At 39.3% G+C, this 284,157-nt stretch overlaps 2 protein-coding genes and 1 long non-coding RNA gene across 7 annotated transcripts in view; 2 read left to right on the top strand and 1 right to left on the bottom strand.

The window, feature by feature from the left end:
- Nucleotides 1-48,485, top strand: part of LOC126457885 (N-acylneuraminate cytidylyltransferase) — an 85,458-nt gene extending 36,973 nt beyond the window's left edge. The window contains exon 4 of the mRNA XM_050094558.1: nt 47,905-48,485. Within this exon, the coding sequence (XP_049950515.1) occupies nt 47,905-48,107 (203 nt within the window). The 3' untranslated portion in view covers nt 48,108-48,485. The remainder of the gene's footprint in view (nt 1-47,904) is intronic.
- A 3,934-nt stretch (nt 48,486-52,419) lies between these two features.
- LOC126457886 (uncharacterized) lies at nt 52,420-54,903 on the bottom strand. Its single transcript, XR_007585543.1, has 3 exons — nt 53,758-54,903; nt 53,356-53,447; nt 52,420-53,142 (listed from the first exon to the last, which is right to left on the bottom strand). It is a non-coding gene; the product is annotated as an uncharacterized LOC126457886 (long non-coding RNA).
- Nucleotides 54,845-235,284, top strand: LOC126457884 (sorting nexin-8-like). Of its 5 annotated transcripts, none has more exons than XM_050094555.1 (12): nt 54,845-54,978; nt 55,191-55,315; nt 83,501-83,636; nt 85,374-85,564; nt 106,320-106,437; nt 135,565-135,767; nt 135,915-136,036; nt 140,898-141,032; nt 146,704-146,920; nt 157,950-158,138; nt 161,558-161,579; nt 235,226-235,284. In XM_050094555.1, exons 1-12 carry the CDS (start codon nt 54,957-54,959, stop codon nt 235,240-235,242), a joined length of 1,497 nt encoding a protein of 498 aa, XP_049950512.1. In that variant the 5' UTR covers nt 54,845-54,956; the 3' UTR covers nt 235,243-235,284. The 5 variants fall into 5 exon arrangements, with proteins under 5 accessions (XP_049950512.1, XP_049950513.1, XP_049950510.1 ...); XM_050094556.1 differs by lacking the exon at nt 235,226-235,284 and adding an exon at nt 166,696-176,424; XM_050094553.1 differs by lacking the exons at nt 161,558-161,579; nt 235,226-235,284 and adding an exon at nt 166,696-176,424.
- Nucleotides 235,285-284,157: the final 48,873 nt, after the last annotated feature.

Raw genomic sequence — 284,157 nt, 5'->3', positions numbered from 1 at the left:
GCCAGAACTCCTTGTTTGTTTGTTTATGTTTGTGGCTGACAGCCATAAGTGTCAGATACAACATGATTGCCTGTACAAGAAATAATAGAGCATGCATAAACTATTTGAACTTGTAATCTGAATTTTGGGAAGCAAAATGAATCAAATTGTCAACATTTAAACAAAAAGGATTGTACTCTCAAAGAGCAGCAACTCCATGGCTTCGGCAAAATTGCTTCAAAATAATTAGTTGGAATGGTATTGGAAATCCATTTGTTGCGCCTTCTTGTTGGGAAATAAATCTGTCATTCTTGAATTGAAATCTTCAATTTTACACACAAATGACTTTTCACAGTATAGCATACCTAAGGTACTCAGTCGTTTTTCTTTAATGATGTTTCATAGAATCGTTTTAATTCTATAAAACATTGAAAAGCACCACTCAGCTTCTGATCTCAAGATAGGCATTGTGATTAGCATTTTCAAAACTTTAACAGTTTCTTCAAAAGTGTCACAAAGTTCATGCTCTAAAATCAGCAAAAGAAACGGAACTGCCTGAGAAACTGCTCCCACCTCAGGCCCAGCATAGAAGAATTGAAGCTCACCCTTAAAATTTTGCTTTTAAGGTACACACATCAAAAAGTTTTACATCCACCCGGTTCCCAGAACTCCTGAAGTTAGACATTGACTTTGGATATTGTATCACAGATACAGTCCCTTTGACTGTTCAAAGATGTCACGAAACCCGCTCAAAGTTGAAACAACCATGCATGAGCAGTGCTTATTCGACGGAGGGGGTCCGACAGCCAATCAGTTCCAGTCATTCCAGCAGGAAGGAGGTACACAGCTCGTGTTTCTGTAGTTCAACCATGCCTAGATGGTCAGTACTGCGGTTCGATCGTGTCTGCATTGTTACTTTGTGCCAGGAAGCGCTCTCAACAAGGGAAGTGTCCAAGCGTCTCTGAGTGAACCAAAGTGATGTTGTTCAGACATGGAGAAGATACAGAGAGACAGGAACTGTCAATGACATGCCTCTCTCAGGCTGTCCAAGGGCTACTACTGCAGTGGATGACCACTACCTATGGATTACGGCTCAGAGGAACTCTGACAGCAATGCCACCATGATGAATAATGCTCTTCGTGCAGCCACAGGATGCCATGTTATGACTCATACTGTGCGCAATAGGCAGCATGATGCGCAACTTCATTCCCGATGTCCAAGGCGAGGTCTATCTCTGCAACCATGACACTATGCAGCATGGTACAGATGGGCCCAACAACGTGCCGAATGGACTGCTCAGGAGTGACATCATGTTATCTTCACCAATGAGTGTCACATATGCCTCCAACCAGACAATCATCGGAGATGTGTTTGGAGGCAACCCAGTCAAGCTGAACGCCTTACACACACTGTCCAGTGAGTGCAGCAAGATGGAGGTTCCCTGCTGTTTTGGGGTGGTATTGCATGGGATTGAGGGATGCCGCTGGTGGTCATGCAAGGCACCGTAATGGCTGTATGATACGTGAATTTGATATAAATGTGCCCGGGCCAAAAACAGATATGTATGAAAAGAAAGATGAACATATATCTGTATTCTAATGTTTCCTTTCACTCTTCAACTATCTGTCACTTCCCATCTGTGTTTCTGGTTGGACGTATTGTGTCTGTTTGTATGTTCATCCTTCTGATTGGAGGTTTGAGGGAGTTTGTCTGCTTACTTATGTAATAAAATAGAACACCTACAGCCGTCCTATGATGTTATTTATTGTATGACTACCAGTTTTGTTGCTTCAGTACACCATCATCAGGTCTAAATTGATGCTGAGGTGGTTCACTGCAATTGTATACACGATTCATTAGTGCGTAAACCGGTTCATAGATATTGGCCACTGATGAATCATGTATACAATTGGGGTTATCCCCTCTCAGCATCAGATAAGGCTGGAAAATGGTGTACTGAAACACCGAAACTGGTAGCCATTTAATAAATAACATTGTAAGGACAGATGTAGGTGTTACATTTTATTGTGTATAGTGTGTATGTCAAGCAACAATATATATATAAAACAGTACACCATTTTCCAGCCTTATCTGATGCTGAGAGGGGATAACCCCAATTGTATACATGATTCATCAGTGGCCAATATCTATGAACCGGTTTACGCACTAATGAATCGTGTATACAATTGCAGTGAACCACCTCAGCATCAATTTAGACCTGATGATGGTGTACTGAAGCAACAAAACTGGTAGTCATACAATAAATAACATCATAGGACGGCTGTAGGTGTTCTATTTTATTACATAAGTAAGCAGACAAACTCCCTCAAACCTCCAATCAGAAGGATGAACATACAAACAGACACAATACGTCCAACCAGAAACACAGATGGGAAGTGACAGATAGTTGAAGAGTGAAAGGAAACATTAGAATACAGATATATGTTCATCTTTCTTTTCATACATATCTGTTTTTGGCCCGGGCACATTTATATCAAATTCACGTATCATACAGCCATTACGGTGCCTTGCATGACCACCAGCGGCATCCCTCAATCCCATGCAATACCACCCCAAAACAGCAGGGAACCTCCATCTTGCTGCACTCACTGGACAGTGTGTGTAAGGCGTTCAGCTTGACTGGGTTGCCTCCAAACACATCTCCGATGATTGTCTGGTTGGAGGCATATGCGACACTCATTGGTGAAGATAACATGATGTCACTCCTGAGCAGTCCATTCGGCACGTTGTTGGGCCCATCTGTACCATGCTGCATAGTGTCATGGTTGCAGAGATAGACCTCGCCTTGGACATCGGGAATGAAGTTGCGCATCATGCTGCCTATTGCGCACAGTATGAGTCATAACATGGCATCCTGTGGCTGCACGAAGAGCATTATTCATCATGGTGGCATTGCTGTCAGAGTTCCTCTGAGCCGTAATCCATAGGTAGTGGTCATCCACTGCAGTAGTAGCCCTTGGACAGCCTGAGAGAGGCATGTCATTGACAGTTCCTGTCTCTCTGTATCTTCTCCATGTCTGAACAACATCACTTTGGTTCACTCAGAGACGCTTGGACACTTCCCTTGTTGAGAGCGCTTCCTGGCACAAAGTAACAATGCAGACACGATCGAACCGCAGTACTGACCATCTAGGCATGGTTGAACTACAGAAACACGAGCTGTGTACCTCCTTCCTGCTGGAATGACTGGAACTGATTGGCTGTCGGACCCCCTCCGTCGAATAAGCACTGCTCATGCATGGTTGTTTCAACTTTGAGCGGGTTTCGTGACATCTTTGAACAGTCAAAGGGACTGTATCTGTGATACAATATCCAAAGTCAATGTCTAACTTCAGGAGTTCTGGGAACCGGGTGGATGTAAAACTTTTTGATGTGTGTACCTTAAAAGCAAAATTTTAAGGGTGAGCTTCAATTCTTCTATGCTGGGCCTGAGGTGAGAGCAGTTTCTCAGGCAGTTCCATTTCTTTTGCTGATTTTAGAGCATGAACTTTGTGACACTTTTGAAGAAACTGTTAAAGTTTTGAAAATGCTAGTCACAATGCCTATCTTGACATCAGAAGCTGAGTGGTGCTTTTCAATGTTTTATAGAATTAAAACGATTCTATGAAACATCATTAAAGAAAAACGACTGAGTACCTTAGGTATGCTATACTGTGAAAAGTCATTTGTGTGTAAATTGAAGATTTCAATTCAAGAATGACAGATTTATTTCCCAACAAGAAGGCGCAACAAATGGATTTCCAATACCATTCCAACTAATTATTTTGAAGCAATTTTGCCGAAGCCATGGAGTTGCTGCTCTTTGAGAGTACAATCCTTTTTGTTTAAATGTTGACAATTTGATTCATTTTGCTTCCCAAAATTCAGATTACAAGTTCAAATAGTTTATGCATGCTCTATTATTTCTTGTACAGGCAATCATGTTGTATCTGACACTTATGGCTGTCAGCCACAAACATAAACAAACAAACAAGGAGTTCTGGCTGTCGGAGGGAGAAGAACCGTGTGGGAGGACAAGCCATGCCTCCATCTCACAGGGCTGGCAATCTAAGTCTGTGTTCTGTGCTTCTGGGAAATGGACATATGAATCATTGATTTCATCTGCTGTTGTGAGTCATATTCAAATCCTGTGACAGAGCAAGATTGCTCACTGCATTCATTTCAATATAAGAAAATGAAACAACCAGCAAGCACAACTCAGAGTAAAGTGGAATACACAAATCATTCAGTAACAACTAGAATGCAATTGTTAGTTGTGGTTGGCCGTTAATGTGGTAGTTCAGGCCCAACCTCCATTGTTATCTTAATCAAGCATACATCAAAACACCCTCTACTTACAACTACCATGTAAAAGCATCTGCACATACCCTGTGAGCAGTTAAGAATTGCGTTGATGATGTGTGTGTGTTCACGTGTAGATTTATGTGTGCGAGACAGATTTTCAGAGTTCATGATACACTTTATCTCTCATGGAGACCTGCGAAGAAGACATAAAAGCTATCTCCTGGAGACCTGCGAAGAAGACGGCTCCTTCTCTCTCTCTCTCTCTCTCTCTCTCTCTCTCTCTCTCTCTCTACATGTATAAATCTTATACATACACTTGCTATCATGTTCTCCAGGAATATATCAAACTCTTACTGTGCATAAGAAGGATGCTGCTGTAATGTGTGTTTACTTTTGGTTTCCTGTGTGTTTTGTTTGATATAATATTTTATGAAATATATGTACTATTGACAAATTTTTCTAATAGATTTGATGCTAACAAACAGCCCCCCCCCCCCCCCCGCACGCGCACACACACACACACACACACACACACACACACACACACACACACAAACACACACCAGCGGCCACTAAGATCTATCACAGCTCCCACTGGAACACTGTCATGGAATTTAGCATACCCATTAACAAATACTGTACAAATAATTGACATTAAGGGTTAAAGAGTAACAACAATCATATAATTTTGAAATTTTAAAGATTAACAACAAGGTCCAAAAACAATTTTATTTTGGGTTTAAGTGTTACTGTAACTGAACAATAAATTATAAAAATCCAAGTTGTCAAAAACCAAACCACTGGTTGATTTCATATCGACTGACCCTGTTAAGCAGATCTGCATTAATGTCTATGGTGTCTTTATCTATTGTCAGTGGGAGAGGGGGGGGGGGGGGGGGGGGGGGGGTCTGTAACATTTCTGGTCACTGTTTCATCTTCACATTCTCTCAAAAAGGATAACACAGTTTTTGACCAAAACACACAAAAAAAAATACAGTCTGCACAGATGATCAAACATGGGCCTTCAAATTCGTAATAAAGAGGTGCACTGATCATGCTTTTTTCCTTATTTCCAAGGGAGGAAAAAGCCATTTAAAATAACAATACAATGATTTTGTGACAGCTTTCATTCTGGGATGCGAGCACGGGCCTTACACCACTTACTCACTGCCCTAATTAGTATGGGGTTTCCTCCTCAAGTATATCTTCAACGAATTAAAATTACTAATTTAACTGTACCTCATATGGCCTAGCTAAGGAAAGTTATTTTTTTAAATATTTTTGTTAGCTGCAGTAAATTATGACTGTTGGTTACAATCTAAAGTTCATGTTGTGGAACACGTAAAATAATTAAACAAGCCATAATAACAAGAATAAAAAGAATGGTTTTGGGCGTATTAAGTATGCTGTTTCCCCAATGTGGCCTACTCACCTTGTTTTAGTAATAATTAAAAATATTGAAAATAATTAAATCTGATTCACAATATGCATTATGTTTCTTAACACAGATCTAATGCAAACTGAAATTACTCGTTTGGCAAAGGCAATTTTAAGGAATTTGACTAATACAGATATAAGAAAAAGACAAAAAACTTAAAAAGCCCCTATGATTCAGAGAGTCAAAATTTTTTCCTAGGACATATTCAACAAATGTAATGGTTTCCAAGGGTTAGTTATTCATTTATGCAAGTTATTTCTTACATTGAATTGACACAAAAATATTGTTCCACATTGTTAATCAGTATCCTCATGGTTCGGACACACAAAACTGCCCTTGTCCTCTTTCATATCCCGACACATTCCTCATGGATGTAATGACCACAAAAGAAACAAATACACATATATTTCACTGGATATTCTTTGCACACCTGAAAAACCAAGACTCATCATTGTTTGTCAATCTGACTTTTTGACTAGTTCTCTGAACCTTGGATATTATAGGAATTTTGGCTTTATCTTTAGTCATAAATAGTGATTTTTTTCAAAATGGTTCCTTTACTGTTGAAAGCAGATTTTCTCTTGGGCACTTGAACACTTTTTATTTGGTGTTGGAAGTAACTCACAAATGTGCTCTTATCAGGAACTCCAGCATCATTTGAATCAATAATGGCATTTCCAACTGTGTTATCATCCTCCATGTGTACTCCATTCAGATTCCTATTTGACACACTTTGAAGAGCCTCTGAAGATTAAGTGTCTCCTGATTTTTGCGGAGTTGGTGTTGGCAGAGGTTCCGAAGCTGCACGCTTCTGTACTTCAGAAGGTGTACTAGGTAAAAATGCAACTTTGGAGTCACATTAGAATCATATGGATACAATTCAGTAGTCTTAGACCCAGATGTGATGTTAGATATGGTCATGGATTTTTCCCAAACTTTGGCAAGTTTTTCCGAAGTGTTGGTTCGTTTATGCTCTCTCATAATGATTGTGTCTGCACATAATTACTTCTTGATCCCAGTGCTGTTTGAATAAACAAAATAGCACTGAGCAGCAGGTTTATGATGGCCAAACTGGTCTACCCATTCAACAAAAGTTAATGTTATTGATTCCTTTTCTGTCATGCAGCAAAAAGAGCCTGTAGGTAGACTGTCAGCAAACCATGTTTTCATGGGCTTTCCTTTGAATAAAATCATTGGAGGAATAGCGGCCAGTGGCTCCTGCTGCACTCACACAAGAGAGAATCATTACATTTTCCCCATGTTCATTGCCAATATAATATTTGACTGTTTTCTGGACATCATCTTAAATGGTTAGTTATGTCATTTTATGCTGATAAACTCCCCCCCCCCCCCCCCCCCCCCCCTGCCCAATGAATTTCAGTTTTTTTATGAAAATAATATTAAAATGATGTCAAAGCCCAATTAAACACCCCTGAGTCATGTGACACCTCTGATGTCACTGCCTACCAGCTGTTCCTACTGTTGTAAAGCTCGTTCACAATGATATCTTGTTTTGGAATTTATGTCTTGGAAAATACGTTAAATGTGTATAGTACCACAATGTACAAATACTTCTATAGAAACTCCATAAAATTTGCTGTTGTGTGTTCCAAAGACAGAGAAGATGTGTAGAATGTGGTTGCACTCATTTGTAGAGATGCAAATGAGATAGTGGCCACCATGTGTGCTTATTTCTGTGATGATCATTCTGGTGTAAGCAAACACTCCATGTAAATACACTGCTGCTTCTAGCATAATAGGTAGCTTGCTAGACTTCAAATACATTGTTTGTAAAATTGATCTTCATTTGAAGCATTTTTTCCTTCTTTTTCATTCCCAGTCTCTATGCTTAATACTACTGTGCTTATGTTTACTTTATTCGTAACACAGTTATGCAAGTGCTTTAAATTACATATCATGTTAAATTTTAATACCTATTTTCATTTACTAGCTTCATTTTACAACTGATCAATTTGAGGCGAATCACATGAATGATGATATGAAACTATATCTCATACCTGGTGCAGCCCTTCATCTGAAGAATCTGAGAAACCATTTAACAATTTCTGACATTATTCTTACCACTCAAATTGATGAAGACAATAATTTGCCACTTCCAACTGTCTCCACAGAGCCTGTTGTAGAGCTGTATGATTTTGACAATGAGAAAAACTGAACACTGCTTGCAACCTACGATGAAATGTAATAAGACTAGGACATTACAATAAAATTAAGTTGTCCTGCTTAACCAATTCTAAATCATAGTGTATCAGCAGTGGTTAAGTATGCAGTGGAGCAGAAAAACTGCAATGTATAAAGGTGTTGAAGGCAAACACAATGATGCTCTGCAGTTCCCCATGAGTGTTATTGCATTCCATGAAAATCTGAAAATTGAGAAAAGCAGCACCTGCAAAATAGTTGTTCTGGCAACAACCACAACAATTAATAATCAGAATTACTTTCTGAATGAAAAAGTTTCCACTGTGTTTTATTGTGCATGCCTTCACAAGCTGCCCTGGCAAACCATTTCAGCATGGTCCAAGCAAATAATTCAGTTCCAGATCCACTCAGTTCTAAGACAATTCTGTGACTTCACAAAACTTCCATCCTAGTCACCATGCAATGCACTTTCCGTGTTTCTTATTTCTGGTACATAAAAATCTGAGTTGTTTTTCATGAGCTAAAAGACCATTAATGTATGAACTTTTGGAAGATTTTTCCACTATGAGCGTTCACAAAATTCCTTTCCACTATTACTTAAAAGTTATATCTGTATTTTCCATCACTAATTAATAAAACTGTTTGCAAGAAAAGAACAGAAAATCACTACTAACTGTGGCTACCACTCATATAACATGTGTGATTTCAGCTTCCTCCTAGCCTGTGATGTCACCAGAGTTTCTGCCAGTAATAGAGCATTTTTTACTGTGTGACCAAGTCTTGAAATTTAATGATTTTTGCTCTGCGCTCTTGTATGTGCAAGTGCTGAATAAACCTTCGTTACGTAACGTTAGTGTTCGTCATTCATCTAATCACACCTTCTTCTACTTGACATTATTCTGGTGGAGATGCTGGGTATTGGAGAGAATATTGGTGAGAATATTGACTGAAAATGCTACCTGAATATTATAATCATTCAGAATAACAACAATCGAATCCATATTTTTAACATAGAAAAATAACCTATTACGTGTACTCTGTGTGTGATTTTCTTTGTGAGTACTCATGGTTCTTCATGCAAATTCAATCTGCAAATTTTTCCATCCATGTTAAAAAGTCATTTAGGATTTCCAAAAATATCAAATTCGGTTTTCAAAAAGATTATTAACTTTCTGGAAATGGTGTTAAACAACTACTTGGTTTAACTTCTAAGCCCTACGTGAATTAATATTGAGATTTTCTGATAGGAATTGTGGAGTCATCCTTTAAAACTTTCTTTTGCCATTTGCATTTTGCATTCTGCTTAACATCAGGAAACAGACGATTATCATAGTTTGTCTTACACACCGGTAGATACATAATCCTAAATTTTTGTTATCATGGGATAGCCCACTTCTGCCAACTTTACTATTCAATAACAGAGTTCAATATTTTGTTCTTCAGACAAAGTAAACTTTCGCCCCAACTTTGTTTCGAGTTTACATCCAGATCTGACATTCCTCCAGATGTGAAAGACCAATTCTCTCTCTTTTTTTTTTTTAAGGACATCCTAACTCCACTGACCCTGTATCTTACTGTTTAAGCCACAACTATAAAAAAATCAATAAAAATTATCACTAAAGTGTATACTCAATATGACCTATCAATAATGTGTGTACTCAATATGGCCTACAATGCCTTGATGGATCTGATACAAGAAAAGCATTTCACAAATGTAGGAAAATTAATGGTATTGTATTGTCAACACTGAAAACATGATTTAAAACAGGACAGTTGCATCACACAGTACAACATCTGCAGAAAAAGTTAAATGAATGAGCAGCACAAGAAAATTATCTGCATAAAATAATGTTTGGATCGTAAACAACAAATGCTCGCCTGTGAAATGGCTGATAGTCACTGAGGACTGGGTGAGATGCAGAGATCATTGAAGAGCTTGCCAAACATGCATGAGCTGCCACCTATTGGATTCCGCCTCACAGTTACCAAGAAACAGCCACTAGGTCATTTTGAGTCACAGACCATTTGGGGTTGTTGTTGTTGTTGTTGTGGTCTTCAGTCCTGAGACTGGTTTGATGCAGCTCTCCATGCTACTCTATCCTGGTCAAGCTTTTTCATCTCCCAGTACCTACTGCAACCTACATCCTTCTGAATCTGCTTAGTGTATTCATCTCTTGGTCTCCCTCTACGATTTTTACCCTCCACGCTGCCCTCCAATACTAAATTGGTGATCCCTTGATGCCTCAGAACATGTCCTACCAACCGATCCCTTCTTCTGGTCAAGTTGCGCCACAAACTTCTCTTCTCCCCAATCCTATTCAATACTTCCTCATTAGTTATGTGATCTACCCATCTAATCTTCAGCATTCTTCTGTAGCACCACATTTCGAAAGCTTCTATTCTCTTCTTGTCCAAACTATTTATCGTCCATGTTTCACTTCCATACATGGCTACACTCCATACAAATACTTTGAGAAATGACTTCCTGACACTTAAATCAATACTGGATGTTAACAAATTTCTGTTCTTCAGAAACGCTTTCCTTGCCATTGCCAGCCTACATTTTATATCCTCTCTACTTCGACCATCATCAGTTATTTTGCTCCCCAAATAGCAAAACTCCTTTACTACTTTAAGTGCCTCATTTCCTAATCTAATTCCCTCAGCATCACCCGACTTAATTAGACTACATTCCATTATCCTTGTTTTGCTTTTGTTGATGTTCATCTTATATCCTCCTTTCAAGACACTGTCCATTCCATTCAACTGCTCTTCCAAGTCCTTTGCTGTCTCTGACAGAATTACAATGTCATCGGCGAACCTCAAAGTTTTTATTTCTTCTCCATGAATTTTAATACCTACTCCGAATTTTTCTTTTGTTTCCTTTACTGCTTGCTCAATATACAGATTGAACAACATCGGGGAGAGGCTACAACCCTGTCTTACTCCCTTCCCAACCACTGCTTCCCTTTCATGTCCCTCGACTCTTATAACTGCCATCTGGTTTCTGTACAAATTGTAAATAGCCTTTCGCTCCCTGTATTTTACCCCTGCCACCTTTAGAATTTGAAAGAGAGTATTCCAGTCAACATTGTCAAAAGCTTTCTCTAAGTCTACAAATGCTAGAAACATAGGTTTGCCTTTCCTTAATCTTTCTTCTAAGATAAGTCGTAAGGTCAGTATTGCCTCACGTGTTCCAGTGTTTCTACGGAATCCAAACTGATCTTCCCCGAGGTTAGCTTCTACTAGTTTTTCCATTCGTCTGTAAAGAATTCGTGTTAGTATTTTGCAGCTGTGACTTATTAAGCTGATAGTTCGGTAATTTTCACATCTGTCAACACCTGCTTTCTTTGGGATTGGAATTATTATATTCTTCTTGAAGTCTGAGGGTATTTCGCCTGTCTCATACATCTTCCTCACCAGATGGTAGAGTTTTGTCAGGACTGGCTCTCCCACGGCCGTCAGTAGTTCCAATGGAATATTGTCTACTCCGGGGGCTTTGTTTCGACTCAGGTCTTTCAGTGCTCTGTCAAACTCTTCACGCAGTATCATATCTCCCATTTCATCTTCATCTACATCCTCTTCCATTTCCATAATATTGTCCTCAAGTACATCGCCCTTGTATAGACCCTCTATATACTCCTTCCACCTTTCTGCTTTCCCTTCTTTGCTTAGAACTGGGTTTCCATCTGAGCTCTTGATATTCATACAAGTCGTTCTCTTATCTCCAAAGGTCTCTTTAATTTTCCTGTAGGCGGTATCTATCTTACCCCTAGTGAGATAGGCCTCTACATCCTTACATTTGTCCTCTAGCCATCCCTGCTTAGCCATTTTGCACTTCCTGTTGATCTCATTTTTGAGACGTTTGTATTCCTTTTTGCCTGTTTCACTTACTGCATTTTTATATTTTCTCCCTTCATCAATTAAATTCAATATTTCTTCTGTTACCCAAGGATTTCTACTAGCCCTCGTCTTTTTACCTACTTGATCCTCTGCTGCCTTCACTACTTCATCCCTCAAAGCTACCCATTCTTCTTCTACTGTATTTATTTCCCCCATTCCTGCCAATTGCTCCCTTATGCTCTCCCTGAATCTCTGTACAACCTCTGGTTCTTTTAGTTTATCCAGGTCCCATCTCCTTAAATTCCCACCTTTTTGCAGTTTCTTCAGTTTTAATCTACAGGTCATAACCAATAGATTGTGGTCAGAGTCCACATCTGCCCCTGGAAATGTCTTACAGTTTAAAACCTGGTTCCTAAATCTCTGTCTTACCATTATATAATCTATCTGATACCTTTTAGTATCTCCAGGGTTCTTCCATGTATACAACCTTCTTTCATGATTCTTAAACCAAGTGTTAGTTATGATTATGTTGTGTTCTGTGCAAAATTCTACCAGGCGGCTTCCTCTTTCATTTCTGTCCCCCAATCCATATTCACCTACTTTTTTCCTTCTCTCCCTTTTCCTACACTCGAATTCCAGTCACCCATGACTATTAAATTTTCGTCTGCCTTCACAATCTGAATAATTTTATTGAACTCATCATACATTTCTTCAATTTCTTCGTCATCTGCAGAGCTAGTTGGCATATAAACTTGTACTACTGTAGTAGGTGTGGGCTTCGTATCTATCTTGGCCACAATAATGCGTTCACTATGCTGTTTGTAGTAGCTTGCCCGCACTCTTATTTTTTTTATTCATTATTAAACCAACTCCTGCATTACCCCTATTTGATTTTGTGTTTATAACCCTGTAGTCACCTGACCAGAAGTCTTGTTCCTCCTGCCACCGAACTTCACTAATTCCCACTATATCTAACTTCAACCTATCCATTTCCCTTTTTAAATTTTCTAACCTACCTGCCCAATTACGGGATCTGACATTCCACGCTCCGATCCGTAGAACGCCAGTTTTCTTTCTCCTGGTAATGACATCCTCTTGAGTAGTCCCCGCCCGGAGATCCGAATGGGGGACTATTTTACCTCCGGAATATTTTACCCAAGAGGACGCCATCATCATGTAATCATACAATAAAGCTGCATGCCCTCGGGAAAAATTACGGCTGTAGTTTCCCCTTGCTTTCAGCCGTTCGCAGTACCGGCACGGCAATGCCGTTTTGGTTATTGTTATAAGGCCAGATCAGTCAATCATCCAGACTGTTGCCCTTGCAACTACTGAAAAGGCTGCTGCCCCTCTTCAGGAACCACACATTTGTCTGGCCTCTCAACAGATACCCCTCCGTTGTGGTTGCACCTACGGTACGGCTATCTGTATCGCTGAGGCACGCAAGCCTCCCCACCAACGGCAAGGTCCATGGTTCATGGGGGGGACCATTTGGGGTACGGTTATTTATATTCTTTCATTTCCGGTGAACTATTACATCACAGGCTTGATATGTATAAATAAAATGTTATTTGTGAATGTTATGAAGATTCCACCTGGTGCAAAACAGATCCAAAGTTATTGCCTTCTCTCTCTCTCTCTCTCTCTCTCTCTCTCTCTCTTTTATTTATTTTTTTTTTAGAAAAAAAAAAAATTCGCAGGAGTCACAGTACAGGGCCCAACTAGTATGCTGAAGCTCATTGAAATCAGATGGTCACAGGTTGGCCTTTTATTGCTAACCAGAGTTCTACTTAAAGTATCTGGCTACGCTGCAGAATTTTATTTATCATTCAAATCTACAATATTTTATCAAAATCCCTCCCATAAGACAGAAGGAACCAGAACTACCACAACAAGATCTGTATCTAGTGGAGGCAATTATGATCACTCAAATTAAGCTCACGTATTCTACCAACTGTTAAAACATTTGCCTTCTTTATTTCACACTGCAAGTTTGAAGACAAATAACTGTGAACAATGGCATTTATCTTTTAGATTAAAATTAGAACTACTCATCTTTAGAAACTGAATTTTAATTATTTTTTGATCCCAATATGTACCACCTTATTGTTTTGGATATTTTCCGTGGTCTATGAAGAAATAAAGTGTCCTCGCCGGAGGCAGTTTGCGCTGCGCTCTTGTATGTGCAAGTGCTGAATAAACCTTCGTTACGTAACGTTAGTGTTCGTCATTCATCTAATCACACCTTCTTCTACTTGACATTATTCTGGTGGAGATGCTGGGTATTGGAACTGGTGACAGCGCACATTATCGACGACACAGTGGCCCCCATCAGGCCACAACAGAGCCGCCATTTATGTGGCGAGAAACCCGAGTTCGAGCCATATTCAACAGATCGCAATCTACCGGAGACAGAAGAAGAAGCGGACATTACAATGACAGCAACTGTGTGCCACCACATGAGACATCCTTCTAGGTTCTCTGGTGACGATGGCCAAGATCCAAACAAGTGGCTGAAGGTATAAGAGCGTATAGCCAAATTTAACAAATGGGATGACACCATGTGTTTGGCTAACGTATTTTTCTACTTGGAGGGCACTGCCAAGCAATGGTATGAGAACAACGAGGAGAAGTTCACAAGCTGGGAAATATTCCAGGTGGAACTGCGCAAGTATTTCGGCGACACACAACGACAGAAGTGCAAGGCTGAAGATAAATTAAAGTGCAGGGCACAGTGCCCAGGAGAAACTACACAGTCCTACATTCAAGATGTCTTGGAGCTGTGTAAAATAGTGGGTCCTAGAATGAAGGAGGAGGATAAGGTTGCACATCTCATGAAGGGTGTTGCTGAGGACATGTATCAAGCTCTACTACCGAAGGAGGTTTCGACAGCAGAAAACTACATAAAATGGTGCCAGTATATCGAGACAATGCATCAAAAAAGAATTAGATGCAAGAAGTTTGAACGGAGTCCAAACATTGTATCGATGTCTGGGATGGAGGAAGCAACTGATTTTGTAAGTGTTCTTCGTCAGATAGTGAGAGAGGAAGTTCAGAAGGCACTTCGACTGCATGGCGAGCAAAAAACCGAGATGCTTCAAGAGGTCATATGGGATGAAGTGGAACAGACATTGAATCCAATCTCTCGTCCTTCATTTCCCTTCAAAACGGTAAAAAAGTCGAGACCCAGGCAAAGTTACGTTCCTACAATGCTGAATGAGGAACCTGTTTGGGCACCAAGGAAGTCTGATGTCTGGAGGACCCAGGATAACCAACCAGTATGTTTCCACAGCAGATGACCGGGACACATGGTGTGTTATTGTCGAGAAAGGTGGCAGATGTTTGATAAGGCCCGCGCCAGAAGACAGCAGATCAATCTTAGCCAACGCCAACTCTGGTACGACGAAGATGAAGAAAAAGATGTGGGTGCAGGACGACGTAGGTTACCATCACCGAAAGCTAGTCGCTGGAGAGGACGCTCCCCAACACACCAATCAAGGTCTCCATCACCGTTTAGAAGCTCCAGCCGATCACCCAGCCACAGCAACCTGGAAAACTAAAGGGTGTGACCTTCCTTGTAGGTGAGGCCGCTGAAGAGAAAAATCCTCCGCCGTCAATCACTACAAAAACGAGAGGAAACTACGTCGATATCCTCATGGATGGTCGACCAGCCCAAGCTCTTGTGGTCTCTGGAGCATCATATTCAGTCATTTCAAGTACCATTGCCAGTTGCAGAAAACCGTACCCCGTCAATAGCAAAACATCGCTGCTGAAGGTGGCTAATGGGAAATATGTAAAACCTACAGGAAGATGTAGCATTCGTATGGGTATAAGTGGCCATACACAGCCCTTAGAATTCATCATCTTACAAGAAAATAGTCATGATGTCATTCTCGGATGGGACTTTTTGAAAGCTTCTAAGGCAATTATCGATTGTGGTCACTCTAAGATTATGCAAGACGAGATGAGATGCTGTGGACAGGAAGATGCACTCTGTGTGCTGGATGAAGTGATCATTCCTGCAGCCAGTGCTAGAAAGATAACTGTCACATGTCATGCCATGCATCAACTCATGGATCTTGTAGAGGAATGTAAGAGAAGCATACCACTGAAGAATAACTTGGTCATCCCCGCCTCTGTTGTCTCGTTTAAGAACAGATTCAGTGAATTGTGGATCGCTAACTATTGCTGAGAACTGCAGATTCTTCCAAGACACATGTGTAGCAAATGCTGGGCCGTTAACTGAAGAACAGCTGAGCATCATAGAAACCTCCCATGCCATGTCTGTGGGCAAAATTAGTGCTACCACTACGAGACAAGATCTACTAGCTCAACTACACCAGATCTCACTAAGGAACAATAGCAGAAGCTACTTGCCATTCCTCAAGAGTTCTCTGAATGCTTCAATCCAAGGTGAAGAGCAAATTAGACAAATCGATGGTGAAGCACCGGATTAGCACTGGAGACCATCAACCAATAAGCCAGAGAGCATACCATGTGTCAGCAATGGAATGTCAAATAATTCGTGATGAGGTAGAGAAAATTATGAAGAATAACATTATTCAGCCTTCGCAGAGCCTATGGTCGTCACCAGTGGTTCTTATCAGGAAGAAGGATGGCAGCTGGTGATTTTGTGTTGATTACAGGAAGCTTAAAGATAACTAAAAAGGACATTTACCCTCTTCTATGAATTGATGATGCACTAGATTGTCTGAAGGAGGATAAGTTTCCCTCAACCACGGACATGTACTCGGGATACTGGCAAATCAAAGTAGATGAGGCTGATCGTGAGAAAACTGTATTCATCACCCCTGAGGACCTGTATGAGTTTAAGATAATGCCGTTTGGTTTGTGTAATGCCCCAGCAACTTTTGAACGGATGATGGATAATCTTCTAAGCCACCTGAAGTGGATGATGTGTCTTTGTATTTAGATGACATTATAGTGTTCTCAGAGAAATTTGATGAACATATAGAAGAGACTGAGGGCTATTCTTAAGTGTCTCCAACAAGGCGGACTGAAACTTAATCCAAGATAGTGTCTCTTAGAAGCAAAAGAAATCAAAATACTTCGACACATTGTGTCAAACGAAAGCGTGAGTCCAGACCCAGAAAAGGTGAGATCTATAGCAGAATTTCCTATTCCTAAAAGTAATAGAGATGCGAGAAGCTTCCTCGATTTGTGTTCTTATTACTGTCGTTTTATCAAAGACTTTTATCAAAGCCAGGCCACTCCAAGAGTTGTTAAAAGCCGACGCTAAATTTATCTGTGGTGGTGCTCAACAAGATTCTTTTGATGTGATGCGAAAAGCTCTGATAAATGACACTGTACTGGGTCTGTATGATGAGAGAGCACTTACAGAACTACACGCAGATGCCATTGGGTATGGGATCGGTGCTGTTCTGGTGCAAATTTTGGATGGAAAAGAGAAGGTTATAGCCTATGCTTCTAGGACACTTACAAAAGCTGAGAGAAACTACTCAACGACAGAAAGAGAATGTCTTGCTGTGATCTGGGCCATATGCAAATTTTGACAGTATCTCTATGGAAGGCCATTCACAGTTGTTACAGACCATCACTCACTTTGTTGGTTGACAGGTCTTAAGGATCCAACAGGATGACTCGCCAGGTGGGCATTATGTCTTCAAGAGTATGACGTTACCATAGTGTACAAAAGTGGAAGAAAACACCAAGATGCCGACTGTCTCTCAAGAAACTCTGTGCAAGACCATCAAGACTTTGATGAAGATAGTGACTGTCTCGCTGCACTCCAGGATCTCTCTGCTGAGCAGGAGGAGGACGCCAAGATATTTCAAATTATGCTTGCCTTAAATCGGTCAGAGGATGTGAAAGGACAAATTAAGGTAGTTAATGGATTACTTTGCAAGAAAAGCTTTGATTCATTTGGAAAGAGGTGGCTACCAGCGATTCCTAAACACATGCGCTTGGATGTTATACAGAAATTCCATGATACACCTGAGGCCGGACATTTAGGATTTATTAAGACCTACGATAGAATCTGCAAGAGATTTTTCTGGCCAGATTTATTTAGGAGTGTCCATCACTATGTGTCGCACCACCTGGCCGACTCATACCAATTCCACCACCCGAAACGCCTTTCCAGTGTGTTGGGATTGACCTCCTCGGATGATTTCCAACGTCTGCTAGTGGCAATAGATGGATTATTGTTTGCACTGATTATCTGACACGCTGTGCCATTACAAAAGCTGTGAAAACTGCCAACACGTTCGAGATAGCCAAATTCATCTTGGAAGACATTGAAGTAAAACAGGGTGCCCCAAGGTCATTAATTACGGATCAAGGGAAAGTTTTTCAATTGAATCTTGTGACAGAGATAAACCGTCAGTGCAGCATAACTCATCACATGATGACTGCCTACCATCCGCAAATTAACAGGCTTACTGAATGCTGTAATAAGACCTTTGCCGACAAGCTATCAATGTTCATCAATGTCGAGCAGAGCAACTGGGATGAGGTGCTACCTTTTGTGACATTTGCTTACAACGCCGCCACACAAGACACCACAGGATTTACGTCACTTTGCCTGGTGCATGGGCATGAGGCGACTACAACGATGGACACTGTTTCCATTACACCCTGATGACATCAGCCAGGTGTTAACCAGAGATGAGGAAGCTCAGCTGTTAGATCAAGTCTGCATGCTGCAGGCTCAAGAAAACGATTGTAGAAGGTATGAAGCGAGACATTGCCCTGTTGTCTACCAGCCTGGTGACCTCGTCTGGCTGGATCTTCAGTCCTGTTCGGAAGGTTGGTCTCTCTGAGAAGCTCCTCAGGCGCTACTTTGGACCTTATAAGGTTGTAAGACAGTTGTCTGATGTTACTTATGAAGTTGAAGATTTCGACCCCGATGCAAGATGATGAAAGATCAGAGATACGGTCCACATCCTTCAAATCAAGCCCTACAAGGATCCTGCCACCCAGCGTAAATTCAAAGCTCCGGCAACAGGCAACAAGCTGAAAGGTGACGAAGAGTGCAGCAGCAAAAGAAGTTCTATGAAGATCACCGCCAGGTCGAGCAACGGTCATTTGGAGTCTGAGTATGCAGGACCGACGACTCGTTCCCGGACTAGGACGACGTAACATCAAGATGCTGTTCTCTTAAGGAGGGAGCAATGTTGCAGAAGAATCTGAGTAGTAGCATGGTGTAGTGGTTATGATATTAAACTGCTGAATGGAAGGTCGTGAGTTCAAAACTCACCTGGACTGTACTATTTTAATTTCTATATTCGGTTCGAGTACACACTAGAAGTGTCTACAAGTGTCAAGACTCATTTACTGGAGTGTTCTGTAGCTGTAAATATAATGTATGTGTTCTAGCCAGAGGCAGTTCACTCCATGCTCTTGTAAGTGAAAGTGCTGAATAAACCTTCGTTAAGTGACGTTAGTGTTTATCATTCATCTAATCACACCTTCTTCTGCGTGACAATACAGTTACTGAAAAGAGGTAGCAGCCCTGTCAGTAGTTGCATGGGTAAAGGTCTGGATGACTGACTGATCTGGCACTGTAACATTAGCCACAAATGACCTTGCTATGCACTGCCGATAACTGAAAATGAGAAACTACAGCCATTCTATTTATTGAGGACTTGCAGCTCTACTGTACGGCTTAATGATGGCGTCCTCTTGCCTCTGGGCAGGGACTACTCAGGAGGATGTTGTCATTTGCAAAACCAAATCTGGCGATCTACAGCTCAGAGCACATAACATTAGACTGATTAATCAGGTGAGTAGATAATTTCAAAAGGAGGAGAACAGGAAGATTAGAGTTTAACATACCGTCAACACTGTGGTCATTTGAGGTGGAGCACGAACTCTGATTACGAAAGGATGGGAAAGGAAATTGGCAGTGCCCTTCTGAAAAGGGACCATCCCGACATTGACTGGAGTGATTTAGGGAACAATGGAAAACCTAAATCTGGATAGAGATTTGAACTGTTATCCTCCCTAATTTTTCCCGAGGGCATGGAGCTTTACTGTATGATTACATGATGATGGCGTCCTCTTGGGTAAAATATTCCGGAGGTAAAATAGTCCCCCATTCGGATCTCCGGGCGGGGACTACTCAAGAGGATGTCGTTATCAGGAGAAAGAAAACTGGCGTTCTACGGATCGGAGCGTGGAATGTCAGATCCCTTAATCGGGCAGGTAGGTTAGAAAATTTAAAAAGGGAAATGGATAGGTTGAAGTTAGATATAGTGGGAATTAGTGAAGTTCGGTGGCATGAGGAACAAGACTTCTGGTCAGGTGACTACAGGGTTATAAACACAAAATCAAATAGGGGTAATGCAGGAGTAGGTTTAATAATGAATAGGAAAATAGGAATGCGGGTAAGCTACTACAAACAGCATAGTGAACGCATTATTGTGGGCAAGATAGATACGAAGCCCACACCTACTACAGTAGTACAAGTTTATATGCCAACTAGCTCTGCAGATGACGAAGAAATTGAAGAAATGTATGATGAAATAAAAGAAATTATTCAGATTGTGAAGGGAGACGAAAATTTAATAGTCATGGGTGACTGGAATTCGAGTGTAGGAAAAGGGAGAGAAGGAAACGTAGTAGGTGAATATGGATTGGGGGACAGAAATGAAAGAGGAAGCCGCCTGGTAGAATTTTGCACAGAGCACAACATAATCATAACTAACACTTGGTTTAAGAATCATGAAAGAAGGTTGTATACATGGAAGAACCCTGGAGATACTAAAAGGTATCAGATAGATTATATAATGGTAAGACAGAGATTTAGGAACCAAGTTTTAAATTGTAAGACATTTCCAGGGGCAGATGTGGACTCTGACCACAATCTATTGGTTATGACCTGTAGATTCAAACTGAAGAAACTGCAAAAAGTTGGGAATTTAAGGAGATGGGACCTGGATAAACTAAAAGAACCAGAGGTTGTACAGAGATTCAGGGAGAGCATAAGGGAGCAATTGACAGGAATGGGGGAAATAAATACAGTAGAAGAAGAATGGGTAGCTTTGAGGGATGAAGTAGTGAAGGCAGCAGAGGATCAAGTAGGTAAAAAGACGAGGGCTAGTAGAAATCCTTGGGTAACAGAAGAAATATTGAATTTAATTGATGAAAGGAGAAAATATAAAAATGCAGTAAGTGAAACAGGCAAAAAGGAATACAAACGTCTCAAAAATGAGATCGACAGGAAGTGCAAAATGGCTAAGCAGGGATGGCTAGAGGACAAATGTAAGGATGTAGAGACCTATCTCACTAGGGGTAAGATAGATACCGCCTACAGGAAAATTAAAGAGACCTTTGGAGATAAGAGAACGACTTGTATGAATATCAAGAGCTCAGATGAAAACCCAGTTCTAAGCAAAGAAGGGAAAGCAGAAAGGTGGAAGGAGTATATAGAGGGTCTATACAAGGGCGATGTACTTGAGGACAATATTATGGAAATGGAAGAGGATGTAGATGAAGATGAAATGGGAGATATGATACTGCGTGAAGAGTTTGACAGAGCACTGAAAGACCTGAGTCGAAACAAAGCCCCCGGAGTAGACAATATTCCATTGGAACTACTGACGGCCGTGGGAGAGCCAGTCCTGACAAAACTCTACCATCTGGTGAGGAAGATGTATGAGACAGGCGAAATACCCTCAGACTTCAAGAAGAATATAATAATTCCAATCCCAAAGAAAGCAGGTGTTGACAGATGTGAAAATTACCGAACTATCAGCTTAATAAGTCACAGCTGCAAAATACTAACACGAATTCTTTACAGACGAATGGAAAAACTAGTAGAAGCCAACCTCGGGGAAGATCAGTTTGGATTCCGTAGAAACACTGGAACACGTGAGGCAATACTGACCTTACGACTTATCTTAGAAGAAAGATTAAGGAAAGGCAAACCTACATTTCTAGCATTTGTAGACTTAGAGAAAGCTTTTGACAATGTTGACTGGAATACTCTCTTTCAAATTCTAAAGGTGGCAGGGGTAAAATACAGGGAGCGAAAGGCTATTTACAATTTGTACAGAAACCAGATGGCAGTTATAAGAGTCGAGGGACATGAAAGGGAAGCAGTGGTTGGGAAGGGAGTAAGACAGGGTTGTAGCCTCTCCCCGATGTTGTTCAATCTGTATATTGAGCAAGCAGTAAAGGAAACAAAAGAAAAATTCGGAGTAGGTATTAAAATTCATGGAGAAGAAATAAAAACTTTGAGGTTCGCCGATGACATTGTAATTCTGTCAGAGACAGCAAAGGACTTGGAAGAGCAGTTGAATGGAATGGACAGTGTCTTGAAAGGAGGATATAAGATGAACATCAACAAAAGCAAAACAAGGATAATGGAATGTAGTCTAATTAAGTCGGGTGATGCTGAGGGAATTAGATTAGGAAATGAGGCACTTAAAGTAGTAAAGGAGTTTTGCTATTTGGGGAGCAAAATAACTGATGATGATCGAAGTAGAGAGGATATAAAATGTAGGCTGGCAATGGGAAGGAAAGCGTTTCTGAAGAAGAGAAATTTGTTAACATCCAGTATTGATTTAAGTGTCAGGAAGTCATTTCTGAAAGTATTTGTATGGAGTGTAGCCATGTATGGAAGTGAAACATGGACGATAAATAGTTTGGACAAGAAGAGAACAGAAGCTTTCGAAATGTGGTGCTACAGAAGAATGCTGAAGATTAGATGGGTAGATCACGTAACTAATGAGGAAGTATTGAATAGGATTGGGGAGAAGAGAAGTTTGTGGCACAGCTTGACCAGAAGAAGGGATCGGTTGGTGGGGCATGTTCTGAGGCATCAAGGGATCACCAATTTAGTATTGGAGGGCAGCGTGGAGGGTAAAAATCGTAGAGGGAGACCAAGAGATGAATACACTAAGCAGATTCAGAAGGATGTAGGTTGCAGTAGGTACTGGGAGATGAAAAAGCTTGCACAGGATAGAGTAGCATGGAGAGCTGCATCAAACCAGTCTCAGGACTGAAGACCACAACAACAACAACAACAACAACAACAACAACAACATCCTCCCTATTGCCAGACCAGTGTGCTACATAAATATAAAAAGAGAAATAGAAAGGTTATACTTAGAGGATTAGTAAAGCATATTGGCAGAAATAAAGGAGCTTTGGGTCAGGGATTATCAAGACAAAATCAAATGTGGGTATGGGAAATTAGAAAATGAAAGCAAAATAATAATAATGATAATAGTAATACTTAGTATTATTTCTCCAGTTTTGTTGAAATTTTTACAGAATGTGCCACAGCAATCTGCACAAACTTTGTTAAGTTTCAGCTCCATTGGTGTCGGTACTAGTGTAATTTTCACAAGGACCATTGAACTGGGAACTGTCACAGGGAAAAAACCTCAAACTTAGCAAGCCACTGTTCCTGATGTAGAGAACCTAAGAGCCTCTAACTTGCCATCCTGATGTAGCCTTTGATGAATAAAACAGTCAGGCCACAGACCAGCATTCCCCTCGAAACTCAGTACCAACTGGGACCGGAGCAATTGAATTACATTCTCCACCAGGGTTTTGATTACCTCTCGTCGTGCCCTGAAATTAGAAGTGTCCTGCCCACTATCCTTCCCACCCCTCCTACAGTGGTATTCCACAGTCCACCGAACTTACACAATATACTCGTCCATCCTTACACAACCCCTGCTCCCAATCCCTTATCATATGGCTCACACCCCTGTAACAGGCCTAGAAGCAAGACCTGCCCCATATATACTACTACCACCATCTACTCCAGTCCAGTCACTAACATCATCTATCCCATCAAAGGCAGGGCTACCTGTGAAACCATTCGTGTGATTTACACACTAAGCTGCAACCACTGTACTGCACTCTATGTAGGCTGGACAATGAACAAGCTGTGTCCAGATGTATGGCCACCAACAAACTGTGGCCAATAAACATGTGAAGCCCCCTGTTGCTGAACACACTGTCAAACATGACACCCCTCATCTCAATGACTGTTCACAGCCTGTGCCATATGGATCCTTCCCAGCAACAATAAATTTTCTGAATTTTGCTGGTGGGAACTTTCCCTGCAATACAACCTACGTTCCTGTAACCCTTCTGGCCTCAACCTTCGTTAGTCACTGTCCTCACCCGTCCAGCCCCCTCCCTGTTCGCATTCCAGTACTCCACAGCTGTCATTTCACTGCCACACCTATTTTTAATTTCTTTTTATTTCTCTCCTTTCCGCTACTTACCCCCGACCCCCACCACCCCACCTTCTCTCCTGCCCTCCGTCTAAACCGCGCCACTTCACTGTCCGCCAGCCCCACCATACTATTCCTCCCCCTCGCCGCCGCAACCTCCTCCTTACCCTCACCCAGTTGCCACTCCCATCATGCACTTGTGCTCGCAGTATGGTTTCAGTTGTCTGAGACTGCAGATGTGTGTGCAAGTTACGTTTGCGTGAGTGTGTGTGTGTGCGCGCACGTGTGTGTATGTGTGTCTACTGCTGACAAAGGCCTTAATGGCCGAAAGCTGTAACTGCGTGAATCTTTTTGTTGTGCCTACGACAGCTCAGCATCTCCTCTATATGGTGAGTAGCAACTTTCCTTCTCTAATATTGTTATTTTTGTGTTACTAATGTTACACATGAATTGGTAAATGTTAATCGGCTGTAGTCCATGTTTATTCGATTTTCATTTCTTTGCATTTTTGGGTTTGACATAGGCAGCTGGTCCATTTCATGTTGAAAGGACAGTGGTCCGACTCTTTCTGGAGGTATAGCAGCAGATGATAAGTTAGGCACAGCAAACGGCCAGTAGTCTGGACAATGGCCCTTTTAAAGTATGAGAGATGGTGCAGAGGCAATTGAATGTTTGTGTGGACTTCCTTCGTCTCTGGTTGGTACATACCTCACACTTCCCCTGCGGGTCCGGGGATTAGAATAGGCCCGCGGTATTCCTGCCTGTCGTAAGAGGCGACTAAAAGGAGTCCATCCCCCTCACGGGGGTAGTTAGCGCCTGCGTCCGGAGACGGACGGTTCCATGACCTATAATCGTGGTCTTTTTGGTTTTTCACTTCTCGTTTCTTCCTTCCTTTTGTTGGTTCCTTTCCTTGCTCTTCTCGACCTCACTGTCTTCCTTACTCTTTCCCTTGACTTCTCCTTGCCTTCTCATTGCCTTTTTCTCCTTGCCTTCTCATTGCCTTTTTCTCCTTGCCTTCTCATTGCCTTTTTCTCCTTGCCTTCTCATTGCCTTTTTCTCCTTGCCTTCTCATTACCTTTTTCTCCTTGCCTTCTCATTACCTTCTTCTCCTTGCCTTCTCATTACCTTCTTCTCCTTGCCTTCTCTGGTCTCCGCCTCGGCGTTTGAGACAGTCTGTCCTCTTTCTCCCTCTCTCTCTTCTTTTTCCTCTTCTTCCTTCCTCCCTGTGCGTGCCTGAAGGCCGACCCACGCGTTCGCACGCGTAGCCGGTGACGGGGTAACGCGTAATTCCCCGCCCTGGGTAGACATGTAAGGCACGCGCGTACCCCCTGGTAAAGGCCAGGCCCGGGGAGGGGTGATTGCCTGAGCTGATACCTTCTGACCATGCCGATTGGTCCCTCCGTCTGTTTCTCGGGAGGTGTGACCTGAGGTGTAAACATTCACCTAAGGCGGGAGTGCCCTCTGAGAGGGTCCCCACAAGGAAGGAGCGCGCCATCGGAGACGCTGGCAATCATGGGGGATTCCTCCGCAATGGATTCTACTCCATCTCTTTCGACTTCGACTCAAAAACGGAAACGTGACCAGCCAACAGTGACAAAAGTACTACCGCCTGCCCCACAGTTCCTCGTAGTTTCTCGATCTGAGGACGGAAAGGATTTTTCCTCTGTCAACCCTTTCGTTATTCAGAAGGGCGTAGATGCCATAGCCGGATCTGTCAAATCTTGTACCAGGTTGCGAAACGGCACCTTATTACTAGAAACTGAGAGTGCCTTTCAGGCACAAAAACTGCTTCGGGCCACCCTCCTGTACACGTTCCCTGTCCGGGTGGAGGCCCACCGAACTTTGAACTCGTCTCGTGGTGTAGTCTATACTAGCTCCCTCGACGGATTGACTGATGAGGAGCTTCAATCATTCCTCGCTGAGCAGGGCATGACGGCTGTCCATAGGGTCATGAAAAAGGTCAACAATGACCTTGTACCGACCCGGACAATTTTCTTGACCTTCGATAGTGTTAAGCTGCCATCGCGCATCAAGGCGGGCTACGAGGTTATTTCTGTTCGCCCCTATGTCCCGACACCTACGCGCTGCTACCAGTGTCAGCGTTTCAATCACACTAGACAGTCTTGTTCCAATGCGGCTAAATGTGTCACTTGTGGCAGGGATGCCCATGAGGGTGACTGTCCACCTCCGTCTCCTCGTTGTGTGAACTGTCAGGGTGACCATGCCGCATCCTCCCGCGACTGTCCTGTCTATAAGGAAGAACGCTGTATCCAGGAAATTCGGGTCAAAGAGAAAGTGTCCACCTCGGCTGCTCGCAAGCTATTGGCTAGTAGGAAGCCCACGCTGCTCCCAGCGGGGAAATACAGTACTGTCCTCGCCTCTCCCCGGACTACCCGGGAGGTAGCAACCCAGACATGCGATCTGACCTTCAGCACCACGGTCGTCCGTTCGGCCAGTGCTAAGATCGCGCGGTCGACGTCTCCTCTTCCTCCCATCACCCCACAGACACGAGCACCTTCCTCAGCTTCTGCTAAGACGAAGACATCGAAGTCAGATGCACGGGCCTTCAAGAAGGAACCATCCCGTGCAGACTTCCTCCGTACCTCGACCTCCCAGCCTTCGACCGGTACTTCCACTACACGTCCTTCCAAAAAGGCGCATAGGAAGCACAGTTCTCCTTCTCCGCCACGGCGCATTCCTTCTCCTGCGCCACCCAGCGGTTGCCGCCCCAGGCCGTCATCTGTTTCGCCTGGCCGCACCGCTGGTAGCCGTACATCTGGCCGTTCACTGGCGGAGGAAGCTCCCCCTCCCGGCCATCCTCCCGAGATGGCCGATGACCCTATAGACCACATGGACGATGACTGTCCGCCTACTGATAGCGGCGGCAGTGCTCGCTCGAAGCCAGGCCCTAAGCGGCCTTCGAGGTGACCACTTCTCTCATCTTCCTTTTCTTATGATGGCACTTATTCACTGGAATATTCGCAGCATTCGCTCCAACCGAGAGGACTTGAAGTTGCTGCTCCGCTTGCAGCGTCCGCTCGTCGTAGCCCTCCAGGAAACGAAGCTACGCCCATGCGATCAAATTGCCTTGTCACACTACACCTCTGTGCGTTTTGACCTACCCCCTGTGGTAGGTATCCCAGCTCATGGAGGGGTTATGTTGCTGGTCCGGGATGATATTTACTACGATCCCATCACGTTGCACACCGGCCTGCAGGCAGTTGCCATCCGCATTACTCTCCCCACTTTTACGTTTTCCTTTTGTACCGTTTACACTCCATCGTCATCTGCCGTTACCAGGGCAGACGTGATGCAACTTATTGCTCAGCTACCTGCACCATTTTTGTTAACTGGAGACTTCAATGCCCACCATCCCCTTTGGGGCTCTCCAGCATCCTGCCCGAGGGGCTCCTTGTTAGCAGACCTTTTCAACCAGCTCGATCTTGTCTGCCTCAATACTGGCGCCCCTACTTTTCTTTCGGACACATCTCACACCTATTCCCATTTAGACCTCTCTATATGTACTCCCCAACTTGCACGCCGGTTTGAGTGGTATGCACTTTCTGATACATATTCGAGCGACCACTTCCCGTGTGTTATCCATCTCCTGCAGCATACCCCCTCTCCGTGCTTCTCTAATTGGACCATCTCCAAGGCAGACTGGGGGCTCTTCTCTTCCAGGGCGACCTTTCAGGATCAAACCTTTACAAGCTGCGATCGTCAGGTCGCACACCTCATGGAAGTCATTCTCGCTGCTGCTGAATATTCCATCCCTCACCCTCCTTCTTCTCCACGTCGCGTACCGGTCCCCTGGTGGACCGCGGCATGTAGACGCTTTATGTGCTCGTCGACGTGCTTTACGCACATTTAAACGCCACCCTACAGTGGCGAATTGTATCAATTATAAACGATTACGTGCTCAGTGTCGTCGTATTATCAAAGAAAGCAAGAAAGCCAGCTGGGCTGCTTTCACAAGCACCTTCAACAGTTTTACTCCTTCTTCTGTTGTCTGGGGTAGCCTGCGCCGGCTATCTGGCACTAAGGTCCACTCACCAGTTTCTGGCTTGAAGGTCGCGAATGACGTCCTTGTAGCCCCTGAGGCTGTCTCCAATGCCTTCGGCCACTTTTTCGCAGAGGTTTCGAGCTCCGCTCATTACCACCCTGCCTTCCTCCCCCGCAAACAGGCAGAGGAGGCTAGGCCACCTAACTTCCGCTCCTCGAATTGTGAAAGTTATAATGCCCCATTCACCATGCGGGAACTCGAAAACGCACTTGGCCGATCACGGTCCTCTGCTCCAGGGCCAGATTCTATTCATATTCAGATGCTGAAGAACCTTTCTCCTGCGGGTAAAGGTTTTCTTCTTCGTACATACAATCGCATCTGGATTGAGGGACATGTTCCCGCATGCTGGCGCGAGTCTATTGTTGTCCCGATTCCTAAGCCGGGGAAGGACAAGCACTTTCCTTCCAGTTATCGACCTATCTCGCTTACCAGCTGTGTCTGTAAAGTGATGGAGCGAATGGTTAACTCTCGATTGATTTGGCTGCTTGAGTCTCGACGCCTACTTACCAATGTACAATGTGGATTTCGTAGGCGCCGCTCTGCTGTTGACCATCTGGTTACCTTGTCGACCTTCATTATGAATAACTTCTTGCGGAAGCGCCCGACCGCGGCTGTGTTCTTTGATTTGGAGAAGGCTTACGACACCTGTTGGAAGGCGGGCATTCTCCGCACCATGCATACATGGGGCCTTCGCGGTCGCCTCCCTCTTTTTATTCGTTCCTTTTTAATGGATCGACAGTTCAGGGTACGTGTGGGTTCTGTCCTGTCCGACACCTTTCGCCAGGAGAATGGGGTGCCACAGGGCTCAGTCTTGAGTGTCGCTCTCTTCGCCATCGCGATCAATCCAATAATGGATTGCCTCCCAGCTGATGTATCAGGCTCCCTTTTCGTGGACGATTTTACCATCTATTGCAGCGCGCAGTGTACACGTGTCCTGGAGCGCTGTCTTCAGCGTTCTCTTGACCGTCTTTACTCCTGGAGTGTCGCCAATGGCTTCCGTTTTTCTGCCGAGAAGACGGTCTGTATTAACTTCTGGCGCTACAAAGAGTTTCTCCCACCGTCCTTACGACTCGGTCCCGTTGCTCTCCCAATCGTGGAGACAACCAAATTTTTAGGCCTTACATTTGACAGGAAACTTAGCTGGTCTCCACATGTGTCATATTTGGCCGCCCGTTGTACCCGTTCTTTAAATGTCCTCCGTGTTCTCAGTGGTCTGTCGTGGGGAGCGGATCGAACCGTCCTACTTCGTCTATATCGGTCGATCGTCCGCTCCAAGCTGGATTATGGGAGCTTCGTATACTCCTCTGCACGGCCATCCATCTTACGCCGCCTCAACTCCATACAACATCGGGGTTTACGACTTGCGATCGGAGCATTTTATACCAGTCCCGTAGAGAGTCTTCATGCTGACGCTGGCGAATTGCCACTCACCTACCGGTGCGATATACTGCTTTGTCGGTATGCCTGTCAGCTACTGTCAATGCCCGACCATCCGTCTTATCGTTCCTTTTTTGACGACTCTCTTGACCGTCAATACGGGTTGTATGTCTCTGCCCTGCTACCCCCTGGAGTTCGCTTTCGTCGCCTCCTTCAACACCTTAATTTTTCACTCCCTGCAACCTTTCGAGTGGGCGAGAGCCGCACGCCACCTTGGCTCCAGGCTCAGGTCCGCGTTCACCTTGACCTCAGCTCGCTCCCAAAAGAGGTCACCCCCGGTTCGGTCTACCACTCCCGTTTTTTGGAACTTCGTTCGAAGTTCATCGACATGACTTTCATTTATACAGATGGCTCTAAGACCAATGACGGGGTCGGGTGTTCCTTTATTGTCGAGGCACAAAGTTTCAAATACCGGCTCCATGGCCATTGTTCTGTCTTCACAGCTGAGCTCTTTGCCCTCTACCAGGCTGTTCTTTACATCTGCCGCCACCGACATTCTGCTTATGTCATCTGCTCAGATTCCCTGAGCGCCATCCAGAGCCTCAGTGATCCGTACCCGGTTCACCCTTTCGTACACCGGATCCAACGCTCTCTTCAGCAGCTGGTGGACGTCGGTTCTCCAGTTAGCTTTATGTGGGTTCCTGGCCATGTCGGTATCCCTGGGAACGAAGCTGCAGATGCCGCGGCCAAGGCTGCGGTCCTCCAGCCTCGGACAGCTTTTTGTTGCGTCCCTTCGTCTGATTTTAGCAGGGTGATTTGTCGGCGCATCTTATCTCTGTGGCATGCCGATTGGGCTGCACTTACCGACAACAAGCTTCGGGCCTTAAAACCTCTTCCCGTGGCTTGGACGTCCTCCTCACGCCCTTCTCGGCGGGAGGAGGTCGTTTTAGCCCGGTTAAGAATTGGACACTGCCGGTTCAGCCATCGCCATCTGCTGACGGCTGCGCCGGCGCCGTTCTGCCCATGTGGGCACTTGCTGACGGTTAGACACGTTTTAATGTCCTGTCCAGATCTTAACACACTGCGCCTCGATCTTAACCTGCCAAATACTTTCGATGCCATTTTAGCGGATGACTCACGAGCAGCTGCTCGTGTTCTTCGTTTTATCAATTTGACAAACCTCGCTAAGGACATTTGATGCTGCTGTTTTTTAATCCTATGCCTGTCAGTCTGTCTTTTATCGTGTTTTCCCTTTTAGTTGTTGTGGTCAACTTGTGCCTCGCGGTGTATTCTTAGAGTAGTCAGGGCGCTAATGACCATTGAAGTTGTGCGCCCTAAAACCACAAAAAAAAAAAAAAAACATACCTCACACTCCCCCCCCCCCCCCCCCCCGCCCCCCACCCCTCCCCATCCGCCATCATAGTTATTTGACGTCCAGCTCAAATGCACCTGTTGTCGCAGGAATTATTAATGTTCGCACGTGCTTTGTTTCACATTGAGTGATACAACAGCATTCATTATGCAATCTGCCTCATGGCTGAAAAAAGGCAAACCCAAGTGCTTATCCCAGGGAGAAAAATAAAAATGGACATACTGCATGGCAAAGAGTATGTCAACCAAAAAAATGACCTTGTACCAGAAAAATCAGTCAGACCACCTCCTCGTAAGTAAAGACATGATCAGAAAAATGTTGTTCAATCTCATGCTACACAATTTTGACAATGATATGTAATGATTTGGATCACGATTTCATTTTTTGGATGCAAGAAATAATGTATTGAATGACAAATTGAATGAACAAAATTGAATTTTGAAAGCTTTCACACAAACTTTGCAACCAAGAACGAACAAGATGCTTATCTCCAGGGTCTCGTGGATCCGCAACTGATTTCACAGGGAAGATGAACCAGCTCATATTGCGAGATGACTGAAGTAGAGCTATATTTGAATGCAGTTTTATCTATTTTTGCCACCTTCAACAAAAAAAGTTTGACATTTGGGGATTCTTTGCTTGTAAGCGGAAGCCCCCCCCCCCCCCCCCCCCCCTCCCCTCAATAAATGAGGAAATCTTGTCAGTTTGACATTACCTGCTGAAACAAAAGTGAAAATTCATCTGCACATTGCTAGTTTTGTCACACGCACGCACACACACACACACACACACACACACACACACACACACACACACACACACACACACACACACACTACAGTGGGGAAAATCCAATTTTTGTTTTTTGTTTTTTTGAATGCTCAACTAAGCGTAAAAAGAGTGTTTGGCTTTTTCCAAACACTTCATCCAGAAGTGAAAGGAGTTTGTAAACTTTTGTTTAGAGAGTTATGAGGTAGATCTACAGATTTGAGCAAAATTCCAGGTATTCGTTAATGCTGTAAAAGCTGATGTTTATTAGTAGTTTTTTAGTTCTTTTTTGAATGTATTACTGTTTTGTATTTTTTTTATGCTATCTGGAAATGCACTGTACAGAATTTTTGGTTTGTAAACAGCACTGTCCTGATATATTGATTCTCTGTGCACATCCCTATGATAGTAATCCCTGTTCCTTGTTTGATAATGGTGGATCTCACTATTCAAAGGTGAAACTTGATGGTTTTTAATGAAGCATATGCTTTCAAATATAAATATAGATAGTAAAGTCATGATTTTTAATTACTTACAGATACCACTACATGGTGCTCTGTAAGCAACATCACTTATTACTCTGAAAGCTTTCTTTTGGAGCTTAAAACACTGTTGCAAGATAGGTATTTCCCAAGAACACTATTCCATACTTCAGTAGACTATGTACGTATACGTAATAAACACTTAACACTGTTTTGATATTGCAGCAATCTTTAAGCACTCTTAATATGTAACAGTAGTTGCTTAATTTTTTGTTAAGCATTTCTATATGTTGTTCCCATATTAGACACTCATCCACTCATAATCGTAAAAAAATTTTGCGACTCTTTTGCTGAATATGGCTAGTTGATAATGTGAATTTTACATTGGCCCTATTTTTGTTCCTTACATGGTTGAAGTTCATCCATACAGTTTTCTTGTCATTGGCAACTAGACAGTTATCTTTAAACCATTTTACTGCCACTTCTACTGTTCTGTCGATTTTTTACTGCATCTTGTAATCATTCTTCCCTTTTATAATGAAGCTGGTATAATCAGCAAATAATATGGTATCAGCTGTTGAAAACTGTTGAGGTAGGTCATGAATAAAAATCAAGGATAACAATGGTCCCAATACCGAGCCCTGGGGCACCCCATAGTTAACTTTTTTATGTTCAGAATGGTACACATTTCCATCCTGAGTAATTTGTACTTCTTGTTTCCTTTCAGTTAAATATGACTTGAACCACTCAAAGGAAATACCACGGACACCATAATTATACAGTTTTAACAGCAGTAGGCTATGATTTATACGATTGAAACCTTTGGAAAGGTCCAAAAACAACCCAAAGATCAGTTCCTTGTCCTCAATAGCTTTGTACACAAGTTTTAGGAAATTGAAGAGAGCTGTTTGTGTAGATTTGCCTTTTCTGAAACCATTCTGTGAATTCACAAGAATTTTATTTTTGTTTAGGAAGTCTAGCAATCTGTCATACATTATTCTTTCAATTATTTTTGAAAATACAGATAATAATGATGGAGGTCTGAAATTTTTAATGTCAAACTTGTCACTACTTTTATAAATTGGTATTACTGTTGACTGCTTAAGTTTACTTGGAAACACATCAGGTTCAAAGGAGTCATTGAATATGTTCACAAGCTGAGAGACAACATTGTCGATACTATATTTAATAATTTTGTCAGGGATACCATCAAATCTGCAGGTCATTTTACTCTTCAGTTTGCCGATAGCTGACTACACTTCTCTGAGTGTTACGGGATATAGGTACATTGTCCTTTCATTTATTGGAGTTGTTACCTTTGTCTTTGGATTAAATTTAGTGGTGATCTGGTTTTGGACTACATTAATATAATGTGGGAGCATCTGTGTTTAGGAGGCAAAGATCGAGTTGAGTCAGTAGGTTCCCGACATCTTTACCACAGCCAATCACCTTGCTTCCACCCCACAAAGGGTTATGGGTTTTAAAATCGCCCAGAAGTAGAAAAGGTAGGAGCAGTTGGGGAAGTAGTGCAGCCAATACATGGGGTGGTGCGTCACCATCTAGATGGACATAAATGTTACAGGTGGTAATTTTCTGTGTTGTCCTCACCCTGGCAGCCACAGCTTCTAAAGATGTGCGGAGGGCCACGGGTTTGCTACAGACAGAGGCACGGACAAAGATACAAACTCCACCTGATGGTCTGTCACAGACAGTACGGTTTTTGTAGTACCCCTGATAGCCAAGGAGAGCAGGGGTCCACACTGAGGGAAACTAGGCTTCCTGCAGGACAACACAAAAATCAGGTGTAATGCTTAAGAGTTGTCTTAACTTAGCCAGGTGGGAGAAAAAACCACTGCACTTCCACTGGAAAATGACACTTTCTGTTGTCTGGGAAGGCATGAAGGAGGCAAATTATGCATCAGCATCACTTGCCACCACTGGCTGAGTGTTGGCATCCAGCACCATTGAATTTGAGACATTGGCAAGATCTAGGTCCTCATGGGATGCCAGAATCTCCACCATTGTCCTCAGATGCAGATCTTTGATCCTTGGAGGAGTGGCAGCCCTCTGTGCATAGTCTCTAGGGCTTTGAGCTTGTTAGTAAGATGTGATGTATGTTAAAAGCCCAATAAGGCTGTCAAATCATTATTTGATATTTAATGACAATCAGTTTAGCGCATTATTTGAACTATACATTTAAATTTAAATTCATATTTGAGTTTCCAATGTTAAGTGTGACAAATTTTTACATACACGTGCTCAAGACGACTGTGAATAATTTATTTAATTATACCACCATTTTACAGATACATTAATATTAATCAATATTATTAATCAAACAATGATGTAGCTGTTATTATTTCACAATATGTTAGTTGAGTGTCTTGCAAAGAGATTTTTTACTCATCTTCAACACAAAAGATGTTATGGTGATACACTAACCATCTAATTAAAGCCTAAAAGTATGTATTGCACTTTTTTAAAATGATATAACCTGCTTCTCCCAAGCAGTAATAACATAATTGATGTAACAACACGTTCTATTGCAATATAATCTCTTTATGTGGTAGTCTCCCCCAGCGGGTCCAGGGGTTAGAATAGGCCCGAGGTATTCCTGCCTGTCGTAAGAGGTGACTAAAAGGAGTCTCACGCATTTTGGCAGACTGAGTTATGGTCCACTTTCAGGGTTTGACCTACACCTCTTTCAAAATTATGAGTGCGGGCTATTTGGAGATGGGTGCCTTATCTGGTTTGCCATACATCCAGTGTGTGATTAGACCTTGAATCTGCACCTCTGCCTGCAATCCATTTATCTGGGCAAGGATGCCTCACAGGTACATAATCTACTTCCATAGGCTGCTGCCCTCTTTCACTCTAACATGATATTGGATGTCTCAGCACTCAACATCCATCACGGTAGCCAGTCCGTTGTGGCGGGGGCCGTCATGTATCTATTTGGTGGTAGCCCCCTGACAACACAGGGATCGCACTGCTGATGCCAGAGCTGAGCCTCCCCATATATGCCAAGGAGTAGATGCCCATTTTCTAGAGGCAACTGGACCCCCGGCAGTGACCATCGTGCTAGGTGGCCTTTGCTGTGGCTGGGTGGTGCCCATGAGGGGAACCTCTGGTCGGAGAGGGTGGCATCAAGCTGGATGACCCACAATGAAGCGACCATGTCATCTTTTTGTAGGGACCAAATAGCCCCAGCAGTCTCTAAGAAAGGGAAGGTTGGTTATAATGCTGATAGGTATGACCCTAAATAGTTTCCCTCACTAGCATCTTACAGAGTGTGCAGCAGAACTGATGGGAACTCCTTTCTGCATGCGAAGCCTCTGTTTTGTTGAGCACCGGGAGAAAAAGTTTGGGGAAGTGACAGCACTGTCCAAAATGCGCAATGGCTCGGTTTTGATTCAGATGGCATCCCCAACCCAGTCTTGGGAGTTGCTAATCTGTGGAAAGCTGGGTGATATTCCAGTTTTGGTCACTCCCCATAGAAGCCTCAACATGGTCCAGGGAATTACTTTTCATCTTGACCTCCTGTTGCAGTTTGACGATGAACTATGGGGCATTCACTTCGTCCAGTGTGTCTATAGGGGGACCTAAAGACAATAAGGTTGCCACTGGTGCCTTCATCTTGGCCTTTGAGTGTGACTCATTACCTGAATTCGTCAATGTTATGGTATACTGATGTGACATTAAACCTTACGGCCCTTCCCCTATGTAGTGCTCTAAGTGCTGGAAATTTGGGCACATGTCCTGCCAGTGCAATTCAAACACCACATTTAGAGACAATGGACGTTCCCTGCATCCGAATACTCCATGTGTGCCTCCTCCCACCTGTGTAAACTGTGGAGAGCACCACCCCCGTGCTTGCTGGACTTCCCGGTACTCCAAGAGGAGCAGAAACTTATGGAGTACAAGACCCTGGATAGGGGAGCAGAAAATTAGGGAGTACAAGACCCTGGATAGGCTGTCTTACCATGAAGCTAAACTCAAATACAGCAGGTTAAACCCTGTTCGAACGCTATCTTCCTATGCTGCCGCTATGACAGCATCGCCATCCATGACACCGTTACAACCATCATCTAAGCTTACTCCAGTGGGCCCTCAGGGCTGTGCATCTTCATCCCCCCCTCTCCAGCTGGCTGGGGGCACATCTTCTTCTGCGCCCCCCCCCCCCCCCCCCAAATGCCCGGGACATCAGTCCGCTCCTCCTCAGCTGGAGAAGCAACAGCTTCCTCCGGCTCCTCTTGTGTGGAAGGGGTCTCCTGGGGCTCTGTCTTCTTTGGTCCCCCCCCCCCCCCCCCCACACACACACACACATACTGTAGTCAGTCGACACCAGCCAGTGGATGAAGGATCCACTAGCTGCCGGTCGAAGGGCTTCACAGTCTTCCTCTGCCCCTGAAGCTCCTTCCGAGAAGCCCTGCCAGCAAGCCCATAAGGAGTGGCAAGAGGGCAAACGATCAAAGAAGTAGTCTGTTAAGAAACGGGAGCCTCCAGTGGTGCCCGCATCACCACTCCTCCAAGGATCAAAGATCTGCATCTGAGGACAATGGTGGAGATTCTGGCATCCCATGAGGACCTAGATCTTGCCAATGTCTCAAATTCAATGGTGCTGGATGCCAACACTCAGCCAGTGGTGGCAAGTGATGCTGATGCATAATTTGCCTCCTTCATGCCTTCCCAGACAACAGAAAGTGTCATTCTCCAGTGGAAGTGCAGCGGTTTTTTCTCGCACCTGGCTAATTTAAGACAACTCTTAAGCATTACACCTGATTTTTGTGTTGTCCTGCAGGAAGCCTAGTTTCCCTCAGTGTGGACCCCTGCTCTCCTTGGCTATCAGGGGTACTACAAAAAACCATACTGTCTGTGACAGACCATCAGGTGGAGTTTGTATCTTTGTCCGTGCCTCTGTCTGTAGCAAACCCGTGGCCCTTCGCACATCTTTAGAAGCTGTGGCTGCCAGGGTGAGGACAACACAGAAAATTACCACCTGTAACATTTATGTCCATCTAGATGGTGACGCACCACCCCATGTATTGGCTGCACTACTTCCCCAACTGCTCCTACCTTTTCTACTTCTGGGCGATTTTAAAACCCATAACCCTTTGTGGGGTGGAAGCAAGGTGATTGGCTGTGGTAAAGATGTCGGGAACCTACTGACTCAACTCGATCTTTGCCTCCTAAACACAGATGCTCCCTCACATTTCAGTGTAGCACATGGCACATACTCGGCCGTTGATCTCTGTTTGCAGTCTTGGCCTTCTCCCAAGCCCATGATTACTTGTGTCGTAGTGACAACTTTCCATTCTTCCTGTCCCTGCCCCAGCATCCCTCATCTCAATGCTTGCACAGATATAATCTTCCCAAGGCTGACTGGGATGCTTTCACCTCCATTACCACCACTGAATCTTCGTTGCATGGCAGCATCGATGAGGTGATACACATCCTCACTACTACCATTGTTACCGCAGCTGAATTGACAATACCTCGTTCCTCAGGTTGCACACCCCCCCCCCCCCCTCCCTCCCCCTTGGAAGTCAGTGCCTTGGTAGTTGCCGGAAATAGCTGCGGCCATTAGAGACCATAGGTGGGCACTTCAACATCATAAGTGTCACCTGTCCCTGGAGAACCTCAATGCCTTCAAACGGCTTCGTGTCCAGGTTCACCTTCTAGTGAAACATCAGAAGCAGGAGTGTTGGGAGCGCTATGTCTCCAACATTGGAGTACGAACCTCTCCTTCCCAGGTTTGGAACTAGCTCCAACAACTTTATGGCTATCAGATGTGTGCAGGTGTATCTGGAATTTCTATACATGGAGCAGTATCTGCTGACCCAGACATAATAGCAGAGCATCTTGCTGAGCATTATGCTTGCATCTCTGCATCTGAGAATTACCACCCTGCCTTTAATCTCCTCAAACAGCAGATGGAATGACAACACCTATCTTTTACTCCACACACCCTGAGCCACATAATGCTCCCCTCAGCGAGTGCAAATCTCTGAGTGCCCTTTCCGACTGTCCTGATCATCCCCTGACCCAGACCACATCCATTCCCAACTGCTTAAACATCTGTTAGCAGCTTACCAGCACCACTTCCCTGCCATCTTCAGCCGCATCTGGAGCGATGGCGAATTCCTGTTGTAGTGGCAGGAAAGTATCATCATTCCAGCCTAGTAAGGACCCACTCAGTGGGAATAGCTATTGTCCTGTCAGCCTCAACAACATTCTGTGCGAGCTGCTTGAATGTACAGTGAGCCGGCGGTTTTGTTGGCTCCTTGAGTCTAGGGCAGTTTTCACCAAGGGCGCTCCACCATTGACAACTTGGTCCACCTGGAGTCTGCCATTCAATAGGCCTTTTCCTGACAACGCCACCTTATAGCCATATTTTTTGGCATGACCAAGGCCTGCGATACCACTTGGCGATATCACATCCTCGCTATTCTGCTTGAGTCAGGTCTCTGGGGCCCACTCCAGATTTTTATACGGAACTTTTTGTCACTCTGCGCTTTCAGAGTTCACATCAGTGTTTCACACAGTGTGCCATATACACAAGAGAATGGGATTCCACAGGACTCTGTCCTGAGTGTCGTCACCCTCTTTATAAGTACCGTCAGGGGTCCCGCACTAGCAGTAGGATCCTCCGTATCTCCCCTCGTCTATGCTGATTATTTTTGTATTTCCTTCTGCTCCTCTTATATTGTTGTAGCTGAACGCTGACTGCAGGGAGCTATATGGAAGGTGCAGTTGTGGGCCCTTACTCATGGCTTTCAGATTTTTGCCACAAAGACTTGCGTCATGCACTTCTGTCCTCATCATACTGTCCATCCCCATCCAGAACTTTACCTCGATGACCAACTACGTGGTGTAGTGGAGACTAACTGCTTTTTGGAACAGGTTTTCGATGCCTGCTTAACTTGGCTTCCCCTGTCTTCATCAGCTTAAGGACAAGTGCTGGCAGCATCTTAATATTATTAGAAGCCTGAGCCCCACCGACTGGGGTGCTGATCGCCCTACACTGCTGCATCTGTACAAAGCCCTTGTACAGTCCAATATTGTCTATGGGAGCTTGGTGTATGGTTCAGCATCGCCCTCCACACTGCATCTGCTGGACCCTATCAACCACTGTGGAGTTTGGCTCACAACAGATGCTTTCTGAACAAGCCCAGTGATCACCCTCCTCTTGGAAGCTGGCATTACTCCACTGCGACTTCAGTGGCAACCACTGCTTACAAATTGTAGCACCCACATTCATAGTTCGCCTAACCATCCAAACTACCGTCTCCTTTTCCCTAACATGGCGATCCATCTCCCGCAATGGTGGGCCAGAACTGAGAATCCCTTTGCCATCTGTGTCCTTTTACTTGTTACTGAACTCGGCACTTTCGTTCAACCACTTTCCGTGGGGGTCCTCTTACGTACACCTCCATGGTCCATACCTCGGCCATGGCTTCGGCTGGACCTATTGCAAGCCCAAAAGGCTCAGCTCCACCTGAGGCCCTCCACCAGCAATTTTTCTCTCTTCTCAGCGAGTTCCAGGGCTCAGAAATAGTCTATGCCAATGGATCAATGGTCAGTGGTCTAGTTGGCTTCGCTTAAACTCACATTGGACATAGTGAACAGTGCTCCTTGCCAGATGGCTGCAGTGTTTCCACTGCAGATATGGTAGCCATCTATTGCACCCTTGAGCATATCTGCTCCTTTGCCAGTGAGTCCTTAGTCATCTGTAGTGACTACTTAAGCAGCCTACAAACTCTTGACCAGTGCCTCCCTCAATTTCCTTTTTGTAATGACTGTCTAGGAGTCGTGTCTGCCCTTGACAACAGTGGACATTCAGTGACCTTCATTTGGTCCCCAAGACATGTTGGGTACTGGGGAATGAACTTGCTGATAGCCTGGCCAAACCGGCAACAAGTAAACCAACTCTGGAGATTAGCCTGCCAGAGACTGATTTGCAATCGTTCTTCCACCACAAAGTTTTCGTCATCTGGGATACTGAATGGCGCACCCACATTACACCAAATAGACTCTGGGCTATCAAGGAGATAACGAATGTGTGGCACTCATCCATGCGAGCTACTCACAGGGACTCCGTTATCCTTTGCTGGCTCTGCATGGGCCATATGTGGCCAACACATGATCACCTCCTCTGTTGCGAGGACTCACCTTGGTGTCGCTTTGACTCCCATATGACTGTTGTCCATATTTTGTTGGGCTGCCCAATTTTAGCCTTTCGGCGGCAGATTGTTGGGCGACAATGCCTCAAAGACAGATTTAGTTTCACATTTTATTGGTGAGAGGGATTTTTATCATGCAATCTAGCAATGGGCATCTGCCCTTCCTTCAAAGGCCTCCACCCTCCCTTTATGTCACTCTTTCTTTGGATTTTGTTTGCGTTGGTGTTTGTCTTTTCCCCATGTGTGTTTATTTCGCCTTGTCTTTTGGGCTGGACATTTTAGTGTTTTGCAGAGTGGCTGGCTCATCTCTTTTTATTCCTGTAATCAGCCAGCCCTGGCCATCTGCTCTATGATTTTTAATACCTTCCTCTACTTTTTCTTGTGGTTTACATTTTCCCCTTTTTTGTTCGCTTCTTTTGTTTTCTCTTCCCACTTGGTTCCCCATTACTTTTGCACCCTTTTACCTTCCCAAACTAATTTTGGGAGTTGTTTTACCTTGAGACGTGTTTGCATGAGGAAAAGGAGATGATGACCTTAGTATTTTGGTCCCTTTACACCCCGAAACAACAAATCATCTGGTAGTTAGTATGTTCTCCCAATGGCAGTTGAGGGGCTTAATTTACATAGTACAAAGTATTTTTTTACAGTCAATTTATTTGTTCTTCTCAGTTAAAAGAGAGAGCTGGTCCGCAATAATATGTAAATAAAAGGTTTACTTCTTTTTCATCTCTGGATAAAACAGAAGCCATCCACCATTTATTTTCATAGGCACAAGAAACAAGTCCTGTAATCTGTTCAGATACATGCATTACATTTGAATTTTATGAACAAAATCCTTAAAATTAAAAAAAATATTTGCTTTACCTTTGGGTTTGCTCATAGGTGTAAATGCATGATACCTCTGTGTCCCTGTGACTGCTGTGGCTTTATAAAAACTTTTTGTGGAGCTCCTTTTTTGTGCTGCATGTTCATCATTTGTCAAGTAGATGTGACTGATGGCATATATGCTCTACCCCACTCTAACAACGTGATTGAAGTCAATAGTTGATCATGTTGTACTTCCACAACTAAAGTTAAGAAAACCACCTTGGCAGTTATTTTATGTGCATTTATTAAGTCACTATTTTCATTGTATGTGAACATCCCCACGTGACAAAGTGGCACCAGTGTGCTAGCGTCAAGTTTTAGAATGCTCAATTTCCCAGTAAAATGTTGCAACTCTCATGTCGGAATACGATAACTACAATATTCCACTTTGTGGGTTGCGTTTGGTATTTGTTGTATTCCAACATGTACCTTTCAACATTTTATTGGGCGACTAAGAATTTTTAAATCGTGACATTAGGAGTTTCCTGCAATTTTTTATCCCTTTAACTCGTGTCGTAAAGAGTTACACATACACAAAGCACCCTGGCCCTTCTCCCCTCACCAGTGCTTTGCTAATTTTATCTGTGCAGTCCATCTCTACTGAAATGAATTACTACAATAGAAGTGAATATTCTCTCTCACACACACACACACACACACACACACACACACACACACACACACACTGTTGTTCTATAAATATGTACTACAACTACCGTAAATTAGAGGTTACACAAAATAGAAATGAGTACTATACCATACATTATTCATGTCAATTGTTATATGGCATAGTTAATCACAATTTTCAAATCATAAAGTGAAGTATTAGGTAATTTCATTTTAACAGTAGTTTAATGAACCAGATTGCAAACCAACTACACAGTTGAGATACTGTTGCCAATATGAACAGCAGTGAAATAAAATTTATTTCCATATGTTCCCTTTGGAGTACCATCATGAAATTCGGCACACACATTAACAAATAGTGTGTGACTGACATACATTTTTTAATGAAAAAATCCAGTTTTGAAAGTTTCATAATTTTTAAAAAAATTTGGTTTGTGAAAATTTTCACATTTTAATAAAATTGATCAACCGACTCGTATTTTTTAAAGTCTCCGATAAACTGAGTATAAATTTCAGGTCTGTACATCAAATGCTTTTGGAGATATGGCCATTTTAAGGTTTCGAAATGTGGAAAAAATTGCACAGTTTCAAGAACTTTAAAAATTAATAACTCAAAAACAAAATTTAAAAAAACAATTTTAATTTTGGATTTTATCTTGTTGTGATAGATAAAACAAAATGACCAAAAATTACAAAATCATAAAAAATTAATTTTTTTATTCCATGTGAAATGGAATGACACAGGAACCAAAACTGTGACACCCTTTTAATAACTGCATGATTGAACTGAAGCAGTAAATAGCATAAACCTTTTCATAATCAGTGTCAGTAATTAACACTGTTATCATAAGCATAATTAATGTTGAAATAAACTACCAAGAAAAGCGCCTTTGTGAATAAAAACACTTTGCTTTCCATTGGATGTTAGGTGGCTTGAACTTTTGCACTGAAGGACTCTGTGATCTGAATACAGACTTAATATCTCTCATCCCACTTATCAAGGATTTCCTTCCCCAGTTGTGTCTGGAACAGATCTAAATCAGTAATTCTTTGTGGCAAGTTATCATCACAAGATGATCGTCCGTAAAATACTAAAGATTCAGCATATGCAAAATATTTTAAGATGTTGATTTGCTTATTTCCATGGCTAAGTAATGATGCAAAGAAAAAATACTTAATTCCAGTTTTAACTTAGTAATATATTCGCCCCTATCCATCCAAAATTTAGATTTTCATCGATTTTAACATGCACAATTTGAAACATTCTGCTTTCTTTACCAAACCAATTTATGTGCTATGGTTATCAATAGAGTCCTTGTACAAAATTCTCACCCACAGGCATGAGAAGCAGTAATTTTTTTCATGCCCATCTGTGAGTGGTGGAAATAGAAACCTGAACATAGAAAATAAAGATATCCTGTGTTTTGCATTTTATATTGATTTGTTGAATGCACTAGTGTGAGCAAAATAGGGTTGTGACATCAGCAGTATGAAGTCTAGCTTGACATTTATTTTACTTTTCAACATAATGCAAATTTGTTTGTATCCCATTATTAGGCAAGTCCTTGACAGCCTACAACAGAGTTCTTGAGGCAGCTGTCACAGCCAATGAGTGTCCCTCAGGCTGCAGACTCATCGTGATCATTGTCAAACTGTTGCCCTTGCAGGTGATTAAGGGGGCTCAAACATGAAAGTCACTGGGTACTAAATCAGAGCTTTACGTTGAATATTCCAAGTGTTCCCCCCTGAAATGTGTGCAGTAAATCCCAGTGTCTTTCTTTGAGATGCAACCATTGTCATTCAGATGTGTCGCTCATACTACCTGGAATCCGTGTCTGTTGGAGCTCCCACAAAGTGATACCATAGAACACAGCTTTAAATCTCTGTTAGTTAGGAATTTCGGCAGCATTATACTCTGCACACCCAAAAAGACAATCACAATAACGTAACACCACCTTGGGAGGTTTGTTTTTACTCGTATTGTTAGTGGTGAACTGTTGGCTCATCCATTTAATATTCCATGTTATGAAATAACCTTCTGCCTCACTGTATGTATGAGCTATGGCATGGATAGGCTTATTCTGCTGTATTTGGGCTCTGGAGACAAAGCAAGGAAACCAATTTGTACAAATTTCACAAAAATTCAGCTGCTTATAGATGATAATATATTCACTTCCACAAAAACAATCTAAGAATGGGGCATCAGAGGAAAATTTTGACATACCAACCAGGATTCTCCTTGTTTGTGATTTTTTTTCTTCTCTCTTGCTGGATTCCTGTATAAATTTGAAGAAAGCTGTCTGAGAAATACAATTATCACCATATACGAGATATGTTTCACAATGAACTTTCTTTGTGGACAGTCCCTTGCTCTGCAAAAATCTAGCAACTACTTGGTGTTCTTGTCAGATACACAGCAGCAGTACATCTGCCATCTTGCACTGGCAGCAGTTCGCTATTGTTGACTGTGGAGTGATGTACACAGCCTGACAAACAAGTGAAGCACACAGAAAGGGAGAAGAAAACAAAATAAAATTTCATGGGTTGAGAGGGTGTTTTATGTTTCTCAGTGATTACAAATTTGAGTCAAATTTACGAAAAACCTGGCAGTATGAGCCCACTCGTCTGTATGACTTTGCAGCCTGTCTAGCCTGGATGCATTCACTGAGTCACTTGGGAAGGGTGTCATAAAGATGTTTCAATGGAGAGACGTCTACAGACGTTAAAGTAACCTCTGGCGTGCCACAGGGGAGTGTTATGGGACCATTGCTTTTCACCATATATATAAATGACCTAGTAGATAGTGTCGGAAGTTCCATGCGGCTTTTCGCGGATGATGCTGTAGTATACAGAGAAGTTGCAGCATTAGAAAATTGTAGCGAAATGCAGGAAGATCTGCAGCAGATAGGCACTTGGTGCAGGGAGTGGCAACTGACCCTTAGCATAGACAAATGTAATGCATTGCGAATACATAGAAACAAGGATCCTTTATTATATTATTATATGATACCGGAACAAACACTGGTAGCAGTTACTTCTGTAAAATATCTGGGAGTATGCATGTGGAACGATTTGAAGTGGAACGATCATATAAAATTAATTGTTGGTAAGGCGGGTACCAGGTTGAGATTCATTGGGAGAGTCCTTAGAAAATGTAGTCCATCAACAAAGGAGGTGGCTTACAAAACACTCGTTCGACCTATACTTGAGTATTGCTCATCAGTGTGGGATCCGTACCAGATCGGGTTGACGGAGGAGATAGAGAAGATCCAAAGAAGAGTGGCGCGTTTCGTCACAGGGTTATTTGGTAAAAGTGATAGCGTTACGGAGATGTTTAGCAAACTCAAGTGGCAGACTCTGCAAGAGAGGCACTCTGCATCGCGGTGTAGCTTGCTCGCCAGGTTTCGAGAGGGTGCATTTCTGGATGAGGTATCAAATATATTGCTTCCCCCTTCTTATACCTCCTGAGGAAATCACGAATGTAAAATTAGAGAGATTCGAGCATGCACTGAGGCTTTCAGACAGTCGTTCTTCCCGCGAACCATACGCAACTGGAACAGAAAAGGGAGGTAATGACAGTGGCACGTAAAGTGCCCTCTGCCACACACCGTTGGGTAGCTTGTGGAGTATAAATGTAGATGTAGATGTACCCTCTCCTGAGGCAAGCTGGCCCACAACTGTTGTAAATGGTGCTTCCTATCCTATCCTGGACACTGGCACTGGGTTGGAGTTGGCATCCAAGCAGGTCCCACACATTTATGAGGAACATATTCTGGGGATCTTGCTGGCCACAGAAGTACCTTAATATCAGATACAGTTCACAAAGAGATGTACCATGTGTGAATAAGCATTCTCCTGTCGAACAGTGGCACCACAATCGTGTTGTATGAGAGGTAACACATTAGGATGCAGGATATCTGTGATGTATCATTGTGTTGTCAGAGTCCCATCAATAACTACTAGCCATGACCTGAAGTCATACCCAATGGCTCCCAGACATCACGGCTACAGGAGTAAACCACAGAGCCTCTGTAGAACATTGGAAGAATGGGACCTCTCTCCAGGTCATAGCTATAATCACTGATGATGGTGATTTTGAGTAATGCAGAATTGATTTGTCAGTAAACACAATGTTTTGCCATTCATCAGGAGTCCATGCTTCCTGGTCACAACACCATCCCAACCTAGTTGTTTGTATTGTGGAGCTGATGGCAGCCTACACACAGTCTGGCTGCTGCTAATGTCCAACAAATGGTGTGGGATGCCATGGAATGTTGCAGGGAGTCCATTACTTGTTCTCAGATACTGGCATCCCAACACTGGGCCACTCTCACATCCAAATGACTCACTAATCTGGATATAGTATCTGGCCAAATGGAGGCCCACAGTGAGGCCCTTCTGAAACTTTTGTCAGGTGCTGATAACACTTTCTCACATGAATATGTGGCATCTCCGTGTCCTTCACCAATTGCTCAACATTTGAAGCTTTTTCGTGCCTCTTATGTAGCCTAACAGGCCTGGTAATATTACGTGAACAACGGTAGTGCATTATAGTGGCCGTTCTATCTTTCAGAGAGAATTGCAACTCTAAATCATTTGCATATCCACTGATGATCTACATCTACATATATACTCCGCTAGCCACCAAGCAGTGTGTGGCAGAGGGCACAATTTGCGCCAGTCATATTTCCACCCCCACCCCCCCCCCCTCTTCCTCCCTCCCACAGTTCCACTTGTGGATCGCATGAGGGAAAACTGACTATTTGAATGCCTCAGTACGAGCTCTAATTTCCCTTATCTGTGAATGGTGATCGTTGCGCAATTTGAAATTTGGTGGTAATAATATATGCTCTACATTCTTGACGAAGATCGGATTTCGGAACTTAGTGAGCAGCCCCTTCAGTTTAGCGCGTCGTCTATCTGCAAGTGTATCCCACTTCAAACTTGCTATGAGATTTGTAATGCTCTCGTGATGGCTAAATGTACCAGTCACGAATCTTGCTGCTCTTCTTTGGACCTTTTCAATCTCTTGAATGAGACCCAACTGATAGGGGTCCCATATAGACGAACAATACTCTAAGAACTACATATTGTAAGCAATTTCCTTTGCTGAAGGACTGCATAGTTTCAGGATTCTACCATTAAACTGCAATGTAGAGTTCGTCTTGCCCGTTACTTGTGTAATCTGATCATTCCATTTGAGATCATTTCGAATAGTCACATCCAGATACTTGACGGGTGTTACTACTTCCAAAGACTGGGCATTTATTTTGTACTCGTAAATTAATGGGGATTTTTGCCTTGTTATATGCAGTAAGTTTACTTACTAATATTGAGAGATAACTGCCAGTCATTACACCATGCATTTATTTTCTGCAAATCCTCATTGATTTGTTCACAACTTTCGTGTGATACTACTTTCCTGTAGACTACAGCATAATCGGCAAACAGTCTAATGCCACTGTCTATACCATCAACCAGATTGTTTATGTAAATCATAAAAAGCAGTGGACCTATTATGCTGCCCTGGGCCACACCTGAAGTTACACTTGTTTCTGTTCAAGTCACCCCATTCAGGACAACATACTGGTCTATGTCTGTTAGAAAACTCTCTATCCAACCACATATGTCATCAGATAGACCGTAAGCACGCACTTTTTGGAGCAAGCGACAGTCTGGAACTGAGTCGAACGACTTTCAAAAGTTGAGAAATATGGCATCAACCTGGGAGCCGGTATCTAGAGCCTGTTGCATATCGTGCACAAAGAGGGCCAGCTGTGTCTCACATGACCGCTGTTTCCTAAAACCGTGCTGGTTTCTGCAGGTGAGCTTCTCAGAGTCTACAATGGTCATTATGTCTGAACACAAAATATGTTCCATGATTCTACAACCAATCGATCTCTGTGAAATTGGTCAGTAATTATGTGCATCTGATTTCCTACCCTTTTTATAGATTGCTATGACCTGGGCCTTCTTCCAGTCCTGTGGAACTTTCCACTGTTACAGTGATCTCTGATAGATGTGCACATGTATGAAATTACATTGAATTCTACCTGTGTCTTCTGGATGTTTCACAGTTTTTGTCAGGCTGTGTATATTGTCTCTCTTCCACCCAACGTTTACTGCCACATTCTAGTGAGATGTGGACACAATATTTATAATGGAACGAACTACTGTAGTGTTTGTGACTCAATATTTTACATGTAGATGCAAATATACTTTTTTTCTGAACACACTCATTTATTGCATCATAATTTCAGATGTTGATGTAATAGCACTGGTCCAGTGTACGTCTCCTTTTCTGAGCCCATTGTTTTTAATGCAAGCTCATGTAATGGTGTTGAATGATAAATATGATACTGTGTTTGCTGCCACAAGGAGCCATCATCTGCGTTGGCATCAAGACATTGGTAAGTTTTGCTTTGAATATTTCAGAAAAGCACAGACACATGTTCCTTTTTAATTATGGAGCTATTTACTGTTTTCTTGAAAGATTGCATATGTAATTAGTTTTCCCAAGACATGTATTCTATTAAAAAAAGTCAGAGTAGATATGGCACACTTTCTTTCTGTATCTCCCCCCCCCCCCCCATCCCCCCATTTTTCCTGTCTGCACCTACCACTCCATCCTCTCTGTCTCCATCCCTCCCTATCCCTTTCCCTCTATTCAGGCTACTATCTGTGTTTCCCTGGCCTCCTTTTCCACATCCATAGAGTGGATTTTGTGACAGTCTAATGGTCTTCCCTTCTGCATTAAGAGGAACTCTCTTTAAATAATCAGTATCTAGTATTTTTAGATTATGGTGTGTTAAGTTACATTCAATACCATTCATCTGGAATTTCCTTAGTTTGATTATATTCAATAACTGTTTTCCTTTGAACATTAAAAGATTCAGTGTACAGTAAAAATTGAATGAAAAATGCTTGAATTAAAATTTTTTGTGTCCTGGTAGGCTGATTATTAACTTGGAACTATTCCTGAAGTTGTATTTTACTCCTGGATGTTCTGTCCATATAACAAACATATTTTATGTGTAATATATTTTTCAAATAAAGTTAATATTTAATTAATTGTTTTGTTTTATTTAGTTTCCTCTTCCTGAGTGCTAGTAACATTGAGTGTGAGACATGAAGCCAACACTTGCAGTGTGAAAGTTTGAAAGAAATTCCGAGATGCAAATACTTTCCATGCAATTATATATTTTGTAACAGGAAATTTCTTGGCTTAAAAACTGAGGGGCCTCAGTATGGAAATTGTATTGGATACAAGATCCAGTGTGGTTACATGCAGTAAGAAAGAAAACTTATTTTCAGTGTCTTCATTGTGATGAGACTAATATCTAATGCAGTTTCATTACAAATTTTAAATACAGTTACAAAAATGGTTGGCACAAATGAAATAATAAGCAACAGAGTAGAATGGATAGAATTAAAGTATATTTTAGTTTATGAATTAATCCATTTCCCTATCTGTGACAGTGAAACAATTATTGTCATTCATGTACATGGGCACCAAGTAATGCTTTAGAAGAGGGAGAAGCAGACAGGAACTCACAAATCAAAAAGGCAAGATGGAGTAAAAAATGTGACATTTTTCTGTTCGCTAATTATGAGTGCCGATCAGAACATAATGCCTCCTATTTTCTTTCTTTTTTGCCTTCATTTAATTGGTGATGTATTAGCTATGAATTTGGGTCACTTCTGCAAATCTTGTTCTTCAGCTCACCCTAGTAACAGTATCCTACATCAACCAATGGCAACACTGTTTAAGTTTAGAAAATGGCTTACATTGATGTATATATAAGAAAGTGTTATGTTACTGAAATGCTTACTGCAGAAGGAGAAATGCTCAACCACATTTGTGAAAGGCTGGAGAAGGTGAATAGAGATGCTATAGTGGATGTCAGCACCTTTAGACAATGGGTTAATCACTGTAGAGAACCTGCAGCACATACACAGTTGGCTGATGCAACACAGAGCAGCCAGTGACAGCAGTGACTTCACAAAACTCCAGTGTCAACTAAATCATTCATGATGACTGCCTGGCAAAAAGCAAATGAATTGGGCTGCCAGTTATCCATGGCCATTATTAAAAAACTGGACCCCTAAAAAATTTGTGCATACTGGCTACCAAAAATGTTGATTGATCTGAATAAACATGAAAAGTAATTGTGCCCAATCTGCTGCTGTGCTTAAATGTGGAGGGTGAGGAGTTTTGGGTGAAAATTGTGACTGGAGGTGAGATTTGGGTTATTTTTTTTAACCTGCCTGAGGAAACAGGGCTAAATTTTTTTATTGCGCAGGTGTACTTGCTCTCATTTCAAAGCGAAAAAAAATTATGGAGAAAGAACATGAATTTCTTAAAAAGTGACTAGTTGTGCATGTTGTAGTTGTTATCCTGTTTGTCATTTACTTTTCTTGTAAAACAATAAAAAAGAGGTAGGAGATGTTACTTATGGGTGACTCTTGTAAAATGAAGTAGGTAATTTTGCCAGTCATTGCTGAAAATAGATTATTCAAACTGGAAGAATACAAACCAAGCAGTAAATACACTGTGACACTTCTGGTCATAAACTGTGTAACCATAAAATTTGAAAGCATGTAGTGTACATAGAAGAACAGGTAAAACATTAAATGGTGATGAAACGTGAGAGATAGAAACTAAAAATGAAAGGGGTTTTCTTGTTAGAGAATGGAAATTAATAATTGGAAAGTGCAGTTATAGAACTCGGTTCATCTTTTTTCACTGTGAAAACAAGCTTAGACTAATTACAGCACAGAGGCCTTTAAGCAGGCATTCTTCACTTAATCTATACAGTACCATGCTAAGTACCCTCTGCCATGCACTTCACAGTGATTTTCAGAGCGTGTATGGAGCTGTAGAAAGGGACAAAAATACAACAATCTTTCTAAAAACTGTTTAACTTTTTAGACACACAACATGCACCAGCTGTGGCATTGACTTAAAATGCCAGTCGTTCTTATATGATGATGTATCAGGTAAGTGGTTAGTCTTGGCAGAAAAAAAAAATATGTGCTCTCTAAAAAGCACTAGTTGTTCCAATTTAATGGTATATAAGTTGGGCCATTATTGTATCAAGTCGATGGAAGTGGCTATTTTCTGATCTACTCAAACTTGATGTAGTGATGCTGCTTGACAGAAGCAGAGGAAGGGATATAATATTGAACAATGTGTCCATATAAATGCTTCCAGACTTTCAAAATTATTTAAAAGAATAGTGAAGGGCACAGTTTGTGGAAACATCATTTGAAATAGCTTACTGCATACTCTGCAGATGGGGTCTTGTAAAGGGTCCTTCACAACATATTCAATCATCTCTAATGAAATTCTGGATAAACTAAACTTCAGAAGGTACGTAGCAGAGGTTTTTCTGAGACTTTGTTAAGGCAGTTGACTGTGTAAAATCTAACATTATTGGAAAAAAAAGAGCTTAACATAGTACGACATTATGTTTTAACAGGAAACAAATATTTTTCAAATAGATTCAAGTAGAAAAATGAATTTAGAACAGAGTAAGATTAAACATGGAGTTCTTCCTTTTTTGACTTTTTATTTTCTTAGGTTACATTAGCAACATGCCAAGAAGGCAAAATAATTATGTGTGCTAATGATGAAAGTGCCTTGATCAAGTGATCCAACTCAGTAGTGGGGTGCAACAGAGGTAATAATGAAATAAATATATAAAGGTTTCACATCAACAGTTAAGTCTGCTGCTTTTTGTTCTAAAGCAAATGTTACACAGTTTTAGACAATAAACTAAATAGAACTGTGTATGTAATAAATAAAAAATAAATTTTAATGGGCAGAAAATTGATGCTTTCCACCAAGTCCTAGTTTTTTACTGTATTTGTAGACTGATACGTTTTTCTCATACTTTATACATTTGACTGTTATATGGAATAATATTTTGGGAAAATACTGCAAGGACTCGATAAAGGTGTGCTACAGAAGTGAGTAGATTTGTGAAATATTAACAAGATATCTTGTAGGTGTTGTTCAAAGATACTCATGATATTTACAGTTAAATACATTATAACACTGTTCATATAATAATAGAATAATATTTTTGGACAAATGGTAACATTCATAATCTTGAGCTAGAAGCAGAGCTTACAAAAAACTCTAAAACTCACAAAAATATAAGGTTACACTGCCTGTATTAACATCTATACGATTCCTTTCAACATAAAACAGGACATTTATAACTAACATGTGTTCAGAAAGAAATTGAATGTGTTGCTCATAGGTTGATCCCTTTCAGGCACTGTAAACAGGGGTAGGTACATTTTAGAACTAAATTAAAAATACATTTTTAGTTGTACCAGAAAGCAGGTTGTAACTGAAAATAGTCTAAACAACTATTACCTGTATGTATAAGAGCTTCCACAATTAAAGATGTACATTTCATATTGTATCTGTGGCACATTAAAAGTACATGTGTTGCACATAGTGATATGTTATGCTGCACTTTCTTGGAAACAATTTTTTTTTTTTTTTTTACTCAGGACAAATGAATAATATTAAATTTTATCTGCCAAAAATGGTTTTATATTATGCTTTTCCTTGAAGGAATACAGAAGAAAAACTTTATCACCTTTGAGCATTTTACATATATTCAGTGTAATCCAACAAAGTAATTAGTTAGCTAAATGACAAGAAGTACAAGGTAGTAATAAAGTAGGTCACAGAATTAATTAGTTATTTAATACAGTGTGTCATTTATTTATATTCATTGATATAAGAAATTTGGGTCATGCTTCTGGAAGTCTTGAGCTGAATAAAATTGTTTGTTTTTTGCCCATTTTGCGACAGTTTTAAATTTGTTTAATGGTATTATGTAGGCACTAAAGTTATTTGTTGAAATAGATAAGACTTAAGATGTTTGTAGCTGTTATCGGTCATTTCCGGCCTGGCATAAGGAATGTTAATTCAGTGCCTAATTGCATTGACCTCCTTAGATCAAACATACTTGGTTTCTTTACCAAAGACAAGCAGCTATACATGCAAAGAACTATATTATGTTCAGTTGTTTGAAATAGTCTCTACATGTTTCGTGTGTGCTTAGTCCTACAATGCACCTGATTACTTTCTTTTAGCATTTAAACACAAATATTTGGCCTCCAATGTTGCTGCATACTAAAAGTAGTCTTCCATGACTCAAGTGAAAATGGAATAATGCAAATCATGTTTATACAAGTAGTAATTCTTTGCTGACACCTCCTTCTCAGCTTTCCTTGAATGCACATAATTTTCCTTTGTGCACAAATCAGCTCAGCTTTTGTTTTATGTGCTAAATAGTTTTTCACCATGACTGAACAGCCAAACTGGATATAATTAGTCAGTTTTACTATCATTTTCTGTTGTGTAGTTGTGTGACACTAGTTGTACTCTCTCTCCATCACTACCACCACACTGTTGCACATTTTCAAAGTTGGTATCACATGTGGTAAGTATTATCATCTCCATACAGTACTGCCTGAAATAGCACAACTGTGGGTACATCATTTATGTAAATAATGAATAGTACAGATCTGAGAGCAGATCCTTAAAGTACACTCTTTGTAACAGGAAGGCAATGTGACTTGATTATTAATCTTCATTAACTGCAAACAGTATGACTGTATTATGCAGAGAGCATTCTCTCCTACTCCTTAGTAATATATTGTGGAAAACCATATCAAATACTTACTTCAGGCACAACAGTGGTGCACGGATTCTTTCATATTTCCAAAACTGCTATATGATATCCTCTCAACCGCTTCGACTGTAGAAAGGCTGGACCTGAACGTATGTGGTAAGGAGCTAAGTATATTAACAATGTTGGCTTCTGCGGTTATACATGCAGCAATCAATTATTTTTTTATATTAGGCATATAGGTGTAAGTGATATAGGTTGAAATTTATCGAGAGATACACCTCCTCTCCTATTAACTGGTTTGAATAGAAATGTCTTTAAACATGATAACAACAAAGATGTTCTGGGCCTGTAAGCAAGTTGAAATTTGGAGGATCAATTGGAAGAATACAAATGTGTTGTAAAACATACTTAGCCAAGTGATTGGCAAGCATTGAAATGAGAAATTAGAATGACCTGCAATAGTTCTGTAACTGTATTATGTTGCGTAGCTAGGAGAACAACTTAATGACCAATTTAGTTGGCTCCAAAATCTTGCTGGCAAATAAAACTAGAACAAAATCACCACTGATGTGAGTGTTTAATACCCTCTCCATCTAAGGCAAAAAGCCAGTGTCAATTAATGTGGCCAGGACTACAGAATTTATCATACAGTAAGAAGTTTTGAAGAAATTGATCATGAAGACTGAAAAAGCATTTCCTTACAGAGAAAAAGGAACACACATTAAATATATTTTCAGAGTATATGTGATTACAGGTATAAGTTTAGTTCCCCAGGATTAGGCCTAGTTATTTTCGTATCCTGCAAACGTGATATCTTTCTTTCCCTTTACAATTCGTTGTTCTGCCTTGCAATTTGTAGCCTTTGCCCTGTGATTCATTTTAATCATAGTCTACATGCAGAGCATCTTATGTAATGCACGCTGTTACAGATGGTACATGTAGGTATTGGTTTAAGATGTTTCCGCCCTTTCATGAATTTGACAGAACTGTAAATTTTTACTGTGTGTAATGTTTTTGTGAAATGTTCGTGTAAAAGTTTGGGACTTGCAAGTCAGTTATGCAGTTGCTAAAATAACCACCGATAAATTACGATGGGCAACATGATTTCGTAAATATGAAAGCGCATTTGTTCTTTGTGAGACGTTTTTCATGCAGGGAAGAAAAATCGACTGGCTTGTACGTTCTTCATGCAGAATTAAAGAAATAGATTGCTTCATTTCAGTCGTCAATGTTGAAACTCTGTAAACCATTTCCTAGCTTACGACGGATGTACAATATTAACAATAGTGTTCATTTGCGACACGGATTATTTTCAGATGGGACCGTTAAACCATTGAACTTTAATCCAAAACGAAGACCAAGGAGACAAGACTGGCCTGGTGAACTGGTAGAAAATGGCATGTTTTACTTTGCGAAATCTAAGTTCATACGTCGTGGGTTACTTCAGGGAGGAAGGTTTGCCCCAGTCAAATCTGTTAGTGCCGATAGACTGTTCTGTGCATTGTGCTCCGTGTTAAATATGATTTCTGTTTCTAGATGTGGTGTCGTTGAAATCCCACAAAACTACAGCCTTGAAATAAACACACGTTTCGATTTGGAAGTGGCGCAACTACATCTGGTCAGTCACTTGTTAATATAAGTGAGGTGTCAACATGGCGACAGATTTAGCAGTCGGTTAGTACACTCATTAGTTTTGTTTGTTTATTAGTTTTATTGCGGTAGCTATCACACTTTGATTTGGTGTTAGATTAATATTTCAATGATCTGACTAAATGTTGATATACGACAGTTAAATAGTCGTTATTATAGCTTGTAATTGTCAACCTTGCGTTTTGTAAACAAGCTCATCTGACATGATTTCATGACGTAAACCACCTATTTGACAGGTTGTGTGCCGCCTTACTACCGAGAAGTGTATGATACCTGCGCCCCGTCAACAAATCATGTAACGAAGGACGTTTTCACCAAACTCCTTGTAAAATCGGAGCTTCCTTCACAAACGCTGAGCCAGGTGAGAACCAAATATTGTACAGTGCGTATGAAGTAAAAATGTTGGAGCTGATGAGTTGTCAAAGATGAAAGACTTTCCATGTGACAGTGCACGCGATTCCTTATCACAGCGCATAAACACTTTGAATTTTTAAATTTCGATTTAGATTTACCGCCAGCTGCTGAGCCACTCAGAACACTGCACAATTCTTCGTTGTCAACCCGTAGACAGAAACATAGGTCGATAGTACATAATTAGAAACATCCCATCCGAGAGAACTTTTTTTTTCCTTCTCCTAATTTTTTAATAGCTTTATCAATGTTAATAATCTATTTGCGTGTTTAGGATAACATTTTTGTTCTTTTCATATGAAACATCAAATTGAGTATTATTTTTTATTTATTCAAAATTAACTGAGGTTATTATACAAATATGTTGTTATACAAATATTGTTACTAAAGACTAATATTGTAACTGTTTGTGGAAACCAGTGTAAATCGATTTCTGATTGCACATATTGTGCACACATTCCTGCCATAGTCCAGACATATTGGCTTGTTGCACTGTATACACTTATAGGAAGTCTAAAGATGTAGACTCATAGCAGGTCTTCCTCTTCTCAAGTTTATCACTTGGAAAAATTGGAAATGGTGAGCTGTCGTCTGATGTGTGGTTCTGTTATAGAATGGGACATTGCTTCAATGAACCTTATCCTTTTAACAGTAGGGTTTTGTCAAAGGCATAAATAAACTATGAAACTGTTTACACAAATTGTGTTTATAAGTGTGTAAAAAAGAGCTAATGGCCGTCTCTTAACATCTCGTATTGGAAGAGTACAGGACACACTTAAGGTCTGGAAGGTATGCCCCATCTTTTGTCTTATTATAACAGATAATTTCTGGCTTCCTCTTGTAAGGATTCATCACGATGTTGTTTATAGAAGTTACCAGAGCTTTATTCCTTATGAGAACAACAGACAAAAAAGTAACAGGTAAACCTTTTGCTAAACCATAGAGAATTGTGCAAACTGGTCTAGAGTTACCAGACTTGAATTATAATGGAATAACAGTATGATTGATTTCTTGGTTCTGCCAACTGTCAAGTCTTTCCCAGTTCTTCTACCAGCTCCATGGATGTAAATCAGTTATTCGTAGTGACATTTCTGTTTGAACCTTCAGTAGGTTTGCACAAGTGTACTGTTGCTTGAGTGGGTTTCAAAAGTTTCTTTTCATCTTCATTTAGTCCAATGCCGTCGCCGTCTTTTTCAGTATAAATGTGAGTCTTGGAAAGGTATGAACAAAATGAGTCAACCACACGTTATACCTTGACCCATAATTGCTGGGTTTCTTTGGCATACACATGCAAAATCCACAACTCCATCTGAAATAAACAGGCATTTTGTCAGCTGTCATATTCTCATTAAGGCAATACATCTGGTGGGAATTATATATGAACTTGTTGAATATTTCAGAGATGGCACCTGCACAGTCAGTTTGTTTTCTGACCTCATGTGTGGTAGAATCATCAGACTGTAGGCAGTTGGTCAATATTTCAAGCTGTTTGACAAACATCATTGCTCTAAATATCAGTCTTCCAGTAAGGTCCTTGGCAAACAGAGAGAGCACATTTTCATGTCCAAATTTGAAAATGGATGTGAACATTAGCACACCAGTCGGAGCATAAATTTCTGCAGAATCAGTGAGGTGATAATTAGATTGGTTTGTTGCATCATTCAGGTTGGTTCTCATGGAGAAAAGTTTGCTGTTTGTATGTAAAACAGTACTCTCAATCATAGCTTGTTCAAACGCGCACTCCCAAATTGCACGAATTTTTTGGATTACCTAAGTCAGTAGCTTTGTTAGTAAGTCCAGGCAATTGTCTCACTATGTTATACCACCACCACCACGACTCTCACTTACTATCAGTCATTTATCTTCCTTTTTTCTTCTCTGATCATCTTCTGTCATGTTGGTAATTATAAAGTCAGAATCAGCTGCAGAGTAATCATTTTCCACCTTGGATTCATCACTGCTCTCCTGCAACCACTCTGAAAGTTTCTTCTCAAAATTGCCATATCTGCACTGCATTTTTTCACATATTTAGCTCTTGTTGGTTGCAAGTGTACTCGAAAGCATTATCCATCACGGCATCTTCTGAAACATTAAAAAAACACAAAAAAAGGGATAATAGAAAAATAAATTGCATGTAATATGAAACATCAGACCTGTACATTTTACAAAATTAATGCATATCTAACAATGAGAAGCCACAAACTGAACTGCAATGCTTCTGTTGCATATATGATTTGACTGTGAGAAGGTACTGTGGAGAGTGTAGAGGCAAACAGAACAGTGTTGCCACAGGACAAATTTAAGAAGCTGTAGAGGTCCCTCAGACCAATGTTTCAGTTTAAAGCCAATGACTCGCCTAACATTTTAGAAGGAAAAGGCATGTAATTGGTGAAATATGGTAATACACCTGTATCATTCCACCCAAGCTGATACCTATCCTGTCTCTATAGTTTGATATAAATTGTTTGTTTTGTACAGCAAATATGATAAAACAGTATGGCATAGTCATTCCATAAATTCAAATAGCCTACATTTTTTCTTGTTGCAAAAAAAAAGGGGGGGGGCATTTGAATTAATTAATTTTTTTTTTAAAGTATTTATGTCTACATGCTGTGGAAAATGGTCACACAGGCTAACCTTTTATATGGAATATTTTTGTCGGAAGTTGCATTATTGGTACAACATTTCTATAGTAACAGTGAATGTTATCACTTACTGAAATAATGTGTATGCAAAAGTGTATTTACCTCCCTTGCCCCTAGCTTTTGATGATATCTTTCTGCATTTGGCAATGATTTGAAGCAAGGAATATGATAAATTTCAAAAATCCTCAATCATAACTAGGAACACTGATGTGTAGCACAGCTGAAATAATGTATTCAACTCTTAAATCATTTCCCTTTTTTTAAGACAAAGAAAAGAGCCTGGTATTTTTTAGAGGAGTTAGTTTTATAGTGGTAGAGATTGGATCCTACAGACTAATAAAATTGTTCACATTCTGACACAATTGAAATGGAGAATAAAATCTTTTACATAAAGCAAATGAATTAAATTCATCCTTGTAATCATTTTACAGAGGTTGTAATGTTCTACATCTTTGCACCAAATGCCACGGACACACATTTATTCAAATTTCTTGTTACATGTAGCCATAAAACAATGGATTTTGCAAATGTGAGCATAAACATGTAATTGGATCATCCTATTGTTCATCAGATGTAACCAAAAACTTCAGAGAAAAATCTGATTCCTAGTGTGTATGTCCAGTAGTTATATTGTCATTGTAGGATACCTTAATCATACAACAGTTCATTTGGATAATTACAGTTTTGTAAATGTTTGTTGTAGTAAGAGATTTTACAGAACAGTACTAAATGACTTCTCTAAAAATTAAATAGAACATTCAATTCATGATGGAAGTTTACTGAATCCATAGACCTAATCCTTTTGAGAATGTTCAACATGTTGAAACTGGTATTGGTGACCATGAAGCAGTTGTAACTACAGTGATTAACAAAAGTAGAAATGGCAATTAAAACACATGCAAACATTTACATCAACTTGGTAAAAGAGGCAGTACTGATATATTGTAATGAGATACTTTAAACCTCTAGGCAGGAGTGTGTAGAAGAATGTTGGCTGAAGTTCAGAAAAATGATGACCAAGAACTGGATACATATTACGTGCTTAGTAGAATAATTGTTGATGATGGTATACAATCTCTGTAAAGAAACACATTATGTGTAAAAGAAAACATAGGTATATAGACAGAAAAAGTTAGCCATGAAATGGGCAATGTGTTCAAACGTTTCCGACTTAAAGTGTGTGTGTGAATCTGGGTTGTTTCGGTTTATTCCCTCAAACAACCTTCCACTTCTTTACAAGGTGACTTATTTGGAATTTGCAGCCACTCTTCTTAACTGAATAGCTAGCTGCTGGAAAACCTCTTCACTTCTTCTCTGTCAAATAATACTAGGTACAGGAATTTTTAAACTCTTTTTACTTATGAAATAAGTAGACATACAAACTTTGCTTTTTGTCAATTAACAATGTATTTGACTTTCATACACAATAAAACTCACGTTCAACTTCTGGTAAGTTCCTCGTACAGTCAAACGTCAGAAACAAATTAAATTACAGTTAAAAGAAAGTTGGCTTTGATACCATAACTTTTCGTAACAAAAATCAGAAAATAAGTCTTGCTTATAGCAAGATTACCTCAAGAGTTCTTTGTCAACTGTCTTTGTTTTGATAACAATAGTCAATGACCCAATAAGCACAGAGCTGCATATAAACTCCATGGTTCTTCCTTACACACTCACTAAAACATTTATGGATTGTGTGACAGGTACTTGTCAGTGTCGTTCGTCTGCTGCGTCTACTTTCTTCCCGTGACTGATTTAAAACCTGTACACACAAACGTGATGCACAGTAAGTAGGATTCCACCATCCCAGACCCATATCCAGAATATCGTGTGTTTGAGATGGTAGAAGGCTGAGTGGTTCTAGAATTTACACAGAAATTCTTGAATCACTACATATTCCCCCCACCCCGATGGAACACGCTATATTTTATACATAATCATTGTGCAAATAATATCACTCATAATAAACATTATACATTTCTTACATATGTTCATATACATATCTTTCCTTTCGATAACAATTCTCTGTCCTCTCTTGAACAATCTTTCACTTATCATTTCTCTACTCTTTTCTTATTTTACTTCGTTATTAAGACATGAGCAATTACTCATGGTTTTTGTCAGCTTTACAGAGATTTAGGAATTGTGAGGACTACTTTTTTTTCCCTCCCCGTAAACTTCAGGTGTTGATAACACAGGTGTAATCTATTTTCTGTTCCTATCTTTTGTACTACCTTTTTCCTAGTATGTACTATTTTCATTATTTGTAGCTTGGAGGAACTCTGGACAAAATGAAAGTGTTCTTTTGACACTCATTTATTGCCAGGAAACATGATAATGCTAGTCATTCATAGAATTCACACTTCCCAGAATAGTCCCTATAAAATTTGTGACTTTTGTCACAATACTGTCCCCTTCTTTTAGGAACTTCCCTGCTTGTGGGTTGACCTTATGAGAACACTTCCTCTTTCCTTTCTGGTAGGTACCCCCCTTACAAAACATTCCTATTTTTTAAGCCACAGATCGTCCTATCTCCAATTAAGTACGCTGGCCCTTTGTACTTAGTGAATGCTGGGTATGCCTCCTTATCCTTTCTGAGTAGGCCACATGGTTCATTACCCTAGTATACATTTCTATGTATACCATAATTAAGTATCTTCTGGTAAAGATAGAGTCATATCTTAAACTTCACATTCATTCTTTAATATACACTCCTGGAAATGGAAAAAAGAACACATTGACACCGGTGTGTCAGACCCACCATACTTGCTCCGGACACTGCGAGAGGGCTGTACAAGCAATGATCACACGCACGGCACAGCGGACACACCAGGAACCGCGGTGTTGGCCGTCGAATGGCGCTAGCTGCGCAGCATTTGTGCACCGCCGCCGTCAGTTTCAGCCAGTTTGCCGTGGCATACGGAGCTCCATCGCAGTCTTTAACACTGGTAGCATGCCGCGACAGCGTGGACGTGAACCGTATGTGCAGTTGACGGACTTTGAGCGAGGGCGTATAGTGGGCATGCGGGAGGCCGGGTGGACGTACCGCCGAATTGCTCAACACGTGGGGCGTGAGGTCTCCACAGTACATCGATGTTGTCGCCAGTGGTCGACGGAAGGTGCACGTGCCCGTCGACCTGCGACCGGACCGCAGCGACGCACGGATGCACGCCAAGACCGTAGGATCCTACGCAGTGCCGTAGGGGACCGCACCGCCACTTCCCAGCAAATTAGGGACACTGTTGCTCCTGGGGTATCGGCGAGGACCATTCGCAACCGTCTCCATGAAGCTGGGCTACGGTCCCGCACACCGTTAGGCCGTCTTCCGCTCACGCCCCAACATCGTGCAGCCCGCCTCCAGTGGTGTCGCGACAGGCGTGAATGGAGGGACGAATGGAGACGTGTCGTCTTCAGCGATGAGAGTCGCTTCTGCCTTGGTGCCAATGATGGTCGTATGCGTGTTTGGCGCCGTGCAGGTGAGCGCCACAATCAGGACTGCATACGACCGAGGCACACAGGGCCAACACCCGGCATCATGGTGTGGGGAGCGATCTCCTACACTCGCCGTACACCACTGGTGATCGTCTATGGGACACTGAATAGTGCACGGTACATCCAAACCGTCATCGAACCCATCGTTCTACCATTCCTAGACCGGCAAGGGAACTTGCTGTTCCAACAGGACAATGCACGTCCGCATGTATCCCGTGCCACCCAACGTGCTCTAGAAGGTGTAAGTCAACTACCCTGGCCAGCAAGATCTCCGGATCTGTCCCCCATTGAGCATGTTTGGGACTGGATGAAGCGTCGTCTCACGCGGTCTGCACGTCCAGCACGAACGCTGGTCCAACTGAGGCGCCAGGTGGAAATGGCATGGCAAGCCGTTCCACAGGACTACATCCAGCATCTCTACGATCGTCTCCATGGGAGAATAGCAGCCTGCATTGCTGCGAAAGGTGGATATACACTGTACTAGTGCCGACATTGTGCATGCTCTGTTGCCTGTGTCTATGTGCCTGTGGTTCTGTCAGTGTGATCATGTGATGTATCTGACCCCAGGAATGTGTCAATAAAGTTTCCCCTTCCTGGGACAATGAATTCACGGTGTTCTTATTTCAATTTCCAGGAGTGTATCATTTACTCCCTAGAGTCCTCCTCTACTTATCAACTTCTATATTTTCAATAGATACTATACTACATATACTATTTATGTCCCACTAGCCTTCAATTCATCAGAGTATTTATTACACTGACATTTCGTAATGATTAACATGACTAACTTCTCTCCTACTTTCGTTTTATTTCTTTGCTCACACCTCTTATTTATCCATTGCTCATTACTACTTTATAGTTGTTTGTTATGTAGCATTTTTGTTCCATAAACTTATATGCTTTTGTCTCTCTTTGCGCATGAGTTTAGAATTGTCACTGTTCTTTGTTTATGTATACCTCTACTTACGTACATTTGATGTAGAACCATCATAGCTTCCTATATATGGGTGCATATTTCCATATGTACACACATTTTCCCCCACAACACCTGGTGGTTCTCACATCGTGACAGGCTTTGTCTTATGTAATTTACTGTTTGTATAGAAGTATGTATTTGTGTATATGTGGATGTGTGTTCATGTAGTCTGATTTTTTGTCCTTCTTATCTAAAGATAAGATTTAGGTTTCTAGTAAACACGGAAATAAGGAAGGACTTCAGTGAAAGAAGTTTCTGAATATGAAAAGAGGGAAAAAATAGAATGGTTCTCAAATGAGAAGTAGGAAAAGAAAAAAATAGATGTGGATGCTAGGATTGAAGAAGAAAAAGAAGGTAGCCCCACAGACAGGAAACCCCCCTTTCCTAGAATCCCTACCCATCAGGTACTTGAGTGAGATGCGCGAGGTGGTCTGGTATTAAATCGTCCCCTACAGAACAGACTTTTCCCACTTTCACCCTTTAAGGTCCCCGAAGAAAATCCTAGCAACCCTATGGAAATCGCAAATGATGAAAAATTAGGCACACTTGTTTGTGAGGGTTGTTTGAAAGGTGAGATGTGTGTTTTTTGTTTGTCATGATTTGTCTGTTCTTGTAAATTGTGCTTTTAGCTACAATACCCACACCTTTCAAAATTTATACACCCCCCCCCCCCCCCTCCCCATCTATATCACATCTCATAAAAGGTATAAAATACTCCGTATAAAATAGAAAATCTATACACTACAGTATAACCGTTGTTTAGCTAGTCACATCATATTATATTTTCCACAAATATAGTACTATATTCAGTTTTTTTCGTCTAGAAATCACTATTTTCCTGTGATTCTCTTAAGTTGTTCTCTATTTTATAGTCATATCCGGTTTTCTAAGCAATAAGATTACATGATAGTTCTAGATTTTAAAGGAATTTGGTGCAGGAAAACTATTTTGGAAGAAACGCTGAAGACAACTCGGGATCCGACAGTCGTTACTCTGCCTGTTAACTCAGAATGTTAACGTCCCTGGGGATATGCAGTTTTACATCCTTTACATTCTATTTCCTCTTCCGTTTGTACCCGGTACGGTTCCTCATATTTTTGGAAAAACTTATGAATCTCTTTCTACAGAGTCGGGCTGTGGAGATGTTTTGTTGTTAGAACCAGGCCAATGACTTGGTAACTGAGGTTCCACAACCTTTTTGTTATGCTTACTTACTCTTTGTAGTGCCTTTTCAATTAAATTCTTAGAAACTCTTTCCTGATTTACTTCATAATTGACACTAGGTTGTTTAGGCCAATTAAAACACTTAGAGTTTCTCCTATAAAAGGATTGCCTATAATGTCAAACCAGTTGATAAATGGGGTAATTAATTTAGGACGAGTTCAAAGTCTTTAATTTTCGTTGCCCACAAAGTATGTTTTTCGTGGCAGTAAGTGCAACATAATTTTCCATTTTCCTTTTTTTCATTACTCGTTCACACACATGTGATGATGAGGAATAATTGGATATTAACACTTGTCGAATACTTTCCCACATTAGGAATTCTCTAAATTTGTTACTCACAAATTGTGGGCCATTAGCCATAAGAAATTGTTTTGGTTTACCTACTTCTAGAAAGTATTGTTGTAAACAGTGTATAACCATTTGTGTATTTGCTCTTTTAATGGGATATAGTTTAACATATAAAACTATATTCTATTCAGCATTCTATGATAACCAAAATATGTGATACTTCTCCCTTTCTTTGTGGAATTGGTCCAAAAAGATCCACTGCTGTGAGGTTGTGTAATGACTTAGGAATAATAGGATACATTTTGTATTTCACATGAGTATTATTCTCTTTTACTTTATGGCAAGTTTCACAGGCACTAATCAAAGATGCTATTTTATGACCTAGTTTCTTGAAATAATAAAACTTATTCATATGAAATATACATTTTTTGATTCCGCGGGGTCCATATCCTGTGTGAACATACCACACAAGTTCGTCTTCTATTACCTTCGGAATACATAAGCGCCAACGTTGTGATGTTACACTGTCCCTCCAAAACAAGTTATGATCTATCATTTTTCCATTTTTCCTAATTGATTAGGAGGTAACGAGTTCTGGAACCACATAGAAAATATTTCTGTGAAATAAGAATCATGATGGATATTCCCTATTGTTCTTCGAGCCATTTTCTTTACAATGATGTTTGGATATTCCACTGACATAAAATTAATGGCAAAAATAATGCCGGGCCCTTCTGTATGTTTTAGTTTATCCATTCCTATGGGTAGCCTCGGTAAAGCATCAAGTCCAATATTTTTAGAACCTTTTATGTATTGCATTCCTGTAGGAAAAGCATCCATCGCATCAACCGACTCTGTAATAATGGACTACTCATCAGATAGGATAAAGCTTAATGATCTGTATAAATATGGATTTCTGATCCCCATACTAATGTCTGAAACTTTTGAATACTCCACTCAATCACCAATAGTTCCTTTTTGGTAGCTGTGTAATTTAGTTCATGCTTATTTAGGTGACAGCTAGCAAAAGCTATGGTTTTGTGTTCTACGTTACTTGGATCCCATTCTCCTTGGAAAAGTTCAGCAGCAACACCGTAATCAGATGCATCTGTCAAAAATTTAAACTCTTCGCCCATAACTGGATGATGTAATACAGGTGACTCAACAAGCGCTCTTTTAAAGTTTTCAAATGCATCATTTGCACTTTCATCCCAAGTCCATGGGTACTCCCTTTCTTAATAAACTTTAAATTCTCAAGTCATTTAACTCTTGCCCATTCATACCGTTGATAGTATCCAGCCATACCTAATAAATCCTTTTAATTGCCTTACATTTTTGGGGTGCGTATGTTCTTTGATAGCTTTTATGCGTTCAGTGTCCAGTCTGATTCCCTTTACCCCTATAATATGACCTAAGGACTTAAGTTCTTGGCGCGAGAAAAACGTTTTAGACAGCTTCACCATAATACCTTTTTCTTTAAATTTTTTCAGAGTCTTGCACAAAGTTAGACAACGGTCCTCCCAAGTAGCTGATAATATTAAGATATCGTCTATGTATTTTATCAAATCCTTCAATAAGTCTCTTCCTAGTGTTTCATCTAATGCACGTATAAATACAGACACAGAGATATTAAGTCCGAATGGTAATACATTGAAATGATAAGATTTTCCATCAAACAAAAAGGCTGTATACTTTTTGGATTCTGGATGTAATTTTATCTGCCAGTATCCCACGGTCAAGTCCATTGTACTAAAGAATCACACCTTTTCAAACTTGGATAACAATTCGTCGATATTAATCAGTTGATCTCTCTGTTTCTGTATGTTGATTTTATGTACGAGTGTCTAAGACTAATCTTACCATGCCTGTAGCTTTCTTCATCACGACCAGAGGATTATTCATTATACCGGATCTTCATTCTATAATATTATTAACAATCATTTTGTTAATCTCATTCCGAACTGCTTCCTTCAAACTCACAGGTATTGGATACGTTTTGCAAAAGAATGGAGTGTCATCTTTAATTTTGAACTTACAGATATAGTGCCTGATGTTACCTGGACTATCGGAAAACACCACTTCATACTCCATTAATCGCATCTTTGTTGATAGGTTAATATTAGAGATTCATTAACTTTGTCTTGTATATCAGTTTGATGTGTTACTTGAGCCACATTACCGATTTTTGGTGATAATTGTGCTGTAGCTGTTAATCATAGGCACTGACACTCAGTTGTTTGTTCCTCAATGTGGCTACTTCTTACAAATGGCATCAATCATCTACTGCCCCTCCTGCCATAACAAAGATGATGTTCGTCAAAGTTTAAGATGACTTTAAACTCTAACAACCAATCTAAATCAAACAATACAGCTCTGTTAATATTCTCTACTATTAATAGCAGTTGACAAAATACTACAGTTCATCCGAGTTTCATATTTTACAAGTTTACTTCTTGTTCCCATTATCCCGATTATGTGTACTCCAGTCACTGACAATAATGCTAAGTGCTGTTTATTCTGTATCAAGTTAAAAAATACGTTTGAGATGACTGACACCTTACTCCCCCAATCTGTTGTTGTGGTCTTCAGTCCAGAGACTGGTTTGATGCAGCTCTCCATGCTACTCTATCCTGTGCAAGCTTCATCATCTCCCAGTACCTACTGCAACCTACATCCTTCTGAATCTGCTTAGTGTATTAATCTCTTGGTCTCCCTCTATGATTTTTACCTTCCGTGCTGCCCTCCAATACTAAATTGGTGATCCCTTGATGCCTCAGAATATGTTCTACCAACCGATCCCTTCTTGTAGTCAAGTTATGCCACAAATTTCTCTTCTCCCCAATTCTATTCAATACCTCCTCATTAATTATGTGATCTACCCATCTAATCTTCAGCATTCTTCTGTAACACCACATTTCAAAAGCTTCTATTCTCTTCTTGTCCAAACTATTTATCGTCCATGTTTCACTTCCATACATGGCTACACTCCATACAAATCTTTCAGAAACGATTTCCTGACACTTAAATCTATATTTGATGTTAACAAATTTCTCTTCTTCACAAACGCTTTCTTTGCCACTGCCAGTCTACATTTTGTATCCTCTCGACTTCGACCAACTTCAGTTATTTTGCTCCCCAAATAGCAAAACTCCTTTACTACTTTAAGTGTCTCATTTCCTAATCTAATTCCCTCAGCATCACCCGACTTAATTTGACTACATTCCATTATCCTCATTTGCTTTTGTTGATGTTCATTCCCCCAATCTGTCTATAAATATATTAACCTCGGAATTTTCCACTGCCCCTGATAGGTTGTGCGTTATTAGTAGCTAAGCCTGGTTCTTCAAGCAACAACCATTCCTTTGTGGGTATTTTGTGCGTAAAGTTAACATACTTAAATGGAACATGGCCTCCTAATGTATTTCCACAACCTGGGCCCCGGCCCTGGATCCAGGTCGAACAACATTTTCCTCATTACTAGTAAATATGCGTTGGTTACTGTAATGAGGTACTGCATTCCTATTTTGTGTTTTTTGGTTACTCGGTGCAAATTCTTGAGAAGTTACTGGATCTAAATTTGAATGTAGATGCTTCTTTTGATAATTACCGTTGCAACTTTTCTTGTTGCACTGGTGTACTTTTGCTAAGTTTGTCTCAAGCCTTTTAAAGTTATTCCCGCTATTCTTTTTATAGTTCGAACTTTCACTTTGGAGTAAAGTTTTGTTGTGGTCCTTATTTATTGCATTAAGTGCATCAACAAAAGACAACAACTCTTTTACCGTTTTCCAACCAATACATAATATGTCTTTTCTCGCATAGATGGGCAATTGTCTAATTAAAATACGTACCAATCTCTCTTCTTTCATTGGCTTAGCTAAATACTATGCTCGTGTTAAATGCCAATCAAAATATTTGCTAATAGTAACCCAAGTGTTCTAATATTTTGGGTCCCATAGATCTGATATCAACTTTTCTTGAGCATTGGCAGGCCAGTATTTCTCTTTAAATTTCTTTTGAAAGCCCTCCCAAGAGGAAAAGTTCTCAATATTTACTGTACCCTATTCTGAGGCTTCCCCTATAAGGTACCCCACAGCAAATTCGAACTTCTTAGAATCTTCCCAATTTTTTAGTAATGCTTGGTTGAACCTTTTTAAGAAATGGGTCGGATGTACATCTCCGTCTGGCGTAATTTTAGGGAATTGTCTAGATAACCCTGAATTAGCTCCCCATTGTAAATCAGTCACAGCTTCACTAGTTAATACAACGTTAAGTGAAGCTACTCCTTTTTCTACTTGGATAAGCTTAATCTCGTTCCACAGGTCGTCCATACTCTTCCTGATACCACTAAGTTCAGAAGAAGGAATAGGCGATATGTTTCCGGATGTTATTCTCTCGGTAACCTTTTGACCTATAATTTCTCCAAATTGTTCCTCCAAACTAATTACATTTATAATATCAGAGTTAGCTATTTTCTCTTTGAAATTTCTTTCTACATTATCTACCTGTGTATTGACACCTGTAATTTGCGATTGAATGACTGGCATTAATTCATTCTGCTTATCCACTCTCTCTTTCAAATTATTTGATCCCTGCCTTATGTCATTATACTGAACATTGTACATGTTTTCAAAAAATCCTAAATTTTCAGTAAGTTCGGATTCTACATTGTTACATTTGCTCTCAATGTTAAGTTATAACCTTTTTGATAAATCTTGAAAACTGTTACTCTGTTTCTGACTATGGTCAGTAAACATATGATTTATATGATAAATTTGTCGTTTGAATATTTAGAGTTTCACACTGTCATGAGCATTTAAAGCTTCACTCTGGGTATTTAATTGAGAATTTACTAAGTCTATTTCTTTACTTAGAGTCGCACTCTGAGCATTTAATCAAGAATTTAATGAGTTTAAGTTAAGACTCTGACCTTTGATTAAATTTGTAAACTCAGCCCAGTCGGTCACTTCTTTGCATTTTTCATTGCCATAGCTGGGTCTTGAGTTTCCCCAATCTGTTGTATATTTGCCATACTTTTAAATGCCTTAGCTCTTGTAAGCATTTAAAACTAACTTTAAATATGACAATTACAAAATAAAAATTCACTCAACTTTGTACTAAAGTAATCAAGTTTTGTTTCACGCTCACCCGGCGTAGAATTCGCATTGCGTAGGTGAGTGGATGTGGAGGCAGGTCAGCACCGGTGAAAAGCAGCTGGTGCCGGTGGCGTCGGATGTATGTTGGTTTCCGCATCTGTGTCCCCCATGATGTGTGCGAGATGTATACTCCCCGCACTGGATCTTCTTGGTTGAAGCATTCTATACGTACTTCTTCTTAGACAAATACGTCGAAATCTTCTTTGCTGTTTTTATCATTGCAAACTTTTAATTTCTTCACTGTTTCTCCATTTAAATTCTGCTCCATTGGATACTTGAACATATTCCAATTTCTCGGAGTAATTCCCTTGTTGCTATGGCAACACGTAACAGCTTCTTTTCTCGTTTTTTACTTAAAATTCCTATTTCCTCGGTCCTGTCCGGTCGCCATGTTCTAACATTTCTGACTTAAAGTGTGAGTGTGAATGTGGGTTATTCCGGTTTATTCCTTCAAACCACTTCTTTACGAGGGGACTTACTTGGAATTGGCAGCCACACTTCTTTACTGAATAGCTGGCTACTGGAAACCCTCTTGACTTCTTCTCCATTGAATAATGCTAGGTACAGGAATTTTTAGACTCTTTCTACATATAAAATAAGTAAACATACAAACTTTGCTTTTCGTCAGTTGACAATGTATTTGACTTTCATACACAATAAAATTCTCGCTTTCAAATTCCAGTAAGTCCCTTGTAGAGTCGAACATCAGAAACAAATTAAATTACATTTAAAAGAAAGTTGGCTTTGATACCATAACTTTTCATAACATAAATCAGAAAATAAGTCTTGCTTATAGCAAGGTTACGTCAAGCATTTTCAAGAGTTCTTTGCCAATTGTCTTTGTTTTAATAACAATATTTCCCTCATGCCAATCTGCATGGATACCAGGAATGTTGGTCATGGGAAACCTATCCCCCTCTATTCTCACATAATATCATGAAAGAAATGTGTCAAAGCAGTCAAGTAAACATAGGTTTTCATCATCTATGTTTACTTGACTGCTTTGATACATTTCTATTAGGATATTATGTGAGAATAGAGAGGGATAGGTTTTCGTCACAACTGCGCCATTGCCGGTCCCAAGCCTGGGGCTCCATCTCGCAAGTCATGTGGTAGGAGGAGAAGGAGGAGGAGGAGGAGGAGGTGGAGTAACAACCCCATAAAAAAAACCTGAGTCCATCTGGCTCCGGATGGTAGCACCCAGTTAGGGCCCCTACCTAGGGTTACAGGTGGAGCCCAGACAACAGTCTCGAAGGTGGAAGAGTACTTCGCTTCCCAATAGCAGAGAGAATGGAAGAGTCACTGAAACATATCAGGTAGCGACTGTACTCCATGTTAGGGGTGGCTACCAAAGGTGTCTGTGTTCCCATGTCAGGGGCGGTCTGAACACATCTTCTGGGGCTAACAGCTTCAGTCGTATAACTGGACAGACATGAGCCGTCCCATCCAAAAAAGTTTTTAGCTCATGGAATGGATCGCACTATGGAATTGAGATTACCCCAGGGGGACAATCCCCCATTGACCAAGGTCGACACAAGCAGGCATTCAGATTCTGGAGGACCTGCCAAAAAGTGCATAAGGGAAGAGTCGGAGCTCCCAAGAACCTTAAAGAAGATTAAATCTAAAAAGACTTTCAGAATTGGAACCATAAATGTACAGACAATGAGTAAGACTGGTAAACTTAAACAGGTAATAGATCAGGGTGTATACGACCCGGGACAACCCCCATCAGTCCCTTCAGAACGATGTGTGCTACAATATGAAGATATTTTTGAAAAGTCGATTTTTTAAATTTTTGGCGTCCTACCTCAAACGCTCGAGGGAAGGGGAGCGCCACTATCTAATATTGGCCTGGTTTGGAAATATTGTAGATCCGGACCTGATGCACAGAGCAGTCTGAGTTGTAGTGGAGAGGTGGTAGTCTCCACATGACCCGTGTTTACGTTAAGTGATTTTGCTGTTTCCGCTTCGTTTATTGCTCTCACGTCAAATGAAAACAAAATGGATTTCTGTGGTCGGGAGCTATCAAGTGGAATTAAAATACATTCACATAATTACAGAAGGCTAAAATAAATTATTAGTTTCAGATTTTATTTTGTTTCTACCTTTCTGACAGTCAAGCGTTAATCGCCTTGCAGAATAATGAAGTTATCTTTGTCGGTTTGTTAAAGAAATTTGACTTTTATTAATCTTTTCTGCTGAGGCAGTCAATTTATTTGAAATGAAGTGTTTAATTCCACACTATTGCCTAGTTTCAGCTGTTTGCTACATTTTAAGTTCACGTTTTCATCTTCTAGCACATATGGCATTATGCCATAAAAAAGAACCAAACAGGAGTTAATGCGGTACTGGTACTCCAAGAAAATTTACGTCTGAATCTGGACATATGAATGTGCACTTTAAGCCAAATTATGCATCTTACAAGGGAACCTCCCCATCGCACCCCCCCTCAGATTTAGTTATAAGTTGGCACAGTGAATAGGCCTTGAAAAACTGAACACAGATCAATCTAGAAAACAGGAAGAAGTTGTGTGGAACTATGAAAAAAATAAGCAAAATATACAAACTGAATAGTCCATGCGTAAGATATGCAACATAAAGTAAGTACAACCAAGGAGCGCCGTGGTCTCAGGGTTAGCGTGCGCAGCTGCGAAGTGAAAGGTCCTTGGTTCAAGTCTTCCCTGGAGTGAAAATTTTACTTTTTTATTTTTAGTTTATGTGACAAAGTCTTATGTTTTCATCACTTTTTTGGGAGTGATTATCACATCCACAAGAAAACCTAAATCTGCCAAGGTAGAAGAATCTTTTTACCCATTCGCCAAGTGTACAAGTTAGGTGGGTCGACAACATATTCCTGTCATGTGACGCACATGCCGTCACCAGTGTCGTATAGAATATATCAGACGTGTTTTCCTGTGGAGGAATCGGTTGACCTATGACCTTGCGATCAAATGTTTTCGGTTCCCATTGGAGAGGCACGTCCTTTCGTCTACTAATCGCACGATTTTGCGGTGCGGTCGCAAATCACAGACACTAAACTTATTACAGTGAACAGAGACATCAATGAACGAACGGACAGATCATAACTTTGCGAAAATAAAATTTTACTCAAGGGAAGACTTGAACCAAGGACCCCACGTTCCGCAGCTGCCTAGGCTAACCACGAGACCACGGCGCTCGTGTACTCACATTATCCTTGATCTTGCCTATCTTACGCATGGACTACTCAGTTTGTATATTTTATTTTTTTCATAGTTCCACACAACTTCTTCCTGTTTTCTCGATTGATCTGTGTTCAGTTTTTCAAGGCCTATCCACTGTGCCAACTTACAACTAAATTTGAGGGGGGTGCGATGGGGAGGTTCCCTTGTTAGTAGGGTTCACAAAATTCCCATGCTCTTGGAGTATCCTCTAACGTCTTGTTTCTTTTGTGACACAATGTAAGATCTTTTAATGTTTTACACATACGTCCTGCATCATCGTGGCTACGCAAGCGTGACGATGCCTGTTATCTGGCGCAACTGCTGAAACGAATCTCTTTCTAACCTGTCACAGGAAAATATTCCGAATGGTTGTTTGAAAAGCGTTACTTTCAAGTAAAGTAAATTTCCTTTTACACAAGATGAACTCTGTCCACCAATGTCCGATAAATTTCTTAAATCACAGAGTGTTTGACTCTCATTCAAAATTCAGATCTTTGAGAACGACCATTTAGAATATTTTCGAGCCCAGAAGATCAGACATTTATGTCGTTGTTAAAAATTTTACTGGCAAATTTGTGGAATGTATCTTAAAGTGTAACACGCACAAAAAAGATCAACATTATGTGTGAAAGTTTAGCTTCTTTGCAGATTATTAATCTTAGAGGCCAATATTATAGGCTACGTGAAAGCTTTCCTTTTCTTTTAGCAACACTGTGTATATTAATTTAAACCATTACCTTTCCCTATTTGTGTGGTCGCGCTACTTGACATTGATGTTGCTGTTGGCTGACTACATCACATGTCCTATGCTCTGAATGTCCACTGTCATTGGCTGGCAGGATCGCTTGACATGAGCTACGACTGGCTTCCAAAAGCGCATCGCAATCTCGATCTCAGTCCTTCGGAAAGTAACATGTGGTGTTCGGTGGAATTCGAATTCATACTTTTGTAATATGAAATGTGCAGTGTACATGTTGCTGCACATCAGACATCTTTCCGAAACGTGTCGTCCCCCCCCCCCCCCCCCCCATCCCCCCACCCTGTGTTTCGTTTTGAAAAGTGCCGGGAAATTCTACGCCAGTGTATAAAACCACAACCATTGAAAGGATTGATAAGTTTTACAGTTCTGAGGAAAAGTATACTGTTACTTAACATGGAGGAAGTGTATTTTCAACCGGGAGAAAGTGTATTTTTAACCGGGAAATCCGGGAATTTTTTTTCCTCAGCCACGTATACACCCTGTAGATGAGATGAAAGAGAGAAGCATTGGAATATTAGTGATGCAAGAAACAAGATACACTGACGAAGATACAGTGGAGTCGGAAGACTTCATAATACTGAAGGAGAAACCAGGAGTTAAAGTGGGAAAGGAAAGACATGCACCTAGATGCTTTGGTACAGGGTTCATAGTAGACAAGAGATACGAGGATCGCATAACTGAAATGAAGAGCAGGTCAGAAAGGATATCAACACTGACATTTCAAGCTGGAAACAAAAAGTATACAGTAATAAATGGACATGCACCTACAAATGACAAGAACAGGAAAGAGAAGAAAGTTGTAGATAATTTCTGGGAAGAGCTAGATGATACCTTGAAAAACATACCATATAGACATGTAAAGGTACTCGTAGGAGATTATAATGCACAGATTAGAAGAGAGAAGCAACATAAAGGAGTAGTGGGCGAGTACCTCGCACACCAGCTGACAAACAAAAATGGAGAAAAACTAATTGACTGTGTCGAGAACACAAAATGAGATTGATGACAACACACTTCAGGGCCAAACCGTGTAAGAAAAAGACATGGGCAAACCCATGCACCCACCTTGGGGAATTCCAAATTGACCACATAGCAATCAGCTGGACAAATGGTAAAGAGATCATTAACACATAGGTCAGGAAGAACACAAGAATAGAATCGGATCACTATCTTACAGAAGTTAAGTGCCTTTGGATTCCAGACAGGGACAGGCTGCCACAGACAAATAGAAGAACAGAAAACATAAAGGTAGACAGAGACAAATTAAGACACAATCGATCCAGATATGAGGAAGAAATTGAATCATTCAATGAATGGGACGACATGAAGCAAAATAAGGTGAAACAGGCTGAACCGTGGCGAAAGGAAGGAAAGAAACGGAAGCACTGGTGGTGGAACAAGGAATGTGAGGAAATGGTAGAGACTCGCAGAAAAGCCTAGTGAGACTGGAGCAGCAAGAAGGACCCGCAAAAATGGGAAGTTTTGTTAGGAGCAAGAAAGGAAGAGGCCCAAACAATAAGATAGACCTGAAAACAGATGATGGTGCAGGAACTGGATGAGATTGAGACCAACTTCAGGAAAAACAACGGCAGACACTTTTTCGGGAAATTCAAAAAGTCTTATTGGATACAAGGGTAGAGAACTGCTTATAAGAGATAAGAAAGGGGAGCTGGCTGTCAGTGCAAAGGAGAACTGTTGGATTTTTGCAGAGCACTTTCACGACCTGCTGAACTGTGAACCACCTGAAGAAGAGCCAGAACTGGGGACTGACACAGAAGAGAGAGAGCCACGCCCTCCAACCAGGTATGAAGTCGCACATGCCATAAGCGATCTAAAGTATAATAAGGCAACTGGAGAAGATGGTATAGCAGCCGAGATGATAAAGTGGGGACGCAACAAAGCAATAGACAACATGACCAACGTAATTCACCAGATCTGGAGAACAAAGAAGTTGCCAGAAGGATGGAAGAATGCAATTGTAGCATCAATACATAAGAAGGGGGACAAGAGAGATGCAAACAGTTACAGGGGAATATCACTACTAGTGGCCGGATACAAGGTGCTGTCAAAACTATTGCTCAAGAGAGTAGAACAACAGGTAGAAAGTTCAGTTGGCGACTCCCAAGTGGAATTCAGGAAGGGAAGAGGTTGTATAGAACAGATATTTATCCTGAAGCAACTGATAGAACATAGGGCCTTAAAAAACAAAAAGAAAGAACTAATCTTCGTGGACTTCACAAAGGCATATGACTCTGCCGACAGACAGACTCTTGTTAGGATCCAGAACAACAGAGGACTTGATGGAACTACACAAGAGCTCATAAAAGAAATTCGGACAGACACAAAAGCAAGGGTGAGATTCAGAGGAGCACTGTCAGAAGAAATTGAGATCAAGGCTGGTGTTAAACAGGGAGGTGGATTGTCACCATTGTTGTTCAGTATAGCACTGGATGGAGTGATCAGGCAGTGGAGAGAAATAAACGAGGAAATGGGAATACCAAAGACCCATGTGGGGGACAAAAAGGACAACAGGGCTCAAGCGGACTGCCTAGCCTTTGCAGATGACATAACAATAGTAAGTGAGACGGAAGAAGACACAACTTGACAACTTACGTAAGGTAGCCAGAAAGGTGGGACTGAGGATCGCCTATAACAAGACAAAGACATTAAATACCACTGCAGACTGGGAAACACCGGAAGGCACTGTGCAAGTGGTGGTCAAATTTAAATACCTGGGAAAATTTATAACAGGAAGGAACAGGAGCAAGGAGGGAATAACAGAGAGGATAAAGAAGATGAAGTCAGCCTTCTGCATGATGAGAGAGATATACAATAAAATGAATATATCCACAGAGGCAAAGATAAGCCATTACAAGGAAGAAATGGGGCAGAACAATTAGAGAACGAAGAAAGAAAAATAGTAGGTCCCAAAAGAGGTGGAGAGAGGTGGATGCGAAGACCTGGGGAGGAATTGTATCGGAACATGAGAACAATATCCGGGGAAGTCAGACTCAGAAGGGCAAGATTTACTGGACATGTAGTTAGGATGAGTTTGGACAGAATGACGAAGAGAGTGTGGGAAACAACAGGGAGGACAAGGGCAAAGACAGAAACCATGTGGGTTGTTGAACTTCGGAAGGACTAGTTGGAATTGGGGATCAAGATCGAAGGAAAGGAAAATTGGAGGAACAAATATACACCGACCAGTATGCCGGAAATCAATGACAGAGAAGAATACAGGAAAAGATTAGTGTGTCACCAGTGGAGCCAACAGGAGAAACGGAAACTGAAGATCTCGGAAGAAGAGCGGGAGAGAAGAAGAGAAAGAATGAAGAGGTTCTGGGAGAGGCCGTAATGCAACGAGGAGGAGGAGGTGGTTTTTGTCAGATCTGAAAAGCATTTAACTCTGTATCACACTTCACACCAGCTGTCCTTTGAAGACCTGCCTAAAAAATTTCAAAAGTCAGCATTAAGCTAGAAATTTATGACTGCATTGGTATCACTGTTAGGGTTTGAGAATACAGGTTGATACTAATTACAGCATGCACAGAGGCATTTAAGCAGCTCCTTCCCCCCATACACAATTGGAACACTAGGAAGATCTAGTAAGTAGTACACTGGGAAGTACCCTTTGCCATGCACTTAACAGTGGTTTGTAGAGTCTAGATGTAGATTCACAAACAGTAGTTAATAAATATCATATTTGTGTGTGCATATCTCATTTATATAACTGATTACGCAAAAAGATTTTTTACAAAGGTTTAGTAATGCTTCTGACTTCAATTTCTAGTTGTTCAATAAAGGTTATCTCATACTCTAGTTTTAATTACTTGTACATTCTCTTTCTTCTCTCACTGTTTACCAAAAAACCTCCATCCTTTAATAATTTGCAGTTTTTATTGTCAAGTGCAATATTTACTGAAAATAAATTATTTTATTTTTGAAATGACAGTGAAATCAAGACCCTAAGCTGTCGACAGGGTACTGTTGAAAATGTATGCCCTGACCAGGACTCGAACCCAGGATCTCCTGCTTACATGGCAGACGCTCTATCCATATGAGCCACCGATGGCATAGAGGATAGTGCGACGGCAGGGATTTACCCCTTGCACGCTCCCCGTGAGACCCATATTCCCAACTTAATGTCCACACACTACATTCGTAGTGCCTCATTACTCGCGGTAGACAATCTTATCGACTCCCGTAATAGTTCGGGCAATGCGTGTGCATCGGCACAGAAGGAGAAGGTCAATGGCCGGTTAGCCTTAACTATATATGAAGATGGCATCTGTTCTTTTGGACATGTCCAAAAGAACAGATACCATCTTCATACATAATTTTATTTTATTTAAAGAGTTCAAATATATGCTCTTACAGATTACGGCAGTTTGTTGAACCATGTAGAAAAATCCTTTTTACTGTGTAAAAATGTTGTTTTAATGGGTCTGCTGCATAGTTAGTCAGTAAAAGCTTGTATATTGCAAGTAATAAACATAAATGTGTCAAAGTTGTAAAACAAAGAGCTGAAGGAAATGCTTGGTTATTAATTTTATTGATATTTCAGATAGAACTCTAGGTTCAGTGTCTCATAAAATATACTTAGGGTGAAAGGTTGCTGAGGAGGACATCATCAATTATATGGCCAACACAGAATATAAGTTAATAATATTGAAGCCACCATTGCTCAGTACTTTTTGAAGTGAACAATTTATTTCATTGTGAACAATCTCTGATAAGCTTATGGTGTTTTGTTGTGATTACACAGTGGACACAGTAATTACAGTTGAATTGTTTTCAAAAATGTAAAATGTTGCAAAACTGTTCTAGAGGAAAAGTTTATTAATGTAATTTTACTGACAGGTGAATGAGCTGTTAAATGAATGTGTGGGAGAAAGATTTTTATTATTTTAAGAGTATGATTCATTCAGTATCTACCATGTCAAAATTCAGTTACACAACTGCCTCTGAGAAAATTTATGCTTTTGTGATGCCTGCAAATGCCACTAAAAGTAGTGTTAAGAAATGCATTGATGACTGAGAAACTTCAACTGAAGTGTCAAATGATCCAGATACCAGTACTAGCATAAATCAGTTACACTCAACAAGATCAAACAATGAGAAGTCCAGAATGAAATAAAAATAATTTGAAAACGTTAAGTTGCTACTCACCATATAGAGGAAATGTTTAGCCTCAGACAGACACAATGAAAAGACTGCTAAACGTCTAGCAGTCAAACAAAAAAAAGTCCTGTTTCATGAACAAACACACTTATTTGTGGAAACAACTATAGTTTCAAGAAGCATTAACATTCCAAATTAAAATCTCATTTTCCCTGCATGATAGTTTGTAATCGATGAATGGAGGTAATTAGATGGTTTAATCTCTGGCTTTTGAAGCACTTTTGATAGTGTTTCCCACTAGTATCTGCTAAAGAAAATATGCCTATGGCTAGATATTGGGTTGGTGTATAAGTTCGTAGTGTTTTCCCATAGATTTAATAAACACAACAGTTAGACATAACTGGGACTTTAGTCATCAGTAGTGTATTGTCCTTGCTATTTACAACAGTCTGCCAATGCTGGGGTAACTTTTCAAATCCACGAGTGTAGAAGTCACTTGGTTTTGGGGCGAAGAACTCATTGAGCCATGTTCAATGCGCATTTTCATCCAGACAGGAAGTTCCTTGAAGGTTGTTTGATAGAGAGTGGAAAAGGTGAAAATATGAGGGTGGATGATCAGGGGAATAAGGTGGGTGTGGAATGTCTTCCCAACCAAACCACTGTATGGTTTTTTTCCCCAGTCTAGCAGAACGCAACTGGGTGTTATTGTGGAGTAGCATCATTTCACACTGTCTTCCTGATCATTGTTCTTGGATTGCATCTGCAGGATGTCTCAGTTGTTGGCAAAAAATGTCAGCAGTGGTGGTTACACCGTGGGAAACAGTTCATAGTTCACCACACCATCGCTGTTCAACCAGATACATAATGTTATTTTTTGTGGATGCACATAGGTCTTTGTATGAGGAATTCCTGCTTTGTTTGGGCTCAGCCAGTCCCCTCTTTTTCTTATGTTAGCATAAAGTTACAGTACAGGTAAGGAATGGCTGGTGTTGTTCACGAACCAATCAGCAATGGGCAAGCAGAGGGCACATATGGCCACCCACTAATTTTTGTGACTTTGGCTTAGAGCATGTGGTACCCCAACACTCAGTTTTTGAATCTTCACTAATGCATGCAAATGTCACATGATGATGGATTGATCACAGTTCATCACATTTGCCAGTTCCCAAGTACACTGACATGGATCATTCTAGATCAATGTATTTAAACAACCTTCATCAAACCCTGAAAGTCTTCCTGAATGTGGAGTATCTAATATCAACACAGTCCAACTTAAAACAAGAAAACCCTGTTCTTGTCATGCTCTGTACAATGGCATTATCCCCATACATGGCACAAATGTTTCTTTTGGTGCCACTGCTGCTGTCACCCCTCTACGAGGTGTGGCTAGAAAAAAACCGGACTAGTACTGGTGAAACAATAAAACGAATGCAATAAGGCTGAAAGTCGCGTGGCCTGTCACGTGACTCTCGCTCTGCCTACTGCTCGAGTTTCATCTGCCTCCTGCACTCAGTCTGCCCGTGGCGTCTGTTTTAAGTAGTTGACGTTTTGTCTGTGCGTCGGAAAATGTTGAGTGTACAGAAAGAACAGCGTGTTAACATCAAATTTTGTTTCAAACTAGGAAAATCTGCAAGTGAAACGTTTGTAATGTTACAACAAGTGTACGGCGATGATTGTTTATCGCGAACACAAGTGTTTGAGTGGTTTAAACGATTTAAAGATGGCCGCAAAGACACCAGTGATGACACTCGCACTGGCAGACCATTGTCAGCAAAAACTGATGCAAACGTTGAAAAAATCGGTAAACTTGTTCAACAAGATCGACGTTTAACAATCAGAGCAGTGTCTGAGTTAACAGGAATTGACAAGGAAAGTGTTAGGTAGATTCTTCATGAAAGTTTCAACATGAACAAAGTGTGTTCAAAAATGGTTCCAAAGTGTCTCACAATTGAACAGAAGGAACGCTGAAGAATGATTTGTTCTGACATCCTGGAAAACATTGAAAGTGATCCCACCTTCTTACAAAATGTTATTACTTGCGATGAATCGTGGTTTTTTACTTACGATCCCGAAACTAAACGCCAATCGATGCATTGGAAAACTCCTGGTTCTCCACGACAAAAAAAAGCACGAATGTCAAAATCGAAATTCAAGGCAATGATGATTGTTTTTTTTGACATCAAAGGGATTGTGCACATTGATTGGGTACCAGAGGGACAAACAGAGAATCAGCATTACTACATTAGCGTCCTGGCTACCCTACGTGAGCGAGTACGGAGAAAACGGAACGATTTGTGGAGAAAAAAGTCATGGATCCTTCACCAAGACAATGCCCCAGCTCACAGTGCGTTGTCAGTGAAGACGTTTTTGGCAAAACACAACATTCCCATCTTAGATCATCCACCCTACTCACCTGATTTGGCCCCCTGTGACTTTTTTCTTTTCCCTAAAGTCAAGTCAGCTTTGAAAGGAACTAGATTTGAGACTGTTGAAGCAGTAAAAGAAGAAGCGACGGAAGTAATATATGGACTTACCGAAAATGATCTGCAGCATTGCTATGAACAGTGGAAAATTCGTATGGAGCGGTGTAGAGACAGAGGAGGAGATTACATTGAAGGAGATAACATGAAATTGTAAATAATTGTAAATAAATGTTTTTTCCAGCATCAGTCCGGTTTTTTTCTAGCCGCACCTCGTATATTCAACTCAAACAGAAGAACATGAGAGAAATATTCAGAATTTTTCACTTGGTACTTCATTTTCTAACACCCACAGCTCCATCTACTATTTCCAAATGACAAAATGACAATATCTGAACTCGAATAGCAGCAGTGAACCACAAACTAAAAATGAAATCTACAAACCTATGCACCATCCCAATATCTAGCCAGGTTTGTGACTGCATTTAAAGCTTTTTGATAAATAGAACATAGCATGTTGTCCTAGATGGGCATTGTTTCTCAGACACAAAGTTGCTTGAAATATGATAGAGGGAAGTGAAATATAGTCACAAAGTTCGTAATATTGGTTTAGTGGGTAATATTGGCTGCAGTCACATACTTGGCAGAAATTTAACAATTATGTATGAGGAAATGCTGTCTTATAGAAATGGGATAACATTTATTCACATCTTGACGAAATACCAATATAGTGTGAAAACTGATGACTGGTTCGTGATGCAGAACAATGTAAAGTTGTGAACCTCACAAACATTTAGCAACATTAAACTACATGATCAATTGAGAGATAGCAGGATTTAATCATTTCGTGCAAATATGTGGAAGCAACCTTCAGTTTCCCGAATGAAATTTTCACTCTGCAGTGGAGTATGCACTGATATGAAACTTCTTGGCAGTTTAAAACTGTTTGCTGGACCGAGACTCGAACTCGGGACCTTTGCCTTTCGCAGGCAACTGCTCCACTGATTGAGCTACCCAAGCACGACTCACAACCCGCACTCACAGCATTAATTCTGACAGTATCTTCTCTCCCACTTTCCAAACTTCATAGAATCTCTCCTGCAAACCTTGCAGAACTAACACTCCCGGAAAAGAGGGTATTGCGGAGACATGGCTTAGCCTTAGCCAGGGGAATCTCTCCAGAATGAAATTTTCTCTCTGCAGTGGAATGTGCGCTGATATGAAACTTTGTGGCAGATAAAAACTGCGTGCCAGAACTCGAGGCCTTTGCCTTTCGCAGGCAACTGCTTTACAGACTGAGTTACTCAAGCATGACTCACGACCGGCCCTCACAGCTTTAATTCTGCCAGTACCTCATCTCCTATCTTAGCTCAGTTGGTAGAGCCCTTGCCCATGAGAAGCAAAGGTCCCGAGTTCAAAATCTTGGTCCGGCATACAGTTTAAATCTGCCAGGAAGTTTCATATCAGCACACATTCCACTGCAGAGTGAAAATTTCATTCTGGAAATATCTGCCAGGCTGTGGCTAAGCCATGTCTCCATAACTCCACAGTATACTTTCATTCAGGAGTGCAAGGTTCACAGAAGAGCTTCTGTGAAGTTTGAAATGTAGGAGTAGAGCTGCTGGTGGAATTAAAGCTGTGAGGGTGAATTGTGAGTTGTGTTTGGGTAGCTCAGTTGGTAGAGCACTTGCCTGTGAAAAGCAAAGGTCCTGAGTTAATCTCAGTATGGCGCACAGTTTTAAACAGCCAGGAAGTTTCAACCTTCAGTTTATTAATAGGCTGCAGGGAGAGTGTTACCCGTCTTTTCTGCATCGTATACTGTAATGCAGCTCAAGACTGTGGGACTCATAAAGGAAGTACAACAAATAAAAAGTCCATTGCACAGGTATTTTTCTCTGGAAGGAGGTTGTAATAGAAATATTGAAAATGTCAGTTGTTAGTTCCTCCAAGAAAGGTGCTTGACATCCGATGGAAAACTCAAAGAACCAAATTTCAGGGCCGAATCTACTAATATTCATTGCTGTATGTGTCATTTATAAGCTATGGACATAGAATTAGACTAACAATAGTTCACAAAGAGGCATATAAACAACCATGCTCCCAGTGCTTAATCTGTGAATGGAATGAAAAGAAATCATAATATATATTTGACAATGAAAACATGAAAAATACTCTCTTCCCAGTTAAATTGGTCATTCCTGTTACTACACAAATGATTAAAGATTCTTAAAGGTAGTATTTAAAATTGTCAGGATTTAAATATGTAAATCTTTTTTAGTCAACTGATATTTGTAGGAGCAGTTGCAGTGTTAAAAAGTGTAGCATTTTATATTATTAAACCAATTTGATTGCCTGAGAGAAGAAGGATGTAATAATATAATCTGCCAGTATTTGTACGGAGATGTTTCCCAAAAAGTGCAGATTGAGAATCTAAAATGGACTGGAGTTGTGCAGTTTTGCCTTTATTGCTATGAAAATATTGAATGATTCATATGAAATAGAGTAAACAGTGCTAATTAAACAGCAGATGATGAGTTTAACTGTAAAAGCTAAAAGCAACATTTTGGAAAAATTGCAGCATTTCTGTTTCTTTGATCTATCAGTATGTATATTTCAGGGCTTCACATTAACTGTCTTACGCATTCTTTACTTTTTTATATATTTTCTGTTGTATCATGTTCATATAATAAACCCATGTGCTTCCTATGAAGGTACCACAAAAAATGTGTAATTGGAAACCTAGCTTAAGAAGTAATTAGAAGTAATTACACAATTTTATTTATGTCCACCATTCATCTTAACAAACAGTTGTGCAGCATATAGGTAAAGGTTTTTATTGAACTGAATTTGCAGATATGGGATTTAGTAGTGGACCCAAAAGTGAATGCTCTGTCTAGAACCAGTCTGTACAAAGCACTAGCGCTTGTGGCTTGGGCACAGCAGGGGAAACAGCCTAGTGCAAAACTTTTGGAAAATTTTTCTGGAGAAGGTATGTACTTAAGTGTTCATTATACTCAGTAAATCCTAATGATATAGAATCTGATATGTCATTATTATTTTTGTGCAAGTATTTATTCCTAAAAAGACAGTTGGTGGCATATGACTTCTTACTATGAAATATGACTGATGTTGTTTTAATGCGAGAACACATGTTGCAGTAATATGTTATGAAGCTGTATGCTTGCTTATACAGATGACAGAAAGTTCATAGATGAAGCTTTGATCTACTTCAAATTTTGCGTGAACCATACTTACTCTATTTGAAAGTTGAATAAGTTACCCATTCATTCATCATAAATTAAAAAACAGGTAAAATGTTTTCTGCAGTCAGAGATGTTGTAGGAAAATTCTAGATTATATTTCATACAGTAATAGCAATATCCCCAGTTATAAAAACAAATGAAACAACTGAAAAAGCTGTAATTGTGTGAATCTTTTTGTTTTGCCTATTGCGACTCAGCATCTCTGCTATGTGGTGAGTAGCAACTTTCCTTCTCTACTACAATTATAAAAAAAAGGGTAGAGAAATGCTATTTGTTCTGCTTTAAAGCAAAAATAATATTCGCGATTTCTTACTCGCCAAGTTGATGTAGTGGTAAGACATTGCAGTTGTATTTGAGAGAAGTGTGCTTCAGATCTCTGTAAGGCTGTTCTGATTTGGGTTTCCCAAGATATCACTAAATAACTTGTGGTAAATACCAGCTTAGTTTCTTTGAAATGAAATGGTATTACAAATATCCTTTCTCTTCCTTCTCCAATCTATACTTGTGATTTGCCTCTAATAACCTGGTTAATGGAATGATGAACCCTACTCATTTTCCTTCCTTTCTCTAATCATTATAGCCACCTGTATTCAACTTTATTTATAAGCAATGCCCATTTTCACTGCAAGTTGAAGTGAAATGGACTAAAAAGGGTCATTGGCAAAGACAGGAATACCTGACAAATGTGTATGCAGATACAACTGAAAATAGAGTAAGCTCAAAAATCACACTTCTGTAATTTGATTAAAAAAATTGCTTTGCTCGTATGTTTGATTCCAGATCACTGACAATATGTTATTACAAGAACAAAATAAAAGTGTGGCCTGTGGTGAAATAAGTATATAGTTTCAGTAGTTACATAGGAGGAGCTAAAATACATAAGTAGTTGTATAATAACTATGAACACCATGGTGAGACAGATGAAGAGTTTATCTTGACTTCATCAAGTAACTGGAGTATCTCCTAAGTTGTACAAGACATTTCTGCTGTTTCACCTTAGTTACTTCATTGTGTTATTTCCACACTCCCAGTCTTTCTCTCCTCTATATCTCCCTAAACCACCTCCACCTCCTATATCTTCTTGGGGTAACATGTTAATTTTCAGATATGGCAATATTAGTCATAGAGGATGGTCATATTCTTCCAGTTCTGTCCTGTATACACCCCTCCACCCCTAGCCTCGACAAAGAATTTGTGTAAAGTCTGTGTTTATTGTTACGTGTGAAATTCTGTGAAAGCTTTCTAAATATTTCCCTCCCCTCCCCTTTCTGAAACACACATTGTGGCCTTCCTCTAATGATCCACAACTTAAACTGTCATAAGTATTGCTTTATCTAATTACTTATCAGCCATCCCATGGCTTTCATTAAGTACTAAAGTATTTTTTAACCAGCATAGTACTTTTTATTATGGTGTTAGGGTTTCATAATAATTTTGACAAAATTATTTTCCATTTTTTCCAGAGCTTCCAAGGCCAGAGCTTGGTGATTTGTCTGAACTGCGTCAAATGACTAGAGATCAACAGGGAGTTACCCCAACTCGCCTTGGTCTCACATATACTGAACTTTGTTCCCAAGATTCAGTTGATGTTGATCTTGTACCTGAAAAGAAAGGTCTCTTTCTGAAGCATGTGGAATACCAGGTCACCAGCAAGGTAGGGAAACCATATACACTTGTTGCTGTCTTTGCATTGAAAGTGAAGAAAGAAAGGAGGTTTTTTCTTTCTTTTTAACTTGAAGCCATTTTGTTTCATCATGATGCCATTGCTTTCAAATTTTATTTAATTAATGCTTTTATTGTGGAGGTACTCCAGAAAAATCTTTGTAACACATGTCGTGATGAGTGGTAGACCATTGATATGTATCAAGAAAACAAATGGGCTCAGAACACAGTGTGGTGGCTTTCCCACTTACGGTACCAAACTCAATTTAAGATCTGTTCCTTGTTCACTGACACTGGAAGAAAACTTTGTTTTCTTAATATGAAATGATCCTTCCTTCAGCTTTGTGCTAAGTTGTGCAGAAATGTAGCGTGGTCCATACAATAAATTCCCCCTCCCCCCCCCCCTCCCCCCTCTTTACTAGATGTTGGGCCAGAATTGGTAACAGCTTTGCAAATGTTTAGTGAACACATTTTACACAGCATATTATACAAGCCATGGTCTACATAAAACTGAATGATTTCTCTAAGTTAGTTACGTTACTTTTTGGTAGCATTACCTGTATGGGAACAGGGTACAGCCCACACCAACTTCTTTGTACAGAGGCCTTATTAAACATGAACATATTTTCAGATCATAGGTGGGGCCTAGAAGGAGAAAGATGACATCTAGTGCAGTAGTGTGTAGTGAGAAAGGAAATAAAAGCCACATTTCTGCAGCAAAAAAGGAAATTTGTAGGAACTGTAATAGTGAAAACACATTTCAAGTTGACAGCTATAGTGTCCGCCCTCCCCTCCCAACCAACACAGACTCGTTGAACCCTTGGTCAACACAGTACTCCTAAAACATGATCTTACAGGAAGTTTTATCATTTAACTGTAATTTCAAACTGGTTTTAGTCCATTGTGTTCTTGGAAATTTTCATTTAACCCGAATTTTCCATTTTTTCCTCCTCCTTTTTCCTTTAATTATTCTGCTAAAGCTGCTTGTATACCATTGCTGGAGAATCGTGATCAATCAGGAGCCCCATCAGGTTTAACAATAAGCTGCCATCAAAAAATGCAATTCCATTTTTAGGTATGCTTTTTCATTCTTCAAAAGTTAGCTAATACGAGACTGTAAGCTGCAAGCAGAAAGAGGGGAGTCTTGGCTGAGACAAAGCAGAAAAGCATAGGTCTGCAAATTAAACTAAAAATCACAGGAAAAGTAGATTTGATGTACTGAAAAAAGGTACAGTTGCTGACAAGTATGTAATTGACAAATCTACATTATCCACAGTACTTGAGATTGGGAAAAGTTCTTAATACTGCTGCATTGAATACAAATACAAGCAATTTTGCAGTGCCAAGTACAAAGATGTTGAAACTTTGTTTCTAGAATGGTTTAACTGTATACCCACTTATAATTTAGTTAAAAACAAATGGAATGACAAAATTGTTTTTACAGATTTCAGTTGTTCAGCTGGTTGGATGCACCAGTTCCAAAAGTTTCATCATTAGTGATTTGTGGTGAAGTAAATAAAGCTGAGGAAGAATGAGCAAACAACTGGTTGCATGAATTTTACAAAGTGAGAGAAAAGTAATGCCTCATGCGATGTATATAATATTAACAAAACTAGACAGTTTACAATCTTTTCCCAAGTTGTACCCTCACAGTGAACAACATTTAATGATTGTATTTGTATGTAATTCAGATGTGCAGTGATAAACACTGATCTTGAGTGATCAGTAAGCTCAAGAAACCACATCGTTTTAAGAATGTAACATCGATACTTTAACTTGCATCTACTCTCACCATAAGATTACTTGGATCGAGAGCTCATCTCTCCATAAATTCTTTCTTGGTTTTAACAGTTCAGTGATGGCTCAAAATAACCCTTTTCTTCTCACACTGGATAGGAGTACAATCCGTAACATACAATCTTAACTTAACCAATGTAAAGGTTCACTTCCCTCCTTCCCCCAAATACAACAAATCAATCTTCAGCATTTGGATAAAGACATTACTGCACTTATAAATAGGATTAATCACAAGTGACTTGTGAGATCTGCAATTTGTATTGCTGAAAAGGAGGTGGAAGTGCCAACTAGGAATGTACTTGATGCGTAAAAGCTATTGCCGCATCCTGAGAAACTGACAGTAATCCTGTTGATGAATTAGATGGTGGTGAGGAGACCACTTCATCCGACAAATGGAATATTCTACAAGATCTTGGGAACCTTGGAGTTACTTTTAAGGAGTTCAACACCAATGATGATTCTAGTGTAATGTGATGCACAGACATTATCATAACATTGTGCCTCCCACCAGGAAGTATTACATGCTGTGGACACTTTAGAAAGTTTTACTGCAATATCCTAAATGACCACTGGTTTTACGAAAGCCACAAGTACAGTTGGCTGTGAAGTTGCCAGGCAATTTAATCCCCTTCTGCGAAGGTGCAATATACAGGCACCAGATAATGATCTGTGAGTATTTTTCTTTTTAGTTGCAATGCAGCAATTAATGCAAATCATCTTTTTCTCATATTTATTTTCTGTGTTGTTATTGCAAACTGACATTATAAATAGGATTATTGTAATTCGTAATGGTACAAACTTTTTTTTTTTAATCTTCCAAACAAGTGTGTAATAGTTGGTAATTTAGTGTTTCCTATGATGATATTCGTAATATACTGTAGTACACATACAGAAAAATTGTTATGAAACTTTAACCCTGGCTAGCTGATGCCAGTAGGAACCAAAATTACTAACGTTGTGTAGGTCGACAATGCATAATTTTTAAACTACTGAAACTTGGCACCATCTGCTCTGATTGGCCGTGGGACTGCACTGTTGTCAGATGCTCTGGACAATGCATAACCACAAATGCTTTGCCTGCCGGAGATTGCGGTGTATCCAAAGTGGCCCACATGCTCGGTGGTAGAGCACCAGCCTTCCATTCTGGACCCTCTGATGCTACAAAAGCTTGGTGACGCCGAACAGTGTTTTGTCGAACTCTTTCAAAGATTCCTGACATTGCCCTGATGTGATTGGGGGCATGTTGAATGTGATCCATTAATTCCTCTTCATTTCTAGGTGTTTCACATCTGGTTGGGTGAAATAGAACCTTGAAGAATCCCCACAGGAAAAAGTTCGGTGGCATGAGGTCTGATGATCTTGGGGGCCATGTCCTAGGAGCACCTCTGCCAATTACCCGGCCATTGAAGAGTTCATTTAAAGATCCACACAAAGCATAACTGTTATGTGCGGGCACCCCATCATGCTGAAACCACATGCGTAGCCATATGTCCAGGGAACATCTTCCAGCAGGCCAGGTAGAGCTTCTTGCAAAAAGTGAATGTAATTTGCCCCGGAAAGATGAGGAGCTAGCCAGATCGGCCCAATCAGATGGTCACCCACAATGCCTGCCCAAATGTTGAGCGAAAATAGACATACATGGCGCAAGGATTTCCACTTGCCTGGTAATGAACATTTTCCCGAGTGTTGGAAAGGCCATCCCCGATGGATGGTGCACTCATCGATAAACAACACAATGGTGGGGAAGTCTGAATCTCGTGCAACATGTCGCAGAAACCACTGATAAAACTGTAACCTGTGTTCATAGTCTGCCACAGGATTTAGAAGTTGGACAGGGTGGAAACTAATAGATTCTGGCAATCATCCTTCAAAACCTCCCAGACTAACTGAAGTGTGATCCCCATGTCGTGTCCAACCAGTCCAGTGTTTGTCATAGGTGCTTCCTCGGAGTGCTCAACAACAATCTCTTCAAATGCAGCATCCCATCGTGTTAGATGTCTTCCAGCATCACCACGATATCCCACTAATGAGCCTGTTTCGCCAAGTTGCCGGTGAATGGCTGTAAACATTTGGGGTGTGGGTGGCGTCTTGCTGGGTACCGTTCCTCATACAACTGTAGAGCTCCATGTGTGTTACAGTTGACTAGCCCATAAACATAAACCATATCTCGTTGTTCTTCAAACGAATACTGTGCCGCCATGCTTACGTGTGCGCTTTGTAGCGTAGCTTATGTATGAATACCTCTGATGTGAGGTGGAGACAAACAGCAAGACCTATTTGACACGTGTGTGAGTATTATGTTGGGGCAGTGACGGGGCGAGGGACATTTGTATTTGTGAAACAACCACCATATCACTGCCCGTCAACCAACAAACAGCAACAGGGCAATCCCAAGGCCAATTGGAGCGTGTGGCACCAAGTTTCTGTAATTTGAAAATGGTGTGTTGTCGACCTACATAACATAAGTAATTTTGGTTCCTACTGGCATCAGCTATCCAGGGTTAAAATTTCGTAACACAAATTTTCTCCACACTGTATATCTACACTAGCTGACAAACCCAGCACTGTCTGGGTATTCATTTTGCCAATTTTATATTATAAATGAAAACAAAAATGAATCGTGTTTGTAGTGAAGTATCAAAAAATTTCATTTCTATGTATTTGTCACACAAAGAAATACTCATACATAATGTATGGATTTGTAAGAACAGTATCCAGATTAACGAACATGATGCTGGAAAGTTTCTTTACACTGCGTGCAGCTGCTTCGTGTGTTTACAATGTGATTTTGTAAACATCTTTATGGCAATGCCTCTTCACAGCTCTGTAGAGGGTTACCACTTTCACCTACAGCTATTTGCTCTTCAGAGTTGAAAGCTGTCAAAAATTGCTGCCAGGGGTCGGGGATTCCCTTAAGTTAACTCAAGTGTAGGAGTGTCTTATAGTAAAGGATAAATGTTTTAAAACTTAATGGATGATTTTCGTATCTCAGTGTTTGTGACATCACCATCTCTTGAACTGTGTGACGTACAGTGATATATTTGTGTAGGTACATTTAGCGGCATATGTAGATACTGTCAGAGAAATATTCTGCAAACAGATGTAGTAGCAAAGATTAATAAATTTAAACATCATTCATGATGCAGCAATTCATCATGCATCTCGGTGTTTGATTGCATGTCTCCTGAATTGTGGGTGGTACCACGATATACTTTTGCAGATGCATTTAGCAGCATATGCAGACACTGTCCATGAAATATGTTGCGAATACAGTTAGTAGCATAGAGATAACACATTTTAATGTCGTGCAAGATACGTTAATTTTTCACACGTCTCTTTGTTAGTGACGTCATAGGTTGATGGTTCTTCTCCCCCTCAGCAATTGTTGCCTGACAATAGGGGATATTTGTACCAAGTTTGATTGAGATTGGTTCTGTAGTTGAGGAGGAAATGTGGCACACACACACACACACACACACACACACACACACACACATTTATAATATGTGTGGCTACTAGAAGTGGTTGATGTATAGAAAAAAGTGTATTCCAAAAATAGAATTTTGAGTCCCTGGTTAACACAATGTTTTTTCACACACACTCCTGATTTTTCAGTCCCTTGGGATTCTTGTTAATGAGGATTTACTGTAACTGTGGATTTTCTAACAGTAAGGTGTGCTATTTCAAAACTAAGAAATGAACATTCCGAGCTGCAGAAATTCTCATGTACCAAATGATAAAACAAGAAAATCACAGAATGAGAATTAGAATAATTATGAAACATGAAAAAGTGCTAAAAAGATTTCACTTAGCAAATAAAACCACGTTTGTGGATAAAAACCGGTACAGTGTACTGTCAATGACAGGTAGTAACAATTGCAAGGACAACGCCAAACTTTGTAAGTAGCATATGGATAGAAAAACAAACTAGTCTATCAATGAAGAATACAGTAGCAATCAATATCCAGTTGCAAAAAGTCATGAGCATGTGGAATCAGAGTACTGTCAGTTAACACCCTGTGAACAGCATTAAGGGATCGACAACAACAATGGGAAACCACAATGAAGTTAACCTAATTTTGTTTGCTGATAGCCATGGAAGTGAGTTAGCTAATATTCTACAAAGCGTAAACAATAATATCCTAGTTTTCAGTGTGGTGATGGTAGGACCAAGAACAAAAAACATCGTAGTAGATGTAGATTTAGAAAGTAAAATGGTACAAGGCAGTGATTTTGTCATTAGTGTTAACAGGTACAAATGATGTAGCATGTAATGAAGCTGTTATTTGCATTGGAGGCTGGTCTAACTTTCTCAAATGAAACAAATACACTCCTGGAAATTGAAATAAGAACACCGTGAATTCATTGTCCCAGGAAGGGGAAACTTTATTGACACATTCCTGGGGTCAGATACATCACATGATCACACTGACAGAACCACAGGCACATAGACACAGACAACAGAGCATGCACAATGTCGGCACTAGTACAGTGTATATCCACCTTTCGCAGCAATGCAGGCTGCTATTCTCCCATGGAGACGATCATAGAGATGCTGGATGTAGTCCTGTGGAACGGCTTGCCATGCCATTTCCACCTGGCGCCTCAGTTGGACCAGCGTTCGTGCTGGACGTGCAGACCGCGTGAGACGACGCTTCATCCAGTCCCAAACATGCTCAATGGGGGACAGATCCGGAGATCTTGCTGGCCAGGGTAGTTGACTTACACCTTCTAGAGCACGTTGGGTGGCACGGGATACATGCGGACCTGCATTGTCCTGTTGGAACAGCAAGTTCCCTTGCCGGTCTAGGAATGGTAGAACGATGGGATCGATGACGGTTTGGATGTACTGTGCACTATTCAGTGTCCCCTCGACGATCACCAGTGGTGTACGACCAGTGTAGGAGATCGCTCCCCACACCATGATGCCGGGTGTTGGCCCTGTGTGCCTCGGTTGTATGCAGTCCTGATTGTGGCGCTCACCTGCACGGCGCCAAACACGCATACGACCATCATTGGCACCAAGGCAGAAGCGACTCTCATCGCTGAAGACGACACATCTCCATTCGTCCCTCCATTCACGCCTGTCGCGACACCACTGGAGGCGGGCTGCACGATGTTGGGGCGTGAGCGGAAGACGGCCTAACGATGTGTGGGACCGTAGCCCAGCTTCATGGAGACGGTTGCGAATGGTCCTCGCCGATACCCCAGGAGCAACAGTGTCCCTAATTTGCTGGGAAGTGGCGGTGCGGTCCCCTACGGCACTGCGTAGGATCCTACGGTCTTGGCGTGCATCCGTACGTCGCTGCGGTCCGGTCCCATGTCGACGGGCACGTGCACCTTCCGCCGACCACTGGCGACAACATCGATGTGCTGTGGAGACCTCACGCCCCACGTGTTGAGCAATTCGGCGGTACGTCCACCCGGCCTCCCGCATGCCCACTACACGCCCTCGCTCAAAGTCCGTCAACTGCACATACAGTTCACGTCCACGCTTTCGCGGCATGCTACCAGTGTTAAAGACTGCGATGGAGCTCCGTATGCCACGGCAAACTGGCTGACACTGACGGCGGCGGTGCACAAATGCTGCGCAGCTAGCGCCATTCGACGGCCAACACCGCGGTCCTTGGTGTGTCCGCTGTGCCGTGCGTGTGATCATTGCTTGTACAGCCCTCTCGCAGTGTCCGGAGCAAGTATGGTGGGTCTGACACACCGGTGTCAATGTGTTCTTTTTTCCATTTCCAGGAGTGTAGAAAAATATAGGTCAAATTGAAGAGCATAATCTATGAAACCAGTAATTTACACTTCGTTTAAAGCAGCCGTCTGATACACACACAAAGGCAAAACCCCTGCTGACAGCACCAAAGAACACAAAAAATGTAAAAATAATATCCCAGTGTGTCCAGATATTTTATCCCCTTCCCATTTTTTCCTGTACCAATCTTCATCTCAGAGTTGCACGGCAACATACATCTACAGTTATTTGTTGTATATATTCCAATCTGTCTTTCAGTACTATTTGACCCTCTGTAGCCCCCTTTAGTACCAAGGAGGTTATTCCTCAATGTCTTAACACATGTTCTGTCATCCTGTCCCTTTTTCTCACCAGTGTTTTCCATATGCCCCTTTCTTTGTTAATTCTGCAGAGAACCCCCCATTCCTTACCTGATAAGTCCACCTAATTTTCAACATTGGTCCGTAGCACCAGATCTCGAATGCTTTAGTTCTCTTCTCCTTCCGCTCCCCCCCTTCCCCCGCCCCCTCCCCCACAATCGTTGAGTCACTACCATACAGTGATATGCTCCAAACATGTATTCTCCAAAATTTCGTCATCAAATTAAGCCCTGTGTTTGATATTAGCAGATTTCTCTTGGTCAAGAATGCTGTGTTTACCTGTGCTAATCTGCTTTTTATGCCCTCCTTGCTGCTTCTATCATGGGTATTTTTTTTTTTTTTTTTCCAAGGTAGCAGAATTCCTCAACTTTGTCCTCTTTGTGATCACAAATTTTGATGTTATGTTTCTCACTACCCCCATTTCTGCTAATTCTCGTTACTTTTGTCTTTCTTCAGTTTGCTCTTAATCCATATTCTGCACTTCTTCGACTGTTGATTCAGTCCTATAATTCTTCTACACTTCCACTCCGGATAGCAGTGCCATTGGTGAATCCTATCATTGATACCTTTCTTCCTGAATTTTAATCTCACTATTGAACCTTTCTTTTATTTCTGTCATTACCTCTTTGATGTACAGATTGAAGACTGAACCCCTGTCTTATCTCCTTTTCAATCCACGTACTTCATTTGGTTTTGTAATCTTATTGTTCCATTTTGTCTCCTGTACATATTGTATATTACCCATCTTTTCATGTAGCTTACTCCCATTTTTCTCAGACTTTTGAACATCTCACACCATTTTACATTGTTAAATGCTTTTTTCAGATCAACAGATCCTGTGAATGTGTCCTGGCTCTTACTTACATTGTCAGAAGCAATGTCAAGAATACCTCTCTGGTGCATTCACCTTTCCTAAAGCCAAATGATCATCATCTAACAGCATCAGCTTTCTTTTTCATCCTTCTGTTATATTATTGGAATCATAAACTTGGTCAAATGAGACGTTGAGCTGACTGCAATAGTCCTGGTACTTACCTGGCCTTGTAGACATATGAAATAGGTGGATGATACTTCTTCGAAAGTCTCTAGGATATGTTGCTGGTCTCTTAGTTTCTACATACCAGCTTGAATGGACGTTCAGGTGGAACATTATCTATCCCCTCTGTTTTATTTGACCTGAACTTTTCCTAAACTCTTTTAAATTCTGACTCTAATACTCGATCCCCTATCTCTTCACTGTTGCTCCTGTTTCCGCTTTTGCTGTGTCATCAGACTATTCCTCCCACTTGTAGAGGCCTTGCTTTGTCATTGTTATCTGTATTGTTTTTTATCACTGTTGTATTTTTGTATTGGTTTTTATCACTGTTGTATTTTTGTATTGTATTGTTTATTATCTTGATTATATTATTGTATTGTACCAGTTTTGAATCATTCATCTACCATGTGTAATATACCAGTATGTATTGTATTGTACGATATTTATATTGTATCTCCTTTGACTCGTTCCACATCCATGCGTAATCACGCATTACTGGATCTATGGAATATGTATCTCAAATAAAATAAACTCTTCCAGCTATCCGCTTTCTCCTCTGCATTTAACAGTGGAATTTCCATTCTCACTTAATTTTACTGCCATTGCTTTTAATTTCACTGAAGGTGTTTAGACATTTTTAATATACTGAGTCAGTCCTTAGGAAAATAATTTCCTTTTCGGATTCTTTATATTTTTTGTGCAGCCTTTTCACTTTACCACCCCTTGCGGGTCCAGGGGTTAGAATAGGCCCAAGGTATTCCTGCCTTTCGCAAGAAGCGACTAAAAGGATTCTCACACGTTTCGGCCTTTGTGATGGTACCCTGTAGGGTCTGACTTCCATTTTTCAACATTTTCCTGAAGAGCAAGCCAATTGGAGATGGGTGTCTTACATGGTGCATAGTGTCCATCATGTGCTGAGACCTCTTGCATCCTTCATTGACATGGATCTGCACTTACGCTCATTCTCCAGTTGTTGGGTGAGGTCACCCTCCTGGGTGTGTTTTCCTTCATCCTCTGTGCAGTATCACTTTCTGCGCTGTTGATGATAATGGACTTCTTATCTCATTTGCACCTGATATCCAGCATGGTAGCCAGTCCATTGTGGTGGGGCCGCCATGTACCCTAACAGGTTGTAGCTCCCTGACCATACAGGGATCACTCTGTTGTTACCTGCACTGTTAACTCCCCATGTATGCCAAGAAGTTGATGCCTGACCCCTTGGGACATCGTGATTCCCAGCATTGGCCATCCTGCCAATGGCCTTTGCTGCAGCTGGCCATGGGGAAGCCCCCTGGTCAGAGTGGTTGGCATCAGGGTAGATGACACACCATGAAGCGTAGTACATCATCTCTTGCTGGTGGTCAAACACCGGCAGTCTCTAAGCGGTCAAGGTCTAACTTCAGTGCTAAGAAATACGACCCCAAATTGTTCCCCCCCTTGGCCACACCATGGGAGGAACACTAGGCTAAGGATGGCAATGAAGCTTATTCGCCCTCGTACCTCGTATGTATGAGAGTTGATGGGTAATCTTTCTCATCAATTAAACCTCAGTTTTTTGTGGAGTATGTAGAGGACAAGTTTGGGGAGGTGGAGGGTTTGTCCAAACTGAGATCAGGGTTGGTCTTCATCAAAACAGCATCCTCTGTCCAGTCACGGGCACTACTCACCTTTGACAAGGTGAGGGATGTTTCTGTTTCATCATGCCCCATAAGAGCTTAAATATGGTCCAGGGTATCATATTTCACAGGAAACTTCTTTTGCAGTCTAACAATGAGTTGCGCACCAATTTTGGGCGGCGAGGTGTCCATTTCATCCGGTGCATCCACTGGGGTCCGAGGAATAACCAGCTTGCCACCGGTGCCTTCATCTTGGCCTTCGAGGGTGACATATTACCCAGGAAGGTCAAGGTGATGGTCTACCGCTGTGATGTAAAGCCGTATATCCCTCCATCAATGCAATGGTTTAAATGTTTGAAATTTGGTAATATGTCTACCTGCTGTACTTCCAGCGTCACCTGTTGGGATTGTGGACATCCTTCACATCCCAGTACTCCCTGTGCTCCACCTCCCATCTGTGTCAACTTCGGAGAGAACCATTCGCCTTGCTCGCCAGACTGCAGTATTCTCCAGAAAGAAAGAAAAATAATGGAATAAAAGACACTGGACTGACTGATCTATACTGATGCTATGAAACAATATGAGAGGTTACATCCTGTGCATATGACGTCAACCTACACCGCCACTACAACAGCAGTTCTACCATCTTCCGTTCCACCATGTACAGTTGGCTTTCCGAGCAGTCAGACTCCACCTGCCCCTTTGATGGTGAGGGGGGGGGGGGGGCGGCAAACTTCCCTCAATGTTGCTCCTGCACAACATCAACATACTTCAGGAGCAACAACCCCCCCAACCATCGGGGACGTCAGTCCCCACTTCTCAGATGGAGAAGTGTAAGTCTTCTTCAGCTTCTCTCACCAGTAAGGGATGGCTTGGGTCACTCCCTTCCCAGTTTCCTACCAGTGTCAAAGCTGACACCCGCCAGTGGCTGAAGCAACTACAGGTAGCTGGTCATAGGGTTTCACGGTCCTCCTCATTCGCTGAGCCTCAATCACTGAAGCCCTCCCAGCCAGACAAACCTAAGGAGCAGCAAGAGAAAGCTAAAAAGAAAAAGAACCCCAAGAGCCAAGGCACTGAGGTGGCACCCACACCACCACTACCTACAAGCTCTGTTTCTGGGGGTGAGATGGAGATTCTGGCGTCTGCTGAGGACCTAGACACAATGGATATCGATCACACAGATACTCATCTGGTGGCCGCAGGTGACCCTGAGACGTAGACTGCCTCATTGAGTGTTTCATGCCTTCCCAGTCTCATGATAACGTAACTCTCCAACTGTTTCGCTTTACACCTGCTTTCTGCATTGCCCTCCATGAAACCTGGTTCCCAGCAATACAGGCTCCTGACCTCCGCGGCTATAAGGGATATTACAGGAACCATAGCAACCATAATAGTGTCAGGTGGAGTTAGTGTCTATGTCCTGAGCTTAGTATGTAGTGAACCTGTGCTCCTTCAAACCCCACTTGAAGTTGTAGCTGTCAGGATAAGGATGACGCAGGAAGTAACTGTCTGCAATGTATATCTTCCTCCAGATGGTGCAGTACCCTTGAACGTATCAGCTACACTGATTGATCAACTCCCTAAACCTTTCCTACTTTTGGAAGATATTAACGCATATAACCCCTTCTGGGGTGGCGCCATGCTTACTGGCCGAGGCAGGGAGGTCAAAAATTTACTGTCACAACTCGACATCGACCTCTACTGTCACAACTCGACCTCTGCCTCTTAAATATAGGTGCCCCCACACATTTCACTGTGGCCATTGATCTCTCAGTTTGCAGTCCTGGCTTTCTCCCATGTATCCACTGGAGAGCACTTGATGACCTGTGTGGTAGTAACCACTTCCCCATCTTCCTGTCACTCCCCCAGCATCATGCCCACAGATGCCTACTAAGATGGGCTTTTAACAAGGCAAACTGGGAAGCCTTCGCCTCTGCTGTCACTGCTGAATCTGCCCCACATGGTGCCATCGATGTTGTCGTTCAGAAGGTCACTACAACAATCGTTTCTGTGGCGGAAAATGCAGTCCCTCGTCCTTTAGGGTGCCCCCGGCAACAGGCAGTCCCTTGGTGGTCGCCGGAAGTTGCTGAGGCAATAAAAGTGTGTCGGCGACCTCTACAGCGACATAAGTGGCACCCTTCCCTAGAGCACCTAATATCCTTTAAGTGGCTTTGAGCCCGCTTTTGCCAGCTTATAAAACAATGGAAACAGGAGTGTTGGAAGAGGTACGCGTAGACCATTGGGTGCTATATGTCACCTTCCCAAGACTGGACTGAGATCAGACGTCTTCTTGGGTACCAGACCCGAACAGTTGTCCATAGCATGCACATCAGTGGCGTGTTATCTACCGATGCAAATGCTTTATAGTTCGGCAGTGCCCTCAGCGTTGCATTCACTTGACCCTGTGCACCTCTGCGGGGTACGATTAGTGACAGGAGCTTTTAGAAAGAGTCCGGTGACCAGTGTCCTGGTCGAGGCCAGAGTCCCTCCATTGGAGGTTAGGTGTGCCCAACTGCTGGCCAGTTACATTGCACATGTTCGTAGTTCTCCTGCACATCCAAATTACCGTCTCCTTTTCCCAACCATGGCGGTTCATCTCCCACATCTCCAGCCCAGGTCAGGGCTTACTATTGCGTTTTGCATCCAGTCCCATCTGTATGAACTGAAGTCCTTCCTGCTACCACCTCTCTTCGAGGTCCATTCACTTACACCTCAATGGTGAACACCTGGGCTGCAGATTCTTCTGGACATTTTGCATAACACTAAGGACTTCATTAGGACATGTGGCTGTCCGCTATCACTTCCTCTCGATTCTCGACTTATACCGAGGCCATGAAGTGGTTTACACCGATATCTTGATGGCTGATGGTCACGTAGGCTTTGCGTATGTTCATGGAGAACATATTGAACAGCACTCCTTGTCAGATGGCTGCAGAGCTGACGTCTGTGTCTCGTGCTCTTGAGCACATCTCATGCCCTGGCAAGACATTTTTCCTGTCTACTGACTTCTGGAGCAGCCTACAAGCTATCGACCAGTGCTACCCTCACCATCCTTTGGTAGCATCCATCCAGGAGTCCATCTACACCCTGGAATGGTCCGGTCATTCAGTGGTGTTCGTGTGGACCCCAGGACACTCCGGAATCCCAGATACCGAATTAGCTGAAAGGTTGGCCAAACCGGCTACGCGGAAACCGCTTCTGGATGTGGACATCTCCGAAACTGACCTGCATTCTGTCTTATGCCGCAGGGAGGTGGAATGGCATAACAGTACGCACAACAAACTGGGTATCATTAAAGAGACTACGAATCTGTGGAAGTCTCCCATGTGGTCCTCTGTCAGGGAATCAGTTGTCATCTGTCTGCTCCGCATTGGCCATACGTGGCTAATGCACGGTTTTCTCCACTGTCACAAGGACCCACGTCAGTGTCACTGTAGCTCACAAATGACGCGTCCACCTCTTGCTGGAGTGCCCACTTTCAGCCGCTAGGCAGCAGATTTTTAACCTTCCCAGCACCCTACCTTCAGTGTTTGGCGACAATGCCTCGACAGCAGACTTAGTTTTAAGTTTTATTTGTGAAGGTGGGTTTTATCATTTGATCTAAGTTTTTGCGCCTGGGGGTTTTAATGTGTTGCAGAGTGACTGGCTTCTCCTTTTTATTCTCATGGTCAGCCAGCCATGGTAATCTGCTCTCTTGTTTTGATCTCTTCTGCATGTTTCTAGCATGTCTCTGTGGTTTTTTTGTCCTATTTTATCCATTTTGGTGTTTGTTGCCCTTCTGTCATTCTTGTGGTTTTTCTCTTTTCTTCCATCTGTGTTTTGTATGTCTCGATTATTTAACTCCCACCCTTGTGGAATTATTTTAATCGGAACGAAGGACCAATGTTCTAGCAGATTGGCCCCTCCCCCACCCTCTTTTAAACCAACCAACATTTTCACTTTATCTTCCTTGCACTTCCTATTTATTTTGTTCCGAAGTGACTTGTTTTTCTATATTCTGGAGTTTCCTGCACATTTTTGTACTTAGATCTTTTGACGATCAGCTGAAGTATTTCTGCTGTTAACTATGGTTTCTTCACTGTTACCTTCTTTGTACCTAAGTTTTTCTGCTCAACTTCTGTGATTGCACTTTTTAGACAAGTCCATTCCTCTTCAAATGACCTGCCTACTGAGATGTTAATTATCGCATTGAGAGAACTTCACATGTGTCTCTTCATTCTTTGGTGGTTCCAAATCCCACTTGACACATGGATCCTAGCTGACTAGTCTATTGAACTTCAGCCTACTGTTAATCATTACTAAATTGTGGTCTGAGTCTTTATCTGCTTCCGGGTACACCTTACAACCCAGTGTCTGATTTCAGAATCTCTCTCTGACAGTGATGTAATTCAGTTGTAATTTTCCCTTCTTCTGGGTGTTTTTCATGTATACCTCCTCCGTTAGTGATGTCCGAACAGAGAATTCACTATTACTAGCTGAAATTTATTGTAGAATTCAATTAGTCTTTGTACTCATTCCCACTATCAAGCCTGTATTCCTGCTTAACCCCTTCTTCTGCTCCTTCTTCTACAATCACATTCCAGTCCCCCACGATTATTAGATTTTCGTCCCTTTTTGCATACTGAATTACCCGTTAAATATCGGCATGTATACCTGATCTATTGTAGTCTGCAATGGTTTGCTTCCAATTCTAATGGGAACAACCCTATCACTGAACTGTTTGTGTGAACTCCTGCTCTGCCCTACCATCTTATTCATAATGGTGCTGCTCCTGTTATACCATTTTCCACTGCTGTTGTTATTATCCTATATTCGTCTGATCCTTAATCCTTTTCTTATTTCCGTTTCACCTCACTGACCCCATCTGTACTAGTTTGAGCCATTGCATTTCCCTTTTCAGCTTTTCTAGATTCTCTACCACATTCAAACATTTGACGTTCCATACCTCCTACTCATAGAATGTTACCCTTACACTAGTTACTCCATTTTTTCTCATGGTTACCTCACCCTTGGCAGTCCCATTCCAGAGATAAGAACGGGGGCTACTAATCCAGAATCTTTTGTCAATGTTCCAGGCTATGTGTCCAGCGGTCACACCTCTTTGTCTTTAATGCATTGGATTCAATTGCCTTCTGCATCCTCATGCCATCAATAATTGTTGATTGACCCCCCTTTCAGAGGCAGTTTCCCACCCCAAGGATAAGAGAGTGGTCTGAACCTCTGTCTGATCCTCCACCTGTTTGACAAGGTCTTTGGCAGAATGAGGGCAACATCTTATGCTGGAGGTCTTCGCTAGTCATTGCTGATGTTGCCTTGGTCTTCAGTCCAGAGACTGGTTTGATGCAGCTATCCATGCTACTCTATCCTGTGCAAGCTTAATCATCTTAGAGTAACTACTGCAACCTACATCCTTCTGAATCTGCTTAGTGTATTCATCCATTGGTCTCCTCTATGATTTTTACCCTCCTTGCTTCCCTCCAATACTAAATTAGTGATCCCTTGATGCCTCAGAATGTGTCCTACCAACCAGTCCCTTCTCCTGGTCAAGTTATGCCGCAAATTCCTCTTCTCCCCAATTCTATTCAGTACCTCCTCATTAGTTACGTGAACTGCCCATGTAATCTTCAGCATTCTTCTGTAGCACGACGTTTTGAAAGCTTCTATTCTCTTCTTGTCTAAACTATTTATTGTCCATGTTTCACTTCCATACATGGCTATACTCCATACAAATACTTTCAGAAAGGATTTCCTGACTCACAAATCTATACTCGATGTTAACAAATTTCTCTTCTTTAGAAATGCTTTCCTTGCCATAGCCAGTCTACATTTTATATCCCCTCTACTTCGACCATCATCTATTACTTTGCTGCCCAAATAGCAAAACTCATCTACTACTTTAAGTGTCTCGTTTCCTAATCTAATTCCCTCAGCATCACCTGATTTAATTCAACTACATTTCATTATCCTCATCTTGCTTTTGTTGATGTTCATCTTACATCCTCCTTTCAAGATACCTGTCCATTCCATTCAACTGCTCTTCCAGGCCCTTCGCTGTCTCTGCCAGAATTACAATGACATTGGCAAACCTCAAAGTTCTTGTTTCTTCTCCATGAATTTTAATTCCTACACCAAATTTTCCTTTTTTTTCTCCTTTACTGCTTGCTCAATATTTAGTTGGGGATGGGCTACAACCCTGTCTCATTCCCTTCCCAAACACTCCTTCCCTTTCATGCCCCTCGACTCTTATAAATGCCGTCTGGTATCTGTACAAATTGTAAATAGTCTTTTGCTTCTTGTATTTGGTCTCTGCCACCTTTAGAATTGGAAAGAGAGTATTCCAGTCAACATTGTCAAAGACTTTCTCTAAGTCTACAAATGCTAGAAATGTAGGTTTGCCTTTTCTTAACCTATCTTCTAAGATAAGTTGTAGGGTCAGTATTGTCTCATGTGTTCCAACATTACTATGGAATCCAAACTGATCTTCCCCAAGGTAGGCTTCTACCAGTTTTTCCATTTGTCTATAAAGAATTCGTGTTAGTATTTTGCAGCCATGACTTATTAAACTGAAGTTCGGTGATTTTCACACCTGTCAACACCTGCTTTCTTTGGGATTGTAATTATTACATTATTCTTGAAGTCTGAGGGTATTTCGTCTGTCTCATACATCTTGCTCACCAGATGGTAGATTTTGTCATGGCTGGCTCTCCCGAGGTTGTCAGTAGTTCTCATGGAATGTTGTCTACTACCAGGGCCCCCTCTCAACTTAGGTCTTTCAGTGCTCTATCAGATTCTTCACACAATATGATATCTCCCATTTCGTCTTCATCCTCTTCCATTTCCATAATATTGCCCTCAAGTACATTGCCTTTGTAGAGACCCACTATGTACTCCGGCCATCTTTCTGCTTTCCCTTCTTTGCTTGGAACGGGTTTTCCATCTGAGCTCTTGATATTAATAAAGGTGGTTCTCTCGGCTCCAGAGGTCTCTCTAATTTTCCTGTAGCCATTATCCATCTTACTCCTAGTGATATATGCCTCTACATCCTTACATTTGTCCTCAGCCATCCCTGCATAGCCATTTTTCACTTCCTGTCAATCTCATTTTTGAGTCATTTGTATTCCTTTTTGCCTGCTTTATTTACTGCATTTTTGTATTTTCTCCTTTCATCAATTAAATTCAGTTTCTCTTCTGTTACCCAAGGATTTCTACTAGCCCTCTTCTTTTTACCTACTTGATCCTCTGCTGCCTTCACTATTTCATTCCTCAAAGCTACCCATTCTTCTTCTACTGTATTTCTTCCCCCCATTCCTGTCAATTGTTCCCTTATGCTCTCCCTGAAACTCTGTACAACCTCTGGTTCTTTCAGTTTATCCAGGTTCCATCTCCTTAAATTCCCACCTTTTTGCAGTTTCTTCAGTTTTAATCTACAGTTCACAAACAGTAAATTGTGGTCAGAATCCACATCTGCCCCTGGAAATGTCTTACAATTTAAAACTTGGTTCCTAAATCCCTGTCTTACCATTATGTAATCTGTCTGAAACCTTCCAGTGTCTCCAGGCCTCTTCCCGTATACAACCTTCTTTCATGATTCTTAAACCAAGCGTTAGCCATGATTAAGTTATGCTCTGTGCAAAATTCTACCAGGCATCTTCCTCGTTCATTCCTTACCCCCATTCCATACTCACCTACTACTTTTCCTTCTCCTACAGTCGAATTTCAGTCCCCCATCACTATTAAATTTTCGTGTCCCATCACTATGTGAATAATTTCTTTTGTCGCATCATACATTTTTTCAACCTCTTCATCTGTGGAGCTAGTTGGCATATAAACTTATACTACTGTGGTAGGCGTGGGCTTTGTGTCTATCCTTGGCTACAATAATGCGTTCACAATGCTGTTCATAGTAGCTTACCCATGCTCCTATTTTTCATTTATTTATTTATTTATTTGTTAACCTACTCCTGCATTACCCCTATTTGATTTTGTTTTTATAACCCTGTATTCACCTGGTCAGGAGTCTTATTCCGCCTGCCACCGAAGTTCACTAATTCCCACTATACCTAACTTTAACCTATCCATTTCCCTTTTTAAGTTTTCTAACCTGCCTGCCCGATTAAGGGATCCAACATCCCAAGCTCCGATACATAGAACGCCAGTTTTGTTTCTCCTTATAACATCATCATCCTGAGTAGTCCCTGCCCAGAGGTCCAAATGGGGGACTATTTTACCTCTGTATTTACCCGAGAGCATGCCATCATCATTTAACGTTACAGTAAAGCTGCATGGCCTCGGGAAAAATTACTTCTATAGTTTCCCCTTGCTTTCAGCCGTTTGCAGTACCAGGACGGCAAGGCCGTTTTGGTTGATGTTACAGTGCTGTATCAGTCAATCATCCGGACTGTTGCCCCTTCAACTACTGCAAAGGCTGCTGCCACTCTTGAGGAACCACATATTTGTCTGGCCTCTCAACAGATATCCCTCTGTTGTGGTTACACATACAGTACAGCTATCTGTATTGCTGAGGCACGCCAGCCTCCCCACCAACGGCAAGGTTCATTGTTCATGGGGGGGGGGGGGGGGGGGGGCATTGCTGATGATTTTATTCAAAATTTAAGCACTATCTAGCTTCACACACATTTTGATCACTGGTCAGTTGATGAACTCACTGTGATAGTGACCTTTGAATCAGCAGCAGTAAAATTAAAGCTAGGCAAAAACAGCTTACTAATAGTTGGCCTGTATAGAACACCTTAGAATAATGTAGATGAATTCGTCTCTTGTGTAGAAGAACTTTGGTATAAACTCTCAAGAAACAAAAAACAGTATGTAATAGGAAGAGAGATGAACTTAAACTCCTTACACTATAATTCAAAGTGTCTTAGGTATTCTGACAGTTATGATCCTATAACAGTTGCCACATCAACTCATCACAAACCAAAATAACACATCACTCACATGTTTGTGTTAACCATGTTGAATGAATATAAACAAGGAAGATTTTGTTGTGAGAACTATTGAAAACTTTTCTCTCCGACCCAGGAGTCCTATCAATAGAGATTAGCACGCATCACAGAATAGTTCAGCATAATGACTTACTCACTTAAAAAAAGACCATAATTAGTTTACACACACACACACAGACACACACACACACACACACACACACACACACACACACACACACACACACTCTGATTGGCAGCAGGGATACAAATCGGATGGTATTAATAAAGACTGGGGCCGCTTCTATTAAATATTTAAAAAAAGTTAAATCAGGCATGTCTATTGATAAAACACTAAAGAAATTGGACTTTGCAAATTAAAAGAAAATGTGAGAGACTTATTTGTGTTGTTCAGCGACACCAAATAGCAATAAGAAATTGATGAATCAACACTAGCAATAAACTCAGATAAAATTAGTGATTCGTTTTTCCTAAGAACTATAACAGAACGTGACATTCTGAAAATCATCTCAAAGCTTAAAATAAAATTTAGTGGCTGGAGTGAAACATCTAGATTACTGAAAGAATGCAAAAAGTAATTAATAGAACCACCAACACATATAGTAAATAGTTCAGTTTGCTACGGGACTTTTCTCTACCTTTTAGAAATCACTGAGATACAACCAGTGTGTAAAAAGTAACTCTCACAGTGCGTTCAAGGAAGGTTGATCCACAATAAATGTCAGTAACTGCTTTCTTCCATGAACTGCTAAATGGACTGGATAAAGGATACAAAGTTATTGAGATTTTTCTAAATTTATCTAACACCTTTACTTCTGTATGTTATTAAGTACTTTTATGTGAAATGGAAACTTCAGGTTGGGAGTAGTGGCTCTAAGTTTCTTAACTTCTTATCCCCGAGATGGAAGAGTAACAACACACTGTCAAAAATACAATATTAGGCATGGCTAACCATGTTTGTAAATATTATTATTTTTTACATTGTGTTGTGTCTTAATCCAAGCTGTGCTTGATAATGTGCTCTGACCAAAATCGTTTTCACAATAAAGAATAATTTAAACAGGAAGTTTTATAATGATACATAATATCATTTGTTGAGTTGATTCAGGTTGTGGAACACAGTACAGAAATATTTTGGAATGTCTTCGTTTCTGTATGTTTTACTTTTGGCAAATTGGAAGCCACCTTATCAACAGAAGCTCAAAATGGCATGTATTTCAGAGATTCGGTTCATTGGTGCGACGGAGATACAACGATTTTGTTGCCTTGCATGAATTACTTCTCAACCGTTTCCCATACCGTCTGATACCTAAATTACCTCCAAAGAAAATGGTTGGTGGTGAGTAAATGTCATTTTATCTGACAGTAAGAATAATTATTGCATGTAATGAAAAAATGTGATTCCCCACTTGCCTATTGTGCCTGTCTTTTACACAAAATTTACATCTGCATTCTTAGTATTTTATCCATCCTCAGCAACTATAGTTGTATGTAATGAAATAATAAGCAACCAGTTGCCTAGTCAGACTCAACTGCTGACAGCAAGAATGTTTGATATGTAAGGGACTTTAATTAAAAAAGTATTTATTTTATTTTCAATGATTTTGCATGCCATTGATGTTAATAGTTTGTAGAAATTGAATAACACATAATGGTACATATGATAATAAGGAAAACTATAAGTCATGTAGATTTGCATACAAACATTCTATGAGTGTAAGTTAAAATTTTAGATCTTCTTTTGCATAATGGAAAAACTACCTCTATGGCATAGTTTTACTCTAAGGAATGTATAGCTATTGAGAGTCTTGCTTAGTCTTTAAGGAGTTGGTAAACATTTTCTTTCTGTTCTGTAGTGTGACAATGAAATGATTGCCTTAATCTATAGGTCTCTAGCTTTCCACTGTGTGTACTAGCCAACTAAGTATAAATAATGATGGGACTGTTGTGACACTCAGTTTCTTGACAAGTGGCTTACAAGATACATTGCTTTTGAAAATACTCACTACCCATCTGATAGCCTTTTTCTACCACATAAAAACTGTTTTGCCTCAGCGTAGCTGCTCCAAAGCTGTATACGGTATGTTATGTGACTATGAAAAAATGCATGATAGGAGCTGAGAATCAAATTTTCACTCACACATACTCTTGAGTTTACGTGACAGGTATACGACTTTTGATAATTAAGTGCATATTGAATCTGTATGGAGTTAATTTGGAATCAAGTGTACACTAAGAAGTTTAAACGACATACAATTATTGTTTGTATTGCATAATTTAAAAATGATATTTTCAGTTTTATTGCAATATAGGTGTTGTCGTAAGCATACAGAATAGATTTACAGGATCCTAGATACGTCATTAATATAGACAATAAACAGTAAGATCAGTATGGAAATTTGAGGCATGCCTCTGGAAACGTCTAGGAATCCAGAGCTCATACTGTTAAAGTGTACTTCTGCTGCCTGTTGTCAAAGATTTGCTTCTGTAAGGGTGAGTTCTGTATCTCAAATGCCATAGCAATCCAATTTATATTTTGGAATACAATGACTTACAGAGTCAAATACCTTGCTTTGGTTAATTAGTAGGAGTACTGGGGTTGTTCTCCTTGCTCTGTGGGATTTTTTTTTTTTTTTTTTTTTTTTTTTTTTTTTTTTTTTTTTTTCAGTCGTTTTAACCATATCCATTCACAATCTGTCTTGTTGGCTTTTTATGTGCACAAAACATATTGCGTGACCTAAGGACATTAAGCAAGTATAAGTGCTTTGTCATTATGACCCTAATGTCAATGTTAGTATCTCCAAAGATTAAAATTTTATGTTTTATTTTTGCAAATGGGAGATTGATGTATCTAGTATCTCTGTGATGACATCAGTATTGCTGTCAGGGGAACAGTATACAGACACTACAATTAGTTGTAAACCTGGCAGTAATGCACTTAAGAGTGCAGCAGTTACTGATGCCAAGGTTAGTGCATTTTGTTGAAAGACCACAGCTGATGTACTTCAAACTATCCCCAGAGTTTTTCATACTTCTATAGAAACTTGATTCTAAGCAATGTTCTGATGGATCATACAAATATAGTTAGTTCTCATTTAACTTGAGAAAGCTAACTTTCTTATTTCATAACCTTATCTTTCTGAACATATTTGTTTGAGTTTTAACATATACATTTGTTAGAGAAACAAGTGGTGGACAATTGTTGTTAACCTGGCTATACAAATGTAAATTCAACAGTGTTACAATAAGATTAGTCTCATCCAGTTCATGTTGAAAATTGAAGAAGCATTGGATCTTGTTGGCAAGAACACTTCTTAGACACATAGTCCATTCAAAATATTTCTTTGTGACAGCGTGCAATTGAAATGGTGGCTTGTTATCTACAAAGACTGCAGTACAACCCACTCAGTATTTCAATTGAAAATGATGCTTCCACAAGCAATGCTTTACTGTCCCCCCATCCCTATCCTGCTATCCCTCCCCCTCCCCATCCCAGCCTCCTCCTTACCCCCACCACCCAGATTGCTTCTCCCATCATGCGCTGTTGCTCACAGTCCGACCTCTGTGGCCAGAGGAAGGGGTTGTGTGTGTGAGTTGTACTTTGCATGAATATGTGTGTGTGTGTGTGTGTGTGTGTGTGTGTGTGTGTGTGTTTAAGAAGGCAGCCTTTTGGCTGAAAGCTTACTTGTTTAGCAGTCATTTTGATATGACTGTCTGTGACTCAACATTTCCTTTTCATAAATTCAAGGGTTCATGTGATGTGCCATTACATGTGTGTCCTACAGCCAAAAGTTTAGCTAAAATTTACTTACTGCTTATACATTTCTCAGAGATGAGTAATGCATCCAGCAATGCTGTTACAAATGTTGTCATGCTAACAGTACTCTTGGGTTAAAATCTCAAGAAAATTCAAAATTCTTCCCACCAATTTGTGGTATTCTGAATATGAATTCCATCAGCTTTTTGTATGTCGTTTGATCACTTCTCTGCATAGAGTGAAAAATGTGTTTACCTAACTTTTTAGTTCACAAATTATTTTACTCTGTGCCTCGATTGACAGTTTGAGATTCATGCTCTTTTCTGCTGATTTCTGTTTTATCGCTCAAATTGAGGAACATTAATGTAGTTTCTTATTTAAATCTGACTTAACATATGTGCTAGATTCAAGATTCTTTCTTTTTGGTTTACATTATTATTAGATTTGCCTTTGCAAAGGTAGTGTTGTTGTTCTTTAGATCATCATTTAATATTGATATCCTGTTTGACAAGGAAAAGTTGTAAATTCATTTTTTGTTCCTCTAATAAATACATTTGTGCCAATTAATGACCTTTTAAATCCATTTTTAAACCTTCAAACAAATGTTTTATTTCAGGCTCCATTTTGTTTGATAGTTTTAATAGGTTTTCTCTATTGAACCAAGATTATTATTAATTTCTATTTCCCTTATATGTTCATTTTAGTCAGTATTGCAGTTCAGAAACACACTTTTCAGCAAATTATTTGGTGTGTGTGTGTGTGTGTGTGTGTGTGTGTGTGTGTGTTGTGTGTGTAGCTGCTGATACAGAACCTGGGATAACAGCATCTGCTTATTCATCAGTGAATTCTGAAACTGTGCAGCAAACAGAATGCTTATAGGTAGAAGAGTTTCCCCTGTGTCTGCTAAAAACTCTTTTGATCTTCCCTCAATGTTTTATTTTGTTTGTTTTTTTATTTTTCTTCTGCACTGAATATCATCATGCTGTACTAGTTCTACTCAGTGTGGTGTTCCTTGTGGTTTTGTTTTTATGGATCTTCTATGTCAGACTTTTCAAGAGTCTGGCTCTAATTTTTTTTATTTTAGTAATGTAAAATAAATCATAGTAATATTATGTTTCTTTTGGTCGTCACCTATTTTGCTCATTAATTGCAGGTTCTTCTAATGATTCTAAGTAGAAGACAGGATACAGTTTAAAGACTAAATATTTGCGCATCTATGACAAAAGCATGTAGTTATCAAGCGAGAGATTACTTTCATTCAGGGACTCAAAAGTATTCTGTATTGCTGATAATATTTTCAATCAATATATTTAATATTTTTGCTGTGATGGCTTTCAAATAATTTCAGTTTCAGGAATATGAATTATTTAATACTTATGAAATGGAAACAGTGAATTCTCTAATATCCTTTTGTCCAATAAATCTTCTTGTTTCACATTTCATTGATTGTCTGGCAAATAAGTAGACTTTTGACTTATTTTATACTAATATTGACATGTACAATGGTAATAGATTGTGTCAACTATCACTAAGATTTCTCTTTGAACAGAGCATTTACATTACATTACTTACAAGCTCAGTCGCAGTGATTTTATATTTCCTTTATTTTATTATTACAGTAAAGCACAACAGTATTCTTGACAATCATTATTGCATCTTCTCACAGCCTTTCATTGTTTTTTTTTTTTTAACAAAGCTAGCATAAAGACATTGAAATATACAGGATGAACCAAAATCTGCACACATGGATGCCACAGTGCAATTTCTTGCATACTAAGAGAACAATAGTGTTTCTTAAATGTTTTCATCCCATGCACATTTCCAGCAAAAAATTGACCTCAAAGAAAAACAATTTGGCAACATTACATTCACATAGACGATGTGATATATGGTGTCTAGCTCCTTAATTGCTATAAAGCAACTCTGGTAGGTCTTAACAAAATAAATGCAATTATTTAGTACTAATGAGAGTATAATCATTTTCATTTTTCTAGTTTTAAAGACATATTTTGGCTTTAAAAGACCTCAATTTTTTCCAAAAATATTGGTGTGTGTGTGTGTGTGTGTGTGTGTGTGTGTGTGTGTGTGTGTGGTGTTTTTTTTTTTAAGGATATGTATATTTCGACTTTCCTGAGCAAATTGGTGCATAGCTTTTGTTAAAACCCATGTAAATGAATCGTTAATAGTCTTTTAACTTTTACTTGACACATCACGATATCCGCATTAATCTCGACATCCTTTCAGACTTGTATGCAAATCTCGGAAACTACATGCTCTAGAAGGCTCTGTTTACCACAGATTAGCTGCACTGATTATTAAATATTATTTGCTCATATATTTGTAAACCTTTGGAAACAAAATAAATATTTCAATATTTGGTAGCTTCCTGTGCTTATAGTGAAACTGTCGTATGCTGATGCGCTCATTTAAAGCGACTTAACCAAAAGGTATCTTTAAGAGACGCCAGAACAAAGTAAACAAGAACTGTAGAACTATACCAATTGTATTGTATTCAAATAGTGCAAAATAATGAGAAGACTGCTGACACTCCACCCAGTACATGGGGGGGGGGGGGGGCTGCGAGATTACCATCGCCCTGTTTACGTGGCACCCGCCGGCTTTCGTTAACAATTTCCCAAAATTGCTTCGGGATGGTCATGTAAACACTTCAAAATCAATTCTGGAAATCCACTTCTGCTTGCAGGTTTTCCAATTCCACAGTCAATTTTCACTCTCATGTAAATGCAACTGGTTTTGAAACAAGCTTGGACTGTCAGGGTTTTTTTCCAGCTGATATGGACAGAGTGGTTTTTTGCACCATGAAGGATAAGCGGAAATATTAGACTGAAGCTGTTTACACCTCATTTAATTGAAGAGTAATTGTGATTGTACTGACTAAATCATAAACTGTATCAGTTTTTTTTCCTCAGGCACCATATTTAAATGGGCTAGCAAATCTGTTTCAGACCTTAACATGTAAACACAACAGCAGAAAAAGATTTCTGAAATTCGGTTTTTGTCTTTTGGAAGATGTCACATGTAAATATTGTGTGTGCAGGAGATACATTACCTACCCATGAAGGCATTGGACTAAATATAATAATAAATTTGAACATCAGTGAAGTTATTTTATAGACTTATGTGTTTTGGGGAAGGTGGTAGTGGTGATAGACTCATTGTGCTGTTCTGCATTTACCAAATCCACCCACACAATATGAGAAATATACTGAAATTATTGGCAACTGCATAGACTCTGTTGCAACAGAATCCATGAAAACTGCAGCTGTAAAAGCAGTCAGTGAGAACAGTGAATCAGATAACGTGGTGTCAATCATATCATTTACCAGTTTTTCCATGTTTGGATAACTGAACGTAGCATTTTAACAATTACTTTGCAGCTGATCATTGTCATGAATTCTTGACAAATCTATCAAGAACAATGGCGTGTTGGAGTGCACACAACCAGCAAATCGTATTGTCAGTAGGTGTGTGATTCTTGTGCTACACTCGTGTAGTCAACACAAGTGTGAAAACTTCTCTTGGCACATGTTACTTCCAAAGTGTAACTGGTAAGTTGCAATATCATTGCTTGCATATAAATGTCTTAAGTGAAAACAGTTTGTTTTTTTTGTTCATTGCTAATACTGCTTAGTCTCTATGCAGGCTTAATTACAATACTGCATTTTTGTAGGGTGAATCCGATAATGCAAGGATACCAAAAGGTTCTGGGAGCAACACGGAAATCTAACTACAAACCACAATATCATGTAAATGTGGTGAAAGCTATCAAATTGAGAAAATTAAGCACCCGGAAAGCTTCAGAGCAATATACAGTTCCAGATACCACATTAAATGATAAACTCAATGAAAGGTACAAATACAAAATAGGTGGCCAACCAGTGTTAACTAATAGTGAGGAAAAAAGCCTGGGTGAAGGATTATTGTTTTGTGCAAAATAGGGGTTTCCTTTGAGGAATAATGATGTTAGGGACATTGTGCAGGCATATCTCAATCAAGAAGGGAGGATTGGGGAAAAAAAATTTGTGTCAATCAACCTGGACATGAGTGGTTAAAATCTTTTCTGAAAAAAAATAAAGAACTAACGGTTAGAGTGAGTGAAAATGTGAAGAGGGCAAAGGCAGCAGTTACCCGAGAAACAGTGATCATTTTAAAACCTTGAAGTGACCTTTAGTGGTGTCTCTCCCTCCAACATTATAAACTATGATGAGACAAATTTTTTTGATGATCCTGGACAAGTGAAAGTAACAGTGAAGCGAAGCACAAGACATCCTGAAAGAATTCGGATAGTTCTAAGTCAAGTATCAATATGATGATAGCAGCAGCTGCCAACGCCTCAGTCCTCCCACCATACACAGTTTTTAGGGCAAAACACCACAATACTAAGACTGAAGGGGGCATAACTGGTGTGGGTTATAATAGGAATCAGAGTGGTTGGTTTGACCTAAAAATGTTTGAATCATGGTTTGCTGAAATTGTCTTGCTATATGCCCAGCAATTTGAGGGACCTAAAGTGATTATAGGTGACAATCTCTCAAGTCATCTGTCGTATAATGTGATTAAACTCTGCCAGGAGCAGGACATTAAATTTGTGCTTCTACCACCTAATTATACTCAATTGTGTCAGTCACTTTAAAACTTGCTTGGTGAAAGGTGCTAGATGATTGGAAAAGGAGTAATAGAGGAGTGGTGCCAAACTTCGAATTTCTTACGTTGTTGAAAACTACATTTGAAAACAAAGCTACCACATCCAAATCCAATGTAATATCTGGGTTCAGAAAAGCAGGAATTTTTCCTTTCTGTCCCAATAAAGTCATTTCACATATTCCAGAAGCAACCAATAACAATGCACATGGCACCAACTCATCAGAAGTTTCTTGGTCAGCAGCCTTAAAAATGCAGTTGAAACAGGTTCACTCTAATGAAACAAAAGGAAAGCCATGCCAAGCAAAGCATTTAGCATTAACTCCAGGAAAAGGAATTGTTATCAGCGACTTTGATGAAAATAATACTGATGGGGCTGCAAGCAGGGAGTCCATATCCGGAACATCTAACAGTGATCTAGAACAGTACGAATCAAACGGAAATGAAGAAATGGACAAGGATAAGGATAAAGATTGGCATGAATTTAAAGAAAATGATTTCACCATAGTAAAATCTCCAAAAAAAAAAAAAATTTCAGGTTTATTGGTAAAATTGAAAGCCTCCCTAATGACACCTGTGAAATGACATTTCTGAGAAAGTAAGTTCTTGATGGTAATGTTTATTTTGTCTTTCCAGAAATCGACAATGCACCTGAGAAAAAAGTTGTTCCAGAACATAGAAGGCTAGGTAAATTTATTTTTGAAGGGATGGATTATGACACTGAGTAAATACTTTTCATATTGATTATGACACAAAGTAACTAGAAATTAATATTTGTTTGTCAAATTCTGTGAATGCAAGTGTTTTTATAGCAAAAATCTCAAGTTTTTGTGCTTGTAAAAATTTGTTTGATCTAGAAATTGTTAAATTTAGTTGCAAATATAGCAATATTGTTGTGTTGTTGTGGTCTTCAGTCCTGAGACTGGTTTGATGCAGCTCTCCATGCTACTCTATCCTGCGCAAGCTTCTTCATCTCCCAGTACCTACCGCAACCTACATCCTTCTGAATCTGCTTAGTGTATTGATCTCTTGGTCTCCCTCTACGATTTTTACCCTCCACACTGCCCTCCAATGCTAAATTTGTGATCCCTTGATGCCTCAAAACATGTCCTATCAACCGATCCCTTCTTCTAGTCAAGTTGTGCCACAAACTTCTCTTCTCCCCAATCCTATTCAATACCTCCTCATTAGTTACGTGATCTACCCACCTTATCTTCAGCATTCTTCTGTAGCACCACATTTCGAAAGCTTCTATTCTCTTCTTGTCCAAACTGGTTATCGTCCATGTTTCACTTCCATACATGGCTACACTCCATACAAATACTTTCAGAAACGACTTCCTGACACTTAAATCTATACTCGATGTTAACAAATTTCTCTTCTTCAGAAACGATTTCCTTGCCATTGCCAGTCTACATTTTATATCCTCTCTACTTCGACCATCATCAGTTATTTTGCTCCCCAAATAGCAAAACTCCTTTACTACTTTAAGTGTCTCATTTCCTAATCTAATCCCCTCAGCATCACCCGATTTAATTTGACTACATTCCATTATCCTCGTTTTGCTTTTGTTGATGTTCATCTTATATCCTCCTTTCAAGACACTGTCCATTCCGTTCAACTGCTCTTCCAAGTCATTTGCTGTCTCTGACAGAATTACAATGTCATCGGCGAACCTCAAAGTTTCTATTTCTTCTCCATGAATTTTAATACCTACTCCGAATTTTTCTTTTGTTTCCTTTACTGCTTGCTCAATATACAGATTGAATAACATCGGAGAGAGGCTACAACCCTGTCTCACTCCTTTCCCAACCACTGCTTCCCTTTCATGGCCCTCGACTCTTATAACTGCCATCTGGTTTCTGTACAAATTGTTAATAGCCTTTCGCTCCTTGTATTTTACCCCTGCCACCTTCAGAATTTGAAAGAGAGTATTCCAGTTAACGTTGTCAAAAGCTTTCTCTAAGTCTACAAATGCTAGAAACGTAGGTTTGCCTTTTCTTAATCTTTCTTCTAAGATAAGTCGTAAGGTTAGTATTGCCTCACGTGTTCCAACATTTCTACGGAATCCAAACTGATCTTCCCCGAGGTCCGCTTCTACCAGTTTTTCCATTCGCCTGTAAAGAATTTGCGTTAGTATTTTGCAGCTGTGACTTATTAAACTGATAATTCGGTAATTTTCACATCTGTCAACACCTGCTTTCTTTGGGATTGGAATTATTATATTCTTCTTGAAGTCTGAGGGTATTTCGCCTGTCTCATACATCTTGCTCACCAGATGGTAGAGTTTTGTCAGGACTGGCTCTCCCAAGGCCATCAGTAGTTCTAATGGAATGTTGTCTACTCCCGGGGCCTTGTTTCGACTCAGGTCTTTCAGTGCTCTGTCAAACTCTTCACGCAGTATCTTATCTCCCATTTCATCTTCATCTACATCCTCTTCCATTTCCATAATATTGTCCTCGAGTACATCGCCCTTGTATAAACCCTCTATATACTCCTTCCACCTTTCTGCCTTCCCTTCTTTGCTTAGAACTGGGTTGCCATCTGAGCTCTTGATATTCATACAAGTGGTTCTCTTCTCTCCAAAGGTCTCTTTAATTTTCCTGTAGGCAGTATCTATCTTACCCCTAGTGAGACAAGCCTCTACATCCTTACATTTGTCCTCTAGCCATCCCTGCTTAGCCATTTTGCACTTCCTGTCGATCTCATTTTTGAGACGTTTGTATTCCTTTTTGCCTGCTTCACTTACTGCATTTTTATATTTTCTCCTCTCATCAATTAAATTCAATATTTCTTCTGTTACCCAAGGGTTTCTATTAGCCCTCGTCTTTTTACCTACTTGATCCTCTGCAGCCTTCACTACTTCATCCCTCAGAGCTACCCATTCTTCTTCTACTGTATTTCTTTCCCCCATTCCTGTCAATTGTTCCCTTATGCTCTCCCTGAAACTCTCTACAACCTCTGGTTCTTTCAGTTTATCCTGGTCCCATCTCCTTAAATTCCCACCTTTTTGCAGTTTCTTCAGTTTCAATCTGCAGTTCATAACCAATAGATTGTGGTCAGAATCCACATCTGCCTCTGGAAATGTCTTACAATTTAAAACCTGGTTCCTAAATCTCTGTCTTACCATTATATAATCTATCTGATACCTTTTAGTATCTCCAGGATTCTTCCAGGTATACAACCTTCTTTTATGATTCTTGAACCAAGTGTTAGCTATGATTAAATTATGCTCTGTGCAAAATTCTACAAGGCGGCTTCCTCTTTCATTTCTTCCCCCCAATCCGTATTCACCTACTATGTTTCCTTCTCTCCCTTTTCCTACTGACGAATTCCAGTCACCCATGACTATTAAATTTTCGTCTCCCTTCACTACCTGAATAATTTCTTTTATCTCGTCATACATTTCATCAATTTCTTCATCATCTGCAGAGCTAGTTGGCATATAAACTTGTACTACTGTAGTAGGCATGGGCTTTGTGTCTATCTTGGCCACAATAATGCGTTCACTATGCTGTTTGTAGTAGCTTACCCGCATTCCTATTTTCCTATTCATTATTAAACCTACTCCTGCATTACCCCTATTTGATTTTGTATTTATAACCCTGTAATCACCTGACCAAAAGTCTTGTTCCTCCTGCCACCGAACAATATATTTTTTTTAAATCAAAATAATGATAGGATTCCCTCCACTGGAAGTCTGATTCCGTTCCTGCATACAAAACACAATGGTGATCGGATTCTCCCCAACTGAGGAGGTGAAACCGATCAACAATTAACTTAAAAAAATAATCACTGCAATTATAAACTAAAAATAATGTAGTAAATGAATATATCATTATCAAGATTGTGAAATTGACGTACTGAATTTTTATTCCGATATCACAATAGTAAATGGACGAAATAAAAAGAAAAAACTGCCATTTTTGTATCAGATTCACCTCATTTTCGGTAACAGATATTAGTTTAGCATTTGATCGGTCATGGCAAAAAGAGGCCACACTTCCAAAACTGGATCTGCTACTGCAACAATTGTGGATACTTGTAAAGTGTTGGACTTGGAAGTTATCTGTAAATATTGCCAAGGATGCTACTTAGTAGGTGATAATGAAAAGAAAAGTGCTCCCATAGCTCCTCATTTACAAAGAACTGTGAAGAGTCAAGTAGTAGGTAGGTAGCAGCAGCTATGGCTATTTTTTGTTGCTCACAATCAGAGCAAGGAGTTAAATACATAAAATATCTGGGAAATGGAGAATATAAATCGTCCAGCATCAGGTGCCCTGTAAACACATAAGTAAGCAATGGTCTTCATATAATGGTCTTTAACTATGATCAGAAAAGTTATAACACATTGTTAGGTCTTTTACCTTACATGTAATATCGTATGGTCGTGTCGTGTCTTTTCTAGAATTATTACTTGTATGCTATTTTTCTGACAGCTTGAGTGATAGTGGATCAGCAATATTACAGGTTTACGTAGTTACCATTATAAATAAGTGATGTGCAGAAATTGTTATTCATTATTTTTATAGGTTTGGTTCTAATTATGATTTTTTGCCAGGAATTTTAGTTTTATTTGAGACTTTTATTTTAAATTTTTTATTTCTCATAATAATTTTGTTGTTGTCTATGATTTATGTTGGTGTTAAGTCTTTCTTTTATACTCTTCATGTCGTTATTGCTGTTACTATAGAAATGTGTTATTTATTTTCTCTGATTTAATGCTCTATCAGTTTTCTTGATTTATAATGTGACTAAAGTTTTCTATGTACTTTTTGTGCTGTAGATAGATTTGGTCATTCAGTAAATCTGTAGGCTTGCTGTATGCATGTGAATATATCACTATTTCCTCAAGGATGTTCATGGATAAGTCTTTCTGCATAATATGGAGGATTTCTAGTGCTTTGTTCATAAGTTTTACTTTGTGTTTTTCTGTTTGTATGTGCTGAAAAGATGTGACTGGGTTATTTTCAGTTTCTGTGGTGTGCTCTTTATATGTAATTTTGAAGTTTCTACCGGTTTGTCCTAGGTAGAATTTGTGGCAAGTGCATGAAATTTTGTAATACCGGGATTGTTTTGTATGGGAATTTTCGAGCTTCCTTTGTGGATTTTGTGTTTGAGGCTGTGTGTGTTTTGATATGCAAAGATGATATCAGTTTTGTTGACTACTTTGTTATTTTTGTTAGAGATGTTTCCTAGATAATTTGTGAAACGTATTTTGTGCCTTTCTGATTGTGTTTTATTGTAGTACAACTGCATTACAATTTGGGGGTCATACTGAAAACAACCCAGCCATACTTTTTCAGCATCTATAAACAGAAAAATGCAATGTAAAACCTATGAAAGAAGCACTGGAAATCCTCCATATTATGCAGAAAGGAACGTTCATGAACATCCTTGAGGAAACAGTGAGATATTCACATGCGTACAGCAGCCCTACAGATTTACTGAATGAACAAACCAATCTAAAGCACAAAAATGTACATGGAAAGCTTTATTCACATTATAAATAAAAAAACTGGTGAAGTAATAAGTCAGAGAACCTAAATAACACATATCTATAGTCACAGTGATAACAATGTGAGGAGTATAAAACAGAGACTTAACACCAACATAAATCACAGACAATAACAAAATTATTATAAAAAATTTAAAATAAAAATCTCAAATTAAACTGAAACAAATTCCAAACAAAAACATAATTAGAACCAAAGCTATAAAAATAATAAAAAACAATTGAATGTCCAGAGATCACTTGTAAATGATGGTAACTACATAAACATGTAATATTTCTGGTCCACTGTCATCCAAGCTGTCAGAGAAATAGCATATACGTAAACCAACTAAAACGAAATATACATCTCCTGTGTTCGTCTATGGAGAAAGTAATAATTCTAGAAAAGACTCGACACGACATGACAACAATGATATTACACTTAAGGTGAAAACACCTAAAGGTGTATTATAACTTTTCTGATCATAGTTACAGACCATTATGTGAAGTCCATTGCTTACTAATGTGATTACAGAGCACCTGGTGATGGCAATATGCCAAAATGGGCTCATCATGAATGCTTTATAAAATGAAAACAATTTACAGAGTAATATAGCTGTCTGATGTTCATAATAATCGTGTCATTAAAAAACATATTTTGCACTGTGGAGCCCCAAAGAACAAAAGTTATGGATTTGAATGTGTAGGTTGTGTAAAGAAAAGGATGGGAGCCTAATTTCATCAGCTTAAAAAGGAACTTAGTGACATGAATTATCAACAGAAAAAGTATAAAATATGCTGTAAGGCTTACTCTTAAGATGTTACTGAATTTCAAGAATACTGTGACAAAGCTATTAGATAAAACATGATTTGGAATACATCCAAACGGCAATGTGGGAACATACTTTCACAGGCTGTCCACAGATACGAATGCCTTATATAACTTGTGCCCATCTTTACCAGATACTAGTGCAAGTATAGGAAAGCAGAGGCAGCAGGCAAACTAGATGAATTCAAACATAAACATTCAGTACCTGAAGCAGTAGTGGAGGCCATTAAGCCTATATTCAGACACTTAACAGATCCTGACTTTCCATTACAGAGAGAGAAAAAAAAAAAAAACCTCCATGGTAAGATGCCGAATGTTAATGAGGTGTTTAACAATAGTGTATGGACTTGGACTCCTAAAAATGTCTTTGTAGATATAAGAACTTTAAGGTTAGGTATGTGAGATTCAGTATCGACCTTGTTCAGTCATGTGACATTTGACAGTTGGTGCTAGTAGAAGGGATGGACTAGCTATTACAACAATCTAATGTTCTGTTTAAAAAAATTGACAGTTTTGTGAAACACCGAAGGAAACTGCATTAAATTCTTTAAACACGTGAGGGAACAGCGTTAAATTTTGTCAACTTGGGTTGTATTTGAACAGATTTGCAAAAAAAGTTCTTATACATGTTTAGATACTATATACATACATTTATGCGGCTTTTTAAATAAAGGTAACATTCATTTTGTCTTTCAAAAACCATTACTTGATTCTGAACCCAAGTCAGTATTCTATTTGGTTATGAGAAACTGTAATAATGTACCAGGTGGGTTGCAAATGAGAAGTTCTGTCTCGGTTCATGTTTTAGAATGCCGGGGAAAAATGTCACCAGCTCTTAATCATGTTTAGAAAAAGATACTGACATTAAGATGAAACAAGAAAGAGAATTAATTTAGAATTAAATGTCTAACAAATTGTTATTGCAAGAACAAATTACAACAGAAAGACCTATTGTGGAGATAGTATCAACAGGCATCACTAGATTGTGGTATGAGTGATAGTTGAAGAATTGTACTGAATTGTGATTACAGTCTTTTATTTATGTATTAGTTGCTGTTATTACATATAAATGACCTAGATGATATTGCCATCCATGTTTCACTATTGCTCAGGCACAGCATTATGTAAGTGTTGGAGGGGGGAACTATTGGTAAGTGCAGGGAAGGGGTGGTGAGAGGGCAGCAAATTTAGTCATACTGCAGACTATGGGAGTTTCTACTGTGTACTTTGGCTTCTTATGAACTTTTACCATGTTTAAACTGCGGTTTGTCTGATCCATTTGTACTCGGAATAGACTTTACTTTAAAATTGGGCAAATACTGGTCAATAGCATACATTTCTGCAGGAAATGCTAAGTCTAGATTGGGACCAATGACAGTTCATGCAGCAGTGTTGCTAACACTCACTATGAGTTATGATGCATGGGAACAATAGGGGGGGAGGGGGGGGGGGGTTGTCAGCTGCTGCTTCTACACAGCAAATGAGAGAGCGACAAGTGCACGATATGGTCAGAAGCAAGAGACATTGCAACATTCTCACATCAGTAAAGAAGCAAAATCCACTGTGTGTTCTAGAAAAAGAAACAAACTGTATTCCCAGGTCCCACCACAACCAAAACCTCATAAATTGCAACATATTCAGAATAAATAGCCAAATATTTGTGATAACAAAGATATAAGTTTCATACATGTCATGTTAGGATGTCGACAAAGATGTATAAAACTAGTGATAAACAAAAAAAGCAGTGAAGGTAAAAAATTGATTTAGACAGTTCTTATTTTGTTAGTTTTATTTTTCCTTGTATTATCAAAATGTAGGCAATTAATAAATCACATGAACTTAGAATAGGCAAAGAATTAACTGTTTAGGCGGATAGCTTACATCAACAGTCATTTATAATTTTGATTAGACAGAATAGTACATTTAAAAAATTGTATCTGTTTCCACAATGTGTACCTTCTCCATGCTAGATCAGTGAACTAAATACATCCAGATGTTCAGTTGATAAAAATATGGTAGTTATACCTTCCATAGTTTCAGAAATAACAGGGTTAAATGTTGACAATTTGCATTGTCAGTATAGGTGGTCTAATCTCACTGTAGACATTTACGCTGTTTTCTTCAATACTCTACATCCCTCCATGCTTTTTGCCCATTGTCAGAATTTGTTTCCCTTTCCTTCAGTTATACCCATTCCCATAAAGTATATAAAAAATACTCCACTCCACTTTAAGTTATACCCTTTTCGCTGAAGTGTGTAAAAAATACTCCATTCCGCTCTTTCCTGGTCTAACCTTGCTACTTTTATCTACATCTACATTTATACTCTGCAAGCCACCCAACGGTGTGTGGCAGAGGGCACTTTACGTGCCACTGTCATTACCTCCCTTTCCTGTTCCAGTCGCGTATGGTTCGTGGGAAGAACGACTGTCTGAAAGCCTCCGTGCGCGCTCTAATCTCTCTAATTTTACATTCGTGATCTCCTTGGGAGGTATAAGTAGGGGGAAGCAATATATTCGATACCTCATCCAGAAACGCACCCTCTCGAAACCTGGCGAGCAAGCTACACCGCGATGCAGAGTGCCTCTCTTGCAGAGTCTGCCACTTGAGTTTGTTAAACATCTCCGTAACACTATCACAGTTACGAAATAACCCTGTGACAAAACGCGCCGCTCTTCTTTGGATCTTCTGTATCTCCTCCGTCAACCTGATCTGGTACAGATCCCACACTGATGAGCAATACTCAAGTATAGGTCGAACGAGTGTTTTGTAAGCCACCTCCTTTGTTATGGACTACATTTTCTAAGGACTCTCCCAATTAATCTCAACCTGGTACCCGCCTTACCAACAATTAATTTCATATGATCATTCCACTTCAAATCGTTCCGCACGCATACTCCCAGATATTTTACAGAAGTAACTGCTACCAGTGTTTGTTCCGCTATCATATAATGATACAATAAAGGATCCTTCTTTCTATGTATTCGCAATACATTACATTTGTCTATGTTAAGGGTCAGTTGCCACTCCCTGCACCAAGTGCCTATCCGCTGCAGATCTTCCTGCATTTCGCTACAATTTTCGAATGCTGCAACTTCTCTGTATACTACAGCATCATCCGTGAAAAGCCACATGGAACTTCCGACACTATCTACTAGGTCATTTATATATATTGTGAAAAGCAATGATCCCATAACACTCCCCTGTGGCACGCCAGAAGTTACTTTAACGTCTGTAGACGTCTCTCCATTGATAACAACATGCTGTGTTCTGTTTGCTAAAAACTCTTCAATCCAGCCACACAGCTGGTCTGATATTCCGTAGGCTCTTATTTTGTTTATCAGGCGACAGTGCGGAACTGTATCGAACGCCTTCCAGAAGTCAAGAAAAATAGCATCTACCTGGGAGCCTGTATCTAATATTTTCTGGGTCTCATGAACAAATAAAGCAAGTTGGGTCTCACACGATCACTGTTTCCGGAATCCATGTTGATTCCTACATAGTAGATTCTGGGTTTCCAAAAAAGACATGATACTCGAGCAAAAAACATATCCTAAAATTCTACGTCAGAGATATAGGTCTATAGTTTTGCGCATATGCTCGACGACCTTTCTTGAAGACTGGGACTACCTGTGCTCTTTTCCAATCATTTGGAACCTTCCGTTCCTCTAGAGACTTGCAGTACACGGCTGTTAGAAGAGGGGCAAGTTCTTTCGCGTACTCTGTGTAGAATCGAATTGGTATCCCGTCAGGTCCAGTGGACTTTCCTCTGTTGAGTGATTACAGTTGCTTTTCTATTCCTTGGACACTTATTTCGATGTCAGCCATTTTTTCGTTTGTGCGAGGATTTAGAGAAGGAACTGCAGTGCGGTCTTCCTCTGTGAAAAAGGTGTTTAGTATTTCAGCTTTACGCGTGTCATCCTCTGTTTCAATGCCTTCGTCATCCCGGAGTGTCTGGATATGCTGTTTGGAGCCACTTACTGATTTAACATAAGATCAGAACTTCCTAGGATTTTCTGTCAAGTCGGTACATAGAATTTTACTTTCGAATTCACTGAACGTTTCACGCATAGCCCTCCTTACGCTAACTTTGACATCGTTTAGCTTCTGTTTGTGTTAGAGGTTTTGGCTGCATTTAAACTTGGAGTGAAGCCCTCTTTGCTTTCGCAGTAGTTTCCTAACTTTGTTGTTGTACCACGGTGGGTTTTTCCCGTCCCTCACAGTTTTACTCGGCACGTACCTGTCTAAAACGCATTTTACGATTGCCTTAAACTTTTTCCATAAACACTCAACATTGTCAGTGTCGGAACAGAAATTTTCGTTTTGATCTGTTAGGTAGTCTGAAATCTGCCTTCTATTACTCTTGCTAAACAGATAAACCTTCCTCCCTTTTTTTATATTCCTATTAACTTCCATATTCAGGGATGCTGCAACGGCCTTATGATCGCTGATTCCCTGTTCTGCACATACAGAGTCGAAAAGTTCCGGTCTGTTTGTTATCAGTAGGTCCAAGATGTTATCTCCACGAGTCGGTTCTCTGTTTAATTGCTCGAGGTAATTTTCGGATAGTGCACTCAGTATAATGTCACTCGATGCTCTGTCCCTACCACCCGTCCTAAACATCTGAGTGTCCCAGTCTATATCTGGTAAATTGAAATCTCCACCTAAGACTATAACATGCTGAGAAAATTTATGTGAAATGTGTTCCAAATTTTCTCTCAGTTGTTCTGCCACTAATGCTGCTGAGTTGGGAGGTTGGTAAAAGGAGCCCATTATTAACCTAGCTCGGTTGTTGAGTGTAACCTCCACCCATAATAATTCACAGGAACTACCCACTTCTACTTCACTACAGGATAAACTACTACTAACAGCGACGAACACTCCACCACCGGTTGCATGCAAGCTATCCTTTCTAAACACCGTCTGTACCTTTGTAAAAATTTTGGCAGAATTTATCTCTGGCTTCAGCCAGCTTTCTGTACTTATAACGATTTCAGCTTCGGTGCTTTCTATCAGCACTTGAAGTTCCGGTACTTTACCAACGCAGCTTCGACAGTTTATAATTACAATACCGATTGCTGCTTGGTCCCTGCATGTCCTTACTTTGCCCCGCACCCGTTGAGGTTGTTGCCCTTTCTGTACTTACCCAAGGCCATCTAACCTAAAAAACCGCCCAGCCCACGTCACACAACCCCTGCTACCCGTGTAGCCGCTTGTTGCGTGTAGTGGACTCCTGACCTATCCAGCGGAACCCGAAACCCCACCACCCTATGGTGCAAGTCGAGGAATCTGCAGCCCACACAGTCACAGAACCGTCTCAGCCTCTGATTCAGACTCTCCACTCGGCTCTGTACCAAAGGTCCACATCTGGAATGACTCCCCCCGGTATGCACACGGAGTGCACATTGGTTTTCTTCCCCTCTCTTGCTGCCATATCCCCAAGGGGCCCCATTACGCGCCTGACGTTGGAGCTCCCAACTACCAGTAAGCCCACCCTTTGCGACCGCCCGGATCTTGCAGACTGAGGGGCAACCTCTGGAACAGGACAAGCAGCCATGTCAGGCCGAAGATCAGTATCAGCCTGAGACAGAGCCTGAAACCGGTTTGTCAGACAAACTGGAGAGGCCTTCCGTTCAGCCCTCCGGAATGTCTTTCGCCCCCTGCCACACCTTGAGACGACCTCCCACTCTACCACAGGTGAGGGATCAGCCTCAATGCGGGCAGTATCCAGGGCAACCACAGTCGTAGTCCGATCGAGGGATGCGTGGGACGAGCTGGCCGTCCCCGACAAACGCCCATCCGGACCCCCACAGTGATGCCCATTGGCAACAGCCTCAAGCTGTGTGACCGAAGCCAACACTGCCTGAAGCTGGGAGCAAAGGGATGCCAACTCAGCCTGCATCCGAACACAGCAGTTGCAGTCCCTATCCATGCTAAAAACTGTTGTGCAAAGAACGTCTGAACTAATCTACAGAGAGCGCAAACAAATCGATAGAAAATTTAAATGGTTATTAAAATACAAGATTGCCTAGTAAATGCAGTAATGCTGCTACTTGCGCACTGTTGACACACTGCTCGGCGGCGGAAGGAGACTACGCGATTTTACACTATTCAGGTACTAAAACGCGATGCTACGACTCTCAAATACTATAATACGCCCGAAATTTATGAATTAAACAATGCAAGTACCAAAAACATGCAAAGAAATTAAGAATTAAGCTATGTAACAAATGAGTGAGCTAGGAGTATACGACTTGGTGGTGCAGCTTCTTATCCAACGGCGGCAGGGAGCACACTGGTCATCTGATTGTATTGTTTCGCCTTGCTTCAGCAACCATATTTGAATCCAGATTCCAGTATAGCATCTGCCATTGGATCTGGTGATCAGTGCCAACTGTCATGCTTGCCACTTTTGTGTCTGTTGCACTTCTGTAGGACATTACATCAGCAATAGGTCTAGCAGCCCACTTCATTTGTAATTACTATAACCAAAGAACCATATTGTGTCCACCCTGCGGGTCCGGGGATTAGAATGGGCCCTAGGTATTCGTGCCTGTCGTAAGAGGTGACTAAAAGGAGTCTCACATGTTTCGGCCTTTTTGTGATAGTCCCCTGTTCGGTGTGACCTCCATTTTTCAAGATTTTCACAAAGAGTGGGCCAATTGGGGAAGGGCGCCTTACATGGTGCATCGTGTCCATCGTGGAATCAGATCTTCAGCCCACTTTCACGTCGTTGCATTTCAGTCCTGCTCATTCTCGATCTCTTGGGCGAAAAAACCTTACTGGGTGCGTTTTCCACCATGCACTATGCATTGTCGCTATCTGCGTCGACGATGACCTTGGACTTAATTGCACCTGATATCGAGCATGGTAGCCAGTCCATTGTAGGGGGGCCACCATGTAACCTCTTGGTTGTAGCCCCCTGACCACACAGGGATCGCTCTGCTGATGCCTATGCTGTTAACTCTCCACATATGCCAAGGGGTACATATCCATCCCCCTGGGGCATCAGGACTCGTGGCAATGGCCATCGCTGTGGCTGGGTGGCGCCCCTGGTCGGAGTGGGTGGCATCAGGGCAGATGACATGCGATGAAGCGTAGTCCATCTCTTGCTGGTGGTGAAACACCAGCAGTCTCTAAGCGTTTATGAGCTCCATTCAACGCACAGAAGTATGACGCCAAATCATTCCCTTCCATGGCCACACCATGGGAGGAATATCAGGCTAAGGATGGCAGCAGATCTTATTCGTCCGGTACCTTGTATGTTCAAGAGCTGATGGGGAATCTTTCATGGTGATGAAGCTTCAGTTTTTTGTTGAACATTTAGAAGACAAGTTTGGGAGATGGAAGGATTGTCCAAAATGAGATCTATGTCAGTCTTGATCAAAACAGCATCCTCTGCTCAGTCACGGACGTTACTCGCTTGTGACAAGCTGGCAGATGTTTCTGTAACTATCACGCCCCATTTTCTCAGGTACCTTCTTTTGCAGTCTGACAATGAGTTGTGCACCAATTTAAGAGTGGCGAAGTGTACATTTCGTCCGGCGTGTCCACTGGGTTCCGAGGGATAATCAGGTTGCCACCAGTGCCTTCATCTTGGCCTTTGAGGGTATTACATTGCCCGAGAAGATCAAGGTGATGGTCTGCTGCTGTGATGTAAAGCCGTATATCCCTCCCCCGATGCGGTGCTTTAAGTGCTGGAAGTTCGGCCATATGTCTTCCTGTTGTACTTCCAGCATCACATGTTGAGATTGCAGATGCCCATCACATCCCAATACTCCATGTGCCCCACATCCCAACTGTGTCAACTGCGGAGAGCACTATTCGCCATGCTCGCCATACTGCAGGATTCTCCAGAAAGAAAGGAAAATCATGGAGTACAAGACCCTGGACTGACTGACTGACCTACACTGAAGCTAGGAGAAAATTTGAACGCTTTCATCCTGTACTTAAGACATCGTCTTACGAAGCTGCTGCAATAGTTCTGGCACCATCAGCTCCGCCAACCCCAGTCACCTCTCAGAGCCGGAAGACTACACCTGCCCCCTTGGTGGTGGTGGTGCGGGGGGAACAGTTCCCTTCCTGTTGCTCCCGCACCACCTACTATGGGAGCAACACCCCCTAAACCCTCGGGGACATCTGTCCCCCACTTCTAAACCAGAGAAGCGTAGGTCGTCTTCGCCTTCGCCTTCTCTCACTAGGAAGTGGTCCATTGGGTCACTCCCTTCCCAGGGTTTTGCTAGTGGGAAAGAAGACACCCATTAGTGGCTGAAGAGCTCAAAAACAGCTGGTCGTAGGGCTTCGCACTCATCGTCAGTCCTGGAGACTGAGCCAGTGAAGCCCTCCCAGCAAGAGAAACCCAAGAAGCAGTGAGAGAAATCCAAAAAGAAGACTCCTAATACCAAGCAAATTGCGGTGGCACCCACACCACCGCTACCTACAAGCTCTGTGTCTGAGGATGGGGTGGAGATTCTGGTGTCCTCTGAGGACCTAGGTCTCGCCAGACCCTCAGAGACAATGGATATAGAATGCAAAGGCAATAAGTCGGTGGCAACAGGTCACCCTGAGGTGTAAACTGCCTCATTGAATGTTCCATGCCTTCCCAGTCTCATGATGACATCATCCTCCAGTGGAATTGCATTGGTTTTTTCCACCGCTTGGTGGAGCTACATCAACTGTTAAGCTTTACACCTTTTATCTGCATTGCCCTCCAGAAAACTTGGTTCCTGGCAATCCAGACCTCTGCCCTCTGTGGCAATAAGGGATATTACAGGAACTGTAGCGACTATAATAGTGTGTCAGGTGGAGTTTGCTTTTATATCGTAAACTCAGTCTGTAGTGAACCTGTGCTCTTTCAAACCCCTCTTGAAACTGTGGCTGTCACAATAAGGACGAAACAGGAATTAACTGTATGCAATGTGTGTTTTTCTGCAGATGGTGCAATACCCCTGATTGTATTAGCTGCACCTTTCCTATTTTTGGGAGATTTTAACACCCATAACCCCTTGTGGGGTGGCACTGTGCTTACTGGCCAAGACAGAGATGTTGGAACTTTACTGTCTCAGTTTGACCTCTGCCTGTAAAATACTGGTACTGCCACACATTTCAGTGTGGCTCATGGTAGTTACTCGGCCATTGATTTATCAATTTGCAGCCCAGGACTTCTCCCATCTATCCACTGGAGAGTACATGACGACCTGTGTGGTAGTGACCACTTTCCCATCGTCCTGTCACTGCCCCAGCGTCAGGCCCACAGATGGTTGCCTAGATGGGCTTTAAACAAGGCGGACTGGGAAACTTTCACCTCTGCTGTCATTGCTGAATCTCCCCCACACAGTAACATCGGTGTCAAGGTTGAGCAGGTGACTACAATGATTGTTTTTGTGGCAGAAAACACGATACCTCACTCCTTAGGGTGCCAAAGTCGTAAGGCAGTCCCTTTGTGGTCGCCGGAAGTCGCTGACTCAATTAAGGAGTGTCGGCGAGCTCTACAGGGGCATAAGCGGCACCCTTCCCTGGAGCACCTCATAGCCTTTAAACAGCTCCATGCCTGCATTTGCCAACTTAACAAACGACAGAAGCAGGAATGTTGGGAGAGATACGTCTTGATCATCGGGTGCCATAAGTCACCTTCCCAAGTCTGGGCAAAGGTCAAACGTCTTTCCGGGCACTGGACCCCATCAGGTGTTCCCAGTGTTACCATAAATGGCATGTTATCTACCGGCGCAAATGCGATTGTTGAGTGCTTTGCTCGAGCCCTTACATCTGAGAATTACCCCCCCCCCCCCCCCCCCCCCTCCCCCAGCCTTTTGCACTCTCAAACGGCGACTGGAAGGGAACGTCCTCTCATTCACTACACGCCACAGTGAATCCTACAACGTCCCAATTACAGAGTGGGAGCTCCTCAGTGCCCTTGCACATTGCCCCAACACATCTCCTGGGCCTGATCGGATCCACAGCCAGATGATTAAACATCTCTCATCTGACTACAAGCAATGTCTCATCATCATCATCATCATCAACCAGATCTGGAGCGATGGTGTCTTTCAATCGCAATGGCGGGAGAGCACCATCATTCCGGTGCCCAAACCCAGTCAAAACCCGCTGATGTGGAAAGCTATTGGCCCATCAACCTCACCAACGTTCTTTGTAAGATGCTGGATTGTATGGTATGTTGGTGGTTGTGTTGGGTCCTGGAATCACGTGGCCTACTGGCTCTTGTCAGGCCAGCTTCCGCCAGGGTTGCTCTACCACTGATGATCTTGGGTCCTTCGAGTCTGCCATCCAAACAGCCTTATCCAGACTCCAGCATCTGGTTTCCATCTCTCCTGATTTAGATAAAGCATATGGACATGATCTGGCGATGTCATATCCTTGCCACATTATATGAGTCGCATCTCTGGGGTCTGCTCCTGATTTTTGTTGAAAACTTTCTGTTGCTCCGTACTTTCCAAGTCCAAGTTGGTGCCTCACATAGTTCCATCCATATCCAGGAGAATGGAGTCCTGCAGGGTTCTGTATTGAATGTATATCTACTTTTAGTGGCTATTTATGGCCTAGCAGCAGCTGTCATGCCCTTCATCTCACCTTCTCTGTATGCAGACGACTTATGCATTTTGTACTGCTGCTCCAGTACTGGTGTTGCTGAGCGTTGCCTACAGGGAGCCATCCACAAGGTGCAGTCATGGGGACTAGCCCATGGCTTCCAGTTTTCAGCCACAACTAGACCCAGAACTTTACCTTAATGACAATCCACTCACTGTAGTGGATACATATTGATTCTTAGGACTGGTTTTCGAAGCTCTATTGACTTGGCTTCCTCATCTTCATCAGCTTAAGCAGAGGTGCTGGCAGCACCTCAATGCCCTCTGTTGCCTGAGCAACACCGATTGGGGTTGGAGATTTTTCTAGGCTGCTGCGGCTCTACGAAGCCCTTGTCCAATCCCAAACTGACTATGAGAATCTGGTTTATGTTTCGGCAGTGCCCTCAGCATTGCATTTACTCGACCCTGTGCACAACTGCAGAGTTCGACTAGCGTCAGGAGCTTTTAGGACGAGTCCGGTGACCAGCGTACTGGTGGAGGCTGGTGACCCTCCATTGCAGATCAGACATGCACAACTGCTCACCAGTTACTAGCGCACATTTTTAGTTCTCCTGAGCATCCGAATTACCATCTACAGTCTCCTTTTCCTGCCCTTGGTAGCCCATCTCCCGCATCGGTGGCTCAGCTCGGGGCTAATGACTGCGGTTTACATGCAGTCCCTTCTCTCTGAACTGGAGTCCTTCCCTTTACCACCGCTACTTGCAGACCGTTCACGTACTCCTCTATGGTGTACGCCTCAGCCGCAGCTTCGTCTGGACCTTTCACGTGCCCCTAAGGACTTCATTAACCCTGCGGCTCTCCATTGTCACTTCCTCTCAATTCTTGATGTGTTCCGGGGCTCTGAGGTGGTTTACACGGACGGCTGTAATGGCTCAATGGCTGATGGTCACGTTGGCTTTGCCTATGTTCATGGCGGCCATATTGAACAGCATTCCTTACCTGATGGCTGCTGTGTAGTCAATGCAGGGCTGGTGGCCAATTCTTGTGCACTTCAGTATCTCAGTTCATGCCCTGGGGAGTCTTTTCTTTTATGTACTGACTCCTTTAGCAGCCTGAAAATTATCAACCAGTGCTCTCCTCATCATCCTTTGGTAGCGTCCATCCAGGAGTCCATCTATATCGTGGAATGGTCCAGTCATTCAGTGGTGTTCGTCTGGACCCCTGGTCACGTCGAAATCCCAGGAAATGAACTTGCTGACAGACTGGCCAAACAGGCTACACGGAAACCACTTCTGGAGATCGGCATCCCTGCAACTGACCAGCATTAGTTATTACACCACAAGGTTTTTCAGCTTTGGGAGACCGACTGGCAAAATCTCATTATGCACAACAAACTGCGAGCCATTAAGGGGACCATGAATGTGTGGAAGTCCTCGATGAAGGCCTCTCGCAGGGACTCCGTGGTTCTGTGCCGGCTCCGCATTGGCCATGCCTGGGTGACCCACAGCTACCTCCTGCGCCGTGAAGACCCACCTCAGTGTCGGTGCGGCACCCAGTTGATAGTGGCACATATTCTTCTGCTCTGTCCTTCTTTGGCTGCCCTGCGACTTCATCTTTGGTTGCCGGACTCATTATCATTCATTTTAGCAGACAACGCCTCATCGGCTGATTTGGTTTTACATTTCATCCGTGAGGGCGGGTTTTATCATTTGATCTGAGTTTCAACGCATTTCCTTTGTCCTATGTCCTCCACCCTAGTGCTTTTAGGTTGGAGGTTTTAATGTTTTGCAGGGTGGATGGCTTTTCTTTTTATTTTAGTGGTCGGCCAGCCACTGTAATCTGCTTCCTTGTTTTACTCTCTTCTGACTGTTTCTTGCATCCCTGTGTTGTTTTCACGTCTTCTTTTGTTCCTTTTAGTGTTAGTTCCCTTTCCTTCATTCTTGTGGTCTTTCCTTTCTTTCATTTTGTGTTACATGTCTTGTCTGTTTTATTCTCACACTTGTGGCATTGTTTTATTAGGAACAAGGGACCGATGACCTCTTAGTTTGGTCCCTTTCCCCCTCTTTTAAACCAACCTTCCAACCTTATTGTGTCAAAATACAAATTTTACTTTAGTAAATGATTCTTTCACCAATTTCTTCAATTCTCGAAGTCTCGGACCCCTTCTGTTTTTTCCACCTTCACAATTTCATGTTTTCATCCTTCATCACCACGTTTCTGAATAACAATTCAGAATTGTAATTCGATGATTTACCCTCACACCAAGGTGACACCTTAGACAGTCGACCATGAACTGTCTTTTGAAGAATAATTCCGTCGTTTGCAACCATAAATTGCAGGAAAGACAGCATTCGAATTCAGTGGGCTGTCTTTCAGAAGATAATGACGGATCGGTACAAACTGAAAAACATCAAAGGATTAAACCTAAACAAATCTAATTCTTCTTGACACTCAAGGTTAACTTCTTGTGCCAAGCTGGAAAATTAAAAATAGTCACTGATTTCATGAAGAAATACACAATTATGATAATGGCTCTTCAAGAAATCAGAAACAGTGATCAAGACCCTATGGAATCACAGGAATACTGACTTTCTAAAGGAATCCCTGGAAAAAAAGTCATGAAAAACTGTTCACAATTTGGCAATGGATTTCTTATAGATCTCAAAATTATCTACCCTATCATAGAATTCAAATCTCAGTCCCCCAGACTTGCAACTCAGAAACACAGAAATTTTGGGATGTCCTGGATCAAGTCTTAATCAACATTCCTCCATCAAACATAAAAATTCTCCTTGGCAACTTCAGTGCCCAACTGGGGCAAGAAAGAAGATACAGAGATATCATTGGAAAATGGCCAGCACACAATGGAAACCATAACCTGGTCTCAAAATCAACACATTTTAAAAGGAAACCTCACAAATTAAAAACTTGGAAACACCCTGATTTCCAAAAGGGTGGAAGGCAACTGGACCATGTATGCATGGATAAATTTCACCATTGTGAAATCTACAATGTCAGAGTTTGAAGGGGTGAAGACTCAGGGTCAGACCACTATGTTATGAAAATAAAAATAAAGTTAATACCAGTGGTAAAGAAAAGACGTCAGAAAAACCCAATGAGCGATATCCTCTGCTAACTTGTTTCCCATTGCCTCACCTTACCTTTCTCCTATTCTCTTCTGTCCACATCAATCCTCCACCTCATCCATCCAGATCGTGTACTGCTTTCTCCTGCCACTCTTCCTCCTCCCTATCCTCATTGGGCCCCCTCTCCTTCCACTTAACCCTCCCTCCCTCCCCCACCAATATTTTAGAAAATATCCTCCTTTGCACCTAAGATTGCTGTCATATATGTAAACATTTCAACAAAAAATGAAGTTGAGATTCAGTTGTCTACATATCACCCCCTGGGACTTTGAAGTTCATAAAATTTCATGTTTTTTGCAGTGGTGTCATATTCAAGTGAAGGTAAGAAATACTAATTGCAATTCCAATGACTTTTCATTATTATTTATACTTAATACACTGAAGCACCAAAGAACCTGGTACAGGCATGCATACTCAAATACAGAGATATGTAAGTAGGCAAAATATGGCGCTGCGGTCAGCAAGGCCTATATAAGACAACAAGTGTCTGGCGCAGTTGTTAGGTTGGTTACTGCTGCTACAATCGCAGGTTATCAAGATTTAAGCGAGTTCGAACGTGTGTTATAGTTGGCACAGGGGGGATGGGACACAGCATCTCCGAGGTAGTGATGAAGTGGGGATTCTCCAGCTAATAAATGTGACCAACTAAGGTATTGGGTATGAAGACAACCTCATGAATCCTTGACCCTACTTGTCAGCAGGGGACTATTCAAGCTGATGGAGGCTCTGTAATGGTGTGGGGCATGTGCAGTTGGAATGATATGGGCCCCCTGATACATCTAGATAGGACTCTGACAGGTGACACATTCGTAAGCATCCTGCCTGATCACCTGAATCCATTCATGTCCATTGTGCATTCCAATATATTCCAGCAGGACAATGCAATACCCCACATGCAGAATTGCTACAGAGTGGCTCCAGGAACATCTTCTGAGTTTAAACACTTCCACCAGCCTCCAAACTCCCCAGACACGAACATTACTGAGCGTATCTATGATGACTTGCAACGTGCTGTTCAGAAGAGATCTGCACCCTGTTGTACTGTTAAGGATCAATGGACAACCCTGCAGGATTTATGGTGTCGTGGGAGGCCCTATACAGTATTAGGCAGGTGTACGAGTTTCTTTGGCTCTTCAGTGTACTAGGACTAAAGAGTTACAGTGCACAATCTGAGGTACGTACTGTTTCCCTGTGCAAAGCTATGATTTTTTAAAAAATTACACTTTTAAAGCACAGTGTGGAAAACGTTTTTTCCAACATTTTTCATAAGAAATCTGAATGATGTTCATTATTCATTATATTAACTTAGAGGCCTACACACTATATGCATAAAAAAAGTGGGGAGTAGTAGGGCTTTGAAAATAGGGAAATTGGTGCCTAACAAATGACGGAGTACACACCTTTGAGCCTCCAAACCTGAATTTATTGAAAACAATTAGTTGGACAATGCTATTTGGTGTTTTTACTATTAAGTCATGTAGTTATCCAAGTACCAAATATGACTAAATTCTGAAATGGTCATCTTCTCGCCCCCTGTGAGATTACAAAGAATGACCCTTCACTGATAGGGCGGTAAACCTTAAGCTTCCTTCAAGTTAGCAAAGTATAATAATCATTGCAGTTTACCCTCAATTGGTCACATAAATTATGCTTAGACAGAAAAATTCTGAGTTTCATTTCTTGGACTGTTGTGACTGACTTTTACGTAAGGCTCTGCAGTTGTGCACTCTTAATTCTGTGTACTGTTAAGGATCAATGGACAACCCTGCAGGATTTATGGTGTCTGTTCAGCACATTACATTTTATTTTTCCTACACTCCTGAAGAGGTAATTTGATCACTTTTGGGCTCTGCTTTGTTGGCTTTCATTTCCTGAGCTACAGGTTGTGTTTCTTGTATAGTGCAATTATGTGACTGTTGCACAATAAAGAATAATTTTTTTGTATAATCCAGTACAAACCATGAATAATCTGTGCTACATTTTAAAACTTGGATTCAGAATTACAATTGAATTTTCCTTTTATTTACTTCACAGCTGATTCGCATTTTATTGAAGAAAGACGGAAGTCATTACGGCGATGGTTGACTCTTGTGGCAAGACATCCTATTGTCAATAAGGATCCTCTTGTAAGTTTCTTTCTTACGTACGGTGGACCTGATGTGCAATACAAAATACGTGAAGTTTTTCGCAGAATGCCAGATGAATTTACGACATCAGAGCTAGCAGCTACGGCCAAAGTAAGTAACATTGTGATTGAAAGTAATATTATTTCACTCGTGTCATTTGTTGATCAGTGGTTATGGATGAGCTTCTTCATTTTTTTACGAAAACTTACTTTCAATTTTTGAATTTATGATAATTTGTTTCGTAATTCTTCTTCACAGGATCTTGTTCCTCCAGAGACTCATAGTGAATTTGCAACAAGTCGGGACCAGATCCGAATAATCTTGAATGGCGTTGTACGCCTGAAGCAAATTGCTGATGCCATGGCTCTACGATCCCATGGGTAAACTCTTTATTATAATGACTCTTATTCAGTCAGCAATATGCATCACACAAAACAGAGAGAGAGAGAGAGAGAAGAAGAGAGGGGGAGTGAGAATTGGGGTGGGGAGGACAAAAGGGGAGATATATCAAGTGACTGACTGAGAGAGAGAGAGAGAGAGAGAGAGAGAGAGAGAGAGAGAGGGGGAGAGAGAGAGAGAGAGAGAGAGAGAGAGAGAGAGAATAGTTCATACAGTCGGTGCTTTGTATTACTGTATATGGACTGTGGCCTTTTTGCAAGAACTCTGACACTAGACTTATTACATCTAACACTTTATTTTAAAAATGATGACCACTTTCAATTCGTTATTCCTGTATCTTTAATTTCAACATCTCTGATAAATGTTAGTTAGTATAACAGCTGACTCTAGATAATTTGAAATGTAGGGCACCAGAGAAAAGTTCAAATAACCAAGAATTCAAAATAATAGGCATTAAAATAATTGAGAAAAACAGAGGAATAAATTCAGCAAAATGAGATTTTAAGTAAGAGTAAGTTTTTGTATCTACATATGTAGATAAATTTTTATTTTAATGATGTACAAAATAATGCATACATATATATGTATGGTATATACATAGAGTATATAAACAAGACACCAATGAAAATGTCACTCATCATTTCAAAAAATAGTCTGTGATTTTCTTTTGAGAGAATGAGCTCCATTTGGCATGGTCCAGCAAATTTTTTATTGGTAATGAGAGCCGAGAGGAAATCATCCTCAGAATGGAAACGAGTGACAACTGCTTTCGGAGTGACTGGAGTTGCAGTTGGTCTTTGTTGTCTTCATTGTCCTCATCCTGACAGGCCAACAGTTCAACTTCGGTTAGAAAATCATGGACACAAATTTTATCAACAACATCCGCAAAGGGTAACATATGACAGATTGGTAGGATTTCATTAATTCCTGTGACTCTGATAGCTGCTCCACATTTTCTATTTGCAATACAAAACTGAACTTCATGGTTATACTTGTCACAGCTGTTTTGTTCACATTCACACCTTTTTCAATGCTATTAAGCACAAGTGAAAGAATTTCAGTGTTGTCTGTGTTGAACATGTTGTGTGGGTTGTGCCCATTGAAAAATGGTTTTAGTTAATGAGTACAAAGTCAATCCTGGTGATCTAGACATAAAATGCTTGACAGGGAACAAAGAGGACATATAATCAAATCCCGATTGGACTATGCACTTTTTGGTCCACATTTTAACCTAGGCTTCACATTTCAGTGATGTGAGATGTCTCCGGAAACGACATGTGGTTTGGATTCCTTGTTTAACTGTTGGCACCCTTTCCCTAATTGGATAACTGTGGTAGGTGAGGGACACACACGTCACCAAAGTAGGTCCAATTGAAAGTTTAGCACCAGGCTAATGAAACACATGAAATATTTGTTTAACAATACAAAGGGAAATGTCTGTGTTTGCAGTCTTTCTGCACATTTTTTAGTGTGATTGCATGACATTTTAAAAACTTTGAGAGCCGCCTCACTTGTCGCATAGTCTTCAGTCGTGAGAGAATTATCAAGTATCAAATTATTGAGACTCATCTTATTTATTTAGCAGCAATTGCTGCACCATGCAGTCATCACATTGTTTCGAGAATAACCCACAGTTGAACATAATAAATAGTTGTGTATGTAACCAACTATAATTATATATTTAAGCAACTAGCATACTTCATCCTTTATACTTAAAAATATATGAAACACCAACAGATCACAAAGGAAATTTCAGGAGCAGAATTATAGGCACTCTTGGTGAGATCAAAAATTAAACTGTAGGAAAGTTTTAAGCCATAGTCCTTGAAATAGAATTTTTCCATACACCTGCTGTTTATTAATAGGTTCCATTTTATGGTGCCACAGCTGTGACATTAATATGTAAAACAAATGCTTGTTAATGCTTCTCTTATACTCAGTCACGTGCACATTTCCCAGGACAGGACCATGTATGTAACCTAACAATCGGTTTCTGTGCTTCCAAGTATTATCAAATAAGATGTTAGTCACAAGATTGTAAGTACAGCAATAGTGTGTGGTTGCATATAGTGATATAATATTCTTTATACCATGCTTTACACATCACATTATGTAACTAAGGGAAATTTTTTCTTTCAAAAAACAACAATAACTTTCATACACAGGAATGTTTGCTTTGAGATCACTCAGTATCTCTTCATTAACTGAGAGTTATGTTTTCTCATGGATCATATTGATGATTTCTGGTTTCTCAAAACCAAACATACCACATCTTGGTCCTCTTGAACATGTCTTAGTATGCTCAATTAATGCCCCATAACTTAGCATAAATATTTAATGGTTGCCATGTGTGTGTCCACATCCCAAGTCTTGTAATCTTTTTGAAACACTATCATGGCAGATAACGATATTGTAAAATCTGATAAGGGCATCCATTGTGCTTATTATCCTTTTAAAACAATACACTTTATACCTTTTATTTTAGTGAGGAGATACAAAAGATAATTAGCCATTTCTATTTAGATTTGAGTACGTGCTGTAAAAAGATTGTGTGTATGTTTAAATAATTTCCTTTGTGCAGTGTCTGAACCAATTAATAGAACTGATTTGTAAAGGGAGCTACATATGGACTACATAAAGTTGTGTTGTCACGTTCTAAGACCATTGCACAATAAGAGTGGTTGAAGAGAGTGTTCTGGGGTTCCTGCAGAGACAATTCTGTAGCAGTGCGGTGTGAGGGTTCTGTCATCTTGATACGCACTTTTACCTGCAGCTGGCAGAACTTCCATTTCTTCCAGAAGGTCTTCCTGAAAATTGATTTTTACAAAGAAGAACTATTCAGATGTCGTGGAATATTATCTGGTTTTATGTGCCAGATTAAAAACAGACTTGAATTAACAAATCAGTAAACAACTCAATTAACAACTCAAGTTACAACTCCTTAGTAATACAAGTGTGACTAAACTGTTCAAAGGCTATTGGCGGAATCCTCCTTTACCACATTCAACACTCTTAGGGCAACATTGATCATTGTCATAGAACTTCTTCGTGAATGGGCTCCATCGTGTGGGGCATGGTGCTGTAGACTCTGTGGTACTTGCAATGATATGGTTTCATCAGATGTCTTTTCTCCACCGCACAACATCCCAGGAGCAACTGTGACAAATAATCCAACCACAACGAACCTAGAATCTGTTCAATACAACAACTCATCCTAGTAACGTAAGTTAAACTTAATTGTCTACCAACTAGCCATGATTTCTAAATTATATCAGGTATTATGGGGCAGGTATTTTGTAAACACCTGAATTATTAATTCGTGTCTTTGTACCCTCACAGCATGTAACAGAAGCGTCGTAATGTGCAAATAAAGTGACATAGGACTGGAAGCGTACTCCAGAGCTTATGTATGTGGACCAGTACAAGTGTTATGCTCAGAACATCTGAACTGCACATATTCATGGTGCTAACAATTTGATCAAGATTGTACAAACATCTGTGATTCTGGCTGTGAAGGAAGGAAAATCTTACACCTTGTGATTTCCATCTTTTTGGCATGCTGAAAGAACACCTGCCAGAGAAAGAGAATTTCCAGTGATGGGAATGTTCAAACAGCAATTCTCAATGGCTCTGTGACCAAGGAGCAGATTTCTATTGAACTGTTGGGTATAACTTAACAACCATTGTTTGCAGAGACTTTGTGACTATGTTGAAAATAGTGTCATGTATCTATGAAAGTGAATTGGTCTGTCATAATAATGCGTAACTTACTTTTTCAAGCACCCTTGTAGCAGAAGCATCTTATGGTATATAAAATTCTCTTGGTGTTCAAACCACACCACATTTGAGTAGATACACAGACTTTTGATGGTTTGCACTCTGTTCATTGTCAGGAGAGATTTGCCTACCATGGGCTGTGTTCCTCTTACATAGTGGCAGTTGGCAGGTTTGCTATAGGTGTCTTGCAGTGACCAGGTGGTATGCAAGGGGTGGGGTGGTGGTGGCAGCGAAGCAGGCGGGCGTGTTTGCATATGCAGGAAATTGACAATGAATGAAGTGCAACCCCTCCCATCGCACTCTTTCCCGCAGCCAGTATTTTGGAACAGAAAAGGATTCCAAAACCCTTTGTCGCTACCTCTCTCTCTACTGACAGTTTTTAATTTATGCTTTTCATGACTATTCTATGCCTATCTCCTGCCCTGAGTTTCTAAAAGATTATAATATCTCAGATTTCCTCAGCGCAGTTTATTAACCATAAGTTTTTGAGTGTTTTGCTGATTAGTTGATTCCATTTTTTCTTTCTGCGATATATTTTGACAGAAGAGCCAGTCATCTTTTGGTGTTTCGAGCTGTGTCGTGTGTAATCACTTTGTGGGCTCCAGCCTGTCTGGTTAGAATCTGAGCCATGGGTATGTGTAAAAACTCGCTGCACCTGAAGAAAACTGGGTTGGTCATAGAATTACTGTGCAGAAAAATGAAGTTGACAACTTGGCTGAATACACAAAAGCACACAGTTAAGATTATAAAAATAATGTGAAAGACACCTGTGGATTTCAGCAGTATGTAATCTCACTGTGACTAAGACGGTGCAAATCTTCAAACGTTCAAGTTGCTTTTAAAAATTCTAAAACATGACAGTTTTTTTTATAGAAAAGGGCCATTTTAATGCATGTATTCCCTGTGGTTGTTTTAGTGCAAAATTTAATGTTAACATTCAAAAAATTTCTTTGCCTGATCTCCATAAATGAAATTACATATTTGATAAGGGTAAAATTACACTGAGAAACGTAATTGTGATATATTATTATAGATGCAGGTAAATAATAAGAGTATGTCTTGCAGGTATGCAGCAGACATGGCCGAACTTGGCTCACAACTTACAGCATTGGCAGGAGAGCCTCATGGATCGTCGTCTTGGGCCACTGGGGGTAATCCTGTGTGGGCAGATATGAAAAAGGGCTTCCATGCAATTTCTAAGTGAGTGACATAATTTTTTTTGTAGAATACATAATTACACACTGTAATGGCAACTCCAGGCATTAATTGTGGTCAGAAAATTAGTATAATTTTTTTTAAGTAGTACTTTAATAATCTCGCTAACACAATGAAATAGTTATAGATGTGATGAAAAGTACTAAGAAGTAGGGCCCTTGATGCTGAGCAGCTTTTGGCATGTAGTGGAACCATATTATTCAGAACAACCTATAAACAGTTAACTGTGCTGCAGCATGTATTCTGTTATTGGATAGAATGTCTCTTGTGACTCAAAATTTTTAACGATGTGTCATTTTGACTACCATCTCCTCTTGCGTTTCTTCCTTTATAAAACTATGTCCTGCACAGTCTGTGATGGAGGAATTTGGAGCAAACTTTCACTTCTTGCGATACACTCTTTTCCTTTGTGATTTTGGAAAGCAAACAGAATGAGTGACAAACTAGACATGAAACTTAGTTAAATATTTTTTTTTTTTTAATTTGTTGTAAACTGTATAAAATGCCCCCTTAGATTTATCCCTGCTGTTGCACTTTGGCAGCTATCAGAAGGCCGTTCCTTTCCTATAAGTGCTGTGTGTGTGTGTGTGTGTGTGTGTGTGTGTGTGTGTGTGTGTGTGTGTGTGTGTGAGAGAGAGAGAGAGAGAGAGAGAGAGAGAGAGAGCTTTGACCTTTTTATTTCATGTAAGGCTGTATGAACTTACATTCCTTACAAGCTTTATGAACTCCCTTAAGTCATGTTATAAAAAGCTCTTTTTAATAAAACAAGAAAAAAGGCAATAAACATTTATTGATATTCCTACCCGGTACATATTGTTCTGTTGATTTATGAAGTCAACTTTCAAATGAAGTATTCCAAATGTTGTTTATATGTAAATGCACTTCAGACAATTTCTTAGTAGAAAAGTGTGTCCATATACATTTATTCATTTTTACTATTACTACTATTAACGTATGAGTTATGACTACATTCCTCCATGCTTTGTTACACTTCTCGTAGAATTTTGCATTATGTGTAAGATATGAATTCTAAACCCTTTTGTCACCATACATTCTTCATGAGTTGATGATTGGTGCTAGATGTACTGGGAATCATGTAATTCATGCATCCAGTTATTGACTGAGAATGATGTGTAGTTTAAAGCTGCTTCAGCTGAAGATACAAAGTCTGAGTTCACTGACTACTGATTAATGCCACTTGCTTCAACTTTTGTCCTCATTAGGTAGGCCTCACACTAAGGCACCTATGTTTTCAGACACCACACTTATTGTTGCGCATTATAATACTGTTACAATCACTCGCTGTAATGCTGCTAATCTGTTACATATATATGTTAGTAGAACAACTTTGTTTTCTTTATAACAGCTGCTTTGGCAAGAAGTTCCTCTGTCATCACTCTCGCCATTAGCTCAGTTGTGGAGAAAATAGCAGATGATTTGTTGTGACATTTTAGTATTTTAAATCATTTTGGAGTTACTATTGGCTCATGTTGTGTGTCATGTATTGATTTCCTCATAAAATAGCTCAACAGTTTCATTATCATTAATATTGTAGAAATGGTTGCTCAGAAAAACATTGGCTATCATTGTGAAATTCCCCACAAAATGTTATCACCATAACTGACGGACATCTTCAGATGCAACAAGCTACGAGTTAAGACTAAGGCCTCCTATTTATACCGGTCTAAAAGGATATGGTAGTGTGAAGGTGGCAAATTCAGTTGCCAATGTGAACCAATCGTGGTCTGTAGAGGGGTGGACCACACACCACTTGGCAAATTAAGAACACAAATATTTCTGTGAACATGCAAAGGCTGTTGGAATATGCACCTGCCCCGGTTCTATGACCATCCTGATCACTCTTGTCTGAATATTTAAGTAACAACCAAAGAATTACACCCCGAGTGACCTGTAGTTTCCCCTTTGTGGTTACTGTGACTTTAATATAGCCAGTGCTGCATCATATGCTGTGCTAAGTTGTAAACCTGTCTCTCTGTCCACCAGATTAGTTGAGCAGCAAATTTCAATTGCTTCTTTAATTATAATGTCTCAGTACAAAGATGTTGACCAGAGAATTTTAATACCTTTGTAAATTATATTTTTCTCTGTAATGGGACAGTGCCTGGGCAAGGCAGATTTTTCTGCTTGATCCAGACATGCATTGTCGATGTTCGACACATGTCTCCCACATTGTGACAAGTGTTTTCAATGTATGACATCCCAAAGCTACAGAGAATCTTATAAATGACCCTTCTTGGCAATCATGATTGTCCTTAACAAATCTCTTCAGTTCTGATGGCGGATGGAAAGAGCATTTAACTCCAGTATTCTGCCTATTTTCAAAGTTAAACAGTCAGTTTATGGAAAGACGAACAATCCTGATTGTTCACTTTCTTCTAGCTCCTCACATGCATTGAATATGTTGGGCAAGGCGTATCTCCTATTCAGAATATACATTTTGTAGGAAAAATGTATAGAATTGGCATAGCTCATTGGGTAAGGCTGGCAGAATCCACTATGATTCATGCTCTGTGGACCAACATCCTAAGCACATCACTTTGTTGAGAAAGATGGTGACAGCTGGCAACCTGTAACTATAAGTCCGTGTGTGACCTTGGGTACTGTCTCGTTTTCTCCAGATAGCATGTCAAGAAGCATTATTTTGCCATTTTTAAATTTTATTTGCAATTTTTATGTTTGCAGGGTAGTAAGATGACCCTTATCATGGTTGTCTCAGATCAGGTTCTTAAACACCTCTGCCACAATATTCTTAGCTATGCTTTTCTGTGCCATTTAAATGCATACATATTAATTGAGTTTCTTTAGCAAATTAGTTATGTTCCATTAAATCTCTCTCTCTCTTGCTAATCCACTTGGCATATCTCAACTACATTATGGTGTATAACTGGACGAAATATTAGTATTGTCAGTAGGTTCTTACATAAAATATACAACACAGTTGTGCTGTGCTGTGTCACAACCAGTGGAGAAATTTCAAAGTCCTCTTTAAATATGGTGTACAGGTGCCTGTAAATTTACATATTCAGTGAACCAAGTTTACACTTTCTATAACCTGTTGAACTTATAGAACAGTGTGCTCTTTGGCCAAATTATTTTTGCAAGAAGCTTTGTGTTGAAACTTTCTTACAGATTAGTAATGAGCCCCAGAATAATGAGACTCTAGTGAGACCTTTGACTTCAACAGACAAGTGCATTACCACATAAGGTATCCAAAGAACAATTTGTGAACCACCCTCACTACCTTACTTCCACCACCATCTCTTCTTCCATCTTCCAAACTAACAGAAGTTCTGCATACCATACAGGAGTAGATATTGCAGAGAAATGGCTTAGCCACAGCATAGATTATTGTTTGTGGAATGAATTTTCACTCAGTGGCAGTGGAGTTACTGATTTGAAGTTTGGAAAGTGGAAGAAGAGGATAACTTAGATGGTTGAGCACGTGCCCATGAAAGGCAGATGTTTGAGTCCCAGCTCGGCCCTCAGTTTTAAACCATCAGGGAGTTCCAAAATTGGTGTGCACTTCACTGCAGAGTGACATTCATCCTGAAGTTTTTGTGTTTGTTGAGTGATAAAAAATATGGATTAATTTTGTAATGAAGTGCTGCTACATTTACATATCCAGTGAAACCACATTTAGACCTTTACTTCGGTCAACGTACTGTGTTTCAAGATCAGTTGTGTTCTTGCAACTTTCTTCTCTTTTACGATTATTAATTATAAATTATTAACATTTGCAACATTTGAAGTCACCATTAATATTGTTTTACTAGACACCAGCATAGTGCATATCTTAAAATAATAGAAAAAATAATTGATTGTACATGCTGATGGCTGTTACACTGTTATATTAAATACAGATTGTTTTAATTCCACCCTGCTTCCAAACAGATACAGTACAGGTAATAACATTGGAGTTTAAAACTGAGGTAATTTGGTTGGCAAATAACATTCTGCAATCATTCAGAGATCTAACTGGATCCTGGGGTGACATTGAGCTCATTCATACCAGCTGTCTTTGAGTCTTGCTGATCTATACCAGTCATTCATCTTTTGGCATCTATGTCAGTCACCTATGCAATATCACAGGAATTAAATGAATGGAAAGCATAGCATTTTTTCCTTGAGAGTAAGCATTAGAAGACAATTATAAGTTGTTGTTGTTGTTGTTGTTGTTGTTTTTTTTTTGTCATACCAAAGATTGAAATCTGAACATTAACTTTCTTTCTTATAATAAACCTTAACATACAATCAATTTTTTATAAGTGCTTGGCCTAAGTACTTACAGTAGAACTTCAGATTTGTTCATTTTATAGCTGACTTCATGTGTTTTGTAATCACTTCTGTCAGTAATTCCATCTTAGCTTCATGTGACTACAGGTTAAGTCTATAGCACCTATATCTCATAAGGACAGTTCCATATAGAGCTTAATTAGTTAGATTTCTGAGCTTAAATTCTGATTATAATACAGGGTTTGGGTTTGTGTGTGTCTACTTTAATTTAGGCTATAACACTATTACCAAAATCGTTAACTTTTGCTTTTGAATTGTTTCTGGTATTCTGATAGAATACTAACTTTTTTCAACAACTGGATTCCATCCACAGGACCTAGTCTGTGATAATACTGTCATTGTTGGATCTGCTGACTATTAACTAATGAATGCAGTTCTAAGTTGTTGTCTTCTGAATGATTTCACAGACTATGTTTTCTCAGTTGATACTAATTAAATAGTCTTGTATGAATGATTTTGTCTATCAACTGCTGTAGTGTGATTCTGAGGTTGTCTCTGAAATTTTCGGCAGAGTTGTTGCGAGTCTTGTTGCTTATGAGGGATTCAGTTTTAATCTGCATGTAACAGTGTTCTTTGAACAGTTTTGTAAGCAAGTAGAATGCTTAGCTTAATAAAGTGAGACAGCTTATTGGAAGACACAGAAGCTTCACCTTAATTTCCTGTTTACTCAGATGCACATTTCTTCAAGATGTGTTTGTTCTGCTTCCAATTTGAGCAGGCTTAAAATATTATGAACATCTTGATCTTTAGAGTCATTTAAAATTGAGAAGTCTGCTGTGAATACTTCAATGTTTAAGACCCCTCAATTCATCAAGGTGAGCCTTTTGGGTAGAATTCATAGCAAATTTGAAGAAACTTGGCCACTGAGAGTATTTTATAACAGATTTTTTATTTTAAACACTATTTTTTCTATGTGCTACAGTTAGTCATATTCAGCTATCTGATATTACTCATACTGTTAAACTTATAGGCTAAGATTAAAAAAATCAATTAATGTATTTACAATAAGAAAAAATTGTGAAATTATGAGGAATTCACTGTCGTTACACATTCCAAATTCGATGAACACAATGAGGCTTTGAAATGATCCAAGAGGTGCACTTGGATGCTGCAATTTTTAATGCACTGCAAGGTTCAAATTGCTGTTTAACACACAATTTTGATGTTGTACACACCGAACAAAGAAAAGATTTTTATTTTTAGATAAATGTAGATTCACTGTAATCCATTCTCCCATCTACCCAACATGTGTCCTCATTTCATATAGTAAGAAGTATTTAATACCTATTCCATTCTTTCAACTTCTTATTCTTGTTAACTAAATGGATTTTTTTTCTCACAGAGAGTTTGGACTACTATCAAGCAAAGCTCTGCGGCAGGCTGTCAGGGAAGAGGAAGAAGTCTGTGAGAAGTTGAACCTACTGCTTGATGTACTGATATCTCATCGTGAGCTATGTGACCGCCATGAACGTGGTGTTGCGCAAGATCATGCAAAGGCACTGGCAAAAATGCTTGCACTCAAGAAAAGGCAAATGCAAGGTGTCATTAAAGGCACTGATGTAAGTAATCTTAAGAATTACTGTGTTCTTGAACTATGCTGATCTTAAACAAAATCCAGGATGCAATGTAACAATATAATGAAAAGGATAATTGGTAGTCACCACATAATGGAGATGCTGAGTCACAGAAAGGCACAACTAAAAGAGTATCAAAAAGTTAGCTTTCAGCCGACAAGGCCTTTGTCAAAAATAGACAACATACATACACACTCACACAAACGCAACTCGCACACACATGACCACAGTCTCTGGCAGCTGGAGCCATATTTCAGGTGCCAGAGACTGTGTTCATGTGAATTTGGATTTGGGTGAGTATGTGCATGTGCGTAAGTTGTCTATTTTTGACAAAGGTCTTGTTGGCCGAAAGCTAACTTTCTGACAATCTTTTTGTTGTGCCTTTCTACAACTCGGCATATCCACTATGTGGTGAGTAGTAACTATCTGCCGGCCGAGGTGGCCGAGCGGTTCTAGACACTACAGTCTGGAATCGCGTGACCACTACGGTTGCAGGTTTGAATCCTGCCTCGGGCATGGGTGTGTGTGATGTCCTTAGGTTAGTTAGGTTTAAGTAGTTCTAAGTTCTAGGGGACTGATGATCACAGCAGTTAAGTCCCATAGTGCTCAGAGCCATTTGAACCATTTGAAGTAACTATCCTTTTCATTATATTGTTCTGATAACCTTAAAATATTTGATTCAATGATCAAATGAAGCCTCCTTTTCATAAATATATGTTGACTGCCTTTGTAACTGCACAAACATACACATGCTGATATGATAAGACAGAGTTGAGAGACATGTATATGGAAAATTTGATGGGCAAGTTTTCTATGTCTTCTGGAGCCAGCTTCAAATGAGTATACACTAAATGATATCGAAAAAGAAAGGAGCAAAAGAAAGGAAAAGCCAAGATGTAGGATACACAAAACAATGTTCTGACTCGTTAGATAATTTAGTGACCAGGACAAAAAGAGTTTGTGTTGAACTGATTGTGGGGAGGTATTTATTTAAGCTGAAATAATGTAGGTAGAAATCCCGATATGTTTGTGTTTAGTAAGAAATAAAGTCACACAAGTAAAGCATGAAATGAAAAAGAGGTAAAAATAATGTGATGCAAAACTGTACTTAGATTAAAAAAAGAGCATGTTTGTAAAAGCAAGTTGTTAATGCTTCATCTTAGTTTCCTAGTATTCACTGCTATTGTTTGGTTGTTCTCTCTAGCAATACACAAGAAACAATTCAGTCTGTAGGGACATTACATGAAACAGCAGCTAAAACTGGGCAACGAATTTCAGATGAGAAATTGCATTACGTGGAAGAAATCAGTTTGAATTCAGCAATCCTCCTTTAATCAACAAATTCAGGAAAATCTCTGAAATGGACAAATTCAGATATCTGATTGAGACATTGCTCTGCCAGGGCTAAATCTGGAAACTAACAAAAGAAGAATTGCAAAATTGTGACTCACATGGAACAGATATGATAAAAAATCTTTCGAAGAAAGCAAAACTTGGACCTTATAACACAGTTCTAAAAGTAGAAAAACTTAACATATGTCAAATAAAAATTATTAAAAAATAAGAAGGAAAAATTCTTATGTTAGTGTTTGGACCAGTTATGAAATTGGAATTGGAGAAGTAGAAACAGAAGGGTGGGGGTGGGGGATGGGGGAATTACAGAAAGAGCCAGGAAGCATCACCCACAAATCCATACTCCCCTCTGGAGAATGTATAACAACCTCACAAAACAAATCCTGAATTCAGCTGTAGAACTGTAACAGTAGATGCAGAAATGCACAAAAACCTAAAGGAAATTGTCTTATCTGAAGGAATCTTTGAAGATAGATAAGTTCTCAGCCAAACTTAAGAACAACAAAAATTGCTATGGAGGTTTCTCAATGAGTTGCAGGATACGCATAAAGTTGGAAGAAGAAATATAATGGACAGACCAAGAAATGATGGGAGCAAAAGGAGAAAATAGGTATTACATAAGTTTAAATGTGCTCCCTAGTTTTGCATAATTGAATAAAAATTAAGTTTTGTAGTTTAGGAATTGGTATAATAAAAGAAGATCAAAGTGTGAGAGACAGGACGACACAATGATGTCATAAAAGGATATGAAGAAAGTCCTCAGAGTAATGTGAAATGTTGAGAGAGGGAGAACGACTGAAAGACCGAGATTAACATCAAGGAGCTGTGAGTGCATCTTGTGTAGGTTGGAAAATAATGAACAAACCCAAAAGTATTCTCAATATTATGAGAAGGGAAGTTGCCACTCACCATATAGTGGAGATGCTGGGTTGCAGATAGGCACAGTAAAAAGACTTTCACAATTAAAGCTTTCAGCCATTGCCTTTGTCAACAAAACACACACACACACACACACACACACACACACACACACACACACACTCTCTCTCTCTCTCTCTCTCTCTCTCTCTGTTAAGCAAATGCAGCTCTCACAAACGACTGCGCTCTCAGGCAACTGGAACCACACTGCGAGCAGCAGCACCAGTGCATGATGGGAGTGGCAACTGAGTGGGGTTAAGGAGGAGGCCGGGGCAGAGAGGGGGGGAAAACAGTGAGGTACTGGCAAACAGTGAGGTACTGCAGGTTAGATGGAGGGCACGGGAGATGTGGGGAAGGGGGGGGGGGGGGGGGAGTAGCAGAAAAGGCGAGAAATAAAAAAAACTGGTGGTGGAATGATGGCTGGCTATGTAGTGTTGGAACAGGAAGAGGGAAGGGGCTGGATGGGTGAGGACAGTGACTCGCGAAGGTTGAGGCCAGGAGGGTTACGGGGACTTAGGAAAGGATCCATATGGCACCGGCTGTGAAGCAGTCATTGAAATACATAATAAAAGTATGACATGGTAGTGAATGGGTATATTTCACAGCATAAAGTATGGTAAAAACTTTCACAGGCATAATAAACAGTCCCCAAGAGCAAAACTGATGGAGTAATCCAGAGCAGCAGCATGAGTAAATTCGTATACAAAGACACTTGAACAAAGATGTGTTTGAGCAGTTCTTGACATTGGTAGAAGTAGACAGCCATAGTTCCCCTTGGCAGTGGTGATACTAGATTTGCACTGGCACAGGCGTAATGTGTGGCAGATTGTGGCGGGCACAACAGCAGTGCTGCTCTTTGCCAGTTGAACCCTGTGATGAACATTCTGGAGAATCAGCGAGCCTTTGTGGTATGCCACACTGAGTCTCTTAGCCGCTTGTGTTGGCCATCGTATGTTTGCAAGGGTGGAGAGCAGACTGGCTGTAACTGCAGCTGGCAGTAGAGACAGTGGCAATGACGGTTTGCAATGCGCATCAAAAAATGTTAGCCCAGTGGATTACCACAATTCTTCCCTATTATGGGGATGAGGAGCAGCTCTGCAAGTTAGGCATTCATTACGAATGTCTTCTTGCTTCTTAAAAGGTACTGGGTCAGAGGTGAGGTACACGGAACCATCGATTGGGAAATCAGAAGTGGAAATGGTGTCTAAGCCAAAAAGATTTTCCTTGATTGTGCTGAATATAACAAGAAAGGTGCATTGCTATACAATGTTCTTCTTAGCCACTTCTAGTGCACCCAACATGGTGGATCCGCCCTCACAGTAGGGTGAGTGGCTACTCGAGGGCATCGTTTTCACTTTAAGTCTTCCAGCGCACTGTCAAGTTCTTCATGCAGTATCATATCTCCCATCTCATCTACATCCTCTTTTGTTTCAATAATATTACTTTCAAGTTCATCTCCCTTATGTAGACTGTCTGTATACTCAGGCCACCTTTCTGTTTTCCCTTCTTTGCTTAGGACAGGTTTTCCATCTGAGCTCTTTATATTCATACAGCTGCTCTTGTTTTCCTGAAAAACCTCTTTGATTTTTCCTGTAGTTGGCATCTGTGTTTCCCGTAGTGAATTATGCATTTAAATCCTTATTCCCTCTGGAACTCTCAACAGCCTCTCATTATTTCAACATATTAGGTCCTATATCCTTATTTCCTACCTTCCGTGCAATTTCTTCACTTTTAAACTACAGTTCAGCTATACAAATAAAAGGGTAAATGTTTACTTGCAAAATCGTGTAGCTCTGAAAGTTCTTAATTGATTGCTTTGAAATTTTGACACAATGTTGCACTCTAAGACAGCAGTTTTTTGGTACCTATTTCTTAAAAAGAACTGGAAATTTTTGAGATTTAAAAAAAAAAAGAAAAAAAACACAAATATCCCATTGCAACATTGTGTCAAAATTTCAAAGCTCTAAGTTAGAAACTTGAGAGTTTTGCAGTTAGGAAGATTTACAGTTTCTATGTAAGTACAAACACAGATTTTTGTTTCTTCAAAATCTCAAATCTCCAAAAGTTCTTCACAGATTGCTTTGCAATTTTGACACAACATTGCATTTCAACACTCATATTTTTTTAATATACCTACTGGAATGCCATCTGGTATATTCGGTTAAATGTTTTAACGCAAATATCTGTGGGAAAATAATAGATATTGAAGAACGGCTTTAACATGTGTGAATTTAGAGCTGGGGCTCATGAAAGTAAGTACTGAGATACATTCTAATACTTAAGCAAACATTTTTTTCAGCACAAACTTACATTTTTTTTTAAATGGGCACCTCATATTATTTGTTACACAATCAATAACATGAAAAATCAAGAAAAGAATGGTGTTTTTTGCATCACAATACATCAATTACGTCCCAAGAAATTGCAAAATGAAGTTGACACTTCAAGTTGATGAAATGTGATACTTTTTCATATCCCAAGATGAAAGCAGGAATCCCACGTTGCTCGTAATTGCTATATGATTGATGTACAGCTATGCAACAAATGCTGTACTTATTTTGCTCTTCATTTTCCAACTATTGAATTCATCCCCCAGCACAATTAAATTTTCATCTCCCTTAATTACATGAATAATATCCGTTAGCTCATCAGACATAACTTCAGTTGCTCTCTTCATCTGCGGAAATAGTTGGCGTATAAACGTGTACTAGTTTTAGTGTCTGTCTTGACTATGATAATGCATTCAATATAATGTTAATAGTAGCTTACTTGCATTCGTATTTTCTTACTCATTATTAAACCTACTCCTGCATTACCCTAAATTGATATTGTATTTATAAGCTTGTATTCATCTGACCAGAACTTGTGTACCTCCTGCCACCAAATTTCATTAATGCCACTACATCCAACTGTAACCTATCCATTTCCCATTTTAAATTTTCTAACCTACCTACCCAATTAAGGCATCTGACATTCCATGCTCTGATCCGTAGAACGCCAGTTTTGTTTCTCCTGATGATGAAGTGCAGAGTAGTCTCTGCTAAGAGATCTGGAAGGAGAACTTTTGTACCATGGAAATCCCGTCATCATTTAATCACACAAGTGCAACAGCTATTTTGAATTAATATAAAGTAATTTACAAAAAGGAAGTACAATAAAGCAACACATCTACTTAACTAATACGTGCCATTATTGGCTGGCTCCACAACTTAAGTCCAGAAATCTGTCCAGGAGAACAAAATCTCAGATGCAATAAACTTAACATATCAAATATTAACATATGGCTCAGGAACCATAGACAGTGACTCAGCAGAACATGCAAACCCAACAAAAATAGCACTGCTACAAAATCCAGTGGGATGAAGAATCAGACTTCAATACTTGGATGACGTACAAGATGACCTAAATATTATTGATGTCAAAGGAGGGAGACACAAGACACTGGACAGGGACAAATAGAGTGATGTCCTAGAGTAGGCCAGGGCCTGTCGAGGGCTGTAGAGCCAGGAGGAGGAGGAGGAGGAGGAGGAAGAAGAAGAAGAAGAAGAAGAAGAATGAGAATTTATAGGACTACTATAGTTTGTGTTAATGTGTAATATCTTGGCATATTTTATTAGGATATGGCTCTGAGGATAAGTGTCAGAATACAAATCAAAAGAACTATTTTTCAGTTCTCAGTCGGTTTTAGATTTTTTTCTGCTTTTTATTACTTGTTTCACCTTCACCAATTATTTGCATGTGTGTTGGACTTTGGTTTGGAGTCTATGTTAAACCCTAGGTCCCCTTGTAAATGGCTGTATAAGACAGTTGAAAAATTGGACGAAGGCACGAGTGTACTACATCCACTAGAACCATACCTAGTTACACTCTGGAAACCAATTGTATAGTTGATGCTATGTCTTCTCTTTTTAATAGTGGTACCATCATATCAATAAGAAGCAATGTGTTATCTAAAGCGTCGGTGTTGTTGTTGTTGTTGTTGTTGTTGTGGTCTTCAGTCCTAAGACTGGTTTGATGCAGCTCTCCATACTACTCTATCCTGTGCAAGTTTCTTCATTTCCCAGTACCTACTGCAACCTGCATCCTTCTGAATCTGCTTAGTGTATTCATCTCTTCGTCTATCTCTACGATTTTTACCCTCCACGCTGCCCTCCAAAGCTAAACTGGTTATCCCATGATGCCTCAGAACATGTCCTACCAACCGATCCCTTATTCTAGTCAAGTTGTGCCACAAACTGCTCTTCTCCCCAATTCTATTCAATACCTCCTCATTAGTTATGTGATCTACCCATTTAATCTTCAGCATTCTTCTGTAGCACCACATTTCGAAAGCTTCTATTCTCTTCTTGTCCAAACTATTTATCGTCCACGTTTCACTTCCATACATGGCTACACTCCATACAAATACTTTCAGAAACGACTTCCTGACACTTAAATCTATACTCGATGTTAACAAATTTCTCTTCTTCAGAAACGATTTCCTTGCCATTGCCAGTCTACATTTTATACCCTCTCTACTTCGACCGTCATCAGTTATTTTGCTCCCCAAATAGCAATACTCTTTTACTACTTTAACTGACTCATTTCCTGATACAATTTCCTCAGCATCACCTGACTTAATTTCACTACATTCCATTATCCTTGTTTTGCTTTTGTTGATGTTCATCTTATATCCTCCTTTCAAGACACTGTCCATTCCGTTCAACTGCTCTTCCAAGTCCTTTGCTGTCTCTGACAGAATTACAATGTCATCGGCAATGAAGTTTTTATTTCTTCTCCATGGATTTTAATACCTACTCTGAATTTTTCTTTTGTTTTCTTTACTGCTTGCTCATTATATAGATTGAATAACACCGGGGAGAGGCTACAACCCTGTCTCACTCCCTTCCCAACCACTGCTTCCCATTCATGCCCCTCCACTCTTACATCTGCCATTTGGTTTCTGTACAAATTGTAAATAGCTTTTCACTCCCTGTATTTTACCCTTGCCACCCTCAGAATGTGAAAGAGAGTATTCCAGTCAACATTGTTGAAAACTTTCTCTAAGTCTACAAATGCTAGGAACGTAGGTTTGCCTTTTCTTAATCTAGCTTCTAAGGTAAGTCGTAGGGTCAGTATTGCCTCACGTGTTCCAATATTTCTACGGAATCCAAACTGATCTTCCCCAAGGTCGGCTTCTACTAGTTTTTCCATTCGTCTGTAAAGAATTTGCGTTAGTATTTTGCAGCCGTGACTTATTAAACTGATAGTTCGGTAATTTTCACATCTGTCAACACCTGATTTCTTTGGGATTGGAATTGTTATATTCTTCTTGAAGTCTGAGGGTATTTCGCCTGTCTCCTATATCTTGCTCACCAGATGGTTGAGTTTTGTCAGGACTGGCTCTCCCAAGACTGTCAGTAGTTCTAATGGAATGTTGTCTACTCCCGAGACCTTGTTTTGACTCAGGTCTTTCAGTGCTCTGCCAAATTCTTCACGCAGTATCGTATCTCCCATTTCATCTTTATCTACATCCTCTTCCATTTCCATAATATTGTCCTCAAGAACATCACCCTTGTATAGACCCTCTATATACTCCTTCCACCTTTCTGCTTTCCCTTCTTTGCTTAGAACTGGGTTTCCATCTGAGCTCTTGATACTCATACAAGTGGTTCTCTTTTCTCCAAATGTCTCTTTAATTTTCCTGTAGGCAGTATCTATCTTACCCCTAGTGAAATAAGCCTCTACATCCTTACATTTGTCCTCTAGCCATCCCTGGTTAGCCATTTTGCACTTCCTGTCGATCTCATTTTTGAGACGTTTGTATTCCTTTATGCCTGCTTCATTTACTGCCTTTTTATATTTCTCCTTTCATCAGTTAAATTCAATATTTCTTCTGTTACCCAAGTGATAGGTCTCATTAAATTTGCAATAAATTGGATTTTTCTGGGAGTTTAGAAATGTAAAATTTTTTCATTCCACTAAAGAGACCACATTAACTGGATATACTCTACAAAGTACATAGTGGTAGCAATGCCTGGATGTGCAAAAGAGGATAAAACCAGATTTTGACAGGTTTAAAGCCACTGACAGACTACATTTCATTTGTAAAGCAGTACGTGATAGTTTCATGGCATACTGGGGAAGAAACTGGAATAGTTAATGTTTGGAATAAGAGAGTGTAAAAAAAGAAAAAAATCATAATTACTCTATGTTCTGTCCAAGGCGTCACATGTATCACAGAAATCTAATGGGAGAATTTAAAGAACTCACTTTCACTATAGAGTGCATCGTTGTCCTGTGTCATGTGTATTCAGATAAATACAGCTCACAAAGCTAGGATTAGTGTATTTGCAATTTGTCCAGAGTTGTGTAAGTTATAATACTTGCAATACACTGAAATGGAACAGTTGAAGCAGATATGGTACTATGAATTGTCTATTTACCAGATGGTTATTATTAAACATTCCCTATTTAACATATTATAACACGGAAAATAATTTCCATATATGCACCAAACTTGGTAGCATTAATGCCAAGGACATGTGGAAGAGTAATTAAACAGAAGCAATTCAATTGAAACACTTAATGTGCTGCTGTGGTACATCATGCCAATACATACCGGTACCATTACTGCTACAGAAGGGGCTCAATATGGCACCCATCAGTGTATCAGTGTCCAGAAGCCTAAAAGTGCAGGATTGCATTCTGCACAACAGAACAAAACATGTCCATAGGTATGCTGGCTACCTCTCTTGATATGTTGATATGCTGCACTTCAGATCAGCACGTGTGAATGTTCCCCTGGCAAACCCTGTCCTTCAGGTAGCCACATAACCAAATGTGTTTCAGAGAAGCAGAAGAACTTCATGAGTGATGTACAGTGGGCTCCATCTTGCAGGAAAACTGTAGAGATCAATGTGTCTTTCTCCTGTAGGGTGGATATGACTTGCTGATGAAGCATATCACTGTAATGATCTCCAGTCACACTGCATGTCTTTGGTCCTTGAGTGCCAACCTGTTCAAAAAAGAATGGCCAATGACGAACACAGCTCTGAAGCCACAGCATACGGTGACATGTTCACCATACAAAGGAACTTGATACACAGTGACTGCAGGTGGTGCAGGTCCCCACACTTGGCAATTCTGTGTGTTCACCTCACCCATCAGAGATAGGATGATCCATGGCCAGTCCTTGTCGACTTCAATCCTTGCAAGAAAGTGGAGACTGAAGTCATCATGTCATTGCGCATCCTGTGCTGCAAGCTGCTGTATGATATGGATCTTGTATGAATACCATTTGAGAATGGTTCAAAATACCTTCTGTACATTGGACCACAGGCTTTTCAACTGTCGTGACACAGTACATGCCCTGCCTGACAATCGGGAATTGTGCGCAGTGTTGTCTGCCATAGCAACAGCGATTTCATCAACCACCTGTGATGCAACCAGTCAGTCATCAGCCTCTTCCCAGAGGAATTGCCCAGTTCTCCAGTTGATTTGCGCTTCATCATATTCAAAACAGCAGGTGGAGAAGAGGACCCTTCCGTAATCCTTTCAGCCGGTGATATTCTGGAAGTGCAGCTGCAGCATTACTGTTGTTTTGATAATAGAGCTTCACCAATAATGCTCTGTTCCTTTTATCCAAGCTCATGCTGACGTGTCAACAAATGCACTGCGACTGGTCTAGCTGTGACTGATCTGAGACTATGAATGATCATGATACCTGGTAGCCATAGTTGGAACTGGATGGTGGTGCTGTCACACATGGAAATCATGGACCCCATACTCTGAATATTAATGATGTCAAGTTTGGTACTCATACGGTAATTAGTTTCTGTGTTATAAAGTGTTAAATAGGGAAAGTTTAATTATAACCACCCTAAATCTTCATTGTGCACTTTGTATGAAAGTCCTAAACATGTTTCCATGTGTTCTGATTCCATCCAGGCTTTGCCTTATTGCACACTGCTATTTACATCAGTCCAATGGTTACTGACCAGTTACCTGCTGAATTCTTTGCATCCTGACAGCAGTTACATAAACTGTTTGCTGTGTGATCTAGACTGCGATGTTTCAGGTGACTAGGTATTAACAAACTGAGTATTAGGTCTTAAGTCTTTATACTGAAGCCTCCATCCAAGTTTAATAAACTTTGCAGCGCACATAATTATATATACATATTTCTCAATTATGCTGTTCCGAACATGTGTAGCCTTTCAATGTGAATCATTCTAGCAAAACCTCAGAAAGTTTCACTTTAGAGTGATATTACTTTACTTCTGTAATTCATCAGTCACAAATCCTTGTCAGTTTACTGTGAATGAAAAGAAACGTCCCTCTGACAGTGGAACAGAATATTTCATGACCATTTAGTTTGGCACCCACACAACTGCCATGTCCTTAGGGGTCATAGAATTAACTTAATCAGTATCCTCATAGCACACAAGGCAATAAACATTATGGTGGAAGGTGGTAGTGAGCAAATTTATTATACTGTTTCCTTTAACATGGTGAGTTGATAACCAATGAAGTCTTAATAAAAAAAAGAAAAGAAAGTCAGTTTTGTGGATAGTCTTTTGCTTTTGGTTTACAGTTGCAAAACTGCAGTATTTGTTGTTTGAAATTCTTAGAGGATGTCAAGCAATGTGTTGCTATAATGAATTAAAAAGAAAATTCAGTTTTCATTTGTCAGAAGGTATAAAAGCTTCAAATGTGAGAATCAAACTGAGGTTAGAATTGGTGTCCTTTTTATGTTATGCAGGCAGAGAGTGTGGAGCAACTGGAAGCTCGTATGATGGAACAGGAATCAGTAATAGCTAATGTGGAGTTACGCAATGCTTTCTCTCTTCATTGTCTACATATGGAGACCCAACTAGTCCATGCACATATTGAAATACTTGCCTGTGTTCTGAGCACACTTGTATCTGTCCAGATTCGTGGCCATTCAGAGGTTAGTCTGACACTATTCATGCATCTTAGTCACCAAACATGGGACTGTAACATATTATTTCTTTTCAGAGCTGTAATACAGAAAATGCATCCTCTTCCTTGATAATTACCTGGGATATAACCATACATTTATGTTTTTATTTCCAGTGTATGTGTAGTAAAAAATTAAAAATTGGGTAAAATTTGTAAAAAGAATAATAATTAAAGTAAATAAATCTGTCTTATTGTATGTAGCAGCTATTCATTGGCTTTAGTATGAAGGACAATAAAGAACAGATTTTGTGTGTTCCTTGTAAACTATTAATAGTGAGTGAATAATTAATCAAAAATAAAAGTATCTTACTTGAGAAAACATCCCTTCCATGAATTATATTTTTATTGTAGTTATACTTTACATTTACATGCTTTGAGTGAAAGAAACTCATTTATTGTGTCATTGAACTGTGCTGTATTGTACTGTCAAGATAGCTAATTTTGAGTTTCTGCTTTCAGCCATGCTTGACCTTAAGTAGTAGTTTTTTATCATCCTCATTTCTCTGGAACGACATTGACAGAAAGCTGCATTCACTTTCTTGTTAAATATCTTCATAACTATTTCAATGTTTTTTCCTACGTGGAATGTTTCCCTTTATTATAACTATTTCAATGTTTAGATAAGCATGTCTTAACCCAATTTGGAGTAACCTTTCAAGATTTCCATATGGGAAGTCGTGTCAGTGCTCTTCAGCCCTTTCACCTGGGACTCCAAAACAGTTACATTTCTGACTAGCTATGCTACAAGGGCCGTTCAGAAAGTAACCTCCGGTTGATTTAAAAAAATACACCAAGTTAAATAAAAATATTTTAATATATACATCTTACAACTACATCTTTGCGCTATTTTTCTACATAGTCTCCATAGCGATTGAGGCACATATCGTATCTCTTCACAAGCTTTGAAATTCCTTCTGCATAAAAATCACCCGCTTGTGCCTGGAACCAGCCTGTGACCGCATCTTTGAGCTCTTCGTCGTCATCAAACCGCTGTGACCCGAGCCATTTCTTCAAATGCATGAAGAGGTGATAATCACTTGGTGCCAGGTCTGGGCTGTAAGGTGGATGGTTGATAACGTCCCACTTGAAGGACTCAAGAAGGGCCGGGCCGTTGTTCTGCGAGCAGAGTGAGGACGGGCGTTATCGTGCCAAATAACGATACCGGAAGTCAGCATACCACGGCGTTTGTTCTGTATCGCCCGTCGTAACTTTATTATTGTTTCACAGTACACGTCCTGATTAATGGTCGTACCACGTTCCATGAATTCAACCAACAACACCCCTTTGGCATCCCAAAACACCATTGCCATCAGTTTTCTGGCAGAAAAATCTTGTGAGGCTTTTCTTGGTTTGGTAGGCGAATTTGAATGTGCCCACATCTTTGATTGTTCTTTTGTCTCAGGGTTCACGTACTTAATCCAGGTTTCGTCACCGGTCACGATTCTGTTTAACAATGGTTCTCCTTCGTCCTCATAACGTGACAGAAAGTCTAATGCAGAGGCCATTCTTTGAGTTTTGTGGTGGTCGGTAAGAATTTTGGGCACCCATCATGCACAGAACTTATGGTAACCCAATCTTGCTGTCACTATCTCGTACAAGAGAGTCTTAGAAATCTGTGGAAAACCAGTAGACAACTCCGACATTGAGAAACGTCGATTTTCACGAACTTTTGCATCAACTGTCTGAACGAGTTTGTCAGTCACCAATGATGGTCTACCACTCCTCTCTTCATCATGAACGTTTTCTCGTCCACTTTTAAATAAACGTACCCATTCACAGACAACTCCTTCACTCATAACTCTTGGTCCGTACACGGCACAAAGCTCACGATGAACAGCTGCAGCAGAATATCCTTTGGCTGTAAAAAACCTTATGACAGCACGCACTTCAACATTTGGCGGGGTTTTCTATTGCAGCACACATTTCAAACTGCCACAAAAACTAAACTAGTGCAGGTACGACGTTCACTCGACCACGGCTTGATGCCGACTGACCTGTTGAGTGCGTGAATGCACAGATGGCGTCGCTACTCCCCCCACAACCCGCACTGTGACCAATCGGAGGTTACTTTCTGAACCGCCCTCGTATATCAAAAGCTGTGCTATATTCGGACTAAAATCAGCTGCATGTTTTTCTAGGTAAAATACACAGCTGTTGTTTAAGGAATTTACTGGGTGTAAATTAAAGTCAGATGAAATGATGTTTCATTTCACTTTTTCTGTTGTGCATATAATATTCTTAATCTTATTTAATAATCATTATATTTACTCAAAGTTTGAAATATCAGTGGAAACATAATCTGTGTTGAAAGAACGATATATAAATACTGAGTCTTTCAAAATGAATATTGGAGTTTAAGGCTTTGTACCACTTAATTAAATTCAACTTGTAATTATAAATAATACATCAAATGAAAGAGCAATTCAGATAGTTTTGATTGTATACCTTTTGCAAACTCTAAAGCCTACAGGCTATGGTTTATGTGCCATCTTTGTAAGTGAAATATTGTTGCAAGACAGAGATCAACAAATCACCACAAGATGGTACAGTTGCAGTGAAACTCCCCTAAATTGAATGTTTTTTTGTGCCATATCCCAGCAGAAAGTTTATGGGTCTTTCTTTCTTGATAAAGAACTGTAACTGGTGTTTCTCATCTTGATGTCATAGAACTATGGCTCTTTCCTAAATTGGAAGAATGAATCACAGAATTTTATTTGGCAGCGAAATGGTACACAACACGACATTGCACCCAACTGCTGGATTGGCTGCAAGGGTCCAGATAAGAGCATGTTTCGCATGGTCTCCATGTTCAGCTGATCCGATGTCATGTGATTTTTACCTGTGGGGTTTCATAAAGGATCGTGTACATGCCCAAGCTGATCTACCCAACTTAAGAAGCAGGACTGAAGCAGCAATTGCCCACTGATCACTTATTGGGAAGATCTCACCTATTGACTCAATGTGTGCTGTGCGATGAGGGGTGCTCATGTTAAACACTAGCAAGAAAAATTATTTTGAGTTGTTCTTTCATTTGACGTATTATTTATAATTGTAAGTTTGACGTAATAAATGCTACAAAGCCTTAAGACCATGACATTCATTTTGTAATGCCTGGTATTTTTTCCCGCTTAAACAATGCATCTGAAAACACATTTATGGCCTGCCGCATGTTAATTTTGTCATAGGTATCTCTCATTTGAAGTAAAAGAGTATGTTCATTGTGTAAAATCTTTAAATTACCATTTTTACTTCATTATTAAAAAGTCAGCTGTTTATATTTGGAATGTACAAGAATTGCAAAAATACTTTTATTACTGTCTTACATATTGTCATTTATTTCTCAAAGTTATAATTATGCATCTAAATCTTTTATCCTGCAACATTCAGATGGACAGTTCAGTTCGAGCAGGTAAGTTGTAATTCTGAATTTATATTACATTTCAGTATAAAAATATGCTGCAATAGATGAGTACTGGAGAAATTATTATTATATTTGTTTTAAAAATTTGTGAAAAATTAAACCCGAACCCATATAGTTACAGAGAATATATCTACTCATAGGCAACAGTTCTACAATCATAATTGGTTCATTTTGTCAGTTTACTGTAGTTTGTCAGGTCATAAATTTGAAAATTTTAAAACCACAGAAGAGAGAAAAAGTGGGTGAGTTACAGCAAAGGGAAACACACAGCAGCTGTTTGCAGTTAATTTTTGAAGTATGCATACTTTCAGTTGTCTATATTTTAAAGTTTGCTGTTACATGCTGTTTGTGATCTGAGACCCTCAACAAATTGATTTAATGGGGTAGGTGAGTGGTGGGGATGGTGAGAGCAAACATTTTCATGGAAAAGCATGACGCTGGTAATCAAGAGACTGCAGTCATTGTTTTGAATGACTCTTCCAAGTTTTAAGAAAGCTGTGTAATTGATTGTCCTCCAATTAAATCCATAAGGAGGATGCGTTGAGCGTCCCAAAAATGACGGCTATAACTTTGATGGTTGTTGTTGTTGTGATCTTCAGTCCTGAGACTGGTTTGATGCAGCTCTCCATGCTACTCTATCCTGTGTAAGCCTCTTCATCTCCCAGTACCTACTGCAACCTGCATCCTTCTGAATCTGCTTAGTGTATTCATCTCTTGGTCTCCCTCTACGATTTTTACCCTCCACGCTGTCCTCCAATACTAAATTGGTGATCCCTTGATGCCTCAGAACATGTCCTACCAACCGATCCCTTCTTCTGGGCAAGTTGTGCCACAAACTTCTCTTCTCCCCAATCCTATTCAGTACTTCCTCATTAGTTATGTGATCTACCCATCCATTCTTCTGTAACACCACATTTCGAAAGCTTCTATTCTCTTCTTGTCCAAACTATTTATCGTCCATGTTTCACTTCCATACATGGCTACACTCCATACAAATACTTTCAGAAATGACTTCCTGACACTTAAATCTATACTCGATGTTAACAAATTTCTCTTCTTCAGAAACGCTTTCCTTGCCATTGCCAGTCTACATTTTATATCCTCTCTACTTCGACCATCATCAGTTATTTTGCTCCCCAGATAGCAAAACTCCTTTACTACTTTAAGTGTCTCATTTCCTAATCTAATTCCCTCAGCATCACCCGACTTAATTCGACTACATTCCATTATCCTCGTTTTGCTTTTGTTGATGTCCATCTTATATCCTCCTTTCAAGACACTGTCCATTCCATTCAACTGCTCTTCCAAGTCCTTTGCTGTCTCTGACAGAATTACAATGTCATCGGCGAACCTCAATCGACTTATGGTATACGGCTCTAGAAGAGGGGCAAGTTCTTTCAAGTACTCTATGTAGAATCAAGTCGATATCCCATGAGGCTCAGTAGCCTTTACTCTGTTCATTTGTTTTTGTATCCCATGGACACGTTTTGATGTAACATTCGTGTGATGATTTAAATGATGAACTACAGTGCAGTCTTCCTTAGCGAAACAATTTTGGAAAGACATTTAATATTTTAGACTTTGATGGTAGACAGAGCTTATCATGCACCCTTTTTTTCTTTTTTAATGCTGTTTTGTCACCACTAATGCCGTCATGATCTTGTTCAGTAGAAATTTTCTCGTGCAATTTAATGAAAAAGTAAGTCCAAAAATTAGCATCTGCTGAGTTTTGTGGTACTCGGAAAAGAGGGAGTCCTGAACTTGGATTTCTCTGTTTCATCATGATCTCATGTGAAACACTGCAGTAAATTTTCAGAAAATTATCCTACAGTTGATATGTTGTAAAGCAACAGTTTTCGTGCATTTTTTGTGAGTTTCCCATATTGGATCGTTGCTGACTGCAAATAGGTGGCCACTTCTGTCATCATAAATGTGTCTTTCCAGTCGCATGCAGATGATACCATTGAACCACATCACCTTGATTCAGTGTATTTGGTACATATATAAAACAAATTTTGCATTGAATATCAACAGCTTTGTGATTTTTTGCCAGTGAAAACTCTGTTACAGAACATGTATCACATGAGTTGGGATTTTCAGTTGAAACATCCACTGTGAACAGAAACTACAGGCAAAATGAGAAACTGTTTAGTAATCTTATTACTATGTGCTATTTTGTTGTTTGATGATTTATCATAAACAGGACATTGCTACTGTGTGGCCAGATTTACTGGTCACAGTTAAGTGATTACTCTGTCTATAACTGGTGTTTTTTCTCTACTCTGTGTTTGTATTTGAGTTTATATTTTTTTTCCATGCAGTTTGTTCATGAGTACTGCACAAATTTTGTGTTGTTGATATTGGGAGGAATTTTCATGTTTGGCTGTAATGCATTGTTGGTTGTTTTCTGAACATTTTTTCCGTGTCAACACTTGTATTTCACCAGTGCACTGTGTCTGGAAGAGGTTACTTTGTGGACCAGTGTTGCTTCCCCTTTTTCCTGTTCTAGTCACGAATGGTTGACAGGAAGAATGACTGCAGGCAAGCCTCCATGTGAGCACAAATCCCTCTGATTTTATCCTCACGACTTTTTGCAAGATATTTGTAAGAGGAAACAATCTATTGGTTAATTCTTATAGGAATGTATGCTCTTGGAACATTGACAGTACATCACAACATGATGCAAAATGCCTCTGTTGCAGCATCTTCCATGGAGTTGGCAGAGCATCTCAGTGAAACTTTTGCAGCTGCTAGATGAACCTGTAACAAATAATGCTGCTCCTCTTTGAATCTTCTCTGTTTTCTCTATCGTTCCTTTCCATTATGGATCCCAGACTGATGAGCAGTAGTAAAGTATCGATTGAATGAATGTGTTGTGAGATGCCTCCTTTGTTGATTGACTACAATTCATGAGGAGTCTTCCAATGAATCTTAGTCTGGCTTCTGCCTTACACCTGATTAATTGTAGGTGGTCATTCCACTTCAAATCAGTCTGTACGCTTACTCCTTGATATTTTATGAAAATAAGAATAAAGCGTCTTTCGGCTTATGTATTCAATTTTTTAGTTTTTGATGTTGAGGGTCAATTGCCACTCCCTGCACCAAATGTTGATCCTCTGCAGGTCTTCCTGCATTTTGATACAATTTTCTAATGTTGCAATGTCTTTATATATAAAAGCATCACCCACAAAAAGCCTCAAGGAAATTCTGACACTATTCAATATGTTTTTTATATATAATGGTCCTATAACACTCCCTTGGCGTATGACCAAGTTACTTTTACACCTGAAGACTTCTCTCCATTGAGAATAAAGTGGTATGATCTGTTCGCAAGAAACTGTTCAATCCAGCCGCACTGTTGCTCTGATATTCCATATGTTTGTATTTTGTCCATTAGGTGGTGGGGCAGAACTGTATCGAATGCCTTCCACAAGTCAGGGAACATGGAACTACCTTTGTGACTAAATCTGCTATTTTCTGGGTGTCATGGGCAAAGAGAGCAATTTGGGTTTCACACAATCATTGTTTTTGGAACCCATGTTGATTCCTATAAAAAAAAATGTCACAATATGCAAGCATAAAACATATTCCAAAATTCTACAACAGACCAACATCAGAGAAATGGTCTTTAGTTCGACACAACTGTTCAGTTACCCTTCTGGAAAATGGAAATGATTTGTGCTATTTTTAATCATTAGGGACACTTGCCTCCTCCAGAGACTTATGGTATACGGCTCTAGAAGAGGGGCAAGTTCTTTCAAGTACTCTATGTAGAATCAAGTCGTTCAAGTACTCTATGTAGAATCCCGTCGATATCCCATGAGGCTCAGTAGCCTTTACTCTGTTCATTTGTTTTTGTATCCCATGGACACATTTTGACGTAACATTCGTGTGATGATTTAAATGATGAACTACAGTGCAGTCTTCCTTAGCGAAACAATTTTGGAAAGACATTTAACATTTTGAACTTCTGTGTCTCATCCTCCATTTCATTGCTATTATGGCCACAGAGTATCTGGATAACTGGCTTTGATCCATTTACTCATTTAACATGAGACCGGAACTTCCAAGGATTTTCTGTCAATTTGGTTGATAGAATTTTACTTTTGAATTTATTGAATGCTTCACACAAGGCCATTCTTGTGCTACATTTGGCATTATTTAATTTTTGTTTGTGAGGCTTCAGCTACATTTAAATCTGCAGTGAAACTCTTTGGTTTTGTAACAGCTTTCTAACCTGGTTATTAAACCACAGTTGGTCTTTTCCATCCCTCGTAACTTTGTTCGGCACATACCTGTCTAGAGTATATTGTACAGTGTTCTTGAATTATTCCCACTGATGCCCAACATTGCCAGTGCTGGAGATGAAATTTTCACTATCAGGTAATCTGAAACTGTTTCTTGTCACCTGTGTTAAACAAAAAGATCTTCCTACCTTTCTTCGTATTCTTAGTTACAGTCATATTTAGTGATGCTGTAATTGCCTTATTATCACTGAATCCTCATTTTACACTGACTCCAAAAGTCCTATTACTCTGTTCTGTTAATGTCTAGCCATCTTTGTAAATAAACCTCTGTGTGTCATTATTTCCTCCTTTCTCCTTTCCCTGCTCCTGCTCCTGCTCCTCCTCCTCCTCCTCCTCCTCTTCCTCCTCCTCTTCTTCATCTTCATCTTCTTCTTCTTCTTCTTCTTCTACTACTACTACTACTACTACTACTACTACTTCTTATTTGCTTATGCTTCTCAGTTTGATGTTTCAGGTGATGTGACAACTTTGTTTCAGTTACATACTAACAATGTATTAGTAGATTACTTACCAACAGTGTTTCGTATCACACATTAATGTGTTAAGAGTAAAGTGTATTGTTCAAAAAGTATTATAATTAGGAATCATACTATGGTGGACTAGATTTGAAAAAGTACCATGTCATTTAAAAGTTTTAGATCAGCTTCTTGTGTTGGCTATATACATTTCGTAAAATTTGTAAATTTGCTTACTGTGTAGTTCATTTCTCTCTCTAACAGTTATTATTTTTGCCGTCAGCATTTAGTCAGTGTGCCAAGATATATTTATCAAGACTGCATCATTGTCTTCATTTGCAGCTGGCTGAGGTGTGGGAACTGATACAGCCAACTATAGTGAAGTGTCTTCCAGAAAACAGTCAGCATTTAAATGGTGACAGCCCTCTTGCAAATAATACCAACAGTTAGTGTTCTGCAGTAAGCACTTTGATGGATGTTTCCTACACTGATACTCAGTATGCAATTAGTGCTCTGTAGCTATATGTATGTATATTCAGAAACATTGTTATGATATACTTTGTTACTCTGATGTGTTGCTAAGTGCAATTCAGAGCCCAAAATTATGTACACTTAGCTGTTTTTGAGGGACCAGTTAATTTTTCTTAAAGGGTATGAAGCTTTTAGTACTTACATGTGTGTGGGAGGGCAGGGGAGGGCGTTTAGAGAGAAGGAGAACCCAATGTTTTCACTTTGGCACCACAGTCGCACTGTATTTATGGAAAGACTATTTTTTCACCAGATGACTGTTGAGATACTGGATATATACCTATGGTTATGAGATAGCTGCACTGTCCTAAATTATTATTGAGTCATGGCTAGTCTCAGCCTAAGATCATTCTCAAGTAGTATGTACAAAATTGTTACAGGTCACACAAATATTAGCAGCAACATTTTTGTGAGATGAAACTGAACTCTTGTTGCTTTTAGATTGTATGAAACTTCCAGTCTGTCAAATACAATTTCTAAAATGGGTTTGATTTCCTTTTTAGCATCTTTCACTTCCCCCACCCCCCAGTATCAGGCACACTTACACCCACATAGTACACAATTTTGTTGAACTTTGAGTAGATTGTTTTCAAATATTCTGTTCTTCAGTCCTTTTTAAATTATGGATAGAGATTCTTTAGTTTTCCACACCAAAAAAGTAGGCATCAGATGCACATCTGTCAGCAGTACTTTCTTTTTAACAAAAGCGTTGATTTAATCCAGTATACAAATTTGAAGGTTTTCAATTCTCTGTTTTCTTCAGAAAAATTTTCAGTTGTTCATAGAATAGTCTGTATTCTATTTACTGTGTAACATTAAAGTCTCTCATATCCATCATCATTTTTAATATTCTTCTTACAAATAGTGTACAGTAGCCAGACATCACCTACTGGACACTGTAAGCAGAACCCTACCACAGCCCTCAAAAAGCTGCACAGCACCTTAAACACTAAATTAACAACAAAGTTACAAACATTGTAGCTATAAATCTACCATCGTATCTTTGTAGTCTGCAGGTTGGAGCCAGGGATTATAACCTCTGACTGCAAGAAGCAAGTTCTCGCAAGTACCGTATTTTCTTTCATCTTGCACGACTCCTAATATTTATGTCCCTTCTGCCGAGGGTGCCTATTTGGTAGTTTCTGGAGAGGGAAGGGAGAGTATTTTTAATATCTTGGGAGATGAATGGTGACTTGCAAGTAACCATAAGAGTCTTTGTTCCAACCCTCTTAAAAACTGTATAATACTGACTTTTAAATGATTTTCTTGAAAGAAAAACGCCTGACTACACTAATTTTTCCTTTCCCTGAGAGGTGGCTTGTCTTGTTCTGGTTTTCCATGTACTATTTAAGAATGGCTTAAGTTCAGAACAACCCATAAAAAATAATAAATTATTGCAAAGAGCAGCTATAGCATAAACATGATTTTGTGATTTGTATTTTTGTGTATATTTAGTTGGCAGTAAGTATTCTGCTCCTGTTGTAGTTCTTTGGTAGCCAGTGCCAGACAAAACTACTATTGAATCATGTCGTCTAAAAGAAAAATAAACAAAAATTTTAATACCTTGCACTGACTGAAATTGACAGTGTATTTTGACTGTTACTTTTGCATTGCAAATGTAAAAGAGGGAACACTGCTGTATTGGACTGAAATATAAAAACCAGTATAAGACTAATTTAAGTTACTGGAATGTTTGGATGACACATCCATTGTTTTCTAACTAGGCTGGCATTACTGCAGAACCAGTAAATTTAGCACCACAAAGGAAAAGAGAAAGTTGATTTGAGAAGGTATCTGATGCAGCTTAGCATGGAGTGGAGTGACAGGAAGGAAGAGATCTTGAAATCAGAGTACATATACCTAAGAACTGTGTGAAAGGGGACTGACTAATGAAGACAAATGATGGAAGAAATTGTGGGAGGTGGGGGGCATATGTGAAAGATGAAAACATTGCGTTTCACAGCTGAAGCACTACCTGTTGACACCTAATTTACAGACTGTCTCAAAGCTTGCTTGGCAGCACATATATTGTTCTCATATCCACAAAAATTCTGCAGACCTAATAGGAGTGCACAATGACTGAGGTACAACTTGAAGTGTGAAAATACATTTAATTTGACTAAAACTGCGTGTTTCTCTTCCTCGTAGTATTAAACATAAAAAAATATTGCCAGAAATGAATAGAACCCACTGTAAGGCTTTTATTAGAAAATTATTGCAGTGTTTCAAAATGTGCAGTTTGTGGGAGGCGGAGTATATCACCATCAGAGCAAAAAGGGGTGCTCTGGTGACTGAATTGCCACAGATTCTGTTCTATCATCAGTAACCATTACTTTGTGTCTTTTTTACTTTCATCTGTTTTCAATTTGTAAGGGAGAATGGAGCATATTTACCATTTAGCATCTTTCTTTTAATCATTCTTTGGATTCATATGAAAAGGAGCTGTTAGCTGCCAATTCATATTTCTTGTTCATATTTGATTTGATGAACATATTCAGGATTGAACCACATTGTAAACTTCTGTAAAGCATTGTAACACAGGAAATTCCAATGGCAAGCAAAAAATTATTATTCAGTGTCGAAGATAGAACTGACATTGCCACAGGGCATAAAATTTTTTTGGAACATTCGGCTGGATATCGATGGGTGTGGGTAAAGGTAATAAATAGTACAGGGTGGGTTAAATCACAGAACGTGCTGGAAATGGCCACTGTTGACACTGTGCTCAGTTTATCAAACTGTGAGATGTAACAGCTCTGCCTCAAGGCTAGAGGTAGTGGCAGTTCAAATGATGTTCTATAGTTCCTCCACCATGTGTGGATTATTTGCATGCAACTGACTCCTCAGTTTGCCCACAGATAAAAATCACAGTGAGAGAGATTGAGTGTTCGAGGTGGCCAGGAGATTGCACTGCATCTGCTGATTGTCTTCTCCTCGCCGAATACTTTATGCAGTCGTGGCAAGGTCGTCAAGGCAGTGTGTGCTGTTGCTCTGTCATACTGAAAATACCCATATAGTTATTCATCTTCTGTGAGTTGATCTACAGATGGATTAAACAGTTTCTGGACATACAAGGTAGCATTAACAGTTTGGTAAAGAATCATCTTACTGTGCAGACACAAGATATTGCTGACCAAACATTATTCTTGAGATTATGCAACAGCTCTTCGAAGCACTTATGGGAATTATCTGTGCATAATGGTGCACGTTGCGTGATTTCACATCCTTGACAGGCTGAACCAGGCCTTATCTGAAACAAATGATGCATCAAAATCATGGTTTCCAGCATTTTCTGCGTTGGGCAGTTCTCCTGTTCATTAACAAGTGTAATTTCCCTGTTAGTTATATAAATATTTTCTGGGACCAGTTAATTTTGCCCACCCTGTATGTGTGAATCGAATGGGAAGAAGGTGCAATAGCTGGAAGCACTGGAGAGCACTGATTCATTTTAAGAAGGTATGGCAGTGTATAAACATTAGTACTGTAGGTGTGTGGCATTCTGTTTTCCTGAAAATAAGGAGAGCTTGCCATACATCAAGCTTTGTTTGTGAGTTATTGTTTAATCCCCAGTGTTTCATGTTATTTACTAGAATGTGAAATTTTTGTCTTTCGTCATGTCTTACTTTGGAACAATGACTGAACTGCAGTTCAAGAAATCTCTAGAAGAAACATTTAAAAAAGAAGGTAATAGGGTGGAAAGATGGAGTCTGTTCCTCCATGTTTTATTTTTACTCTGTTGCAAAGATTTTTGATTTGTCTAGTGGGAAGAGAGATTTCAGCTAAATCTTATCTTTGAGGAAAACATTAATTGAAACATTATTTGTATGCTTCCACCAGTTCATCTTTCGTGCTCAGTAGAGCATTTTATTGTAGAAAGAATAATTTAAGTTTCAAATGGTAAATGATTCAACTCACCATAAGAATACTAGAAAAAAAAAATATGCGCCCCCCCCCCCCCCACACACACACACACACACACTTGGGGGGGGGGGGGAGAAAAGAGAGATTGGGAGATTATACAGTAGGACCTTGATAATCTGGCATACTCTGGGATCTGTCAATACCAGATTATCACATATGCCAGATTATCAACGAAGTTTAGAAAAAGGGATACAAGCAAAATCTATAGTTTTGATATACAAAAACAGGAAACTTTTATTTATTACACACTACAGGAGAGATAGTATATAAAAATTAAAAATACCTAATACTTTTCTCTAAAACAGAGTAGAATTAAAAGTTGAATATTGCTCTGCTCTATTAAATCAGTTTAAAGCTCTAAGTTTTAGAAAATTCAACACATATAGGTAATACTTTATAAGTCATTTACAAAATAAAATGAGTATCCTTGATTTGAAAAGATCAAGAACAAATGAATTAATAAAAATTGTTACCAGAAATTTGGTGCAGTTTAGTTAGAATCACTATCTTTATGAATAGCACAGACATCTGACCTTCTCAAGGGTGCGGAATATGTTGGACTAGTATCTACCATTGATGGCTTGGTTGAAATTTTCTTCCACCATCTGGAACATGGCAGAAATGCTAATTTGTTTCTTTAATTGACGTCCTTTTTAACAACGATTATTTTTTGTGATATGCAGATTCATAGCTTCAGATGTGTTGTATTGTTTGCTATTTTCAGCAAATTTTGCAGAAGTGTTTAAAGCTTCTGAAGACTCAACCCAAGAAAGGGGAGTCGTAGGTTTTTCTTCTTTGCCACTCTGTTTGTAGTGCCTCCTGTATGTTGGAAACAATTTCTAATGTCATGCTGTCAGTAAGCTCTTCCTCGAAAGGTTAAGTTCTGTCGATGATAATCCATTGTCATCTACTTCTGCTGAAAATGCACTCAGTTCATTAATGGATTCAGGATTTATAACTCGTACAATTTCAGAGTGATTGGTTGTTGGCACATCATCATTTAAATCACTTTCCATATTGGTTTCTTAGATCAGTTTAGGCCATATTTTTCTCCAGACCCCATGCAGTGTTGTATTTTTCTCAGAGGTCCAAGCAATTGCATCTGTGAAATTAGCGTCTTTAATGGAATTAAAGACAATTGTTCCATTGTGTCAAAAATCGGAAATGTAAATTTCAAATCCCAACCTCTTTCATTAGAGATAAGAACAGCAACATGATAAATTCCAAGGAAAGAATTGTAGAAAGATGGAGAGAATACTCCACAGAACTCTTGAATCACCCAGACCCATACAAGGTGCTGCCTGCGGACGCTATGGAGGAAAGGAACAATGAGTAAGAAAGGAAAGTGTCTGAAGTAAATGTGAAGACTGCAATCGAAAAAATTCAGAAACAACAAGGCCCCAGTGCAGGATAGAATAGTGTGAGAATGAATCGAAGATGGAGATGGAGCTTGCACATAGAAATAAATGAACTGATCCAATTGATATGGAAGAATGAGTCATTGTCAGAAGAATGAAAATTGGCCATAATATGCTTGATATACAAGAAAGGAAGCAAAATGGAATGTGGTAATAACAGAGGCATCAACTTGCTGAATGTAACCTACAATATAATGTCTATCATTATCTTCAGAAAATTACAACCATTCATAGAGAAGAACATGCAGGAATACCACACTGGCTTTTGACCAAACCGATCAACAATAGATCACATTTTCACCCTAAGGCAATTGTTTGAATCGCAGGTAATATGATAAGTGTCTATAGTTTGTTTGTCAGTTTTCAATGTGCACATAACAGCACCCATAGGAACAGCCTACACAAGGCTCTGTGTGCCTTTGGAATACCAGAGAAGCTGGTAAGAATGGTTCAAACTTGTATGTCGATGGGTAAGAGGCAGCAGTGCATTCCTGAGGGATCACATCAAAAACATTAGAGATTGACACAGGTCTCAGACAATGGGATGCTCTCTCATGTGTTCCATTCAGTGTTGTCTTAGATAAAGTAATAACAGTATGTAGGTGACAGGAACGGGCTGGAGTACAGATGGATGGTAATTTAAGTTGTCTCACATATGCAGATGTTATAGTATTGCTAAGTGAATGAAACACGAGTTGAAAGAAATGTGCCAAAAAATGGACAGCCATGTACAAAAGGTTGGGCTAAAAGTGCATCAAGACAAAATGGTGTTCCTGTAGTTAGGAAGAAGACCTCTAATTTATAGTTTTTTATATAAAAATACAGAAAATAATTTAATATTTTGATCATATAGCATATTGCCTTTATAGTTCCCTCCAAAATTATTCAGATACCTTGATTGCAGGAACTAAACAATACAGTTCCTTCAGGTCTTGTATGTTTTCTGAAAGCTTATTTATAAATTATATGTAGAACTCAAAGGATTTTTAAATTTTCTTAGACTTAGTCTTTTTTGTGTTCTTTAAACATGTATTTACTCTATCTCTCTCATACATTTATGTAATTACATTTGTTAACAACTTGACAAATTGGAGTTACATGTAGAAAGTAAATCCAGTGTGCACTGCAGTCTAGTTTGAAGTGTTGGTGGAGTGTTCCTGAACTGAGAAAATTGATGGTGTTGCAGTGATATTTAATGAAAAAAAGCAAAATCATTTCACTTTGCTGATGCTGTTTGTCTTTGGGGTGTGTAGATAACTGCCAGGGTAATAGTAAACTTAGATGAAAATAAAGAAGTTAAGAAATTTGGTATCATATCCATAAAATTGTGAACAATCCATCACAGTTCTACTCTCATGGAATACATTTCAGATGATAACAAACCATTTGCTGAATATGTTTATTTTTTAAAATCAATCCTTAGTGTCACTGCAAACCGTTAAGTAATTCACTGAGGACATGGTGGATAGAAATTCAGTGCATTAAACTCGTGTTGAAGTTATGTCTTAATTTTGGCAGCTACTGTTTACTGGCATATATTATTTAACCTACATAAGTTTTATATTATTCTTGAAATGTTTACTGAATTTTTTACCCTTTGTCCTTAACAAAAAAAAAGCTATATACCATTACATCTCACTTCATTCCTACATCATTATTTTTTAAATGATGTATATTGTAATGGCTTTCGTAAGTACATTTTGGTTTCTTTGTGTTTTACATCACCTGTCATTTCACTGTCATTATCAGTTTGTCCCAGAATGTTGAATTTGATTGTACCAGAACTTAAGGCAAATAAAATATTGGTTTGAGAGCAGTAACTGAAGTAAAAGAAACTGTTAATGGAATTACAATGGAGCTAAATTCTAATCTCAGTTTAGATTTAGTTTATCTGGTCTGATAACTACTATTTTGTCCCATTTTGCTGAAAGCATTTGTTGTAAAGCAAGCAGTTGTTGCTTTCAGTCAGTAATTTGAAGACTGAGATGGTTTGTACAATTTGTTGGCAATCAGTTATACTGTAGAACATAAGTAAGTAAGTAAAATGTCAAACATTCCACTTACAAAACTACATGTTGTAAATTAGTACACATTGCACTTAATTCATACATTTTGTAATTAAAGTTCCTGTGGAAATCATGTTTGATATTGTACAGCGGACTAATTTCAGTTGAAATTAGGCAGCATAATATTTATATCTCCTAATGAAAGACTGATGTTTGTAAGCAACATGATGTGAACATTTGTAATATCTGGTAAATCAAGTATTGCTCCAAATGTATTGTGTGAATTGTGTGTGTCATTGTATCGGAATTGTGCAACCTATGTTTTCTATGTAATAATCCCCATTATTAAAACATAAATGAATTGCTATTTCATACATATCTTTAAAATACTTGTGTTTGAACACTCCGTCTTGACTTTGAGTGTTTCAAGAGATGGACTACAAAAACATATTTCTAATTTTACTTGACCAGTTGTATATATTGTATATGGTACAAATTTAAAGTTGTTGTTGAGAGTTTAAATAGCATTTTATTCATTGTTGGAATAAAGTTTATTGAAATATTATCTTTGCAATTATAATTTTAGTGTGTATAGTGAAAGAAAGTAAACTTGTATACAAATACTATTCAGTAGAGTTGAAATATTTTTAACTGTTTTTATATAATAAGAAAGTGATGATTCAGGATTGACACTGATTATTTTCCACTAAGAATTTAATTGCTGCTGGTACCAGTCAACTTTCACAATGTAACCAGTTAATACGGCGAATAATACTAGAGTACCCTAAAAAAATAACTTTTGGACAGACAGCTTACACCTTTGCACCCCATACTGCAACATGGACTTATTACTTACAGAGAAACTAGTTTTTGATTGCTCTTACTGAAGAGCTATTTACCAAAAATCATTCCCCAACAAATCTTTCATTACACATTTACCTTTTTACCTTCTGTGTTCCTGGACTGTAAATTGTTATACCAATATACTGGATGGATAATCAGCAGCATCCACACTAAATGATTACAGGGATGAGTGATGATGTGTTCATGCCAAACTGTCAGATCCTGGATCAAATTATTGCTGATGTGGATGTGCAGCTTGTTAGTAAATAATTTAATATTTCAGTAGCTCAGTTTTAATACTCACTCTCGGCTGTGTGTGATATAATTTCAGCTTTATGCTTAAAGCAGTCTTTAGTTGCTTCAAAAGGCCGGCCGGTGTGGCCGTGCGGTTCTAGGCGCCTCAGTCTGGAGCTGCGTGACCGCTTCGGTCGCAGGTTCGAATCCTTCCTCGGGCATGGATGTGTGTGATGTCCTTAGGTTAGTTAGGTTTAATTAGTTCTAAGGTCTAGGCGACTGATGACCTCAGAAGTTAAGTCGTATAGTGCTTAGAGCCATTTGAACCAGTTGCTTCAAAAACACGGTTTTGTGAGATGTTTTTTATGAAAGAAAAGTGAGTTGACAGATTTACTGGTCTAGTAAGTAGGTTACACTGTTCACCTTCCAATATTCACCCTAACACATCATTCAAATACAGTTTGTACGTTCATAGTCAAGTATAAGTAATGTTGTGGAATTGGCAGGGAGTAGTATGTTTGCAGTAAGTATAAGCATTAAGTCATTTAACACACACTGCGCTGTTGCTGTAATATTACATTAGTCACGGGAAAGAAGAAAATGCAACCACCGTTACACTGTGCAGCATTCCACATCGTTTTTGCATTTCAAATGTTACTGTTCCTGCTAAAAATCATAGGTTTGCTAATGCTTTTAGTTTATTACTCTAGCACTAGTTCACAGGTACTAAAAAAGTAAAGCAATATATTGATATATATCTTTGAGGTTCACAAATTGGCATTTACAGCTTTACACCTTCACTTTAATTTCTTAAGCCCAGGCCAAATGTCTAGGGTAGCAGTGTGTGCTTATTTGCTGTTACATTCATGTTTTTTTGGTTAAGCCTTGTTTTCCTGGGGTGGTACTGGTCGACATGGAAAACCTTTTCATGCCTCACCCGCATGAAATCTAAAAAATTTCCTGTATTTTTTCTATAACTGGCACAACTATTTTGTACGCAATCAAGGTACAACCTGACATGGACATTTGTGTCAGTCCTTTTAATGTTAATTAATTTTATGAAAGGTCCTCTTAGTGTTTCTTGTTTTTCTAGTGCTTGAAGATTGGATTTATGTCCTGAAACCCAGGTCATGTGCAAGACTTTATCCAAATAAATAATTTGTCAAGTGTAACTGGAGTGTTTTTATTAATCATGAAAATTTTTAGCAACAGTTGCTGATGTCTCACACAGAGTAAATTATTTCTGAAATAGTTCATATTTGCTTGCCTTTTGTTTGTTGTGTGTTCTGTGTATTCTGTCATTTGTTTAAGATAGTTTTTGGCACTTGTGTTATTAGTGTTATCTTGTATATCTAAATGGCAATGATAATGATGCAGAACTTCAAAAATTGATTGAAGAAGTACTTGTTGAAACTACGAATGATGGTTTTTCTGGTTTCGATAGTGACAATGACTATGAAATGCCAGAAAATAACCAATCCTGGTAAGTCTGGCGTCTTTCTAAATAAATATGGAACAAAGCCAGTCATGTGAAATGAGTGTAGCGTGACGTAGGTTTGTGTGTCGACCTGTTTTTCGCACTTTACCACACTGTGGCTCATTATGACAAATAGCTGGGTAGTATGTGGGATACACAAATAGCATTAATTAATGTCTTTTCAGTGTTATATTATAAATTTCCAATGTTTATTTCTTCTTTAGACTAAATAAGTAGTAAAAATGAATTGTTCAAAAAAAATTTTTTTTCTTGAAATCAGTGTGTAAACTTCATGACTTTGTGAAAACAATTTATCCTCTATGTACATGACTTGCTCAACATGACGTTGAAACTTCAACATTGACTACTAGGTTTTATATATCTCATACTAAACTTGCACTACAGCCATTGAAAATTAGCTGAAATTATTGGAAATCAGCCAGTGCCCAGAGGGTGGCATGCAGTGTAGCACTCAACGTGTTAACTGAGTGATAAGTTATACTAATATGTGAAAAGGAAATGCGCTTCTGCCTTGAGGAAGCACAATTTTTCTTGTTTTACTGGCAAATCTTCAATGGGTTTTAACAAGGCGGGAAGAGATTGCTACTTTTCCAGTCAAGAACAACTGCAAAGATGAGAAACATAGAAGTAGATATCCTCGGTGTAGCAAAGCAGCTTAAATCACTTAATAAAGGCAAGGCTTCCAGTCCAGATGGTATACCAGTCAGGTTCCTTTCAGAGTATGCAGATGCAATAGCTTCATATTTAGAAATTATATACAACTGCTCGCGCACAGAAAGTTCCTTACCTAAAGACTGGAAAGTTGCTCAAGTCACACCAATACCCAAAAAGGGAAATACGAGTAATCCGCGGAATTATAGGCCCATATCACTAACATCAATTTGCAGTAGGATGTTGGAACATATACTGTATTCGAACATTATGAAGTACTTTGAAGAAAACAATTTACTGATACATAGTCAGCATGGATTCAGAAAATATTCTTGCAGTACACATCTAGCTCTTTATACTCATGAAGTAGTGAGTGCTATCGACAGGGGAAGTCAAATTGACTCCATATTTTTAGATTTTCAGAAGGCTTTTGACATCGTTCTTTACAAGTGTCTTCTAACCAAACTGTGTGCCTATAGAATATTGCCTCAGTTGTGCGACTGGATTCATGATTTCCTGTCGGAAAGGTAACAGTTCGTAGTAATAGACATAAAGTCATCAAGTAAAACAGAAGTAATATCCGGCATTCCCCAAGGAAGTGTTATAGGCCCTCTATTGTTCCTGGTCTTTATTAATGACATAGGAAACACTCTTGGGTAGCCCTCATAGATTATTTGCAGATGATGCTGTCATTTACCATCTTGTAAAGTCATCAGATAACCAAATTTCAATCACCAGTTTTCTCCTCCGATTGCGAAAACATTCAGTTGGTACCCACCTACATAGGGAGAAATGATCATCATGATAAAATAAGAGAAATCAGGGCTCGCACAGAAAAATTTAAGTGCTCGTATTTCCCCTGCGCCATTAGAGAATGGAACGGTAGAGAGACAGCTTGAAGGTGGTTCATTGAACCCTCTGCCTGGTACTTAATGGTGAATAGCAGAGTAATCAAGTAGATGTGGATGTGTGTGTGTACACACACACACACACACACACACACACACACACACACACACACACACACACACACGGGGGCATTCTGGCCTGAGCTACCAGTTTGCAGTTGTGTGTGTGAGGTGTGCTTACTTGTGTGAATGATTGCTGTGTCTTTCACTTTCTTTTTCTGATGAAGGCTGTGGCTGAAATCTTATGTGTAAGTGTCTTTTAATTGTGCCTGTCTGCAAGATAATGTCATCTTTATGGTAAGTAGCAAACTACCTTTTCCTACATTGTTGATATTCCTACATGGAGTTTACAATGTTCAATCTGTTTTATTTGTTATTTGTTGAACAGTATATGAAGAATTTATGTATTATGGTATTTAACAGTTTTGGAGAATTATAGGATTTACATATGGCATCCTATTTGGTAAAGTATTCCAGAGAGTCCCCCATTCGGATCTCAGGCTGGCGCTACTCAGCAGGATGCCATCATCATAAGAAACAAAACTTGAATTCTACGGATTGGAGCATTGAATGTTAGATCCCTTTGTGAGGCAGGAATGTTAGAAAATTTAATAAAGGAAATGGATAAGTTTAAGTAAAGATATAATGGGAATTAGTGAAGTTCATTAGCTGCAAGAAAGAACTTCTGATCAAGGGAATTCATGGTTATAAATACAAAATCAAGTAGGGGTAATGCAGGAGTAGGTTTAGTAATGAATAATAAAATATAACTGTGGGTAAGCTACTGTGAACAGCATAGTGAATACATTATTGTAGCCAAGATAGACAAGAAACCCACACCCACCACAATAGTAAAAGTTTATATGCCAACTAGCACTGCAGATGATGAAGAGATTGAAGAAATGTATGATGAGATAAAAGAAATTTTTCAAATAGTTAAGGGAGAAGAAAATTTATTTTTGACAGGGGGGGGGGAGTCAAATTAGATAGTAGAAAAAGGAAGAGAAGGAAAAACTGCAGGTGAATAGGGACTGGCAACGGAGGGGGAGGAGGGGGGCGGGTTTGAAAGAGGAAGTCACTTGGTGGAATTTTACACAGAGCTTAATTTAATCATCACTAACAAGTGGTTTAAGAATCATGAAAGAATGCTGTATACGTGGAAGAGACCTGGAGATACCAGAAGGTTTAAGATTGATTATGCAATGAAAGACAGAATTTGGATTGTAAGACTCTGACCACAATTTATTGGTTATGAACTGTAGATTAAAACTGAATAAAATGCAAAAAGCAGAACATTAAGGAGACGGAACATGCATAAGTTGAAAGAACCAGAGGTTCCCGAGAGAGAGCATTAGGCAATGGTTGACTGGAACTGGGGTAAGGAATGCAACTGATGATTGTATGATGAAGCAAGCTGGGAATTTTTTTTTTATTCCCTCTTATTTTGCCATCTGCCTCCTTAAAATTCATTTTTTCAATTTGGAATGAATTACCATTAACATGCGTGAATATAATCTACATTTTCATAAGAGAGAAAGGTTGGTCCTCAGTTTTAAAGAATATAACACCAGATCTAATTTTGCACTTAGTTTCATGTATGTAACTGATTTTCTAATTTATTTTCACTGTGCCTATTTAGTATCTTTCAGTATAGGGTGAAATCGGTAACTATTTCGTAACTTCAATTCTATTGTTGATGTATAAACAAATATAAATTATGTGCTGATTACGAACAATAGTGTACAAACAATAACAAATAATAGTATTATTATAGGATCTACTTGGCTTTATTTGAAAACATGTTAGCAAAGTCAGCCCTTAATTAATTCCAAAGTAATTAACAGTTTTGTCTGAAGTATTGTTTGTGTAATTATATGTGTTAATTTCATGATTTAAACAAATAATTTGGCTTAACCCCGGTAGTAGAAGAAACTGTTAAAAATATGTATTCAGTCAATCTAGTGAATTAAGTTTTAATTGTACTTTATGTAAATTTAACTCTGAACAATGTGTAGTTTCAGCACCTATTATTGTGAGGATATATAAGGGCCCAGTTTTTGGTCACGAGACAGTCGGTCCACAGCCGAATTCCAGACAAGAAACCTGTATTGAATAGAACTACAACAATGCTTCAACTTAACCATGAAATAAGTATTAAACAATTAGGCCATGTGTAGAAACAATGACAGTGTGGCCAGGTTTCACTGCTCATAGATGTTCAACAGGAAACTATTGTAGCAGTATGTGGAGGTTTGCCAGCAAACTAATAATGAGGTGTATCAAAAGTTAAACAATAGTACACTGGCCATATAACTGTTTATTATTAGAGGGTTGTGAACAGTCAAATTAAAGTATTGTGAAACACAACTGTGCATCTGTCAGCTACATCATTCACAGCAGTCAGTGTCCAAATGACAAACCCCATTTTTCAGCCAGTGTAGCAACGCAGTACATCAACACAGAGGACAACATAACAAAGAAAATAAAGCAGGCAGAACCGCTACAAATCGGTAGCTATAAGAGATGAATGAATGGTGAAAGCAGCAGAGGAACAAACGGTTAAATACACAAGAGATTTTGAACTGAACTGATAAAAGGAGGAAATATAAAAATGCAGAAAGTGAAACAGGTGAAAGGGAAAACAAAATTGAAAACATGAGATGACCAGAAGTGTAAATGCATGGCTAGAGAATAAACATAATAATACAGAAACATATACCACTAGGGGAAAGGTAAATACTGCCTACAGGAAAATTAAGAGGCCTGTGGAGATAAGAGAAGCAGCACTATGAATACCGAGAGTGCAGATGGTACACCAGTCCTAAGCAAAGAAGGGAAAGTTGAAAGGTGGAATGAATATATAGAGCGTCTATACAAGGGGGATGAACTTGCAGGCAAATATTATAGATATGGAAGAGGATGTAGATGAAGAGGAGCTGAGAGACATGATAATGTGAGAAGAATTTGACAGAGCAATGCAAGACCTAAAGCAAAACCAGGTCCTGGGTGTAGATGAAATTCCGGCAGACCTACTGATAGCCTTGGGGAAGCCAGCCACGACAAAACTCTTGCATGCATGGGACAGGGGAAATACCCTCTGACTTAAAGAAGAATGTAGTAATTCCAATTCCAAAGAAAGCTGGTGCTGACAGGTGTAAATATTACTAAACTATCAGTTTAATAAGTCACGGTTGAAAAATTGAAGGGGTCGGAGAGATATAGTCATAAGCCACATCGAACTAGTTTTGAGATACAGCGAGTTTAAGGTTCCACAGAGGTCTGAAAATGTTTAATACAAAATAGAAACCTTATTTCTACTGCAAACACTTGCTTAATACTTGTGAAGCATGTTGTTAAATAGTCAACTATCTGCATGCTATAAAATATTAATTTTAGAATGATTCTAATTAAGATGTAGTCAACAGTGGCTTATGACTATATCTCCCAAAAGAATTGTTTAAAACATAAAGTATGAATTCGTAAGGATTTATTTTAACTACTCTTACACAGCAAGCAGAATATATAATTTTTACTCGTTAATATATACATATCAGGTATCTGAGAAGTATAAATTACTTTTTCATTGATACAGTTACATCAAGAAAGTTCCTCTACCTCATCATTGTACATGTTATTTGCAGTACATGACCGAAAGAAATCTTGATCTGCTGTAGGTATGTATGGCATAAGAGACAGTACATCATCAATTTTTTTCTGCTTAATTGGTACAGCTTTCTGTACTTTATTGGCAGGTTATATGGATTTGGTTCAACCAGCCTTCCTTTCTGACATGAATATCCACTGACATGAAAGCTCCTATGCCTGAATAAGAGTGCTTTACACTTAGGTTGAAGGGATCTTCAGACTCAAACTTAAATTGAGTAGCTTCACTGAAATGGTGGGGATCTCCAGATGTGGATTCTGTATGTTTTGAGATCAATGTCTTCAGGCTTTCCAAACTTCTGAAGTCTTCTCTTTCCATTTTAGTTACAATGAAATGTTTTGGACTTGCAGATTTTATTACTTCTGCCCATTCATCTGGAGTGTACACTATTGGAAGTCTGTTTCTTGCATACCATTCAGTGTGACCAAAATCACGATCGCAAGGTAGCATGGTGTGATCTACCTCAAGGAAGTAATGCTGGACAGAATCAAATCTTTTGGTAGCAACAAGGGACCTTTCCAAAGCAATAATAGTCCAATTCTTTGCCTGACCCTTGCAGTTGTCTGTGATTATGTGGAGATGTTATCTCCAAGTACTTCAATAAGCAGCTCCCAACCTCATCTGAATCCCATCCTCCATCTTTCTCGCTCCACAGAAACATATAACCCTTACTTGCTCCACAGTCATGGATACCATAGTTGTATGTCCACATTTTCCTCTTGTAAAATGCTGGACCAACTGTTAGTTTAGGTGTGGGGAACGTTTCCTGCATGTCCATTGCTATCACATGGTGCTCTTTTGAATTTTCTTTAGCCAGAGCAGTTAAAGACGCAATCATATTTTGTCCTCTGTCAGCCTTTTTGAGATGCAGTTCATATTGTTGTTTCTTTTCTGTGACTTCTTCTGCACATAATTCTGGGTTATTTATTGCAATTAGAAATCCATCACATTTTGAACAGGTGTCACATTTTGGTAGTTTGAGGCCTATGTTAAATTCAGATACGAAAATTTCTCTGAATTTACTTTCAGATACTGCAGGAACCTGCTTTTCCTTGCAGTATTCTGAGTATGTATCTCGAAATAAGGAAGCAATTGTGAGATCACAATCCAAATACACTTTATTGGGGTTCTGTTGCCTACTGTAATGACTGTTACATTTCGGTATGGCGTTGAGAAATTCTCTAACACTTTGTACAGCTTCATCTTGAAATTTATGTGGGTAGTTTCCATGTTTTCCTGAAAGAAAAAAAAAGATGAGCTTATATCCTCTTCATAACAGAAATATTTGTATAGTACTCAGTTTGAGTACATTCCTAACTTATAGCACAGAGTAACATACAAACCTCTTCCATCTTCTTTTGGCACTGCAAATCCCTGCTTCATTTGAGGTTTTAAATTCCTCACTCTTCATGCATGTATCTGTAAGCCATGAACCCTTAGGAAAGCTTCCTTGCAGATCATAACTTCTATTCCGCATACCCTCACATTATAAGAAAAAATAACATCCCTGGATGATATTTTCTTGGAAGTCTTTTTGGGATAGCTTTGAAAGAAATTGTGACAAATATAACAAAATGAAATAAATATACAAAATATTAAACCATTTGTATTTAAATAGTGAAACGTCCGCTTCTTTGGTTCCATTTTCATACAGCTCATCAGGTAAGTATTCTGGGCATTAAAGTTTCCTATGTCCCAAAATGAACGAAAAATGTTTTCTTCCTCTCCAAGCAGTTTTGTGAAGCATTTACTTAAACAAGTACAGGGACTTCCTATGGTAGCAGCCTGAATAGTCTTGTGGGTTTTTAAAGACTTATACTGCTGACCATTATTTCGGCGACGTTTTGCTTTATTTTTCTTCCACTGATCAATATTTCGCTTCGTTTTCTGTGAAGGCTTTGGTTTTTCGGGTGATTCTTCATTTATTCTACTTATTTCAAGCTATAATATGAAGAGCAAAATAGTCTAAGAATCTGCGTGAGATATAGTCATAAGTCATACAAAACATTAAATTTCGCTAAAATCACATTAATGAGAAAATATTTTTTACGCATCTTTTGTCTTTGAAACTACATTATTGCATCATTAAGCAGTAATATAAATGTGCCCATCAAGTTTCATCATTAACTCACAGGATGGCTGTCAAATGCGCTGGCAATGTTGAAAGGAACAAAGTCGCAAGCCACAGGAAATTAATCACCAAAAATAAACCGTTGTAGGATAAACCACTCAATTATTAGCACTTTAAGAACATGTATGTAGGGTAAATTATGTATCCTCAATACTTTCCTTGCTTGAAGTATATTCTAACACAAAACATACTAGAATATTAAAGTAACATTATACTACAATTACAAAAGTTTTATACAGGGCTACTACAAATGATTGAAGCGATTTCATAAATTCACTGTAGCTCCATTCATTGACATATGGTCACGACACACTACAGATACGTAGAAAAACTCATAAAGTTTTGTTCAGCTGAAGCCGCACTTCAGGTTTCTGCCGCCAGAGCGCTCCAGAGAGCAGTGAGACAAAATGGCGACAGAAGCCGAGAAAGCGTATGTCGTGCTTGAAATGCACTCACATCAGTCAGTTATAACAGTGCAACAACACTTCAGGACGAAGTTCAACAAAGATCACCAACTGCTAACTCCATTCGGCGATGGTATGCGCAGTTTAAAGCTTCTGGATGCCTCTGTAAGGGGAAATCAACGGGTCGGCCTGCAGTGAGCGAAGAAACGGTTGAAAGCGTGCGGGCAAGTTTCACGTGTAGCCGCGGAAGTCGACGAATAAAGCAAGCAGGGAGCTAAACGTACCACAGTCGACGGTTTGGAAAATCTTACGGAAATGGCTAAAGCAGAAGCATTTCTTAAACAGGAGATTGGAAAACCGATGGATCGGTCGTGGTGGAGATCATGATGAACAATTCGTGTCATGGCCTCCACGTTCTCCCGACTTAACCCCATGCGATTTCTTTCTGTGGGGTTATGTGAAAGATTCAGTGGTTAAACCTCCTCTACCAAGAAACGTGCCAGAACTGCGAGCTCGCATCAATGATGCTTTTGAACTCATTGATGGGGACATGCTGCGCTGAGTGTGGGAGGAACTTGATTATTGGCTTGATGTCTGCCGAATCACTAAAGGGGCACATATCGAACATTTGTGAATGCCTAAAAGAACTTTTTGAGTTGCTTTTGAACTCATTGATGGGGACATGCTGCGCCGAGTGTGGGAGGAACTTGATTATTGGCTTGATGTCTGCCGAATCACTAAAGGGGCACATATCGAACATTTGTGAATGCCTAAAAGAACTTTTTGAGTTTTTGTATGTGTGTGCAAAGCATTGTGAAAATATCTCACAAGGGGAGGCCACCAATTGTGAAATTCAGATTAGATTCATACTGCGCATAATAAAAGCTCATGGCCAAAGGTGTAATTTGGCAAAGCACCAAGATGCACTTCTCAGCCGTTGTCGAGAAAATCGACAGTTAAAAGAAACCGTTACGGTGAAATACTCTCTACGATTAATAATTTTCTACAGCGTCGTGGCGCAGCGGTAAGCGCTCGGGTTTGTAATCCGAAGGTCGCCAGATCGAATCTCGCACCATGCAACTTTTTTTTTATTATTAGTTTTTTGTAAAATTGTACCGCCTCCATTTTTGCCTTTTTTTTTAACAGGGTGTACCAAAGCTCTCCCGTCCGCACTGATATTCGACGATGTTATAAGTTGCACTAGGACCGCATCTACCTTCTTTTGAAGTTAGCACGCAACTACGCTGTTATGCGGCAGCTCGTTTCGGCCCATTCAACATCTGTCCTTCAAGTGTAACAAGCAGTAACGGAGTTTATATTTCATACCTGCCACAGCAAATTTGTGTTCATGGTGTCTCTATTCTAATTCGAACGTTTGACTTACGCTATACGTATTCGTTTCGGAATATCGTTTCTACATCTTCTGTTAACTATACGTGGATAACATTATGTAGATAATTAATAACATTTGTGGAAGTGAAATACAACTTTGTTTGCGGAAAACATAATGATGTTCGAAGTCGCCAGTTTTTCCACGACAAACGACTTTCAACAACTTATTATATGCATAATTGTTGCAACTGATTCCCGGGAATTATATATATATATATAATTTTTTTTTTTTTTTTTTTTTTTTGGAATGGTGCGAGATTCGATCCGAAATCGTAGAGAGTATTTCACCGCAACGGTTTCTTTTAACCGTCGATTTTCTCATTTTCTTGACAACGGCTGAGAAGTGCATCTTGGTGCTTTGCCACATTACACCTCTGGCCATGAGCTTTTATTATGCGCAGTATGAATCGAATGTGAATTTAACAATTGGCGGCCTCCCCTTGTGAAATAATAAAGCTATTGTAGAGATGTGAAATCGCTTCAATCATTTGTAATAACCCTGTACTTTATTTTCCATGTGAAATAAGTTGCTTAAAAATATGTAAAATTTTACCAGTTATTGGCACAATTTTCCAGTAGTTGGCATGCACATTACCAGTCATTGGCACCCCCAATTTATAACGACTTTACTTATTATAAATAATATTATTACTCACAACTAGCTATCACAAGCTGTTCCTAATACTTGGTAATGCAATAGAAGCTGAAAATTAAGAAAATATAGAAAAACTGAGAATCAATTTATTAATTCAGTAAAATTACATAACACTCTATACAAATACAACTATGCATTACAGAAACACCAAATTGAGTTTGTTCTCAGTCGTTTCCTTTGTGTGAGTACTATTCCTGAAGAACTGCTATGCATAGGCTTTTGTGTGATGCAAGCAGTAAGAATTTATTCCGCCGATTCAGAGAAATCAAGCAGAGGATCAAGTAGGTAAAAAGACGAGGGCTAATAGAAATCCTTGGGTAACAGAAGAAATATTGAATTTAATTGATGAAAGGAGAAAATATAAAAATGCAGTAAATGAAGCAGGCAAAAAGGAATACAAACGTCTCAAAAATAAGATCGACAGGAAGTGCAAAATGGCTAAGCAGGGATGGCTAGAGGACAAATATAAGGATGTAGAGGCTTGTCTCACTAGGGGTAAGATAGATACTGCCTACAGGAAAATTAGAGAGACTTTTGGAGAGAAGAGAACCACTTGTATGAATATCAAGAGCTCAGATGGCAACCCAGTTCTAAGCAAAGAAGGGAAGGCAGAAAGGTGGAAGGAGTATATAGAGGGTTTATACAAGGGCGATGTACTTGAGGACAATATTATGGAAATGGAAGAGGATGTAGATGAAGATGAAATGGGAGATAAGATACTGCGTGAAGAGTTTGACAGAGCACTGAAAGACCTGAGTCGAAACAAGACCCCGGGAGTAGACAACATTCCATTAGAACTACTGATGGCCTTGGGAGAGCCAGTCATGACAAAACTCTACCATCTGGAGAGCAAGATGTTTGAGACAGGCGAAATACCCACAGACTTCAAGAAGAATATAATAATTCCAATCCCAAAGAAAGCAGGTGTTGACAGATGTGAAAATTACTGAACTAGCAGTTTAATAAGTCACAGCTGCATAATACTAACGCGAATTCTTTACAGACGAATGGAAAAACTAGTAAAAGCCGACCTCGGGGAAGATCAGTTTGGATTCTGTAGAAATGTTGGAACACGTGAGGCAATACTGACCCTACAACTTATCTTAGAAGCTAGATTAAGGAAGGACAAACCTACATTTCTAGCATTTGTAGACTTAGAGAAAGCTTTTGACAATGTTGACTGGAATACTCTCTTTCAAATTCTGAAGGTGGTAGGGGTAAAATACAGGGAGCGAAAGGCTATTTACAATTTGTACAGAAACCAGATGGCAGTTATAAGAGTCGAGGGGCATGAAAGGGAAGCAGTGGTTGGGAAAGGAGTGAGACAGGGTTGTAGCCTGTCCCCGATGTTATTCAATCTGTATATTGAGCAAGCAGTAAAGGAAACAAAAGAAAAATTCGGAGTAGGTATTAAAATTCATGGAGAGGAAGTAAAAACTTTGAGGTTCGCCGATGACATTGTAATTCTGTCAGAGACTTCAAAGGATTTGGAAGAGCAGTTGAACGGAATGGACAGTGTCTTGAAAGGAGGATATAAGATGAACATCAACAAAAGCAAAACGAGGATAATGGAATGTAGTCAAATTAAATTGGTTGATGCTGAGGGGATTAGATTAGGAAATGAGACACTTAAAGTAGTAAAGGAGTTTTGCTATTTAGGGAGTAAAATAACTGATGATGGTCGAAGTAGAGAGGATATAAAATGTAGACTGGCAATGGCAAGGAAAGCGTTTCTGAAGAAGAGAAATTTGTTAACATCGAGTATAGATTTAAGTGTCGGGAAGTCGTTTCTGAAAGTATTTGTATGGGGTGTAGCCATGTATGGAAGTGAAATATGGACGATAAATATTTTGGACAAGAAGAGAATAGAAGCTTTCGAAATGTGGTGCTACAGAAGAATGCTGAAGATAAGGTGGGTAGATCACGTAACTAATGAGGAGGTATTGAATAGGATTGGGGAGAAGAGAAGTTTGTGGCACAACTTGACTAGAAGAAGGGATCGGTTGGTAGGACATGTTTTGAGGCATCAAGGGATCACAAATTTAGCATTGGAGGGTAGCGTGGAGGGTAAAAATCGTAGAGGGAAACCAAGAGATCAATACACTAAGCAGATTCAGAAGGATGTAGGTTGCAGTAGGTACTGGGAGATGATGAAGCTTGGAGATATGGATGAAAAACATTAGCTATGAACTCAAAGAAAACTTCAGATTTCATCCATCCATTGTCGTTTCTCCCAATGCCCCACATTTCAGAAACCTTGCTGATAACATTGGTAGGAATTCTCTGATAGGGGTAAATTATCATTGGAGGGCGCATCTTTCCGTCTGCTGAGAATGTGCACATGACAGTGAGAGTAGCTTTGGCTGGACCTTTCTCTACTTCATAGACATTTTTACAGCCCGTGGGTGCAAGTACAAGATCTTTCTTAGGGCATAGAACAAAATTAGTTTCATCGCCATTGAAAATACAGCTTGGACATGACAGCACATCAAATACATTTGCCTCCTTAAGGAGGTCTTCTGTGGACGTAAACCATCCTCTCACGTCTTGTTCACTGACACAAGCACTTGCAGCAGTTACACCCTCAGGTGTTCTTTCAGAAACTTCCGGATGCCTTTTTAAAAAGGCACAATACCATTTGTTACCAGGGGTGTCATCCTTAAAAGGATTAGGACGTTTACTGTTATGAAGAAATTCTCGCACGCTTGCCTGAATATCTTGTTTTCGCTGTGGGAATGCCTTCCGAGCACATTCAAAGATCCACCTGAAAAGATAATTAAGAATATTGTCAGATATAATGAATTAGCTTAAAAAAAAAAAATAAAAATAAAAAAAAAATTGTCAATGAGTCAATCTACAGGGGTAGCAATACTCACCAAACAAGGGTGTTTTCCTCCTCTGTGCTCAGTATAGGCGCTGGCCCATGGGATGTTTTGGTATATTTATTACTCAGCCAGAATTGTAATGTTGATCTGGGAATCCCGTACATTCTGGACGCTGCTTTGAATGAGATGCCTTTCTTTACTTCTTGGAGGGCTTTCTGAAGGCTTTCTTCACTGTATGAATCTTTTCGCCTAGGACCCATATTTCATTCAGTTTACTTCTATAATGAAAGAGATGCAGAAAAATGTTAAAATCAATGCCAATTATTGCTTAATAATTTTCCAGTCAGTGATACATAATTTTCCAGTTATTGGCACACAATTTTCTAGTTGTTGGCACGGTGCCATTTACTGGTTACAGTTATCATTTGAAGTTGCTGTTTTTACAGCTACGTTTATTTCCCATTCTTATCAAGATTAAAATGAATTTCACTATGACAGTGAATCAATACAAAATACCAGTTGTTTGCACCTGGTGCCAATAATTAGAATTACAGGCTTTGCAAAATCCAGTTATTGGCACAGCTTAAATTTCTACACTTTTGAGGTTAGAGTGTTTCAATTTATTCCAGTAACTCCATACTGATTGTATTTGATAACCATGGTATCATAATTTTGATATATGAGATGTCCACACAATTACAGCACTTAATATATGGCAGTATTTCTTAACTTACCTCTTAGAATATCCTTTCTTGCACAGGGAACTTCACAACAATCGACTTCAGGTCAGCTTCCCGCCAAACCAGTTCCCAGAAGGCATTGAAACAAATGCAGCGCAACAAGGGAAAACAGAGGTCTTCATCTGTTTCTAAAACAGCACTACCAACTTAAAAATTTCCTTATTACAAAATGTTTCTTAACAGGGTGCCAATTACTGGTGGGGTGCCAATAATAGGGTCGATTACCCTATATACTTACCAAAACATAATCTGAGCTGGAACTGCTGGGCAATGGATGACAAGATTCATCACTGTCAGGATCCAAAGGGTAAAGCTCTTCACTTCCACTACTGTCTGTGTCAAATATGCGTTGAAGGCCTGAAGATGCTTCAGACGCTCCTGACCCACCTGCCATTTTGCTGTGGCTTGTGAACAGGTATCTTCTGAAACTACCACCAAATGGCACAGCATAGAACTGCACTCTGTCAGCCTGCCATCTGTTGCAGTAACACGGAACTTTTTCAACACATTGTGAAGAAGACATTGTTAAGAATGCCGCAACATGAAAAACTCAATTTCGTGAAAGTTGTGGCTTACAACTATATCTCTCCAAGCCCTTCAATTCTAACACGAATTCTTTACAGAAGACTGGAAAAACTGGTAGAAGCCAACATCAGGGAAGATCAGTTTGGGTTCCAGAGAAATGTGTTCAAATGCGGGACAATACTGACGCTATGACTTATCTTAGAAGATAGGTTAAGGAATGGCAAACCTACGTTTATAGCATTTATAAACTTAGAGAAAGCTTTTAACAGTGTTGACTGGAATACTCTTTTTGAAATTCTGAATGTAACATGAGTAAAATATAGGGAGTGAAAGGCTATTTACAGTCATCTGACAGCAGCTATAAGAGTCGAAGGGTGTGAAAAGGAAGCAGTGTGACAGGGTTGAAGCATATACCCAATGTTGTTCAACCTGTACATTGATCAAGCAGTAAAGGAAACCAAAGCCAAACTTTAAGAAAGAATTAAAGTGCAGAGAGAAGAAATAAAACTGAGGTTTGCCAATGACACTGAAATTCTATCAGAGACAGCAAAGGACTTGGGAGAGCACTTGTACGAAATAGTGTGTGTCCTGAGAGGTCGGTATAAAATGAACATCAACAAAAGCAAAACAAGGATAATGGAATGTAGTCAAGTTATATCAGCTGATTCTGAGGGAATTAGATTTGGTAGTGAGACACTGAAAGTAACAGGTAAGTTTTGCTATTTGGTCAGTAAAATAACTGACTGTGGATGTAGACAGGATATAAAATCTAGGCTGGCAATGGCAAGAAAAAATGTCTCTGAAGAAAAGAAATTTGTTAACATTGAATGTAGATTTAAGTGCTAGGAAGTGTTTTCATTTAGACAAGAATAGAATAGAAGCTTTTAAAATGTGGTGGTAGAGATGAATGCTGAAAATTAGATGGGCAGATCACATAACTGATGAGGAGGTACTGAGTAGAGCTGGGGAGAAATGAAATTTATGGCACAACCTGACTTGAACAGATCAGCTGAGAGCACACATTCTGAGACATCAAGGGATCACCAATTTAGTATTGGAGGGAAGTTTGAGGAGCAAGAATGGTAGAGGGAGACTCAGAGACAAATACAGTAAGCAGATTCAGAAGGAAGTAAGTAAGTTCAGTAGTTATTCAGAGATGATGAGGCTTGCACAATATAGAGTAACATGTAGAGCTGCAGCAAACCAGTCTTCAGACTGAAGACCACATAGCAATAACAGTATTTACATGACTATAAGAATTGACAGAAATAGTAACATGAAAAGTACATATATATGTATGATGTATGTATGCAGTCTGAAGCAATGAATGAGTTAGAGCACCTCTGCAGTGCTGTTAGTTTAGGGGGCATACTAAATGGGCTGAGGCATGAATGGGAATTTGGACTGAGGAGGGAGGTGTGCTAGTTTAGTCTGTGCAGTTGTGCAAGACACTGTGACAGGAGACCAGGGTTTGAATCCCTGCATTGGTACAAATTTTCAATCTTCGCTTCACTCTGCATATATACGTCATAGACGTTTGAGACTTGGAAAATTTCTCTGCAACCATATAGTTTCATTTTAAATATACAGGGTGTATCAAAAAGAATCATCCAATTTTTTAAAAAAATTATAACACATTATTTTATTTGAGATATGTGCGTGAATAATGTACTGTTGGAAAGAGCAACTCCAAGTTTTACATGGTTCCCACCAGGTAGCTGTAGTTCGTGCTCACTTCAGTTCTAGTAAAAATGGTGTTGGGACAACAGAACGTGTTTTGTGTTCTGTGTTTTGCGCAGTGTGGATTAGTAATAACCGTTCAGCGTGACTTTCGTACTAGGTATGGTGTGGTTGCTCCTACAGCACAGAGCATTAGACGATGGCATGAACAATTCCAAGAAAAGTTTGTTTGTGTAAAGTCAAATCGCTGGGCCATTCCTGAGTGTCTGACACAGACGTTGAACGCATCCACCATAGCTTTACAAGGAGTCAGCAGAAATCCAAAACAGTGTGTGGTGTTCTGTAATTTCATTCTTGCCAAGATGGAGGATGACAGTTTTCTTCCATGCTTAGTGTTTAGTGACAAGGCAACATTCCATTTAAATGGAAAGGTGAACCATCATAATGTGACAGTATGGGGTATCAAACAATCACATGATGTTGCACAGCATGACAGGGACTCTCCAAAACCTAATGTCTTTTATGCAGTTTCCTGGGGAAACGTGTATGGTCCATATTTCTTTGCCGAGGACACTGCTACAGGAAGCACATATCTTGATATGCTTGAAAACTTTCTTTTCCCCACAGTTGGAGACTGATTCAAATGACTTCATTTACCAATAGAATGGAGTGTGCGCAAGTTTTTAAATGAAAGAATTACTGAATGATGGATTGGTCACACTGGACCAAATGGTTCAGCCTTACATTACTGGCCTCCAAGGACACCGGACTGATTATGTGATTATTTCTTGTGGGGGGGGGGGGGGGGGGGGGTTATAAAAAGACTGTTTATGTGCCTCCATTACCAACAACAAAGAATGAAATGCGACATCGCATGACAGCAGCTGTGGAAGCTGTATCTCAGGACATCCTTGCTGCAGTGTGAGAACAATTTGAATACCGCAATGACATACATAATGCATTGCAAGGGGGGCATATTGAAAACTTATCAAAAGATATGAAAAAAAACTTTTTGAGTTTTCTGTTCATCAAAAAACAAAATTCATTCTATATGTTTATTAGTTTAGGAATGTAGACGTTCCAAATCAGACTATTCTTTTTTATACACCCTGTTTATCTTATTACTACATCTGTTGGTATTTGCTACACAGCAATTACAATTGTCTTCCAGTATGTCATCTGCAATTAATAAACATTTATCAGTATTCTGTTATGCAATTTCTCAAATTTTAGTATGTATATAATATTGATTTCTTTTTCTTTCTTTCTGAAGCACTACTGTTGTTATATTGTTTCCAAACAGAGTTTCACTGTCTTGCTCAGTGACTAGCATTTTTTTTAGGTTACACTACTATTTTTCAAGAAGTGTGTGGGAATATATGCTGATAGTGATTAGGTTTTGTATTGTGTTTGTTTGGGGAGCGGGAACAGACTTTGTGTTAATGTGTGTACTTACTTTTTGTAGATCTCACTTTTTCATTTGTCTACATGGTGTTTGAGTGGGGTTTTCTGACACACACACACACACACACACACACACACACACACACACTATTTCACTGTTTGTGTGATGTCCAGTTGTATTGCCATGTCTTCTGATAATTCATTTAGAACTGAGAATATGGTTCCATTGCATAATGCTGTGTATTCATTCATCACTTCTTTTCCTTCCACTCTGGCTTTTTGGATACAGATATGGTTACTTTGTTATATTATACGTTTCTGTGGGGAGCTACTGCTGCGTTTATGGATTTTATGTCTTTCTTTGTCTGTTGGTCTTTATTTCTTATCCATGAGAAGATCTGCAAATATGGAATGTTTTTTGAGTATATTGCCTATTCTGTGAACTGCTTTGCATTTTAGGTGAGTAGTTGCCATTTGTTTGTTTGTTGTTGTGGGTTCTTCTCCTTCAGATGTGTTGTTTGTGTTCCGTGTGCCTTACAAAATGGACACCTCTATACAAAAGAAACTGAGGGCAACTAACACACACACACACACACACACACACACACACACACACACACACACACACCTGGGACTTACCAACTCATGTGTCAAGACTGCAATTCAGTTTCAACAAACAAATAGAAATTTTAGCATCAGATATACTGAACACACAATAGCACTAACAGCAGTCATTCCATATTTGGAGATCATTTTATGGACGAGAAACACAAACTATTGGACAAACATAGACAAAAATTCTTAATTACAGCAATAGTCTTCCACAGAAACATATAATATCACAAAATAACCATACCCGTATACAAAAAGCCATAGTGGAAGGAAAAGAAGTGATGAATGAATACCTAGCACTGTACAATGGAATCCTGGTTGCAGCTCTAAAAGAATTATCAGAAGATACTGTGGCGAAATAAATAAAAAACATTTTACATTTTATATTCCACATCATTGTTGATTTAATCAGAGTTCTCACCTTAGACGCAGAATTAGTCCTTCTGCCACAATATTAATTCATTAGTCGCCATCGATGTTCTTCTCTTTGCTGACCGTGTGTACCATCATGAGTCGGCATCGGTTCACTTCAAGAAGAGGGTGGAAACCAAGGAATACTATGCTACGTCGCTATAAATAATTTTTGTAACACTTCGATACTTTTCACTATTTTTTTATTCACAACACAATAAGACTTGCTGTGCTCATCGCACAAACCATAATTACCAACCATATGGCTGCCTTCCCGCACAGTCCAAAAATCACGTCCATCCTCCACAAGGCAACAATCGAAAGTGTCCCTTAGCTCCTTGGAGTATCAAACAAAAGAGAATCCAATGTGAACTTTACAAAGATTATAATATACATGCCTCTCAATTTATCTTTGGCGCAGCTTTTAAGATATTGTATGTCTCTGCATAGGAATGTGTCATTACAACTGCCCCCCTACTGTATACTGTCACCAGAAAATTTTATTTGATTGACAGGATACAGTAGTCGACCTTGCAATTGATAGGTTTGGGGGTCTTTTATTTACACACTTCATTTTTATTGTCTCATTTTCATGGCACTGTGAATTCTTTGGTATTTCTGAGTGTGTGTCAGTTTTTTGGTATACTTATGCTAATATTTACAAACCTTAATCCTAATATACAAAGTTCTGGTTAATACTGAGAAAATGACATCATGCAGTAAAGTTTGTACAATAAAATATACACTGAATACAACGTTACATACAAATGTTTCCTTCCTCATCAGAGGTGAAAATTAAGTCCTTGTATTGCTTTCTGTATTTATTCCGGGGCGACGAGCTTTGTTCGCTAGTCCGTGTTGAATATGGGCGGGTGATAAGCGCGCCTGATTGTTTGGTCGTCCGTTAGCGGGCGACGTTGGTTGAATGCGCGCGCCAGTGCACTGAATATACACCGACGTGCGGGTACCGTCGAGACTTCCGAACCTCAGTATGCGTGTGCTTTTTGTAGTTCCTTCCAGTACTTAGACTGGATACGACGAGGTACATTGGAATATGTGCCCTGAAGAACACACCACACTATGTGCGAGGCGGAGGACGATCCCGTCGATTCAGCTCCTGGTAAGAAGCGTACCATGTCAAACTTGTTTGGCATTGTCCTTTCCTACTGTGACGCCATGGGTCGTTTGACGATACAAGCTTCAATTTTCGATGTCACTTGTTTAGGCTCGCTGACACTTGCAACGTAGCACTACTTTGCACAATTTTAATTTCTACACACACCACTTTAACCGCGAGTATTGCGATCGAAACTTCCTTTTCACTACACTTTTTTTTTTCTTCGCATAAACCCCTTTTACCTATTGTACTGAGATTCATTCCCCTCAATACTTCTGGTCAATGCACATAATTTGTAAGTCACGGGACTTGGCATGAAATACAAAATACATCACATACAATGGAATAACATATAATACATACAATACATTGTTTACATTAACTACAGGAAAAAACTATCGACTAAAATTGAAAAAATTTTTGACCACTCATAGTGGCTTCTTCGTCTTGGATTTTACTGACACACACACACTCGCCTTTTTCCATTAATCTGTTAGAAGGAACAAGTCCTTTGTTTTCCTTCTTGAACTCGAGTATAAGTTAAGGTTTACCTCCGTTACGCATTCTTCATACGCAACGACATGCATCAGCATGCAGAGAATACAGCTGTAGCCGCTCCACTGAAGCTTGGGAAGGGAATTTTCTACCTTCTACTTAGGGTAGTGGCAACGACTACATGTATGCTACGGTTTTTTGCGTATAAAATCTGAAAATGCACGAAATAATCATTTATATGCAGCATAACCCTAATATGTACAGTGTTTTGTGCTTAAGCACGTTTTCATTTGCAAGTGGTTCGTTATTGTTAATCCCTGTGGAGTGCAATTGAATTGTATTTACTTCTACATTATGTTGTGCTGAAAAACTAATTGCGTCATCATTTACGTCACTATTGTCAGAATCGGTGACGTGTCCATGAACATTTGTTAAATTAAAGTTCTCCGATTCCATTGTGAAGATATTATTTTTATCTGTACTTTACTGTTAATCTAAATATTTAAATTCTCTCGCAGTTGAATTAATAAAAATATCTCGCAATTGTTATTTGTTGTGCGTCGGAAATTTACAAGATGGTGCACTACGTCTTCTAATTCTGCGATTGTTGAACATAAAAAAGTAATTATCAAAGTGTAATTGTGTGTTGCCACAAACACTACCAGGATTTTAATATGGACAGGAAATGGTTCTGCTTTAAGTGGAGCTAAGCCAAGGTGCAGCCACTGCATGTGTTTGCGCTTTCCTACCTTAATTCCGACTGAGCTGCGTCACTCACGATTACGTTAGTTTTGTAAATCCTTGTCCTTGTTCCTTCTGGTTATTGTGCCATCCGTTTATACAGTTAATACTGTTTCACTTTATTCGTCATTTTCCATGTGCGTCATGTAACAGAGAAATAGTAATTAGTACAAGTACATTTGTAGCACAACAATGAAGTACTTACTCTTTGTTCCACCAGCACTGTCCCTGTCAGCGGTCGCCAGTGTGGCGAAATAAATAAAAAACATTTTACATTTTATATTCCACATCATTGTTGATTTAATCAGAGTTCTCACCTTAGACGTAGAATTAGTCCTTCTGCCACAATATTAATTCATTAGTCGCCATCGATGTTCTTCTCTTTGGTGACCGTGTGTACCATCATGAGTCGGCATCGGTTCACTTCAAGAAGACGGTGGAAACCAAGGAATACTATGCTACGTCGCTAGAAATAATTTTCGTAACACTTCGATACTTTTCACTATTTTTTTTATTCACAACGCAATAAGACTTGCTGTGCTCGTCGCACAAACCATAATTACCAACCATATGGCTGCCTTTCCGCACAGTCCAAAAATCACGTCCATTCTCCACAAGGCAATAATCGAAAGTGTCCCTTAGCTCCTTGGAGTATCAAACAAAAGAGAATCCAATGTGAACTTTACAAAGATTATAATATACATGCCTCTCAATTTATCTTTGGCGCAGCTTTTAAGATATTGTATGTCTCTGCATAGGAATGTGTCATTACAACACACACACACACACACACACACACACACACACACACACACACACAGCCTAATGTCGCTGCAAAATTCCCACCCATACCAAGACGACACCCAGTAGCAACATAAAAATATGATGTCTTCATAAAGTGATTACAGCCATTTACATACACAGTCTGTTCCCCTATTTCAACATACATTTTTGTTGCACCTTCATGGTTGGTAAGCTTGAGTATTCCAAGAATCATATAAAGAATTTCAACAATGTCGGGATACAGTTCATTATTGACACCAGTCTGAATGGATCAGTGTGTCAACTTAGATTGAAAATGGAGTTTTGTGCTGTTATTAAATACAAGGGTTGGAACATTAATAGTGGCAACTATTTATTTACAGCTCGTACAAAATAGATACATGTTTCAAAGTTTTACTGACCTTCAAAGTAGTCACCAGCATTGTGTATAACCTGTTGCCAGTGATGTGGAAGTTGTAGGATACTCTTAGCAGTGACAGTTGTGTTGACAGTTTGAGCATTGTGGTCTATTGCCCGACGAATTTGCAGCAGTTCTGAAGCGAATGCTGTGAAGCGTTTACTTCAGTTTAGAAATCGAGTTGAATACACAAGGGCTTAAGTCAGGGGAGTACAGTAGGTGGTATAGCTCTTAGCAGCCCCATCAGTCAAACAAATCAGTAGGCCAAACAGCTTGCACTGTACGTGCTTGAGCATTGTCCTGCAAAACGATGGTCAGGTCCTGCAGAAAGTGTTCAAATGTGTGTGAAATCTTATGGGACTTAACTGCTAAGGTCATCAGTCCATAAGCTTACACACTACTTAACCTAAATTATTCTAAGGACAAACACACACACCCATGCCCGAGGGAGGACTCGAACCTCCGCTGGGACCAACCACACAGTCCATGACTGCAGCGCCTTAAACCGCCCGGCGCAGAAAGTGTCATCACTTCTGTCTCTATGCTGTTCATTTTTGGAACACAACCTACAGCCAGCTTAGAGACAGAAATGATGACACTTTCTGCAGGATCTGACCATCATTTTGCAGGACAATGCTCAAGTACATACAGTGCAAGCTGTTACCGATTTGTTTGACTGATTGGGCTACTAAGAGCTATACCACCTACTGCAATCCCCTGACTTAAGCCCTCAAGAGTTTAACTACATTTCTAAACTGAAGGAAACACTTCATGGCATTCGCTTCAGAACTGCTAAAAATTCGACAGAGCAATAGACCGCGCCGCTTGAACTGTCAACACATCTGGCACTGCTAAGAGTATCCTACAAGTTCCACATCACTGGCAACGGTTTATACACAATGCTGGTGGCTACTTTGAAGATCAGTAAAATTTTGAAACATGTATCTATTTTGAACGAGCTGTAAATAAATAGTTGCCACTATTAAAGTTCCAACCCTCGTATTTTCATTTGAATGGTTGAACTGTCACATAAATCGAAACAGAATTATATGAAGTTCACACCGACTCTGCACCATCATTTAAGACCATTTTCTTTTGGATTGGTGAATTTAAATGTGGTCAGACAAGCACTGAAGACAAAGCACTCCGTGACCGCCCAACTGATGTCATCACAAAGAAAACCATTTCCATTATCCATTATATGATAGTGCAAGACTGTCGAATAAAAATTCATGTGATTGCTGATACTCTATGTATGTCAACTGAGCAAGTGCATATCATCCTGCATAGAGAGTTGCCTATGAAGAAATCATGTGCAAGGCAGGTGCTGTGATTGTTCGCAATCGACCACAAGGTCATCCAGCACAACATTTCATCACAGTGACATGCGATGTCTAATCACAATCCTCAATATTTTTTTTGCTGATTTGTGGCTTGATGAAACACGGATCCACCATCAGACACCAGAATAACAACAGAAGGAACGATGAACAGCAATGCACCAAAAAAGGGAAAGGCCATTTTGTCAACTGGTAAGGTGATGGCCACTGTTTTTTGTGTTTCCCAATTAATAATCCTTATACATTACTTGAAAAATGGCAGAACAATAACTGGACCCTATTATGCTCCATTGCTCGATCATTTGAAATTTGCATTGGCTGAGAAAAGACCCAGACTGGTACTCAAAAAGACAATCTTTTGCCAGGAATATGCACCATCTTACACGATAACAATGGCCAAAGTGCATGAATTGAGCTTTGAATTGATTCCTCATCCACCCTATTCACCATACTAAACCCCAAGTGACGTCTCCCGTTTCCCTAAGTTGAAATTATGGCTAGCTGAGAAAAAATTTTCATCAAATCAGGAAGTAATAGTTGCAGTCAATGAGTATTTTTGACAGAACCAATTTTTCTGATGGGATGAAAACACTGGAAGATCGCTGGACCTAGCGCATATCCCTCAAAGGAACTACGTCAAGAAGTAATGTGAATTGTTTACAAAACTAACATTTTTGTTGCTTATCAAACTGCCTGCTAAAAACCCACTGAAGATAGAGAAACTTCTCCAAAATGTGTATGAGTAGTGAAATTAGAAAAGTTGTTTGCTCAAGGCAGAAAAAATTTCCTTATTACGTATTATGAAGCAAATGCAGACAAAGAATGAGCTTAAACTACAAAATAATTATACTAATACTTGTAATGTTTTGCATAAAATGCAAAGAACTTCATTCAGAATCCCTTATGAAGTTCTAGTTTTACACTTTCAGCACAATACTCATGCTACATAACTAGGGAATTATCTAGATCATAAAAATATGATTGGCGCAGCTACCTGTCACTACAAACTCTATACCAACTTCTCATTTTGAGATGTAGAACACTGCCATGATTCAAATTGTAAATCAAATTCATCATGTTTTACAAAATAGGTTTGAGGAAGTTGGCTGCAATGAATCTATTGTATTAAAACATTTGTTTCTTATACATTGAGAATTTACAGCAGAATATACATACTAAGTAAAGTACAAACAAATGGTCAAAGTGCACCAAATTTATACAGTATCCTCTGCTACCGATTTTAATGGTTTGATACTGCTCTATAAAGCCATTCTAATTTATTTAACTGAAAAGCTGCATCTGTGCATTGGATCTGTACACTGTATTGTGCTAATCTTTGCCATCTACATCTAATTTATAAAGAAAACTGTTGTGAACAACACACATCCTGTGCTAAGCTTTTTGACAGGGTTGCCACTCTTCCTGGTCCGAAAAGTAGAGCTTGTGAAGGTGTGTGTTCTATGAGAAAAAAAGGCTGCAAATTTAAGACAAAATAAAATATTCACTAGTTTCACATATTAGTATTTATTCCTGTCAATTCTTCTTTTTTTTCCCTTGGCTGATCCTCTGAAACTATTTGATTGGAAAATATATTTCATATCTCCCACATTTTCAGCTTTCTCTGCAAAATCATCAGCACTTGTCTCTAGTTCACTGATAGCATCTTCTAATCTTCTCTTTTTGATTTTCAATCCTTGTATTTAATCTAACAACACTTTTCTTTTTGAACCTTGCATTTCTCTTTCTAGTTTTTCTATTCTTCAAGATATGTTTTATATTTCTGCCTGGCATTAGCTGCAAAGTTCCTTGTTCACTTCAAAATTGGCTAATTCCCCAGTATGTTTTAGGTGATCCACTATTACTCTTTGGGCAACAAATGTTTCACTTTTCATATTCTTCACTTCTATTAATTTCTTTGATGAGAAACCTCTTTCTACTCCTGCTTAACCGTGAGATAAAATCAATAACTTTTTTATGAAACTGTACAGCTTTGAAAAATTTGGAGTCAAGAACTTATTTAAAAAAGAATCAAGTCTCTCCTCCTAAGGACTAAAAACTTTAAAGGAATCATAGTTAGAGTACACTTGCTCATTTAGAAATTTATTATAATCTATTAGTAGCACTTCCCTCCCCCCATGAACCATGGACCTTGCCGTTGGTGGGGAGGCTTGCATGCCTCAGCGATACAGATAGCCATACCGTAGGTGCAACCACAACGGAGGGGTAGCTGTTGTGAGGCCAGACAAACGTGTGGTTCCTGAAGAGGGGCAGCAGCCTTTTCAGTAGTTGCAAGGGCAACAGTCTGGATGATTGACTGATCTGGCCTTGTAACAATAACAAAAACGGCCTTGCTGTGCTGGTACTGCGAACGGTTGAAAGCAAGGGGAAACTACGGCCGTAATTTTTCCCGAGGGCATGCAGCTTTACTGTATGATTAAATGATGATGGCGTCCTCTTGGGTAAAATATTCCGGAGGTAAAATAGTCCCCCATTCGGATCTCCGGGCGGGGACTACTCAAGAGGATGTCGTTATCAGGAGAAAGAAAACTGGCGTTCTACAGATCGGAGCGTGGAATGTCAGCTCCCTGCCCGATGCAGGTAGGTTAGAAAATTTGAAAAGGGAAATGGATAGGTTAAAGTTAGATATAGTGGGAATTAGTGAAGTTCGGTGGCAGGAGGAACAAGACTTTTGGTCAGGTGACTACAGGGTTATAAACACAAAATCAAATAGGGGTAATGCAGGAGTAGGTTTAATAATGAATAAGAAAATAGGAATGCAGGTAAGCTACTACAAACAGCATAGTGAACGCATAATTGTGGCCAAGATAGATACGAAGCCCACACCTACTACAGTAGTACAAGTTTATATGCCAACTAGCTCTGCCGATGACGAAGAAATTGAAGAAATGTATGATGAAATAAAAGAAATTATTCAGATAGTGAAGGGTGACGAAAATTTAATAGTCATGGGTGACTGGAATTCGGTAGTAGGAAAAGGGAGAGAAGGAAATGTAGCAGGTGAATATGGATAGGGGCTAAGAAATGAAAGAGGAAGCCGCCTGGTAGAATTTTGCACAGAGCACAACTTAATCATAGCTAACACTTGGTTCAAGAATCATAAAAGAAGGCTGTATATGGAAGAAGCCTGGAGATACTGACAGGTTTCAGATCGATTATATACTGGTAAGACAGAGATTTAGGAACCAGGTTTTAAATTGTAAGACATTTCCAGGGGCAGATGTGGACTCTGACCACAATCTATTGGTTATGACCTGTAGATTAAAACTGAAGAAACTGCAAAAAAGTGGGAATTTAAGAAGATGGGACCTGTATAAACTGAAAGAACCAGAGGTTGTACAGGGTCTCAGGGAGACCATAAGGGAACAATTCACAGGAATGGGGGAAAGAAATACAGTAGAAGAAGAATGGGTAGCTTTGAGGGATGAAGTAGTGAAGGTAGCAGAGGATCAAGTAGGTAAAAAGACGAGGGCTAATAGAAATCCTTGCGTAACAGAAGAAATATTGAATTTAATTGATGAAGGGAGAAAATATAAAAATGCAGTAAATGAAGCAGGCAAAAAGGAATACAAACGTCTCAAAAATGAGATCGACAGGAAGTGCAAAATGGCTAATAGTCCAGTGAAACTGTCAGAAAAAAAGCCTGTACCTTGCAAAAGGTGGGGTAGAAGATTTTTTTTTTTTTTAACTCGCTCATATTGTTGGAAAGGTTAGAAAACAAAGTTTTGCCAACAAAATTTCTCTTGGAAAAACCTTCTGCAATCAAAAAACTTCGAAAATTTCGGACTTTTTTGTTTTTTCAAAATATCTTAGTTTCATTTGCTCCTATCGCTTTGACGTCTATTTTCTTTTTTAAAGAGCACAAAATTCTCTACAAATTTGATTTTTACCATTTTTTTCTACCCCCAATATCTAAGGCACTACAGTGCGTCAAAAAAGTACCAATTTTTCAAATTTCTAGCCAAGTGACAAATTACCTAATTTTTGAACACTGTTATTTCAGTTTCTATTTGTGTGGTACAAACATATTACTTATCATGTTATTCATTGGAATTTACCATCTCACTCTGCTGCAGGGCCAGGACAAACAGCATCATATTCAGTAACTACGGTCGGATTGCGTGAAGTTTATTTGTGTTACAATATGTAATACGATTGCATGCAGGTGCCGTACATTTTCTACAGTTGATTGACGTTAATGATCAGTTATAAGAAAAAGTATGTAGGAATTGTTCTTTAACGGACAAAAGCGTATTTATTCTTTGGCGGGCGGAAGGCAATTATCTCTAGTGATTGTTCACAGCGCGCTGACAGCTATTAGCACACAACAACAAGGGTCCTACAGTTTGGAGTCGCTTCCATTCAGTATATGTTGTGGTGCTGAGAATGTGTATGTCTGACATGAATTTGTGTTTCATTTGCGAAAAAAACTTTGGTGAGTGGTGGATGCAATGTGAAAAAGTAACGACTGAGCACACTTATCGATTGTAGTGCTAAACGCAGGGAGTCTGCTCACACCCGTTTTTTGAAAACGCTCGGTGAGGTGATGGTGCATGAAGCTTGCTACAAGAAGTACATTAATGAGAGAATGATAGCAGCTAGCCTTCGACATCCTCAGGAACCAACAGGCGTGCTACGTCAGTCGCAGGAAAAAGGTCAGTTCAAGTTCAAAAAGAAATGCTTCTTTTGTGCAAAAGGGAATTCTGACGACTTTTTAACCAAGCAGTTAAGACTGCCATATGCCAAACGAAATTTTGATGGAGGGTACCTTATCCACAAAGTGACTTGGACTCGAAATGTTTGCTTCAAGTCAATAGCCCAAAGCTATGTTTCTTACCTGCAACGTCAATTTGGATCTCAACTTGCTATTGTATTTGATGGGTATCCATGTGAGGGAGACAAATGTAGCACAAAGAGTGCTGAGAGGTTTCATAGGTCCAAAAAACATTCTTCGGCTGACGTTGTGGTTGAAACAGAGATGGTGAACCAAGTCGCTCAGGACAAGTTCTTGTACAACGAACGAAACAAGATGCGTTTGATCACACTTCTTAAACAGGAATTTGTGGAGTGTAGCGTTGAAGTGCACCAGGCACAAGAAGATGCTGACGTTATGATTGTAACATCTGTCGTTTCAAGAACCAAAGATTCTGGAAGTGTTGTCATTGTGGGAGAAGATGTTGACCTGCTTGTGCTCAAGACCGGTTTTGGGCAAGGCATTGAAAACTTATTTTTCTTAAAGCCAGGAAGAGGAAATGCAGAAGACAAATAGTTTTCCACTGCATCCGCCTTTAGCGGATGTGATACAACATCCGCTTTTTTTATTCAAGAAAAAATTAAGTGCTGCAATGTTGTTGCGAAAAATGAATACCTAACCTCAGCGCTTTGCACGTTCAATAGACCACATGCTACCCATGAAGAAATAATAACAGCAACAGAACAGGTTACTATCGCATTGTATAGTGGAGGTGTCAGCAGTTCCCGCACACTAGACCATTTGCGGTACCAGCTATTTGCACAAGTCTGCCACAAAAAGCAAACTGAATCTTGCACGGTTGCCACCTACACTAGATGCTGCACAACATCATTCGTTGCGGACTTACCAACAAGTCCAAAGTTGGATGGGAAACTGTAAACCTCATGAGAAATGGGGCTGGAATCAAAGTGACCACGGTCCAATACCCGTTATAATGAGCCAAGATCCGGCACCTGAAGCACTTCTTCACATTGTTTCATGCTCATGCAAGCTGAACTGTGGCGGAGCGTGCTCCTGCAGAAAAGCGGGTTTGAAATGTTCTTCAATTTGCAAGAAATGTATTGGGGTCAACTGTGAAAACGAGCCAAAATTTTTATATGAAGACAGTGAAGAAGATGTTATGGAGGATGTTGAGGAAAACCGCTGACGAAATCAACGAACTTGCTGAGGTTGAATCACTGTTTAAAGAAGAGGTCAATCTGGGATCAACTCTAGGTACAGACCCTGAATCTGTAACTCAAGGTATTTCAGGTGACACTGAGGAACCTGGCCCATCAAAACGTTGGAAATGATGCTCATTTCTGTCTCAAGTGCGCTAATGTGCGATATTACAAGTATTCCACACCGCAGCTGTCAACATTTTTTAGTAACTGACAATGCATTTTAATTGCAATAAAACTACTTATTTTGAATGTCAACTGTGTGGCTTTTATACACAAGAATAATTACCTACCTAATTAGGTTGCCTATTGCAGCTAATAATAGTTCAGTTTCCTGAGACAATTTATTTTGTGTGTGTGTGTGTGTGTGTGTGTGTGTGTGTGTGTGATGTTACATACAGAGAAATTGAATACTTGAAAGTGAGGTGGTAAATTCCAACATATAACATGATGTATAATGTATTTATACTACACAAACAGAAACTGAAAAAACAGTGTTCAAAAATAAGGTATCTTGCCACTATGCTCAAAATTTGAAAAATTGGTATTTTTTGAGGCGCTGTAGCGCCTTAGATATTGGGAGTAGAAAAAAATGGCAAGAATCAAATTCGTAAAGAATTTTGTGCTCTTTAAAAAAGAAATTAGACGTTAAAGCGATAGGAGCAAATGAAACCCAGATATTTTGAAAAAACGGAAAAAAGGCCGACATTTTCCAAGTTTTTACTGCAGAAAGTTTTCCCAAGCGAAATTTTGTTGGCAAAATCGGTTTTCTAATATTTCCAATCATATGAACGAGTTGAAAAAATAAACTCTTCTACCCCACCTTTTGTAAGGTATTTCTGCAATTTGACAAGACTATAAGCAGGGATGGCTAGAAGACAAATGTAAGGATGTAGAGGCTTATCTCACTAGGGGTAAGATAGATACTGCCTACAGGAAAATTTAAGAGACCTTTGGAGAAAAGAGAGCCACTTGTATGAATATCAAGAGCTCAGATGGAAACCCAGTTCTAAGCAAAGAAGGGAAAGCAGAAAGGTGGAAGGAGTATATAGAAGGTCTATACAAGGGCGATGTACTTGAGGACAATATTATGGAAATGGAAGAGGATGTAGATGAAGATGAAATGGGAGATATGATACTGCGTGAAGAGTTTGACAGAGCACTGAAAGACCTGAGTCGAAACAAAGCCCCCGGAGTAGACAATATTCCATTGGAACTACTGACGGCCGTGGGAGAGCCAGTCCTGACAAAACTCTACCATCTGGTGAGGAAGATGTATGAGACAGGCGAAATACCCTCAGACTTCAAGAAGAATATAATAATTCCAATCCCAAAGAAAGCAGGTGTTGACAGATGTGAAAATTACTGAACTAGCAGTTTAATAAGTCACAGCTGCATAATACTAACGCGAATTCTTTACAGACGAATGGAAAAACTAGTAGAAGCCGACCTCGGGGAAGATCAGTTTGGATTCCGTAGAAATGTTGGAACACGTGAGGCAATACTGACCCTACAACTTATCTTAGAAGCTAGATTAAGGAAGGACAAACCTACATTTCTAGCATTTGTAGACTTAGAGAAAGCTTTTGACAATGTTGACTGGAATACTCTCTTTCAAATTCTGAAGGTGGTAGGGGTAAAATACAGGGAGCGAAAGGCTATTTACAATTTGTACAGAAACCAGATGGCAGTTATAAGAGTTGAGGGACATGAAAGGGAAGCAGTGGTTGGGAAGGGAGTAAGACGGTGTTGTTGTCTCTCCCCGATGTTATTCAATCTATATATTGAGCAAGCAGTGAAGGAAACAAAAGAAAAATTCGGAGTAGGTATTAAAATCCATGGAGAAGAAATAAAAACTTAGAGGTTTGCTGATGACATTGTAATTCTGTCAGAGACAGTAAAGGACTTGGAAGAGCAGTTGAACGGAATGGATAGTGTCTTGAAGAGAGGATATAAGATGAACATCGACAAAAGCAAAACGAGGATAATGGAATGTAGTCGAATTAGGTCTGGTGATTCTGAGGGAATTAGATTAGGAAATGAGACACTTAAAGTAGTAAAGGAGTTTTGCTATTTGGGGAGCAAAATAACTGATGATGGTCGAAGTAGAGAGGATATAAAATGTAGACTGGCAATGGCAAGGAAAGCGTTTCTGAAGAAGAGAAATTGTTAACATCGAGTATAGATTTAAGTGTCAGGAAGTCGTTTCTGAAAGTATGTGTATGGAGTGTAGCCATGTATGGAAGTGAAACATGGATGATAAATAGTTTGGACAAGAAGAGAATAGAAGCTTTCAAAATGTGGTGCTATAGAAGAATGCTGAAGCTAAGATGGGTAGATCACATAACTAATGAGGAGGTATTGAATAGAATTGGAGAGAAGAGGAGTTTGTGGCACAACTTGACTAGAAGAGGGGATCGTTTGGTAGGACATATTCTGAGGCATCAAGGGATCACCAGTTTAGTATTGGAGGGCAGCGTGAAGGGTAAAAATCATAGAGGGAGACCAAGAGATGAATACACTAAGCAGCTTCAGAAGGATGTAGGTTGCAGTAGGTACTGGGAGATGAAGAAGCTTGCACAGGATAGAGTAGCATGGAGAGCTGCATCAAACCAGCCTCAGGACTGAAGACCACAACAACAACAACAACAAGTAGCACTTCACACTTATCTTGCAGCGGGGCGGTTTCGTGTCTCGCTCTCCTTTAAACAATCAGTACTCCTATCTGGATAGGTTTCAGGTTTTCTGTCCCTTCACTCTGGATAGTAGATAGTGGTTTGGCCGATAAATGCAGTGTTGACAAAAAGTCAGCTAAATATATACCATGCAAACTTCACGTAACTCCAGTCTATGTCCAGCATCTGAACTATCAAACATTCGGGATTCTTGCATGACTCATTTGGAAAATGTCTAAAATTTCCTGTAAGCTCGTTTATTGTCTTAAAGACACTCAAAATGGCTATCAAGTCCTCGCTTAATATCCCGACACTAATTTTGCAATGTTGCTGACTGTCTCTGTTATACGTTCACACCCAAAAGTAGCCAGAAGATATTTAATCCAATCCGATATTTTAAACATCTTAAACTGTCACTGAACCACGACTACTTGCGAGTTAACACAATCAGTCGTTCAGTAGTCTTCTAGCACAAAAGTGCTTGCCATAATGTCTCGTAATTTACCTAAAACACACCATGCGATCTTTCACACACAAAATCTCCTAAAATAAATCACTCACAAAGCTCAAACTTTCTCAAAATATTCCACATTGTAGTCGCTTTTCATCAGCTACACGAAATCCGATCAAAAACGCATTTTTCTTCATTTCGGTACACATTTGGTCAGCCAGATTTAACATATTGTAGGTGTTTACGAGAAGATGGCTCCCGAGCGAACATCTCGACTCATAGATCTTAATCTTAGGCACAAAGCCATACTCACACGCTGAATTCCTATTGGTTAGTAAGTTAAGCAGCTAATTAGATCATTTAGAGCACTTCTATACTCGCGGTATTTCTAATGTCAGTCTATCAGGTCACCGCAAGTAATATAGAGTAGAAATCCCGTAATTCCAAAACTAAATAAAATGTAATGAAACCAAAATACGATTCCTTTCCACGAAATAAACTACTAATTAGTTTAGTACTCAATGCCCCTTCTGGCTGCTCTTTGCAAAATCAAGCTCATTTGGACATACGTCACAAATTCTCCTATTACTCAACATTTTCACATTTACATTTACTTGGTTTTAATAAAATATCACATTCTCACTTTACGTATGTCCTCCACTCAGTCTCTCCAAAACACCCATACAACCAGAACACAATGAAATACTAATTTTCCAGTGTACTGTTAATTATGTCAGAAATCTGTGGCAATGAAATTAAAGAAACTCCTCTTGGTTGTAGTTTCAATTGATACTGTAGATGAATACATTGCAGCCCCTATTCGATTTCACGACTCCTGCTCGGATATTTTGTGCTTTAGGTAAAATATATATCTCCAAAAGAACTAAAGTTATTGATTTGAAATTTCAGCGGTATGGTTCTGGTGTCCATAGAATTTGGTACACTAAGTATGGAAAAAAACGACTAATATTTAGTAGTACTTTTTCAGATTCTTTGAGAATGCGTGTAACGTGCTCCACAAAGCGTTAAGCAAGGAAGACCGACGGCTCGCTCGGCCCTGTGCGAGCGTGAAAACCAAAATCTGCCCTCCTCCCACATGGCAAGCTACGCCTTCCCTACAAGATTACAACTCGTAACGATATGCTACATTACCATCTTCTCTAGTAACCTTAGCCTTCATAAGGTATCTTAACATCAATTTCATTGTAGGATAACAATCAAAGTGATTTTTATGCTATTTGCCTTGGATCTAAAGAAGGTAAGCTTCAGACCATTAGTGAGTTAATTGGAGATTTTTGTAGCAAGTTTTTAATTAATGATCTCAGAAGATTATAAGCATCAGATCTTAAATTAAAGATAGACTTTTTAAAGATAGACTTTTTAAAGACTTTTCTCTCAAAAAGTAAGTTTTTTGCTATTAAGTTTCCTAAAAACCCGAACTTAATTTTATGAATTTCTGTTTTAATAGATTTATCTTCCAAATCAAATTTCGACAGTTTGTTTGCAGAGGGCAGTTTGTCTATGCATTCTTTTTTTAATTATGTTACAGTTTATAAAAATGTCAAGAACAAACCAACATTGGATTACTGCTTTGATACTTTTCTAAGAATAGTGTTAACATTCTGGCAACAGATAATTTTTTCTTATCCCTCACATAAGATTTTGAACCACGTTTGTTAATTTGCTTTTTCTTCCACACAAGAAACAAAATGTTTCACACCCTGCAATATCCCTATTGTCCTCACAGTTGCCACAATATTTTCAAGCCACCTATGGCTACAAAATTTACATGGCACTTTCTTACTCATTAAAATTTTTAAGAAATCCTCCCTTTGCACGGGAGAATTCTTGAACAACCGGTAAAGTGTTGTAAACAAAGCAACTAAATTCCACGCTGCCACTCTGTTTCCTCTCTTTAAAAGTATTTTTCATCACATGCAGGCCACAGCTACCTGTTTATTGAGTTCTTGAGTCAAATTTCCTTGAACATAACAAATAGTGTCCAATAACGGCTGGACCATCCAATGAAATCTGAATTAATTTTAAAGTCCAGTTCATTTGTTAGATCATAAAATGCTTTCATAGCATCCTCAGCCGTACCATGACCTAGGAAATCAATAGATAGATATCGCGTTTCTGCTTTATTTTTTACGTAACCTTAGTAACGGACTTTTAAATCTATTGATTTGGTCTGCCGTCAAAGTAAAGTGTGAAACTGCCCTCATTATTAATTTTATCATGCAGTATATTCATGACCAATGCTGACCAAGTATGCAGACTTAATTGGTCCATATGAAAACTGTTTAGCAATCTCACTGTCTGGAAAAATTTGCTGAAAAACATTATCGATATTCTTACAAGACTTGTAAGAAAAGTTATTATTCACACATTTTATTGCCTGTATTATTTTGGCATCTAACGTTGAATTTTTAAAAATGTTCTTTGACAGAGCAGCCACTTGTACTACTGCTTGATTAATGTTTTTCTCTTTTTGTTTGGAAACTACAGAACTGGATGTTTTAGTTCCTTCTTTATTTTTTGGTTCCAAAATGATTGTCAGTTCACAGCCACTGTTTCTTTGGCCATCATTAACATCACGTGTCTCTTACCTAAAAAATAACATAAAAATATAATCTTCATTAGCAACCGTATGTACATGCAATTTCATGGAAGGAAGGTTAAATTTGGATACACATTTACTATCAAGGCCCTTTCTGAAGGATCATATAGTCTGATCATCCCGTCAAATTTCTATAATACAGTGCAACTTGTCAAATCCAGACTCAGGTCAATGATTACATAGTGCAATTATTACATTGTCATGTGTACAGTGCTGCTGAATTAATAAATTAGATTAAGTACTGTCCATAAATGAATGCAACGAGGTTTACGGCCCCCACCGAACACAAATTTTTACATCGCAATTTCCATTTTTGTCTGTTAGGGGTGCAGTTCTCACATCATATGGACCAACTGTATTCTTTTCTGCTCTTAAGCCTTCCGCACACGGGATGAGTTAGCTAACATTGAAGTGGCGCAGTATGAGTTTTGTGACATCACCTCCCGGTATTTTTCGTCGAGAAGCCATTTCGTCACGTGAAACACAAAATAAGTCCTGCATCATTCGGCAATGTGTCATGTAAAGTAGAACCAATAGGAAACAAGAATGCTCCCTACATCACAAGCATAAAGCAAGATGCCATACTGTATTTGCTGTGTTCAGCAGAAGCCTATATTCAAAAAGTTTTATGCTACACATTACACCCTATAAATATATGCTGTTTCTAAGCACGAACGCGAAGAATGTCTCTAGAATGAATTGTTATTAGCACGATATGTTGTAAGAAAATGATGGGAAACGTCATCTGGTGGTTAAAGAATGTGCGTATTTGGTTATTTTCGCGTTATAACTCGCGTGCAATGAGAGCAAGCTGTTTAAGGCAGCGATTCATCTAAAATTCATGAAAACGTGTTGTTCTTACTAGGATTTGTTATATATAACTTAATGTAAATTACAGTTTGGGGATTAAAGTACGGAAAACGTAGCTGTTTTAAAGCAAGGGTCAATGTAACGTAGTTGGTTGAGGCATCGTCATATGAGACAGTGCTTTAAATAAACATGGTTCACGTTCCCCTTCAACCGGTTTTCTCTTACTCTCACTCTCGTGGGTTCTAAAAGGTTGAGCGAGTTTCACACGAAATTAATAATAATAATAATTTCTTTAATATTTGATTTACGTAAATATGAGTGTCAAGAGTGAGTTTATCTGATTTGGTAAACTTTTATAAGCTGATGTCTTTCCTGAGAGTACATATGTCTTTCATTTTTGTCTTATTACAAGTTCACAGATGTTGGAGTTTTTATTTATTGTATACCATAGTCAGAACAATATGATAAGCTACGGTCAGAAAAGGAAATGTTCGTTTTGATAGAGCTAACTAAGGAAGCCTCAGCGCGTCCATTTTTGTGAGCAAATTGTATCGTTTGCGAGTGAAATAAATCAGACAACCTCTTTTAGAGAGTGCAAAATCAGGTGAACAAGATCGTGCCATGTGCCGACAGGCAGTGTCTCATGATGTGGGCTATTCTTTCCTCGTGCACGTCAACGTTAGCTGCCTTGTCCCATTTTCCAATGGCTTTAGGCACACAGTACGAGTTAGCTAATGTTGACATGGTACTCAAGGAGTTTTGTGACGTCGCTTCGTGCCATTTCCCGCTGGAAAGCCATTTTGCCACGCGAAACATAAGTTCTGCTATATTTCGGCAACGGAACACGTAAATTAGAACCAATAGAAAGCAAGAACGCTCCCTACGTCACAAGCAAAAGGCAAGACACCATACAGCAATGGTCGTGTTCCGCAGAAGCCCATATTCGACGGGTTTTACACTACAACTTGTGAATGTATTCTGTTTTTAAGCACCAGCGTGTTGAATGTTTTGAGATGAATCGCTATTGGTAAGAGTTGTAATAAAATGAGTGGAAAAGTCATACTGGGGGTTAAAGAATTTTCGCTTTTAGTTAATTTTTCATTATAGCTCGTGTGTAATAAGAATAAGCCATTTGAAAGCAACAACCTATTTAAGATTCATATTCTAATTGTGAGTTATTAAGATTCAGTCAGATTTTATAAAAACAAAGAGGAGATTGGAGGTACATGTCAATTTAAACATTGTTGGCTAAGGCACTGCATCAGAGTAAGCAGTAGAGTGGACACAGTTTCGCGTACTGCTATATAGAATTATTTTTCCACCTTCGTGTTCTCCAAATGTTGTGAGATTTTCATATGAAATTAATAAAAGTAATTTCTGCATTATTTGATGCTATGTAAATATGACTACACTATTTTGTCAGAATATATATATACAGGATGGTCCATTAATCGTGAACAGGCCAAATATCTCACGAAATAAGCGTCAAACGAAAAAACTACAATGCTTGAAGGGGGAAACCAGATGGTGCTATGGTTGGCCCACTATAGTTCAATTCTTTTATCTTGGTGGCTCGCGCATGCCCGCCAGACGCGGGAGATTGCTGCGTTGCCAGTTGCACACGACGCACGCGCCAATAGAAGCAGCACCATAGTATAGCATAGTTCGCAAGCTTACGTTTAGGGGGGAGCGTGCAGTTCATGAAGTAAAGCCACCATGGCCGCATTAACCCTTTCGCTGCTACAAAGACGTGCTCCCTGCATTCCACGCTGTGCACGATTTTGTCACTGCACTGCTCGCCTGTGCAGACACATCGTGTTCCGACTGCTTTGCCACTCTTTATCAATCGATTCCACAAAAACTATTTTGCCCAAAAATTAGATTTTTACACATCTTTTTGACTGATGCCTTCCTCCCATAAATGACTTAATTTTGTTTCGATGTTCAACGCAGTTATTATGCAGCATTAAATATACGAGGGCCGTTCAGAAAGTAACCTCCGGTTGATTTAAAAAAATACACCAAGTTAAATAAAAATATTTTAATATATACATCTTACAACTACATCTTTGCACTATTTTTCTACATAGTCTCCATAGCGATTGAGGAACTTATCGTATCTCTTCACAAGCTTTGAAATTCCTTCTGCATAAAAATCACCCGCTTGTGCCTGGAGCCAGCCTGTGACCGCATCTTTGAGCTCTTCGTCGTCATCAAACCGCTGTGACCCGAGCCATTTCTTCAAATGCATGAAGAGGTGATAATCACTTGGTGCCAGGTCTGGGCTGTAAGGTGGATGGTTGATAACGTCCCACTTGAAGGACTCAAGAAGGGCCGTTGTTCTGCGAGCAGAGTGAGGACGGGCGTTATCGTGCAAAAAAACGATACCGGAAGTCAGCATACCACGGCGTTTGTTCTGTATAACCCGTCGTAACTTTTTTATTGTTTCACAGTACACGTCTTGATTAATGGTCGTACCACGTTCTATGAATTCAACCAACAACACCCCTTTGGCATCCCAAAACACCGTTGCCATCAGTTTTCTGGCAGAAAATCTTGCGAGGCTTTTCTTGGTTTGGTAGGCGAATTTGAATGTGCCCACATCTTTGATTGTTCTTTTGTCTCAGGGTTCACGTACTTAATCCAGGTTTCGTCACCGGTCACGATTCTGTTTAACAATGGTTCTCCTTCGTCCTCATAACGTGACAGAAAGTCTAATGCAGAGGCCATTCTTTGAGTTTTGTGGTGGTCGGTAAGAATTTTTGGCACCTATCGTGCACAGAACTTACGGTAACCCAATCTTGCTGTCACTATCTCGTACAAGAGAGTCTTAGAAATCTGTGGAAAACCAGTAGACAACTCCGACATTGAGAAACGTCGATTTTCACGAACTTTTGCATCAACTGTCTGAACGAGTTCGTCAGTCACCAATGATGGTCTACCACTCCTCTCTTCATCATGAATGTTTTCTCGTCCACTTTTAAATAAACGTACCCATTCACGGACAACTCCTTCACTCATAACTCTTGGTCCGTACACAGCACAAAGCTCATGATGAATAGCTGCTGCAGAATATCTTTTGGCTGTAAAAAACCTTATGACAGCACGCACTTCACATTTGGCGGGGTTTTCTATTGCAGCACACATTTCAAACTGCCACAAAAACTAAACTAGCGCAGGTACAACGTTCACCTGACCACGGCTTGATGCCGACTGACCTGTTGAGTGCGTGAACGCACAGATGGCGTCGCTACTCCCCCCACAACCCGCACTGTGACCAATCGGAGGTTACTTTCTGAACCACCCTCGTAGTAAGCCATTGCACGAAATTTTCATTGAAGACTTTGCAGAGGTAAAAGTCCATAGAGCATACTTTCCGTATGGTCAATTTTAGTTACCACAATGTTGAGAATGAAATGTGGACAAGATACCTAAATTTCATATAAAATTTACTGTATAACAATAGCTCATTTAAGTACCACATAGGTGTCGTATATAATATTGAGAAATATTCCGTCTTTCGCGACTGTAACAAAAGTTTTATTTACACTGAGCACGTTTGGCTTTATTTTAAAGCACTTAAATCAATCAAAAGGAAGTAGACAAAATACATTAAACAAAACTGTGGACTTACAAAAACATTAGGACCTGAATATACCGTCTATCAGTGAAGTGCTCTGAGCTATGTCAAATGTAATTTTTGTGTGTCGCACACACAAACATCATTTATTTGCTAAAACACTGATCTGCCAACACAAACGTTGAATATTGTGTTACCGCAGCACAAAACTACGAAAGGTGACTTGGCAATGGAGGAGACAAAATACTCTCCACTGAAGATGCTTCAAAAGAGAGAAACGCGTCTGGTCTAAATAAGCCCCTTATTACAGTTGCAGAAGAGGAATATATCTCAGTACCATTGGTAAAACTGCGACCGTGGAACAAAAACGAGAAAGAGAACATGAGTATCATTGTGTATGTGCCATACCTTTCCTTGATTGAAGTGCTTTAAAATAAAGCCAAACGTGTCCGGTGTAAATAATACTTTTATTACAGTCGCGAAAGACGGAATATTTCTCAATATTACATACGACACCTATGTCGTACTTAAATTAAATGAGATATTGTTATACAGTAAATTTTATATGAAATTTAGGTATCTTGTCCACATTTCATTCTCAACATTGTGGCAACTAAAATCGACCTACGGAAAGTATACGCTATGGACTTCTACCTCTGCAAACTCTTCAAAATTTCGTGCAATGGTTTACTACATTTAATGCTGCATAATAACTGCGTTGAACATCGAAACAAAATTAAGTCATTTATGGGGGAAGGTATCAGTCAAGAAGACGTGTAAAAATCAAATTTTTGGGCCAAATAGTTTTTGTGAAATCGAATGATAAGTGTGTCAAAGCAGTGGGAACACAATGTGTCTGCACAGGCGAGCAGTGCAGTGATGACAAAATCGCGCACAGCGCGGAATGCGGCGAGCACTGTCTGCAGCAGCGAACGGGTCAATGAAGAGACAAAGCACTAGAAATTTCAAAAAATTGCATTCAAACGAATATAATTCTTGAAGTGAGGCACTTCGATATTGTTTTTAGATAATGGAAATATTAAAGTACCACACAAGGTTTGAACTCAAAACCTTTCGCGTAGGAGCCCAACACTTTAACCATTACGCTAACGCACCTCGTGTGACTACGTAACGCCATGAGGACTATAATACATCGCGCAAAATACTGACAAACACTATTGGTATGACTATGAATTACTCACGCTTCATCGAAGTACAATAGGAAATAAACAATTACCGCTGTTCTTTATTGCGAAAAAGCGGTTCGTGAGAGTGATACAAACACCTTTCCTTGCTATCGCCTGAGTTAGGAGTCTTATTGCTTGTTTGGTTTAATTAATTAATAGAAAATGAAGCAATTGGTATAAAGAATGCTTTTTCCAAACTTTCTATAAAGGAATGTCTGCTATCAAGACATTGCTTTTATGCTATTACTTTATTTATGACTGAACGTTTCTAAAACTGAAGACAGTCGTCCATGCTCTGCACTGCAGTCGAGACGTGGCAACGTCGTTCTCTGTTCATTGGCTGACTGTATTTTGTGACGTCAGATGCGCAGAACGAACCTAAACTCGGCCGCCAACATAAATGACGCGCACTTTAGATGGCGCTGCCATAGGTCAAATGGAAATCAACTGTGTTTTTTTAAATAGGAATCCCCATTTTTTTTATTACGGATTGGTGTAGAACGTAAAGAAATATGAATGTTTTAGTTGGACCACTTTTTTGCTTTGTGGTAGATGGCGCTGTAACAGTCACAAACATATGGCTCACAATTTTAGACGAACAGTTGGTAACAGATAGGTTTTTTAAATTAAAATACAGAATGTAGGTACGTTTGAACATTTTATTTCGGTTGTTTCAATGTGATGCATGTACCTTTGTGAACTTATCATTTCTGAGAATGTATGCTGTTACAGCATGATTACCTGTAAATACCGCATTAATGCAATAAATGCTCAAAAAGACAACCTCAATGCATTTGGTAATATGTGTAACGACATTCCTCTCAACAGCGAGTAGTTTGCCTTCCGTAATGTTCACACATGCATTGACAATGCGCTGACACATGTTGTCAGGCTTTGTCTGTGGATCATGATAGCAAATATCCTTCAACATTCCCCACAGAAAGAAATCCGGGGACGTCAGATCCAGTGAATGTGCGGGCCGTGGTATGGTGATTCGATGACCAATCCACCGGTCACGAAATATGCTATTCAATACTGATTCAACCGCATGCGAGCTATGTGCCAGACATCCATCATGTTGGAAGTACATCGCCATTCTGTCATGCAGTGAAATATCTTGTAGTAACATCCTACATTATGTAGGAAATCAGCATACATTGCACCATTTAGATTGCCATCGATAAAATGGGGGTCAATTATCCTTCCTCCCATAATTCCGCACCATACATTAACCCGCCAAGGTCGCTGATGTTCCACTTGTCGCAGGCATCGTGGTTTTCTGTTGCCCAGTAGTGCATATTATGCTGGTTTACGTTACCGCTGTTGGTGAATGACGCTTCTTCGCTAAATAGAACGCGTGCAAAAAATCTGTCAACATCCCATAATTTCTCTTGTGCCCAGAGGCAGAACTGCACATGACATTCAAAATCATCGCCATGCAATTCCTGGTGCATAGAAATATGGTAGAGGTGCAATCGATGTTGATGTAACATTCTCAACACCGACGTTTTTGAGATTTCCGATTCTCGCACAGTTTGTCTGCTACTGATGTGCGGATTAGTGGCTAAAACACCTACTTGGGTATCATCATTTGTTGCAGGTCGTGATTGACGTTTCACATGTGGCTGAACACTTCCTGTTTCCTTAAATAACATAAGTATCCAGCAAACGGTCCGGACACTTGGATGATGTCGTCCAGGATACCAAGCAGCATACATAGCACACACCCATTGGGCATTTTGACCAGAATAGCCATACATCAACACGATATCGACCTGTTCCATAATTGGTAAACGGTCCATTTTAACACGGTTAATGCATCACGAAGCAAATACCGTCCGCACTGACGGAATGTTACGTGATACCACGTACTTACATGTTTGTAACTATTACAGCGCCATCTATCACAAAGCAAGAAAAGTGGTCCAACTAAAACATTAATATTTCTTTACGTCCTACACAAATATGTAATAAAAAATGGGGGTTCCAATTTTTAAAAAACGCAGCTGATATCCGTTTGACCCATGGGAGCGCCATCTAGCGGGCCAACCATAGCACAATCTGGTTTCCCTCTTCAAGCTAGACGAGTTTCATTCTTTGTAGTTTTTTCATTTGATGCTTATTTCCTGAGATATTTGGCCTGGTCACTATCAATGGACCACCTTAAGGAGTCATTCCAATCCCGGGAGCGGAAAGATTTACCTTAGGGGGAAAAAAGGACGGGTAAACACTCGCACACACACACATATCCATCCACACATATACAGACACAAGCAGACATATTGGTCTTTAAATATGTCTGCTTGTGTCTGTATATGTGTTGATGGATGTGTGTGTGTGCGAGTGTATACCCATCCTTTTTTCCCCCTAAGGTAAGTCTTTCCGCTCCCGGGATTGGAATGACTCCTTACCCTCTCCCTTAAAACCCACATCCTTTCGTCTTTCCCTCTCCTTCCCTCTTTCCTGATGAGGCAACAGTTTGTTGCGAAAGCTTGAATTTTGTGTGTATGTTTGTGTTTGTTTGTGTGTCTGTCGACCTGCCAGCACTTTCATTTGGTAAGTCACATCATCTTTGTTTTTAGATAGATATTTCCTACGTGGAATGTTTCCCTCTATTTTTATATATATATATATATATATATATATATATATATATATATATATATATATATATATATACACATATATATATATATACACATATATACATACATACATACATATATACATATATACATATACATATATACATATATATATACATCCGCCCCGACTGACATCTCTGCCCAAACTCTTTGCCTTTACAAATGTCTGCTTGTGTCTGTGTATGTGTGGATGGATATGTGTGTGTGTGCGAGTGTATACCTGTCCTTTTTTCCCCCTAAGGTAAGTCTTTCCGCTCCCGGGATTGGAATGACTCCTTACCCTCTCCCTTAAAACCCATATCCTTTTGTCTTTCCTTCTCCTTCCCTCTTTCCTGACGAGGCAACCATTGGTTGCGAAAGCTAGAATTTTGTGTGTATGTTTGTGTTTGTTTGTGTGTCTATCGACCTGCCAGCGCTTTTGTTTGGTAAGTTTCATCATCTTTCTTTTTTGATATATATATATATATATATATATATATATATATATATATATATATATGTGTGTGTGTTCTTTTTTCCATTTCCAGGAGTGTGTGTGTGTGTGTGTGTGTGTGTCTATATATATATATATATATATATATATATATATATATATATATATATATATATATATATATATATATATATATATATATACACTCCTGGAAATACACACACACACACACACATTGACACCGGTGTGTCAGACCCACCATACTTGCTCCGGACACTGCGAGAGGGCTGTACAAGCAATGATCACACGCACGGCACAGCGGACACACCAGGAACCGCGGTGTTGGCCGTCGAATGGCGCTAGCTGCGCAGCATTTGTGCACCGCCGCCGTCAGTGTCAGCCAGTTTGCCATGGCATACGGAGCTCCATCGCAGTCTTTAACACTGGTAGCATGCCGCGACAACGTGGACGTGAACCGTATGTGCAGTTGATGGACTTTGAGCGAGAGCGTATAGTGGGCATGCGGGAGGACGGGTGGACGTACCGCCGAATTGCTCAACACGTGGGGTGTGAGGTCTCCACAGTACATCGATGTTGTCGCCAGTGGTCAGCGGAAGGTGCACGTGCCCGTCGACCTGGGACCGGACCGCAGCGACACACGGATGCACGCCAAGACCGTAGGATCCTACGCAGTGCCGTAGGGGACCGCACCACCACTTCCCGGCAAATTAGGGACACTGTTGCTCCTGGAGTATCGGCGAGGACCATTCGCAACCGTCTCCATGAAGCTGGGCTACGGTCCCGCACACCGTTAGGCCGTCTTCCGCTCACGCCCCAACATCGTGCAGCCCGCCTCCAGTGGTGTCGCGACAGGCGTGAATGGAGGGACGAATGGAGATGTGTCGTCTTCAGCGATGAGAGTCGCTTCTGCCTTGGTGCCAATGATCGTTGTATGCGTGTTTGGCGCCATGCAGATGAGCGCCACAATCAGGACTGCATACGACCGAGGCACACAGGGCCAACACCCGGCATCATGGTGTGGGGAGTGATCTCCTACACTGGCCGTACACCACTGGTGATCGTCGAGGGGACACTGAATAGTGCACGGTACATCCAAACCGTCATCGAACCCATCGTTCTACCATTCCTAGACCGGCAAGGGAACTTGCTGTTCCAACAGGACAATGCACGTCCGCATGTATCCCGTGCCACCCAACGTGCTCTAGAAGGTGTAAGTCAACTACCCTGGCCAGCAAGATCTCAGGATCTGTCCCCCATTGAGCATGTTTGGGACTGGATGAAGCGGCGTCTCACGCGGTCTGCACGTCCAGCACGAACGCTGGTCCAACTGAGGCGCCAGGTGGAAATGGCATGGTAAGCCGTTCCACAGGACTACATCCAGCATCTCTACGATCGTCTCCATGGGAGAATAGCAGCCTGCATTGCTGCGAAAGGTGGATATACACTGTACTAGTGCCGACATTGTGCATGCTCTGTTGCCTGTGTCTATGTGCCTGTGGTTCTGTCAGTGTGATCATGTGATGTATCTGACCCCAGGAATGTGTCAATAAAGTTTCCCCTTCCTGGGACAATGAATTCACGGTGTTCTTATTTCAATTTCCAGGAGTATATATATATATATATATATATATATATATATATATATATATATATATATATATATATGTGTGTGTGTGTGTGTGTGTGTGTGTGTGTGTGTGTGTGAGAGAGAGAGAGAGAGAGAGAGATTGATTTGGTGAACTTTTATAAGCTGTCTTTCCTGAGTGGACGTGTATGTTCCATTTTTGTCTTATTACACATCCACATAGATATTAAAATTTTTATTTATGTATACCATGTATGTATGTATTTATTTATGTATACCACAAAGAGAACAATCAAGACTACTACATGGTCAGGAAACGAGATGTTCGTGTAAATAGAGGTGAGGTAGGAGTTCTATGTGCATCCATTTTTGTGAATGTACTGTATTATTTGTGAGCCAAATAAATCTGACAAAACGCCGACGCAGAGGGCAAAATCACGTCAACCAGGTTGTACCATGTGCCGACAGCGCTGTACCTCATGACTTGCGATAGCCCATCTGTGTGCACTCCATCGTTAGATGCTTCGTCCCATGTGCTAACATCTTTAGTTGCCGCCGATCGGTCATATTGCGTGTGCCACTTCAAAGTTAAAGAATTTGTGTCCTATTTCACACTTTCTGGCGTCAGTAACTTGATATCAAATTTTGCCATTCAAATGCACCTGATGAATCGAAAGTACCTCATGAAACTGCTTGTTTTAGGCCATAAAAAATCAGTAGCAAGTTCTTAAATGTGGCATCAGAACCCCTAACAAATACCCACTGGACAATACAAATTCTTATGCTACGTGACGAAGCTGTGTTGGCGAAGCTTCATGTATTTTGCTTGGTGAACAGTGCTAGTGCGTTGGTCACATTAGCTACTTCGTAATTTTATCCTGCAATTATGCAAGATGGCCGCAATACAATGTCCAGACTTTTGTTGAGTTTCTTTACGTCTACAAGTTAGCTGACAATTATTTCATGCACGTAAGGACGTAGTACAATAACTCCTTAGTCAAAACCTGTTATCGATCCGAGAACAACAGTCGAATGAGCAACTCTAATCTGTCTGTTCAGCAGAATATTTAGCATACTAAGCCAGTTATTGCCAGCAGGGCGATAGCTGGTATGCAGCCAGAATATTCACGGCGACGGCCGGTAACGGTTGGTTATATTTGCATGTATCACATAATTGTGCGAAGCTTCGTGACGTTAGATGCAGGTGCAGCTTCAACATTACAAAAGTTTAGAGCAAATGAACGTTATATCTGGCCACAAAGTCATGGCGGTTTATGGGATTTGATAGAAAAAGTTTCCCCTACAATTGGAAATTTGTGGTAAGTTCCTGTGGGACCAAACTGCTAGGATCATCGGTCCCTAGGCTTACATACCACTTAATCTAATTTAAACTAACTTACGCTAAGGACAAACACACACACCCATGCCCGAGGGAGGACCCAAACCTCCGACGGGGGCAGCCGCTTGAACCGTGGCAAGGTCCCCGGACCGCACGCCTACCCTGCGCAATTGCTCAATATCAAAATTGAAAGCTTTCATGGAATCTCGCTTCCAGTGGCACATGTCGATTGTTTGATAATTCGTTTATATTTTTGCATTAATGAAACAATGACAAATAAGGAAACATATGTTTCTATCTAGTCTTTCTGTCAGAAAACTGGTGGAAAAGAAACTAGCATCTCCCAGAAAGAATACAAATGCCCTCTTTAAATACGTATTTAATTTTTTTTATACTAGGACGACCGGTGTGAGCAATACGCACCGGAATAAGAATAGCTTATGCGAACTAGAAATTTTATAGATTGATATTTTAAAAGACTTCATTTATTTTCCGTTTGTTTTGTTTTTCATCGTGTATTGCAAGAGTGTTGTCACTTTCAAATGTGTGTAAATGAGCTAGCATCACGAGCTAGCATCAACCAATCATTGTGTGATGCCGCAGCGGAATATTCCAATACCCTTGTTGCGCGCAGAAATACCTATGATGTTTATAGTCTGGCGAGCACCGAACAATTCTGGATTTGAAAGGTTGTTTTAGTATTATTTATTTTATGACAAACTGATTCTGCTAAGACATCATTCGCCATAATAAAATAAATACGAATGAAAAATGATGGGAAGTGTACTTACTGCTCACATGTAGATATAAGGACGGCTCTCCCATCTTCCCAAGAGTGAAGTGTTTGTTGCACACAGCGCAGTTTGCATTGAATTTATCATCAGATGATATAACCCAATTCTTGAATTCGTCATTTTTTTACCAAGATGATTGAAAACACGTTTACCCACTAAGAAATTTTAAATTTTCAGTAATGGGCAGTAGCACTTTTAGATTAGATTGATACTTGTTTCATAGATCATGAATACGACACTTCGTAATGATGTGGAACGTGTCAGGTTAATAAAAGATGTCTGTACAAGATATTAAATTACACAAAATATAGCATAACACTAATGTTTAAGTTGTTGTTGTTGTTGTTGTTTTTCCCTTAATTTATATCTAAAAATTCAGCCAATGAGTAGAAGTAGTTGTCATCTAGAAATTCTTTTAATTTATTTGTAAATGTTAGTTGGCTATCTGTCAGGCTTTTGATGCTGTTTGGTAAGTGACCACAGACTTTTGTGGCAGCATAATTTACCCCTTTCTGTGCCAAAGTCAGATTTAACCCTGCATAGTGAAGATCGTCCTTTCTCCTGGTGTTATAGCTATGCACACTGCTATTACTTTTGAACTGGGTTGGATTATTAACAACAAATTTCATACGTGAATATATATATACTTTGAGGTTATTGTGAGGATCCCTAGATCCTTAAATAGATGTCTGCAGGATGACCATGGGTGGGCTCCAGCAATTATTCTGAATACATGTTTTTGAGCAATGAATACTTTTCTACTCAACGATGAATTACCCCAGAATATGATGTCATACGAAAGCAGTTAATGAAAGTAGGCATAGTAAGCTAATTTACTGAGATTCTTATCACCAAAATTTGCAATAACCCTAATAGCATACATAGCTGAACTCAGACATTTCATCAGACCATCAATGTGTTGCTTCCAGTTTAACCTCTCATCAATGGACACACCTAAAATTTTTGAAAATTCTACCTTAGCTAAAGACTTCTGTTCAAAGACTATATTTATTACTGGAGTAGTGCCATTTACTGTACGGAACTGTATATACTGTGTTTTATCAAAATTTAAAGATAGTCCGTTTGCTGAGAATAATTTTGTGAAAAACATCATTTACAATTACATCATGTAGTTCTTGGTTTTTGGATGTTATTACTATACTTGTATCATCAGCAAAAAGAACTAACTTTGCATCTTCATCAGTGTGGAATGGTAAGCCATTAATGTATATCAAGAACAGTAAAGGACCTAAGACCGAACCCTGTGGGACCCTGTACTTGATAGCCCCCCAGTTTGAGGAATCAGCTGTTGTTTTAACATTACATGAACCACTTATTTCAACTTTCTGCATTCTTCCAGTTAAGTATGAATTAACCCATTTGTGCACTGCCCCACTCAAACCATAATGATTTAGCCTATCTAAAAGAATTCCATGATTTACACAATCAAAGGCCGTTGAGAGATCACAAAAAATACCAATGAGTGATGTCTGGTTATTCAGAGCATTTAATATTTGATCAGTGAAAGCGTATATAGCATTTTCTGTTGAAAAGCCTTTCTGAAAACCAAACTGACATTTTGTTAGTACTTTATTTTTACAAATATGGGAGGCTACTCTTGAATACATTACTTTCTCAAAAAATTTTGATAGAGCTGTCAGAAGAGAGATTGGGCAGTAGTTGTTGACATCCGACGTATCCCCCTTTTTATGCAATGGTTTTACAATGGCATATTTCAGTCTATCGGGGAAAACACCCTGCTCCAAAGAGCTATTACATATGTGGCTGAGAATCCTACTTATCTGTGGGGAACAAGCTTTAAGTACCTTGCTGGAAATGCCATCAATTCCATAAGAGCTTTTACTTTTCAGTGAGTTTATTATTTTACTGATTTCAGAGGGAGAGGTTGGTGGAATTACAGTTGTTTCAAACTGCACAGGTATGGCCTCTTCTATTAGTAGCCTTGCCTCTTCTAGTGAAGATCTAGATCCTATTTTCTCCACAACATTTAAAAAATGATTATTGAAAATATTTTCAATTTCTGATTGTTTGTTAGTACACTTGTCAGTCCGTTTTATGGCACTGAAGTCTTCCTGTGCTCTTGGTTGCCCTGTTTCCCTTTCAATAATATTCCAAATTGCTTTAATTTTATTATCAGAGTTACTGATCTCAGACATGATACACATGCTTCTGGACTTTTTAATAACTTTTCTTAGTACTGCACAATAGTTTTAATAATATTGAACAATTTTGGGGTCTGTACTCCCTCTTGCTGTTAGATACAGTTCTCTTTTACAGTTACAAGATATTCTTATTCCTTTAGTTAGCCAAGGTTTTTTATATGTTTTCTTGGAATTATGTTTAACTATTTTCTTGGGAAAACAATTTTCAAATACCCTTAAAAATGTATCGTGAAATAAGTTATATTTCAAGTTTGCATCGGGTTCCTTATACACTTCATCCGAGTCTAGCTGCTATAGGCTTTCCCTAAAGTTTGCAATATTTATATTGTTAATTGAACGCACTGCTTTGAAAGTCTGATTTGATATACAGCATGGAGCTATGTCATGTACTGTAACTAGCTGTGCACCATGATCTGAAAGACTATTCTCAACAGGATAAGCATTTATGTCTTTAAACTTATCTTGGTCTATAAAAAAGTTATCTATCAATGTACTGCTGTTCTTTGTTATCCGAGTAGGAAAATCAATGACAGAGCTAAAATTGAGAGAACTGAGTAACAGTACAACGTCATTCTTCCTATTACACTCTTTCAGGGAATCAACATTGAAATCCCCACAAATGATAATGTGCTTTCCCGTTTGACAGATAGCACAACAAAGCATCCATGTTTTCTAGAAATAGCTGGAAATTACCTGAGGGGGACCTATACACTGTTACACTTATGAAAGTGCTATCATTTAGTTTAAGTTCAGTGGCACATGCTTCCATATGTTGCTCTACACCAATTTTTTTTAGTTTCTAAATTTTTTACACTGTGGAAGCTTTTGACATATATGGCAACTCCTCCTCTCATCATATTATCTCTACTTATATGTGCAGCTAATTTGTACCCATTGATGCTAACCTTTTGCATATCAGTGACAATGTGATGCTCAGACAGGCATAGTACATCTATTACATTCTCAGTTTCTATATCTTCTAAACAAAGCAGAAGTTCATCAGTTTTATTCTTCAATCCCCCAATATTTTGATGAAATGTACTAAAATTATTTTTCACTTTACTTTTGTGAGTATCTTGAATTTTTTTAACATCTTTAGTACTTGTCTGGCATTTCCCACTGGGCACTGATCTTACACTAAAAAAGAGTTTCCACCATGAGATGTAGTTCCTCCCCCCTTTAAATTTCCTGCTATCAGCCCAGCCAGTTTACCCTTCCCTTTCTCGTTGAGGTGTAGGCCATGTCTAGTATAGTCCCACCTACAGAGTGAATCAACAGGAACCACACCAGTGTGTGACTCCGCACCAGATCCAAGTAGCCGGTCCAACTCCAAATTAACTCTCCTGACAGAAGAGCTCAAATGAGGTCAGTCGTGGTGCTCCAGAACCGACACAAACCCAACACCGGTATGACTCGATGTTGATGCAATCTTTGCCAGGTCACACTCTATGCTGTACCCCGGATCTCTTTCAGTACTGTTGCCCGGCCCACCCACAATAACCACGCTATCTTCCTCAGTAAAGCCTCTACATAGTGAACCTAAATCCTCTGTAACCTGCCCCAGTCCAGCATTAGGTTTGAAAAAACTTGTGACCTGGTATTCTGACCCTAATTCATCCTGCAGAAGTTGGCCCACACTCCTAGCATGCGAACTATCTAGCAACAAGACTTTCTTTATCTTTGCAGACTTCTCTACATTCTTATTCAATTTGCTGCTGAAAGCTTGTTGAGCCCTGTCTACATCTACTTCTGTGAGAATCTCATCAGTTTCTGACTGAGGCAACAGGTCAAACCTATTTTGTACATTAATAACAAAGCTGTCAGAAGAATTTCTTGGCCTGTTCCATATGCCTGTTGCCACTTCCCACCCCTGTTTACCCTTCTCCATCCTTAACCTGCCCAGTTCTCGCCTAGCCTCATCTAACTCAGCCTGAAGGGCAGCAATTTTCCCCTCCTGTTCCACAATCTTTCTATCTCTACTGCATAGCCTACAGAACCACTGATGAGTCTCACTCATTTTCCCAATTCCCACGCCATTACAATCGCCCCAATGAAAAAAGTTACTACATCCATCACACCAGACCCCGGAGCTAACGATTCTGCGGCACATCAGGCACTTTACACTCATGGTACAAATCGATTTTAGTGACAGAAAGACAATTAAGTTACCGGAAAACAATGAAAATACGTGTACGAAAAATTAGCCTACTCGCGACTATGTAAACAGTGGTTCAGAAGTTTTTTTACTGGAAATTACTTAAGAAATGACGATACTCTACAGATACAAAGGGGCAGCAAACGTATTTAGCACATTAAACTATCAGTAAATGCACTTAAAATTATGGTATGAAGTTTAATCTGAAAGCTCAAAAGTTCGGCCTGGCTGCGATATGTAAACAAAACGAAATCTGCATCAAAGGACTAAAAAGCTCTACCCCACAGTGTACTGATGAAAAGGACTGAATGGAAAGGCAATGCATGATTCAGTACAATATTTATTCTTCTCATCACACATAAAATCTGTTGGATAGCGATGAAGACACGTGCCCTCCTTACTAGTCCAAATCTAACAGCAGTAGCGATACAAAGAAAACTACAGTGAATGGGCAGAAGGAATGCAACCTCATACATTTTGGAAATTTTCCGATGAAGTAGGCAAGCCATCTACAGTTTGATTACAGAAAGAAAAGAAGGTGGCTTGTTCTACGTGTAATGTTGACGTCTTTCATCGACTTTCTTGTTAACTGCCCTCTGCGTCCCGTTGTAGCCATTTGCCAAGCTCAGTGAACTAACATGGTGGATTTCACACGTTTTGCTGCAAATAAGTCTGATACCACAACTCACACCCACAGTCTGTATAATGAGTGCGTGAGCCCTTGTTAACAACTGTGTACAATATATCATAGTTGCTGTATAGTATGAGATGCACGCACCTGTAGGTTGCTAGCGTTGCGTGCCTTCTTTCCGTAGCCAGACTGTATATGGGCGGTAACCTTTTGCTTTTCTTCATGGCTGTTGTCTCATACACAAATGATTATTTCCACTTGTACAGTTTTTTGGGCCTTAAACTTTAAAATATTGCCTTTTTAGGGGCCTCTACAAAGGATTTTGAAAGTTATGGCCTTTCTAAAGCGCATGGGAACCCTTTTTTACATATTGAATAATTACTTCAAAGAGCACCTGTAAAGACCAATTCGAACTGCCCATTATGGCAGTCACATCACTGCACCGTCATGTTAAGGTCTTTTCAAGCTGTCTATCACATCACAGCACATCAAGTCAATTCAAGTCACGTGATCTCAACTTGCATTGCTGCCCTCAACTGCTCTTTTCATGGGAATTGCGATCTTCGCAAGATGATCTTCAACTGCCTGAACACGTGAAGTGCACATACACAACACAGTAGTAGCCTATATATGGAGATGCTGGAGTCCACTTTTGTTTGAAAATGACATTTATTGCACTCAAATGGTTTGCAGCTTGGAGGAATAGCCTGTATATTAGAGAAGGGAGACAGAAGTGCAAAACAACACAAAGTAGGTTTGTGGTTCTGAAAAAATGTCATTATGTGTTACAGAAGGGGAATTTCACACATTATGCAAGGAGCTTGAGGAAGAGGAATCTGCAGTTTATATTTTGGAAAACTGAAGCATCAGTTTTTCATTTGTTACATCAAACTGCATCCAGAATTACTAAGAGGCACGCAAAGGCTAAATTTAGTTGCTAGTCTAGTACAAAATTTTGTGCATTATCATATCTTCTTCAATACCTTCCCCTTCAAGATATATAGGTTTTCTTTAAATGTTGTACTTGCCTTTTATAAGTTCAAGTGCCTTGCTTGTTCTGGGGTTACCTAGTGAAACTACATTATTATTTTCCACTGTTGCCTGCAAACCTATTTCAGACGGAATTCAGAGAGCTGCTTAGCAACAAATAGGTCTGCCACAAATAATATTTAAACAATCAACTTGTAGCATCTGAAAGGGTCAATGTATTTCTTTATGTGACACTAAAAATCCTGACAGCACATCGGTACAAATAAACTTCACCTATCAATCAATCTGATTCTACCCACAGTATTTTTTTCACTTCAAGTTGAAGCCATGTTGCAATCCATATCTATAAAAATTCCACTTTATAAATTTAATAGAGGGCAAGTAATTTAGTACACTCATATTCTGCAATTCAGACTGCTGTCTCACTGCTTCAATTAATGTGTCATAATTTATTATAAATATTAACAAAAGAAATAACGAAATGAAAGAATTTATAGCAAATAACGAATAACAAAAATATCAACCATGAAAATCACAATGAAATGAAATATGCAGCTCTGTCCATTGCAATGTATTGGGAGGAAATGACCTTGTGTGCCACGTGATCAGCAACAGGTGGATGATATCAGCCATCAAAACTTCCAGAGAAAACTTGATTGTATGCAAATTGAAGAGGATCACTGCTGTCAGCTGCAGCGGGACATTATGCAGAATCAGTGGTGACTCTGCTTACTACGCAGGGGTGATAACCACTGCGCCATCTGGGACACAGCTTTATCGCAACTGCGCAGACTATCTTGGCATGCTGCACGGCCCCTCTGCATTCATACAACTTTGACGGTGCCGTTATATGACATGACGGGACAGGACGGAATGGCCCGTGTGGATGCTGCTATTTGAGATGCATTGTAGAATGTTTTGACAGGGTGGAATGGGATGTGGGGTGACATGATGGCCAGTATGAATTAGCCTTAACTCAGACATAGCATTGTTATCTTAAGTGAGCTTGATACCCCTCTTCCTGATGAAATTAAATATTGCCACAGTTATCCAAAATTAGCTTCTAATAATACCTAACACTAAGACACCTCTCCCAAAGAGTCTAGCCACTCATCGATTACGCATCTGTGACTGTACTTTGTTCATCATAAGAATAAACAGAAACACAATGATTGGTCAGCAACCGCAGCACACATGCTATACCTGCAAACTAAGTTCACACTCTCTGTGGTGGCTGAGGAAGCAATCATAAAGGCATTCCCCATTTTCTGTTGCCCCTATCAGTCACTGCACAGAGTGTCAAAGTAGTTTGTGTGTATAATACTAGTGTTGTTAGGCAATTGGAAGTATGTCCAACCACTCTGTGGGTCTAATTTATGTATTAGTTATCATATTACTGTGTTACTGTAAATGAAGCTTTAACATAATCTATATATATAAACAGCCATCAACACTTTTCTTAATCATACTTTAGTGAAGTAATTTTTATTTAAAAAATCGAATACAGTCACAGTCTCTGTAAATGCTAGTTGTGCTTTGATTGTCGCACTGTTAGTATGTATTGTGATAATGGTTGACACCGATGCCTGCTTCGTAGTGAAATATTCATGTGGAACATCATTAATGATGGTGAGAAACAAGTTGTTCTTGATCTTTTTCACAAGATTAGAGAGAAAATTGGTTTTGAAATTTTTCTAGTATCTAAATGTACCAAATAGAAGGCAGTATTGATATGAGATGTCTGGCTTAGTCAATAGCATTGGAATTTTGTAATTGTACACTGAGTGGGTCACTGGTACTAATCTCACAGTAGCCTTCCCTTTTTTTGTACATACATTATTTAATATGAAATTGATTAAATCCACATTAGTTAACACATACTTAATAACCATTTTTATCAAAAATGCACATCTCATTTCTACTTACATATTTCATGCAAAATTTGAGTTCTCATTGCAAATATAAATTCTTAATTATCAATATTGTATAAAGATTATTTATGTAAGAAATCATGACACTTAAATTTTTGGCAATAAAATGAAAAATCAGATATTCTTTATTTGGACTGTGTCCGTTGTTTTGTATCACAGATGTGGTCTCACTTGAGGGAGAGTGATAAGTGTTGTAGGAACATGGAAAACAATATTTTTCACGGCATCAAACACACCATAGAAATGCTGCCTTTTTACAGCTGCTACCATTCCAGTGCAATCTGAATGCACTAGAATTGATCTGGAGCCAGATTATAGGATTTTCAAGAAATAATAATACATTTAAGTTGCCAAGCGTTTTGGAAATAATGCATAAAGTTTTGTCACATGTCACTACAAACTCTGTTCAAATTCAGAACAGCACATCATGAAAAAAGTGGAGAAAATGTGTTTTTGGGTGAATTCGTGTATTCTGTTGTAGACTGCCTCATTATCAATGTAGCAGATGACAGTTCCAGTACAGAAATGTATTCCTCGGATTCAGTGGCTATATGATAAAATGCTTGTATGTCACACATAGCTCACACAGAAAAGTCACTGTGTGCTGAAGTTAGGAATTTTGATCACTCTTGTTTTTAATTACAATACTATGTTAGCTAAGAATGAGAGCGTGTTATGTTTTCCATCTGGTTAACTAAGAAGCATATTGTCAGAACTTTACCATATATTATTTCATTCTGTTTAAAAATAAGTGGCATTCAAATCTGTATTCTTTCTCTGTTCATCTCTTTTTATGCATTAACTGCAACTGTTCACATCATTTCAGGTTAATTGGTTCACTTGGTTGGTCTGTGTTGTCCAAGTTAAATGCGCTGGTAAAGCTGTTCCCCCATATCATCGCTGCATTGCTGTGCCCATTATGCACAGCATAAAGCATATCCTTACTATCATACTTTACTGTTCTCGAGACAGCTCGGTTTCCGCTCCGCGTGAAACAAAATCCAATAAGATTCCAGCAAACACAGAGAAATACATAGTGTGATGTTTATATTAGGTTTATTCTTACTCTGAATGTAGTATGGCATTCCTTATCCAGTTCCCTGAAGGTCATATTAAAGCTTTGACAAATCTAATCCAGAAATACATCTTACATGCTATATCCGCACATGCTCCTAATCCCCACCCTCTCCTTCACCAAGCTGTAAATGCCCCATTATTATCTAGGATAACTGTAGACTGGAACAACTTAGCTACACACTTTGTCTGGCCTTTGCCCACATCCTACCACACCTCTTCCAAAGTGGTGTCTCACTGCCTGTGCACTATATGAAATGTTCTGGTCCTTCTTTTTCACACACAAACCCTTGCCACGTTAAGTCAAACCTGTATGAAAGATGCAGGTCCTCCTCCTCACTCCAGCACTTAATTTTAAGCTTCTCTGTGTCCTATAGCCAAATGAACCTCCTACCTGTCTGTCTTTCATTGGTGCTATACTTTTAGTATATTACACTTAAAAGGCATGGTTTTGATTGGTGGTAAAACACATTAGGTACATGACACTGAATAGAAAGATGAAAATGAAATCTCTATGTAGTAATGTACATGTGTCAAATAGCTGGTGAATGTTGATCCCAGAAATGGATGATCACATTGAGCAGGTACTCCACCTGGAAAAAGAAAGATTGCATTTAATAATACAATGTGGATACAAAGACAACCAAGTTGTATACTGAACAATCAATATATGAAGAAATATTGATATAATGTGCACACTTCATCATCTCCATTTGGATGCTGGTGGCCCGGACCACATTTCTTGGGCACAAATCATGAGGGGCAGTGGAAGGTCTAGGCTGAATGGTGAGTTGTTACTGTTCTTTGACTGAAAAAATTGTAATTGAATGACTTATTTTATTATAGAGAAAAACTGATTAATAGAGGTACATAATGCTGAAAAATATTATAGAAATTAATACCCTCTATTTGCTCAGCTGCTTCAGACAGTGATACTGCAAGCAACTAGTCCAGGTTGTCTTTGTCTTCTGCATCAAAATTCTCTCTCTTTCTCACCAACACTGCTCTGGTTCTAAGCAGTTTCCAATCCACAGATGTAACGATGTATTACTCTGAAGCTGTGTTGTTGAGCTGCAGCATCATTGGGAGGTATGGAAGCCATGTTTGCTAATGCCTTCTAGGCTGATGTCACATAGTGTTTATAACTCAGCTTACTGAGTGTTGTGGTTGGGTGGCTACCACTATGCAGAGCAATCATAAGTTTCTCACCAGCATCTGTTATTTTCTGTGGATGGACTGGAGGCTCAGTGAATTTAGTAATATATGATTTAAGATCCAGATTTTTGGAGAAGGTCTTGAGAAATTTAATGTTTCCTTGGTTGAATAACAAGGACGTAGAGTTGTAACCATTCATTGCATTGAGGATGAACATATGGCGAGGATGAGCATATGGTTAGCAACTCGCTTCTATACTGTGCTTACTGGGTGGTAGAGGCGTTGAAGATCTGTATTTCAGAAGGCCAACATCTTCCCTCACAATTGCAACAGTTTTGTGAGCTGTAGCCAGGGATTCTGCTGTCCTCACTATTGATGGGTCTGCATCATCAGCTGCCTGCTTGGAGATGATTCCACATTCATTGCATTTTGTCATTAGCATGGTATTTAGTCTATCCTTGTTTTTCACATTTAGTATAAAATTTGCTTGTCAAGCTGCTGGTGTCACGGTGCTGTTGAATTGTATCTCCACAGACTGCTTTTTGGTAGACATCCTCAATCTCTCCACGGACCCGGTAGTCTTCTGTTTGTCTGAGCACTCATCAGAGCCAACTGTAGCACTCTGATTGCGCTTACTTCATATGTAATGGATATATGAGTTGCAAATTTGTTCAAAGATATGCCCACTCAACCACAAAAATTTGTGTGACAAAAAGCCCCCATCAATCACACATACTGTACTACTTGGATCCAAAGCTGTGGGGGTGGGAGTTGACAAAAAATGGACTGGCTCCCGTTACCACACTGAAATCCCCAGCTCCCCAGAGGCTGCTTCAGCTTATATCACGCAAATACAAAACAGACAGCCGAGGTTAGTGTATGCCTGTAGGCCACAGGACTGCTCTGCTCTGTGTTGCAGCATTGATGACAGTTTTGATATGGAAGACAAAGATGACCTGGACAAGCCCCTTGCAGTACAACTGTCTGAAGCAGCCAAGCTGACAGAAGGTGTTAATTCACATAACATTTTGCAGCTCTGCTAATCGTTTTTTCTGTATCACAATATTGATCATTCAATTACAGTTTTTTTAAGTTGAAGAGCAGCAACAACTCACTATTCAGCCTGGACCTTCCACAACCCCTGACACTTTGCCTGGAGCTTCCATTGCCCAAAACCCATCACTTGGACCTTCTAGTGGCCAAGAAACATGGTCTGGGCCACTAACAGCCAAACGGAGATCAGTAAACTGCACACATTATATCAGTACAGGTATTTCTTCACAAATTGATTGTTCAAGATACAACTTATCTGTCTGTTGCATGCATATTCTATTACTAAATGCATTCTTTCTTTTCCAGATGGAGTACCCTCTTGATGTGATGACCCATTTCTGGGCTCAAAATTCATTAATTTCATGATCCAAATACTATCTGAAAGAACCTGCATAAATTTGCAGTCAGATCTTGATAAGATTTGAAAGTGGTGCAAAGATTGGCAACTTGCATTAAATGTTCAGTAATGTAAAATTATGCACTTCACAAAATGAAAAAAGGTACATCCTATGACTCTAATATCAATGAGCTACTGTTGGACTCTATCAACTCATACAAATACCTGTTTGTAACACTTTGTTGGGATTTGAAATGGAATAATCACATAGGTTCAGTCATGGGAAAAGCAGGTGGTAGACTTGAGTTTATTGGTGGAATAATGGGTAAGTGCAATCTGTCTACAAAGGAGAGTGCTTACAAATCACTTGTGTGACCAGTTCTCATGTGTGTGGGACCCATACCAAATAGGATTAACAGGGTATATCGAACGTATACAGAGAACAACAGCACAAATGGTCACAGTTTTGTTTAATATGTGGGAGAGTGTCACAGAGATATTACAGTCAGACATAAACTATCCTGAGAAATTCTATAAACAAAGTTTCAAGAACCACCTTTAAATGATGATTTTAAGAATATACTACAAACCTCAACGTATGACTCACATAGGGATCGCCAGGATAAGATTTGCATAATTGCTGCAATCATTCTTCCCACACTCCATATGTGTATGGAGCAGAAAGAAACCCTAACAACTATTAATAACTGTTTCAAGGGAACATACCATCTGCCATTCACCTCACAGTGACTTGCAGAGCGTAGATGTAGATATGGGGGTAGATTACTACATAGAGATTTCATGTTTTCTTTCAATTTTTTGTACCTAATATGTCATAAATATAGTTTGATGATGTTTTCATCAGATTAGCTTTTCCATCAGTCAATCAAAACAACCTATTTCATGTGTAATAAACCGAAAGCATAGTGCCAATGAGAGAGGCAGGCGGGGACTGGTCATTTGGCTGTAGGGCACAGAAAGCATTTTTCATACTTTCTGCTTTGCTCAGTCCTCCTTATGAAAAAATTTTATATTTCAGAGGTCTCTTGTAGGAAATTTAATATACTTTCATGTGGCATGGAGGTCATTGTTGATAATATGTATATTCTTTGACTTGTAGTAGGTGGTAGTGGATGTTTTTGACAGTTTCGCATAAGGGTAAAAAAATCACTGCTTTTCAGTGTGCCCTATTGCCAATACCTCTCATCAGAAAATCAAACCTGACTAATGCATTTTGTAGGTGATTTAGTATACTTTAGTTTTGTATTAGGAAATTTAGTCAAATTATGTGATGAGTCATCATCTTCAAAGAATGAATATGTTTCAAGATATAAGTGTAAAACTGAAAACTTGCTTTTTGCATTTTTTGGTTGTGAAGCCAATCTTGTACAAGGCAACAAACTCAAAATATGGATTCATCACCCCAGAAAACATAGAGAAGCATTGAGAAAAGAGTTATAAATTTTACAATGGAAAACCACAATTTGACTGGGCCAATACAACAGCCCATTCCAGTGAGTTGCAGTGTGGGTACAATGTAGTCAGCTGGAACTTTCTTTTGTCTGAAAGCTTAACAATATTTGCAGTCTTGTTTACCTGTCAATTAACTGCCTGATACCTCAGCTATCAAATGGGTTTTTATCTCTACACCTTCCATTATTATATTACACAACTACATGCACACTAACTGGAAACTGAATTAGACACAACTTCACAGTAGTGTGTAGCACCCACTTTCGGCATGACAGTAACACAAATGTATCTTCATACAGGATCAGTTATACATCAGAAGTGTTGGCTGGCCATCCTGAAACATGACTTATCCATCACCACAAACATATGCATACTGGTGAGGAGTGAGTTCGGGTTGGTTACACCATACAACACCCACTTAGCAGTAGTTCATTTATTCACCTGAACACATGCAAGGCTCACAAAGAACTGGACATGGCAGAACAGCCCTGAGACAATGCTCAGAGTCCAAAGATGATGCTCAGAGTCCAAAGACGAACACAAATCGATGCTGGTGTCGACCTCATTGGCGCCACACTGGCAAGAGCTTTATGTAAGAGAAGCACGTCTTACCCAGAGGTGTTCCAGAGGCACTTAGCAGGGCTGCAGTCAGTAACATGGGAGTCCAATCAAGCACCCTCATGCCCATGAGGTGTTTCTCAAACCATTGTCATACAATTTGGGAACAGTGGGGCCATGGATTATGTTATTGAACAAAGTCCCTGTCATGTGCTATAGGCAAATGGACATAGCTGTGTGAAGCTGGACTGTACAATACTATATGATTTGCCTGTTGTAGATAGTGGCAGATATTAGGCCACAATTCATCCAAGATCAATTTATGCCACATGAGAATACCTCCATCATATCTGTATTTCCAATTAGCAAGTGGGATTAAACACCTCTTGGTTTTTGCATACCCATGTTGTGTAAGCATTGTGTACCAAGACCCAGGCGCCCAGGTGGTATTCGTCATAACTTCAAGCCTTCAGTGGCAATGTTCTGTGCCCATGTTATCTGTGTGATTTGTGCGCAAAGGCACATGCATGTGGCAGTAGCTTCTGTACCCCGTGGTGAGGAAGGGGATTTGGAAACTACACCTGAATGCCATCTATTGTTGTCCAGTAGTGATTTGCTGCAATGTGACACTTTTGTTCACTATTACAAAACATCATGGTCAACCATGATCTGTGTTATCTTCACACTGGTTGTGTCAGGTGTCTCTAGCAGCCACAGTTTTCTGTGAACAGAGATATGGTACTCCCTTGATGTGAAGGCAGATGGAAAGCTGAGTTCCAGAATGAATTTGAAGGTCAAGTGACTCATTTATTGCCACAGTTTGGTTGTGACCAGATTTGGTGATCTCATGTAGCTTTCCCATCCTGCGCTCAGCTGTCATGGAAACGGCTCCTACATGATTTGCTGACAGTCTAACTAACCTGGCTAGTTATGCATTTGGTGCATCTATCATTCCTATACCAAAGACTGGGTTTACTGCCAGTACCACAAGCTCTGTGACTGCTACAGTGGCAAACAGCAAGCATGATGATGGAGCACTGTGCATCTTGGAGAACAGGGTTTTTGGATTGATAGACCAGTTTACAAGGATGTGTCAAACCCGTTCAAAAAGAAAAGAAAAAAATCTGAACTTAAAGATGCACTGCAAAATAGCCTATCAGATAAAGTTCCCTCAACAACTGACCGGTCGCCCTCATGATATCATAGCTGGCACCATGTCAGGTCTAGTCCTGCTTGTAGTCACCTAATCACAAAGGTTATGCCAGTGTCCTAATTCTGTAGTTTATGGTTGTGTACTCCAAACTTTCAATAAGCATTTAATTTTTGTGTGAGAACTGTTGGCTGTGTCTGAGCTTTGTTAGAGGTAAATTTGTCTCTAGATTTGTGTCTTCATATGAGAAAAGTAGCCACAAACTACCAGAGACAGTAGGTATATATAATGTGTATTTTTTTTTGTTACGTTGGTAGTTTCATTGTATGCAGCTTGGTTTCTCTAGCTCTTGAATAGAATATATTGGCTTGTAACTTATTTTTGGTATTTGACATAGGGTGTAACAGTTGTGTAATAGGTTGTGCTATTGCAATGAACAATGGAAGAAATTTTCATTCCCACAAGATAAAAGCATTCACACTAAATGAATATGATCAAGTCATTTTGCAGTTACTGCACATGGAAAGAATGTTTTGTTCTAAACAAACCACTGAAACTCACATTGTTACTCAAGATAAAATGAGGAAAGCCAACAGTTTTGTATTAGCAGTTCATAGGACAGTTCTGTAAATGACAACTGATGCTGTACCTACTTGTTACCTGGATGACCATACTGCATGACTGTGCATCTTTCTGCTGAAAGGAAATTCCCAAGGTAAAGATCAAACCAGATTTTCTGTTGTGAGGAACTAAATTTTAGTGTAAGGTGAGATTAGGATGAGGTTAAGAACTTTATTATGTCAGGAATATAATACAAGGAGTAAGTTTAAGTGCCTTTTCGTTACAAGAGTACTACAAACTTCATTTTGTCTTACAGACTTTTTTCAAAGGCATCTCATTTCTTTTGATCTATGAAACTTTTCAGAGATTTAAGCATGGATATGTGTATGAACAGCTGTACGATAGCTCCCAGCAGGTACAAGTGGTTATTAAGTAATTACTTTGCACTAGGTGCTGTATACTGGAGAACTTACTAAGCCACATGGTTGTCCAGAATGGATTTTTGCACTCTTCAGTTGAGTGTATGCTGATATGAAGCTTCCTAGCAACCTGACTGAGACTTTAACTTGGGATCTTTGGCTTTCATGTGCAAGTGATCTACCGACTGAGCTACCAAAGCACTACTCACAACCTGTCCTCACAGATCTACTTCCACCAGTATCTTTCTCCTGCCTTGCAAACTTCACAGAAGTTTGAAATGAAACTTCCTGGCCAATTAAAACCGTGAGCCAGATCAAGACTCAAAGTCAGAACTTTGCCTTTTGCAGGCACGTTCTCTACCAAGTGTTTGAGTAGACCAGCTGGCAGAACACTTACTCATAAAAGCCAATGGTCCTGAGTCTGAACCTCAGTCCAGCACACAGTTTTAATCTGCTGGAAGTTTCATAACAGCACATGCTCTGCTGCAGAGTGAAAAATTAATTCTGGAAACATCCTCCAGGCTGTGGCTAAGCCATGTCACCATAATATACTGTCTATCATGAATGGTAGTCCTGCAAGTTCCACAGTAGAACTTATATTAATTTTGTAAGGTAGGAGATGAGGTGCTGGTGGAAGTAGAGTTGTGAGGATGGGTCATGAGCTGTGCTTGGGTAGCTTAGTTGGTAGAACACTCGCCCGTGAAAGGCTTGGTAGCACCTCTTTTGATATAGATAGAAACCTTTTCCTCATTATTCCCTTCCTTGAATTTTATGGTGGAAAATTTACAGGAATTTTTCAGTGTGATACACATTATCAATAAAACATAAAGAATTGTATCACAATAGTTTGCGTATCATAATAGACATAAAACAGCGTTCGACATCGCGTATATTATAACTACCAATTGTAATTATTAGCATATGAAATTCGAACATTTTTTGTGAAATTTTTATTTTTACATTTTCATACAACATGGCAGAAAAATATATGTCCATCGTGGATACCAATAGTGAAAGCACAACCAGCCAAGATGGCGTAGAATTGCACGATTGGACAACTGAAGTTCAGGCACCATGTATGCCTACTGCAGATTGATTGAGTGATTGATTGATTTCTTTATTAATCCATGTAACAATTTACATTGTGTGGATTTTGTCAGCAAAATCTTATACAATACAATATACCTACAATTTATACACATAAAATTAGTATTTACACACATTTTTGAGGTATCTTACATTAGTTTTGTAACCTTTATGTAATTTGTAATTTTCTTATAATGCTGTACAATTCTGGATTTCATATTATAATTATTTCCTCATGTATTACAATGCAGGCTACTTTAATTACACTACATGTTTTAATTCAGATAGTCCGTTACTGCGTAATAACTTTTATTTAATAAAAAAGTTTTTAGTTTTGTTTTGAACTGTCCAATTGTGTCAATATCTTTTATTTTTTGGGGTAATTTATTATATAATTTAACGGCATTGTACAACAAGCTCTGCTGAGTTTTAACTTTATTTTTCCTCTCTAGATGCAGACTGTATTGGTTTCTAGTTTCATAGCTGTGTACTAAAGAATTTTTCATATAGCAGTCAATTTTTTTTTTTTTTTTTACATACATAATACTTTGAAAAATGTATGCACAGGGGACAGTTAGGATTTCCAGCTTTTGGAAATGTTCAAGGCAGTGAGCCCTACTGCCACTCTTGGTTATTATATGAATTGCTCTTTTCTGTAATTTGAAAACTATATGAATAATTTTACTGTTGACTCCCCAAAATATTATTCCATAGGTAATAACAGAGTGGATATAAGAAAAATATATAGATCTGATACATGTAGTATCACACACTGCAGTCAGAATTCTAAGAGCCTAGCATGCTGTAGCGATTCTGTTACTAACTATTTTAACATGTTCTTCCCACTTTAACTGACTGTTAACATGCATACCAAGAAATTTTGTGTAGTCTACACATTCTATAGTTTCATCGTTTAACTTAAAGTTGTTATAGTGTGGTTTTTTGCAGACATAGAAGTTAACAGCATCTGGTTTTTTTTTTTTTTTTTTTTTTTTTTTTTTTTTTTTTTTTTTTTTTTTTTTTTTTTTAATTTAGTGTTAGTTTATTATTGGATGCCCACTCACATACACTGTTTAGTGTTTGTTCGGCTTTTTCTTTCAGTGCATCTGGTGATTTGTCACTGATTAGAACATTTGAGTCATCTGCAAACAATATTGTTTGTCCATGCTTGATGCTCTGTGGAAATCATTTATGTAAATGAGGAATAGTACTGGGCCAAGGACACTACCCTGTGGGACACCTATATTTACATAATTTGGGTCTGAAGTATACTTAACAATATAGTTTGAGCAACTTGAAATATGTGAGATTTCAGTTATTTGTCATCTATATTTTAGATATGACTGGAACCACTTTTTCACAAGTCCCCTTATTCCTAGTTCATCTAACTTATTTAACAATATGTTGTGGTCTACTGTATCAAATGCTTTAGTTAGATCAAGAAATATACCTGTTGTGCAATTCCCTTTATCTAATGCTTCTAGAATGAGTTTTGTGAGGTGTGCTGTTGCTGATTCTGTGCTTTTCCCTGATCGAAATCCAAACTGGTCAACAGACAGTAAGTTGTATTTATTTGAATAATTCATTAGCCTATCTTTCATAATAGTTTCTAATATTTTTGCAAAGCATGATAGTAGAGAAATTGGCCTATAATTTTCCATTTTTCCTGCATCACCTTTTTTGAAGAGAGGTAGTAATTTAGCATATTTTAAATAGTCTGGAAAGTAGCCCTGCTTGAAAGATTGATTTATAATATCAACTAAAGGTGGAAGTAGGCTCTTGATACAGTCCTTAATTATAAAAATGGGGATTTCATCCAGACCAGCTGAGTTTTTGTTTTTCAGTTTGCTGACTGCTTTATAGACTTCTTCCTGTGTTGTAGGGAATAACATGATTGAGTGTGATACACCATTATTTGGCTTTTTGACCTGAGGGGCTGTTAGAAAATTTTCCTGTAATTTTATTCCTATGCTACTAAAATAATCATTTATATAGTTTGCCAAATATATTGGGTCTTTTATTAGAGTCCCTTCCTCTTTGATTTTCAATTTTGACAGATTCATTTTCCTGGTACCAGTTTCCTGCTTCACAATCTTCCATACTGCCTTGTTTTTATTTTCAGCAGAGAGCACCAGTTTGGAGTTATGAGCTCTCTTTGCTGCAAGCAATATTTTCCTGTATGTTTTCATATATCTTTTATAAAAGAGTGAGAAAGCAGGATTAGTTTGGCTGTGTTTAATGGAGATCAGGTACTTTAGTGTTTCAGACGATTTTTTGATGCCTTTTGTGACCCACTTGTTTTTTCCTGCTGTTGATAATGGACATAATACTTTAGGAAATGTTTCTTCAAAATTTAATTTAAACAATGTGATGAAATTTTTGAATTTTTCATTTTCATCTACCTCTGAGTATACTGAGTCCCATGTTTGTCCTGCTATCTGTTTGGCAAACTCATTTCTATTTTGTTTAGAAAAAATGCATCTGTAAATATGCATTTTCTTTGTTTCTTCTGGAGCCACTTATATATTAATGATTTGACCTGAGTGATCAGATAATCCTAGCTCTGCTACCACCACCTCACAGTTTTCTTTGCCTAAATCTGTTAATACCTGATCAACAGCTGTCTTTGAGTATTTTGTTATTCTGGTTGCACTGTTAACCATTGGAACTAGATTGAAACTTTGAGCAAGGCTTTGTAATGAGTCCCATGTAGAATCAGAATTCAGTTTATCTACATTTATGTCTCCACATATGAGAATGTGGTTCTTTGGAGTGGATATCTTATCAAGAACATGATTAAGTTTGGAGAAAAAGATGTTGAAGTCTCCACTAGGAAATCTGTATATACATAAGATAATCAAATTCCTACACCTGTATTGGTCCCTGATTTCAACTGCCGCCAGTTCAAAATGTTGCTCTTCACTTATTACACCTAAATCGCTTCTGGTCTTATACTGATAATTTTGCTTTACATAAATACAACACCCTCCACACTTCGTAGAAGTCCTACAGTATGCACACGCTAAATTATAAGACTGCAAGACTGATTAATTTCAGCCCCATTGCACCAATGCTCAGTGAGACAAACAACTGAGCACTCTGTAGACTCCAGCTCCACTTCTAGCTGTTGGGTCTTATTTGCTAGGGAACATATATTTTGGTGAACAAATGTTAAGTAATTTTTGCCAACACTATTTGCATTCCCACTTTTTTTCGTTTTAATGTCATTCTGTTTTGGTTCAACTGCTTCCTTATTATGATTACACTCGCGTTTTTGTTTGCATATGGTATTCTTGGATAGTCACCCCCCGCAGACCGTATTAGTTTCCCTTATTTTATATAATTTTACATAAGTCCAGAAGTTTTAAGTAGGTCAGAGATGAGTGTCACAGGTATGACAAATGATAACAACGCTCCACAGCAGAATAATTTTGATGGCACAATGTTTACAATTGACAAGACAATGTTACATATCTCCCAGAGTGATAAAGTGCTTGTGAAGGAAACATTGGAGGGTGATATAAATATGAATCTTGACAACATGTTACAAACACCACTTGTTCACAACACAAACATTAATTTGGAAGTTCAGCTGACAGTAACCACACTAGTATGACTGAAGCACTGCTATGTCAGTTATTATCTAACATAAATGTGAAACTAGATAGTATCAACACAAATTTCAGTGATACAAAACAAGATATGAATACCAAAAGTGATAATTTGACTCAAAATATGAACATGGTAAAACAGCAATAAGCCACTGTTACACAAGATCTAAATACAATGCAACAAGAACAAAAACAAGTATTCAAGGATTTGCAAGGTGGTCTCATAGAAATTCAGTGACTAAGCCAAAACTTTTCGCACTGAAATCGATGAAAAACTGAATGATATGAAAAAATAAGTAAATCACAAAGTACTTTCTGAAGTTAACAGTAACATTACAGAGTTAAAACACAAGATAGAGTCTTTTAATGACCATCATGATCTAGTAGAGCAACAGATAAAGAAAATCACAGACACAAACACAAATATTAAAGCCACACAAAATGTTCAACAGTAAAAAAAGGTAACTACTGTCATTAACAAATTAAAAGATTATGAAGGTGTACCTCTAGCGGTAGAAGAGCTTACTTTAAGGGTAGCAACATTAGAAGTTGGCTCAGCAAGTGCTAAGAAGGAGAGAGAGAAGATCAATGAAAATCTAAGTGATATCATTAGTCAAGCTGAAGCAGGTACGTTAGATAAGAGTAATAACATTGCAGAGAAGTTAGTAACCGATTATAAGTTATACACAGATGTAGTAGAAAGGCTATTCAGAAAAAAAAATTAAATGGTGAACAAGGTAAACATTAATCTACAAGATGCGGGAGACAGGATCCACAATCTTTTAGAAGAAAATATTACCGGATATTGAAATATGCATGTAAATAATATACAGGCTATGGTGAAAAAACTACAACCTGTCAGTATTTATCCACAAAGTGTTACGAGTCCTACAGCAGGTAGCAGTGACAGTTGTAGATTGCATAATGTAAACTTATCCACAACTCCAACACCTTGCAATTACCAACTGGAATTACAGGTAACTACAATAACAACATAAATATGACCGAAAATGCCATGTGTCTATCAACTATTTTAATCAGACAAAGATTTGCTGAGACATCGACAGTTTCCTACATGCACTACCGAAGGTAAAAGAATGAACCCAGTAATATTTAGCAGTGCTTTTTGTCATGTATTTCAACACAACTGGATGGAAGCACAGAAAATCAGATTCGTCATGGAATACACTCAAGGTAATGTTCTTTTATAGGCAACTGAAGTGGCCAAACATTGCAGCACTTATATCCAATCTGAATGAGCTTTCCGTGACAAATCTAGTGGGCCAACCATAGCGCCATCTAGTTTCCCCCTTCAAGCTAGACAAGTTTTGTTCTTTGTGGTTTTTTTATTTGATGCTTATTTTGTGAGATATTTGGCCCGGTCACGATCAATGGACCACCCTGTATGTGATTCTGAGTAAGAGAAGACTTAACAACAGTATTAAGTGTTTTTATTGAAGTGGAGCCAAGTTGGGATGATTTTCTTCATTTTTTGAGACATACTGGTGTCCTTGGAGTTGGCTGCCTGCATCTTCAATTGAAATGTAATAGAGGAAGTCTTAATAGCACAGTTTTGTACACACAGAACATTTACTAATAATGCAATTGTACTAAACTTAAATTTTTTCCATTTATATTTTTATTTATTTATTATAATACAAGCTATGGTACAGAGGGTGGACAAATGTTAATGAATTGCTCACTCTCATAGAAGGATTTGATACTTTGAATACAGAAAGGAATGAGAGTTTCCAGGATAGTGAGCAGGTTAGTGGAAATGAAAATAATAAATCCTTTTCTAGTCCATTTGTTAAGAAAAAAGAAACTAATTATTGTCGAGTTCATAACAACAGAAACAAGACAAGAAACAATGGTGGAAACAACATATATTCACAACTTTTGTATCTCATAATCAGTCTAATACAAATGCACATTCTAAAAATATGGATATAACTAGTTCCAGTAAACACATAGTTCAAAATAAATATTCGTTCTCGACTGCGGGCCAAAAACTAGGATGTAATCAATCAGTATTCGACCCATATATAGATACGTTGGTTGCATATAGTCATAAAATACCCACTTGACAAAGGTTGTTAGAAGAAGATAAGGAAATAGACAATATTAAACCAAAACCTATAGTAAGTGGAAAAATAGGAAATAAAGAATAAATTTATATTGATTCAGATAGCAAGATTTCCTTGATCTCAGAAAAGTTGGTAACTACATACAAAAAGAAGGAATTATTTCCTATTTTACCAGTTACAGGTGTTTATATAGTATGATTTACTGGTACCAAAGGTATATTAATTAAACAAGAACTCAGGAAAACTATAAAGACAGAACCATTCTTCTTCATACAGACTTACTTGTAGTGCCTAATATAAATATTCAAGTGCTATTAGATATAGACTGATTGCTTAAGTACAAAGTGATTTGGGATTTTTCTACACAATCATTAAAGCGTAATTTAGGTAATTATCACAAGTAAGCAACAAAAACATAATACTACTAATTTACATTTAGTGGCTAGTGCCAAAACATTAGACAAAGATAGTATGAAATATTTACAGTGCTCATCTCATGATAATACACTGAGGTGAGAAAAGTCATGGGATAGTGATATACACATAAACAGATGGTGGTAGTATCACCTACTCAAGGTACAAAAGTACAGTGCACTGGCAGAGCTGTCATTTGTACTCAGGTGATTCATGTAGAAAGGTTTCTGACAAGATTATGGTCACATGACAGGATTTAACAAACTTTGACCTAGGAACAGTAATTGGATTTAGATGCATGGCACAGTCCACTTTGAAAATCATTATGGAATTCAATATTCTGAGATCCACAGTATCAAGAGTGTGCCAAGGAAACCAAATTTCAGGCGTTACCTCTCACCATGGACAATGCAGGGGCCAACAGCCTTCACTTAGCGACCAAGAGCAGTAGCGTTTGCATAGATTGACAGTGCTAACAGACAAGCAGCACTGTGTGTAATAACTACAGTTATCAATGTGGGAAATATGACAAATGTATCTGTTATGATAGTGCAATGAAATAGGTGTTAATGGGCTATGGCAGCAGATGATTAATGGGAGTGCCTTCGCTATCATTGCACCAGTTATTAGGGTTTCTTTCCAATCCGTTCATGTAAGGAGCATGGGAAGAATGATTGTTTGAATGCCTCTGTGTTTGCAGTAATAATTCTCCCACACACTGTGAAAATAACAATGTTCCAAAGGTTTACCATTTTTCTTAAGAAATTAATTTCTTCTAGTTTCTGTTGCATTATTAATTTTTATTATTATATCATAAATGAATCCAGGAATAAATATAGTAAACAGGACAGGATTACATAATTAATAGTAGAAATTTTAAGTGAGTGTGCCAATAATTTGTAATTTCAAATGTTTCTAAAAAATATTTTTAACTGTACATTCAGAACTAGTATGTATCAATTAAAACATCAAAACTAACACATTTTATAAAGTAAATCCTTTCCGTAAATTTTAGCTTGACATATAACATGCTGTGTATAAAATTATGTGAACTTTTTCAGAAAAGTGACTAAGATAATACTGATCTGCCAAAAATTCGAAAAATAATACTGGTATTGACAACTACAGTTGAGGAAAAGTAATGCTAGAGGAATGTGTCCTGTTACAAAGTTCAGTAATACATAATACTAGTCATGGTGATAGGAAATGTGGAAACCAGAATTTTGTGATTGAAGAGATAATGCCTGAAGTTAATTGTAGGAATCATGTAGTGTCAGGAGGTTCATGTATGGTAACATTTTCCCAAATGTGTGGTGGAATTAAAGAGTATGAATAGGTGTTAGGAGGTGAGAGAGAGGAAGACAGAGTAATACAAATTGAAAATGTTGATAGAGAGGAAGAAGACAGTGGTGAAAGTAGCTGTAATGAGGAATATAAAAGAAGAAAAAGTAAAAGAAGAAAGGACACAAAGGGATGCATTCCTGTAACATGGTGGTTTACAGGAAAATAACGGGGAAGGAGAAGGGCAGATTTCTGAAATTATTTGAGGGATAACATCTACAAATTCTATGAACAGTGATGTAGATGCAGGTATGGAGATGAAGATCAATTTTTTATCATTGGTAAAGATGAGGAAATGGCAGCTTGTAAGGAGGAGAAAAGAAGTTTAAGTGCAGTTTGAAAAGAGTCAGGAGAAGTAGCAAATTTGAAGTTAGATTTTGGAGACTGGGAACGTGGCAATATTGAGAGAGACAGCTCTCTTTGGCGCTGATAGTGAAGTTAGTACAGTTGCTGAAGAATTTTATAATTGTATGAAAGATACTAATAAAGTAAAAGATGTTCCAGTTTTGGGACTGAAAATAGTAGATGCTACAGGTAAGGTGGGGTCCATGTAAGTGTCTGATTCCTCCTGTCTGCTTTGACCTGGAACATAACTGTTCTGGTGTGCGATGTCACTAGGTGAAGAGTTTCTGAGTTGGTTGTATTGATGGTACCCTCTGGTGATGGATGTGGATATGCTGAGTTTAATGTGTGATGTTGGGTTCATTTGAGTTGTGGTTGTTGTTGGGCTAATGTGGTTTTGAGTTTAGGTACCTTGTGTGGTAATGTGGGTTGTGGACGGGTTTTCAGTGAGTTATTAAGGTTTTTTTTTTTTTTTTTTTTTTTTAGGTCTGATTAGTCTGTTGTTGTTGTGCAGAAAGAAATTTAATTTTTGTATTACTTTTTTATTAGGTATGGATATGATAGTGAAGTTAAGGACTGTATCATTACATTCTATGATGGTGACAATATAATGTTATCAATATAATAGAGAGAAACATTCCACACGGGAAAAATATATTTAAAAACAAAGATGATGTGACTTACCATACGAAAGCGCTGGCAGGTCGATAGAAACACAAACAGACACATACATACACACAAAATTCAAGCTTTCGCAACAAACTGTTGCCTCATCAGGAAAGAGGGAAGGAGAGGGAAAGACGAAAGGAAGTGGGTTTTAAGTGAGAGGGTAAGGAGTCATTCCAATCCCGGGAGTGGAAAGACTTACCTTAGGGGGACAAAAGGATGGGTATACACTTGCACACACACACATATTCATCCACACATATACAGACACAAGCAGACATATTTAAAGACCAATATGTCTGCTTGTGTCTGTATATGTGTGGATGGATATGTGTGTGTGTGTGAGTGTATACCCGTCCTTTTTTCCCCCTAAGGTAAGTCTTTCCGCTCCCGGGATTGGAATGACTCCTTACCCTCTCCCTTAAAACCCACTTCCTTTCGTCTTTCCCTCTCCTTCCCTCTTTCCTGATGAGGCAACAGTTTGTTGCGAAAGCTTGAATTTTGTGTGTATGTATGTGTCTGTTTGTGTTTCTATCGACCTGCCAGTGCTTTCGTATGGTAAGTCACATCATCTTTGTTTTTAAATATATGACAATATAATGTCTATCATGTAGTTTCTGCAGATGTTCAGTCTTATTGCTGAATATGTTAGGTGTCACATTTGTGGCAACAACACAAAGTTGATGAGAGTTCCGGCAGCTCAGACCAGGGACATTATTTGTTTTGAGAAGGCGTAGTGTTTTTTTTATTGTTGTATATTTAGCTTGGCCCTGCTATGAACCCCCAATTTTCTGTGGTTGTCCCATTAGTTTCATTTCATTCTTGGAGTGAGACATTATTGTCTCTTTTTTATATTTGTTAACATCTTTTGGTGTGTGTTGTAGTGACATCATTGTCTTCATTTCGTATACATTGGAAGTAGCTGTTCCCACCATATTCCTCATGTCATGGGCTAAAGCAGATGGGTGGAATTGGATGCTTCTGTAAAGCCGTAAATGAAGTAAAACTGTTAAGCATCAAATTATTTTTGAGTTTGAACTTGGGGGTGTAAGTCTGGTCCATAAATTTTTTTGTGGTACCTGGTCTGAATGTGGGTATTATTTTAGGGATGAATTGGTTAATGGAATGCAGAGCAGAGATTAATTGTAGAAACAGTTTTATCAGTTTTGTTAGTGCAGGGTCAGAAGTGAATGTAAGTTTTGATTAGGTGGTAGGTGATAATAACCATTTATTCAGACAACTAAAAATAAAGGCAGTACCAATAGCAGTTGATGATGGGTATTTAGAACTGAACATAGACTATGGTGACAGCAGAGATGACAGAAGAATAATGGAAGAATTGCAGAATCAACTGGATATAATAGAAGGATTGAATAAGCAACTGGAAGAGGAGTTGAGAGAAGTTTTATCAGTGAATAGAGAGGTATTCCCTGATGAAACAGGTAAATTTAAGAACTTTGAGTGTAAATTAGATGTGAAACTGCTTGAACCTTTTGCAAGAAAACCTTTTTCTATACCTCTTGCCCCTTGAGAAGCAGTGTGCAAAGAAAGTGAGAGGATTATGGAGTGTGGCATTATAGAGAGGAATAAGAGTGAGGACAATAGTCCAGTGATCATTGTGGGTAAAAAGGAAGGTAGAGTCAGGGCAGTCATAGATGCTAGGATGTCACATATGACAGTGAGCAGAGGGACTGTTCACCCAGAGGATATGAGTGTGATATTGGAAAAATACTAGAAGATGTATTATATACCCAGTCTTAATTTGACAGCCAGTTGCTGGTAAGTTCCACTTGTGAAAGATAGGAAGTGCACTGCCATTTTGGTGACTGGTAAGTATTACCAATATATTGTCATCCGAATGGAGGGGGTCAATGTCTAGGAACGTAGCACACTGGGTTGAGGAGGACTAGGTGAAACAGATGAGAGAATAGGAGTCAAGGCTGTGAAGGAATGATGATATGGTGTCTTGGCCCTGATCTTAATCCTGAAGATATCATCAGTGAACCTGAACCAGACCATGGGTCTGTGGTTTTGGAATGTTAGGGAGGTTTCCTCTAGATGGCCCTTAAACAGATTGGCATAGGAGGGTGCAATGCAGATGCCAATGACTGCACCGCAGATTTGTTTGTGTACCTTCCTTCAAAGGAATAGTAATTGTGTCTGAGGATAAAGTTAGTAAGGTACATGAGAAATGAGGTAGAGGGTTTGGAGTCTGAAGGATGTAGGGAGAGGTAGTGTTCACTGGTGACAAGACCATGGGCATGAGGGATGTTGGTATATAGTATAGTGAAACAAGCCCTTAGAAAACCTTCTTTTGCGATTGAAGAAGAGATCAATACCACACCATTTTCTTCACATTAGGACTATATTTCAAAATTAGACCAAATCAAGTATACAAATAAACACTAACAACTTCGTCAGTGCAAGTAGACATAATCCATACCATAGTTAAACCAGTTATATCACTTAATAGAAAAATGACGCACCTCTGTAAAATAATTTCTTTACAGTTTTCATATTTATGTTCAGAGGAAAGGTAGAATGGATTATAACTGTATTTAAATGTTTATTACTGCATGCAAACTAAAAGCATTTTTGCACAACTGCATTTAAGTGTCTAAATCACATCTCTTACACATTGATTCAAAGTTCAACTAATGACCAAATTTGAATAGATTAATTAAAGACATAAAAATACCAATCCTTCTTATATTTTTAGTTATCTGCTTTAGCTAGTAGCTTGTTATGCTTTGGCACTTGACAATGTTGCACAACAAACTGAGTTTTTATAAGTTGTGATTGATATACAGCAGTAATAAGGCTTTTGGGAATAAACAAATGGAAAAGATCTTGTGTCCAGTTTAATTATTAAACAACCCAATGCACATCTTTTGAAAACAACTGAAGAAAGTAGAACCATACTGGTGCACCAACCACATAAGAATCTGAATTCAAATTCTTAAATTGAATGTACCATATTTTTCTTGCCATATAACTACAAGCACTGACACATAAACAGATGTATTGTCATCATTGTCATAAGAACTAGCCATCAATCTACTACTTTTTATATTTGAGAGGGGTTTACAATAGGGAAGTGGTGTCAACAGTGACCAGTAGGAAAGCAGGAGGCAAAGGGGTGAGGATGGTGTGCAGATAGTGAAGGATGTGGTTGGCATCTTTGACATGTGATGCTAGATTTTGGGCAGTGGGTTGGAGATGTTGGTCAACGAGGGCCAAAATTCTCACAATGGTGGCACTGTAACCAACTACAATGGGGTTTTCAGGAGTGTCGATTTTGGGGAGCATATAGAAGGTGAGTGTGTGGGATTTAATAGGGCTGAGGAGAAAAATAGATTCAGGGAAAAGAATATGGGAAGGGCCTAACATTTTAAGCAGGGATTGTAGGTTATGATGGACTCCTTAGGTGGAATAACTCTGGCAGAGTGTGTAAGTGGAGGATCAGAAAGTTGGAAGAGGCATTTTACCAGGTAATCACTGCGATTCATAACAACGGTGGTGGAACCTTTCTCTGTAGGTAGGATGATTAGGTCTAATCTGTTCCGAGACTGTGTATGGCTGGCCTTTATTCTGCAGAATGTTGGTGTTGTTAGGGAGGGGCATTGAGAAGGGATCACTCTGGCAGAGTTTGTAGATTATGTTCGAGTTTTAAATTATGTTGAGCATTTTGCTTTGCTTACCTTGAACATTGTAAATTCAACATTTCCCCTGTTGTCATGAGCTGAACTACACCACTTTTGATCTTAATCCTCACTCATCAACTGTTTGATTAAGTAGATGATATCTGCCATCAATGAAAAAAAAATTAAAAGACTATCAAAATTGCCATTCTCTTTTAATGGTCAATGTTTTTTTTAGTTGGTGTACAACTAAAACTAAAAGGATTTCTTCTTTGAATTTACTGACTGTTAACACTAAATTGTTGTAAGAGCCACAAGAGTATCACAGAGAATGATATCATAGAGATAAGCTACGAGGGTGGTTTGAAAAGTTCTCGGAACAGAATAGAAAAAAGTAATTACATCACTGAAATTTTTTTTAGTTTTCAATGCAGTCTCCTTGTAGATTAATACACTTGGTCCAATGATGTTCCAGTGCCTTGATCCCATCTCAAAAATGAGTTTCTTCCAGGCCTGCTAAATAGTTGTCAACTCCGGCTATCAGTTCTTCATTTGAAGTGAATCTTCATCTGTCAAGAAAAATTTTCAGTTTTGGGAAGAGATGGAACTCTGACAGAACTATATCTGGTGAATAAGGTAGGTGTGGCAGCAATTCATACTTTAGTTCATGAAATTTTGCCATGGTGACAGCACATGTCTGCAGGCATGCATTGTCTTGATGGAAGATGACTTTCTTCCTTGCTAAACCTGGCCTTTTTTCACGTATCTTTTGTTGCACTTTGTCCAAGAGATTAGCATAATATTCTCCAGTAATTGCTTGACCAGTGGGGAGATAACGTACAAACAGAATCCCCTTGGCATCCCAGAACACTTATGAAATGACCTTTCCCGTCAAAGGAATTGTCTTTGCTTTCCTTGGTGACAGAGAATCAGCATGTTTCCAGTGCTTTGACTGTTGTTTTGTAAAACCAGCACAAAAAGTCATGTTTGTTTCTCCTAAAATGGGCCAAACATTGTTCCAATATGTCCATTCTCAAACGTTTTTGATCCAACGCCAAGAGCAGCATCACCTATCATGCAGATAATTTTTTCATTTCTAATTCTTCAGTTAAAATGTGATACACCCTTTCAGATGACATTTGGCAAGTGTGAGAAATTTCATGCACTTTCAGTCAGTGATCCTCCATGACCATTTTGTGCACTTTTGCAATGATTTCTGGAGTAGTGACACGTCTTGGCCAACCACTGTGCCGACATCATCTAAGCTCTCCCAACCAAATTTAAATTCATTTATCTACTTTGCAACAGTTGAATACGAAGAGCAGAGTCCCATAGTGCATTCTGGGAATCAACATGAATGTCCTTTGCTTTCATACCTTTCTTTACGAAGTACTTAATCACTGCTCGAATCTCGATTTTTTCTATCTTTGCAAATCACTCTATGGGAACAACAACAGAGCAACATCACAGCCACAGCTCTCTTCCAAGAGCACTGATGTGGCAAGTGTTTACAGGTAACAGTCCAATGAATATCATGTGAACAACTTGTTGCGCTAGTGCTAACTTCTCGTGGTGATTCTCAGAACTTTTAAAACCACCCTCGTATAATGACAAGACGGTACATAAACCTGCAACAATTTTTAATGTATTTAACAATCACTTTTTAACTGCAGAAGAATATATGTGTTGTAAGGGCTTGTTAAATATTGCCATGAATTTATAATAATGAGCTGACCACAACATACATGACTCAATGTGAATAACTCCAGTCACTATTAGTGAAGTTAAAAATGTAATCAATGCCTTAAAAAAATACTGAAGATATTGACAACACTTCATTTATGGTTATAAAGCACAGTAGCGGTCAAATATGTCAAGTTCTGTGTCACACTTTCAATATATCTTTGCAGCATGGTGCTGTCCCAGAGAGATTAAAGTCTGCTATCATAAAACCACTTTTTAAAAAGGGTCAAAAAACTAATTTACTCCACTAATGTCTAATACCTTTGCTAAGTTCCTTCTTGAAACTATTAGAGGAACTATTGTATATAAGTACTGTAGACCACCTTGAGATTCACAATATCCTCAATAAAAACCAATATCAAACTGTTATCTGTTGGAATTTTTTATGACTTTTCAAAGGTGTTAGATTTGTAGACCACAATATTACCTTAGGAAAAGCCAGTTTCTATGAGATAAATGGTAACACCGGTAGGTGGATTGAATCAAATCCACACAACAAAAAGCAGACGGTAATACTTAATGGTTTTGATGGCTGTCCTGTTTCATCTGACTGGGGCACATTGAAATGCAGAGTGTCACAAGGATCCACTTTTGGGACCTTTACTGTTCCTTATCTTCATCAACAATCTCCCAAGTTGCACAAGATAGCAAATTTAATATTTTTGTTGATGGCACTACTACTGTGCTTGAAAACTGAACCATCAGTGAACTAGAAAATAAATGTAATGCTGTACATGTAGACATCTTACACTGGTTTAAGTCTAATAGACCAACACTAAATATTGCAAAAAATCAATATATGCAGTTTTATGCATCTTGCCAAGACAAAGAAGTAACAACCAAAATATATTACATTGTGAATCTTCTAAGTTCCTGGGCAATTAGAATTAATTGATAACAAGGTCACTCGGTCTTGACATACTTTAAACCTCTAGATTAGTGTGGCAATCTGCATATAATTACATCTGTTGATGATTTGAATGCTGTCAGAGCTGCTTCTTTTGGTTTTTTTCAGTCTATCATGTCATTTGGCATAATTTTTTGTGGCAATCAGCATGTAGCCAAAACAATCTTCGTTGCACAAAAGACAGCAGTTACAATCATGAGTGGCATTCATACAAAATATTCTTGTACAAACTCTTCTGTAAGCTCCTAATATTGATGACCACATCTCTGTACCTATTTTCTTTGACAATTTTTGTCTCTAATAATGATTCTCTTTTTACACTTAGTAGTCCACACCATGATCACAGTGCAAGGTCTGAAATGAATCACATAGGGATCTAACACATCTAAGTTTTGTACAACAAGGTGTTCACTATTCTGCCAAGAAGTTTTCAATTTTTTTCCTTTCGATATTGAAGTCCACATAAATGTCCCACCTGCATTTAAATCTACATTAAGAAAGTACCTGTCCTCTGTATTTATGTTTTGAGACTTTCTGTTTATAATGTGTTAGTGATAATTTGTCTTCCTTTTTTAAGCTAGTTAATGTATTAAAGTTTCTTTTATACCTTTACTTATTCTCAGTAATTTATGTCATGTTTACTTGAACTACCTTATTAATTTTACTTCAACTTATAAGCTTACTCATCAATTTGCTACCCTTTTTGTTATTGTACATATGTTTATTGGATCATTATAATGATGTAAACCTAACTCATTCCACAGCCTTGTGATTAATCATAATATTGATCCATGGAATTTAAAATAAATAAATAAAAAATAAATAAATCTAATGATTCCTCAGTATAGCATCCTTTATATTTCTCCTTCTATCACTCCCCACTTGGCTAGCCAAGTAGGATTCAGACAGAAAAAAATCTTCAGCCATAACTTCCAAAATGTAGAAAACAATGCTAATCTTCAAAGTCACTTTATGAACACATGAGATAGGTAATACAAGGCATCATATCATTACTTTTATGGGCAATATACGCATACCATTATCCAGTATGCTTACTACACGGAACAGGGAACCTATCCCAAACAATATTCAAACTGTTAAACTGAGAATTGCAAGAGCTACTTTGTAATAATTGGCTTCATCTGCAGCTATATGCAATAAAATATGCTTTCACATTGTATGTGACTGATTCCAAGTAGCTCTATGAACTCTGATTGTAGAGATAAAAAAAACAGTTTTGGTTCTGTCTGAAAACAACAAGTAATATGTTTCTAGCACTGCTGTAACCGTTACTTTTCATCCTTGGGCCACATTTTCTCTTGCCCTTTGTGCTCAAAACTGCCAGCAAAACAACCAAGAGATATAATTCTATTTTACTGTCCCATCTAGTGTGTCAAATTTTCCACCCCAGTGTCATACACTGTTCATGGTGGTGTGGTGCAACTAGTGCATCTGTTAGTGATGATGTGGTGGAAAAAGTGTATTGAATAGGATGTTTCATACAAATTTTACCATGCATGTAAAAGTGCAAGTTTAAAGGAAAATAGAGTTAAGAATTTAAGAATATACAAGTTGTTTGTTATTATACAGTACTATTTTCCATGTTTCCTTCTTTTAGTATGTGGTGAGAAAACTTAGTCTTCCTGGAATCCATATTGCAAGGCTTACCTCTGATGCTATAGTACAAGTTGTTGATTGCATTTCCAGTGGGTCAAATGCAGAGGAATGGAGAGCTGAAATGTAACAGCTAGGACCTTTATCCTTCTTTTAAAGTTTGTTATCAGCAATTTCACACTCACATTATTAACTGAAAAGATAATACCATGTCAACATCAATACTAAGCATAGCCAAATATAATAATATATTTGGAAACTTCTATCATGAAATAAACCTGAACAATGTTTTCTTTATGCCTCAAGAAGACGCTGTAATTGGTACGAGTGTTTAAAACTCTTCTATTACCTTAAAATTTATATATTTCTGCTGCCATCATTGTCAATAAGATATTTAAAAACAGAAGTAACTTGAAAGTAATTAAAATCAGAAAAAAATCAGTCACAATCAGTACTGATGATATGTAGTTCAAAATAATGTATTTTTTAAAAAATAAAAAAAACACAGAATCCAATTAAAATGCAAGTGGAACTATGAAATTACAAAACATATCCTGTCTGACAGACTCAGTTTTCAAATGATTGCTTTACTACAAACAGGTTAAGTATTTGATCTTAGCTGAATAACAGCTCTCTTTTTATTTGGAAACTTCTCGAAATATTGATGGAGTGACTACTGTGCTCTGCTGTGTTTTCTCTCGTGTGTGCGGCAACTTGGCTGTAATACCATGAGTAGGTAATAATGCATGGTGGACCTGTTGGTGTGATATGGTGATATTGTTCTTCTTCCAATTTGGTCACCTTTTAGTTTTTGTTCTTTTGGTCTGGCTATTATGTACCACAGTCATGCATGAAAGTATTCATCTTGACTTTGTATCCAGGTAGGATTATGCTGTACAAGAATGTCTCTCTATTTAAAGCTACTGAATGACAAACATGTCTTCAACAATAATCTTCTGTATTGTTTCAACTACTTACATCAATTATGAAGAAAGATCCAAATATTAGTAACTTATAAATTCAAACACACTCATCAATACGTCCAATCACATCGAACTCAACTTAGGATTTAAGATTTACAATCTCCATTTGTGTTGAGCAGTTTCATTGTAGAATGCCTGTTTACTCTGAGGTGTTTGTGACACCATCAAGGGGCATCACCAAGGCATAAACATCCACATCCAACAAGTGCTATAGTGCTCACCAGGTTGCACCTTGACCCTGCTGTATTATGTCACTGCATACACATCAACTGCACAGATCACAGACTGACATGTGCAAAATGGTTTTTTTTCCACTACATAAAATGTTCATAAAAGATGAGTGTCCTCAGTGGAACACAGGTTATTCTCATGAATAACCCAAGTTGCACTATACATTTCCACACTGAGATGAAAAATGTCACTCAAAACTACTTCAACACACTCTTCACAATTAAATGCAACATATCTGGTAGCATATTACAATTTCTTATCTGTTTCATTTATCCTTAATAAATATATGGAACGTTTTCCTTAAATGTTCATGCATGATTATTTATTTGGTCTCAAGGAGTTAGCAAGGAAGACCTTTACAGTAATTAACTACATCATTGTGTTCATTTTTGTTTTGTTTTGTTTTAGTGCACCAAAACAGCTAAAGTCATACATGCCCATGTCAGAACCTTACAACACTAAGACGAAAAAGGAGTTAAAAGTGACTACACTGTAGCAGTGACTTAAAATCTTTAGAACAGGCTCTCAGTTTTGATTAAATAAAATATGCTAAAAAACTCAACGTTAAAAAGACACAATCATAATTGCATTTTTAAAAAAATATCTACCCAATTTAAAAATTATTGAACGTTCAACATTATCTTAGCAACCCTTGAACAAAGCAAAATTTCTGCAAGCTTAATTACCACACATTTAAGCATAAGCTACTCAGACAATTATAGCTCAATAAGAGTGCTAAATTACAGGAAGAAAATACAATTTAGAATTTTACAGTCCTGCTCTGGACACATGCCCCTCTTGCTCTCCAAATGGACCCACATGACTCACCTACTCCTCTGGGCCAAGGTACACAAACATTGAAACCAGAACAAGAAAGCCTTCTGGAACACACAGAAATCTGCTATTAGAAACATTTTTACCCACGGCCTTATACATACGTTGCAGTCTTTAACATGCAAATAAAACACAATAATATAGTGGCCATACAATTAAGAAAACAACCCCACAACTTAATTACGAGTAAAAAACCTTAACAATTACACATCTCTCTTTAACTAAGGAAAAGAACATTCACTGATATACACATATGAAAACCAAAATGCCTCTTTCCCAACCAATTAGCATGTCCCAGCTTAGTTGAATATTAATTAACCACAAGTAATGAGTAGCACCAATATCATAATCTGAATCTGAACTGAGAAAGTTTTTATATGACGAACGAGCCTGCGCAATTCTTTAATTTTTGGGATAACCACAGTTGTTGTTGGACTGATGCTCACTAGAAAGATTATCAGTAAGACTGAAACTCCAGCAGATGGAAACGAAGCCCCATAACTAACATCTGAGGACCAGAGAGCAGATCAACAACCGGTGTTAACACCAAGGCAATCCATCCATCATTCGCCTCTCACGCACACTGTGCTCCAGCCGCAGTGCACGACAGTTGCACCTCCTGGTTGCTCAGTTCCATCAGCCCCACTGCTTGCCTCGGACATGCACTATATACCCAGCCAGTATGAGACAAAATCGATACTGGCTAGCTTACATAGTGTCTGAACCAGAGGAGATAGATTCTATTACCTCAATGTGCACACATCAATCTCCCCCCTTTAAACCAAAACTCCCCCGGGCCACCCCACCTTGAGTTGGTTCAGATGGGTTTGAAACTCCCTGTGCGTTTTCAGGTCCCATACCAGGAAGTTTACCGGGGTTAGAACTCTAACGGCCTGTCATGGGTCAACATATCTGTGTGCTAACTTGCTGACCACTTCGTTATCTCGGTGCGAATGCCCCCAAAAATTTTTGGCAAAGACTCGGTCTCCAACTGCCAACGACATTGCACGCCTTCCCTTATTATAGGCTTTTTCTTCTCGGCGGTGTGCCAAAATAATGTTCCTTTTTGCTGCCTCCCAACGAACCCGCAGCTCATCAGGGTCAACACGCTCTGGTAGGATATCTTTCAAGCACCACAGATTACTTAAAGGTGTGTTAATCTCATAACCAAGGAGTAACTTGGTAGGAGTAGTCCCATGGCTCTTATGTTGTGCAGTGCTGAATGCAAGACTAAGCCACATTAACGATTGCTCCCACTTATTCGGAGCACTTGAATGAAAAATGATTAAGGCTGATTTTAAATTTCGGTTAATCCGTTCTGCAAACAAAGGTTGCGGATAGTATGGCGGAGTGGTCCAATGTCGAATACCTTGTGAAAAGCAAAACCTACAGAATTGTCTGGAACAAAATGCAGGGGCATTATCACTTACTAAACTTCGTGGTGGGCCCAATGTGGTAAAAATCAATACCAAATACCGAATACTCATCTGAGCAATGGTACTTCATCTTGGAATCAGCCAAACAAACCGAGTAAAGGTGTCCACTACTACAAGGATAAACCTGTTACCTTCCTTAGTTTGCATGAGGGTCCTACATAATCAATAAACAATTTCTGAAATGGCTGGAACTCCCTTTTGGATTGCAAATAACCTTTACCTCTCCCCACGTCTGGTTTTCCATGTTGACAATCTTCGCAACCTCTAACCAGCTCCCGAACTTCCAGGGCCATCCCTTTCCAGATAAGATGTTCATTGATTTTAGCCAAAGTTTTCTTACCTCCTAGGTGCCCTCCACACACTGATTGGTGATAATACCTGAACACTGTGGGTACTAAACTTTTTGGCAAACAAATTCTTTCTTTCTGATCATGTCGCCCTTTATAACAAAGCATGCCTTTTTCCAAGGAATATCCTTCTAACCCCTGCCCATTGCACAATTTCCTTCATATCACTGTCAAGTCAGGATCCTTCTCTTGCTCTTCCCTCAGATTTCGAAACAAGTTGGGAATCTCGGTCAACACTCCCCCTACTTCTTGAGTTTGCGGCACCTCCACATTATTCGCGGATAACGATGCCGGCAAAGCTCCTTTGTGGAAGACTTCCTGCTCTTGTTCGAACATTTAGCTAAGCGCATCCGCAACTGAATTTTGCGAACCTTTAATATGTACAACGTCAAATTGGAATGCTGATATCCTGATAGCCCAACGTGCTATCCTACCCGTTTTTCAGGGCCGCGCCAAAACCCAACTTAGAGCTTGGTTGTCCACCTCCAATTGAAACCTCTGATGTTCGAGATAAAACTTAAATTTTTCAATGTCGAACAACACCACTAAAGCTTCTAGCTCATAAACAGAATAGTTACGCTCTGGATCAGACAATATCCTCGAAGCAAAAGCTAAGGGTCGACGTTCCCCTTCCTGTAGTTGCAACTAAACTGCAGCAATACCGGTATTTGATGCGTCAGTTTGTACAATAAAAGGCAAATTGAAGTTGGGAATAGCTATCACTGGCGCATTACTAATGGCTTGTTTAAGCGCCTCAAAAGCTGATTGCTGGTTGTCCCCCATTGGACCCTTTTTTCCTTAATTGATTTATAGGGGCTGCTAACCCTGCAAAATTCAGTACAAATTTTCGAAAAAAATTGCACATACCAATGTAATGGGCTACTTCTTTCTTGTCACGAGGTGTAGGAAACCTATGAATCACACTGGTTCTAGACTGATCTATTCTAACCTCTTGGTTCGACACAATATGCCCCAAGAAGGAAATTTCCTTTTTTGCTAATGTGACCTTGGCTGGTTTTACGGTCAGGTCCGCTTCCCTCATACGTGTGATTACATCCAGTGTTAACACCAAGGCAATCCATCCATCACTCGCCTCTCTCGTACACTGTGCTCCAGCTGCAGCGCATGACAGTTGCGCCTCCTGGTTGCTCAGTTCCGTCAGCCCCACTGCTTGCCTTGGACATGCACTATATACCCAGGCAGCGCGAGACAAAATCGATACTGGCTAGCTTACATAGTGTTTGAACCAGAGGAGGTAGATTCTATTACCTCAATGTGAACACATCACACATATTAAGCCCAATCAATGGAAGGAAAGAGAGCTAAGAATAAGCACTTCCTCTTGGAGAAAGTTCTACAAAATATGCCCTAGAGACAACAGAGTTCCCAAACTAAAGATTAAATGTCCTTTGCCATACTGTTACAATGAATAAAAAATAAAATGTGATTGACAGCCCACACACTGTTCGCTAAAACAACCAATAACTCAGACAGCAAACGTACAATAGAATGTAAGTGGTTAAAAACAAGTGCATCTGGGCAGGAATTGGTGAACTGTCAAAGGTTGATGACAATGACGATAACATAGTGGGGGATGACTACTTGACACATGGCAATGGCTAAAATGACAGTGCCCAATATGCAACCTAGTTAAAATGATATCCTCATGTAGAGAGGAGGTCAGCCATGCCACTGGGAGAAGTTTAATTTCCCGGATCTTGTTCCCGTGAAGGGAAGACCAGTGGTGACACCAAAGCAACACCACCAGCTGATGGGTGGCAACATGGAGATCATCAGAAGGAATTAAAGAACTAGCGGGCTGAGGTAGAAGGACAGCAGCCTTGTCAGAAGCATCAGCAGTCTTGTTTCTCATTAGACTGATGTGATCAGGGACCCACATAAACATCACAGTGGCTCCCTCAAGAGTGAGCAAATGGAAGCTTTCTTGGACCGTTGCACTAAGAGATGACTGTGTGCAGTGCACCGTGGCTTTGAAGGGTGCTGAGAGAATCGGACCAGATGACACAATTGAAAAGCCTGTGTTGCCAAGTGTACTGCGTGGCCTGGTACAGGGTGAAGAACTCTGCTGTAAATATCGAGCATTGTTGTGGAAGCTGATACAAAAAATCATCAGAGCCAACAACGAAGGCACACCTGACACCACGTTCAGTCTTAGAGCCATCAGTGTACACAAAGTTACTATCACTAAGTTCCGCACAAATATTGAGAAACTTACAGCAATAAATTGAATCTGGAGTAATTCCCCTAGGAAATGAATGAAGTCCAAGATGAATATGGGCTGCTGCGTGAAGCCAAGGTAGTGAAGGGTTTACACCCATCAGGAAAGTGGCAGGTAGCATGGAATGAAGGTGTCAGAGTAATAGCCGAAAATGAACTCCAGGGGCTAACACAGAAGAGGGACATACCCCCTACTTGTGGTCAAAGGAGTCATCGAAGAATGAAGCATAGGACAGGTGGCTAGGTATGGCAGACAAACGGCATGCATATCTCGTGCAGAGAACATCATATCGGTATGACTGTGGTAGTTCGGCAGCTTCTGCATAGACACTCTCAATCGGGCTTGTGTAAAAGTCGCCAGTGGTCAAACAGATTCTGCAATGGTGGATTGTTTTTAGGTGGTGTAAGATGGGTGGATGTGCAGATGCATAAATGAAACGTGCATAGCCTAGCTTTGAACAGACAAGGGATTGGTACAAACAGAGGAGGATGGGCAGATCTGCTCCACAGGAAGTACCGCTTAGGACACATAGGGCACTGAAGGACCACATACAACAGGTGGTAAGGTAAGGCATGTGAGAGGACCAAGAAAGTTTCCTACCAAGCATGAGCCCCAGGAATTTCATAGTTTCAGTGAATGGAATAGCAATAGGTCCAAGACGTTATAACATTCTTAGGGGTTAATTTTAGTCATCGTAGCTGGTAATCCATAACAGCAAAAGTCCTGGAACACTAACTGTAGGTTTTAACTGTTGTTGTTGTTGTTGTTGTTGTGGTCTTCAGTCTTGAGACTGGTTTGATGCAGCTCTCCATGCTACTCTATCCTGGGCAAGCTTGCTCATCTCCCAGTACCTACTGCAGCCTACATCCTTCTGAATCTGCTTAGTGTATTCTCCGTCTACGATTTTTACCCTCCACGCTGCCCTCCAATACTAAATTGGTGATCCCTTGATGCCTTAGAACATGTCCTACCAACTGATCTCTTCTTCCGGTCAAGTTATGCCACAAACTCCTCTTCTCCCCAATTCTATTCAATACCTCCTCATTAGTTATGTGATCTACCCTTTACTATAAAGTAAAAATAAAATTTAATCAAATATAGTGTTTCATTTGATATTTATTACAGTTTCAAAATAAAGGCATCTTGACAAATCTGAAATAAGTTGTAACATACTTACAATAAATTATCACAATAAGCTACATGCTTTCTGTCCAAAATCACACAAAATACTGACCTTTACTGCCAACATGGCTGTAACTATTTATACTTTCTTAACAATCCCGAACAATCCTCAGCATTGTTTAAAATGAATATTTGATTAATTAACAATTAAAATTTATACAAAAAAATTGAAAATACATATCTGATTGTATTATTTACTTCATAACAGCTAGTACACTATGATATTAGTACATGCCTGTTATTTTATTCGAGAATAAATTCTCAAATAGAAATTACAATAATACATTTACATTTTTTATTAATTACTAGAGGCTCCCTTCATGGGAATTATTCCCTTCATTTTCAGAGCTTCTACACTTTGAACTGAAATAGATTAAACAGTTATTTTGTCAGTTATAAGTTCGTTATGTTTCAACACCCCCAAAAGGATTTGTGAAACTGAAAGTTGAACAAAACCTTTTCTGACAGCTCTATGTAACAGTACATATTTCACAATAAACTGCAGGAACAAGCATTTTACTTCTGGTATGAGATAAATCCTATATTTGATTTAAAATGTAAATTAATTATGAAGCATTATGCAAAAATTATTACTCAATAGTACAAGGAAAGAACAAGTTATTTCTTAACTGTGTGAGATAACATGTAACTTAGAGTTACATGTTGAACAAAACCTTTTCTGACAGCTCTATGTAACAGTACATATTTTGCAATAAACTGCAGGAACAAGCATTTTACTTCTGGTATGAGATAAATCCTATATTTGATTTAAAATGTAAATTAATTATGAAGCATTATGCAAAAATTATTACTCAATAGAACAAGGAAAGAACAAGTTATTTCTTAACTGTGTGAGATAACATGTAACTTAGAGTTTCAAACTAGTACAAAATTTCTAAGTGCAAATGCACTAATCTCTGTAATTTACATAAATGTAAACAGTCTTGATGTTTGCAGTACACAGCTGCTTTGTAGAGAATCTTGAAGTTTGCAGTACACAGATTGCTTTGTAGAGAATCTTGAAGTTTGCAATACGCAGACTGCTTTTTGGGATGAAATGTCTGACCAATGACCAATCTTACTATTTTTCATTTGTCAGGACACTTCCAACACCACTTCTCCACCTTTACAATCATTCAAACATTAATTAACAGAATGATACATAAGATTGCAGTTACATATAACTCTGAGTGACAATATAAGTGACTAATACATCATATTGGCTGTGGTTTATAAGTAATTGAAACAGCACCAACAACTATGTGGTTGGGCCTTATATACAGGTGTGTGTTCACAACTTGGGTGAGAATACACAGTAAATGAATCATAAATGATTCGAACATCATGACAAAACATGGTTAGGTATTATACATTGGTAAGTGTTCACCACTTAGGTGTGAATACACAATAAATGAATCATAAATAATTGGTACATCATGACAATTATATTATACATTGTACTCTTATGAGAAGTAAGAAATGATATAGGAAATTCAGAGTGTTGGAGTTGAAAAAGAAAAGATAATACACCCCACACATTGATTATGTGACAGAAAATGGTATAAGCAAGTCATTCCTCATGACAATGTCATGACAAAGCATACTTGCATATGAGTGAGTGCTCACAATTTTGAGTGCTGGTACATAGCAAAAGAAAAAAAAATTACATACAACAACCTTAGACATTGATAAATATAGAGAGTAGTGTAAGTGAGCTATACCTCATGATAATTACAAATATTAATAAGTGAGCCATTCCTCACAATAATTACAAATATTAGTAAGTTAGCCATTCCTCACGATACAAATAATATAGTATGACTGAGAATAGTTACATCTAATAATGCAGAAATGCTAGCTTGTTCCCTGGATCCTCCTATAGAATAGGTTTTAGTCGCTTAATAAAGCTGACACAGTAAATTAGAAGGGTCTCAGCAATAGAGGTATGCATGTGGACAGAGGGAAGGGTAGCTTGGTACTCTAATGAGAAGTAAGAAATGAAATAGAAGGTTTGGAGCATTGGAGTTGAAGAAGAAAAGATGACAGACCCCAAAGACAGGAAACCCCCCTACCCAGGACCCCCACTGTTCCAGTACTTCACTGTGGCGCCAGAGGGAGAAGAGTATTCGGCATTCCGTACAGAACGGACTTGCCACAGCTTCACCTTCCCAGTCTCTGGAAAAGTTAAAGTTAAAGTAACACATTTGGCCATGTTTTGACAATACATTCAAGTGTGTTTGTAACATTGACACTGGTAGCAGTGCATTGGTTTTGGAATATACAGTCAGACAATGATGACTTTATAGCCTGCTTTAATCTTTGTTGGAAGCACTTCTCTATCAAACATAAGAAAAAGAGTGTGTGTAGGCACTAATGCTGCATCAACCTTTTTCATTACCTGACTGACTGCTGTGATGCACTATTCAGAGAGATAAGTTTGGATTTCACCCTCAGTCAGACAATAGAGCAGCTTAGTGTAAATAAAACCATGTGAAGAATTCAGTGTTCGACTGGCTTCAACACAAAGAGGATAGTCATGGAGGAACAAAGTTGTAAGCAGTTGTTGGTCTTGAGAATCAAAATTGGTCTCCACAAGCAAAGTGCCATTATGTAAATGGGAGCAGGATTTCATAGGGCCAGCAACTGCATCAACATCTTTCTGAATAATAAATGGATTAACCGTAGCAACAGACTGACCTTTTTCAGTCTGTGATATCATGAGAAACTGAGGTGCAGCTGGGAGAGTCTTGGAATCTTTAGCCTCATTCCATTTACATTTAGTAGACATAGACTGATATCCCCCATGATTTCCAACATCTCCGATAGCACGCTCCTTCCAACTGGAGGCCACCTCTCAGACAGGGGTCTCACCGGCCTTAGGTGATTGTTCACACTTCAGGTCACACCTCCCACACTCATGACAAAGGGACCAATTGGCAGTTTGGGGAGATAATAGCTCCCCTCCCTGGTCCTGGCCTGTAGAAGAAGGTACGTGCAAACCCTACCTGTCAACCCATGGCTGAGAATTATGCATTACCCAGTCAACTATCATGCGTCAGATGAATGGCCTGGTCTTCAGGAGCACAAGGGGAGGAAGAAGAAACAAAGACGGGACAAAGATGCTCAAGTGGAGGAAGGATAGGAGATGGAGAACGAAGAAAGAAAGAAAAAAACAGTTGAGGGACTGTTCTGATGTCAAGCTATTAAAACTTCAGAACACATTTATAAAAATATCCCAGACATGTTCCCAAATGGAGGGGAAAAAGAATAGCAGGAGGATAGACATGCAGCACAGGAAGGGAAAAGGTGCTGCAAAGGCAGGGGCCCCATGGCAGCCAACCACGAACTCACCAAAGAGTGGTGAGCCCTCTGGGGGGACCATTGTGTTTGTGCTCAGCCATTACAGACTTCATTTAAACAGAAATACATTGTTAGGTAACAGCAGTGGTTGAATATTAGCAGTATACTTAATCTCATTCTTAACTATCCAAATCTCAGATTTGAAAAAAACCAACATACAACCACACATTGGTTCCAGGGTATATTTGTTTTCTCCTAAATAGTTTGGATACCCCTTCAACAAAGTGACCAATTTTCACTCAACATGTCTTCTCAAAACTCAGTTATTGACTTCAGTCCTTTCTATGGGGAGATACCATACAACTATTTTTCTTTTCAGATGAAAGTGTGCCCTATTCATTCCCTACCAAAAGAGTTTAGGTTATCTATCTGTGGACTCACTTAACCAAAAGACTAGGCCCCTCTGTTTTCTATCTATCCCAGGCTACTCTATGCAAAATGTGATACAGATCATTACTTTCTTGAATGCACCCTACTTCAGGTCTAGGACAGCCTCTCTATAGGTCTGCCTGCCTATTTCAACTCCCTCAACTCACCTACATCAGGGTACACTTTAGTGTATAAAATCTGTCTGCACAGTACCTCGATTTCATGTCTCACATTCTGACAGGAAGGGGTTCCTTCACTTCTGGTGTGTCTTTGCTCCAGTTTTAAAGCATACCACTCCATACTTCCTATACACAATTGCTTTTACCTACATGTTTGTTGTTGTATGAGAGCACATCTGCATTAGTGTATAATTTTGTGTAACAATATTTCCAATTTAATTTCCTTTTCTTGGGGTCATTTGGATCTGCTTCTATGTTTGTATTTAAAATTATCTGTGCCAACACACACAACTCAATTTATCATTAAAAATTCCACAAGACATAACAAAACAAGGACTGAAATTGCCATTTTCACCCTTTGAAGAAAGTTGCGAATATAGACTACCATCATCACAGCATGCATGTCTAAAGGAACATAGCATTGTAATTCGGAATAACACAGGCACAGCAATACCTTAAAATATACTATGGTGGTCTTTTCTCCATTGTCACTTATTTTATAAAACACTTATGTTGTAATTCATAGCCAGGTGATCATTTATGTCTCCTCACACTGATAGAACATTATTTTACTTAAATATAGGCTAATTTTAGTGTCCACTATTCCTGTTCCTCGTTTAGCACCTTCTCTCATTTAAAGTTGATAAAATGATCTTGTTTTACTGACTGTGCATATGTGTTATCAATTAACTGATTTATCTAGATGGCACTGCTATCTTTTGCTATTACACTTTTGTTAGTAAGTCATATTTCAGACTGTTACACTACATGCATGAGCTTCCCCCCATTATCTTCTCTCCCCAACATGTGATGTGTCATAACATGCAGATACTGATGTCATATACAATATGTGTATGCATGAAAATTACATCCATTTTTCCAAATCATATCATCATGTGTGTGTTGCCTCGGTGATCCTGTGACAGCAGGTTGTGATAAAAACTTGCAAAAAAGATAAGGATTTCACTGAGAGAAACTTATAAATATGGATAGACGGAAAGGCAGAAATGGTGCTCTTGCCAGAGAAGGAAGAAAGGAAAGTGATAAATTTATCTGTTAAGGTCATAGAAAGAAAGAAGGTAGTGTCAAAAGACAGGATCACTTACTACCGTATACCTTGAGGAATTCCCACTTCTGCTAAAGTTGTTCGTTCAGACACTTGAGAGAGAAGGTATTCAGCATTCGCTACAGAACAGAGTTGTCCAACTTCAGTGTCACAGATCCTGAAAGTTGATCTTAGCAAATCTCTACTGTAAGCGCTAAGGGAAAGGCCAACAACATGTGGAGGAAAAAAAATCAGTAAATTGTCGATTGTCATCTCTATCAACTACCCATAAAGAACCTCCCACATAAAATGAATAGAAATCCTACTGTTTTCTCTTGTTCCTTTTAAAAAATACAATGTGTCTGAAAAAGAACTCCCTAGTTTTAATGTGTCCTAGAATCTGTACAAAGTGACATACACTATTCTAGCTTGTGGTGTTTGACTCATCAACTCTCCAAGTTTGGCTCCCCTGCAGTTGGCAGGTCTGCTTAACCTTGAGTTGGCACCAGTGCTATTTTTTCCTCTGTTCCCTCAGTTCAGTCCAGGCATGCATGCAGTGCAATGCAGAGCAACTCAGCAACAATGTGTACTCTGCAATGGAATGTGCAGAGTGTTATTTGGCTTGTGAAAACTGAGTTAGTTATAACAGTGTAATGTAATTTTAGATGTCGGTATGGTGGTGAACCACCTACAGCAAAAACTATTTGTCATTGTCTAAAGTCTTTCAAGGAAACCAGAAGCGTTTTAAAAGTAAAGACCAAGAACTTCTGAAGATGTTGTTGAACAGATCTATATTTCGTGTGTTCGGAGCCCGAAGAAGTCATTGGCCAGACGTTGTCTACAATCAGGAGCGCCTAAAGGTACTGTGGATGATGTGCGTAAAAGACTTAAGTTGCATGCCTACAAATTGCAACTGTTACATGAAACAAAACCCACTGATAAAATTGAAAGATATTAGTTTGCTGTTGACTTTATACACAGAACTGATGATAATGTCAATTTTTTTTAAAAAAAATTCTCTTTTCTGGTGACGCTACATTTCATGTTGGTTGGAACAGTTAATTGTCTAAACTGCAGAATTTTGGGGGGCAGAGCATCCACATGATGCTCTCCCAAAGTTAATGCCTGGTGCGCCTTGATGGAAGATCATGTGATTGGTCCTTTCATTTTTGTAGAAAAAACAAACGGGGACGTTTACTTTGGCATGTTGACAGAGTATGTCTTTCTCCAAATGGATGATATTGAGGCGGAAAAGGGGCTTGTGTTTTTCCAACAAGATGGTGCCCCCCCCCCCCCCCCCCCCCTCATTACAGTAGCCATGTGCGTGCGGCTCTTGACACTCGCTTTCCAGGAAGGTGAACAGGCAGGGCTGGCCCAATACCTTGACCACCACGAAGCCCAGACTCAACCCTACTGGACTTTTTCTTTTGGAGCCACATAAAAAATGTTGTGTACAGTGAAAAGGTCAGAGACATCAATCATTTATGGAATCATCGTGGTGGTTGGGACAGTTACACCTGGAATGTTGGTGAATATATGGTGAGAAGTGGAATATCGTCTCGATGTGTGCAGGGCAACAAATGGATCCCACATTGAAATCTACTAATATTAAACAAAATTCAAGGAATTATCTTTCATGATATGTACTCATTGACGTAATTTTTCATTAATTTCTGCATTTAATTTATACTTAAAACTAGGGAGGTATTTTTCAAACACCCTGTATAATATCTCGAATATACATAACACTATACATAAGTGCTGGCAGGTCGATAGACACACAAACATACACATGAAATTCAAGCTTTCGCAACAAACTGTTGCATCCCACGTGGAATGTTTCCCTCTATTATATAACACTATACATATGTATATATCTTTTTTCTGTAAGAAACACATATAAAAAAGATAATTCCTGTTATCTTCTCAGCCACTTTTAGTGCTACACTCTTGCTTTCTCAAGCAAAGATACAATGTAGTTATTAAATAAGCTAGAATAGTAAGGGAAAGTAATGTCTTTAAAGAAATAACACAGCCATTAACTCAGACTTCCAAGGGACATTATTCTGCCAAATTTCCAAACTGCAAATTCTTCTGGGGGTATATATTTCTTAACTGTTTCAACATTGTACAGTCCCTTTTCCTGGCCTCTATCTGGGTCAACCAAGAAGAGTGTCTTAGGATGTGGTATTCCTACCACCTTAAAAGATGCACACTACCATGGAAAGAGCTTACTCGTGATGGACGTTTCTTACAAAAACTAAGTCACCTACGCTATGTTTATGTGCTTGGGCCGTATTGTTAAACTTACCTAGTCTGCACTGTGCTGACTCGTGTAACTTGTTTATTATCGTATTGTCTACTAATGCCTCTTCTTCCTTTGAAGGGGGCCATTTAAAGAATTTTAATAATGGCTCTCTTATAAATTCCTTATGCATTATCTCTACTGGTGATAACCCAGAGGACATGTGAGGTAACTCATTCAACATGACTTGGAATCCTGCTATCATTTGTGCCCATGTGGTATGTTTGTGGGAGCAATGTGTTCTACATAATCAGCCAATCTCTTTCATTACTCTCTCACATGGATTGGACTGCAAAAATTGTGGCTGGTGGTCCACTGACAGCTAAGAGTTTCTTAGATTTTCCTATATCTTTAAAATAATTATTTAAACGGTTGAAGAAAAGTGTCTGCCATAAGGTCGTGTAACCCTTTGGGTGCTATGGGATGCTACTTGTAGTTTATACCACTATAGTCTTCTTTGTCCTTTTGATATACATTACAACTTCATAACAGTTTAATTACTTTTCAACAAGGTTCTTAAAATAATAAAATTTATTCATATGTTATGTGCATTTATGTGTTCTAAAATGTCCGCGATTTTTATGCAAGAACCATATTAATTCATATTCAGCACACCAAGGTGTGCATAATTTCTAACATGTAGTTTGTAAATATGCTTTCCACAGTAAAATAACATTTATTATTGTCTATGAAAGTTGTTCTGATAGGACCAACGAACCCTGTTTACACTGTCAATATTTCTCACTGAAATAGTCATCATATTCCTTGTTTGATCTTTAAGAGCTGAACTGCAGTATTTTTCATTTTTGGTACAATTAATAACTAAGAAATTAATTGTGAATATCACTCCACATTTCATATCATTCATACTTAATAATATTCTAGATAACACACCATGAACATGGCTCTCTGATAGTTTTATATAGTTAATCTCATGTGTAAACTTCTGTAAAAAGAGAAGCCACTTCATCAAGTGATCATGTATTAGTCTGTTCTCTGTAAGAAAGACTAATGCTTAGTGGTCAGTAGATATAACTATCTTCAAACCCCAAATCAAAGTCTGAAATTTCTTTATGCTCCAGATAACGGTGAGCAGTTGCTTTCCTGTGGCTGTATAATTCATCTCATGTATACTTAGACTATGACTTGCGAACACAAGTTTTCTATATTTTCCTGGTGCGATTTTCCTTGGAATAACTCCATGAGTAGTTTATAGAGACTCTTGTCCCAGACTGAACTGACACCTTTTCATCTGGTTGTACATACAAAATACATTACAGTAACTGGTAATATAAGAACTAATTGTTTCTGTTTTGTAGTTTGTAATAATTCTTCCAATATCATGATACTTCCTTACCTGAATTGATGTATATTACTTTATGGCGATATACTTCTCCTAACATACAGGTTTTGGTGGTGTACAATCAGTTTCACCTCCCTCCTCCTCTAGTAACCATTCTTTAGTTGGAATTGTATAGGTATAGGCTACTAATTTTTGTATATATGGGCTAGCTATGGACCAGTCACACCCTGAATTCTGGTCCTCACCCCAGGATGTTCTGTGTTTCTGTTTTTGTTACATATTTAGTTGGTTGGTTGATTTGGGGGAGGGTACCAAACAATGAGGTCATCGGTCCCGTCGGAGTAGGGAAGGATGGGGAAGGAAGTTGGGCATGCCGTTCCAAAGGAACCATCCCAGCATTTGCCAGAAGCAATTTAGGGAAACCACGGAAAAACTAAATCAGGATGGCCAGAGGTGGGTATGAACTGTTAGCCTCCCAGATGTGAGTCCGGTGTGTTATTACATCTTCACTTAACTCTGGAGTAATACCTGCATTATTATTCACGTTATTATTGGTGGTAGGTACTAATACTGGCAACTGTATATTATTATTGCTAGCTGTGCTCTGCTTATTACATCTACTGTTGACATAACAGAAATTCACCTCTCTCTTGCCTGCAAATGAATTCGGATATTGTCTGTCTTTATTCTCCATGTTTTGATTAATATCATTAACATTTGATTTACATTCCTTGTTGAGGGTATGTAATCCCTCTACAAGAGTGAGTAAATCATTCACAGATGTCTGTCCAGCCTCTATAACAAATTTCTTTATGCAAATGATGTGGCAATCAATGTATTACACTTTTACTGAGTGTGATACCTCTAATAGATGCCACTCCATGTACTTCTTATAACTACCCCAAGAACTATTGTAATGCTTTGGTTCAAATAATTTGAGCATTAATTTTCCTTGTGTGCTGGTACACCAATATTTCCCTTTCAAACCTTCTTGAAAATCCTCCCAGGACTTGAAATCTTCAGAATGGTCACTTGCCAATTCTGTTGCATCACTGACTAAATAACTATGCATAAAATCTGTCTTTCTGGAGTCCTCTAATCTTTTTGGTAATAATCTAGAGTGTACTCTTAAAAAACATACTGGATGCATATCCCCATCCAATTTGAACCTTGGAAACTGTTTAGAAAAATTCATCCTGTTTTCCATTTGTATATTCTCAAAAAACTTATGTGCTACACTAACATTATTATTAGTCTCATTAGTGCTAAATCCTATTTTTGCACTTTCTAGGGCCTTCCAACAATTCCTGTATTTCCTTTCTGTGGTGTACAATACCTCCTAAACAATTGGTTTTAATAGTAGTAGATTCAACCATATCCTGTACTTCTTATTGTGCGAACTACTCTACTCCCTCTCCCGAACTAGTCAAGGTTGCATGGGAACTCAAAATTTACTGATTTACCTTTCTCTATCATTTTGCCCTGCTCCTGTGTACCTGAGATGTGTTGTGTAAGGTTCGTACTTTATTATGAACTTCTTTCAAATGATTGTGTACTTCATTCCTCACTAAATCATACTGCACATTAATGTCAAATTGTACTTTGATAGGCAAATCATTTAATTTTTTTCTCCATAGCTGTAATTTTATTTCCCTGTACATTAACTATCAACATTAACTCCTGTTCGGATGCTTCTGTCTGTGATTTAATTGCCACCAACTTGGTAGTGGTAGCTCCTAACGTTTGGTTAATGCTTTCTTCTAACTTCTGAAGAGTAGCATCCCCTTGAGCCTTAATGGTAGCTTCCAATTTGGCTTTCATATCATCCCCAAGTACTTTAAAGGCTTCCTGTGCATTTCTGAATGTTTCTTCCAATTTCTTGTTAAATGCTTTATTGTTTTCCACAATAGCTTCAGAAATAACCTAAACAATTCTGGTGCTTCCACTGCCATTTTTCTTGTCTACATTGGAATACTTTACTAATTAAATATCCAACTAATTAGTTAAATTAGATGTTTACCAAGTTTCTTTGCCCACAGACTTCAGTAACTGATCCCTTAAGTTCCTGTACACACAACAATAAAATGAAAAAATCCTAGACTGATAAAATTACAGCTCACCCAACATGTAGAACAGTGGACTGGGGATGCTGCACAGGCGAAGCTGGTGCATCAGGTTGAGAAGCTGTAGCATGCGGCTGCTACTCTGGCGATGAGCTGCTATATGAAGTGCCACGAAGACTCACGCCATTGTAGTTGGTACACTGACTCGAACTGCTGTCCTCTGGTTCATCTGCTGCTATCCTGTCATTACTCTTCCTCGTCAAACCATAGCAAACTCTTGTGTGTCATAATTGATACATATGTGCATGTCATTTGTAAACACACACAATGGTTGTCTCAATAAGTGTAAACAACTGCAATTATTTATCTTCTGCTTATGAAATTCTGATGTTGATTTTTGAGTTGTCACTGGCAACCAAGTGTTTCTTTCAAATAATTATAACAAGTTTTAATAAACTCTCCTTTCCAGCACCACAGTTTTCTCATCCTTACTAAATGCTGTGTTTCCTCCAGTGTGTGCTTGGTAACTTGGCTGTAACACCGTGAGTGGATCTGTTACTGTGATATGGTCTATGTTACCTTTGCAATATGGTCACATTATAGTTTTTCTTCTTGTGGTCCAGCTACTTTGTATCCATGCATGGTGATGCTGGAAGAGTGTGTCTCACCACTTCCAGCTTCTGAATGACAAACATGTCTTCAGTGATAATCTTCTGTATTGTTTCAACCATTTACATCAATTAAAAAGAAAGATCCAAATATCAGTAACTCATAAACTCATACACATTGATAAATATGTCCAATCACATCGAACTCATCGTAAGATCTAAGATTTACGGTCTTCATTGGTCTTGAGCATTTTCACTGCAGTAGGTCCATTTGTTCATGACAACTTCAAGGGACATCACCAAGGATAAACATCCACGTCAATTAAGTGCTACAGCACTCAATATGTGGTGCTTTGCCCCTGCTGTATGTCACTGTGTACACACCATCTCCACAGATCACAGACTGGGGTGCACACAGTGGATTTTTTTCCACTACGTAAAATATTTATAAAAGACACAGCCATCTTTCACCAGTGTGAGCATCCTCTGTGGAATATTGGTCATTCTCATGAGTAAGCTATGTTACACTACAGCCATAAAGAAGAAATTCTCATTCAGTGTTGGACACATTAATTTAGGTCCTAGGACAGAACACTGTCAGTGGGAGGAATGGGTGTTGAGATGCTTGGTGCATATGGTCAATGGAGTGGCTGATCAGAGGGAGAGGAGAAGGAGATAACAGTGCAACACTGACCCCCCAGTTAGTCAGTTCATCAGAGCATCCAATGATGGTAATGTGGTTGTTTGCTGAAAAACTGTGCCTGTTGGACACTGACATCTGGCAGTTCATCTGTGAAATATTTTGACAAGACTTACTGAGTTCTACAATAAATTTTTGCAAATAATAGTGAAGATTCTGTTTAAGAATGACAAGGAGGAGGAAACATACTTGGAAAAGACCTGAAGTCAAGGAAGAGTCCAGCTAGATACAGCATGGTCAGACAGATATTACAAAATCAGACACAGGATTGGAAGGTGTACCAAAGTAATGATGAAGAGTAGACTACAATTTAAGAAAATCATCCAGAATAATCAGTGTTAAAGGAAGTGGGATACTAAGTGTGAAGGAATGATGACTCATGTTTGAAGTTCATCAAAAATATGGATACTGTGATAAAGAATATCACAGTTCAGTTGAAGAGGAGAAAACATCTCTACATTTGGGTAACAGACGGAATACTTCATGTAATTGACAAAAGAAGAAAGAACAAAAACATCCAGGAACAGACAGGAATACAATATAAATCACTTGTTGTTGTTGTTGTTGTTGTCTTCAATCCTGAGACTGGTTTGATGCAGCTCTCCATACTACTCTATCCTGTGCAAGCTGCTTCATCTCCCAGTACTTACTGAAACCTACATCCTTCTGAATCTGCTTAGTGTATTCATCTCTTGGTCTCCCTCTACGATTTGTACCCTCCAATGCTAAATTTGTGATCCCTTGATGCCTCAGAACATGTCCTACCAATCAGTCCCTTCTTCTTGTCAAGTTGTGCCACAAACTCCTGTTCTCCCCAGTTCTATTCAATACCTCCTCATTAGTTGTGTGATCTACCCATCTAATCTCCAGCATTCTTCTGTAGCACCACATTTCGAAATCTTCTATTCTCTTCTTGTCCAAACTATTTATTGTCCATGTTTCACTTCCATACATGGCTACACTCCATACAAATACTTTCAGAAACGACTTCCTGACACTTAAATCTATACTTGATGTTAACAAATTTCTCTTCTTCAGAAACACTTTCCTAAATCACTTAGGAATGAAATAAATAGGAAGTGCTGGGATGCCAAGGCAAGATGGCTGCAGGAAAAGTGTGAAGAAATCGAAAACTAAGAAAATGATTGTTGGAAAGACTGACTCAGCATACAGAAAAGTAAAAGCAAACTTCAATGAAATTAAAAGCAAAGGCAGCAACATTACAAGTGTAAAGGGATGGGAATTCCACTGTTAAATACATAAGATAGTGGATGGGTGGAAAGAGTACATTAAAGGTCTCTACGCAGGGCAGGAATTGTCTGATAATGTGAGAGAATAAGAAATTAGAGTCAGTATGAAAGAGAGAGGGGAATGAGTACTGGAATCAGAATTTAGAAGAGCTTAGAAAGACTTGAGGTCAAATAAGGCAAAAGGAATAGATAACATTTCACTCAAACATCTGTTCAAGATGGTATGTAGAATCTAATACTGGAGACATACCCTCAGATCTTTGAAAAAATATCATCCACACATTTCCAAAGATAGCAAGAGTAGACGAGTCTGAGAACTATTGCACAATCAACTTAACAGTTCATGCAACCAAGCTCCTGATGACAATACTACAAGAGAAGAAGGAAAAAGGAAACTGATGTTCTGCTAGATAACGATAAATTTGGCTTTAGGAAAGATTAAGGCACTAGAGAGAAAGTCCTGATGTTGCTCTGACAATGGAAGCAAGAATCAAGACAAGTTCATAGGACCTGTCAACCTGGAAAAAGCATTTGGCAATGTAAAACTGTGCAAGATGTTCAAAATTCTGAGTAAAATAGGAGCAAGATAAAGGGAAAGATGGGTAATATAGAAAACGTAAAAGAAGCAAGAAGGAACAGGAAGACTAAAATACCAAGAATGAAGTGGTCATTTTAAAAATGGTATAAAACAGGAATGCAATCTTTCACCCCCACTTTTCAATCTATACATTGAAGAAGCAATGAAGGAAATGAGAGAGAGATTCAAGAGTGCAATTAAAATTCGAGGTGAAACAATATCTAAGATAAGATTTACTGGTGACATTGCTGTCCTGAGCAAAAGTGAAGAACAATTACAGACTCTGTTGAACTGACTACAGAATATGGATAGAGAGCAAACCAAGGGAAGATGAAAGTAACGAGAATCAGCAGAAATGAGAAAGTGAGAAACTTAACATCAAAATTTATGATCATAAAGTAGATGAATTTACGGAATTATGCTATGTTGGAAACAAAATAACCCATTTCAGAAGAAGCACGGAAGACATAAAAGGCAGACTAGCATAAGCAAAGAGGGTGTTTTTGGCCAAAAGTCTGCTGGTATCAAACATGGGCCTTAATTTGAGGAAGAATTTTCTAGTCCATTTTGTGTGTACACACACACACACACACACACACACACACACAGAGGAGGGGAGGGAGGGAGGGAGGGAGGATAGAGGGAGAGAGAGAATAAACAACAGAGTCAAGCCTCTTGTGGGGAATACGGGACTCGCTGGTTGCAAGTCAGTAGATGAAAGGACAGTGGACAAGATGAGAATTTGGGTTGGATGGGAAGTATGTCTGAGGCGATTAAGGCAACCACTCCCATTAAGCAGATCTGGATTTGAGGTCCTGTCAGGCACAAATTTTCAACTTTCTTCAACGAATTATTTCGATGTCCAACTGCAGCTGGTGTCAGTCTTTCTTTTGGGAAAAAAGATAAGAAAAGAACTTTTTGACTGTGTATTTATCGGGGCCAGCATTATATGGTAGTGAATCATGGACAGTGGGAAAACAGGATCAGAAGACAATCGAGGTGTTTGAAACTGGTGTTACAGAAGAATATTGGAAGTTGGGTGGACTGGAAAGGTAAGATATGAGGTGGTTCTCCACAGAATTGGAAAAGAAAGTAACATGTGGAAAACACTGCAAAGAAGGGACAGGATGATAGAACTTACGTTAAGAAAACAGGGAATAACTTTCATGGCACTAGTGGGAACAGTAGAGGGTAAAAACTGTAAACGACGACAGATTGGAATACACCCACCAAATAATTGAAGACATAGAATGCAAGTGCTACTCAGAGACAAAGAGGCTGGCACAAGAGAGGAATTAGTGGTGGGCCACATCAAACCAGTCTGAAGACTGATGACATTTTAGTTGATGAAATACCACATGTATGAGATTTTTGTTTCGAAGACCACATGCCAAAAAGTAATGCCTCTGAATTTTTTATGTGAAAATTCTTGAAGATTTTTTAAAAATAAAACTAACTATATTAACATTTACATATTTATTCTTCACTTCTACATATTTATTTCTGAAGTCACCCTGGTGACAGACACATTTGTCCCAACAAAAGAAGAGTTTAATTATGCTGTCACTGTAGAAGGTTTGTTGATAGAGCCACAACCTACCTCTGCTTGCACCACTTCATGACTATCAAAATGAAAACCTCAAAGCTGTTCTTTAAGTTTTGGGAACAAATAAAAATCGGATGGGGGCCACGTCAGGGCTGTATGCAAGATGGCTGAACACAGTGAACCCAAGGCATCGGATTCTTGCAGGTGTCACAGCATTTGTGTGTGTCTGGCATTATCCTGCTGAAGGAGAGGGTGCTCCATGTGTGGATGAACTCTTAGAATTCAAAACTCAATTCCAGTTGCCCATTTCTCATTCACCAACACAGTTGTGTTACACATCACCCTGTTATATGCTGCAATTTGGGGCCATCTAGTGGTCGAGGGCTGCAAATATGTGGACATCAAGAATAAAGCTGTAGAATGTTAATAATTTTTGTTTTATTCACAAAACTTAGAAAGTTTCCACATAAGAAATTCTGAGGCATTTCTTTTTGAAATGCCCTTGTAGAATAATATTGGCAGGCTTCATTAAAAAAATGTAGTTATATTTGCAAGCCTCTTAATGCTGTCAAAAATTAGAACAATTTGAAGAATATACAGCCAATAATTTATTACAATAACTTTCCCTTTAAATGTGTGCTATTATTGCCCACAGTTCTTGATTTTTATGTTACTGTTAAAAATGTAACTGAACTGTATTCTACATTTCTGCAAAAATTTTCCTATGTGAACCTGTATATAGGCATTGTAAACAGAGTGAAAGCACAGTTCAACTGTGGCCACAGTCTGTCACTGTTAAAGCAACATCACAATAAGTTACAGACAAGGTACAGAAAAGACTAAGCATTCATTCTCATTTATCCCCTGTGAGTTGTTGCCAGGCCATAATAATGTTCAATAAGATGCTACCTAATTGTTATTGATTATGTATTTATAGTCTGCATACAGATGGGATCATCATTGTTACTTGCAATTCATGGAAATCTGTCAGACTCCATCAAGAATATGTAAATTACTGACCTGTGTTTTTGAAGATTAATGAAAAATATCTAATACAAGTAAGTATACACCAACTGCAATTTAAATTTGAAAGTATTGCCTTAGTATTCAAAATTTTACATCGCTGTTCATCAGGTGAACTACAGAAAAGACAAGTCACTAAAAGCCAGTAACTTTACAGGCTGTGTGAATATAGGAGTGTAAATCTTTGAATTTCCTCCAAGTAGATGTACTAGTACAAGCCATATCATTTACACCAGTTTTTGACTTTAATTACATTTAAATTATGCACTTCATGTACTTCTCTGGTGTTTCTGATACCTTCTTAGGTGAAATCTAGTGAAAGTTACGCAGGACTATGGCCATCATTTTCATCTATATGGTTTCGTCAGATTATCTCCTCTTGGTGATGTTCTTATTGTAGATTCAGCTCAAATTAATCAAACGGAATCCAGCTTAGTTTTAAAAGCAAGCAAATTCTCCTCTCGCCCAGTTAACGAAGCACTCTTATTTCTTTAACTTACTACTTTGATCATTTAACGTTGATTTCTTTTCACTACTTGCCCCTGAACTTCCTCTAATTGAATAATTGTCCCACATAATCTGATCCCTACAGATCGAACATTGTTTAAGAGGATTAAAATGACTTAATTTTAGCAAATTTCTTGTCAAGCGTCTTTACCTAATCTATGTATTTTCTTTAGAAAAGAATTGGTGCAGCCAGTACTGGATAACAACAACTGTTGAATAAAACACAGTCAATGTGAGAACAGCATGTGTTATTTTGTAAAACCTGATTGATCAGACAAGTATGTCAGTGGTTGAAAAGATTACACCATGATACAGTATCAAGTGTCACCAAGATTGTTGTCGCACACTTGCAAACACTCCTCCCTCTGAATGACACTGATTCAACAGCAACACATCATGTATGGGGACAACAAACTGCTCTACTACAGATTAGTGCAGGATTCCTTAGCTGCCAATTAACTGTCCTGAACTGACACAGACTGCAGTACCCAGTGAAGTACCACATCTTTTTGCAGATTGTAACTTGAAGAAAGTAGTTCCAGACAGTCTGGACTAGTTTCTATTCTGAATTAATGCTGTGAATGGTTTTCAGTGCACTTGTAATCATAACCGATGAGAACTATCATATCTCTAATATTTTATTGGTTCTCATGCTGGTTATACGATTGGTAATTTTGTATTCACTTGTTCATCATGTTCCGTATATCCATCACAAGGGAGTTTTTCAGGGAACTGGAATGAGAAAAGGTACGTTAAGAAAGGCAGAAAAATCAAAGAAAGTCTGTATACTGCCTTAACAATAAAATATCACTATACTGCTTAATGCTGTTCATGTCTGTGTCAGCTGTTTTTAATTTGTTTTTTATGTGGCGAACTGAGATTCTACTCTTTGTTGTCAGACAGGAAATGACAGGTAGATGACTAATGCGATTGCCCCACACTAGGAGCCAGCAATTCATTGATATCAATAATTAAATGAAATCAAACACAAAGGGTATGAAATTAAGGGGTTTATGTATGAAGGTGAAAAGGTTACTTGGATAATTAAAACACGAAAAACTTATTTATTTCAGTGCTGTGGACACAAAGCAAAACAAAATTATGAATCCCAGGGCCGATTTGACTGCGGGTGGACATGACAGTTATTAACGAGAGGGGGGGGGGGGGGGGGGGCGAATTGTCTCACCATTATTCATGATCATTCATTGTGAACTGCTGTTGGTGGCAGGCATTGCGCGAGTCAGCTGCCCTCAACAGCGATCACGGCTTTCTGCCAGGCCCAGCTACAATCTCCGCACTATCTGCCCATTGTCGGTTGCATGGCTGAAGCTGTAATATCGCAGTGTCAGAAGGTAGATACTGATTGACGATGGACGGAAGAGACTTCATCATGTCCACTCATTTCTGTGCAATCTCTCAGCTCAACTTCTCTTCGAAATTTTCTTCCTTTTGATGTTTTCATTGGACGAAAATTTCAAAGAGGAGTTGAGCTGAGAGATGGATTTGGAGTGGAAGTGGAGTTGGTGAGGCGGCACGGAAACAAGAGGACGTGAGGTCTCTTCCATCCATTGCCAACATCCGCCTTCAGACACTGTGATATCACAACTTCAGCCACACAACCAACCATGGGCAGGCAATGCAGAGATTGTACCTACGCATCGCCGCAAAGTTGCAATTGCTGATGAGGACAGCAGGCTCACACTGCACAGTTCTGAGGTGATGCGCATTACTGCCACTGACAGCAGTTCATGACGAATAATCACGAGTAAGGGCAAGACAATTTGTCCCATTAATAATGGAGTCTTGTACACACCCACTCAAATCAGCCTCAAGATTTATATTACATATTTTTTCATTTATCTTCAAAAACAGGTCAGTAATTTATGTATTCTTTTGTTTTGGTTTGTGTCAACACCACTTAAATAAATACGTTTCTTTCATGAAAAGTGATCCAACACAGCGGCAGTTTGATGTTAAGGGTTTGTACAAGGATAAATTACTATCAGAGATAAAGGAGGCTTACTTACAAAAACAAGTATATGTTAAGCTGCAAGCACTTATTGATTTGATGTCCCCATGATTTTGTGGCAGTCGTCTAGAATTATCTCCATGAGATTGCTTTTATTTGCAGTTAGTTGATTTTAGTGGGGGATTCTAATATATTCCACAAATTTTTAACAAGAAGACTGGAGGGTGTTCAGTTGTTTCAAAGTGTTGTACAGTAATTTCAGACTTCATGGAACTATGCTTAGTACCACTGTCGAATTGGAAGATAAAATTGTTTTCATCCATGTCTACAATCAGCAAATCATCTCACAGAGGGTGGTGGTGGTGGTGGTGGTATACTGTGTTCACTGTTTACAAGCCACTTTTTCCACATTTGCCTTCAGCAATCCCAGTCATGTTGTGCATCATTCTTCAAATGCCATACAAGAGTCGGACTTCAACCCAATATTGTTTAGCTCCAAGTATTTACTCACTTCTATTTTATTGATGAAATTATTGTACAGTTCTGGGTTGTCATCGTGTATGTGCTATGTGCAAAGTTAAAATCTAAGGCAAACCATCATTCTAATATATATTGTTTTATAAGAAATTTTCATTAAGAACTGAATAAACTAAATTTTTTGCATACATTTGGTCTTGACCGTATAGCAAAATCTAGCTATTCATGAAATGTAATAATTTAGGAATCTAGTTATTTAAATTTTACACACAAAGTTTACTTTTACAAAAGATAAATTGGTTAATTTGGGTGAAGAATAAATGAGTTTCTGCACACCACCCAAACAGGGTTTTGTTCTACAAATTTCTTTTTTGTAACAGATGCATTCCCATTTTAACTTTGAGCACATGCTCCAGGAGGCTTACAGAAAATATAGCTCTTTAAAGCAAAAGAATCAAATTGTTTCAAAAGCCAAACGTAACTTTGTTGCACACTTAACAATCAAGTTTGAGACTGACCTGCGACACCCAGTTTTACTTGATAGCAACACTATTTGGAAGCACTTCTTATACCAAAATTACATCAGTCTGCATACCTGGTTAACAGAGGGCAACACAGTTCAACGCTTCGAGGTGCTTTACGAAATTCTTGGACTGGGCCATCTTTAAATCCTAGTCCTAACTAACGATGGTACATGTAACATAAGTATATACATCTGTAATAGTGTGGGTAAGGCAGACACACATGTTAAGGCA

The sequence above is a fragment of the Schistocerca serialis genome, chromosome 2 (assembly GCF_023864345.2).
Source record: "Schistocerca serialis cubense isolate TAMUIC-IGC-003099 chromosome 2, iqSchSeri2.2, whole genome shotgun sequence".
Classification (NCBI taxonomy): domain Eukaryota; kingdom Metazoa; phylum Arthropoda; class Insecta; order Orthoptera; family Acrididae; genus Schistocerca; species Schistocerca serialis.
The sequence above is the reverse complement of the archived record's forward strand: the minus strand, read 5'-3'. Positions and strand labels throughout refer to the sequence as shown.

Bases quoted from the DNA above. Each gene is read 5' to 3' on its own strand.
- LOC126457884 (XM_050094553.1), top strand. From the start codon at position 54,957: ATGGCGACAGATTTAGCAGTCG. The intron at 136,037-140,897 runs GTAAACTCTTTA...TATGTCTTGCAG, and splicing joins ATGGCTCTACGATCCCATGG to GTATGCAGCAGACATGGCCG. The intron at 158,139-166,695 runs GTTAGTCTGACA...CTTCATTTGCAG, and splicing joins AGATTCGTGGCCATTCAGAG to CTGGCTGAGGTGTGGGAACT.